The sequence below is a fragment of the Hydractinia symbiolongicarpus genome, chromosome 14 (genome assembly GCF_029227915.1).
Source record: "Hydractinia symbiolongicarpus strain clone_291-10 chromosome 14, HSymV2.1, whole genome shotgun sequence".
NCBI lineage: Eukaryota > Metazoa > Cnidaria > Hydrozoa > Anthoathecata > Hydractiniidae > Hydractinia > Hydractinia symbiolongicarpus.
The window spans coordinates 9,260,213-9,493,953 of NC_079888.1; the positions used below are offsets into that span (position 1 = coordinate 9,260,213).

At 33.7% G+C, this 233,741-nt stretch overlaps 16 protein-coding genes across 17 annotated transcripts; 9 read left to right on the forward strand and 7 right to left on the reverse strand.

Annotated features, from left to right (window-relative positions):
- Positions 1-643: 643 nt before the first annotated feature.
- LOC130624919 (RNA helicase Mov10l1-like) lies at positions 644-23,007 on the forward strand. The gene is made up of 21 exons (XM_057439980.1): positions 644-4,647; positions 5,350-5,444; positions 6,168-6,237; positions 6,882-7,088; positions 8,140-8,257; positions 9,134-9,232; positions 9,780-9,885; positions 10,746-10,789; positions 11,618-11,709; positions 12,648-12,706; positions 12,857-12,910; positions 13,699-13,919; positions 14,600-14,836; positions 15,445-15,513; positions 16,243-16,427; positions 17,191-17,338; positions 17,770-17,916; positions 19,288-19,395; positions 20,004-20,144; positions 21,267-21,359; positions 21,679-23,007. The coding sequence occupies exons 1-21, from the start codon at positions 3,737-3,739 to the stop codon at positions 22,171-22,173; spliced, it is 3,699 nt and encodes a 1,232-aa protein (XP_057295963.1). The 5' UTR covers positions 644-3,736; the 3' UTR covers positions 22,174-23,007.
- Positions 23,008-40,026: 17,019 nt separating this feature from the next.
- Positions 40,027-45,227, forward strand: LOC130625128 (adhesion G-protein coupled receptor D1-like). The gene is made up of 7 exons (XM_057440198.1): positions 40,027-40,038; positions 40,227-40,250; positions 40,400-40,546; positions 40,720-40,823; positions 41,917-42,022; positions 42,957-43,160; positions 43,277-45,227. The coding sequence occupies exons 1-7, from the start codon at positions 40,027-40,029 to the stop codon at positions 43,922-43,924; spliced, it is 1,245 nt and encodes a 414-aa protein (XP_057296181.1). The 3' UTR covers positions 43,925-45,227.
- A 2,159-nt stretch (positions 45,228-47,386) lies between these two features.
- On the forward strand, positions 47,387-58,977 carry LOC130625955 (tyrosine-protein phosphatase non-receptor type 18-like). The gene is made up of 14 exons (XM_057441079.1): positions 47,387-47,936; positions 48,036-48,265; positions 50,428-50,530; positions 51,085-51,161; positions 51,828-51,923; positions 53,165-53,203; positions 53,327-53,395; positions 53,954-54,016; positions 54,094-54,236; positions 54,899-54,965; positions 55,799-55,870; positions 56,413-56,514; positions 57,299-57,611; positions 58,600-58,977. The coding sequence occupies exons 1-14, from the start codon at positions 47,861-47,863 to the stop codon at positions 58,671-58,673; spliced, it is 1,524 nt and encodes a 507-aa protein (XP_057297062.1). The 5' UTR covers positions 47,387-47,860; the 3' UTR covers positions 58,674-58,977.
- A 1,630-nt stretch (positions 58,978-60,607) lies between these two features.
- Positions 60,608-65,454, reverse strand: LOC130626021 (uncharacterized). Its single transcript, XM_057441133.1, has 2 exons — positions 63,366-65,454; positions 60,608-62,759 (listed from the first exon to the last, which is right to left on the reverse strand). The coding sequence occupies exons 1-2, from the start codon at positions 64,087-64,089 to the stop codon at positions 62,362-62,364; spliced, it is 1,122 nt and encodes a 373-aa protein (XP_057297116.1). The 5' UTR covers positions 64,090-65,454; the 3' UTR covers positions 60,608-62,361.
- A 6,198-nt stretch (positions 65,455-71,652) lies between these two features.
- On the reverse strand, positions 71,653-72,441 carry LOC130625129 (uncharacterized). Its single transcript, XM_057440199.1, has one exon. The coding sequence runs from the start codon at positions 72,439-72,441 to the stop codon at positions 71,653-71,655; it is 789 nt and encodes a 262-aa protein (XP_057296182.1).
- A 5,715-nt stretch (positions 72,442-78,156) lies between these two features.
- Positions 78,157-82,461, reverse strand: LOC130626046 (innexin inx2-like). 2 transcript variants are annotated; one of them, XM_057441156.1, is made up of 4 exons: positions 82,122-82,461; positions 80,540-81,434; positions 79,320-79,706; positions 78,157-78,747 (listed from the first exon to the last, which is right to left on the reverse strand). In XM_057441156.1, the coding sequence occupies exons 2-4, from the start codon at positions 81,294-81,296 to the stop codon at positions 78,704-78,706; spliced, it is 1,188 nt and encodes a 395-aa protein (XP_057297139.1). In that variant the 5' UTR covers positions 81,297-81,434; positions 82,122-82,461; the 3' UTR covers positions 78,157-78,703. The 2 variants fall into 2 exon arrangements, with proteins under 2 accessions (XP_057297139.1, XP_057297140.1); XM_057441157.1 differs by lacking the exon at positions 82,122-82,461 and having other exon boundaries at positions 79,278-79,706; positions 80,540-82,084.
- A 6,650-nt stretch (positions 82,462-89,111) lies between these two features.
- Positions 89,112-99,253, forward strand: LOC130625912 (uncharacterized). Its single transcript, XM_057441038.1, has 9 exons — positions 89,112-89,834; positions 93,079-93,302; positions 93,662-93,773; positions 94,889-95,283; positions 97,028-97,152; positions 97,266-97,290; positions 97,716-97,749; positions 97,828-97,880; positions 98,210-99,253. Exons 1-9 carry the CDS (start codon positions 89,600-89,602, stop codon positions 98,417-98,419), a joined length of 1,413 nt encoding a protein of 470 aa, XP_057297021.1. The 5' UTR covers positions 89,112-89,599; the 3' UTR covers positions 98,420-99,253.
- A 7,760-nt stretch (positions 99,254-107,013) lies between these two features.
- LOC130625921 (fibropellin-3-like) lies at positions 107,014-109,280 on the reverse strand. The gene has a single exon (XM_057441046.1). It carries the CDS (start codon positions 108,199-108,201, stop codon positions 107,188-107,190), a length of 1,014 nt encoding a protein of 337 aa, XP_057297029.1. The 5' UTR covers positions 108,202-109,280; the 3' UTR covers positions 107,014-107,187.
- Positions 109,281-115,256: 5,976 nt separating this feature from the next.
- Positions 115,257-120,220, reverse strand: LOC130625495 (uncharacterized). The gene is made up of 6 exons (XM_057440601.1): positions 119,945-120,220; positions 118,870-119,226; positions 118,431-118,562; positions 117,822-117,956; positions 117,081-117,310; positions 115,257-116,578 (listed from the first exon to the last, which is right to left on the reverse strand). The coding sequence occupies exons 1-6, from the start codon at positions 120,080-120,082 to the stop codon at positions 116,197-116,199; spliced, it is 1,374 nt and encodes a 457-aa protein (XP_057296584.1). The 5' UTR covers positions 120,083-120,220; the 3' UTR covers positions 115,257-116,196.
- Positions 120,221-121,188: 968 nt separating this feature from the next.
- Positions 121,189-129,497, forward strand: LOC130625496 (SKI8 subunit of superkiller complex protein-like). Its single transcript, XM_057440602.1, has 10 exons — positions 121,189-121,278; positions 124,064-124,091; positions 124,263-124,368; positions 125,083-125,168; positions 125,782-125,868; positions 126,602-126,750; positions 127,282-127,375; positions 127,521-127,707; positions 128,450-128,528; positions 129,209-129,497. Exons 1-10 carry the CDS (start codon positions 121,276-121,278, stop codon positions 129,296-129,298), a joined length of 909 nt encoding a protein of 302 aa, XP_057296585.1. The 5' UTR covers positions 121,189-121,275; the 3' UTR covers positions 129,299-129,497.
- Positions 129,498-133,253: 3,756 nt separating this feature from the next.
- LOC130624917 (creatine kinase, flagellar-like) lies at positions 133,254-149,646 on the forward strand. Its single transcript, XM_057439978.1, has 14 exons — positions 133,254-133,573; positions 133,965-134,025; positions 134,585-134,864; positions 135,353-135,626; positions 136,200-137,162; positions 137,305-137,414; positions 137,534-137,851; positions 140,699-140,888; positions 146,111-146,277; positions 147,183-147,450; positions 147,788-148,000; positions 148,266-148,616; positions 148,970-149,068; positions 149,408-149,646. Exons 1-14 carry the CDS (start codon positions 133,540-133,542, stop codon positions 149,584-149,586), a joined length of 3,507 nt encoding a protein of 1,168 aa, XP_057295961.1. The 5' UTR covers positions 133,254-133,539; the 3' UTR covers positions 149,587-149,646.
- A 4,044-nt stretch (positions 149,647-153,690) lies between these two features.
- LOC130624918 (dynein regulatory complex protein 11-like) lies at positions 153,691-169,335 on the forward strand. The gene is made up of 27 exons (XM_057439979.1): positions 153,691-153,830; positions 153,954-154,044; positions 155,134-155,220; positions 155,835-155,893; positions 156,109-156,199; positions 156,293-156,415; positions 158,036-158,086; positions 158,338-158,393; positions 158,848-158,932; positions 159,924-159,995; positions 160,425-160,630; positions 160,911-160,995; positions 161,185-161,208; positions 162,215-162,331; positions 162,935-163,010; positions 163,197-163,272; positions 163,691-163,763; positions 163,848-163,913; positions 164,066-164,148; positions 164,459-164,649; positions 165,039-165,238; positions 165,401-165,484; positions 165,966-166,065; positions 167,233-167,310; positions 167,389-167,537; positions 168,249-168,338; positions 168,972-169,335. The coding sequence occupies exons 1-27, from the start codon at positions 153,820-153,822 to the stop codon at positions 169,083-169,085; spliced, it is 2,538 nt and encodes an 845-aa protein (XP_057295962.1). The 5' UTR covers positions 153,691-153,819; the 3' UTR covers positions 169,086-169,335.
- A 469-nt stretch (positions 169,336-169,804) lies between these two features.
- On the forward strand, positions 169,805-175,433 carry LOC130625130 (uncharacterized). The gene is made up of 6 exons (XM_057440200.1): positions 169,805-169,859; positions 170,861-171,864; positions 172,442-172,528; positions 174,198-174,252; positions 174,719-174,770; positions 175,073-175,433. Exons 1-6 carry the CDS (start codon positions 169,844-169,846, stop codon positions 175,431-175,433), a joined length of 1,575 nt encoding a protein of 524 aa, XP_057296183.1. The 5' UTR covers positions 169,805-169,843.
- Positions 175,434-187,125: 11,692 nt separating this feature from the next.
- On the reverse strand, positions 187,126-193,111 carry LOC130625643 (uncharacterized). The gene is made up of 8 exons (XM_057440744.1): positions 192,877-193,111; positions 190,978-191,211; positions 190,558-190,712; positions 190,023-190,187; positions 189,697-189,862; positions 189,313-189,464; positions 188,109-189,124; positions 187,126-187,480 (listed from the first exon to the last, which is right to left on the reverse strand). Exons 1-8 carry the CDS (start codon positions 193,064-193,066, stop codon positions 187,270-187,272), a joined length of 2,289 nt encoding a protein of 762 aa, XP_057296727.1. The 5' UTR covers positions 193,067-193,111; the 3' UTR covers positions 187,126-187,269.
- Positions 193,112-208,142: 15,031 nt separating this feature from the next.
- LOC130625879 (uncharacterized) lies at positions 208,143-211,625 on the forward strand. Its single transcript, XM_057440995.1, has 3 exons — positions 208,143-208,289; positions 209,383-209,588; positions 211,009-211,625. Exons 2-3 carry the CDS (start codon positions 209,472-209,474, stop codon positions 211,471-211,473), a joined length of 582 nt encoding a protein of 193 aa, XP_057296978.1. The 5' UTR covers positions 208,143-208,289; positions 209,383-209,471; the 3' UTR covers positions 211,474-211,625.
- A 1,816-nt stretch (positions 211,626-213,441) lies between these two features.
- Positions 213,442-228,147, reverse strand: LOC130625639 (uncharacterized). Its single transcript, XM_057440738.1, has 18 exons — positions 227,983-228,147; positions 223,036-223,066; positions 222,677-222,801; positions 222,230-222,310; positions 221,902-221,941; positions 221,531-221,596; positions 221,351-221,395; positions 221,084-221,102; positions 220,356-220,506; positions 220,048-220,149; positions 219,685-219,761; positions 219,411-219,525; positions 218,911-218,952; positions 218,636-218,810; positions 216,082-216,146; positions 215,558-215,647; positions 214,955-215,055; positions 213,442-214,424 (listed from the first exon to the last, which is right to left on the reverse strand). The coding sequence occupies exons 1-18, from the start codon at positions 228,032-228,034 to the stop codon at positions 214,254-214,256; spliced, it is 1,548 nt and encodes a 515-aa protein (XP_057296721.1). The 5' UTR covers positions 228,035-228,147; the 3' UTR covers positions 213,442-214,253.
- Positions 228,148-233,741: the final 5,594 nt, after the last annotated feature.

The window sequence follows — 233,741 nt, forward strand, 5'->3', positions numbered from 1 at the left end:
TCATTAGGGCACCATTAATTGCTTCAGGTTCCAGAATAATAACACAAAATCTATAGAAAACAATGTATTTCTATTGAAATGTTGTATCTACATACAACTCGTTCAGTATGCATTGGACTATTTATAGAAATTTAGGGGGAATGGGTAGGAATGTAGGTGCCTCCTTCATGCTTCTTCACATGCATAAACATATATAATGCATATCCTGAGCGCCAGGTTATGCATTATAGTCATCTTTATGCCCTTGAGCGTCATGTGCAATGACTTGTATCAACATATTACTTGCCTGAAGGGCTGACGAAGGAGGCCTAACATACCTACCAATTAAATTAAAGGCTACCTACAGACTCGTTGCTTCTACCTCTGGACTAAAACCTGGACATACATTGAGCCAAAAAAATGCCAGGGAAACCTTGAGGCAGAAGCAATTTGTCTGACTGGGTTGTACTGCACCCTCCTATAACAGCTTTGATGCAGTTGTCTTTAGTTGCATTGGAGACGTCTATGATATTTCTCAATGCTCCTATTCCATTGCACCACGGTGATAAATTTATTTCGCATCTCATATCCACCATTCGTAGACATATCTATGACATAAAATAAAGAAAAAATAGGTGAAGGGTGGGAGGGTGGGTCACTGTACGCTTAAGGTACATCTGAAGAACTTTCGTAGTGTGAGGTGTTTGGGTTTTATATGCAGCCATTAATAATTAAGACCTGAGTAGAGTCCAGTTCCTTTGCAGGCAAGTCACACTTATATCCCTGGCATCCTTGAAGATTAGGTCTATTATTAGAAACCAACATCCACAGTGCAAGGCTCCACCAGATATGCTCAATGACTAAGGTAAACTAATGTAATACTAACTTATGTATACTAATCACAAGTGCAAAAGAGCTGTACTTCTGTCACCAAAATTAACATGAGCAAAACTTGCAGTTTAGCTACATAATTTTGCAGAGATAGTGCTGGGTTTTTTTAAAAAAGCTATCTAGTGCCCCCCCCCCCTATTATTTATTATTATTATTAAAACATTGTTTTTTTAGTAAGAAACTTAGTTTTTTGGAAAGATATTAGAGTACTTTTTTTAAATATTTGATCAAAAAATGCAATGAGAAGAGTACATTTTAAAATGAACTTAAAAATATTTATTCACTTGTCATGCCATGCCTATTCAAACTGTATTGATAAAGAGCATCCTTTTGGCATCCAGAGGGTATGTCTGGTATGGGGTTCGAAGTATCATATTTATTAAAATGTGTATGCCTGACACTTTCTAAAGGATCTCAACGTCTGTAGTTTTGCTTTTCCATTGATCAAGGTGATAATTAAGAGAACCGGATCTGAAATTATTTACTCTTAAGTAAATCCTTAAAGCCTCAATCTTTCTTACCTCTAGAATTAGTTTTTCCTGTTGGTGGATTTTGGGAAGCTGTTGTTGTTGTATAGTTTCTGTATCGTTTCCAAGGCCCATTGTGGTAGCTTGTAAGAGGGCCCTTTAATTGATGCTGGCTCAAGTTTTTTTGTGACCTTTTTCTTTTGTTGCCAAGCCTATGTACTCCTTAGGTCAACGATGATTTGATTAGGTTGTGCCTAATCTGATTTAGCATTTGGAGGTCTTACCCGCTAGGTTTATTGCTTTCTTCAGGTGGTTTGTATCAATGTTGAAGCAGTCTTTTTCAGGAGAGGCGTGCGATCACACGTGCATGCCTTGGCACATGCCTAAATCGTTTCAGGCGTGTGATTAATCGTACGCCTGAAAAATAAATATCGAGTTTTCAAAATCAACCTATAAAATCCATTTTGTAGCGTGCGATGGCAGCCCTTGAAATAATTATTGGAGAGTTGTCTGAAAAATAAACAATAAATATGAAAATGACAGTATAGTCATGCATACTATTTCGGACATGTAGAAAAGGAAGTTAAGATTGAGAGAGCTATACCAGTAGACGCTCGATCATCGTGCTTGGGGTTCACGATTTAAAACGTCCCCCACTTTTCTACCGCAAGATGAATGCACAACAAAACTAACCTCGGAGCCCGTATCGCAAGCGTAACATTCTTTCCACGTGCGTTTTACATCACACGCGTTACTTGATTTACACATGCAAATCATCGCACACATATTCAAATATTACTGAAAAAAATTGTTGAAGCAGACAAAGCTCTCAGGAGTGTGGTAAATGACACCAAGTGCATATTCCGAATAATCTCTTGCATTTTACATCAGTTGACTTATAGAAGTTTTTTTCCTATTTCTGTGTTGATACGTTTGTGGAGTAGGAAGTTGCGGCTGGATGGTATAACTGCAATTTCCAACTTCTGCTTTAGGCGGTTTCCTTTGAGCCACTTTTGCCAAAATTTGCCTGGCACTATTGATGTGACTTCTGGGCTGAAGGCCTTTCTATCGTCTTCATAATGATCAGTGAACTTTTGCCAGTATTCTTGGACTGGCTGACTGACATTCAATCTTCTTGAGTACCTGGATCTGTCAAATTTGCTAGCCAGATAAAACTCTGGCTAGCAAATTTGACAGACCGCACTAGGACGATGGGGTTTGTCAAGTAACTATACGTTTTGCCATGAAGTTGTTCATACTATCTAATGTATGATGTATCCAACTCAATTCAGCCTTCTGTCCCTTGGATACTATTACTACTTGTTCCACTACAACAAAAGTATAATATGTACACACGTTTACATGACCACTTAGTACTTCATGTCACTTTGCGTCCGTTCACAGTTGTTTTCAAAAACAAAAAAGGAAATTTATAGAATCCCAATCTTGTTTGAATAATAGGATCAGAGGCTACTATTACTATTCCTTGAACAATCAGCTAATTAATCAAAAAACACCATAATCAAAAATATTTCTTAGATTTCGTCAAACAAAACTTATAGAGTTGAAATACCATTAGTAAAAAACAAAAGCAAGACAAGTTATTCTAGCCCCCATCACCACAGTGGAATGCAGGTCTATGAATAAGAAAATACACCAGAGCAATAAATCGATCCCCCAAGGTTACAATATTTTAAACTGGGCGAGCAATCTGAATAAATAGAATAAGTTTATAAACACATATTTTATCACGGTCTTTTGTGTGAGCAAGAGCAATTGCTCTCTCCTTATTGATAGGCCTGGAGTTTGAAAATGAGGGAGGACTTATTTGTGTTATAAATTTGTCATTCTGTATTTGTATTTTTGATAAAACTGGATAATCTTATCATTGCTTTTCCTTAACTATATGTTGAAGAAGCTTCTAGACACGGTATTGACATTGAATCTGAGTGCTTTAACAGTTAAACTTTAAATTGTTATATGAAATGTTTTTTATCGGTTAACGTTTTGTTGAGTTAGATTTAAAATCATTTCCAGTGCAATTTGTTTTTTCGTGGTTGTTTACATTATGCTAACATTTTTCTTAATGGCTGTTAAAACTGCTCCATATCTCATTTTTAATATGAAAAAACTGACAAGTTCCAAAAAAAATTCTACTTGGCGCTATAGTTTGACCATGTTGGGTGATGACAAATACATTTAATACCACTATTATTTAACAAGTCATCTGAACTTCTTGCACTTGGTTTTTAAAAGCAATTTCATGACTGGATCCTAAAATGGCCACCTAGGCATTTATTTTTATACACCCACCCCTACTTTTGGGAAAATTATTGACCAAAAATTTCAAACTACATTTGTTCTCTTTTTTTATAAACTTTAGATTTTTAGGTAAAAAGATGTTTTCTTACATAGCGGGACTAATTGGTGTCTTTACAGGTGGAAACACTGTGAAACAAAAGACAGAAGATTCTAAGTTGGAGGAACCATCACTTGTTTCTGACAGGGAAAGTGAAAAAAGAAATAAGAAGTCGTTTCATGGCACTGTTACCAGCTATTTTAATAATTGTGGTCTAATAAATGATCACATATATTTTACAAGCAGTGTAGTATGTGGTGGTGAGGAGGCTCAAGTTGGTGATGATGTTTGTGTGGAAGCATCTAGATCTCACTCTGAAGGTGGCTGGGTGGCACACAAAGTTCAGATAACATCGTTATGGGTTACCGATGAAGATAACAGGGATAAAAAACCATTGAAAGATAAAGTGATAGGAACTGTTAGTGCATGTAACTTTAACACCATTTCTATCAAAATGAACATTGAATTAAATGTGAGTTCACAGAAATTAAAACTAGGCTACAAACCTTTTAGGGGCGATTTAGTTCAAATAGAAATATGGCGTAAACATGATGATGATTTTTCAGACATTATTGTTGAGGAAAACATTATATCCATTTCTCCTCTTCGAGAGAAGAAGATCCATGGCACTGTCACAGAAATATTTTCTGGTTATGGTTTTATTAATGATGATGTATATTTTGCTTTTAATTGTTGCGAGAAAGGTTATAGAACAAAGAAAGGCGACCCAGTTGTAGCTTTCGTCATCGAGTCAAAACAAAAAAGAGGGGATTGGAGAGCTATAAATGTTTCGTTAAAGAAAACAAAGAAACATGATATGAATCATGTTTCTCCTGTTAAAGTAGACAATTATGGTGCTGTCCTAGCAAATAATCATGGTGTTAACATAACAAAAGTTGATTTTGGTGATGTTGATGTTAATGAACTTTGTAAATCTGAAATTTGCATCAGGTAAATTTCCTTCTTATGCATCTAGTTTAAAAAATTAGACCCCACTCCTAATGCAAGCACTTGTATCAGTGTAGTCCCAATACACATACTAAATTAATGGCTGCCATTGAAAATAGAAGAAATTTTTGTATATAATAGAGTAATAGCCTTTTTTTGTAACCAGTTGTTAGCTGAATATTCTACAGGGGATTGTACAGATTTCCCACATCGCTATTTCATGCATTCTTGCCTGTCTTGCATTATTTGGACAGTTATAACAGCATTTTCATTTACAAAAACTCTCTTTTTTTAATTGGCTTAGACACAGAGTAATAGACTAGTTTGTGCATCAATCAATGCACTGTGTGAAGCTACCTTGAGTGGGAAAAATACGGAATCTTGTATTCTTTTAAGAACATTTAAAATTCAGTATTTTTGATTTATATGTTTATTAAATTGGACAGTTGTTTTCAAAGTCAGGATAACGTTAAAAAGCAAGTTTATTTAAAAAAAAATCCATGAAAATAATTCATTCGATTAAAACGTTGGTCAAATTGGGTTTTCTTGACCTTAATTTTTCGGGAAATAAAAAAAAACGAATTGAACAAAAACTTGCCAATAATTTGCCAATAATAAGCACTCACAAAATACTAGCATTTTCCTGGCTTTTTTTGTTACCATGTGTTTTGCTTTACCCCTGCTTTATAACCTTTCCTATTTTAGCAACTCTGGAAAAGAAAATGTGTTTTTTTGTGAATTGCAAGAAGCACAAAACATGAATTTAAAAGTTTGTAATGATGATAAAAATCATCCAACAGGTGACTTTAATTTTTTTCTCAGTCATATACACATAACCAATTTGATCCTATAATTTTGAACTTGATTTCACTTAAAGCTAACTCCCACTTTATAACATTGCTTCACCATCCAACAGTTGACTTTAATTTTATGTTTCTTGTCACCAAGACGATAAAAGATAAAAGAACAGGAAGCAATGGAAAACTATATATCAATAACGTCAGTAAATTTTTGAGTTTTGATATCGGATTCCTTGGAATTTGCTGGAAGCATCTTGGCAGCTGTAAATCTTGTAGCTTGGTATTGGCATCAAAACAAAAAATCATGCCAACATAACGGAGAAGTGACCAAAGTGGTGAAACACACAACCTTTGGCATTAACTTTTTTGTTTTTGACATCTATTTCCAAAAAAATTCTTTTTTTGTTCACTTTAAATTGATCTCCATAATGATTAAGCTTTATCAAACATTTAAAATCCAAATTTATCAGAATGCAAACATTTAAAGTTGTTTGTTTAAAAGTAAATGCCTTTACAAAAACAGGTGTGTTTCGAAATTTGGCTATTGGCTTTTTTGTGTTTTAAAGATTGACAGTTGGCTGCATCCCTTATGCATTAGCATTTCTACTAACAAATTTTATAGAGGGAATCAATCGTGTCTAAGATGGTCTGAAATATGTCACTGGAAAAAAGGTAATTATTGTCTATCTATTCTAACTGTTAGTATATTTGTTTTCATTTCAGAACATGGCTTGAGAAACATACTTATACGATCTGGTGAACAAAAAAAGTTGCCAATTGAGTTTATTCCAAGGTAAATATCTTAATAACAGTAAGGGCAGTAACTTGTGAGTATTACATAAAAGCTTGAAATATCTTTTTTACTAATTGTTTGGGAAAAGAAAAAATCACAAATTGCAAGAATTCAGAAATGGGTTTCTACTTTTAACTTTTTTATTTATTTTTATACATTTTTAAGTGATACAACCTGTGTTTATTGTAATGTATTGGTATATTTTCTTTGTCATCATTTTAAAGAATTTAATACTTCTTTGACGCACTGAGACTATTCCCCTAAAGGTATCTTGAACATTTAAAATCCTTTTTTTTAATTCCAAATGAAATTTCCAACAGTGAAATGTGAGATTTATGTTAAAGATTTAAATGAAACAAGTGAAGTTAAGAAAGTCACCATGACATTTCATGTTTATCTGCAATGCCCATGTACAACAAGAGGTAACCTTTTTACCTCCTACAGACATGTAGCAAAAATAGGGAAAATAAAATATATTTCACGTTAATTGTATTTTTTAAACACAAATTTATTGTACTGGCTGGAAAAAAAAACATAGAAGTTATTACAATATCATATCGCATCGAGCCAAGCAATAATTATGATAAAAATTGTGCTGAAGGTCCTTGGGCAGGTTTTATACTGTATCCTTTTATTTTTTACAGATCATTAGGAAGGGTAAACTTTCAAGTAACATTTGTGTTCACTAACTTTGTGTTATCTGGACAAGTTTCTGCACATGTAGTTGATAAAATGCACACCACCTTAAAGACTGGCAATTCATATGCAAAGCCCAAAGCGATGTTTCTTGGACAAAAAATAAACACTCGACTCACTGATGGTTGGGTTGTTCCTGGGCAAAGACCTGTAAGGTATAACACTTTTCAGAAGAACACCTTTAATTTTTTGGTCATAAAGTCAGCACTGTAGGTTATTAATGATAGTATAACTCCATTGGACACACACTTAGTATATCTCTTAAATAATATGATGAGTTTGTCTGTGTGTCTGCTGACATCATCATTTACGTTGGTGACTAGGGAACCATCTGGGATTAAAATGAGACCAATTTCCTAAAGCTGGATCAACCCACTCCTTTCGAAATATGACATCATTAAAAACCCTCTCAATAGCTCTTTAACAGTTTGTCAAACGCACATGGTCCTATATAAATTTTCTTGATCAGTATATTTAAGCTATGTACAATAGGGGAAACAGGTTATATAATTTGTAAAATAAAATTTTTGGTACATTATCATATAGTCGGGACTAACTCTTTTCCAGCACCCCACTCTAAAAAATACACCCAATTTTATTTGGAATTGGTAAAAACTGGTTTTCTGTAAGCCCTATATATGACTTATTTCAATTATGAGAATGCATTTAATGGTTTGTGCACGTGTATATCTTTCTCAAAATTGATATGTTGTAAAAAATGGCATCCCTGAATTTTTACTAAAGTTATAGGATTGTTTGAAATAAAAGAATGGCTGCAGGGACTAATCAGTTTGAGATTATTTTGTAAAATTTGTGTACAGATTTGTAATTATATTAAAAAGCAGACATTTAATTTCACTACGCATTTTAACGTGGTAAGCAGTTATATGCAGTTATATCCACGTTGCACATAAGGAAGAGCGCTATTACCAGTGCTAATACCTTCGAAGTTCCTTCGCAGAAAAAACTTCCCCGCAACAATAAAAACACAATCAAAGGCCTCTTTTTAACCTATTGATATTTCCTCATAAAGGAGAAAATGATTGTGTCCAGCCACCACATTCAAAATTTAGATAGCCAAGCATTAAACACAGGTTATCAGCATGTGCTTTTAGACAAAAACAATCAATTATTTAATGAAAAAGCATTTAAATTTCTTTTGCAAACTACCTAGCAGAAGATATGTCGATTTTTTGTTTGCTGTAGGAAAAGGAAGACATTTTTGCCAAACAAGTTGGCGCGATATCCAATTCCAACATATTTAAAGGACTGTATTATGAATCTGGAGGGAGATGTTGAGTTACTTGTCCCTGAACTTTCTCAGGTAAATGCTTAATTTCTGATTAAATACATTTAAAGTTCTTTTTTTTTATTTTGGATTTCAAAGCTTGAAACAAGACAGTAAAATTCACTGTGCATCTTTATTGAGGGGCAAAACGTTGTAACAGTGTAGTTAAGGTTGGAATAAGCATTGGGTTATGACCTATCAAAAAAAATTTAGGCCTTGTATCTGCTACCCTATTCATTGAAAAACCCATGATACATTACGTTATATTGATCAGTGTTTCTAGCTCTACACAAATGGATGCCACAGTTTACAGAATTATTAAAAATATATTTGAATTGCATATAAAATGTACGAGTAGGAAAAGTAGGACAGTTTTTTCTTCTAGGTTGCAATTTGCAAACAATAATTCCATCTTTGCTAATCATTTTACAGGTTGCTGTCTTCTGAATTTAAAATGTCCTCAAAAATCCTCAATCCTTCTTCATAATTAGATTTTTTTAGCAACTTTCTCAAATCTCCTCAATTTTAGTTTTAAACCTCTCACATGTTTTTATTTTTAAAATGCATAGAAACCTTGCATGGGTATAGCAATAACTTCTCTTCAAATTTTTAGAACTCTACATAATAATTCTTTCGTACATTGTTATTCTGCCTAAGTGCCTGCATAAATATTTGCAGTGATTTTATGACCGCAAAAGTTTCTATCCACAAAAGTTTCTATCCACAAAGGTTTCCTCCTGTGAAACTTCTTCCCTTGAACCAGGACATGGGACATGTTACATGTTCAAAAACCAAATTTAACTTTTTAATCAGATTTTTTCGTAATTAATTTTTACAACTGTGTTCACCAGTGCACTAATTTATTAAATTTTAATTTACCAAAAATTAACATGTACTAATTTTATCTTATAGCCTCTTCATATATCTAACTACAAAAAGAAATTATCAACACTGCTATATGCTGAAGAAATTCAAATGGAATTGGAAATGAGAGAATTTGACTTGCATCAGGTATGAAATGCTTCCTGTGGTCAATGGCTTGGAGCAGAAGGTGAAGGTTTGAGGTCCACTTGCACCTGCTCACACAAACTATGGAATCTATAAGTCAGTGATAATTAGCCTTTTTAATAAAAACATTTTTTACATTTTTCTTCATGCATAAAAGTAGGTAAATTAAGCAGACATTTAATTTAGTTCATATATTTTGATATTTTTAAACATTTTTTGCGTTAATCGTTTATTTAAAAGATGATTTATATACGTAAAGATAAACTGTGTCTTAAGAAACAAATTACACATGTCTTATTAGAAAATATTAAATTAATTTAAGGGGATATATTTTGTGGGTAATTTTTCAGAGGCAAGCTTCCAAAGGGCAATTTACTGGGGGTAATTCACTATAGAAGAGCAACACATAAAAAGTAAAGAATTGGTGTACAGAAATGGACAATAATGTTTATTGGTTACACCAGATTAAAAAATAAAGATTTGTGTGAATGAACTTATTTCAACGTTTCCTGCCTCATTGGCAATCAATGGGTAATTTTTCTTTCATTAGGTATTACTACGACCTGTTGGGGAATTTTTTTCACTTGATGTACCTGGTTTAGCAGAAGGCCGACCATCGCTTTTGATTGGTGATAGAGTCATAACCAAATTCTGTGGTACGATTTTCTTATTTTTTAATGTTTTTTTTTTAAAAGAAATTAACGATGTACAGAATGGCAGGAAAGATTGGCAGGAAAAACTTTTCAAATATTGTTACATTTTATATTTAACCTTCGGATGGTTTACCTACAAGAAATAAAAAACTCAATACTTATTGTGTACTGTTGTTTGTAGTGTTGTCAGTCCAGTGGCAGACCGGCTTATAAGAGTTCCTATGTGTATTATACAATAGTGCTTATATTAATCAGCAGTAATATTTTATAAAAGTTTTAAGTGGTTAGGCCACCTCCTAAAATCTCCCCAAACAATATAAAAAATAAATCCTCCTAAAATGTCATAAATAAACTATAACATTTTGACCTTTTACAAATTGTTTATAAATACTGACATGCTTTTTTATTTAAAAGTAGTTATTTTTCATTATTCCTCGTAGCATTTTTGAGTGAAAGTAGAAAAACGACTAATCTGGTGTTTGAGAACAAAAGGCCTAATATTTACTCTGTTATCTTCCAAAATTTTGGCAAAATCTCCTAAAATATGAAATGATTTTTATGCATATTTGGCCCTTCCTTGTATATTTCACCCCTAAACCTCCTAAATTCTCGTAATATCTCCTAAAATTCTAAATTTTAAAGTTGTGGTTATCCTAATGATAATCAATGTTAGTTGGTCAGATAAGATTTATTAATAAAACTTAAGAGCACTTAGCACATAGAAATAACTATTGTTTGTAAAATATTAACCATATAACCTTTATGTGGCGTTGGGAGATCATCTAAACTTGTAGATGTCATCCTTAAATACAATTCAGCTGAAAGTAGATTATATACTTATTTTCGTATTTGTCTTTGTGTAGAAAAAGGAAGTAAGTCACCATGTTATGAAGGGTTCGTGCATGAAGTAAGTAAGCCTAATGTGCTGTTTTTTAATCTTGATTACCCAAAGAAATCTTTATGTGTTTTACTCAGGTCTGTGTTTCTTTAGTTTGGCCAAAGGTAGCCAGGGGACCCAGCATAATTTGTCTTACTATTGGGATTTTAAAGTAGTAAGGTGGAAAAAGTTTATTAGGAATTTACTCAGGGACAGTGTAAAAAGACTCTTCTTTTTACACTGGTATTTACCCACCAGGCATGTCGGGCACTGTTATTGTTATTGGGTTCCTAATTTGTCTTTATTTTTTAGTAATGCAGAAAATTTGTCAAATTAAATTTTAAAGTAGTATCATAGAAGCTTGATTTTATTTTAAATAAATTTTAAGTTTTAAAGTTAAATGTAAATGTGTTTATGTTTTAGAATTCGGGGATAAAGTAAAACCCGAAAAATTTTGATATTGTTGTTTAAACTTTGCCGAATGAATTTTTAGCAATTTTAGAAATTTGCAAACATGTCTCTAGCATCCAATTATCTTTAAAAAATTGTACAATGGATTTATTTGTTGGTTTAGAGTTTAAATTAAAGGACACTTAAACCACATTAGAAATTCAGATTTTGCTTTTCAACTTTCACTTGAATCTTCTGGATATTACAATTAAACTACAGGTAAACCACAAAATTTGGAATAAGGGGAAAGCAAAATGTTTCTTGAGGTGTTCATCCTCTGTTTTTTCTTGAAATAATTTCAGCTTATTTATAAGAGTAAGTAACTGGCTGCATGTTTCAACCAAGGTTTGGAAGGATAAATAGAGGCCGATGGTTGTTTTATTTTTTACAATATTGTTTTATTTTCAGGTACATGCAGAAAATGTTTTATTAAAATTTAACGGAGAATTCCACAATTTATATCGTAATGATGATTTGGATATTGAGTTTTATTTTAACAGGTAAACAGTTATCTGGTTTATATATCTAAAGGATACTTCCCTTTGCTACAATATATTGCATACAATTGAACGCACACAATTGTTAAAAAGTTAACTTATTTAAATCAAATCAGGAACTTGTGGAGGTTTTTTTCTTTTGTACAATTTAAAAAATGCTAACATGCAAGTATGAGTGATGTAAGGTTTTGTAATAATTATATATGACGGTTACCAGTTAAGCGCATGGGGTTACTAAGTTGTTTCTCAGGAGATGTATAAGGTCCTAAGGATAAAATAAGGAAAAGATTTTAAGGAGATATAAATCTAGCAAAATGATGTCATTATGATCCCAATGACGTCATTAAAGAATTCAGTTTATAAGTCAAGAAAAAATCAAGGCCATAATAAGTTATAAAAGTTTTCTTTGCCTTAAGAAGTTCTAGATTTATGCTTACACTACACTAGACCAAAATAGCCTGGTGTTAATGGGATTAAGACTCATGTTTATAGTTCTTTGTCTTCACAAAATTGCAAAACATTTTAAATTTTGTGGTATTACTCAGGTATATTTTTTATTGAAAAGAGAGTTGTCAATGATCACTGCTTTCTAGTAAAAACATTTCTCTCATTCAAATATAAAAGGAATTCTTCTGTTTTTGCGGAATGACTTCTCATTTCTATTTCATTTGACACATCTGGGTAAGCACAAGGCTGATGGTTTTTTCTCTTTCTAAAGAAAGTCTACAAATTTGAAGATTTTACCAAAAATTGTGGTGGTCAACGTTTAAAATTTGAAGATTTTACCAAAAATTGTGGTGGTCAACGTTTAAAATTTGATGTTGTGGATAAACAGAGTGACCATGCCTCTGGATTTAGACGGCTTTGGGATTTTAAGACTGTGTTGATTGATTTGTATTTTATATGAAAACAGATAAGTAGGTTTTTATTTTTTTATGTAGGACACCAATGAGAAGAGCACACCAGGCAGTCGATCATGCTCTAAATATGGGAGAAGAAGGTTGGATTATTTTTATTCTATAGTTTTTTGAGGTGTGGTAGAAATAAGAAAGGTAGAGTATTCATGACAATGAAGTGTTCATTTTATATGCTTTTGTAAGACAAAATCTCTATGCCTTTAATATTATTTTTTTAATTTTTTTTATTTTAGTTTTATTTCCATCTTCAGTTATATGCAAAGATGCCCTTGTCAATCTACCAACAGGTCAGTGTGCAACCTGCAATATTTTACTTTGCACATACCCAAACTTTTGCTTACGCCCTGTATTGTTGTGTCCTATGTAAAACTCAAGACAACAAATTATTTGAGAGAATTTTTGACCCAAACACGCAAAAATAAGTCATTCAAAAAATTTTCTTCTGCATAATTTTCCATTTCTTTAATCCTCAAAGATTTTTACTCAGATTAGTCTGTGTTTGTAATAAAATTGCTAGTAAATTTATTTTTTACTTGAACAAAGGGATAATCTAATGCACACCCCTTAAAACCGGCATGATCCAAGATATTGAGTTCTTCATTGTTAATTTCAAAATACCCTTATTTCTGAAAAGTTGTGTTAGGCAAAACAGCTTTGTGAAGCAAAACACTGCTTTTGCTTTTACTGAAAATCTGCAATAATTTGATTTCTTAAATTTTAAGAAAATGTAATCATCTGCGAAATTATGTTCTGCAAAATGCACCCTGCAGGAACAAAATAATTTTGCCAAAATATTTTCTGCTAGTAGTATCTTCCCTTATGTTTGAATATTTTTACACTGTTTAAGGGATTGACTCTTTCTTGAATAATAATCCTTGCAGTGAAATTATTTTTGTCAGGTTTATAAGTAAAAGCGTGCAGGCATTTTTAACCAGACGCCCAGCATCCAAATTCCTTTCTTTGTTTTCCTTCTCCTTCTTTCCAACGTTTCTTACTTTCCGGATTCAAAGGGTCGAAAGGTAAGTTTGCATCAAAACAGTAATGTTTCCCAATTTAGTTATCTTCTTCTCTATAGGCATGATCAAGCCCTTCAATAAATTATTAAATGAACGTCAACTATTAGCTGTGTCACGTATTGTAGCTGGGCGTGGTCGTCCCACCCCTTATGTTTTGTTTGGTCCACCTGGAACTGGAAAGTCTGTCACTGTTGTTGAATCTATTCTGCAGATTTTCACAAAGATTAAGCATAGTCGTATACTTGCCTGTGCACCTTCAAATTCTGCTGCTGATTTAATTGTAAGATTATTTGTACTGTGTGTGTGGATTGAAGTATGGAGAACCTAGATAGAAATACAAGCAATTGCCTTACATAAGAAAGAGACTCTAAAAATATGTTATCTATTTTTTTTCACTCAGCTGTATACGAGTAGAGCTTTAGAATAGGTAAGTTTTGTTGAAACATAAATGAAATAAGTCACAATGAAAAAGATATGTTTTTATTATATTTATCAGTTATTTTTATACTTCTGCTTTTGATTTACACTGGTATAGCCACTTGTACCAACAATTTTAGCAAATTCAAAGTTTTAAAATGCTTGCTGGTACTTTCATTAGATTTAATTAGATTTTTTGTTAATTCTACCATAATTTAGACACTGTAGATTTTTTGTTAGTTCCACCATAATTTAGCCACAGAGATTTTTTGTTAATTCCACCATAATTTAGCCACAGAGATTTTTTGTTAATTTCAACATAATTTAACTACAATATATTTTTGTTAATTCCACCATAATTTTAGACACAATATATTTGTTAATTCCACCATAATTTAGCTACAATAGATTTTTTGTTACCTGTTATATATTCACCTAAATTCTAAAGGCTGGTTCTCGATGTACCTGAGAAATTTGTTTTACCTAAAGTGAAGAACACAAACGTGTATTAGTTGTGACTTTATGAACGTAACATTGTCATAGGCAGAGCGTCTACATGAGAGCGGTTTGCTACAACGTTACGACATGGTTCGTCTGAATGCTTTCCAGCGTAAAACCACTACGATATCAGAATCTATCGAACAGTACTGTACGAACGATACAGACAACTTAAACATAGCGTGTAGACATCGTATTATAGTTGCGACTTGTAACATGGCAGGGTTTTTGTACTCATTCGATTTAAAAGTTGGTCATTTCACACACATCTTCGTGGACGAGGTAGGTGATGTTTTAAATGTTTTGGATTACAAGTCAATCTGGACACCCTTGAATTCTAATGTTTTTTATGCATGAACTTTTGTTCACTAAAAGAAACTAATATCTTTGAAAAGATATAGAGCATTCGATCCCAGCTATTTTCAGCAGCATCTTGATCCACTGGAAAAGCTTTTTTGTTTTCTTTTGCTTTGACTCAACGATAGCAAAATTAAAGCATATACGTACAAAATGTCTCTGTTTCAGTTGGACTTGCTCTAAAAGCTCAAACAAGCAGGGTTTCTTAAAGTATTCCATGTACTGGAAAACGTTTGGCATTGTTTCGAAATTTTTTGTTGTTTAAAAATTCGAATTCGTTCATGCTTGATAAAATGTTGGCCGTGTGCATGCTAACGTATTGAATGTAAGAAGGCAAGGGGGAGGAGAAGTCTTTTTCGAAGTTACCCTTAGATATGAAAAAACTGTTAGACGAAAGGCAGTTTTTTAAGAAAATTTCATTAAGTGAAACAGCCCAGTCAATCTGCACTATCCAATATATCGCAATTTAGTTTTTCCCTCCTCGTTGTTTCGAGGATTTGATTAACACGTTTTACACTTTTCCTTTTTGTAAGGCTGGACAAGCAACAGAACCTGAGTGTATGATTCCAGTTGGATTTGCAGCAGGATGCGAAGAAGCTCAGGTGAGTATTCATTTTTGTAAACCGTCTGGATTTTGCAAGCAGGTAATACGTGTTTTTAGGCTTTCTGATTGGCTTAACCAGACGACGGGCCGATATGAAACGGTATTGCCCGTCGTCAAGAAAAATGGTAGCCTAAAATGTAAACAAGCACGAAAAAATAAATTTCAAGAAGCATTGGAAAGGATTATATATCTACAATACTACTACAATACATTGATAAAAACATGTCAAGTTTAACATTTACAATAATCAGATTCAGCAACATTCTGTCTGAATGCTTCTTCAGCATAATTAGTTAAGTAGCTACATTGTCGATAAAAACACGATGGTATGATATTCATTTTTATCGAAAATACTCAACACAGGTCGACGAATTTATAAAAAATGCGTCTCCCTCATTTTCAGACTCGTTCCTTCAGCTTTTTGGTTATTCGGGAACACTAAACCGAACTTCATATGTATTTTTTTATTTAACTTACACGTTTAACATAACACCGACCTCACAAGCTTGGCCTAATCCTGGTTTGGAAAATTTGGTGAATGGTGCAAAGTAGTGGATGCCAGTACCTCAAAATTCTAAAAACTATTTTGACAGAAATTTTTAGAAAGAGTTTTACAGCTTGTTCACCTTTTATAGATCCTATGTTCAAAATAATTTTTATACCTTGTGTATTAGAAGGTACAGACTTTGCGAATCACTCTTTTTTTTTCTTCCTTTTTTTTACTCAGGTTGTATTGGCTGGCGATCCGTTTCAGCTTGGTCCGGTTTTACGATCAGACATTGCTGAGGAATTTGGTTTGCAAACCTCCTTTTTAGAACGATTGACGACTTGCAAACTATACGAAAGAAACGAAGATTTGTTTGAACACTGCTATAATCCTCTCGTTGTTACCAAGTTGGTCAATAATTACCGGTAATGTTCTTTCAGTTCAAAGGTCTGTATAGACCTGTCCAAAAGTTCAGTGATATAAAAGTTTGAATTAAAGAGGCGCCTAATTTCGTACAAATGTTTCTATTTTCGTGCAAATTCCATGTAAACGCGGTAGCACTCGAGCATAAACTGACAATCCCGCAGAATCCAAAATAGTTGAACCGTCACTTTCTTTAAAATAGAATGATTATATTATTAAATCTGTAATTCGAGTCACAAACGACCTATTGAAGTTTTGTATAATTATTTAAGAAATGCACAACTCACGTATACTTTACAATTATTTCATTTTCGCACTTTTTTATTTCCCGAACTTATGCTTCACTGTTTTGATGGGTCACTTAGGAAGTTTTTGTTTCTTTAAATTCGACTACACAGCCTTGGATATTACTGCTCTGTTTAAACTGTATACTATGTTCAAACGCAACACGTGCTTATTTAGCTTATTTGGTTATTACTACGTATAATTAGGTTGCTTGTCTGGATATGTTTTTAATGTAATAATAGCCGTATTCTGTCTGTTTAAAATAGTTGCGCCGCAGCATTATTTCGACCCCCTTTCCGGAGCAATTTCATTACTTCGTGCAACTAATGAAATAAATGCACGGAATACCGATTCGAGAAATGTGTACGACGGACTAAAACCTGCGCCTCCCTGGGCTAACCAGTAAAAATAGATTTCCTTTCTAGTCTCTCTAAGTTTCAATTTTTCAAATGTATCATGGTCACACTTACTTTCCTTTAGGTCGCACAAAGATTTGTTACACCTGTCATCGTCCATGTTTTACAATGGTGAGCTCATTCCATGTGCTGGGAAAAAAGTTGTGGACACTTTCATTGGTTCAAGTGTATTAGCCAATCACAATACTCCATTTGTATTTCATGGTTTACGTGTAAGCAACTATTTTTAACAAGGGACGCTGGTTCAGATTTTAAGCAACCTCGTTCTGGTCTTCGTTTGACTTTTATTCTCTTCTCCTGATAACGGATGTTGAGAGATCTGTAAGAGAAAAGGAAGCCTTGAAAACGAGTAATCATCTTATTGTTATATGAACTTCAAGAGCACTTTCCATTCTATAGATTTGAGTTGTTATATTGTGCCCAAAACATTCAGAATTTTGATACTTTAGCATTCCTACACTCGACAAAATGATCATGAATCTTTTTTGAGGGGGATAAATGATTAAAAATGCGTTTACGCTTCAGAATCTGTATTTCTAAAAATACTCCAGAAATTTTTTTTAAGAATTTATGGAATGATATTGTACGGATGTAACTTATGCAGGAATATTTTCGTGTTTATGCGTTTTCATTTTATTTCAAGAGTGAAGATTTAAGAGAAGGGAACAGCCCGTCGTGGTTTAATCCGATGGAAGCTGTACAAGTGTTGAAGTATGTTCAACTGATCACCAAGAAACACCCCAATGTCGAATTAGAAGATATTGGAATTATTACACCGTATAGAAAACAGGTATATATTTTATTCCACTAATCACCACCTGTGGAGGAGAGTTGGAATTCGAATGCAGCGTTCAGAGAGCAATTTGCACTTTTTGAGTTGCTAACTAGGATGCGCTTAATTCGAATTTTAATCCCAACAGAGAGCGAGGTTTCCTGCAGCAGCGTTCTCTATCGTGCCACCTGCTGTGAAGTTGCTACCTAATCTCTTAGCTAATACAGATAAGTGTCTACAATATGGCACTCGATTACTATGCTCCCTCTTGCACATTTGTATTACGGCTGACCGAAAGTATTGAGTGATCAGATACATTAAGTGAAAAAGAGTCTCTCTGTCTAATGTCTCTAATGTCTGTTCGCGAGTCCAAAGTCGTGTAAAAGGACACACGAAATATGCACGAAATAACAATGCCATATTTATTTGCCAGTACCCATGCAGAGATAATTACTACTTGATACCCAAATTCGCCACTTTTATCCCGCCGCCCCTCCACCCCTTGTAACGTATCATAACAAATCTAATACGACCCACTCACCCACCCACCCCTGTTTTTACGTGATATTCTGAATCTTAAGACCTCATATTTTCATTTTTTCCTTAGTACCAAAAACCTTCATGTAACACATAATCAGGCAAAATAGTATATATGAGAAAAAGATATAGCAAGGCAATTTATTCAGCACACAAGATGACATTTTTGGAACTTTTGCGTAAGTCCAGAGGCAAGAAACAATTTGAAGTTGTAAGTCATACCGTAAAATAACTGCAAATATTCGTATTACATAAAAATTATCTATTACATAACAAAAATGTTCTTCTCTCCCCATACCAACCCTCCACCCACTCAGCCCTAAAATCTCGATGTGGATATTTACTTTAAAGCTTATGTGCGTTTACATTTAAACAAATCATTTATTGTTTGAAACAGACGAAACTGCGAGAGGTTTATCAGCTTTAGTTGTTTGATTGTCTCTGATGTTAATCTCACTTGAAGAAAGTTTTACCTGTTTATATTTTTTAATTTAGAATCGAAGTACGTAAGTGCAAAATAGAAATATTTTGATTAATTTTGTTAACATTGATAATCGTGAATAGTCTTCCGCCTATTTTTAGCAGAAGAAGGTTTTTGTGTTAGACCTTCACGTAGTCTGTGTATTGTACGGAATGCAACACCGTTAAAGGATTAAGAACATTATTTGACATACGAATGAAGACGTGTACATAACCATCTAGATAAGCTCAAGTTTTTATCTGAAATAAATATCTGACCTTATCGAAACTTCATATCGGCAAAATGCTTTGTCAAAATGCTCTCTGCCTTTTAAATCTTTACGCATGAATGCATTTACCCAGGGCTTATTTAAATCCTTTTTTTTTAAATAGGTGGAGAAGATTCGCGTGTTGCTTGAGAGGTTTCATTTATCAGCTATTAAAGTAGGCTCTGTGGAGGAGTTTCAAGGACAAGAAAGATTATGTATAATCATATCAACTGTAAGTTGTAAAAACGCCTACGACGGAGTTTTAATTAAGTTTGCACCTTAACACCTCAGGTGGAGTTTCATTTTGCTGACGTTTTTAATCTAATGGCGGGGAAAAAATTTCCTTCCATCTTGTTTTGCAATTAAAACTCACTGCGACCAATGTCAGTCTGCTTTACTAATAACAGTTTCTAATACTGATGTTACCTTAGTTACCAGGCCAGATATTTATATTGCTTGTTAGCAGGCCAAAAAATCTTGATGTCAGATTTAAGCTCTACCCCTACACTCCATCGCATAGTACATGTATTAACTCGTATACTAACAGTATTAAGATGGCTTCACTTTAGAAAATTTAAAACGATACGTCCGCCAACATATTGAGGCGCCATTATGAGAAAAAATCAAAAGTAATTTTGTTAGCAACACTGTTTCTGTCATACAAATGTTCTTTAGAAAATTTTTGCATGGCGCCAAAATTGTAAAAACCTCGAAAGAATATATGAAAGTTAAAAAACGTCAGGCTTAAAGAATTTGTCGGTTTAGAACAATTAGACGCGTCATGTTTGTAATCAAATAATACATTGAAAGTCAGTTAGTATTTCCGCTTTTCATTTTTAGGTGCGTTCAAACGAAACGTTGGTTGATTTTGATAGTCACCATAATGTTGGTTTTCTTAGCAATCCTAAAAGATTTAATGTGGCAATCACACGAGCCCAAGCGCTATTGGTTATTGTTGGAAACCCTGTGGTTTTGTGTTATGTAAGTGTCTCTCTTAAAAAACTTTTGGCATGAATTTGGCAGACATGTGACCGTTCATTTCAACACGGGGCTTTTATCTTCGATATTTTTTAAACGTCCACTTCGAAGCATGCAATTCCCGCGCTTTTTATAGTGCTTCTCGCAGTGTTGTAAATATTGTTAAGCTGGGCTTTCCTTTTTTGGGCCTAAATTTTAAACTTAGGAATTTTATAACCAAGACTTGGATGTCAGCCACCACAAAGGACACTTATGTTCATCATCCGGTCCCCTTCCACTACTGATAGGGTGACCGCTCTTCCTAAAGATCTTTCAGAGAACTTAAAGTCTTAAAATTGAGCTATTTTAAATTCTGATTTTTGCTTTTAACTTCATGCGACTTCTCAGGAATAATGCCACCTCGTCCCACGACTTGTTAGCTTTTTATATCGTCCAAATATAAAAAGCCTAACAAGTCCTGGGGACGAGGTTGGAATGCAGCGTTACCTCCTTTTTAACATTAACATCCTCTACATTTATCTTTTATGACTACTAAAAACCCATTTTGTTATTAAAAGAAATAAATCTGTAATTATGTTTAACAAATTTCCTACTTTTGTCGTCTATGTTGATAGTCTGGCTTACATTGGAAGCTAATAACTTTCGATTGTCGTGTTCTAATAACTCTATCAAGACAACCTAAGCAGAGTTCACTTGGATCAAGACTGGAGGTGTCACTGTCCTTTAGCCTGGTCCTCCTAAATTTAACAAAAAAGACTGTGTTCATAGGGTTAATCTGTTATTTTGCATATCATCTGTGAAATAATGTATTTATAAAGGTATCTCAACCTAAATACTACCAAGTTCTGAAATATGAAAGATCAACTAAGAACGCCGTTTCTATTTAGAGAAACCAATTCCGAATTCCCTAATGCGGACATTATGGAAAATTCATTCGGCGCGTTGTAAATATTGATTACCCGGCCTACACGCCTCCCAAAGTAAACCTTTTGCAGCTCACCGGGCAGGGCTCTGGCCGGTGATGATGTTTGCCCAAAAAGATTTCCCAAATATTATGTTCAAGGTTTGATCGTCCTAACTTTTTTTATTTAAGTTTTTGTGGAGCATTCCAAATTGTTTCTATAGGATCCGTTTTGGTGCGCAATGCTTCAATACGCAGTAGTGACCGGTTCCTACACTGGATGCGACCTGCCAACATTGGATAAAGAAATTATACAAGTACTCTTTTTTTTCTTACTTAATACAATTAAGGTTGGGGAATTGGAAATCACAAAATTGTAGGTTTGCGAAGTAGTTTTTTTATCGGAGTTGCAGATATTAACACTGGTTTTTACAGATGGTTAGCTTTGCGACTTATAGGTAAACCAGAAAAGATAGAACTTGCATAAACTTACGAGGAATAAATTTGGATGTAATGAAAAATTTGTCAAGATATGCCAAATTGAGAATAAAATTCATCAATTTTTTCAAAAAAAAAGTCGAAGATGGAGATGGATACTGCAAACAGATCATGCATGATAACAATTTTTTTATTCAGGAAAATTTCCGGAAAGCGACCTGTTTACTTGGCTTAAATACACAGAAAGTGTTAACAGAAGGAGGACTCGATCATCCAAACACGGGTTGTGCTGTGATGACTAATGGCAATAAACGAGACATAAACGATGATAACGCATGCGCCAATAAGTTAGATAACGAATCCGCGGAAATGAAGTTGAAAATTGTAAAAACTGTCAACAAGGATGAAGAGAAAACAATACCAATAACAATAGCCTCTCCTCCTTTGATGCTAAAAACTAGTAACGACAAGTCTTGTATAGCAGACTGTAAGAATGGTTATACATCAAATGAATATATTATGGATGAGAGATTAGGATCGTCCAATCAAAATGAGCCACATACACAAAGAACTTCTAGCAGTCCGCTTGAAAAAAATAAAAATTCCAGTAATACTTCTCATAGGAGAGCCAACGCATTTCTATCTTTCTTGAAGCAGGCGAAGAAATGCCCCAGAGGTGAAAAAAAACTTTAACAAATATACTCTTGTATACCGAGTTGTCGGTTAAAATTTACCTATGTATACCGAATTGTCAATTAAACTCCACCTATGATTGCCATGCGATCAATTTAAAGCTAGCCTGTTCATACCAAGTTGCCGATTAAATTTTAACAAAAATTACCAAGTTATCAATTATACTTTAACCCATCTGTACCACATCATTAGCGCTTCATCTGGTCAATTAAACTTTAACCTATGTTTACCGAGTCCTCAGTTAAACTTCACCAATAATTATCTAATGGTCAATTTAACAATAGCCTATGTATACCGAGTTGGCAATTAAACTTTACCAATGATTATCTAATGGTCAATTTAACAGTAACCTTTGTATACCGAGTTTTATTTAAACTTAACCCGCAACTTTTATTGTCATTTAAATTCATGTATTTCGTGTTTTTGTACTCGATACAATGATGTCATATTGGAACATCTAATCTAATCCTTTATCTTATAAGTTATATTGTCGTACAACTTTAAGTATACCTTTAATTTTATTGTATTTGTGCTTTTTATATATGTATATAGTTATTTATTGCGTTAATATATTCCGTCTTTTATTAGTTTTTAGGAAAATATTTTTCAGGAATGAATATATTTGAAGTTTTTATTCAGAGAAAAAAATACACGAAGCAAAACTTTATTTATTTTTTTATTTTATTATTTTTTTTAACATTGGTGAAACAGTACAAAGAAGCTATGTTTTATTTATGTCAAGTTATGTTTTAAAGCGTCTTTTATTGTTATTGTTAGCTCTAACCCGTATTTTGTGTGTTTATAATGGCTGCTCATAGGTTCAGCAGAGTAAGACGTTAATGTGCATTTTTTCCTCGGTTTAACAACCATTATACTATGTTCAGGATGATTTCAACATCAAATTGATATATTGACGTGTGAACTGTATCACAAATTGTCCGTTTGGCTCTACAATTTTTAATTTATAGAAGACTCCAAGTGGTAACGTTGGAACCATCCCATAATGCATTGCGTATGACATTACCTGATTAAAATTCTTTGACCTATAAATTAATAAAAGGTTGTGGTTTGTACTTGATAACTGTCGTTAATCGAGTCACGAATCATGCAAATAGAGTCATCCACACTTTGGCAAGGCTAAAATCTCTTGAATTCTAAGAAAATCGTTGGAACTCAGAAAAGTATGATCCTTATACAAGAAAAGTGTAATGCTTTGATATGAATATACTGTTAAAGTTTAAAAAATACGGTATGTGTCATTTACTTATTAAAATAATCGATTCTGCCATTTTTAGGTAGCGGCACAAGATAGAGTTGCGCTGTTGTTAAAGTAAGTTGACAACACGTGACTGTCAAGTTTTTTTGTAGGATTTCTTATTGAAATAGTATCTAAATATTTGATGTTCTTTTGTTCTTTTTTGTTTTATTTGTTAAAATTATTGCAAGGAGGGGCAATCGCCCTTTTGTCCCCTTTCGCCCCTCTGCCCCCTACTATCGGTTGTATCGCGAATATTTACTCCGTTTTTTAAAGTAAAAAATTAGGTTCGCAACGCTTCTCTGTCTATTTGTTTATTTAATTGAGTGAAAATGATCATTCAGCATTTTTATTTTACGACACTTCCTACTTCCAATTTGTCTTTCCTTAAATTCTGACATGTCACATGACCACCATCCTGTGGCGTAATTATGATGTCATACAATACCTAATTAAAGCGAATGAACAAAGAAGTTTGGTAAGTTTTTTTGGTGCATGATTTCGCAAAAAAAAAGTATTTCTTTATGATGTAACATTTAAACAAGTGTGTATTTTGCAGGTTTAATTTTGAACAAGCGAGAATGTGGCACTTAACCAAGGCCCCCCGCCTGAGTTTAGGAATGTGTTTCTGGATAACAAAAAACTAGCATTTATGTTAATTTTTATTTCCTGTGTGATTCTGTTCTCCTGTGTAAATATTTAATAAAGATGTGTGAAATATTTTAAACAATATGTGTCATGAAATATTCTAGGTGTAACCATAAATAATCTGTCTTCTCCTCTTTGACACGTTTATTTGTTTTCATGGTGATTGCTAATTAATTAGTTTGCTTTATCTTTAATCTAATGAACAAAAAAGATTAATACTTAAAATTCTTATCTACGCGCTCCTTCTGGGTGCTTAATAATTAATCGATACATTTTTATTCTTCACATGTTAAAGGTATTAATAAACAATTCGGTTTATTGTTCGCAGTGATAAACGGACGTTGAGAACTACGATGAAGAGCAGTTACAATAAAAAGACGCTAAAACAAGATTACGCTCTCCTCAGCTGAAGGTTTTGTTATTAGATCTGTTGAAATATCTGGTGAAGCAGTTTATGAAAAAAAGTTGAAGATAATGGCTATTAATTTATGAAAATCATTGTCGTCGAAACAGTAGATATTCAGAGGGTTTTTTCATTTATGTAGGCGGAACTTTTAAATACAACGAAGCCAGTCCAAAGGAAACTTACGTTTGTTTACATTTAAAGTCAGAAAAGAAACATCAGATGGAAAAATATTTCTTTTAGGATTATAACATTAATATTTATTTTGATGGTTAAAGTATTCCAACTGTAGCGTTGTTAAAAAAGAAAGATCTACCATTATGGCTCCATGCCACGGTGCATCATGTGCTTATGGTGCTCAAACTGTCACTAATCCCGAGTTGGGCGAGTTATCGGGAAGTTATCGGGTATTTGTCGAGGTAGTTTCGTTTATTATATTCGGAGTCGGTGTGACGTTGAATACTGGGATCTTGACTGTTCTAATTTCCGCGTATCCCAACATCGACCATTTTGACGGTTATCTGATGAGTTTGACATTCGGAGAGTTGGTTTCATCGTTTTCGCTAGCATTTGTGTTTTTCGTAGAATTTACAACGACTTTAGCGCCGATTGGCGACGGCGGATGTAGTTTCTTGACGTGGTTAGATGTAACGTCAGTTACCATAACCATAACAGCATTACTTATCGCGACATATGAACTACACCATCGAATTTATTATAACACGTCGGCCGCCACGAACAGACGGGGATTTATTTTTAACGTCATAATAACATGGTTAGCTGCTTCGTTACCAGGCCTTCCATACCTCGGTACTGCTAAGATGGGTGAAGACAATTTCTGTTATATCAGTCACTGGTCACACGACGCCGAAATATTGTATATATGCGCATTGTTATTATTTCAGGTTATAGTACCGCTGGCCATTCTTGTCTTCTTATTTGTCCGAATATTTATCGCCCTAAGGGCTCCCCACGATGGGGACGCCATATTGGCTGACCATAATAATCCTGGATCGGAGGCAACCTTTCAAAGGGCGCTTCTTAAACGGAAAGTTGCAGTGGTGTTTTTCGTGGCCGTACTATTTTATGTCGTTTTAATTATCGTATCGTTTGTTGAGCTTTCTTTAGCTTTGAATGTCAATAATGTTGAAGATAACCCGCGGAAATACGCTAGAATACGAGAAGCAAACGCGTTAATGGAATGTTTAAAGTGTCTCTTTGTACCTATCGTTTTTATGATATATTATGATAAATTGAAGAACCAATTCCGGAATTTATGTTGCTGTCGTAGAAACCAAGAAGTTTATAACACATTATCACTAAGATACAGTGTTTACCAACAAACCGTGCAAGATACCCATACAGAAAATGATCATCGAGAATCACGTGATATGGAAGTATACGAAACAGAGCGGGACGATGTTGCGATTTTAGATAATGCATCGTAATCTCTCTTTGCATAACCTAGATTATCGAGACAGGAGAAGTGTATATTACAAACAAAAAGGACGTGCGGAGGAGAATTATTTATTGTATTACTGCCAGTGCTGCTGTTATTGTGTTACATCATATAAATGTATATTCTCAATTCTACTTTGTTATAGGGGGGAAAAATATGTGAAAACTTAACTTTATAATTCTTTTATCTGGGAAGTATTTTATAAAACGTCGGTTTAAACGTCACAATAACAATGACAGTGTCTACCCAAGAGACTACCATGTTTGGCCTCGATTACCCCTGGTCGATAAAAGCATGTATTGCTATCATTTGCAGGTATCCTACCAAGCACTACTCTTTAGACTAAAATCACAAAAATCCCTTCAGGAGAAAAAGATTTTCCGACAAAGTTTTGGTCGATAAAGTGTTATGTGACGTCTCTTCTCCTCGTAGTTGCTGTATTATCTTGATATGTTGGGTTATCACTTGTCTTGATTGCCTCGCGATCTTGAGAACTCGATAATTAAAAGTTTTTAAAATAATTAAAAAAACCAAAGGGTTTAATTCGAATTTAATAGACTTAATTGCTAATGTAGTACGGGCCAATATTATCCTCGCAATTAATCTGCCATTATGAACGAAGATCGTCATTTTTGGTCTTTCTTTCTTTGTTAATAAATTTATTTTATGTTTGAGGTTACGACAGTGTAACTTGTATTAGGTGATAATCAGCTTTGGACTAGTTATGTAAAGTACACTTGATGCTAAAATTTTCGTACGGCCTTAAAAAAAAAATGCGTCAAACTAGAGCCCCCGCCGATCCGCAAAATTAAGCAAGTAAGCTACTGTAAACAATGGTTCTTTGCATTCCTAATAAATTTTGTTATCAAAAGGAATGACGCAATCATTAAGTGGTCAATAATTCTAGCCTTCATTATAACTCACATTTCCGACTTCAGCGAAATTTGGATCTGATTTACGTCGCTGTAGTAGCATTGTAATAAATATAGGAAATTTCAACTGAAACAATTATTTATGGCTTGTGTATAAAAGCCATTTAAAAACGTCATAAATTAAAAAATACCATCAAATTCCTTTTTCTTGAAATATAGGACTTAGTAAAAATTTATACTTCTCAAAATTATTTTTAAAAAATTTATTACCTGTGAAGAGAGCGCAAAACAAATGCGCGAAGAACACGATAATATTATCAATCGAGTTACCTTATCCACACAAAGTTCATCTAAATATTGGTCGTCGCAAATTTTTGTCACCTGATGACAAAACCGCTAGCGCATGCATAAATAAGTAATTTTGCTAAATGTCAGTCATGTTACAGAACTCGCCAGTCTCTACAGGGGGCTTCTTCATTGCCGGTCTGAATATCAAACAGACAAGAAACCCTGGGTATGAGGTTGACTTAAGGCTAACGTTATCTATGCTGTTTATATGAAACCATAATGATATAAACATTTTATCTATATCATTCTAATTGTTCATCTCGGAAAATATTTATGGTCTCGATTGCTTGACTTTTAATCATTGATGATGCGAATCGATGACACGGATACAAAATGCCCTGTGATAAGAATGTGGTACGCATTGAATGTAAAGAAACAGAAATTCAATTTTTTGAATATCTGAAGGAAGCAGAAGGTTAAAGAAGATCTGTAATCGGAAGTTGTATTTAAAGGACAAACAATCTGGATGTATGATACGCAACATCCATCTTAGGACCTGTTGCCTCTTTTTGCATATCCAACACAAAGCCGATTATAGACAAATAAGAACTGGGGACAAGGTTGCCACGTGGCTTCAGACAGATCTTTTTCCCCGCTCAGACATTTAGATAAACTAGATCAAATGTATAAAGGTAAAATACCCAGTGTTAGTTCAGGTAATGTGGCGACATGGTACCACCCTACAATAAAAAGTAATACTCAACTTTCTGGCTGGGAGTCAAAATGGTAGTGCTAGTAGCAACGGAAAAATTTCTCTGGGTTTTTTCGACGGGTGAATTCCCGTGAATTTTCCAAAGGCTTATGACTAGTGGTTTTATAAGTTCATAAGATTTCAACACACCTAGACAGATAGATATTCTTCTAGAACACGCATAGGCGGCTTTTGTGTATTTTGCAGAATATAGAAAAACAACCTCACATACTTTTTCCAGCAGCAGTATAAGCTTACTTGTGGCATCTTATTTCAAGTCCTGTCTTCTTCTTCTTTTTAAGCTAATATCAAAGCGTTTACATCAATATTATGTGAAAATACAAAATTGTCGAATTTTAAGTCTCTAAGATTGTAATGAAAATGATGCGGGTTTTTTTCTCAAAATGGCGCAGGTGTTATTATAAAACAAGGATTAATATGAATACTATAATGCTATTCGTCTGCGATTAAAAGGTTTGGTTTCCACAATTTCACTCAAATATTGTGACAAACTTTCTTTGCAAATTTTTATCGTTATTCCTCTATGCCCAGGAAATCTTCAGTAAAGGCAATGTGAAAGAAGAGACTTTTGAGCTGCCTTGACTTCCTACATTGGTGGTTGTAGATTAGTATAAGTTACCAAATTATTCATTTCTCCGACTACTTCAACGTTGACGTAATTTTTAGTTCCACACTTACCTAATTCTTGCCGTCTTAATGCCAGACTCAAAGCCAGTAAGGGATTGATCTCTGTTTAGTTTGACTATCAAATCTATAAGACTTTACGTGGAGGTTGGTACCTAGGTTGTCCTAACTCAACAAATAATGTTTCATGTGTTTAAAGAGTTTGGTACCTAGTTTATTTTGTTTATCAAACTTTGGTAGTCCCAACTTAACAGATAATGTTAAGTGTGTAAATGAGTTTGGTACTTAGGCTGTTTGAACTGTACATCCAACATTATGGTTTTGGGAGTAGGGATAATATTTTGTGGCAATATTGACAAATGAATTTTCTCATGTATCTTTATTTTGTTTAACAAACTCTCTTCACGTAGAGATTGGTACCTAGGTTGTCCTAATTTAACAAATAAAGTTTTATGTGTTTCGGGAGTTTGGTACGTAGGTTGTTTTAACTGTACATCCAACATTCTGGTTTTACGGGGAGGGATGATATTTTGTTGCAATATTGACAAAGCAATTTTCTTATCTATGTTATGTATACAAAGATCAGCCATAATATGGATACTTATTCTTTTCAATCATCTTGTTTACATCGAAAAACTTTTTAAATATGTTTGGTGATGGCGGCCGCATTAGTTTAACTTGTGATAAAATCATCGCACTCAACGAAATGGAAGATGAACTCGCATTGTAGAAAATAAATAAAAAAAAAAGAAATTTGAACGGATATTGTCCAGTTTTGCATTCGCAGTCAGTATCCCTTTAATTTTGAAGAAAATAAAAACAACATTCTTTCTTCCAAGGTTTAATATAGACTTCGCTTATACCAAATATCGCTCTAAAAATTATAATAACCAAGGGGTCTGTGTCTCCTTTTAATGCCAGGACTGTGGTCGAAATTAAAAAGTAACAATTTTTGTGTATAAACAATGAAAACTCTCTATAGCGCGATCACAAAAACTTGGCTCTTCCCAAATTGGTTTATATTGCTTCAAACATTGAGGTGTTAGGGTACAGTGACGGCTTGTTTGTTTCGGTAGGAGAGAGTGTAAAGAAATATTTTACAAATATGTTATGAAATATTTTTTTTCAAATATGGTGTCTTACATTCAACAAAGAAAACAGAGTCAAGAAATCCCTGCCGGTTTCCTTGTCCATTGCCCTAAAATTGTCCCCAGGGACTCTTACCTTTTTGACATTGTTAAGGTTGCGAAAAAAACTGTTTGCGGCTTTGACATCAGACGAAAACCCCCGGGGAGATACATAGCAAAGAAGGTGTGATTGGTAGGGGAGAGTGTGCGAATGGCCTTGTTGTACAAGGTTTTCTTTTACTTTTATGTGTGTTAGGCCAGGGAAAACATTGAATTTGTGCCATAAAAATAGCATGCTTAGAAATTTTTAGTTTCTTTCGACAGTGTGAGAACATTCTCGTGTTAACTGTTTCAAACATGTTATCACACATCGTACACAGACAGAGATAATCACAGAGCAAACAGAGTATTTTGAAAAACCTTCCCAAATCACGCTAGAAAATCCTATTGACATAAAGTTTTACATTTTTAAACTGTGAGAAGAACGTCCCTATTACCTGTTCACATACAAAACTTGTACACTTTGATCCATGACATTATCGTTGATGTAAAATGTATGTTCATCATTTTTATTTCATATGGCTATTTATTTATCCCTGTTTTCAAGACAACGACATATCATCATGGAACTCTAAAAATCCAATGTCAACAACAGAAAAAGGTTAGTAATTAATGCTAATAATATTTTCGGGAAATGATTGTGTATTCTTAATATTTTACAATATTTATGATTTTCATCCTCTAATATTTCTTCATAATAAGTCCTTACACACAGGACTGTTTTGTCAACAATACACCTTTTGTGAACTAATAGAATTTTAATGAAACAAAACTCGCAGTCGAGTAATTGTGGTGCATTGCTGATTTGGTTACGGAAAGGAAGAAAAAAAATCAGGGCACCAAAACTATGGCGAAATTTTGAGAATTAACTTCGCAGTTGAGTCTTTTGTGGAAATTATTGCGGGAATAAATTTTCGCGGATTCAAAAATTTTCATATGTATTTTGCGAGAATGAACTTTTACGGTTTGCAATTTTCCCCCCAAAAAACGAAATTTAATGCAAAATTATTAGACAATACTTTGGTTACACATGTTTTGTGTGTAAAAAATAAGATAAAGGTTGTACTACATCACTCATTATCATCATGTAAATTCTCATAAATCTCATCACAGTTTATAAAAGTATACCAGTCTTTTCGTGGGGATAAAACTTTTGCGTTTTACCAACTTTAGCATCGTATTATCAAGAAGCAATTTCGTGCATCACTAACATAATGCCTCACGGGATTCGATCCGCGGTCTCAAGAACTTGAAGCCGCAGACGAACCCATTACGCTACGTGTTAGTGGTGCAATCCGGACGGTATATGTATAGGTGATTTTTTTTATCTCTGCACATCGGTTTGCTCATTTCCAACAGAGAATGTTTCACCCCGATCGGAACTCCGGTCATGAAAAAAACTTGAATTCTCATTCATTCATATGGGCTAAATCTTGACCAGGTTAAATTAAGCCGTCATGGATTAAGGCCACCGATTGATGTATTTCAGGGTCTAAGGGTAATTACCTCATCACGTGTTTCTCACTGTTGCTTAGTGCTTCTCGTTAGCAATTTTTTTGACTTTTATAAAGCTTTAACAGAACGAGCATACCTTAGAACAAGACTTTGCCAATCTCTTTTAAAAATACATGTATTCTGTCTGGCTCTCTGTGCGCGAGAAAGATGTCGTTCATGACACACGAAATTCTTATGTCTGTACAAAACAATACCGGTATTTTATCTGTGTTTGCACAAAATGGTACCACGGCAGCGATAGTTTTCTCGATTTTACCGCCGTACTACGGGCACGGGGAATGCTATATGTAAAGGACGGATTAATTTGTTCGGTATCATTGTATAGTACTCTACATTAAAAATACCCGCACGGAAACGCGAAAGAGCAAATGTGATATATTTTTATCCACTTTGTTGTTGAATTTCATTGACGGTCAAACGACCCGTGGATTTTTACACAGCCTAAGAACTAGTCTGTTATAATACCTAACTTTCCGTCTGTGGAACAAAGATGGCAAATGCAAGTAGCGACGGAGGAGTTCCCGTGGAATTGCATGGGCTTGTGACTAGTTTCAACTTTTTTTCGTGTGGTGACATTCCTGCTACATATGACGTCCCCCTTGTTTCGAGATCTTTTTAAGTTTGATGACTTTTAAGTGATTAGCGCTAATCATTCTAGAGATATAAACGTTTTTTTACCTCCCTCCTAGTATTACACAGTTTACAATAAAAGCACAGGTAGCGTAAAAATATATATTTCCATGCATGCTTGTTAAAAGAAAAAAAATGTCTGAGTTTTGCCTATCTACACTTTTTACCTAGGTTGCAAAAAACTGTTACGTTTTAACATTATTTTGGACTGCACGACAACTATCACAGCTCTTGATTTTGGACTCATGAAATTCAGCATTGTAAATAATATTTTGGGAGAACTTAAACTGAAACAGATTCCATTTCTTATGTCGATTCGTACCTATCATAAAAACATGGACTGCACACAATCAAGAAGACTTGGTGAAGATGAAATGATAGGTGGTCTTTCTAAAGCTGATCTTATCACACAAAAAATCAAAAAATTCGTATACTTTTCAGGCAATGATAATTTCAAAATAGATTGTGCAGTGAAACTTTTGAATACCTTAACAATTACTGGCAAATATACAGTCATACAATCCAAACCACGCGATGTTACTGTTGGTGTTTTACTGTCAAAGCGTTCGTCACTGGAAAAAGAGTACAAGGGAAACGAATTTGCTGCCATTTTATTTGTCAACAATCAAAAACAAAAACAATATTTTGCATTAGTAGATAGCATCAGTGGTAGCATTTTTAAAGATCTTTGCCGTCTAATTAACTCTCTAACTTCAAAATCAACATCCATGATTGGTCAAATGACAACTCCAATTGCTTCACATTCAACATCATGTAGTCTTCTTCAAACTTCCAACCATATACGCCTGACACCCTTCTCTTCAACTGTATTCAAAGCAACTACAAACACAAACCTATCAACAACATTTCTTTCTAAGCATGTTATTTTAACCACAAGCTACTTTGAAGTTTACTTGACCTCCTCCTCATTTGATGTTATTCCACTTCCAACAACAAATGTCATGCTGTCAACTATATTCCAGTCAAAGGGCGGGAGTCAAACCACAAGCTGTTGTAAAGCTGATCAGTCAAAACATTTATCATCTTCCACAGCATATCTAACTCGACATTCTTCAATTGGAGGGACAGGTGAGAAGAAGAAAGGTAAATGGACATACGCAGATTATTTTTCTGTTTTGGAATATACTAACGTTCTTTTCCACACTGATTTTACCATGTCCACTCCACCTACAATCACGGATAAAATATAATAAAACAGAATTTTTGCCACGACAAGCGCTTACATTAGCTGTTTCTATATTAGAGTCACACATTTTGAACTTGTCAAGGTTGACTTGCCAAAGTTCACAGGTTCACAGCGAATTTAAGTTCTCTACCTGGCCTACGTGTGTGCAAAAGTAGCGACTTTCCAGCCTGTCGGCTGCAGAGTATTGAACATTTGACTTTTTTGCTATGTTTGGAAAATGACGCAACCCGGCTTTTGTTTCATTAATTTTGTCCACAATTGCAGAAATTTTGAGGTACAACATTCAGTGCCTTTAAAAGTAAACGTACAGGCGGTTACTGGAGTTTGTACACAATATCCTTTCCTCTACATATGATAGGGACAGTCAATCTATGACAAACTAATTTTATAACTGACTACTAATAACGCCCCCTTCTCTAACAAACGCCCTCTAAATTAAGAAACAATTAGGGTGCGGAGGGTTGATAGAAAATATCTGGTGACACGATGGTTTGCTTTTTATACTTGTAACTTCAGTAGTTAATATTTATTTTTGATTGTATTGTTTTAATCGCGTAGTTTACGAAAAATGGTTCCTTTTTTCACTCAGGTTGCCCAACATTGCTTCATTTTGATATTATCTTGGATTGCACGAAAAATATTGGCTCCAACGATTTTAAGCTCATGCGACATACCATTATAAACGTTATATTAATGGAGCTAAAAGAGCAAAAGATTTCATTTGTTATGTCTGGACGCACATACCATCAAAACGTGGACTGTATAAAGACAAGGACATTGACAGATAACGAAACATTTAGTGGTATTTCAAAATCCAATCTTGTCAGAAGCAAAATACTTAACTTTGCGTATTTTCAAAGCAGCAATAGTTTTGAGATGAACTGCGCTGCAAAGCTTTTGTCCGAATTACAAAATTCTAAAAGTCGCACAGAGAGTAAAGTCCAACCACGAGATGTTACTGTTGGTGTTGTACTATCAAAGCGCTCATCACTGGAAAAAGAGTACATTGGAAACGACTTTGCTGCCATTTTATTCGTCAACAATCAGAGTCAGAAACAATATTTTTCATCAGCAGATGAAATTGGTAGGAGCATCTTTAAAAATTTTTGCCGTTTAATCAACTCTCTGTCTTCAAAATCAACATCCATGATTGGTCAATTGACAACTCCAATTGCGTCACCTTCAACGTCGCTAAGATTTGCTCGAACTTCTGCACAAGTTCGTCCAACTCCTACTTCTTCTTTTACGCATACACAACCTACTAAATACTCAACCGCATCAACAATATTACCATCAAAACATCTGAAAATAAGTACGAGCTGTCGCGAAGTCAGTTCAAAGTTAATGTCATCAAAACGTATATATACCTCAACATCATCTCATTGTTCCTCAGTTGGATTATCAGGTAATTTTAGCTACTATAACTTTGTTTCGAACCTCACATAAAGCCTCTAGTGGGAAGAAATTACAATAATTTCTGTAGCTTAGATTAGACCTTTAAATTGAACAATCTAGACAATCTAGGTCCCTTCTCTAGGTCCCCTTGGAAAAAATTGACAGGGTTTATCCCTCAAAATAATTAAGGCTGACTACAAACTATGTAAGTCTCTGCTGTTGGAAAGCTCCATTATGTTCCCTTGAGTGCGAACGGAAATTACATAAATGTTTTTTCGGCCCGAAACCTAGCCAGGAGACACAGCGTATTTTTCTTACCACCGGGAAATCGGAGTAGTTAAGGTGGGAAAAATTACGCTGGGTCTCAAACGATTTTTCTGCGGCCAAAATCTGGCTGCGCTTTTTGATTGGTTAATTCTATTGTTCTCTGCTCACGTGATTATTATCGGTGAAAGCCCTTTTCATCCCGAATATTCCAGCGAGTGGTTTCACTCACCCTAATAAACATTAGTGTTCTACAAAGTTTTTACCAAAGTAAGATTTGGCCAAGCTTGGTAAACAACTCACAGATAAATTAAAATGTCCTCTGAAGCGATTAGTCACATTGTTCGATTTAAGCTCCGGGTTTCCGCTAAGTAATTCGTTTGCGTCTAAGCTTTAGTTTGAGAGAAACTCATTTTATCAACTCGAAGAAGAAAATTTAGTTAACTAGGCTACCCGAACCATTAAACATTCATAAAGATTAGATAAGATACTTAAATGAAATTTTAACCTCATGTAAAGGCTGTTTTAATTCAGCCTCGTGGACGATAACAACAATTTTCTAATACTTCTTTTAGTATCTTCTTCTGCCACGACAACAGCAACAACAAAAACAACAACAACAACAATAACAACAACGATTTCTCCTTGGATTGCTGCAGAAAAAGGTATACACATGAAGCAATTAAACTTGCGGGTGGCCTAGTAGTTTGGTTCGCAATCACGAGATCGGTGGTTCAATCCGGGCATGTTTAGCACGTGCTTTCACTGTTTCATCACAGTTGCGGGCCAACTGATACTATGCGAGGGTAGGCACTGCTGATGCGTACCTAACGTACACATTTAGAGCACAGAGTCACGATGTCAAGAGTGGTTTTAACACTAAAATACCTGTATATATATTCAGAATAATAACAATTAATAAGTCATACTATAAGGGGGTACTTTAAAGGAATAACAATGTTTACAAATGAGCTAATTATAAGATTTCGGCAATTTACTGTTCATTTTGAAATTTGAAAATCTTTTCCCATTAAAATAACAGCCTTCGAATATAAAGATAGGAAAGAGGTTTAAGATAGGGTTAGGATTAGAAAAACTATTTAAAAAATTACACGAATTTTCCCATAATTCATCCTCGATCCTAGGACCCGTTTTTTGTTTGCATACCCGACAGGAAGATGAACTTTTTCGTCAGACCAATCAATAGGCGCAGCGCCAATAAGAAAGAAAAAACCCTGGGGATAAGGTTGCCCATAATCTTTACCCTTTAGGTATTGTAAGTCTACAGGATAATTTTGTGTAAACTTTCTCCAAAATGAAAAGATTTAAAACCTTTAAATTAAAGGGCAGAGCAAATGTTTTTCGTCGTCGGAAAGTTCAACTTGATTTTTTTGGAAATATCTTTATCTGCGATCTGGTATGGGTCTTTTACCTAGCCGGCGGCTTCCCACCAACTCTCATAGAAACCTGTATATAAGAAATTATTCTGTTACATTTTAACTCGAAAGTACAGAGATGTGTGATATCGTTTCTAGGAAGCCTCGTTAATCCAGTTTTATTCATTAGAATTGCAACTTTGAGTGTTTTTTTTTAGAGATTGACGAGATATTATCTAAAAATGTATCGTCCAAGGTGCTGAAAAACGAAACATTTACTGAGGTGAATAACATAAATATCTTTTTGTTGAGTGTTGTAAATTTGTCATGTTTGACAGACTGACTTACTGAGACATCCCGCTGTCGTACAAAATATCAATAATGTGTGTTTGCATCAGAAGCGAACTTCTAAACGGGCTTTTATATAATTTAATCCGGCGCTTATATGGCCGGAATAAGGATTTTTTTTATCATGCTAAGTCTGCTTCAAAAATATGAGAAAAAAATGCGTATAAAGTGAGATTAGCTTCACCCTACCAAAGTCAGTTTCTTAGGGCGATGATACACGATCCGATTAATCGAATTCGATTTGTCGAAATTATATTGAGCATTAAAATAAAATCGAAACTTAACAGGTGGCAAGGTGATGATACACAATCCAGTTAATCGAATTCGATTTATCGAAATTATATATAAATTTTATATTAATGTTCAATATATTGAACATTAATATAAAACTGAACAGATTTTTAATAATTTCCTTTCGATAAGTCTTTAGAGAGCAAAGACAAAGTTGAACTTGCTGCTGCTACAGATATTATTACAACAACTAAAAATTTAAGAAAACGTTAGAAACGGAGTGTGCGTTATTTGTTACTTTTCAAGCTTTATTCACTCGTTGATTTCTGTTTTATCCTTTTTTGACGACATGATGTTTTTAAAGTTCCTCTACTAATGTTTATTTTTTTATATAGAAACTCATATTCTTTCAAACGCACATCTGATGTACAGATATAAAGCATTTTGATAGGCTAAAAACCTTTCGATTAATCGAAAAAGTTGAACCGGTCTGACTATTTAAAAATCGAATTCGACAATCTGAGCATGCCGAAAGCATACAATTTTTACATGATACACGATCCAATTAATCGAATTCGACTAATCGAGATCGATTAATCGGATCGTGTATCACCGCCTTAGCGTCTGTCGCCGCTACCATTTTTCTTCAATTTAAACCAAAAGGGGTACATGTATCAATTTTAACAATAGAAGTCAAGCTTTCTTTCGCTTGAGAATTATCTAAGAAAAGATTATGGTTGAAAATAGGATGTAAGGTCAACGCACCGTGTAACCCGTCATTAACATAAGGGACAATGCACGCACCCTTTTCAACCAAGTTTATACTCTCCCTTATTTGTTTTCATTGTCTCCACCGTAGACGCTAGTAAGAAATGTGAGTGCTGTTCTTCGAAAGACACTTAATACTCATCAAGAACAGGTAAACTCAATTTTAGTTTTCTTTTTTCTTCAACATAATTATTTAAGTGGACACGAGTGTGATTCGAGTTTTCCATTAACTTTGGAGTTTTCCATTCACTTTGGCGTCGACTGTTCTTTCCGGTAAGTTAAAACTTTGGAATAATAGTAATAATTACTTGCCCAAAGTGAAAAGTATCCAAACATTTCGATATTTATTAGACTGAATATCTTATGAGGAACACTTTAACTCACTGGTGTAATCCGCGCCCAACTCTGACCACCCTCGTCCCGAGCGCTAAACTGAAATTTGCCTAAAAGAGTTTCGCCTTACTTTGACTTTCTCTTTGATTGAAATTCTTTGATCGTTATTTTTAAACAGCTGGAAAATAAAGTTTCTCGTTTGATTGACTACTTGGAAGACGTTCTACTTAAAATTGGTAACGAAATGAAGAGCGGACAGAATATCTCATTTGCAAACGAAGGAATCGGTGAGTTGGAATTTACTAGCGAATGTGCTTTTAACCATCCGTGAGAAATAAGGTAGATCGTTTCTCTTATTTAGATATGGAAGTTAGCACAGTGGATACGACAACGTTCACTGGGTATACATACGTACCAAAGAATGAATCAAATAACAATTTTAATTTACCCGAATCTCTTTTTGACAATAGCGGTATGATGAGTTCTCTTTTCTTGTTGTTGCCTCAGTTGTTCCATTTACTCTGTGTTATTGTCGTTGATGTCGTTATTTTCATCGTCCTTGTCGTTCTTGTCGTCATTAACGTCATTGCTTTTGTTGTCGTTGTTAACGTCATTGTCGGTCGTTGTTAAATTCATTGTCGTCGTCGCTGTCGTTGTCGATGCAGTTAGTTTTTGCTTTCTTTTTGTCGTCATCGTTATCGTCGTCGTTGTTGTTTTTGTCGCTACTGCTTCTACGAGTAAAAAACACATTTTATTCTTATAGGTCAGAATAAATCAGTGATCTCCGTTTTATACATCCCTGTACCCAGCTACATGAAGTTGAATTCGTCAATGTTAGTAAATATTCTTTTTTGTTTTATTATGGCTATCCACAGCAAGCGTTGAAATACATATCTCTCTGTTGCTTTTACACAAACTTAAGAAGTTTCATGCCGGGAAACGCTACATATTCAACAAATTATATTTTCTGGTCTTAAATTCGCCGTATTGGGAGGCTGGAAACGAAGATAAATAAAACCATTGTCTAAGTGTACTTGTTATTTTAATGATTTTTGTTTATTTTCTCAGGGAATCGTTTCAAACTGGAGCAAAATTATTTTCAGTAAATGTCAAACCTTACATCAAACCGCCTTTGATACGTCCACTGACATATACCATTGAGCTGAAAAGGGTATTCAACCTATTTTTTGATGTCAAAGTTAATTGCTCTTCTTCCTTCCTGCAGTAATTCCTTACATGGATAGACAAAATAAAACACTTGGGTGTAAATAGATTGTTTTGGGGACTTTAGACTTTTTAGTATTTTTTCGCTATCTTCCGATTTAGCAAGCTCAATTAGCCCACGCGCAAATTTTCAGCCTAGTATGACTTAGGAAGTGGTGCTTTGGTTGAGTTATTTTTACAGTAAAACCCTCTTAATTTCGACTTCTTAAGATGCGCCTCTTTTTAAAGCAGACACCAGGCGTAACCTCAGGCCTATTATATTATATTATATTATATTATATTATATTATATTATATTATATTATATTATATTATATTATATTATATTATATTATATTATATTATATTATATTATATTATATTATATTATATTATATTATATTATATTATATTATATTATATTATATTATATTATATTATATTATATTATATTATATTATATTATATTATATTATATTATATTATATTATTCTCAACAATATTTTTTAACGTTTTTTTTCAGAAATCTTCAGCAGGTTACCGTTGTGTGTTCTGGAACAAGAGGTTGGTGTTACTATGACAACTGATTATCTATTAGCAGTTTTTTTATTGCTTCCAGCTTATTGAATTTTTTTTTTATCTTATTTTTCAAGTTCTTGGGTCGAATGACACTTCCTAATTTTTTTTTCTGGTAATATTAAACGCGATAACAAGTGTTATTACGTTTGCAACCTTTCTTAGGCCGGGCTTTTAGGGGACTCTGAAAGGTCGGGCAGGCGGAGGTGCCCAAAAAGTAATGAACGTAACAACGCGTTGCAACAAAACTTGGCATGGACTATTTTTAGCATATGTGAAGACAATCAGGCTAAAAAAATGGGTGACGTTACCTAGTCGAAAATAACATCATCATATATTTAAGAACCTGAACCTAAAACGATGGAACAAAAACTAATAAGAAAAATAAGAAATATTGTTGCAAACATAAGAAAACATGACTACAGAAATGTTGACAAGGATATTTCAAGAAGAAATATTTTTTTGTCAGATACCCGTATGGCTGGTAACCAAAAGTCACCATGACAACACACGTAAGGTCATACTAAAAGTTGTCTATTTTGACTTACAGTCACTAAGAAAAACTAAAACCGTATTCTTTAAAACTTATTACAAAAATTTGAAGGGACCCGAACAGGGTTAATCAAAATCTTAGAATGGCAACTTCTCCTTTTGATTGCCTTAGTTTTTGGTTAGATTATAAATTATATTGTTCACACAGCCCTTAATCAAAATTTACCACAAGGTTTGGCCGGAAAGAAATAACAAATTCCAAAATCAAATCTGGGAAATTGCATAAGTTTTTGGAAAAGGACTAAATCTTTCCCGAATTCTCTCTGCTCTAATATTAATTTTACGAAATTGACACACTCGTTGACAGAATGAATTTATTAGAATGGTAAAATTGTATTTAGTTTATCGCGCAACGGGGACTGGGACGACTCAGGATGTAAGATGCATAGCAAAAACGGGACATTGGTGACGTGTCAATGCAATCATATGACATCATTCTCAGTGTTAATACAAACAGAAGATGTTAGGGTATGTAATATGCTAGTATACATGCGTTACAAGATACTAAATGGAATAGGAACCATGTTGGCCTTCATACCTGCATATACTTCAAAGCATCGAACTAGTTACTGTTTTAGTGTGAGAAGGTTTGTTTCATTTGTATATGACTCTCATGTAACAATTTCTGATATGTGCTTTAGATATCAAATAAAGACAAACTTGCATTAACTATGATTACATATATCGGGTGTGGAGTCTCGATTGTTGCATGTATTGCTTTGATTGCTACGTTTTTAATGTGTGGGTAAGTGAGTATATTAGAGAAAATGTGATTTGTTTGTCCAGTAGTCCGCTAAGTTCGTCTAATTTTATACCATATTTGTTTCGATAATTATCTACAACCGTGGACAAAATTGTCGAAACAAATACAATTTTTTCGTCATTTTTCAAATATGGTCAATAGCGTCAAATAATCAATAGCCACTCTACTATGATACAAATTTGTTTTTTTTGCGCAAGTGAACAACGGTTAAAATTCTTTAGTATCATATTTAGCAGGTCTCGTACAACGAAATGATTCACGCCCACGAAATTCACGAAAATGGTTGTGCTCACGCCAGCAACATTCAGCACATTTTAGGATTCTGGATTTAACGAAATAAGTTAAGATCCTAAGTTCTTATTCCGCTGCTCATATGGGCAAATGAACTTATTGACGACTTCCAGATTCGAAGCAACTCTAATATATAAAAAAAAACAACCAATCTGGTCACTTGTTGTGGTGACAGTACTTATCTTGTTTTCAATATATTTAGTTCGTTATGGTGACTGCTATCTTAATCAACAGTTTTTCGACTGAGACAGATTAAATCTGTGTATCCCAAGACAACAACGGCCTTGCGAATCAGTCAACAAATGAACATGCTTCTAATAAACTAGTCGTTAGCCTGTCGAAAAATCCACGGGTTCGCCCGTCCTTGTTATACCGCATATTACGTGCGTCTTGCTACTTGCGCAACTAATCTACCATTTTGCGTGACAGACAGACGGACGGACAGACGTATACGGGTATTATAACATAGATAGTCGTTACCCGTTCGCCCGTCCTTTAAATTTACCTGTGGCAACAAAGTGGATAAAAATATATCGCATTTGATATTCGTGCTTCTTTAACATCATTTTCTAACTCAGCGGGGGGTCCGCGCCGAGACAGACAGACGACGGCTATTATTATAGAGAAGTGAAAAACCTGATACCCTTCATATGGCATGATATATAAAAAATTTCCACTTTTTTCCTTTAAACAAAGTCATTAAATTGTGCGTTTGCGCATTCTTAATATACATCTCTGACATGTTCGACATTTGTATTAGTTGTTATTCATCTTTTTATTTCAGTCGTCTCGTTAAGTCAGATCGCAACATAATACACATCAATCTAGCGATAGCTATCGGGCTTGGTAACACGTTGTTTCTTTTTGCAGATTTTCTACATGGGCATAAGGTAAAAAAATAATTTTTGTTTTACAAATCTATGATTCTCAACAAAATTTGCTAAATCATCTGCTTGATAGTGCACCCTTCATGAAAGACTTAATGTTGATTTTCTTATTTGACTTTCATCTAATTATGTGTACAAACTAAAAACGCGTTGAAGATGGAAAAAAGAAAAAAATTGTCAAAATGCTTTAGTTAAACATTTTAGTACTTTTTGCACATTGTTTAACTTTACAAATGGAAATATTCTTAAAAAGAACATACTTTAGTTCCAAATTTTGGGAAATTTTTTCCAAGAAGAGTTAACAAAACAAATTTAAGACTTTTCAAGCTTACTTTAATGTGTAAAATAATATCACATAAATTATACACGTTAAAAAAGAGCACCAAATTAACTTCTTAAAAGGAATTCGAAAATTTAAAATCCTGTATATATATATATATCTTACCGTAATGCTTCGAATAAACGCCCCCTTCTATTAAACGCCCCCTGGAATAAACGCCACTCCCTTTCAGTCATTTTTTTAAATAAACGCCTTCTCTAATAGACGCCCCCTCGAATAGACGCTCTTCTCATAAGGGGTGTTTATTCGAGGCGATAGTAAAAGTACCTTTTTCCTAAATCTTAGGTTTAAGGTTGGAAATCTAAAACATGTGAGTATCTTTTATTTTCTGTTGGGAAGAGGTATCCTTAAAAACTGCAAAAGAGACGAAGGGTGAAATATTTAATAAACGCCCCCCTCTTTTAAACGCTCCCTTCGAATAGACGCCCCCCAAAAATGTCAAAAAATTTAATAAACGACCCTGCGTTTTTTCGAAGCATTACGGTATTTCATGTGTCTGTTGCACGGCTATAAAATTGCGCAGGCACATGAGTAAACATTCCACTTCTAGTATGTGTGACATTCCACTCTTAGTATGCGTGACTATTTTATTTCTAGTATGTGTGTACTGGCATTTCGATTGGTATGATGTTTTGTTACCTGTCAGCTTTCTTTTGGATGTTGGTTGAAGGTATCCACGTGTACCAATTGGTTGTGAAAGTATTCAGAGTTGTGAAAATGATGAAGATTTATCTAGCCATAGGATGGGGTAAGTCTAAACCTACTTTAGAATCAGGTCAGCAACACTTTTCCACGCTAAGGTCTACCTTACCTAGATAAAAGCAAATAGAGCTGAAGTTCTTGAATATATCATAACCCAACCTGTTCTCGGAACATTTTTTGCTTTCACGATAACATGTCATTAAGACATCAAGTGATGTACTGTATTTCTATCGATTTATTTAGTATGTCCAGCCATAATTGTAGCTGTCACGGCAAGTACGAAACATGAATACTTAACAAGAGAAGATTTTTGTTGGATATCAACAAGCAGTGACGTCATTTGGACTTTTGTCGGACCAGTGTTGTGCGTCATAGTTACCAATGTCGTTATACTGATCCAAACGCTACGTGTGTCGTATAAAATGACGGTAGCTACATCCGAAGGCTTAAAATTCCGAAAACTTGCCCAATTGACTTTACTTTTACTGCCTGTATTCGGATTAAGCTGGATTTTCGGGATACTTGCAGTTAATGATGACGTCATAATATTTCAATATGTGTTCGCGTTTTTAAGCGCATTCCAAGGGCTGTTTATATTTGTCGGTTACGTAATTTTAAACAGTGACGTAAAGCGCGAGTACGATCGAGTGAAACGTCGTTCACTTAACTCGTCCTTAAAATCTCACCGCAGCACAGACACGCTACGAAGTAGCACAGAAGAAATGCGAAACAGACGGAAGAGCAGTCAGTTTTCGTTGATTTCAATGATGTCTTTCAGAGCAAAATATTCAGAGTCGATGGAATTTAAATTAAAATGTATAGAGTCAGCAGACGATGTTTTTCATGTCAACACTCGAATATAATAAACTAAAAACGAAAAAAAGTATTAGCTACGTTGTATACGCCCTTTTGGGGTGCTACAAAGTCTGCGTGCTCTGGAGCGTCTCAAGTGACAACTTGTGATTAATTCAGTACATAAAATCAACCAATCAAATTTAGAATATAGTGAAGATTATTTCCCATGATTGTGTGTGTTGTGTAAGAAGAAGAAGAAATTAAAAGTTGATGCAAAGCCCGACGAAGAATCAGATGACATCTTGACAAACGAGTTGTTGTTAGTATGCATGCTGTAAGCCTTGAAGATGTTTGATTGATTTTGCATCCCATGCGTTCGATGATTCCTTAAAAATACTGTGTACCTTAGTTGTTAAAACATTACATAAACACGAAAAAATCATTTGGAACAATTTTTTTCAAAAGAACTCCAATGAAGGGAGTAAATGAAAATTTCAAATTAGTTAATGGACATGTAACAAATTTCCTTTTCCAGCTCTAAGAACAATTCCCCTCTTATCATTTTCCATCCAACAACTGCCACCACTATTAGCCACCTGGATTTTGCCTTCCAATAAATTCCGACTTCTTCCTGGATAATGTCAAACCAATACCGAAAACAGTACCCCCATAACGCACCCCATAATATTTAGGATGCTTTAAGCATTAAACGTGGCAATTGTCCCGTCTAAGAAATTTGTTTAGTCCCCTGCTTTAGCGAATAAAATAAATATTAAATTCTCGACTGAAGATACCCTAAAGAAGTCGGCAAGATGTGGTCAAATTTTTGCTGAATGACTGGCGCTAAGGTAAACGACTTGGTACATCGTAGTCCATTGAAACTGGAAGGACTAGACTGATGGCCATCTGCCTGGGGGTGTGAAACCATGTGGTGTGTGTGTATGGCCGATTAGTTCCAATTTAAGGTATACATAAGTATACCATCAAATTTCAAGCAATACTATTCCAAAAGTTACTTAAAAAAAGTTCAGAATAAGTGGCTCCTGGAACCTCCCCTCCCCTGCCCCGAATAGAATTAACATTTTTCAATGCGCGCGAAATAGAGCAGATTAAACATCGACTGATTTATAACATCAAATAGTTTTAGTTTGCCTAGGAAACCAGCAGAAAATTCAGGATTAATTTTATTTAACCGTTGTCAAGTTATTGTTGTTATAACAAGGTCATGCATCCTCCGTAGACGCAAACGAGAACTTCAAATCTACTAGAAACCTATCCACAAGGTCCTTATTTTAAACAGTGTAACTACCTGGGAGATTATTCTGGGTAAACTAAAACTCTCTAAATTAATAATAGAACACTTTCTCTGTTCACATCATCATTATCAATAACTTAGCCAGAAAAGCACTAATTAACCGTAATTTATATCTCTTATCTGGAATTCAATACCTCAGATGTTGTTAGGTTTTATTACATCTTTTTTGGACCATGTTTTTATTCTCCCTAAACTTTTTTAAAAATCTACTACAGCCTAGCAACAAAGTAAATTGATGTCCATATAGATACCATTACATGTGCCAGCAAAGGTACATTAACTTTCTTTGTCTTTTTTTTATAGAAGTTATTAGTTATCAGTTGTTATTATTTTGATCAAGTATTAGCATGGTATGAATGTTGATATGCTTATAAAAGTTTACTTTGTTTGCTATGTTTGCATTGGCAATAAATATTAACTTGTGCAAAGTGAAATGGGATATTTTTACGTTAAAATTTCTTGGTAATGGAAAGTGGTTTGCTGTGCCACAAAATATGTTGGATGGTAGCAACTCATAAGTGTACATGGTTATTATATAAAAAGGAAGTCTAAATTTTTAGACGAAATCTGCAAAATGTTTTTATTTTCTACAATATAATAAGGTGTTCATGTCATGTCCTTGACATATAATCTTATGCATCGCTAAGGTAATGTTACTAAGTATTCTCGTTGTATTTGCACTTCGAATTTCCTCTTAGTAATTTCTACTTGCTTTCTGCTGATGACCTTTAATAAACGTACCATCAAATCATAAATCCTACATAAGCAGAGGTCAAAAATAACAGAAATAATCGAAATTAGTCTCGATTACTATAACTGGATATTTCAGTAAACAAATTATATTTCAAAAAGCACGTTCATTTGCAGAAATATACAATTTGTTGTTAGCAACTTACAATTTTGGTCACACCTCAAGTTGCTTATTTTGTAAATTTCTAGATCTGAAAGGGAAAAATGAAGTCATATTTTTTACAAAAAAAGTTCTTGAAAATAAACGCCACCCTCACCCCTTCCCTAACCGTTTTTTAAACAACTCTTTAACGCTATGCTGCATGGCTATGATACTTTCTGAGTTTTAATATTTATCTATCACCTGCATGCCATATTTTTAGGTCCCATACCTTTCAGAGTTATTGATATTGTCTATTACTCGAAACTATCCCTAAAAGTCTCTATAAGATCCCTATAATGGGGAAAATATAATAACTCTTGTTAGGATTATCCTTAGAAATTGAAACTTACACAGCTTTGTTTTATCAAAAAAAATCTTTTGCATAATGTGGACACGTGATTAATCCGATTTTCCGATTTTTTTCGGGTCTTACCCAAAATCGGGTTTTTCGGTCAATTTTTGGCAACTTTTCATGCGATCTATGTAAAAACCGAAAAATGTGTTAAATAACTAAGTAACTGTTAAATAACTATGTAGCTTTCCGAAACTTCGAACAGAATGTAAAAATCCGCCCCGGAACTAAAGTAATTAAATTTTAAGCTGATGGTGGAATTTTGAACAAATTTTAAGCTTTTAGTGACGTCACGGAAAATATGCTGACGCAGGCAAAAAATTATTGCCACCCTTTTGTTATTTTTATGACGTACTCTAAAGCGTGGTTTCCAATAAGTCGCGGGCTGTTGTGCAACTGTTGCAAAGTTGTTGGAAACATAATATTCCCTATCGTGCGGTCGTAGCCCCGGTATCAGACTGTTGAACGCACCTTTCTCAACTCGATTTTTGAAAATATCTCCAACCCATAAATTATGACTTCTTTTCTTTTTTTGTTTTTGTTTTCGCCTTCTCGCGAGTATACTGATCAACAATTTTTACGATGTTTTGGTTTTTGTTTTCTTTTGGAAACATAGTGTTGCGCAACAACTTGTTGCAGAAGTGTTGCGCGGAACATTGGCGAATTATTGGAAACCACGCTGAACAAGCCTATAAAAAGTTATTAAGGTGGGGGGGGGGGGGGGGTTCTTCTCGCTAGAGTCGTTTCAGTCGGTAACTTGCTGAAATAGCTGAAAAAGTTAGACTTACAAGATGAAACCAAAATTTGACGACTTAGTCTAAAACATATTATAGAATTTGGTCATAATAATACCAAGGTTCAGAAAAGGATAAATAACGTATACTAATTTCGAATTTTTATTCGAACAAATAACGTGTCTTGCTGCAAATATTAGAATTTCTAGTTTGTTTTAGTACGACCTAAACCTTATTTGTGTAGAAGCTATCAGGAAGTAGTGTCAACAAGAGTTAAATTTTTGTCAAAAAAGGCAGGACTGTGCGAGTCACCTCGGCCGGGTGTTGCCTTGGATAATTAAGCATTGCAGGTTCGAGTTCTATTGTAAAAAATTAGTCACCACAAAAAGTCACCACAAAAGATATTTTTTAGTGCGGCAACAAATCTGAAGTAGACATAGTACTAGGTATTTATCAATAGGTTCATCACATCGTTTAGTTCACTGTACTAATATTGTCGACAAGGAAAGGCAAATAACAGGAAGATAAGGGGATGAGAAAAACTTACTGGTGGTTTTACTAGCTGTTTTTAAAGAGATATTGTTGAGTTTTAAGCAGACTTTTTACTATGTAATATTGTTGTTTTGTTTGTATTTTTCAAGTCATTTAGATTGAAATATTAATGTAACGAGATAAAAAAAGACGTTCGTTTTGATAATATGCATACAAATAATGAGGTTTCGAGCTGGGTCCAGATATTTTAGCTATAGTGATCTTGCACAGGCAGCTTGTGCGGAGCAACACGAAGGTAAGGCGTTTTTTTATAATATTTTTTCTTCACCATATGTCAGTCCGTCCGTCCGTCTATTTAAGTGATCTTTACAACATCCAAATTTTTATATTATAGGCAAAGAAGATACATCTGAAAAAGACATGCCTCGCAAACAGTCTAGTAAAACAAACGATAAAAGTATTTTAGGCAAAGAAAATACGGCTGATAAAGACATTCCCCGCAAACAATCCAGTAAAGCAATCGATGAAAGTTCTCTGCAAGGTTTAAAATTATTTCTCAAACATTATGAAGAAATTATAGAGGGCAGGACAAAGGATACTGACATTGTGGGAGATGAATATCAGGTTAGTTAGAATGTTGTCATATAAATAAAATCAGTCCAGCAAAAAAAAGGCCCGGCCTGATTTTCCGAAATCTCACCTTAACAAAACACATCTTGATATCACATGAGAAGCGAGCTGGCCCAGCTAAAAACCGTTTTCTGCATTTTTTTCTGTTCAGATTATGTGTTCACGCATGTACACTTTAAACTACCTGAAAAACCTAGCAGAAAAAACCCCGTAAAGTTTAGCAGAAAAAAAGTTGAGTTCTGCTCAACTTTTTTGGTGGAATATAAGAGTACTTTCAAATAAACCAATAAAATTGTAAGGATATGTAAACAAATTTTAATCACAACGAAGAAAATTAAGCTTAAGCAAACTCCGATATGGCGTTAAGTGAATAACACATACAGCTTTCAGGCCAACGTCGTTTGTCTGTACACCAACTAAATTTAAAACTAAATGTTGATTTAATTGGAATCGCACAACCTCTTAACAACATGCTGATTTAAAGTCACCTACATCCACAGAAATCTGAAACCCAACACAAGTACCATTCTTGCGTGCTCTTTAATTAAAGTTGAAGAATTGGCTCACTCAAAAGCGCCTAAAAAAAGAAAGAAAGCACTCGAAGAAACACTGGATTTGGTGTGAGACGACGTGTAATGATTGATAGACTTAGAAGGGCATATCCATTCCTATGCAACAATAAACTTGCATCTTATGAAGAGTAAGAATAAAAATGCTTAGGAACAAATTTGTGATCAACTTGTTGGTAGTGTTAACTAAGGTATCTTCAACTAACTCAATCTAGATGCATTTTTAAGATTACTCAGCCGGACATTTTTTTCTTTTTCTCTCTCTGATTGTTAAAAAAATGAAAAAGAAATTTGTTTACCATTGCCATGTTGAAATAAAATTCATAGAAATTGGCACCAAATGGAAACTGACGATGGAAAATTCCGCTCTCAAAATGCCGGGCAGATAGTTCCGCTGAAACGGAAAATGCGTTAAATAGAAACGATCTTAATGGGGATGTAAAGCAAGATCCCGGCAAAGCGGGCTGAAAAATTTCCATGTCATAGCTCCATCCCGGCAAATCGGGTTGACTTCTATATTTTTGTGCATGAATTTATTTTATTTAGAGAAATCACATGTTTTCTGTGCATTAGAAACAAAAATACGAAAGAAAAAATTTTTATCAACAAATTTCTTTTATAAAATTCTTGATGAACATAATAGTTTTGTACATTAAGAACAATAAACAAAGACAAAGAACTTATTTAATCAATTTTATGTGATAGGGAGATGATTTCAGACCGGTAAAACAAGCCATTCCGGTAAAACAAGCCAGCACGGCTAACCGGGCTCCAGTGATAAGTCCCTTAGTTTTTACAAACATTTTTTTGTTATGTCAAACGAAGTTTTTTTGTAAAGCCTTAATCATTGCGCATACTGGCACGCCCTAAATGCTTCGTAAACGGATTTTCACGATTCGCCGTTCAATTCGCTTTTTAATTTTCATGACAAAATAAATTAGACGCCAAATTCATTGTTTACATTGGTTAACCGCGTTCTGATTGGTCTAAAACTAGCAGCGAAACCTTTAGCTGCGAAAAAGTAGGAACTGTTTGCAAAATCACAACAAACAAAACTGCGCATGCTCAGATACAATTCACCGTCGAATTCGCCGTTCAATTCGCTTCGTGAAATTCCCCCATGGAACTGTTTGTAATTATTGCTTAGAAGTATTCTGTTTTCTTTGTTTGGTTTATCGTCTGGTGATTGCTGTGGTATAAATAGCATGAAAATCATATCTGTTTTTTCTCTTTGTACGACATAATTTTTTTTATTATTCTATTATCTTGTTTTTTGCTTGATATAGAGTGGAGCTCACTGCTCTTAAAATATTTTTGCCTGACAGTTCGAAAGGTTTCCTGTTTTTCAAGAAAAGTGTGGATTTTTTTTAATAAAATAAATTTAAAAACAACGACCTCTAATATTTTTATTTGGAATTCTTTCGTTCTTTATGTTTGATCTAATTTTTTGATAACAAAGCCCTAAGAAAGCTTATACTAAAAGGTGGAATTCCTAAAAACATTTCAGCATTGATGCTAATTTTAATAAAAAAACCCAAACATGTATGTTTTCCGCTTGCAGTTTTGATTTAGTTGTTTTTGTTTTAGAAAATCAAGGAACAATCTTCAGAAAACAATACTTCTCTTTTAAGCACTGAGGGTTCAAAAGATATCAATAGATGGAAAAATCGATATAAAGATATTATACCCTGTAAGTTGGTTGTATATACATTTCTGTTCATGATTGTGAAATTTTACACATTTTTCTGCAGGGATTCTTTTTATAAGAATAATATTTATAAGCTCGATCATTGGGACACCAATTTTTATTCTTACAGCATTTTCCATGAAAATATCGACTCCGAAGGAAGCAATAACCAGGAGATGTAACCAACCGTGCATATTTTAAAAATGTGTTACACATTGGTTATTTTACTGAATATTAGCCTTTTCCTTGTTTATCCAACTATGTTTTAAATGTCATGGTATTTTTTAGTCGATTTTTTCAACAATTATTTAAAATCACTTTTAAGAATCATTTACGGTTCCAAATATCTAAAAAAAAAAAGTATGATTCTTATAATTATTTTTAGCAACTTTAAAATAGCAGTTGGAATGACAAAATTTGAAGTCGGGTTTGCAGTAATGTCCTCGTGTTTTAATCTCTTTAAAAATACTGCTTACTACGGTCATTCCTGAAAATAGTTGTCCACGTGATGTACCAAAGATCAGTCTTTTATTTGAACATTGTATCTGTGTTTTTAGACGATTATACCAGAGTTGTTTTACCGAAAGACGAATCTGGTGAAGGATCTGATTACATCAATGCTAATAGGATCCAGGTATGCATTACCATTTTTTTCTTTAAAAGAGTAAATTATGGTTTCATCCAATTGCAACATATTGAATTTATATAACTAAAAGTGTTTTTTTTTTGTCACCAGTAACATAAATTAAAGTGCAAAGAAACATTTTTTTTGGCAGGAATTTTAGATCTAACTACGAATGCTGTATTTTCAATCGCCACCACAAGTGGTTACATTGGTTGTTTCTATATTAGAGTAGCGCATTTTGAACTTGTAAGAGATTAGTTGTCGATGTTTAGACAGACTTAAGACTTCATATCTTAGGTTATGTGGTCAAATCTATACTTTTAAAACATGCTCTTTTTGTTGACTAAAGCACAAAGATTTATCATGAATTTCCTAACCTTTGTGGCCCGCGACGTAAATTATCTCGTTGTGAGGGCTCAACAAAGAATGCTATTAACGACTTTCACATGCTCTATACTTGATCTGCGTGTGCGCGAAAGTAGTGACCTTGCAGCCTGCAGGCTGTAGAGGAGTAACTATTTCACCTTTTTGTCCGTGTTGAAAAAATGATAAAAAATGGCTGGCAAACATGGTAAAAGTTGACCTGTTTGCGACATAATTTGTTGCTTTTGTCTACAATAATATTTTGTTCTTGCTGCTCAATAAATGGAAATCACATCTTTTTTTTACATTTAGGATGTAAATACAAATATGTGTTATATAGCTTCTCAAGGTCCTCTGCCAAATACAGTTGATGATTTCTGGAGAATGATCTGGCACTATGAAGTCAAGGTAAGGAAATTAAGACGTAGTTAAAAGGGCTACGAAACGATTTAATAAACTCATTCCCCGCAATTTGGAATGTAATAAACGGATCATTTAAAAGGTCAGGGTGCAATAAATTATAAACACTTTAGAATCACGTCTAGACAAAATGTTTATGAATATTATTTTTATTTTTTTTAAGAAAAGAAAAAATTTACTTTTTGAAATATATTAAATATCAGTAAATCGAAAGCTTGATTTAACGAGGGAACATAGACAACACAAGGAGGACCTGTATTTTTTAAAAAATGCTATGTTAACAGAAGAAGAAGGTCATTATTATCTCTAAAAAGATTTTAAAGTCATTGTTGTTGCTTTATGTATAATAAACTTATATCTTTCTTTGCAAAATTTCGAAGGATATAGCTAGCTACTTTAATTGGAGAAATTTTTTGGATAAATTAAGAAAAATTAAGAAATTCGGAAAACTTCCCAAGATTAACTTACGCGAATAAGGATTTTTCAGTTGGAAAACACTTCAAAATTTTTAGTATGATCGTCACTTTTTCTAGCCATAATATAAACTTTCAAAAACTCTTATATTTTACAAAAATGTTTCGTCATCAAAATCGTCAAAGAGATAGAATTGGTATGATGTTCTTCAATAAACAGATATTAGTATTGATACTAATGATAAACAGATATTAGTATTGAATACTGGATTCGATTAAAAATGTTATAAATTTTCTTTCTTGAAATAAGATTTCTAAGTATTTTGTGCATTTTAATAATAAACTTTCGCGAACTAAGAAATTCGGAAACTTTTGCGAGATAAAGTTTCACGAATAAAGAAACCCGCAAATTATCGCGAAATAAACTTTCGCTAAAATGGCGAAAAATCGCAAATTCGCGAAATTCTCTCCAATTAAAGTAGTTGAAAAGGTTTAAAGTTTATTTTATTAGAAAGTTTAAAGTAAAAGCAAATCATGGATATCCAAAATATATGTAGGGAACTTTTCTGTCATTTTCAGTTATAATTAAATGACCAATATGATATTTAACATGATTTAAGTTGTTGTCTTTGTCTTCAGTGATCATAAAAATTTCCACCGCCGTTAGCTTGACTTTCGTGTAAGTCAATAAGGTCGAAAACCAACATCCGTTTCGTAGACCCTTTAATTATCCTATTTTAATCTTAACTTCAGTAAAAATATTTTTGGCATCGGCAACCACTTTCAAGAAATTAATAGTTTTATTTTTTTATTTAGCTTATTATCATGGCTTGCAAGGAGACTGAAAAGGGAAAGGTTCGTGTCTTGTTTGTTTTTTATACTTTGTTAAACGAGTTAGCTACCTGTGTTCCATTGTTACTTGCAATATAAAATATGATTTTAACAGCCGGTTGTAAATACATTGACATTTTATTATAGTCTAAGTGTCAAAGGTACTGGCCACTAAATGGAGAGGGAATACATTTTAAGAATATTACAGTTTCTTTGGTACGTAAATAAATTGCTATTCACGGTTTTTCTTCTTAGTGTTTACTCTTTTTTTTTCTATAACTACCATAAACTTTCGAGTAAAGCTCACTCGAGTATAAGGACGCCCGAGAGTATAAATACACCCTAGCATAAGGACACCTGAGCATAAGGACACCCGAGATTATTGGAACACCCGAGTATAAGAACCCCCGAGAGTATAAGAACATCCGAGTATAAGAACACCCGAGTATAAGGACACCTGAGAGTATAAGAACACCCGTGTATAAAGACACCTGTGTAACCCCATCAACCGTGTGTAAGCCAATTAGAAAAGCTTTTAAACTTGTATAAGCCCAGAGCTTATATACGAAATTTAACGTTATTCATAGACTAACAACTTTCCTCCACTGACAATGTCTTTTTTTCATTTCTAAGTACGAGGTTAATGGGTCCGATGTAGTTTGCACATGACTGCCAAAAATATAATCTGAAACAAATAAGCTAGTATTCTGTTGGTCTTTTTATACTATATACTAAAAACTGGACCTGCCTGTGCCTTTTTTATTCCTAATTTAGTATACCGAAAGCCCGCTGGCTCATAACATTCAGATGAGACAGTTGGAAGTATCAAACGGTGAGGTAAGTACTAAAACCTAGATCAAGAAAGAAGTATTAACATATATTTGTTGTGCTTATACTTTGCCCATCTAATTTAGAAAGGGCGTTTAGTCACTCAACTTCATTACTTGGATTGGCCAGATCACGATGCACCAGAAACAAGTGAAAGTATATTACAATTGATTGAAATAGCACGAGAAATCCATTCGGAAGTTGGCTCACCCATACTTGTACATTGCAGGTATGCCTTCTTGCGCATCATAAATATGTGAATAGTTAAGATTTTATCATTCTAAATTTGTCCAAACATCCCGTCTCGTTTTAAAAGTTTGCTTTAATTCATTATGTAAATTTGATCTTTCGTTGAAAAAGTATAGCAAATAACATCGCATGCTGAAGTTTTAACCTACAGCGAGCTCTTCAAATACATGATTTTTATAAGCATGACATTTGTAAGCATCCGTAGGTTTAAATTTGGTCATTTTTTAAGCATATGATAAGCATTTATGTAAAGCCTAAGAAAACATTGTTTAGTTTTATGTTTTTTGTTTCGTGAGCGGTTTTTCTCTTTATTGTTTATATCTGAATTACCAGTATTTAGTAAGATTTAATGATGTTCAAAATTCAAAGTAAGATTTAAGTTGTAACTAATGATGTTCAAAATTCAAATGCAATATTTTTATAGCATATTGTGAGCCCTATCATGTGTTTTTCGTTAGGATATTCCAATTAAATCATTTTGCTATTAAGCATAACCTAAGCATATTTTGAGCCTCATTTTAGGCCTCATTCTCTCTATCTGGAACAATTCCTCTCCCTGAGTTTCTATCAAGATAAACTCTCTACACTCTTGCGTGTTTGCGATAAAGAGAATCTACTGTAAATCTTTTTCTTTTCTTTTAGTGCTGGCTGTGGTAGAACGGGTGCCATCATTGCAATTGATTACGCAAGAAAATTAATTCAAGATAAAGTAATATTTTTTTCTCAATCAAATACTTATTTTTTAGGATCCCCTTTTATTTGTAGTCTATTTTTGCAGAATCCTTCAAGAGAAAGCAGTGTTGTTTTGATACGACTTGTCACAGTAGAAATGAAAGAGATTTTTTAAATGCCCCATTTATATTGCAAGAAATCTTACTAGAGAACAAGTAACATAAGGCTACAGTGGTTTGCCTAATATATTGAAACATAACCAGCTTAAAATTGTGTTTGAAGAAAGCCCTCCTCCCATTTCTCAATGTTGAAGACCCAGGGGATCAGTAACGGTGTTTCAACAATGAGATAGGGAGAAGGGGATCTGTAAAATGTTTAGGGCTTAAGGTTTGAGAGAAAAATCCGTTTATTCAAATATTTATGCACACGACTGGATTACAAATTTCGTATTCATTCCATGTCCTGTCAGCGGTTAACGTAGTTTTAAGATGGTCTGAATAACGATTTGTGTATGTCTTATTTCCTTGTGTATCTTAACCCATAAACCCTGTTAATCTTACTGTTTAAAGTACAAACAAAATTTGTTTTCAGTGGAAATCTATGCTGGACTTTTTTATTAGCTAAATACAGGAATTTTTGGTCGCAGCCTAAGAAGGGCCTTTTAAAACATAATACGCACTGGTACAGAAATAGGGCCGACATTAACCGCGGGCCGTGCAAATAGGTGCCCATAAGGAAGTATGTGAAGAAGTTACATTAGTTGAAGGAAACTAACGCAATCATTTTGTACAGTTTTTAACAAAAATATGCACTTTGTCTAGACATGGTCAATTTTTTTTTATTTTAACTTTTTCTTTGTTTGCATTACAGGTGAACAATATATGTGTGTACGATATTGTCACGTGGTTAAGAATGCAAAGACCTGCTATGGTCCAAACGAAGGTAATGTAGATTGGATTTAGGAATCAATGTGGTTTCAGTTGAACCGTCAATCGAAATCCTGGCTAACATGAAAATTATTGATGTACAATAGGAAATGAGAAAAAAAAGTTTTTTTAGAAAATGTTGAAAACACAAGAGAAAAATGCTTAGCTACAATGTCAATTCAGTTGATAGAATATAGATTAAATATACATTTCGCCCTTTTTCAAGCAGCAGGGTAAATTCTTACCTCAACCAAATAAGTTCTACGAGCGAGCCAATCCTATTAACTTGATTTCCACTGCATAATTGTTTGTTTACCCGTGGAATGATTTTGACGCTTTTTTTAATCGGAAACGGAATGCCGAAATGTATTAATACACATTTCTCGCTACCAATCAGCAGTACTTCATTGTCTATTCCTTATATTTATTTTTTTATTTATTTATTCATCACTTTGTTACGAAAGCCATTACAACCTTTGATTTCCACTTGTCTTCATACTTTTTGCGTGTCTTTTGATGGCTATTTTGACTTACATGTGATAAAATTTTACATTTTAGATACAATATGAATTTATATATGGTGTAATACGTGAAATGGTAAAATCAGAATTAAGTAAATATGCAGCCGCGCCGAAAGACACTCCTATTTATACTAACATTGTAAGTAAAAATCACATCTTAACCGCTTTTACAGTTTTTATTGACTTTGCAACTAGAGTCATAGAACGACAGCAGTCTACCGGTTAGAACTACACATAGAAACCAATTTGCCAAGTCTCTCTAGGAAAAGGAATTACTTTGATAAACCAGATGATAAACATTTTGACTATAGGTAACATTCAACACAACAGGTGGTAGTGGCCTTAAAACATTACACAGCAAATATTGCAAAATCTTTACATTTGGCGTAAACAAATAACCTATGTTCTTTACACTGTGAATGTTTGTTGGGTTTTCACATAATTGCTTCTGAAGATCTTCAAAAATTAGATCTCTTTCTTACAGTCTTATATCTATAATTTATGCGCTCTTTGTAAGAGTGAAAATTACCCTTATTTTTTTGTACAGCACCTTTGTTCACGTCCTACAGTTTTGGCAGCATACATCCAGAAGCACCTCAGAATTCTAAGTTTATTTTGCAGTAAAAGTTTAAAGATTTTTATATTAGCCAATACTTTAAAATCCTCCAAAAACATTAACAAAGAATAAATACACAAAAATCAAATAAAACCTGCTGATTCTTAACTAAATTTACCAATGCTTGTATAGAAAGTAATGGTAACAATGTAAGGCTCTTCTGTGTCTTCAGATGCATTTATTCTCAGGAAACAAGCTTGGTTGTAACTGTTACAGTTCTTCTGTAACGTCACATGCGTTCTTTCTCAGGAAAGTAGCCGGATTGTAACCTTTAATTTTTCTGTTAAATCTACGCATTTTTTCTCAGGACCCAAGCACTGATGCAATGGAAGTGTTTCAAGAATCCAAAGAACATGTTAATGGTGATTACACGACATCTGAGGAAAATAATTTAGAAAAAAAAACATCTAATTTGAAGGAAGGGCAAAATACAATGCAAGGATATAAAAAAAAATCGTCCGACCGTTCCCATGGAAGACATTCTAAAGAGAAAGGATCACGAAAGAAGCAATCTGATTGGGTAGTGGTAAGCGTTTCCAAAACAAAAGAATCAGGCGCATCTAATGGAGCAGACATTGCGCAGGAAATAATAGCAACGCATGCCAGAGATTCTAGCAAAGGTAATCTCGCTATACATTTTGTCGCCTAAAAACGGAATATAAGCAGTATGAAATTCAATTTTAATAGACAACAAATCACTATGGCAACAAGGAAGTTCTGTGCTGAGAATGCACAGGTTAACGTTTAGTCCTGCTGGAGCTGGTACCGTATATATACGGGATAGCTACTGGGGTTTTACAGGCCCGCCCAGCAGCGTCACAAGCAATTTCAACAAACTGGTTTTGCTCAGATCTAGTAGCAAGACCAAAACACTGTCTTTTAAAAAGAAAGCCGGAGTCTAAAAGCGCTTTTTGGTTAATTTTCGGCCCTTTAAATTTAATAGTTCATTCAAAAAATCTCTCCACAATTTTTTCTAAATCCGAGAATGGGCATGTTACAGGTCACCAATGCAGCACTAAATCACCCAAACACAGTTTTGTGTCATAGCACACTTAGAATGCACTCAATGAATTTGAGACACATCGAATGCTTGCAATCCTTTCTTTTGCCAAACTAAAGTCAACACCCAACTGGGTTGCCCAGGGGGGAGAGGGGAGGGAAGTTTAGGTCTTTTTCTATTAAATGAGCCTGGATTGAGCATCTAGTTCGTGTTTGTTCTCGAGTTATGGTCAATTGAATTTGGCAAAAAAGGCTCAAATCCTTATAGGACAGTTTTAATAAGAGATAGCACACGTACACTAAACAACTTATCCCAATTTCTCTGGTGTTTTCTAGTGTCCATTAAATATAATATTTCACCAGCATTTTCTACTCATACCCAACTAACCAAAGGTTATAAAGTACGCAGGTTAGAGCTTACAGAAACTTGTTTCCTGTCGAATTGAATCAGGAGAACGAGCCTCTCCGAATAGCGGATACCTCTAATTAGCAGATAAAAAGTAATTGAATTAAAGATGTCTGTTAATTAAAGAGTCGACTGTAACACCTTTTTCTCATTTAGCATAAATAAAACGGACTGTATTTACTTCTTTTTCCCTACTACGTTAGATTTCCCGATGACGGCTAACCACCAGAGTTTTGTAGATCCCGGTCAACAACGACATCAATGGCCAAAGTATTAGAAATCACACAAACAAACAATTTGACCAATATGTTAACTCCAGAATATGGAAATTTTATGATTTATGAACAACTGACGCTGTTAAAGATGGTGCAATGATATCGCCGTGAATGCATGCAATTGGTGGATTAATAAATACATTGCACTGTTTGGAGTCTCCTTGAACATATTAAACTTTCAAAAGAACTTTGTTACACTGTGTTAGTTGTAAATTTACTTCCCTGTTTTGTAGATAGACATAGTTTTAGAAGAATGATGTTTTTTAGAAGTATTAGCATAAATTAAAATATAACAAATCAAATGTATTCTCTCGTATTTGTACCCGCGTAATCTGTCCGTTTGTGAGGCGAAACGGTTTCGTGCTACAGCACGCATAAATAATTTATCCACAAGAAAACAGATACGACACTTAGGCGATTTTAATTCCCGGTCAATCACGAATTCCAGAATTTCAGCTTTTTAAGGAAGAGCAATAATACTTTTCCAAAAAGAATATATATGATTTTTACCATATAACAAAGAAATAGGCACAATTTATTTAGCTCTTTTTCAAAGCCTATACATATGATAGAACTGAAAACCTCCGACCACGAGTAGGGTTAATGCAACCTTGTCTCCGGGACATCTTGCATTTTTTATGACTTCGGGACAGTGATCGCCATCTCGTTATAAAAATAGACAACAGGCGCTGGGAACGAGGTTGCAGTCAGTGCTCGGGATTATAGACTAGTATTCAATCCAATGTGACTTTTCAATGGATTTCATATGTCGTCCATAAATACTGCGACAGGCCGCCTATCGAACATGTAACAAATACAAAAATGCTTGCAATATCAGTTTTCAACGCATTCAACAAACATTTTAGAATCATACATCTGTGGCTTGTTGTTGAGCTAGCTTTGCGTACACAATTAACTATATTATAATGTTAAAAGCTAAACATTATAAAGTAATAAAATGCGTTAGCTAGGTTAGCTAGATCTGTAACGTTATGAATGTGCAGGACAATTTTAGAAAATACACTTCGAGTTTTGTGGCCAAAAAAGGTGAACGGACGTAAAAACATTATAGCTAGTTCCTGATCACAAAGTACGTTCTTAGCCGAAATCTTAATTATATTGTTTAAGATTTATGCGTGGCTAGAAACGTCTCTATGATAATAGCTGTTTTCTGTCTGTGTGTCCGTAAGAAAAACGTCGTCTTACGGACATGCCACATACCGTGTAATTTAAAGACGAGTGACCCGTTGATTTTTCCTCGGGTTAACGGCTAGTTATGGAATATTCCCCAAATGTAAGTATCTCACAAATACAAAGTATTTTGAAAACAAAAAGGTCAATAAGGGACCTTCAAGTATTTATGGAGCCTGTTTCGATACACTAGATTCAAGCATTTTTAAACTTGTTAAAGTTACTTGTCACTGTTTATAGCGGACATAAGAATTAGTTTTTTGGTCATACTGAAACTCTTATTGTTAATCGTCGTTCACGCCAGCTGGACTTTATTTTTGACGGCGGCGTAAATTATACCGTATTTTACATGGTAAAATTTTACCGTATTTTACATGCTAAAAAGTGTAACTAGCAGATTTTAAATGCTCTTTGACTGTTTGATGCTTTCGACCATATTTGTATGACAGCAAAAAACTACCTCTGTCAAAAAAACTTTTGTCTAAAATTGTAGCATAACGAGCGTCTACGGAAAAAGTTAGATTTGGTTGTATGCTTTACGAAATCACGTGTTGTTACGCTTCGTTGGCGCTCAAAAGATTCATTAAAGTTTCTTTGTTTCATGAATTTTATTCACTAATTTTTATCAATCAGTGTGCTGGAAGAAGTCGTGCAAAAAAGTTTTTAACAAAGGTAAATTTATTTAACATGTTGAAATAGAAAACGTTTAAATTTCAAATCCTTTACGACGGATCGTACAGCTTGGAATAGGAATATGGCCAGTAAACATTCTTTTACGTTATTTATTTGTATTTATCTGTAAAAGCTAATTGGTGTAAGCAGTTTATATTTTAATTTCTTTTCATTTCTGGCTGCGCTACATTTTGTACATTTATTGTATCGTGGGAATCTGATGGGCTTAGTTATTTATGTTTTTTTTTTGTCTTTGTTCATGTATTTTTTTCCTCTCAGTGTGTGACTGTTCTTCAACAGACATAGCTGGATAAAAATGTGAAAGTATCCACAAGCGCACAGCCTTGGAAATAATGATTGGAGAAATGTCAATTTTTTAGTTCTTTCTCAAAATGGGCAAACAACAAAATTTCAATATGGTAGGAGCATAGGCCGAGTAACAAACGTCGATTTAACAAATTTCGAAGGTTTCTATTTTTGAGTTCACAGAAACTTGTTTGATGAAAGTAAAGATTATGGAAAGGAGTTTTAACTATTGAGTAACAACGAAATGAGGAGCCGCTGTGTTCTTGTAACACTAATCATGAAATCATTTCAGAGTGCTATCCATCAGGCCAAATTAAAATTTGTACAAAGTTAAAGTTTCTTATATTTTACAGTAGTGGATCTTTCTATCTTCCTAGAGTTGATACGCAATTATTTTTTAACTTAGATCAATTTTTAAAGATATGCTGAAACTTATTCGGCGCAATGAAATTAGCTGGAAAACTATTTTAGATATGAGGTGACAATGCCAGGGTATTTCTTATTAGTTATAGGGATAGTTATATAATTACGCATAGAAACACCGCTGTACGCAATATAGTAAATCTGTACTAAACGCCCACACTCACATGTGCCACGGCATTTATCTGTACTAAGCGCCCCCACTCACATGTGCCACAGCGTTTATCTGTACTAAGTGTTAATTTGACGTTCGGCACTCGGTTTTACCGGTAGTTTCTTACAATGCTTACATGAGTGGTTCTAAATAGATAAAGAAAGAGACTTGTGCTCATTTTTGCGTAAACATTACACGGTAGCCTGGTAAAGCTTTGTATCTTTAGTTTTCAAGCTTGGCGAAGTTTAACGACTCAAAACTCAAAGCGTTTCTATAATGGAGGTTTTTTGAGGCTTTCAATGGTGTCCGCTATAGAAAGGTTTCAGTGTGTTAGATCCTAAATGTAAAAATTGGAGCGAGATAGAATTAAGGCAGAGCAAATATTTGCTTAAATTTCAAGTAAGTAATAAATTTTCAATAATAAAATTACACAACGCATTAAAAATAATTTCATATCTAAATTCAGTAAAGACTTTCCTCGAGTGTTATCGACAAAACTTTAGCGTACATGTAGTAGCTACGAACAGAAGTTTTATCAACATCTAACTGAGAAAATTATACCCTTACGTATATTTGTCTGGTGAACAACCAGACTTTAGTTTTGAATGTTGGTCAGTTATTGGTTTATTAGATTGTATAATATTTTTAGTGGACGTTCGCTGGGGGCGGACGTGTACTGAAGTCAGGTCTTTAGTAACGGACGTTACTAGCGGGTGTTTAATAGAGACTGGATGTTTTCTGAAGCACTTGCCGTATCTGAGAGCTGCAATCGTGAATAAATACTATTTGAAAATATAGCTAAAATTTGATATTCGGCCCTTTTTTCACAATAAATTCGCCCGAAATTGTGCAGAGAAGACTATGCTTTAAGAAAAATACTTAGCGAAAAAACACAGTCAAAAATGGCGTCGTTCTCCTTTGTTGGAAATATGCCTGCTTCAGTTTTTTTAAACACTCGATACTAAGCTGCACGTTTCCACAAACTTCCCATCTGCGTCTGTTCTACCATCTTTTAATTTTCTTATGACGTCACCATATAGTAACATGTTCTTCCGTTTTATAATCAATAAATACTCCACTTCCCGTAACGTCATGTATCGAAATATTCTGCGAACTGTGACCGTTTTGCCATAACAAAGAAATCTAAATATATATCCTGAGATCGTTGTTACCAACCCAGTTACTGAAACGGTAATCCCGATTACAAAAAGATTCCATAAAACAAACAAGGTGTATTGATATAACGTGTTTGCAGGAACCTCGCATCGAAGAATTTCCCGCCTGTTATCCTCTGTTTCAAAACTGCGAACTTCACATAACCCACGAGAGGGAAGCAAGATTTGACCTATCAATGAAAAAAACATGTTAGAACTCCTTCACTTTGCCGTTGTCAGTTGTTTTATAATTTCATTATAGATTGCACATTGTAAGAAAAATAAACATGATTTTTAGAGGCATCCGTGGGAAGAGAAAGAACTTTGCATCAGTTTCAGAGAATCTGCTAGGTAGCTATGTACTGATTATCACTAGCATAATATCTTTCAAAACAGACTGTTCGCTCGAGCTAATACACAGAAGAGCCTTACAAATTGAAATTAATTAAATTAAAATAATATTAGACCACAATGAAAATTTTATCCTGTGATTGTTTATTTTTTAGTCACAAGACCAACGTATAAATACCGGACATTAATGCCAGTCGAAGGTACCAATCATAATCACTGAAAATAATCACCTGACAATAACTCGGACAAATCCCCCGGATATGATTACTAGTGTTGAAAGCAGCACACAAAGCACTGGGCCCTTTATGGCACTTCAAGTTTTTATGAGAGTCCCCTTAATTTATTTTAAATAATTTTTAAATATCCTTTATTTCGATACTACTCTACCAAAGGTACAGCTCTACATGGAGTTACTACAGCTTTAATCAAGGATACAAATTCAATACCTGAGTGTTTATTTATATTTTCTTCTATTTTAGTATGATTGCCAGTCTTGAAAAAAATTCTTCCATACCCCTCATAATTTCCGTTTAAGAGGTAACCCGTGAAACAAAACGAAAACACATTTACAACAATGTAACTCATTTGCACGAGTATATTCAACCAAACTCGAAGTCTTAATCGGTAAATCGGGTTCACATCGTAATTGAAATAATTGTAAACTATCCCAACAGCCTCTTCTGTGCTCTCCACAATTGCGTGCAGACTTATTAGATCCGGATTAACCATTTTAAATATCGGATACGGTAAATAATATATCAGAGCCAATAACCCGATGTAAAACGGAAGCCACTGATATTGTGTATAATAAACCTTTGTCATTGGCTTACACTTTGAGTTAGTACTTAATTCTGTATGTGTAGCGCATGGCTTGTTTATTAAATTCAGTCCATCATGCTTTAAATTCTTCGGAATACCGTAATAAAAACTGTCTTTAGATTTACCGGTCATTTCTTCATATATGAACAGTCCGGATGACCAACAGCTAGCATGGATAAAGTCTTTCTTCTTAATTAATTCATCCGGAATGGAACAATTCATCCGGTTTGTGAAATACTCGATGGACATCACAAAACTGACCAAGATCAACATATACACCATGAAAAGTCGACTGAATTTATCATACGCTGTATCGACACTCGCATGTTTCTTACCTTTCGTCATAGTCATGTTTTCTATAAATTTTTATCACACGAATTTTTTTTCTACAAATTTAAGACAAAGAATATTACTACAGTCAGTTAATCTCTTATCTGTGTTCTTTCTTTGTGCATTAGAGCTGCGCTACGGACACGCAAAATGCGATATTTAAAGGACGGTGAACCTCTGGATTAACCCAGGGGCTACCGACTAGTTTCCTATTAATACCCTTAATATGTCTGTGCATTCTTCTGTGAGACTAGGTGGTCAATAATTCGAAAACCGCATTATAATTGCACTTATATTAATAACAACCGTCCAAACAAATTTTATTGATGCATGAACTAGCGATATCGGAAATCTAAACGACAGCCAAAACTCTGAGGACAGGAAGAATCGTGGATTTAAGACTCCTTTATCAATGCTTGTATTTTGTATGTCTAAAATGGCTGCGCACAAGTTAAATAATTTGAAGACGGAATAATCAGTGGTTTCTCCCACAAGTTAACAGCTAGTCTCTTCTACTAATACCAGTATTCTGTCTCCCTGCGGTTTTTTAGCCGTACTGCAGAATCATGAAATGCGATATTTTAAGGACTGGCGAACCCGTGAATTTTTCCACGTGCTAACGACTAGTCTGAATAAATTTTAAAGGATAAGAAATTGCTACTGTTATTTAAATTTTATGTCTTCAGTCATTTTGAATTTTAGCTTATGTTCTTAATAACGAAAAATAAAGATAACAAACATCACGTGTTCAAGTGACGTCAATTCAATTTTCCGTGATCAGTCAAACAAAAAGCAGGATAAAAATATAGCTGCTGTCGAATATTTGTAGGAACATCAATGGTTCAACTCAGATTTCCTTGTATTTGTTTGGAAATTATATTGAATATTTCTAGCATCATCGATGTTCAACTCGTATTTCCCCGTACTTTCATAAAATAGTAAATATATAGAATAACAAACTTTCTTCAATTAGTAAAACAAACCATAAGAAATGTCAAATTTAAAAGGATCACGAGCCATTTGACATCTCATCTTACCTGACAACTTAACACTTGTATAATTAATTTAATACTCTCCAATCCTTGTCAATCCATCCAGCAGGATTACCACCTGATGAGAATAACAATGTTCTCGTTATCAGTTAGCACTGGATTAAAAAATAAGCTTACAACAAGTTTTCCTTTTCTACAATACCCCGATATAATAGTTCATATCATTGCAAGCTAATAATATCAATACCCTTAACTCTCCTCCGTAGTGCTGGTAATAACGGTTTTAATCAAGCGAGTAACAAACGTGTAGTATTGACGTTTTTATTTTATTCGCTCCTGTTGTTTCATTAGTACTGGACGGTATTGTACTGGATTGGTAAGGCAAATCTAAGTTTAGGTTCAAACCTGAACTGAAGCTGAAAAATTATGTTGGCGATAGTTCATATAACATGTGACACCTTTCAATAGACGTAAATTTAGACGAAAGAGACGTTCTAAAAGAAAGCAAAGTAAGTTAATCAAAAGCATAGATGAACAAACTGAATCAACGACTTTTAAAAGTACTTAATTTTTTGAGGATGTTGACTGTTGGCCATTGAGTTCTTCTTTTGTGTCAGACATCATAGCTACCAACTTTCAAGCTGCATAAAATATTTGTGGTAAAATATGTCTCTTTAATAATAGCCGTATTTTGTCTGTGTGTCCACGAAAGCCGCGTCCCGTAACGGAAACACGAAATTTTAAAAATGCGCACCAATACCAAATGTGGTATATTTTTGTTCACTTTGTTGCAACAGGTTAATATAAAGGACGGGCGACCCCGTGGATTCTTCCACGGGCTAACAACTATCTCTATAATAATAGCCGTTGTCTGTCTGTCTCTGCGCGGACCCCCGCTGCGTTAGAAAATGATGTTACGGAATCACAAATATCAAATGCGATATATTTTTATCCACTTTGTTGCGACGGGTAAATATAAAGGACGGGCGAACCCGTGGATTTTTCCACGGGCAACAACTTCTCTATAATAATAGCCGTATTTTGTCTGTTCAAAAGGGTTACCGATGTTCGTTTGATCTTTCCGCGAATTTTTAGAAAACAGGGGGTTGTTTAATTGGAAATCTAAATAAACTACAGAAATTAATTTATTTCCTTACATAATTTAATTAACTTAATTGATAAACCTCTAATTTAAATAACAAATTAAGTGATTAAAATGAATTCATTATTTAAAAGCGCCATTTTAATAATAACTTACCCCCGTGACCTTAATCGCCGATTCCGCCCAGGAGCCACAGAAAACAAATAGGATGGTTTTACTGACAGTTTAACTGACTTTGTTTTGACCGCTCGCACGTGTATACCAATCAAAACGCCTAATTCTTTGAAAAACCAATCAAGACTTTCGCGGCCTAGACATGCCAACGAAGAAACATGATGGTCATTTTAGTTTTTAAAAAGTAATGGTGGTCAGTGTTGTTTCTAAGTCTGTTTCACCTTTTTGTCTTCTATAAAGCTTTTTATATTTGTAATACTTGTTTTTTTTTATGTTCTAAAATGTGAAGATAAATATATTGTCACGTTTTTTAGCTACGTGCAGATCTTAAACGCACGAGTTTTAGGATTTTTGGCTAGGAACGAATATTTTGAAGGCTACTAGCTACTAGCCTTACTTTTTACTAATTTTGTGTGGTATAAGAGGTTTTTCTCCAACCCAACATTTATTTTTTTGTATTTATCTCATATATTTACCTAAAATTCAGTTTGGCTATCAATATCGCAATATTCTCAGCAATAAATCTTATGCTAAATGCAGTTTAGCTAGGTAGCTATACATCTTTAATTATTTTCTTAAAAATTTTTTTGCAAACAAAATGGCTGAGCAATTGCTTTAGCTGGAGGGGTAACGACAGGCTGTTTCCTGTGTTGTCATTCAAACCGAAGTTGTGATAAAGTTTTTTTGGAGAAGGGTACTGTTCAAGTCTGTTTAACTGTACTAAGCGGTCAGTGTTAACAATAGCTTGTTTTTGGAAAAGGCTGTTACGCCTATGCGGGTCAGCCCACTGTGACAATTAATTTTTAAAACTTTCTTGGGAATCAGGCCTGTACGAATGTCCAACAATGTTTACCTGGACTAACCGCTTAGCCCTGTGTAAGAAGCGAAGGACTGTTTCTTGTGTTTTCATTTAAATAGAGTCTGCAAGAAAGTTTTTTTCAAAAGGGTATTATCCCTATACACCTGTGTAACACCATTTAACTCTACTAAGCGCTCAGTCCGGTGTCACGATTAATTTTTTAACTTTTACAAAACTTATTCCGCAAAATAAAATAATATTAACCTATTGTTTTTGTTATGACAGAGTCACAACGGTTGTAAACTGTGTTTTTATTTCAGCCTTTGTTGCGGGAAAGTTATTTTTTGAAAAATATGTTACAGTCGCAACACTATAATGGCGTGCGCGCTTCACTCGATTTACGACATACTGCATACCTTTACTAAAGCGCTCCACCTGACTGTGTCGTACAAATTGCAGTTCTTTATAAGAGCTCCTTAGGGCGTTTAACAACAGTTACTTGTGGCTCATCCCGGCGATTCGACGTCTCGTCTCTATTATAATAGCCGTATTTTGTCTGTGTGTTCAAAAGGGTTACTACATCCTGTTACGAAAAACGAAATGTGTGATATATAAAGGGCGGGCCACCCCGTGGTTTTTTTCACGAGTTAACGGCTAGTTCTATATTACAATACTTGAATAAGTCTATCACTGTCTGCCTGCCACGTAAAATGGTAGCTAAGCTGCGCATCGCTGCTTTTATTTGACCACACCTACACAATGCTTAGTATCAAGAGCTCGCCGTAGAGATGAAGTTGTTCTTATCATTTATTATTGGAAAGAATTTGTCGTCAAGCAAACAACATAATTTTTTTCAGCTAGGAAAGACTTTCCTTTGAAAATTTTCTACGATATTGTAGCAATATGTAACTAAATAATAAACAGGAAAATATTGAAAGCGAAGAAGGACTATTTCTGATCATTACTCTCGCAGGCAGAAAATTTCGCGTTTTGCGGTTTTTTGAACAAACTAGTCGTTAACCCGTGGAGAAATCCACGGGGTCGTCCGTCGCGTTCGCTCGTTTTTTAAATTAACCCGTTGCAACAAAGTGGACAAAAATTTATCGCATTTGATATTCGTGCGTATTTAAAAAATTTCGTGTTTCCGTTACGGGACACGGCTTTCGCGGACACACATACAGACAGACGACGGCTATTATTAAAGAGATTTCGCGAAGAAAACTTTCGCGAATTGAAGAAAAAAGTTATTTACACGCAAAAAAACTTTTGCGAATGAGCTAAAAATAAGTTTTTTTCTATTTCCTTTTTTTTTATTTCCTTTTTTTCTTCAAAATTCTTCAATTTTCTTCAAATTCCCACTCAGAATCAGTTTCGTCATCGGTTTTTCCATCTTCATCAATGTACCGCGGAATTTTGCTACCACATAACTCAATTTTTTCTACCGTGTTATTGTTATGTTACCGTGTAAGATAGAGCCGTTGGCAACCTTTCACAGTTGTGAATATTCCACTTGTTTCAGCGCAAAATAGAAAAAAGGAGTAAACTGCGGCAAGTACTGGAAGAAATAAAGATATTAGAGAAATGTTTAGCGGAGGAAGAAAGAGACGACACTTGTAATAGAATGAGGAAAAGATTGTATACGTACTAATAATATCCATCCATTTGTCATTATTTTTTTTTGATAACAACGAATTTCATAGACAGGCTAGAAATTTTTTTTGCGTGAAAAAAACTTTCGCGTTTGTCAAATCAGCTATGATTTCGCGTGAAAAAGCTTTTGCGTTTTGCTGTTTTGAAATTTGTAAGTGTAAAAACTTTCGCGAAAAAGGTCCAAAAACGCTAAAATTTCTGCCCTTAAATTAATGTTAAAATCTAGTGTTTTTTACCTACATTTCCTTTCAGTAATCATATTCGTTTATGACAGTAATATGTACGCAAGTAAAATAACACTTTATTGGCTACCTTGTGTGATAATTAAAAAAAAAAAATTAAAAATAGAGTAAAAAAAAAGCCTACTTTTAAAACAACGCCCAAAAACATTTAGCCTATAATGTAGACAATTTTGCCCACTACAATCTGCTCAAATAGCTCTGGAAAAATCACTTTTTTTTCTCTTCCTTTTCCTTAGTTGTTGGTTGGAGGTGTTTTCCAGAGCAACGGACAAAAATTGTTGGGGTAAATCATCACAAAATCAACACTGACTGTAAGAGAGAGAAAGCCTATAATCCGTTTCTCCGATAATTTATAGGATTTTAATTTTGGGAAAATTATTTTCCCCCAAACTAAGAATAGTCTTCAATAAACATTAACTACTTAACCAACAGGTTTTTTAATTTTTGTTTAAGAACTCCGTCAAAAAAAAGGTCAGTGAAAAAAAGATAGAATAAAAAAAAAAATAAAACATAAAGAATAAATGAAAATGAAATTAAAAAAACCTATTGTCTTTAAATAAATTAATGGACTGGATAAAGTATAATTGGAGGGAAAATGACTGACAGATATAATTATGAATGAATTGGGGAAAAGTACCAGGATTTATTTCCCTGATAAAAAATAATAAAACACCAAACAAAATATTTTTATTTTTCAAAAATATATACAAATTTATCACTCTTTAAAATCAGTAAAAAACCAAATATTTACAGAAATCCATTACTCGTTTCAAATCCATCAACAAATTTCCCTTGCAAGTCAGAGCGTTGCTGTTTCAACTTTCGCAATATCTGTCCATACAAAACCATATTCTTCTTCTTAATAAAGCTCAAATATTCCGTTTCTCTTAAGGTAATATGGCGGTAAATTGTTTTTCTTGCACTTGACTTACCAAAACAAGTCAAGTGATAAATGTACTCACATATTGTGCACACAAAACCAAGTGCAGAAATAGCAATGCTTATTACGAAAAGAAACCACAGGACAATCAAGACGTACTGATACAAAATGTTAGGTGATATCTCACAAATAAACGTGTTTTGATTGATGAATGTTGTTTGGATATCTGAAGTGGCTTCTTCTATATCGCACAACCCCATTGATGGTAAAAGTATGTTGCCTAGCAATAATAAACAAATACGTTAGGAATTCTTATTTTTTAAAAAATTTTTTGTTACAAAACACAATTAAAAACAATATCGATTGATTTAAAAAGAAACGGTTAGTTTTAGATTTGAGACGAATCATGTAATTGAATTATAGCTGTCAGGAGGTTCTCTAGAGAGCAAAAGCATTTAACAACACTGAGAGGAAAGAAATTTTGTTGAAATACTTTGGTTGCAGTCCAAAACAAAATATGTTTTTTTGTTCAAATACAAATAAAAATCCCAATAGAAATATGAAGATGGGCACTTCCATTAACCAAAGTGTGACCTTTTGTTTATTTCAATTTTACATCTTACAATCAAAACTTAACAACGCGTTGTAATAATAACCCAGATTTATCAAACTGTTTCAGCCTAAATGGGAATTCTGTCATAAATGTTAAATTTAGGTAAGATGGGGAAAAACACGTTCTAGGCATTTAAAAAGGTTTGGTAAAACACAAGGTATATCTGTTTATCATTATCAAGAAATAGTTTATTTGACAGACACCATAATTTAAAAGGCTGTGTTTTCACAAGGATACCCTTCCTTTTTGGTGCCTCAAAGTCGCCTGAAGGCTTAAGTCCAGAGTCTTTTTAAACGCCTTTACCTGAACATTTGAATATGTCCTTATGACTGTTGTAGTTTGTCTTCACTAAATTCCTGTGTCTTTCATTTTAGAGTTTGCAACTCTCACTTTACGATCAATTGTCACTTAGAAGCAACTCTTACTTTACGAGCAACTCTCACTTTACGAGCAACTCGGAAATTGCACTACTCCTCGTTGTTTCCAACTCACAACTCGTGTTTAAAACAAACACGTAACCTGCAACAAATAATTGTTAACCGCCAACTCGCAACCTGTGAGTTTTCTATTGTAACACATTTTCATCACGGACTCCCAGAGAAAAAGATTTGGCTAATATTTTTCTCGATCCTAATAAGTTTTTTGGGCCTGATAACAGTTTATTTCATTACCTGGTTTGGTTGACGTTTTGACAATTTTTGTTCAATGCGCTAACTCCCTCTCCCCCTCCCCCATGGTAACTCCCTCTTGCGTTTTCCCTTTAGAAACTTTAATAACTTCGTGTACAACTTGTGTCTAGATTATGTCAATATCCCTCTTTGTGATTCTATAGCACGCTAATATCCATTATCGTTAAGTTTTCTATACGTATAGAAGTTTTCTAAACTCTTCAATACGTAGAACATTAACATGCGATGAAACTCCCCTTTTGGCTTTATCAGCATTTATCAGCATTTATTAGCATTTATCAGCATTTATCAGCATTATTTTTACTACGGTTAAATGGACACAAGAGTTTCTCCCCAGACATAGAAAAAATCTCACCGCGAATTGACGTAAAAAGAAATAGCGTCAAATTATACCAGAAAAGGTCTAAACTCAGCTGGTTGAGAAATCAAACGCAAGTGAATTACTATTGAGAAAACAAAATATTACCTGGTTTCGGAGTAATCCTGTTGCGAGCTTTATTATGCGCCATTGTTACGTTAAAGTGTCCCCAGTTGATATAACTCTTTCCGTAGCCAACGAAATTACCCAGTAGAAGGTAGTCCGTCGATAAAAAAGAAGACACTGTGACAACAACGTACAATACTTTGACTAGAATATTTAACCAAACTCGAAATCGTAGTTTCTGAATCGGATTAATTCTGTAATTAAAATAGTTCTGCACAATATTGTCTGCGTCTGTTGTAAACGATTTAACAGCTCTCTTTAAGCTTACTAAATCCGAATTGACTAATCTGAATATAATATAAGGGAGATAATAAAGCACAGCTAGAGCTCCAACATAAAAGGGTAGCCATTGATACTGGAGATAATACAATTTAGTCATCGGGTGACAGGATTTGTATATCCGATTCTGATCTCTTGTCTCACAAAGACGACCTAAGGAATCAATACCATTTCTTTTAATTCGAAGTGGAATACCAAAGTAACTGCTTTCGTCTAAACGATCCTTCATCTCTTCATAAATATAAAATCCAGATATCCAACAAACGGAATGAATGAAGTCCTTCGATAACGTACTACCCTTGGGAGTCATGCATGTCACTTTATCAGAGAAATAATCAAAACCCATTATAACACTTGCCATGAGAAATATTTTCGTCATAAACACTCTGCTGAATTGATCGCAAAAACTGTCGTGTCTCGTTTTGAACTTGATTGAGATGACATCTTTTAACGCACGTACGATCACCATTACTGCATGTGTTAACTGCAAACGTATTCTTTTAATTAGTTTTGATGCAATTCAAATAGTTGATTATTTTTGTAACTTTATGTTTAACAGGAATATTTCATTATTGTCGTTATTAAGGTACTATATATTAAGATATCATCTATCAGTGTAAAGATGTCTAAAAATGTCTATAGATTTATTTTTCAACAAAGTAGATAAACAACGTAAAACAACGTTAGCAACCTTTAGGCATTTATATAATCTTTAGGTTTTTTAAAATGCTTGATGTGATTTATTTAAAGGAAGAAGGAAAATATAATTTTAACAATTCAAGAGAGAGAAGTACAATCAATGGCTAAAACGATACAGAAACTAAAAGTAAGTAAATAAATAGTAATATTAAATAAAAACAATTTTCAAATATTTCATTGTGTTAATTATCTTCTACTCTCGATTTGAAAACATCTTCAAATGTTCCAATCCACCAATCTAATTATTGCTATTCTAACCCATTCTTTCATATGATTTCTTCTTAACACGTTAAAACAAACAAACAAACAAAAAATAAGAACAAGTGCGATAAGTTCTTGAAGTTGTCTAGAGTTTACAATGTAAAAAAACATTTCTTTACTGAAGCCTCACAGCAATTTACATGAATCAGAACGAAAATTTGATATTGTTAAGCATTATTTTTCACTCCCAAACTAATTAAAAAAATCAAAAAAATGTCATGTTTGAGATGCAAAAATATGTTTATGGACATAACATTAGGATACCAGACAGCGTGGATTGCACCGAAGTCAGTTATGCAGGAAGATCTTTACAATACTTTATTGGTTGTAGTGATTCTGCTTCAGTTTTAGCCTGGATAGTTTCACTTTAATTAGCCTGGATTAGCCTCAGTTTATATTAATTTACATTTTCATTTTTCTCAAGGTATGAAAACAATAAATTTCCCTGTCTGATTTATGCTACAACATGGTTTCTATTTGCATGACTTTATTTTAATTATCACTCCATGTATTCAAGTAAAATATAAGCTTAAATAAAAAAAAACGATGTTTGCTTAACTAGCTCCTATGTTTTCACTTGCAAGTTACATGAGAGATAATGTAATGTCTCTCAGACGCTTATTGAAACTTTTAGATATGGTTCTTTACTTTTCTTAACTACCATGTAGAAACAAGGTTTTGCGAATTTAGATCACTGGGACTTGCAATTAGAATAGGCTGATTGGTCTGTTGTGAATCAACATTACCCATCATTCATAGCGCAATACTAATTTACACAATTACCGTCTCTGTGATGAGAGAAGAGACTTAATTAGTTAGTAGCAAATTTTTGATCACGTCAAATTTGTTCACAGACGCACCCACTGACTGTTTCGCCATGCCACTAATTTGTGACAGTTTAAATGAGTTGGGATGATGATGACGCGGCGGTTGTTAAAATTTAATACTAATCGGTTAATCAGTTGCTAATTACTTTTATTCAAACAAAATTAGAGCTCATGTAGGGGTGAATTCCTTTCTCTTTAGAAGGATAAAATCACAGGAAACACATATAAGTTTAACTGTGAGAAGCAATGTCATGTAGTACTTTTTTTTATTCTTGTGCGCGTCAAAAATAATGTTTATACTTTATGCATTAATAATGGGAGGAAAATAACTTATAAATGGGTTCGAACCTGAACACATGTTAAAATTAGGAAAAAAAAAATTAAGTACGGAAAATTAGGGATTCTATCCTAATGGCTGACTTTTCCTCCCCTTCGACTGTAACTATGTTACATTACCGCCTGAGATACGCATGTAATTGCTCTAACTTTCTTGCCTGCCACACAAGCCGGTTAGCGGTCATCAGATGGCACCAAATGGGCTGACAACACTGCATCTAAAGTTCGCCAGAGTGGGGACACGAGCCTGGAACCTTATAATTACAAGCTGAATGCGCTACCACTACACCATCTCTGTAATGTAGAGAACTAGTTGTTAGTCCACAGAGAGAGAGAGAGGGGGGGGGGGTCCGTCGTATATGTTTACTGCATCGCAAGGTTTGTTAGATCACAAGGTTCTCTACGTTTTATATTTTGAAAAACGTTCTTAATACAAGGATGAAATACCTGTCTAATATAGCCTTTTGGAATGCTCTAGATGTTTTGATACTCCTACTTCTTGACTGAAGATAGCTAAGGAGATCATAGAGTTTATGCAAACCGAGCGTATAGACAGTTTAATATTTGCGTAACAGTTTTAATCAGATTTGGGTGAGTGTTTTTCAAATATGTTTACTTCAACGTTTTACATTTCTATTGCAATCTAAATAAAACAAACAATTTTTTTTATAAATGAACTTTTAGAGAGGGGTAGACATTTTTTGTTAAAATACCGTTATCTGCTATCTTTTCAATACTATTCACGACAATATGTTGGTTTCTTATGTGGGATGTATTATGTGGGGTGTATAATGTGGGGTGTATTATGTGGGGTGTATTATGAGGGGTGTATTATGTGGAGTATGTAGGGAACAGGTTAGAGAACGACAAGATCTACCAGATTGCACTTCATTATCAAATCATCTAATGATATAATGTCCATTTGGTCTTATATTTTTGTCAAGTATTCAGCTACTCGTTATGTTGGTCGGAAATTTAAATTTTCGGAAAACATCTTATATGCGTAATATACAAAAATTTTGCTTGCCAAATATATTTGACTAATGGCTTAGAAAACTTGTATGAGTTATCTGAGCACAATTGCTTAGATTATTAAAAGATACGGAGCCAACAACACCTGTTGAGAATAAATGTGCAAAATTTTAAAAATTTGAAAGCAAGGAAGAAATAAGTATTTATTAATTCAGCGACTTCAGTCACGTGACCAAAAGCCGCCTCAAAATAGTAAACAGGAAGTTATCTTCGGCCAAAAAATCATAAAACAAATCCTTGGTACTTATACAGAAATAGCAATATGACCTATTTTGTGCACCTATAGAAACCCAAGCTTTTTAGCTGATCAACTTTCTAATGACGTATGTTATGTGGTCACCAGCACAAGAAGAAGCAAGTGCTATCTGATTTTGTTTTTTTTTCTAGATTTCTTAAACTGTTCATAGGAGATGTTCTCAAAACTGATAATTTGAGCTATTTTTTAGTATATACTCGATAGTGGCGATGCTTTTCTCTTATGTATATATTTGTTTATTCATGTTCTAAGTTTTAAAATATAAATATTTCGTGCATTTTTAACTGGTATGTAAAATAACATTGCTAATCTGATCAGCAAGATATCACTTAAATTCTAGTCTGTAAACTAATCCTTGGTCGTTGAATTATTTATATTGCTTTGTATTTTTTTCCTGTGGTAGATACAAATTTTTATTCTGCCGATACAAGTTTTTTTAACCTCACTTGTATTTTGCAGACCGGTCTGTATTTTACTAATTATTCCTATTGGTTAGCTTATGCATATAATTCTTGTTGCAGCCATGCAATAAAAGAGTGGAGGTTAAAAAACAAGTTTTTTTTACAGATTAGGCAACACTTATTATTCTGGTCTGTAAAATAAACACAAACTTTGAATTACTTCGATTTGTCTACTGTAGTATTTTCAGCCTGTATTTCTGATTGCCTTATAATGAACTCTGTAATTACTGTTTTCCTTCATTACAATGGCAGGCACCATGACATGAAATTGGATGATTTGATCATTTTTTAACGCATTACTTATTATTGAGCAAGAAAGTGTATAGATGGCTATAATCTTTTCCGTTCGCCGCCCTCTCAGCCTCCGCCCTCTTACTCTTCGCCCTACGGTGTCGTAATATCTGCAATGCATACAAACCTGGTTATGTTATCACCACATTGTGTACATGTTATCCCTTTTGATTTGCACTCGTTATACGTATGATTCGGGTTGTTTATGTTGTTTTTCGTGAAACAAATCGCAACTTTTGATGCCAACGTATTTAAAACTACAAAGTGACGATACGAAGTGATTAAAGTCTTTTTGCTGTATATATCAGCAATAACTTGTTGAGATTTTGTTAGTGTTTTTGAATAGTCTTAAATAGGAGCTGAAAAAAAACTAAGCCTTACCTAGAATATCAAATTTCAGTTTCTCTCATTCGAAGGTTATACGCAAAAGAATGTATTAGAGCAAGTCTCGAGTTCAAATTAAGCAATAAACATAAACTAATATCTCATAGCAAACCCCGCATGGAAATCGACATATCAACAGCGTGGTCACATCTTCCCCTTGTAAATGGTGGTGAAATTAATTATGTTTTGTTTGGATGAGTGAGTGAGACTAATAGCGCGCATAATGTTATAGAAGGAAGGATTTCCCAACAATGATCACGTGAGTAAAGAACAACAAAAGTAACCAATCAAAACGCATGGTCCGTATTCTAACCGCAAAAAACTCGTTTGCGATCCAACGTTATTTCTCTCACCTTAGTATTCCACTTTTCCGATGGTAAGAAAAATTATGCTCGGTCTCCTTGCTTGGATAGCAGATGTCACAATCGTTTTTCGTTTTTTGAGTGTGTATTTAAAGGTAGCAAGTAGTAGTAAATAGTAAGATCCTTAACGGTTGTCTTTTGTGAAATTTAGAAAAAAAAATAATTTGCGTATATACGTTGTTTTTTACCAACATTTACAAGAAATTTTCAAAATACAAGCATTTTTCGTTTTAACATAAATATTCTTAACTTTCAGCAAAAATCATTCGGATGTATTGTTAGCATATTCTTAGTACAGTTAAGATTGAGATATCTAAGAATGCACACTACAGTGGAATCTCTCTAAAGCGGACACCATTGGTGCAAAAAAAGTGTCCGTCTTATAGAGGTGTTCGCTTTATAGAGATTGTAAGTTTTTTCTTTGCTTTATTCTTTTCAAATCAAGGACATATAATTTAATGAATGTGAACTTGTATTACTTATACGCTCTACTCTACAAAAGCAAATACCAACTAAAAATACATTGTATTTTATAATTTACTCGTAGAAATCTCGAATTGAAGTTTGCTTTCTTTTTTAGATTTGGAGTTCCTCAACTTTTTTCATAACTGATGACAGCATTCTTGACTTTTCTCGTCAATAATTGTTTTTTTTCATGTGTCCGCTCTTCACAGAGCTTTTTTAGGTAAAAATGTTATTTGGTGCGAAAAAAGTGTCCGTTCTACAAAGTGTCCGTCTTATAGAGATTATCTTGTGAGATTTTGACCTGAAATCAGTGTGTTCCAAAGAACAGTGTTTGTTATATAAAGGTGTCCGCTTTAGACCATGTCCGCTTTAGAGAGACTCCATTGTAGTATAAAAGATCACCTCTAAGGTACTGTTGTTGAGCAATCTGATTCAACCGACAGACAACTAAATTTTGTGAGGAAAATCTTGAAATTAAACCTGAGAGAAGATATTTTACATCAAAGATATGATACAACTTTACATGAGTTAACAAAAAATAAAAAAGCAAACATTCATAATTATACACAATCAGGATATTCTTAAGTTTTTGTCTAATTTCATCTTTAATATTCTTACAAAGTAAGTTCCTATTAAAAAATGCTTGTCATCAATCTTTTCAAAATTATTTTAGGGCAAAAAAGGATTGCGGAAGAAAAGAATGCGGAATTAACTTTTTTACGAATTTGCTTGTTTTCGTAAACAAAAAACCTTGAAGTTACTATTTCGTAATTTCAAAAAAATGTACTCATTCTCAATTTTTGATTCCGTATTTTACACAAATCTGGAGGTCCTATTCACAAACTTAAATTCCGCAACTGTTTCTCCAGCAAAACAATCTCTTCCCTTAAAGGTAAATAGATCCAGACTAACAGATAAAAGATCTGTATAGCTTGATTTTCTTCTCCTTTCAACGTTTATTTAACGTTAATGGGCGTGAATAGATGAGCGCCCTGCCGCCTTGCGTCACTTACGTTTTTTTTGATGTGATCTTTTCATCACAATTTCTATTAGCTTTTACCTCAAAAATAATGACAAGATTTACAGAACATAACATATTATTAGATTTAGAGTAGAGAACTTATGAATTTAAAAATAATTCCTTCCAAATGCCACTGTTTAAATAAAAATTATAGTAGTTACTTATATATCTCGAATCAGACATTATAATATTAACATATTTTTGTTTTCTTTACAGCCATCTAGTTCTACTTCATTCTACTTTTTTTCACACAGTTTGCGCAATACGCAACTAAGCAGTGATCACCAACAGCATATCCACAATCGCTCCAATTTCACTTTTAATCATTAGATTCTTTTATGCGTACGATTCTTTACATTTGATAAGCTCGAGTTCAAGCTCTAGAAACAGAATGAATATTTATTAGTTAAACCATTGTCTATCTTCTAAACATCTTTATTTTTTATTGTACTGTCCAACTTAACAATTTTCCCAACATAATGGGAGCATTTTACGATAGCTACAAAAAAGGTTTTAAGCTGGAGCTCAAGCTTTTAAATGCAAACATCAGAGCGGAAAATAGTAATTTTTGTTCTGGCATTTTATTTTTAGAAGAAAAAATTTATGGGATGTTAGTTTTCATTAAAATCCAGGAAAAGTGGAAAACAAGTCCATTTAAGACTTGCCTTTCAGAGAATATTTTTACAGGCTTAGTCGATAATTATTAAAGGCGGTACTTTTAGAAAGCAACTTTTTATTTCTTATTGTCTATATTTATCGCACTCTCTCCGGCTCCGTTCTTACCAAGGCAACGCTACCTCCCTAGGTAATGCTACCTTCATAGAGACATGTTTCCTCAGCACACCACCAATAAACAAAAACCAGCCGTTTAAATAGGAAATACATATTTTAATAAAAACGATAAATATACTTCTTTTTTTATTGATGAATAATGCTTAAACAAATCCGTTACTCGTTTCAAATCCTTCCATGAACTTGCCCTGCAAATCAGCGCGCTGTTGCTTTAACTTCCTTAATACATCACCGTACAATACCATATTCTTCTTCCTAATGAAAGTAAGATATTCTGTCTCTCTTAGAGTTATGTAACGGTAGATAGTTTTCTTTGAAGTCGCGCTGCCAAGACGATACACCTGCTCGGCAATGTTGCTCACCAATCCTAAGATGGACATTGATATGCTGAGCACAAACAGAAACCAAAGGATAATTAGAACGTATTGGTACAGAATGTTGGGTGATATTTCGCAGATAAATTTATTTATGTTTTCGGTTGATGACGAAACATCGGCTGTTGCTTCATGTATGTCGCATAATCCCATGGATGGTAAAAGCTTGTTTCCTAAAATTAAAATGATGACAATTTAAGAAAAAGGACACATGTAACTAACATATTTTCTGAATGAAGAAGTAAAAAAACAACTTTTCGGTTAATATAACATCGCTTAAGGTTTTATTATATTTATTAATGTCTATAATTTTGTTATTTTGTCATTCAGAGCGAACAGCTTAATATTGCGTCTAAATCATTTTGTTTCTCTTTCAAACGGTTCCAAGTAACATTCTTTACATTATATGGGTGCAAAGCATACAGTTTTATCAAACAATTTCATAAAGTTTAGAAAGTTTTCGAGGCAAGTGAGAAAGTCAACAAAACAAAAGAAAAAGTGGAAAGCGTATCCTTAATAACCTAGTGATCAAATTCCCCTAAATAGTTATTGGATGATTCTGCATCGACATAAGGTGTGGCATTATATGCAGAAAAGGCTTATATTTCTTCCTTAAAATACGCCACAGAACGCTGGCTTTTTGAATCTCTTTTTATTGACCAACAATCAGTTATAGATGATTTGCCTATAACTACAAAAGTTTACGAGACATATAATTTTGTGCGTGGACACACAATCGTAGGTAAAAGAAGAGGATCAAAAGACAATAGGATTGTGTTTTAAGTTCATACAGATATTTGAAAGCACGACATTTTAAAAAGCAGCGAAATAATTTTTTTAACTATGTTCTCTTGTCTTAAAAAAGTTTCACCAATTTTAAGCGTTTTTTTAAATGACATGTCCATTGTTTTTAAAGCAAAATCACCGTGGCATGAAAAATGATCTATTAGGACAAAAATATTTATCAAACAATCGTGCATTTTACGATTGCCAAACCATTGTTTACCTGGTTTTGGATCCACTCTCTCTCGTGCACTGATGTGAGCTTCAGTGGTGTCTAATTTTGTCCAATCCAAATAACTCTTTCCGTAACCAACATAGTTGCCAAGCAACAAGTAATCCGTAAAATAAAAAGCGAACAAGTTAACCGCTACGTAGATCATTTTCACCAGAATATTCAACCATACACGCTTTCGCAATTGCGACAATGGGTTGATTTTGTAGTTGAAATAATTCTTCACAATACCATCAGCATCCGATGTTGATTTTAAAGCTCCCTTTAAGCTAACTAAATCCGCATTGACAAGGCGGAATATGATGTAAGGAAAATAATATAACACCGCCAACGCCCCAATGTAGAACGGCATCCATTGGTATTGCAAATAGTAAATTCTTCCCATTCGGATGCATGTGCTGTGGACTTTATTTAAGTCTTTAGTCTCGCATAAGTGTCCATCTCGCAAGCCGTCATGCTTAATCTTATGTGGTATTCCATAATAACCACTGTCTTCCAGACGATCCTTCATTTCAGCATAAATAAAGAGTCCTGATATCCAACAAGCCGAATGGATAAAGTCTTTAGAAAGTGAGCTAGCTCGTGGGACTATACATGATACTTTATCAGAGAAATAATCAAAACCCATTATAACACTTGCTATGAGAAGCATTTTTGTCATAAACAGTCTGCTGAATTGATCGCAAAAACTGTCGTGTCTTGCTTTTATTTTGATGGAGATGACATCTTTTAATGAGCGTACAATCATTATTGCGTGTGAAGGATAAACAGATTGTGATTGTAATTTGTGGGTCTTGAATTACTAGGTAGAACACATTCAACAGCAAACGTGGTTAACTGACTTTTGATATAGTAGCATGCCACTGCTGCTTGTTTTTTTTTTTTCCTGAAATAAAAATAAATCACGTTTGAAATATTTATGCGAACAGCCAAGAATGAGTTAGCGCATTTGCAAATTAAAACATACATTTTAATCAAAGAATTGGTCCTCAAGAAGTTGTCCATAAACGCCTTGGCTGGAAAACGTTTTTTACAAATATTTGCAGGTCTTTCAAACAAACAAAAAGAGAAACTTTTAAAAATGCAAATTTTCTTTTTCAAAATTAACTATTTCGGTAAATGAAATATGGCTGAAATAATGCGTTATTAATTAGCTACTTAACGTAGATGGTGCAATGGTAGCGCATTCGGCTTATAATTTTAAGGTCTTTGTTCGAGTCCCCATCCTGGCGTAAATTAAATACAGGTTGCTAGCCCATTTGAAGTCATATACTGACTGTTAAATGGCTTGTTGGAGCAAAGCTATACGTAATGGTTGCAGATAGAGGGATGAAAGAGTGTAAGAAAATAACGGGGAAAATTTCCATCACTTCTTTACTTATTAAATAAAAAAAATTAAGTCTAAATCACAATTTGTGCCCTTAAGAATCCATGGAAGAAGTATTAATCCAATTCAGACGAAACAATAGAAAATTAATTAGGGATATTCCTTAATTTGTCATTTTTTGTATAAGGAAATACGTTCATTTAAACAAAAAAGCAACAAATCATTTCAAAGAAAAGGTTCACTTACCTAATTGACAGAATGGTTTTGAGATGCAGTCAACAGAGAGGGTTCGTGCTAGCTGACTAAGAAAGTTAGTCACGTATTAATTCTATCTCGTATCGCCGGCAAAAAGGGATTATTAATTAAAATTCCCTCACAATATTATTGTTGTTTTACCCTACCCCAGTGACTTTATTTTTAATAATTAATAGCTAAATATATTAAAAAGTAAACTTTACTGGCAAATAACAGATGCGTCTTTTAAATGAAAATTATTCATACTTTCGTATTTGTTTGTTCTAAGAGATCATTGGGAGAGAGTGGAATGTTCACGTTACCACCTTCTTGGGAGATCTTTCTTAATTTCAACACGAGTTTCCCCAGTTTCTTTCAAAAAATCATCTGTTATGGAGAGTTGTTAGTCACTAAATTTCGTCATGTCAAGTTTATTAGAAAAATTATTTCTATTTTGAATTTTTATTAAAGATGACCAAAATAAATTTTATTATTTATAAGTGTTCATATTTTCTTTGTGGTACGCCCGACCGTGAAGTTTCATGGTAGTGTTAGACTTGCGTCAACTTTGCGAAAGCATAAAATATTTATCCATATTTTATTTCACAAAAAATTAGACACCAAGTCTAGTTTTTGTGATAGCCGGGGAGAATACTTCAAATTAAAGTATACAGCTACTTAATTTTAAAACCTCTATATTAATGGTACCCGGATTTTGTTCGTCTCTGCGCAAAATGGTACAACAGTAGCGATACGACACGAAATGCGATATATAAAGGACTTGTGGACTCGTGGATTTATCCACGTACCACCGAATAATCTGTATAAAACTAGCCATTGTCTGCCTGTATTTGTAACGGTTTTAACCGCACACGAAATCTTAAAGCTACAAATAACAAATGCGATATAGTTTTGTCGTCTTTGCTATGACAGGAAAAGTCACATGGGTTTTCCACGGGCTAACGACTAGTCTCTGTATTAATAATACCTCGTTAAAAATGGTGGCCGAACCGTTACTTTGTGCTAAGGTGGTACGGAATAGCGATATATATGTCAACGGACGATGTTGCTAGGATCGGAATACGTACGAAGGCCAAAGACAGGGTTTTTTCCACACGCTAACGACTAACTAGTCGTTGTAATTATAATATTTCTAAATGGCAAATCATTTCAAAAATATCATATCAAAAAGCTGTTTCGAAATATTTTCAAAAGCAAAAAAGTTGTGTCGAAATATTATCGAATACAAATACTCTAGTCACAATATTAGCGAAAACAAAAAGTCTAGTCAAAATATTAGCGAAAACAAAAAATCTAGTCAAAATATTAGCGAAACAAGAAGTCTAGTCAAAATATTAGCGAAAACAAAAAGTCTAGTCAAAATATTAGCGAAAACAAAAAGTCGTGTCGTAATATTAGCGAAAACAAAATGTCGTGTCGTAATACGAATACTTTTAATAAAAGTAAAATTGGGTATTTATCAACCTCGTCCCCAGGACTATTTGCTTCTCAACGGCGCTGCGCTTTCTGATAGTTCTAAAAGGTGCTGGGTTCGAGCTTGGGTATTTATTACACATGTTTATTCGAGATGACATTCAAATATTTTTGCATCTATTTTTTTGTACGAAATAACAGGAGAGAAAATGTTACAAGTTATTATATTTGGGGAAATTGTCACCCTTTTTTTCTCTCTGTACCCATAATAGCTCTAATAGTTAAAATACCCTTTATATATTTCACTCAAGACTAAAAAATAAAAGAAAAAATCACATTCAATGCTAGTGAACCACAAAATCAGCATTCTCTTTCCTTGTTTCCTTGCACCCTAAACCGTTAATGCAGATCTCGCTATCAAATTCATCAAAACGGCAAATGCCTGCGGTACAAGCTTGCAAACTCTGGTGCGATGAGAAATTATTTTCCCAAAAGACATATATATTTGAGAAAATACATAACTCCTTGTCAATTGTTTTTGGTTTTGTTAAAGTATTTTTAAAGGAATAGACCATTATCGGAGTGGAAAATCAGGAAGTGTTGACCTTAGACCATAATTGTTGACAAGAGTTAATGGCAGAACATGTATAGTTTAATTAATAAAATTAAAAAATTCAAGAAAAACTCACTAGTATAACGGAGTAGTTGATTTACTTGAATTTCTCACGTCACGGTCTAACTTTTACTCATTAATTAATGACTCTGTCCTTTAAATTAATATTAATAAAAAAATATAAAAAATGCTTATTTTTATAAAATATTTATGGATTTGTAAGGACGTGGAAAATAAAATGAAAGCATAGTAGGTTATTTGCACATATGTTTGCAATAAAAAAAGAACAAAATTCGTTAAATATAAATTTAATAAAATGTTGAAGAAAATTAATAATTAATTTTTTTCTTCATCTCATCTTGAAATCCAAGTGTACAAAATTAATAAAGTTGACTAAACAACATATTATTATTATAACTGAAAAGTTTTTTTTATATATGCTTTCCAATTTGAATATGTTAAATTTTTTCTTATGATTGTAACTTCGGAAGTTTTTCATTTACCTAAATTCCTTAACATGGCGTGAAATTTTATAACAAATAAATAAACAAAAATTAGTGCGCGTGCGCTACTTATTTTTTTTTCGACCATTACATTAACCAATTATTTGCCATCTCCTTTTCGCGCATACCAACTGCATTGGTTAAATTTAGCCGCCTGCAACCACGAGCTTATAAACGGACGTGAGTATACGATGTGGGCAACTTATTAATTGATCAGGAAAATGTGAATATAAAAACTGAATGAATGTGATTTTAAAGCATCATTTAAAACTAATAGAATGTATAAAGATCATCTACTCATCTGACATAAATATTTATGAAATTCCTTTACGGTTTATATAGAACATGTACGATTAGATCTTTTATTTTTCGAGGAAAAGATCAGTTTACGTTTTCTGCAACATTTTTTAATCCACAGTTCTTATAGCAGTGCTATACAACTAACTTCATATTAATAGTAGTAGTTTCGTGGGCTGTCTATATGAAATCAGTCTAAGATTATTTAACGTTTGGAAATTTCCGTTATGTTCTTCTGTCCATGGATGTACATCTATGTTATGTTCTTCTGTCCATGGATGTACATCTATGTTGTGTTCTTCTGTCCATGGATGTACATCTATGTTATGCTCTTCTGTCCATGGATGTACATCTGTCCATGGATGTACATCTGTCCATGGATGTACATCTATGTTATGTTCTTCTGTCCAAAGGTTATGCAATGAACTAAAGGTCAATTTTTATTTGTACATTCACCAGAAACTACTGAACGCCAAATTGCAATTGTGTATGCTCCCATTATAACTAACACTGTATTTTACAGGTGTTTCTTACTAGCTCATGTTGGCTACTACTTGTGAAAACCAAATTCACGTGTTAGCTTGCTTAGTTAGTTTGGAGTGGCAGTCAGAATTAAATTTCACTTAAGTCACGTTTGTCGTGAAGGATGCCTTTTTATTTTTGCATTCGGTCGTTTTTTATTTTTTTTACTTCAGTTGCTTTATTTTCAAGAATTTCAAAAATTTGCTTACAAGATGTTGTTTCAAGCGTAAACCCTCCTCTGTTTTTAAAAGCTAAACTGCTAGTCAGTTTTATACTTTTCCCTGATATATTGCAAACGGGATACATTGCTAGATTTAACGATCGCATTTGCAATTAAGGAAAACATACAGTCAGATGAACCTTCCTCAATGATATCATTCATTTTTGAGCAATATTTGAAAATTAACAACATTTTCTCTTCAAATTAAAGTGACCTAATTCTATCCGTTGTGCATGCCTACGTTTTGCTACCGAGTTACCGTGAATTTAAGCAGTATTGCGGATTGTCTACAGATCTTGACAACGTTAAAAAAACATGAAAAAAAATCAGGTTATATTAGATCTTGGAAACCTTGAATATTCTTCATTCTCTGAACAGGAACCTTAAATTCTTGAAACATGAATATATCCAGAATCATTTCTGTCTAATTATGAAACATTGTTACGTAGATAAATGTTTCGTTTGCACTGATTTAAATAATTATTTTTTCATAAGTTTAAATGTTCCACGGTCATTGTGTAACTACATATTTTTGCGTCCGTATGCTCTGGGTTGAATATTGTAAAAATTGGAGTAACCATTCTTTGTCCGTTCTTTGTTAGTAGGAAATAGAATTTTGTAGGTTTGGGTGCCATTTGGCAGAGTATGTGGTAGAATATGTTATTTTTTACCTAAATAATTTATTATTTTAAAAGATTGTATTTAATTTAGGTTGTCTTAAGTAACATTTTTTCTCTCTATAATTGTAACTTTTTATTTTTTATTTTATTTCATGTTATTTTTTTCTTCTCTTTTTGCTACAGTCCTATTTTTCTTTCGTGATGTTTACAAATATGAAAATGGATTAAATGGACGAGAAACTTTACGTAACTACAAAATTCATCTTCTAATAAACCTTTCCCGAATTTCCCAATTATGTCAAACTCAATTGAAGATACTAAAAATGATTATATCCCTAAGTTCCTTAGCAAAAGGTAAAACAAATTACCTAATTTCGTAAATATTCGCTAAGTGTCTCAATTGCGAGCTGAAAATTACGGTTAAACCCTTCATATAGCCGAGCTTTCTAAGAATATATCTCCTTTTCAAAATAATTACTTTCTTCAAATCTAAATAAAATCCAACCAGAATATTATATTGCTTTGTATTGTCATGATAATTTGATATTCTATCTGAAAATCCTTATTTGAAGAGCATAAAACCAGTTTTAAAATTTCGGATGACGTCATAATTATTTTAATTTATGAAATTCTGGTAAGGTGTATTGTAATATTATTTTCTAGCTATGTCGGAAAGTAAAATTTAATGACGCATGAAACACCTATTACCTATTCGCAAAAAATGTCTATATTTTCTAAATTGCGAAATAAAAGTATATAAAAGTGTATATTTTTTGTAAGCTAGATAAATTTCGTATCAAAAAGTGTAAATAAGACTTACAAGGTGCAGTGCAGTAGTGACACTACAAGGTGCAGTCATTTAAAGTGTATCGTATAAAAACCACACTAATAAAAATTATTGCATTTGAGCATAAAATAATGTCTCTTTTTTGCTTTTTAAGGTCTAACTGCGGAAAGTTTCTTTTCATGCTTTTCTATTCTAATTCTTTACCTGTGATAAACCTTAACAATTCAGTTTTAAAAAGAAAATAGACAACATTTGAGACCTCAGTATGCCCAGAGCATTAATATTTTATTTTTTTTCTCCATATTAATAAATGATTGTACCTTTTAGCCTAAAACGTTGAGATGTAGCAAGCAAAATTGTTTATTGAGACACGAGATTTAAACTTTGTAAAAAACTTTATTGAAAAAAACTGAGAAAAAAACATTTTTGTTTTATACTTTCCCTTTTTTCATCTTTTTTCAGGTAAAAATTTATATTTTTTATTTCGGACAAATATTCTATGAATTATAAGCTTTCCAATGATATAAAACCAAAAATCAAAGCGGAATATATCTGCAAGAAATAAAAAAAGAAGCCGAAAAAAATAAATTTGTCAAATCATGCTGACAATAAATCCTTAGCAACCATTCTGCTTCGTAGCCGCATTTGTGGCGATAGTTGTCAAGGATACCATTACTTAGCATTATGACAAATGATTTGCATGATCACAGCGATGCGCTTTTTCTCAGCTTAACAATACATCAATTTAACGAACACATAAAACTATTTACTCCTATAGCATCTCCGCAATATATGTATTGCTTTAAAAACCCTTGGGATTCATTGAATGCATGCTTTTATTCAAAGCACTTTGATTACTTTAAAGTATAACCCTGACTGGTTTCTACTGCTTATTTAAAAAAATCTGATCAGCTAGGTCAAACTACAAAAAAACTATGTGAGAACTATAATTTTAATCAATGCTACCTAATATATTACCTAAAGGTTTTCGAATTTCCTCTACGTATATTGAAAATACGTTTGTCTTATAAAGTGTTACCAGCATATTTCAAAGGCTGCTTATTTGAAAGAAAAATATAGTAAATCTTGTTCTCGACAAGGGATTAAAAAAAGAAAAGCTTAATTCTCTTGTCACAAGCCTGGTAGCCGGCAGATTCAAAATGCCATCTGGAACTGCAAAGTTTGAGTTTTTATGACTTATCTAACGGTGTATTCTTCCTAAAATATGTAATGCTCACTTTCAGCTTCGCAGGCCCAATTAGGGTCAGCCTTCTACCGGTCTATGGGGACATTCACTCGTCCATTTTGAAATTTGCGCCAAGGGGGGTCGAAACACGGTCTCAAAGCGCCAGAGTTATAAATATGCTGCGGCGCCAAAATATTCTTAGCACGGTTAAGATTGATCTAAGAATGTAAACAGGTGTAAACTTCCTCTTATGGTGCTGACAGACAGACTAGATGTGGGGAAGAAATATTTCAAATGAAATTTAATAAAAGACATCAATGATAGAATACACGTTGAGAAAGAAAAAAACAAATCATGCCTAGTTTCATCTATATTATAATACCCGTATACGTCTGTCTGTCTGTCACGCAAAATGGTAGCTTAGCTGCGCAGGTAGCGAGACGCACGCAATGCGGTATAAAAAAGACGGTCAAACCCGTGGATTTTTCCACGGGCTAACGACTAGTCTTAAATATTCTGTTAGAGTTAATTCTTACAAGAAAACAAGTATTTTTCTAGCTAGGTGTAGGTAACTAGGTAGCAAGATCGTTGTCAAAACATTTCTATCTATTCTATAGTTTAGTTGACACCTTTAATCATCTTGGAATTTAATGTGTTAATTTCGCATCAGCTGAAACCAATAACTGTGCCGTAAACAAAATATTTTTCATATATTCCGACGGTGGGAGATGTAAATATGGTTAAATATGTTCTCGAGCAGGCGATAAAGTATGGTTCTAATACTCTTTATGCATCCAACCAAGTATAGTTGCATTCTGATGCTCCCATAATGTATAAAAAATTATTTCTGCATTTGCATACCGACTTCTTCTTTTTGTTTGCCTTTAGATTCTGATAATAGCAGTGTCTTAATTAAAGTAAATTTGAGGCTTTTCAGATGCAAGCATAAAAATTCTTTGGCACTCACGTTTGTTCAAAAATTGCATGATTGTCAGTAGTAAACTATCTTCGATACAGCATGTATTTCACGTGTGTAACAGCTGCCCTTTCTAGTTTGCATGTCGGATTTGGTTTGTTGGAAGAAGTTTGTATTAAACAGTATTTTAACAGCAATTAACAATTAACCAATTGCTTAGAATATCTCTAGTTCTATGTGGAAACCAGGTCAAATCATACAAGACCAACAGGAAAATGTTGAAGAGATGAGAAAGATGTAATTTACGTAATTTAATCTAAAAAGTTGTACTTAGGTGCGGTATAAACAGCAACAGAAAAAAAAGTATTAACTACAGTTAGGAGAATTTTAAAATGAAATTGTTGTTATTATTTGCGCTTTTCGCCTGCGCCCAAATGGAGTTTATTTACATCAAGAGATTGCCCACTGGAGATCTGTTGCGCAATGTTGACCGTGCAAAATGTAGAGGGTTTAATGGTAGTCCACTTCCTGGAAATATGTGTCAATGCCCTCTTTTGGCAACGTTTTACAATTTATCAAGTTGGAATAACGGAAAGGAACTTTGTCATGAAGGATTGGGAAATTCTGGTGAATATGCATTTAGTTAAAGAAATTTTTTAGTGTAAATTTGATAGCCAAAGTTATACAACTTTAGAAAGTGTTGGACTTCAAATGCCTTTGTTTGCTCAACTTTTTTTTATAAAGAAACAAAAATATCCCTGGGAACTAGGCTGCTAGTATCTGTTAAAAATTGACTACACTACAATATTAATAATCCGTGACCTAAAAGGTACATTCAATTTTCATTTTAAAATAAAAACAAATTTCAATTTTTTTATCGATTTTTCTTTTTTAATTCAATACAAAAAGAAAATCTCAACTCAATTTTCGTTTTTCGTTTTCAAATCAAAAAACAAAAAAGAAACTTCATATTTTGGCAAAAAAGTACGCTCTCCTTCGCAGACGTTTTTCTTCCCACAAACCCAAGGATTACTTTGGGTCATTTGGTGCTAATAATCCCAAAATGTAATATCAATTTTTAAATTTCTGATTTTTGAGAGAATTTTAAGTTTAAAATTAAATCAAATTTCGTTTAAATTAAAAATTGAATTTAATTTCAATTTTTGATTCTTTATTTGAATCAAAAATTGAAATTCAAGTTCAATTGTTAATTGTGATTTAAATAGAAATTTGAAAATCAAAAGTAAATTTTTGATCGTTGAGTTAAATTAGAAATTGAAAATCAACTTCGATTTTTAAATTAAATTAAAAAAGGAAATTCGATTTTATTTTTTTTCTGAAGAATAATCACTTTTTTATTATAATTAGCGGACAAGGATTTACGCAAATAATGATACGTCTACTTACAATGAAGAAGGGTCCTTACACCTAGCTTAAACTGTGGGCCAGGTTTTAAACTTTTTCCGAGAAGGCTGGTGTGAGAAAATCTTCGAACATTTCAAAAATTTCGGAATCAAGCTACAGATTTATATGTCATCGATTTGGAATTAGGAAGATTTCTAAAACAATCTTATGAAACTATATTGCGCTTGAAACGTCGCATTGCTTAGGTTGGATCGAAACGAAAAGGCAAATTTAGTGCATTGATTACTTAGTCGATGTTTTGATAATATGTTTAAAAGAGAATCTTACAGCAGATTCCCGCTCAGTGAACAGAAAGGTTCCGTATAGAGAACTTAAAGCGTCACAGGATTTCTCGCAATGGATACATAACACAAATTTTGTTACGAACAATTTATATTTAGGTATCAGTGCGTCTTCTCTGGTGGTTCTGGGGTGCAGCTTTTGCTAAAGCTTGTCCAACTCTATTATGGCTAGCACGTATATTGTCTCTATTAGCAATATGCCTGGTCATCATTTTCCTCTCATACGTTGGACCAACCGTAAATAAATAAATTTGGTCAATGTCAGTGTATTAAAATAGTGAATAACAAAGTTCATTTATAGAGACGCTGTTTTATTCAAATTATTATATATAACTGAAGTAAATGTAATAATGTCTTATACATACTTCTGGAACTGTCGTTGCTACAATGTGTTCTAAATGGGCTTGTGAAACTCTTGGCGGCAATCCATTTTCTTTTTATTGACTTCACGGAATAACCTCTTTCTCCTGGAGAGATATTGTTTATCTCTTCATAAGTTTTCTTTTCAGGAAAAAAAAGAATTAAAAATTTTATTCATGTCTGTTTCTGTGATAAGACAAACAACATTTAACTGAATCCTACGAATGCTATACAACACTTGACACTTCACGTCAATTGATCTGATAGGCCAGAATTATCACATGACTTGTCACATGATTTGTTAGTCTTTTAGGCATTTATGAGTTAAAAAATTTCAATTTTCTATTTAAACCAAAATTGTCAATTGAACTTGAATTTCAATTTTTGATTCAAATCAAAAATCAAAAATTGAAATTAAATTTAATTTTTAATTTAAACGAAATTTGATTTAATTTTAAATTTAAAATTCTCTTAAAAATCAGAAATTTAGATATTGATATTACATTTTGGGATTATTAGCACCAAATGACCCAAAGTAATCCTTGGGTTTGTTGGAAGAAAAGCGTCTGCGAAGGAGAGCGTACTTTTTTGCCAAAATATGAAGTTTCTTTTTTGTTTTTTGATTTGAAAACGAAAAACGAAAATTGAGTTGAGATTTTCTTTTTGTATTGAATTAAAAAAGAAAAATTGATAAAAAAATTGAAATTTGTTTTTATTTTAAAATGAAAATTGAATGTCCCTTTTAGGTCACAGATTATTAATACTACATTCATACAATATTAACTCAAAAATCAAAAAACACAAATTTAATTTCATTTTTAATTTCTATTTAAACCAAAATTAATAATTGAACTTGAATTTCAATTTTTGATTCAAATCAAAAATCAAAAATTGAACTTGAAATTCCATTTTTGATGTAAACGAAATTTGATTTAATCTTCAAATTTAAAATCAAAATTAAAAATCAAAAATTTGGAAAAAGATATTACATTTTGAGATTTTTAGCACCAAATGATCCAAAGTAAGCCTTGGGATTGTAGAGAAAAAACGTCTTTCATTGGAAAACAAAGTATAAAATTTTCAAAAAAAATGCCATTCGGAAAGCGTGTATTTTTTGTAAAAAATGTGTATTTAAAACAATTCTTTTGAATAACAACTTTTTGGTTTATATTTCTATCTTTTCGTATTTTCTTTCTTGCAACTGAACTTAAAATGATGTATGTGTTAACAATAAAGTAGCGTACTTGAAGTTTTGTTACAACAATACGATATAGCTAAACATCTTGATTTAACTCTTGTCTTATGTACATAAGCATTTACAGTTAAAAATAACATGTTCACAATAAAAGACCATATCTATATAAACCTAAGGCAATTTTGAACCTCTACGGTATAATTTACACCATAAAAAAAATCTGCGCCAATAATGCTGGCTGAAAATGTAATGATATCTGTTAAAGGGATTACGGAACGGGCAATCGGATTTGGGATGTACACAAAAATCGTTTATGAGCACTGAGGGCAAGAAGAGCATCTTAAATCATTTTAAATATCATTTCGGACATTCAAGTAACTGAAGAATGCCAGAAACATTTCCAATACATATTTGGTACATATAATTAATGTGATATAAACATTGACCCTACAGTTAACCAATCTGACAAAAAGATTTCTCAAATTTTGCATAGACGCGTAAAAAAATAGCATAAAAAGTTGTTGTTTAGAATGCGAGAGGATAGTAAGTATATATACATGTCGGGGAACTTTCTTGAATCGTTTATTAGCCTTCTTTATTCTTGTTTCAGGGTGTTATCTTTCCACAGAATCATCCCACAACCACATTCAATTTCTGCAAAATAAGACAACAGTTGAAACGTTACGAAACACACCGGATTGTACCAACTTTGCTTACGTCATCTCACGTATTGAAAAATGGGGATTGAGAGGGTTTGTGAGGGTGGCTAATGGTGAAAATTACGTTGAAGCATTGAGGCTTACTAGTCTTGGTGCTAATAAAATACGATTGTTGGTGAGTATTTGTTAATAATATGTCACCTGACCCCCCTTTTTTCTCTCTAGTGCCGTATGGTCTGTTTTTAAAAAAATACTAATACTGACATTGCAGGTGTCGTTTTAAAATTTCTGATAAGGAGACATGTACACGTTAGGAAAGAAAGTGAATTCTAATACAGGATTATAAGCCATGTTATAAAAAATAATTACTTAAATTATTTTTATGTTGTAGGGGAGAAACTAATAAACCAAAAAAAATGTGTATCATGAAACAACTATTTCACTTCAACTCATGACACTTCTATCTATATAACTCTCCATCATAGATGTTTTTCTCCATCCTTGTTATCGTTTTACAAAAAATCATTTTATTAGTTCATAGGTGATGGAATTCCAAAGGAATTGGAAGGAGCGTTGTTGAGGATAACATTCACAATCTGTGGTCAAACCAAATGTATTCTGCTGAAGGTACAAGGAGAGCAAAAATGTAAGTAAAAAACAAACAAGCAAAGGAATGAAGTTTAACTGCAAAAGTATCACTAACAAAGTTAAAAGGGGTTTTAAAGTATTAAAGATCTTTAGAAGGATGTTGCCATCAGAGTCATAGCTACCAATTGCAAGTTAGCCTCACATTCAGCCTCACATTCGCAGAGACTAGGAATGTAGGACTGGGTGTTTTTGTTGCGCAGCTGCCATTGACTAAGATAAAGCAAGTCATTTTTCTCATTCCTTTATGTTAGAAATAACAGAATAAAAATAAATGATTCCTGTTGATATACATTATCATTTCGAAAGAAAGACAAAAATGTAGAAAAAAATAAATTTCAAAAGCATTCTATGGTACCAGATTGTTCCAAATGTTCGATATAATCGAACGTTTGAAATAATCTAGTACCAAACTCTATTTTTTCCTTGAACAGAAAGAAAAAATAAAATAACAAGAGAGCCCCCTCCTCAATATTTTGCAGAAAAATGTTTTTTCAGATCTGGTATCTGACTGTAAACTCTTTCGTTTGTGCACGACTGGTTTTGAACTACAATGCGAAGACTTTAATTCAATAAAAACATTCGATTTTTTTCTGCGTGATTGTTTTAAAAAATGTAACATATTTTTCCTTTTTTTCGAAAATCGCGTAATTACTGTGGTGGCTTCACATGGCCATCCTAAGGCATTTAGAGAGCTCCCAAATGAAAAATTTTTTAGGGATTTTAGCCTCTCTCCCCCTATATTAAAAGATTCTCGTTGCGATCCCTGTAAATTAAATTTTTGATTAATTATAGGTCAATATTCGTCATTACAGGCATTATGGTTTGTGAAAATCATACCATCTATAAGAAAATCTAAACTCAAATGTGAGGCCTGGTTAGTCCTAGAGGATTTTCCTTTGGGAGGTTTTAAAACACATATCTTTGTAATTACTATAGAATTAAGACTACGTTAGAGAAAGTTTATATAGAATATAAAAAGACTTAAAAAATTTAATAACATTGAAAAATAGTTTACAATTAGTTTTAACCTATTAAACAATGTTTAATGGTTTGCTTTTATGACATCTTTCTTTCAATACATTTCGTAGTAATAGTACAATAATTTACTTTTAGGGACTCGAGGTACTTCACTACCAACCTCTACACCAACCTCTAAACAAACTGCATCTGTAACCACGACTACCTTCCCAGATACTACAAGTGTTGAAACAACAGAGTATACAATACATACTGGCAACAACACATCAAGTATTGATACAACGCTATCGATCCCCACAACTTTATCACCAACCTCTACACCAAAGCAAACTGCATCGGTAACCACGACTACCTTCCCAGATACTACAAGTGTTGAAACAACAGAGTATACAATACCAACTGACACCTACACACCAAGTATTGATACAACGCTATTGATTCCCAGAACTCTCCCACCAAAAGAAAAATCAACCGGTAGACCAACTGTGACGAATACAAGAAAACCATCTCCAACAACAAAAAGTACCGCGGTATATGAATATTTTGGCTAATTTGTACTGATTTTTTCAGCAGCTGCGCGAAATTTAGTACATAAATTTAACACAAAAACTTATTAGAGTACGTGCAAAAATATGCTACAGTTTATATCACAGAAAAGCTAGCTTTTTATCTCTATTTTTTAAATCAAGAATTTTACGCAAATTAATACGCACGAAATATTGTTTTATCCGCTACGCGAAAATTACTACGAACAAGGTATTCTAAATCAAATGCTCTTACGCTAGCCACTTCTACTTGTATAGTTTTTAGAAGACAATAAAATCACTTCGTTAGTTAGTCCTACCCAGATAGACAGACCCTGTCCATGAAAATATCGGGTGCAACAGACAGTAGCTACAATATTCATCACAAATTCGCCTCAGTTTTAATAAGGTCAAGAATGAGAAAAGGTTGTCTTTTAAAAACTCGAAATATGTTATTGAATATCTCCTCTTCCTACATAACTCTTTTAGATTAACCCGTGTAGTAGATTGGTACATCCGAGATACTGTTCTATTGAAAATCAAATAAACTCATTAATTTTGATGAGTTTAAGTAAACATGTTTGTACCTAAGAAGTATGGTATTTTAAACAAATTTACATGAATATTAATACCTAATTACCTTGATTATCATTCATACCAGCACTTTTTTCCTGGCATCGAACTTATAATTAAGACTATTAAAGATTTTGTCAAGAAGTAAAAAGATTCGTAGATAAATTATGATGCTCTTTCGTATAAAAAACAACTTGTTTAAAATTTTTTTCAACAAATTTCGTAATTTAAATCATATGATTTTTATCAAAAGAATACACCTTTCCCGAATTAGTTTTCTTTGATGTACCGTTGCTATTTCTCAACTTTGTCAAACGAAATAACTGTGATTTTTAAAATGTTCACCTAAAACTGGATAAAATGTGAAATCTTTAGATTCATACAAACAACCTACTAAAACAGTTTTTCTAATTTTGTACTAATTGACCTCTGCTTGAAACAGAAGCTTATTAGTACAAATCAAAAATTAAGAAGACTTTGACTGTAACATTAACACGACCAAAACAGTATTTTCACATGTCGGATTAAATTTTTACACACACCAAATCAATGATGCTGAATATTATCTTGAAGTCAAAACATCAAAATTCTTAAATTTTAAAGAAACATGTAATTCGAGACCCGTGTATTAACACAGCAGATCACCAACACACATTGTTGTGGGAGAAAACTAGAAATCCAAATAGGAAAACTGCTTGCGAAAATTACCAACCTTCATAAACAAAGCTTAAAAGTACTGCGAACAAACTTCGCCTTAATAACCACAAATTGCTGAATTTTTGTTTTTATCCACCAAATCATGCCAGAAGAAAGTTCCTCGGTGTGCAGTCAAACCTGTTTAAAACGGCCAGGGGCCTTAGATCGTCTAAGGAAGGTGGTCTTATAAACAACTTTCGTACGACGGCCAGCCTCTGGCGAGGCCGTCTTACACAGGTTTTTTTGTTTCAGTCTTTCCCACAACTTATGGAATGAAAGAAAGCATTTGAAATTAGGCAAGCGCTCTGAGATCTAAATTACACAAACTGTAATGTAAATCATTTACTGCACATTTGTTTTGCAGTAGAAAAGTCAGGATCGTCTTATAGAGTAGCTAATGGCCATAAAACACATTGAGGGACCTAAACTTGTCGTTTCAGACAGGTCATAGCAGGTTTGATTAAATTTCCTTTCTTTCTAGGCACCACCTGCAAGCGAGAGTTCATCTTCATCAAGCAATACGCTCGTCGTTGTACTTATCAGCGTGTTTTGCTCGATCATAATTATCATACTGCTGCTGATTTTGATAATTAAGTATCGTAAAAGGTATTCATGTTTTCTCAACCTGTGGAATATTGCAAAAAGAGTTGCACATGTCCTCCGTGTAAAAAGAAAGACATTTATAAAAACTAAACTTTTTTCTTAACTTTTTTTTTTAGGAAGAGCGGTGATAAGAGCTACCATGTGAGTTATGTTGTTGTAGATGTTGTTTTATCTTCTTCGTTGTTTGTTGTTATTGCTGTCGTCGTCGTTGGCGTCGTTGTTGTCGTTTTGTTGTTGTCGTTTTGTCGTTTGTCGTTGTTGTTTTTTCGTTGTTGATTTTTCGTTATTTTTTGTCGTTGTTATTTTTTCGTTGTTGTTTTGTCGTTTTGTCGTTGTTGTTTTGTCGTTGTTGTTTTTTCGTTGTTGTTTTGTCGTTGTTGTTTTGTCATTTTTTCGTTGTTGTTTTGTCGTTGTTGTTTTGTCGTTGTCGTTTTGTCGTCGTTGTTGTTGTTGCAGCTGTCGTTGTCGTTGTTGCTGTTGTTGTTGAATTGCTTTTATTTTTGTGATTATTATTGCGGTTTTATTACCGTTAATAATTTTTATTTTCACCTATACTGTTGTTTTAGAATTCTCGCACTGCGTATCCTGTTTCAGATCGATGTAAGTTATGACCACATAAACATGTTTCTAAACATAAATAAATGTAAGAATAGACTACATGATACTATTCTGTTTTAGTTCAAAATCCATTTAGAGTTCCAAACCATGCATATGTACCTCGAGGACCTGAGGTATGTAACGTAACCAGGGGTATGCTTTATTCTTGGTTTTAATCAACCATTCTTACAACGCGCAGTTCTAAAACAAAAATACATTCAAGGAAAACAATAGAAACAGTTTTCTCTCTGAAAGCCTTGTTTCCATTGGGTTGCATTTTACGCTACATAGCGCAAAAAGCTCAGGAGCTTTTTTAAGCACGTCAAAGTGTGCACGCGCTAACAATAAAACGTCAGCTTTTTGCGCTATGGCGGGAAATGTAGTCTAAAGGAAACGAGCCTTTAGCAGCTGGTAAAACAGACATAGTTTGCTATGTAAGTGGTGATGAAATGTATTTTTTTAGGCTTCAGAAAGTTATAGTACTTATATGACACCTGTTGAAAATATGTATGAATACATCGATCCTATTGAATCTTCTGAATATCAGAGTATGGGAACAATACAGCCACCTTCGTATGAAAGTCTGGCAATATCAGAAGGCAGAAAAGATCAGCGACAGAACGCTGAAGAAGAAAAATATATAGAAGCCAACACAAGCAACCCATATCTGTAGAGGAATAATTAGTCGCCTCAAATCTTAAGGAGCACCTTGTTATCATCTTTACTTCAAATCAGAATGTCAAATATATTCACTGGATGTTTTCAGTAAAAGAGGAATAAGAAGCATCTTGATTTCAAAGTCATGTTTTATGGAATCACACATTGTCACATGCTCAAGCAACAATTATTGAAGAAAATCATGTTGACTTTAAGAGCCTGATAATGCATCACTTTGTATGTTGAAGAATCGTCTTTAATATATTTCTCACAAAAGGCGCTCGAATCTGAAAATTCAATAAAGCACTATTTAAAAATCAATAATACGAAGATTCGTTCAACATTTAGTAATTTTCTAAATCTTAAGAATTTTAGTGTGACAAAGTTATAGACGAGGGCCATTTTAGGAAAGAGGGCCGTAAGTAGTTGGACCCTTTATGCTTTCAAAATACGTAATAGGCACCACAAAAAGTCTAAAAACTAATGGCTAAAATGTTATCGTAACATACGTTCCAGCTTTGGAAGTTAAAAATATTCAGGTGAAATTGAAACAAAAAACTTCGCTCTTTCAAGGGGAACATTACTTAAAAGATCAAAAAATTGGGAATTCTGAGGAACTCTTTTTTATAGTAAATATCTATATGAATCTAAGAAAGTAATTCCACATATCGTGCTTTTCAAATATTTCAAACCATATATTTTCAAATCAAACCAACACTCTTCCCTAAAATAAGTAAAAAAAAAAATAATCGTATTATTTCTTTGGCTAGGAAACGTAATGTATATATTTTTAAAAAAAATAAATGGAGTTTGAAGCAAGATAACATTAGAATACAAAGAACATGCTCGCGAGCCCTCCAAACTTCATCTTTACAATCTCTACGATTTTGAACACGAAATACGGTAGTGTAATTCTGCCATTGTGTTGATAAAATGTAATATATAAAATGTAATACATGCATGCGAATCATCCATGTCAATAACCTTACCAACATACGCAGTTACGTCGCTGCAACATATTCATAAATTTCGAGAAGCATATTTTTGGCTTATAAATGGGACATTTGATGATGCTTTAAGTTCGGCAATACGCCATCCTTCACAAGCTGTGTGTTGGAAAAATAAATAAAGCAGCCGGAACAAACACATATGAAAAAACAGCATGTATCTTCATTGTTCCAGTGACAGTTTAAATTTCTGTACAAACTTCGTTAACGACAACCTCGTTCCCAGGGCAATTTTACGCTTTTTTGATATCTGAGACGGCGCGACCGTCCGATATTGTCAGAAAGAGAAAAATGAGCCTAGGGATGAGGTTGGCTTAAGGAAGCAAGCAGAGTTGTTGTACTCTTCTAAAGGGAAGGAAAGTATACTTAACCGAGCTAGCTTCTTCCGTTGTTTTCGCTTACTCGTAAAATCTCATGCGTTTGGATGATGGGCAGTTTCCCCAATAGCACTCTTTCTTGACTTACCTCCATGTAGTTCCATGTTGCAGACACGGTAAAATATTCAGAATGGCATGAAATAATTTGTCTTGTTGCGATAAGAGAGGGGTGGGCGAGTCTTTCTAGTAATGTATAAATTCTAGTTAGGTAATCAATTTAATTAACTGCCGTATAAGAGATCGAAGTAATGCGAACACGAATCTCGCACCATATAAGGTGAAAATAAATGATTCATGACGTAACTTAGTGGAACCTTACCTGTGCAAAGTACATGTAAATGTTAACATGGTTGGTAGGTAGTTTATTTTTAAATTTCTTTGAACAACATATTATGTTTTTATACCTTTGACATGTTCACTAAAAATCTGTTTTTGGAAATACTGTTCAAAATCAGTTTTACTTTTCGACTTCCTGACGACTTTTATCTCCTCTTTTTGCCTTTTCTTCCTGGATCTTGTTTTGGCTATGACATCGACTTTTCACCACTCTTCGTGAACGTACTTACCAACTTTACACTGAAAAATCTTTTTAACATCATCAATAGTATTATATTTGATAAAGGTGTCAGGATTAGCTTTCACGGTTTTATTTAAGGTCTCAAGCATATAGAGTTTTGATGTTTTGTACATAGACAAGATCTTCTGTTGACAAAACTTGCAAGGATGTAATTTGCACGTCTTATTTCTAAGATGCAAGCTTTTAACTCCGATGTTATGCTTTAAGTTTATGGTAGAGGTTTCATAGATACTCGTTTAGTGATCGTTTTTGAAATTGAGCTTTTTTAATGCGTTTGCAATCTTTTTTTTGCCTGACAGTGCCGTTGAAATTATCTTTCCAGGCGTAAAATTTTAAAACTTAAATGTGGGTTTGCGGATCGAATCCTCGTTTGGCCTTTGAACCATTTAAACCATCGGTTTTCTTGGAGGCATACTTTGTGAGTTTGTATTTTATTAAGGTCAGTATATCTGCTCTCCTGTTTTTTCGTTCAAGGACAGATGCTCAAAATCTCTTCTGATACTAATTCCGCGAAGAGTAAACAATTCCTTATATCTTTGAACTTTTTACCGGATGAAGCCCTCCCTTCTCAACATGTTTGAAACCAATTTTTCTAGAAACAGAGCCTGACTGGTGTGCTTTTGACTTTTATTTTTTATTCTGTGTACTCGAGTGCTGCGTTGCTCTCCTTGAGTTCTTTTTTTCATTTTCTAACTTAGATATCTTTTTGTAGAACTGGGTATCACTTCTTCGTTTTCGGTTTTGGGATGATTCCTCTTGTCTCGGAAAACTTATGGCAACGATGAAAAGTGAAGAAACTAAGACGAGCGATGCAATAAAGGGAAAACATACTTTACGATATTATAGTTACTTCATTTCCCTTTAATTTCATTAACGGCTCAGGAACCATAAGACCCTTGGGAAGAGGTTGCATGTGACTGTAGGTGTCGCAGTTGTTTAGAATGTCTCCACAACCGCTTTGTAACGGCCTAAACCCTTTTTTAAGAAAGGGGGTGTTTCGGTATCGTTTTATTGAGGAAAGGGGAAGGAGATTTTATAAAGGGCAAATGCCCTGACAATCAGACTTGGTCCAGTAAATAACAAAATAAAAGCAGTCATTGTTTATACTTTTTAAAAAAATAACTTTTCCATTTTATGAGTTTTTTACTATTTTAATTTATATTTACGTACATTGCTTTCAATATGTTAATTTAATATGTTAAGGAGAAAGGTTTCATGAGATCAAAATAAATATATCTTTATAAAAATTTATACCATAAGTGAAAAAATCCAAATTCCTTTAACCCAGACAGAATGTACAAAAATCCCACTTTTGTTCTAGTAATGGCAATAAAGAATATCAATTCATACCTTTTATAAAACTGAAGTTATTATAAGAATCACTATACCAAAAACTGCTCCGGTTAAATTTTAGTCTGACTTTGACAAGTTTAAATTTTTAGCTCAGAAACCCCATGTATTCACAGAGTTGGTAGTTATTTAGACAAGCCTCTCTAAAAGGGCACATATGTTTTTTAAAAAAAAGATATTTGTTTGATTTGCACAAGTGCTCTAGATAAATACTTTGACCAATTAAATACTCCGGACTCAAGGAAAAATACACCAAAAAGGCTGCATCGTAGCCAGCCTAAATGAAACTGTATTTTAAATTTTAAGAAGTTTCAAAGATATAAATATAATGTATGAAACAAGATACAAATGGGATTATGCATTGTAATATTGGTCATATATTTTTTAGTTCTAACTTAGTGATGACTTATTGTCCCCCACCCCCTAAAATTATTGTGTATTTATTCAAATTGTATATTTACTCGATTGGCCAATATGTAATTACAATATGCATTTTTATATTCTCGAGATATTTTTAACATATTTGGATAATTTTTACATATGTCAGCACTTTTTCTGTACATCAATAACATTATCTGCTTAAAATTCAATTGCGTTAGTTTTAGAACGGATGTTACATCCTGGTTAAAGTTTCTGGTAAACAAATAAGCGTTATCCAATATATTTTTCGCTTTTTACATAATTCGAATGACGAAATACCAAAATCGCGCGAAAAACCTAAAAAAGAAGGCTTTAAAAATACTTCCAGTACGAAACAGGTGTTTGTTAGAAGCAATAAGAAGTCGACGTGGGTTTAATAACCACGCTTTAAGTTGGATCTTTTGAGAAAAACAAAATTATGAGGAAATTGTCGCGATGCTGCAAGATGTTGGAAATCTTTAGAGTGATTAACTTGTAGTGGATGAAAGTGAAAAGTAAAAAATATATTTACCCATTGGGCTTAGAATGGTATTTTTTACCTGCTCTAAACATCAACATTTCGATTATCATTTTCAGCATTGAACGGTATGTGCAATTTTCTATGCGAAATTACGGAAGTAATACAACCTTCCTCAGTCCCCAAGGTTTTTTGCCTTCTTGCAAAAAAAACCATGGAGCAAGGGTGACTGCAACCTCGTTTACAGCCCTGATTGTCTTTTTATATAATATAAGATGCTTTTGCGGAGGTTGAGAAGCGCTGGTCATTCTAAAATTTTAGAAGTACCAAATCCGGAAAGATCTATTCGGTAAAAAACAGTGTCAACTAAAAATTAGAGGGTAACTTTTTCACAAGATTTGGAAATAAATAACCATTTCTTTAACCCTATTTAGAGGGTAACTTTTTCACAAGATTTGGAAATAAATAACCATTTCTTTAACCCTATTTAGAGGGTAACTTTTTCACAAGATTTGGAAATAAATAACCATTTCTTTAACCCTATTTAGAGGGTAACTTTTTCACAAGATTTGGAAATAAATAGCCATTTCTTTAACCCTATTTAGAGGGTAACTTTTTCATAAGATTTGGAAATAAATAGCCATTTCTTTAACCCTATTTAGAGGGTAACTTTTTCACAAGATTTGGAAATAAATAGCCATTTCTTTAACCCTATTTAGAGGGTAACTTTTTCACAAGATTTGGAAATAAATAGCCATTTCTTTAACCCTATTTAGAGGGTAACTTTTTCACAAGATTTGGAAATAAATAGCCATTTCTTTAACCCTATTTAGAGGGTAACTTTTTCACAAGATTTGGAAATAAATAGCCATTTCTTTAACCCTATTTAGAGGGTAACTTTTTCACAAGATTTGGAAATAAATAGCCATTTCTTTAACCCTATTTAGAGGGTAACTTTTTCATAAGATTTGGAAATAAATAACCATTTCTTTAACCCTATTTAGAGGGTAACTTTTTCACAAGATTTGGAAATAAATAGCCATTTCTTTAACACTATTTAGAGGGTAACTTTTTCACAAGATTTGGAAATAAATAACCATTTCTTTAACCCTATTTAGAGGGTAACTTTTTCACAAGATTTGGAAATAAATAGCCATTTCTTTAACCCTATTTAGAGGGTAACTTTTTCACAAGATTTGGAAATAAATAGCCATTTCTTTAACCCTATTTAGAGGCTAACTTTTTCACAAGATTTGGAAATAAATAGCCATTTCTTTAACCCTATTTAGAGGGTAACTTTTTCACAAGATTTGGAAATAAATAGCCATTTCTTTAACCCTATTTAGAGGGTAACTTTTTCATAAGATTTGGAAATAAATAGCCATTTCTTTAACCCTATTTAGAGGGTAACTTTTTCACAAGATTTGGAAATAAATAACCATTTCTTTAACCCTATTTAGAGGGTAACTTTTTCACAAGATTTGGAAATAAATAGCCATTTCTTTAACCCTATTTAGAGGGTAACTTTTTCACAAGATTTGGAAATAAATAGCCATTTCTTTAACCCTATTTAGAGGGTAACTTTTTCACAAGATTTGGAAATAAATAGCCATTTCTTTAACCCTATTTAGAGGGTAACTTTTTCACAAGATTTGGAAATAAATAGCCATTTCTTTAACCCTATTTAGAGGGTAACTTTTTCACAAGATTTGGAAATAAATAACCATTTCTTTAACCCTATTTAGAGGGTAACTTTTTCACAAGATTTGGAAATAAATAGCCATTTCTTTAACCCTATTTAGAGGGTAACTTTTTCACAAGATTTGGAAATAAATAGCCATTTCTTTAACCCTATTTAGAGGGTAACTTTTTCACAAGATTTGGAAATAAATAGCCATTTCTTTAACCCTATTTAGAGGGTAACTTTTTCACAAGATTTGGAAATAAATAGCCATTTCTTTAACCCTATTTAGAGGGTAACTTTTTCACAAGATTTGGAAATAAATAGCCATTTCTTTAACCCTATTTAGTCGCCCTGACGTTGTTTTTTTCAATAATTCCTTCATGCTATGCTGCATGGCTATGATACTTACTGAGTTTCAACATTTATCTTTTAGACACCTGTACGCCAACTTTTTAGGTCCCATATACCTTTCAGAGGCTTTGATATAGGCTTTTACCCGAAACTACCCCCAAAAATCTCTATAAAATCCTTATGATCGCGAAAACATAAAAACCCTTGGTAGGATTATCTTTGAAACTTGAAACTTACAACACAACTTTCAATTAGAATCCTTCTGCAAGTTATGGACACGTGATTGTTCCAATTTCCCCGATTTTGTGGGATTTAACTTGAAAATCGGGAAAAACGGATTTCGGGCAATATATTGCATCTTTTTATGCGAACTATGTAAAAATCAAGCTTTCAATGACGTCACAGAGAATATGCTGACATAAGCAAAAACTTATTGCTGTTGTTTTGTTCCGTTTGTGTCATACTATAAGTGCACCAAGTTTGAGTCCATTTAGACAAGCGTATGAAAGTTTATTAAGGGGGGTGCGGCATATGTTCAAAAAAAACCGGACCAAAAAAGGGTAAAGTTTACCTTGTGCGAAATCGAATTGTTTCTTGGGGGAGGTAAGGTTTAAGATTTAAATGCTTTATAAATATATAATAAATGTTAAAAACGACAATATTATTGAAATTATCATGAAAAACACCTTCACACTTTTAAGTTTTAATACTATGTTATTTTCATTTTTGACATTCCAACCATATTTTAATTTTAAACGATGGAGAGCTATTAGAAGGCTAAAGGCTAAAGGGGCAAAATTTTAGGTTTGTAGGACTGCTTTTAAAAACACTCGACCGATAAAGTGTTCATTCATTTATGAAAAACAAAATAGTGGATAAAGAGAAGGGAACAAAATAGATATTGTAATAATATCATTAAAGAATTGAAAATCAAAGACAGATTCGGATTTAGGGAAATGTTTCGGATGGATGTGGGGGATTTCGATATTTCCTCCTTAATGAAATATCCTATCTGATATCACTGCGTCAGATGAGCAACTGTGTTGGCCACAGACCAATCTTGGCAGAAGAAAGATTCGCCCTTACTCTTCGTAATGTTTTTATTGAAACGCATCAAATTAAAATCATTCCTTTAAAAAATTCAACGTTCGAAATTCGCGGGATTTTTATATGTCCAAACCAATCCAACATGAAAATTCACGCAACTCAGATAGAGAATTCCTTTGATCTTGCCGAAAATGTTGGATGAAATGTTTGACGGCGATCAAACTTCATCCAACATCGTCCAACACGATTTTTTTCTTCTTTTTTAAAAATTTTAAATTTTTTTAAAATTTTGAAATGACTCAAACCAGTCCTACATTTCATCCAACATCACAAAAATTGCATGTTTGGTGAAATGTTGGACTGGTTTGCCCCCGCCTTAATGGTCATAACAACAGGTATAACAAATCACATTTTCCGATCTCATGCTCTAAAAAATTTAAAAAAACCTATATTCTTATGATTTCATTAAAATTTATGCCTGATTTCTCAAAATTTAATATACAAATTCGATTTTCGAAAAGAGCTCTGGGAACGAGAAGGTTTAGTCGCAAACTAATGTGTACAGCTAAAAAATAGAAAATATATGATCGAGGAATCTGCATGTGTATATTAGATTCACACATTTTAAACTTGTCAAAGTTCTGGTCACTGTTCAGAGTGGACTTAGGACTTAGTTTATTTGCTTATGTCCAAACTCCTAAAATGAGCTAATTGTTGCTGACATCAGCATGGCCCTTTTTATATATCTCGGCGCCTTTGTTGGGCCCCACGTGGATTATTTCGGGCGTGGGTGTGCTAGAAAACGTTACTAGGAAAGTTTAACGCTGTCTACCTGTGCGTGCAATTGTAGCAACTTTGTAAACTGTTGGCTGCAGCGCATTGAGCAGATGTTGTTGTCGACATTTGAATAATGACAAAAAAAGCTTGCCTTCGTCTCTATGTTTTTGTCCAAGATTGTAGCTAAACTAAAAGTCCGAGAGAAGTTCCAATATTTTGGTGGAGCTGTATAAAGCCTGTAACACAAATTTACGTACAGAAAATAATTTTCTTTCTAATTATTTTTAATTTTAAAACAGTTTAAGACCTAATACAAAATGATTTTTTAAAGTTATAAAACAACTTGTATGACAACATATTTGTAAATATGTCAACAATTTAAGCAACATATATTTTTGCTACGTCGTATCGAAATTAGTTCACTTTTCCAAAATTCTAACATGCAAGTACATTATTTTGTCCATTGTAGAATACTGTCGTCAAAAAATAACAGAAATGTTTGCATAATTACTAATTTATAGTAATTTATGCATAACCAACTTAAATTGATTTCAGTTCTATTTTAAGAATGAAAACAGAACTTTTTTTTAATCTTCTACTTGTCTCCTTGCTTTCATATTCCAAAATAAATTATTTCGAAAACGACAGCTGTAATATCTCTTACGCGGCACAATGTCAGCCTTTTCATATGACCAAAACCTCAGTCTTAGCAAGACAGTGTTAGAGAAAGGCATTTTTCAGTTGTGCACACCATAATGGATCATTCTGGCCCCACGGAATTGTATAGTGGCGCCAAAATCAGATGAAGAAGAATTGCTATTAAAATTCGTGTCCGTTTTTCTTTTCCGAATAACCAGCAAAATTATCAGCAGTATAACTAGAAGAAAAAGTCCTCCACATACAATACTAACAATGAGAATAATATCCTTTTTATCACTGTCTGGAGTAACAATCCGACTGCAGGAACCATTTGCTATTAGTTCATAACCTTCTAAGTTACACTCACAGCGATAGCCACCAATTAGATTCACACATGTGGCTGTACTAGCACAGTAACCAATTGAAGTGTTACATTCGTCGAAATCAGACGCTATGATAGTCTCTGGCAACAACGCACCATCGCTGGTACTATTTTCAATAATTTTGTATCCAGTGATTATAGAATCCTTTATAGTGGCCGTAGTGACATTAGTCTCAAGTTCAAGAACAAAATCAAAGTGGAGACTTGCAAAGAAAAAACGTCGGCAAATAACCTTCGGCTTTGTAAATTTACCATCGGCTGTTAATGAGCTGATGATGACTTTTTTCATACTACTGCAGGCATCTTTAAACAAACTACTAGTTGGGTCGGTTAGCTGGTCCCTGATCAGTTGAGGTGCATTTGGTCTCACGACTAGACTTCCTGCTCTGACTCTAAATACTTGAGTGGTTACAAAATAGTTTTTGGATCTACGGTTACAAATTCTTCCTTTCCATCCGTCCGCGCATTGACATATGTAGTTCTTTCCAATTCCCACACTGACGCAGATTGCTCCATTTTGACATGGTTGCGAATCGCACGCGTTTGCTTCAGGAGTGGGTTGTGTTGTTGGTGTTGGGGTGGGCTGTGGCACCGGCGTTACTGTTCCACTTGGTGTTACCGTTGGAAGCGGTGTGGAGGATGTTGAATGTGTAGGTGATATTAAGTCCTGACTAACAGTACAATGCAATAACGCTAATAAATACAAACCAGCTCGAAGGTAAAGCTTCATGTTGGTGTTTATCCAATAAAACCGTAATTAAATAAATGTTCTTGCATGTTTATCTTCAATGAATGCTGACTTCAAAGTTAAATTATCTCCTCATAATTAGCATGATTTAGTGTTAGACTTGTTTTAAGCGTCAAAACATTGGAATTTGGATAAATAATGAGTTCTTAGGAGCACTGGCAATTTAGCATATATTGAACCGTTTAAGTCTTTTGTTTGTTGATAATCTCATTGTTGCTATGGCGAACGAACATTTTGTCAGCCTAACGGGAATTTTTGTATGAAACAGTTTGAATTACTTCGCGCCTTTCATTTACTTATTTATTTATATGCGACCAGCAGAGCATGCGTGCAACAGTAATTTCATGGAACAAACAGAGCATGCAAAAAGGTATTTTTGGAATTTTAATTTATCACTTGTTTGTTCTCATTTTCAACGCAGGAGTAAACATATCTTATTTACTGTGTTCTGTTTTTTCACTTTCAATTCAGATTAATTAATCCGTGTTTTTTTGTGTGTGTGTTTTTTAACCATTCAGCCGTTTTATTTAGATAATTATATAATTTTCGCGCCAAAACAATACATTACATAAATTAGGTTTGTATTTCTTTTTTTCACGTGGTGTATATTTTTAGAGGTAAACAAGCTAAAGTAAATTCTTGGTCTACTAAAACTTACGACAAATAAGACAAGTTCAATGATATCCCACAGCTTATAATTAAAATTATCGCATCAAAAAATATTTCAGAAAGATTCTTCAACATCAGTTCTACATTTTTTCAAAGTTTTTTGCTTACACATTTTTTATAAAGAAACTACTTTTCTATAAAAAACTGACCAGTCGCCTTTCAAAACATTACGAACTTTTACTAGCTGTAAAAATATGAAAAAATTCTTATACACCTGTTATAACAAGAAACCGGGAAAATATTAAGAATTGACGATTTCAACGGAACACACATCATTTTTGGACGATGGACGAAAGACGAAAATTATCTTTTCTTGAATACATGATGAGAGAATCATGTTAAAATCATGTTTTTGATTGCATATCTTATAGAACCTGTCAAAATTTAGAAACTTGTTAAGAAACTTTTTCTAGTAAAATTACTTTATTAGTAGGTCGTTTGCTTTCTTTTTTGAAAAAAATGTGTACGTCAACTATTTTTAGAAATGACGTAGGATAAACATCCCACGAGTAAAATTGAGATGACGAACGCACTTATTTTTTTAAACGGGACGATAAAAAAATTAAAATCTGTTATGGATAATTCAATTTTTTTATCGATACACGAAGTGACTCATCTTGACTTATCAAAATTTACATTATTTGAGAATGACTCACCCCAAACTCTTCCCCAGGACTCTTTTTCTCTTTATGTCAATTTTGGAGGGCGAGAAGAAACAGTTTTTTTGCTGTCTGACATTGGCAGAAAGAGAAAAGAGTCCTACGCACTCCTACGGAAGGTTGGGTGCAGTTCGGAATCAAGCCAATTAACAGGCAGAATGGCCAGAGACTTAGAATTTCACAACTTTTGCACATCTTTAAGTTTTTCCAACAAAGTTTAGAAAACGCTAGAAAATGTATAGAAACCGTATTTTAGCAGATTTTGACATTTTAGGAGGGGAGAGACAACTATTAAAAATCAAGCCTATCGACAACTGCGATTATGGATAGGATTAATGAAACAAAAGCAGTTTCTTCGTCATTTTTTAAATACGGACAAAAGGTTTAAATAGGCACTACTCTGTAGCTGAAAAACTGCAAAGTATCCACATTTGCGCACACGTTAACTACATAAAGAACGTTTGAAATTCGTTAGTAACATTCCTTAGCACGCCCTTGCAATGAAATAATCCACGTAGCGGTCCACGAAGATAATGAAATTCTAGGAATATGGTTGTGCTGACGTCAGCAACAATTAGCATGTACGTAAGAACCGAAGTCCTAGGTCCGCTGTAAATATTACTATATGAACTTTGACAACTTCACGATGCGCTACTCTAATATAGAACCAAACAATGTGATCACGTGTGACGGCTTAATTTGAAATTAGCCGTGCTACTGTTTATTATATTTCGTTCATGATAGCAGTCAGACGAAATAATGCATCCCAGAATAAATTTTTTTTTAAGGAGCATCAACATTTCGAGTTCAAACTTTAGATTATGTATAGGTTTTGGGTGTAGCCAGCCTTTTTTTTTATCAGAGAAGAAATCGAGCATGTCTATTATCTTCCATGATATTTCATATATTGAAGAAAACTACTTTGCTCATCACTCAACCTCGTCCCCAGGGCATCTTGTATCTTTTCTAACCCTGGGACGGCGATACGAACATGGCCCTGGAGGAGGCTGGTCCGATATGAAACCTGATTGGCGCGGATATGTCAAATAAATATTGCGTCATACAAAACATTTTGGCGAGGCGGCGAGTCTGTGACCAACAGGAGAAAGCTGTTCGTATTAAAATGGCGGAGGAGGTGTATCAGCAGTATCAAGTTTTTTTCAAAGTGAAAAATTTAATAAAAAGCATTACTAAGCAATGAGAGTATAAAATAAGACATCATAAAGTAATACTGCTTACATGACAATATTTCAATAGCTGGGAATGTTTAATAAAGCTAGAAAAGTAGCTAGCTAGCACGCTATACCTAGCAAACTATCAAGATAAGAACAAAAGAAAGAAACTCAACTTGTTTCCAAGTGGCCAGGTTTAATTTTCAGCTTCTTGCAAAGAATGACGTTGCATAAAATTACCGCCCATGTCCTTTATAGACAAAATAATTTTGCACAAAATATCGAAAATGTTTTTTTTACAAAATATATATACATTACGTTTTAAATTATATCAGGTTGTTATTAGTGGGCATGTTTTATTACCTTATATGCTTTGGTTACTATAAAAGATATAAAAAGCCAGTAGGTTAACCGTCAGAGCCATTTTATCATTGAATGTACCCGGCCTAATTCAAGAAAATTCAAAGTGCAATAGCTTCAGTAAAAAAATAAAGTTATTGACTTGAAACTTGTTAAGGAGTACTTTTAAACCAATCTGATAAAATATAATTTTACACGAGGCATAAAAAATTTACAAAGCCATTTTGAGGAAGAGAAAAAGGTAGGAAGTTTTTCTTAAACTGATTCTTACTAGGCCTTTTTTAACACGCTATGAAGAAATTTCAGAAAATCGAACTCAATCAAATTTGATTGAGCGCTCAATCAGGCATATGGTTAAATCCAGGATGTACTGAAGATGGTGATAGATATACAGCTCACCACTGTGATATATTATCTCAAGAGTTTTAATACAAATTACAAAGCAGTAAACATAAAAAATAACAAAAAAAGTCTAAACTGAGTATATAGTTTATATAGCGTCCCATAACTTCAGTAAAAATTAAAATATTGACTTGAGATTTGGTATGATATGGTTTTAGATTGGTTTGATGAAATTGAGCCAAAAAAATAGTTCTATTATCATCATACTTTCTGAGTTTCAGAATTTAGCCATTTTCAGAGACTCCGATAAGCCGTTTTGACAGCATATCAATTTTGACCAAGATACTGATTCAGAAAATTTTAAAAGCTATTCTAACCTCAGAAATAGGTCAGATAAGATTCAACCTAAAATTATGCCAGTAAACAAAAAATTTAGTTGCAAGGGATATCTCTTTGCTGATATCTTTTTGTGATAGGATGCACTTATGAGAATACTGAATTAATCTTCACGGTTAGCTAGTTTAGCATTTTTAATATTTTCCAAGCAGAATGATAACAATAAATAGATAGATATATCAATAAAAAAATCGATTTTTGAACAGCAGCAGAATTTTGATGAGCTCTAAAAGGTGCGAATTTATGAAACTAATTTTGGTCCAAAATCCCCAAAATAATTTTCTCAAAAAATTATTCCAAAAACATTTTTTTCTCAAGGTAGCAATACTTTGCTGTTGGTAAAGTCGTATACCAATTCTTTCTAAACTATTAAGGCAGTGATACATTAAAACGAGAAAACAGATCACACGTAGACTTGTCGATTTCAATTTTCAAACCGGCATAATGCTTTTGATAAAATTTTTAGATTATTTATGTTTTAAACAGAAAAAACCTTGTTTTTGTATATCTGTGTGTGCAAATTAAATGTGAGCTTGTTAAGTAAAAAATAAAAAAGATGCAAGGCGTTTTAAAAACATGTCATTAAGAAAAGAAAAAGCGGAATTTATCAGTAATGGGTGGCTTTTTGGAAATGTTAAGGCCACATATGTAGAAGAAAAAAATACTTCTGAAGTAAATACTCTTCTGAAGCCTTTTTCATCCAATATAACTGCAAGCAGTGAGTCCACCATATATGAATTCGGTTTCAGTTAAGTATTGTTTAAATACAGCAAAATCTTTGTCATCCTATAAAAGCAGTTATGCAGACACAGGTAGGAACTCACGGTAAATGAGAATTCTAAAGTTCAGCCAAAATGAATAAAAAATGTAAATGTTAATATGAGGTTAAATTTCTGCCTAGCTACTTTCAGTCAGGCCCTAGAATGATACGAACATTTGAAAATTATGTAAAATTATATTTGCACCTTAGAGAACCAACGAAGTGCTATGTTCTGATGGGCAAATCATTTACTAATTTCCAAGTTTCCCCTAGCTACAAGTTTTGCAACCCAGTGCTTGCTAGTCAACCAATTCAGTGAAATACACATAACTAAATTGCTTGAATTTCTTCAAGTAAACAGCAGCCTAAATAACATTATTGTATATTTATACATTTACACAAAACAATCAAGGGCAATATGCGAGAAGTTTGTGTGTTGCGATGAGAGGAATCAAAACAAACTCGCCGCACGTATCTGTGACGTAAAACGCCGATCTCGCTTAGCTCTGCAAGGTTATATATAAAACTTTGGTACATTGAGACAAATCAAATTAAATATTACACACAGAAATACTGTGTATTGGAGGGTCACGTGACGAGGCCTCCTCCAGGGCCATGTTCGTATCGCCGTCCTGGGGTCAGAAAAGATACAAGATGCCCTGGGGACGAGGTTGCTCATCACTAACACACTGCCTGGCAGTGAGTGGGATTCCTTCCGCGGTCCGCTTAACTGGGAGCTGCAGACGAATCCACTAAACTGCATGCGGCATTATTTTAGTGATGAACTCAGATAGTTTATCTGTATGGTGTGTATGCATAGGTGAATATTTTTCATAGCGCATCCGTATTTTTTTCAATTCTCAACAGAGAATGTTTCACCTCCGTTCATAAAGAGCGAGTATAATCCGTGTTAGTCATGTTAAAGAAGAAATACTTTGCTCATCACTAACATACTGTCTGGCAGTGCGTTCTCTGTTGAGAATGAAATATAGAACATTCTCTATCCGCTATCTGCTATATTTTGACAACATCATTTAAACAATTCGATGGCTGTTGTCTTGGTCTAAAGAAGGAAACACCTAAAAAATATGGGCCTAGGTACAACTCCCAGTAAATTCTACCTGCAAGGGACCAGAGAAAACAGTTCGACTTAACGGATGTTCGACTTAAGTGCAGCTCCCGTTAATTCGAACTTAGACAAAAAAGATATTACTTCAAGTTAAGGCGATTTGTTTAAGTAGTACAGCCTTATAAGTACTATATTACAGCCTTTTAAGTACTATATTACAGCCTTATAAGTACTACATTACAGCCTTATAAGTACTATATTACAGCCTTATAAGTACTACATTACAGCCTTATAAGTACTACATTACAGCCTTATAAGTACTATATTACAGCCTTATAAGTACTATATTACAGCCTTATAAGTACTATATTACAGCCTTATAAGTACTACATTACAGCCTTATAAGTACTACATTACAGCCTTATAAGTACTATATTACAGCCTTATAAGTACTACATTACAGCCTTATAAGTACTACATTACAGCCTTATAAGTACTATATTACAGACTTATAAGTACTATATTACAGCCTTATAAGTACTATATTACAGCCTTTTAAGTACTATATTACAGACTTATAAGTACTACATTTCAGACTTATAAGTACTACATTACAGCCTTATAAGTACTATATTACAGACTTATAAGTACTATATTACAGACTTATAAGTACTACATTACAGCCTTATAAGTACTATATTACAGCCTTATAAGTACTATATTACGGTCATCCAAAGGAACATTTTGGCTACTTTATAAAGAGAACCATTTAAGAAATTTCTGGCTACATTACATACCAGTTTTCATTTTTAAAACATTTATTTTCTACTTAGACACTAAAAAGTTCGAATTATCCGAAAAAATTGAACTTGAGTGGGACCAAAAAATGGTTCGAAAAAACGTATGTTTGAGTTATCCGGGGTTTGAGTTACGAGTAGTTTTTATAAGGAAGTATTAAGAAATGTCCAAGGGACCGTAGAAAACAGTTCAAGCTAATAAAAGTTCGAGTTACCGGTGTTCGAGTTGCCGGCAGTCTACTGTAGATATCAGGTGGGTAAGCACTACACGTACGTCAACCCTTCTCCAACGGTTTATCTTTGTGTGAGTTCACGCGATAAAAAATAAAAGACTTCAAAAATGTTTTGATCATCCGATGAAATCTTTGAGATATATAACTTATATTATAACACTTAAGAATAAAAACTATAAAATAAGTAAGTAAATACATAAATGAGGGCTCTGATATTGGGATGACCTTCCTGAAAGAGCGCCATCCCAATATCGAAAAATGAAAAAAGAGCCCTGGGGATAAGGTTAGCATTGTTATAATATTAGGATGGTGAGTGACACATTGTAAAACAGTTCCAGACAGTTACTTCCGATGAACCTATCTAAATTATAAAGCCTCGAAATTAGAAAAGTAAAAAGTTTAGCCACTAAAGACCGAAACAGCTAATACAAATCCCAGAATTTTATAACAATTAATGAAAAATGCAAAAAAAAATTCCAAACCTAGTATAAAAGCCGTTCTGAATAAGTTTTGAAAGTTATTTGGATTCCATCTTAACTTTGTGTACAAATAGCTCATCTGAAATGAAAAACAACTGTAGTGAAACCCAACAAAGTTCAGTGAGGCAACAATATATTTGACTCGCTTAGTCGCTTACAACGTTTTACACCATATACTCTTCTTGGATGCTGCGTAAACATTATTGTCGTTTTTTCCAATCTTTGAAATATATTACTGAAATATTTACAACTAAAAATTCTTGTAAAATCTACGTGTATGTACAGACTAATAAAAACTAAAAACTCTCTCAGACCACACGCGCAAATTGTCTACGCGTGGGTTAGGATTCAAAATTTAAGGTAATTTTTTAGGTAAATTGCTTTCAAGGATACGAAGAATTGTCTAAATGTTCAAAAATTTTCAGATTGCATTCCAATAAAAGCCAATCATTTTCAAGTTTTTTGAAAGCAACAGCAATACTTTGTGCACAACATGCTTAAAAATGTTTTATCGACACTTGTTTTCCTAAATACACTACACCTAAATACATGCATTTGTTACAATAAAACTAACGTAATAAATTCAACGTCTACAACTCTTCGCCACATATTATTTTTATCATAATAATTCAATAATTTTTCGTTTTTAAAATTTCAAATATTTCTTTTTTTAAAGTATCTAATAAATATCACACTGTATTTTCTCTACACCAAGCGCCCTTCATTATTAGCACCGCCCTCTAACGTAAAATAGGGCGCTAATTAGAAATGTAACAACCCAAGACTGTCTAATTCATTTTGTTTGTTCGAAAAATAAGATTTGGTAAAATGTTTAGTAATGTCATTTTTATAAATATCTCATGCATCAAAAATATCATAAGAGGCTGCTTTCAAAGTAGAGAAAATACGGTGCACAATAATAAAAATAAACAAACAAACAAACAAACAAATAAATAAAAAAAACCCGAAAAAAAAACGAATAAAAACTACAATTTAAACTCACAAATTTCGTAACAGAAAATTTTTAAAACTTAAAAAATTTCATAAAACATTTATCTTTGCTATGACCATTAAATGATCGGAAGGGTAAAGTTCTTCCTCCAGTTGCAAAGCAACAATATTAAACACGTCATTGTAATTCACCCGCACAAACATAAATATACACACGATACAAAATAGAGACAAAACCACCGAATATTTACTGATCAACTTTCCCAGCTTGAATTTCGTGATACATAAACGTCTTATTCTTGGTCTCGCTATACCAAGCACAAGTACTGTAAATGAAAGGAGGATTGATGAAAAACATGGGATAAGCAAGAGGATAATCATGTAGAGAGTGGATAGTTTTGAAGACGAGCATTCGGTGCAATCTGAGAGCATGCAATTGTTTTCATCACCACCAGCAACACATATTCCACACCTATGTGAATAACGAGAAAATAAAAATCATTGCAGGTTCCTCCCTCATGAACGACCCTTTCCCTCGCTATAACAATAATCATATCAAATTTTTATAATGGTTTAGTTCAGGTGTTAAGTTGAACATTTTGTGAGGTCATACGTTTTCAAATTACATGATCGCAGACGTAAACGTACTGTATTCATTCATTCATTCATTTGTTCATTTATTTATTTATTCATTTATTTATTTTTCCTTCTTTCCTTTATTAATTCCTCCGATGATTTCTACACCATTCTTTCATTTATTCATTCATTAACTCCTTCATTCGTTTTATTCCAAGAGAATTCTAGTACGCATCTTAATACTTGTTATTACTCTGTGAAGCTTTTTATTTTTACATTAATAATTTTTTAGTTAATAAGCGAGCAAAGTAAATCGATTAACAATTTCAAAGAATTCACCTAGTTAAACATGCTTGCACATATAACCATAATAACATAGATCAATACTTATACCATACCTACAAGAACCATGTGGGCCACAATCCCATGCACAGCTCCGATCCCAGTTCTTTCCAGAAGATCTTTGGACGGCAGCGTTATAGACAGCACTTAGGCGGGCACGCCATAGCACATCTCTATACCTGCGGGCGTATCTAGCGCCTTTTCCACGGATGAGAACACCATTTATTTTTAAACCAGCAGTTGAAGCCATGATGCGATCAGGACGATTAATAAAACCAGGCACAGGCTTCAGAAAAAAGACATAAAAGTACTCAGTATTAGTCCATAAATATTTACTCAAGTTTAAAGCCAGGAAGATTCGGCATTTTTTTATTTTTGCTGAATTAGTTCCTTTTCAAAGAAAATGATAGATATATATGCAAAAAACTAATTATTTCACAGAAAGTATTTCTTTTACTTTGTTTCATTGGCAACTTTTATACAATTTCTCTCCTGGATCAATAAGCAGAAAAAATTGAATGGAATGTCAAGAATTTTAGAGTAGACACCCTAAAATAATAAACTAAACATTTGTTTTGGGCGTAACAAGTGAAGCAGGGAGAGATTTATATTTGGCAATTTTTTGTGAAAAGATGTTGTATTTGTATATAGTTTAGTCTTTGCAATATGTCTTTTTTTCTTTTTTCTCTTTTTCCTCATCAACTCTTGATAATTGAAACTTCAAAACTCTCTAGAAAATGACAGTTATACAAAAGTCTGGATACTAATCCTTATTAAATTTAGCCAAGAGTACATACCATGTTACTAAAAGTGTATCCATGGTGATTCGGATTTATCAATCCCCAAGCATCCAGAAAATTATACCCATACCCTCGATATTGTTTTTGATCGAATTCTTTTCCCATCACTTTACATTCAGAAGGTGCTTCTTCCTGGACAACAGGAAATAAAAGATAAAAGGCTTTAGAGTCATCTTTATTTAGGGTGGACTGAATTTAAAATTGTAGGAGATTTTGGAAGGTGAGAGAATTGAAGGTTTAGGGGTTGAAATTTAATAGGGAACACGAAAACAACGTTTAGAAAAGCCATTCCATATTTCAGGAGATTTAAGCAAAATTTTAGGAAGAAACGAACAAAAATTTATAATAAAAAAGCTTCCTTTAGACTCAGTTGTGTAGATTTGTGAAAAATACTGATTGCACGTTGTTTAAAAACTTAGGAAATTGCTGAAACCAAAATTATTGGAAATTGCAGACACAAAAGAGTTGATTGTGTCCTTTTACTAATAATGAAAATGAAATGAAGATCTCAGTAGTTCAACACTCACTCTTCTAAAACGAGAAAAAATTAACATGTCCAAAATGTTTTAGTGGCCTTCAAGAGTTTAAAAATCTCTACATATTTACATTAATTCGTCCAGCACTTAAAGCTTCTACAGGCCAATGGAAGTCAGCGTATGTGTTGAAATCACCAAGAAGAATAGTGTTCTCAACACCAGAGCCATACAAATAACGTAACATCTCAGCAACATTTAAACACTATAAAAAAGACAGAAGTGTGTAGCTGGGGCATAGTTAGCATTCTTTATGACATCAGAGTACAAAGAAACCAAATATATAAAAGAAACTAGAAAAATTGAATAGCGATTTTTTAAAGAAATGTATCAATGATTGTATTGCATACAGCCTCTTGGCTCAAACGTACTAGCAAAAACTTTGGAATTATTTGAAGGTCTAGGCTTTGGTGAAAAAAAATTTAAGTGTACAACCTCAAAATAGGGCAAATGTGCAGAAATGAAAGCCATTTAGAGCATATAACCACAGCCTTTTAAAACTAAATACGTACTTGTTGTAATCTTTCATAGGAGAGATGTACGAAAGCCACATTTACTTCATGGTCACTAGGGTGTACCAAAAACTGAGAGTATAGCATTAACCGTTGATTTTGATCAGGACTGTTCTTTAAAAAAGTAAAGTTTAGTCTATCTACAAAATTCGCTTTGTGTTTACTTAAATATCCAATGCCCTCCCACTCCCACCCAGCAGGAGATGAAAATTCATTCTCAATGAGATGTATTGGTTCATAATGTTTATGCTTGTAAACAGGTAGCAATGATTGCAATTCATCAAGTTGTGAGTGCTCAAGGTCTTTATGGGCTCTTACTTCCTGAAAGCCAATTATATCAGCATCAATTTCTTGCAGCTAAAAATAGATTTTTGCATATATAAATATATAATATAAACTGTGCATTCCATCTGACAAAAAAATGACAAAAAACACTGCAACTGTTGATGAATATTTTGATGGTATAATTTGTTACGCTAAAAGTAAATGTGCATACATTTACTTTTAGCGTAACAAATTATGTTATTATCATTATGTATATATTATATATTCTTTTGGTTTACAAAAATGTATATATATACTGAAGAAATATTATGTACACAAAAATGATTTAGTTCTTTTTCTATTTATTTTGTGATAATGGACTTCCTTTACATATATATTGTTTTCATTAAGCATACTAGAAAAATGATAGTCTTTGTTTTCAATGAACATAGGGAGTTAAACATTATTTTCATCAATTGTACTGCTGGAATCAGCCAAAATTTTACCACAAACTATTTTTTATTTTTAGTTTTCACACTGTCCATAACATGATCAATGTTTGCCCATTCCCAAACTGGCGATTTACCAAAATAAAAAAACTTAAAAAACTACCCCAAAAAGCTTTAATCTGACGAGCAATCACTCCAAACATTCCTTATTCAAGAAGGCAAAGATGTGTCATTATTTTACCAGTTTTTAAGGCAATTGTTCTCTCATAAGGGAGACATTTTGTGAGACATGTAAAGATATTAATTAATATGAAAGCAGTTGTTGTAAATTATATAACTCACAGCCAAAAACAGCTTCTTACCATTTCTGAAATGTATAATTTTCGAACTTCCCAGTGGTACATAACATTCCACAAGTTGTATGTTGCTACCACTATTTCTCTGCTATTCACATAACCATTAAAGCATAATAGTATGTTGATGATGGAGTTGAGCAACATTATTAAGTTTTAAGTAAAAAAAGGAATTTTAGGTACATTTATTTTATTTAACAGTCTAAAATCAAATTTTTAATAAAAAGACATCATATATTTTTGTTACAGTTTTAGTATATTTCTTTCCTCAATCAAATTTGATGTTATGTTTTCCGATTCCATAAAAAGTTTTTTAAAGTTTATACAGTCTAAAAGTAAATTTCCTAAAAATTGTTAGCGATTTTTAGCATTATTTTCAGTTAATCAGTGCTTAGCAATGCTTTTTCTAAGTTTACTTATATGCATGCTATTTGTGAGACTTTGTTCTTAAAAAATATAAAGCTTAATATCTCAAGACAAACAAGTTGAGCAACGTTATTAAGTTTTAGCTCTCTATCTTTAATGTTACATACCATGTTCTATTATAAGAAAATTATACATATTATACAAATATACATATATATTATGCCCTGAAAGATAGAAAATATAGGATTTAAGGTAACAGAGAAATATGTCTTATTTTACTGGTGATGAACAATCCATGAATACATTTCCAAAAAATCAGAAAAAATAAGAAATAAGGAGAAATTAAGGAGAGTAGCTAAAATTTAAACTTTTTAAGTATATTTAAGTACTTTTAAGGACATTTTCTTTTTTTAAGGCTATTTAAGGAATTTAAGGAGGAGTGGTCACCCTGCAAAAATAAAATATGCTTGTTGCAAGGAAGGGTGCAAGGGTAGCTAAGAAAAATTAAGAGAAGCTTCAACCCCTAACTACTAAGAATAGTGAAGTATAAAGTACAAAACACTTCCAATAAATTTTCAAAACATTCCAAAACACAACAGATTATAGCTATAGCTAACCTACGATCTTGTGCAGAAATATCCAGAGAATTCACAATTTTAACTTTTCTTTGAAATGGAAGAAAGCATTGGTTGGTCAAAACTCTGCTCTACCTTTTGCAAATAAAATGGTAAGGTAACTAAACAGCATTCATAGCTAGTAGCCAGATTTTATTTAGCTATAACTTTCTCAACCACAAACAAAACATAAAACAGTCATCATTGGAACATTGTTTTTGTTTACAAAAATTACTTCATGAACCAACATCTCCAAATTTTGAAGACTAAGATGTGTGTTGTAAATATTCATGTATCTTTAGCGTCGGACAATAAGGACAGCCACCGAAAACTGATAAAATCGTGAAATCTTACAGTGAAATGGTTTGTCACTTTTATGTTTTCGTTTTTTTACATTATTTAAGATTATAATTTGGTACTTTTTCTCAATTTTTCTTGTTCTCAAAAGTTTTTTTGCAGTCCATCTATCTTTTGAGCGAAGGAAAAGACTGACGCTGTAAAGTCTGCTCAAAACAGATACATAGAAGATTAATAGTTTTTAAGAAAAAGAACTATAGATGCTGGATGACTTGCTATAAACTTTGTTTACATTTTTTTCGGCAGGCAAATAGTTTTTTAACCAATCAGATCTTCTAAAAAGAATTATTAGCCAATGAATTGATTTATTTTGCCTGCAAAAAAATAGTTTTAATGTAAAAATGTAAACAAAGCTTATAATATAGCAAGGGCATCTATACTGGCTTCTTACTAAACCAACTCCAAGCACAGGTCTATAAGGACAACTAAAACGAGCTTTAGAGCCTCAACATGTGTGACATAGACTGAGAATATGCACCATCTAGTCCGTCCAACTCAAGAAGTCATCAATTCTCGGATCCGGGTAAACATGATCAAATTTTGAAAAAGAAAACAAGGAACTTTTGAGAAAAATGAGTGGCATATTTGGATTTATCAGCAAAAATTATATAACATAGGAAATTTAGAATACCAAAAGATTATTAGAACAGGATTTATTGTAATTTAAAGTTTTTAAATTTTATAAGAGTGTGACCATAATATCTAACTGCAGTGAAAAAATTTCACTGAAGTTAATTTGTGTGGTTATTTCTTCTTAAAACATCAAAAGTTTGGCTACTAATAGAGGCAGTTGTACTTAGTGTATAAACTTAAAAATTTGCATGTTTCCATAAATTTTGATGTTGAATTTAAATATGTTGGTCATTCTTGTTAAGAATGATCAGAAAATTTCAAGCATGTTAAGCCGGATCCGAGAATAGCATCAGAACGGCACATGAATTTTTTTTGGCGTCAAATAAGTTTATGATTTAATGTAAACAAAAATTATATATTGCACTTTTGGTCAGGGGCTTTCCTTTTTTAAAAGCAATTTTAGGCAAGAAAAAAACTAACCCGATGCAGGTAAGTCTCTCCCGATCGGTGGTTGCGCACACTCACTCTATCGGGTGAAAGATCCTGTACTGATAAATTCCAGTGCATATTTAATCTTTCCAAAAATCTATAAACTAGCGTGAATAGCTAATTTAATCTACATAGTCCTTCTTTTCTTGCCTGTCAGGATATACGTGCATATACAGAACTTTGTAAACATTTGCAACTCCTCTATATACACTTGTATCTCTTCCCCAGCAGACAGATAGATAGATAGTAGTGCTTATTTTACATGGCTAGCCTCACTAATATTGAGGGATATACCCTGTCTATTATTTCCAGGAGGGGCCATGGCTTAGATGAAGAGTCCTAGAGTATTTATTGCTCATTTTGAGCTACGCAGACCCAATTAGGGCCCGCACTCTACTTGACAACTCCTGGCAACATCCAACAGCCCACACATGGAGCCATCTCACTAATTTCCCTCACATGGCCTGGGTTAACCCGAGGGTATGGTAACATTCACTTGCCCATGTTGAATCACCGTCAAGAGGAATTGAACCCAGGTCTCTTGCACAGAGTACGAGAGCTATAACCACTAATCTACTAAAAATCGGCGCCACAGTCGTTTAGGAATTTGTGCTTAGAAATAAAATGATTATCTCCATTTCTACCAATTCCCTTGAAAATTTATTGGAAAGTTACTGCATGAGAAAAATTTTAATTTTATTTCTAAGCACAAGTTCCTAAATGACAGACAGTCTGGTTTTTAAAAACAATTTTCTACAGAAACTGCAGTAATAGATGTCTTTGATTTTATCCTTACTGAGCCGTCCAACAAAACTTTGGTTGAATTGTGCTCATTGACCTTCAAAAAGCTAATGCAGCTGACTCTTGTAAACGACACCACAGGGATCTGTGTTGCCCTCCCCCTGCTTTTCCTTTGTATAGCGATGACTTACGATCTATATATGCAGATGATACAATAATTATGTCATCCCATAAAAGCTTGCATGCCCTTGTCTTGCAGGTCAAGTTAAAACTTTCGCAAGTAGAACTCTGGCTGAATAATAGCATTTGATGATAACAATAAAAAGCAAAAAAAGGTTATGTGTTATTTCGCAGCCTATAAATGCAGGCTTTAGCATCCCTGTGTTGAAGATAATAACCTATAGAAATAAAAAATTTTAATGGAGAAGAAAATTTATTAGATCTGTCAAGTCTTTTTATTCTATACCACAATTGCAGAATAAATCGTTTTTTTTAAAACAAAAACAAATGGTATTGCACCATTGCGGGTGTTCTAGCATACAATGGTACAATTTCAATCTTTTTACAAAGATTATTAGTATTTACCTTGCCACAGCATTGTGTTGCTTTGTTGTGGCCTATTTTGGAAATTAAATATTGCCGGACAATGACAATAAGAATTAAAGTTAAGTCCTAACTGCCTGCATATCACAGATGGTCTGAACTAATGGTCAATTTCGCCAGTTGAGGGTACAATGTCGCTGGCTGGATTTTTGACTGAAAAAAAAGAGGCAAGATAATCTGGGTAATCAATGTATGTTATCCTAATACCATTATCTAAGCGTCTTGCGACTTGCCTAGGTAACAAAATCGAGTTCACAAAGTAAATCTTCTCAGATTCATTAAAATGAAACCTGGCGACATTATACCACCTTTGCGAGAAAAATAAGATTTTATATCATTGGAATCTCAATTAGATAATATGTAGGTAATCATTTTTCTATTCTAGTATGCCGTATCTCAAAAGCTAGAAAATGGTATGTATTATAATGGCTAATAAAAATTTTCAAACCTTACTCTGATAATATTGTGATTTGTATATATTTTGTTCTCAGCAATCAAATGTGTAAATTTCCAACCTGTATGTGCCAATTGAAATGTCTGCTAAAAGAACATAACATAACATTTTTAACTGCATTGTGTTACAGCACATGAAGACAGTATTTGGGCAGTTGCTTGGAGGACTAATGAAAATGATAAAACAGAGCATGTGGTAACTGGTGGGATTGATGATCTAGTGAAATGCTGGAAATGGTAGGTTTACTTTTAAAAAAATCTATGTCTTTATCGTTAAATACTTGTGAACTTGTATATTAATGCAAAAACATAACATTTTAAAGATTACCTGGGTCAGACAGTCTTTAAATTCTGTGGTTGTGCATTCCAAACATGCACTTATTATAAAAATTAATATTACAACCTTTAACAACGTTAAAATTTAGGCAGAAGTTCAACGGTGGGAACAATATATATATGGGATTTTGTGTCCAACCTGTGTGAATAAAGATCCCAATGTTTTAGGTTTCTTGTGTGAGAAGCTAAATATTTGCATAGAAGGCAGGACTAATCTAGCGTTCCAGCATTTTCCCAATTAAAATTTATCCTGAAATTTTCAGTTAGTTAGTGGAAGTAACTATATATTTATACTCCAAAATATTGTAACTAGTTTCTTTTTTTCATTGTGGAGGAATAAGAGAGTTCTAATACCTCAAACCACTTGATAAAATTCTCATTTGGGATTTAACTGCTTTTATTTTATATTTCTGAATCACACTTGAAAGGCCATATCAAGTATTTAAGTGTTCTTTAAAGTATGCAGCACCAGCAAAAATCTCATTTTTAAAAGTTTGGTGTTTTGAATGTGTGTTCAATAGTCATTTTGCACTAGTGTGGGTATTTGCTCATTATACACCTCTCCTAGGTTCAAGATTTTTACTGTTGAACTGTTAGAATTTTGTTTTTGTGCAGGTCAGATGACAGCTTGCAACATAAATGGACATTAGATGGTCATCAATTAGGAGTTGTTTCTGCTGACATAAACAGTACTGGGAACTGTATCTTTTGAATTTTCCTGCTGTTGTTTAAAACAGTGTTAATTTGAGAGACTTCGTTTGAGAGACTGTAGCCACGTAAATAATTTTAATCTAAGTTATGTACATAACATGTTTTCTATAATGTATATGTAGATCAACAGTCTTCAACCATTAATATTATAACATGTTTCATTTTTGAGGGAAGAAATATTTACAGAATTAATTTTGGTACCCAGGAATTTTAACGAAATTAATTTTCACGAATTTGAGTAAATAAGTTCCAATTTTCTTTAATATACCCAAAATTATTTACAGTGCTAAGGAGATTGGGTTTAAAATATGTCATAGATGGAAAATTATTTTGAAGAATTGATAATTGTGGACAGCAATTTCAAGTTTCAATTAAACCCAAGAACATTATTACATTTGTCTTAAATCACAAAAATATTTATTTCCTGGATCAAGATTTGCGAAAATATCTTGCACGAAAATTTCTGATGGCGAAAATTTCTTCTTTTAAGGTAGTCTTGTTAGAAAAATGTGCTCGTACTCAGCAAGTCATTCATATTATTTTTTTTATCATTTCATCATCATTTTTACATGCAATTATAATTTGACCTTAATTAAGAAGAAGTGGTGGCATCCAGTTCATTGGATAGCCATATACGAATCTGGGATATTGATGTTGGGAAACAAGTCAAGAGTATTGATCTTGGACCAGGTATTCAACAAATATATGTTGTGTACATTTCTTCAGCATCAGTAGTATAATTAATTTATTTATTTAACTCTGTGTCACCATGGTAAATTTGCTGGTGAATTGTGTTTGAGTTTGTTTGTTTTCAAAAAAATTACTTCTCTGAAAAGCAGAAATAGTTTTTAACAGTGCAAAATTTCGCTGTAAACATTTAACCAATCAAAAGGAGTTATTGCGTTTTTTTGTTAAAAAATCTTCACTAGCTAGAATCGAAAATAATTAATTTTGATTTTAATATCAAAAAGATTAATTGCTATGGTGCTGAAGCAACAACATACCAAAATACCAAAAAGAGCGTTTATTTTTTTGCATATATTTTGTTTTCCTTAGAAAAGTGTTTTGCAGCTAATTTTCCAAGTTCGTCATTCACAGTTGGCCTTGTGAAAATCTGCGTTGTGAAAGTTCGCTTCTGGGGTAGTTGGACCAAATAAGAGTCAATTTGTGACTCAGTTTGTTTTCATAGCAATACAAAGGGTTACAAGCTATCCGAATTTTTATTTATTTAGCCACCAGCAATAATGGCGCTTCAGAAAGTCAGTAAATAACATGTATCCCTATCCCATGTAAAATTTCTGTGTCATTGTTTGAAACCCTTAATTTCTTTTCACCTTCACATGACGCTTAATGTGTTTAAATGTTTGGGTTATACCTGAATAAGTGGAAAAACAGATCATGAGATTAGCGTTTTATTTGTTAGTGGATTCTTGGACCGTGACATTTTCACCAGACTCAAGATACATAGCTACAGGAAGTCATTCTGGCAAAGTCAACTTGATAGGAGTTGAAAGTGGTGTGAAGGAAGAAACGCTTGACACAAGGAGTAAATTTACAATGAGTATCGCTTATGTATGTTGTGAAGAAATTTTGATTTCTTTTATTGATTTTCTATTGTTTGTAGATGATAAAAAACTAAGCTGTTTTTTTTGTATACTATAAAACTGTGAGGTACTATGTCTTCATGACTAAAAGATTATTTTCAAGCCAGTAAGTGCTTTATAAATTGGACAAGAATCCATGATCCTGTCTCATATTATGGAAATTAATAGTAAAACTTCTATTTCAACTCTTCCGACTTAGATTCAAATATGCACTCCTTCGTCGTGGTAATATATATTAGTCTTTGCGAAGACTTCGTTTTTCTCTAGAAACTTACGACAACACTTCCCTCTTTGGAGTAAGACTGTGATTTGTAGTTATAATTTTTAGGGGAATTTTTGTTGTCGTAAGACTAATTTTAATGTTAAACCGTTTCTTTCCCACTCACTCTTTGACCATCAAAGAAGTGGTTAAAAGTTTTCCTTTGTTATCTTTTTATCCTTTTTTATTTATAGTAAATTTTTTGTGATGCGTTTTTTTACTTTTTTAATTTTCTTGTAGAGTCCAGATGGTAAATACGTCGCCTGTGGTGCGATAGATGGTATCGTCAATATATTTGATATGACTACTAAGAAATTGCTACACACTCTTGAAGGTGACTAAGATAATTACTTTTTCACATTCCGTAAAAAGAGAGATCAAAAACTGTTTGGTTTGGTTTAATTTGGTTGGTTTGGGTTTTTTTTTATTTGTTGTTGTTGTTGTTGTTGTTTTTTTGTTTGTAGTGAATATATTTTTAGGACACGCTATGCCGATACGCTCTTTAACGTTTTCGCCTGACTCACAAATCCTACTGACGGCATCTGATGACGGGCATTTAAAGATGTATGACGTGCAACATGCCAACCTTGCCGGAACATTATCCGGACACGGCTCGTGGGTTGTGAGTGTCGATTTCTCACCAGATAATACACACTTTGTCTCAGCGTGAGTATATTTCTGAACTTAGCTGGTGGTTTTATTAAAGGGACTACAACAGTTTTGTCTATGGCAAAAAGTCTAGTTGTGTGGCAAATCACACGCCCAAAATTTCTGTTATGGTGTCCAGGCGTGTGACTGTGATCGCACGCGTTAGAATGACGGTACTTCTTTGGAACTAACGCCCGATTTTAAGTTTAGTGCCTTACACGAAAGTCCGGTTTATGGCAGGGAAAAGGTTTATAAGGAAAAACACGTCTTAAATTATTTTGGGTATCATATTGGGGCAGTATAGGTAAAACGATAGAGAAGTACCTTATCAATTGATATCTGTAATTTATTCTATACAAGCACATACACCTTGCATTCATTTTAAACTGTTTTGTAAAAGAAACTTTTTGAATATATTTGACTAATCAAGGTAGCTATTTTCTATCAAATTATTGCATAAAAATCATTTGAAGCAACAACATTGACTTTCAAATTAAATTAAGGCTATTTATTATAGCATTTTTAACAAATACAGTCCATTATGTTGTTTTTTTCCTCGTCAAAATAAACTTTCGATTCTATTGAAATGTTTTATATTTTGCAGACCGTATCTCATTTTCCCACTAAAACGGAATACCGAAAAATACTAAAAGTTATCTACTTTTGGAAAGAAGCAAATCATGAAAAAGTCAAATCATAAAGTAATTGTCTATTGTGATGCAATAATAACTGTCAACATAACCTATTTCTCTTTATGCAGCTCCAGCGATAAAAGCGTGAAAGTTTGGGATGCCGGCAGCCGACAATGTATTCACACGTTTTATGAACACAAAGATCAGGTATGTTGTTATTTTATTCGTAGAAGCTGTCTGCAGAGCTCCTAAACCCGGAATTAATATGCGGCATGTATTTTGCGGACTTGTTGAAATATGAAAATTAGGGGATTTATTTTCGCTGATTAAAATATTTCAACTTTGTATCGTTTGTATGTAAAAGTAAAACGTTGAAGAAGGGAGACATTGACAAAAATTTTTTTTTTATTCCTGACAAAACCTTTTTTTTTTACTTCACATTAGTACTAATTCACGATTTCAAGATAAAATTGCAAAATTTTCCGCAGTGAATTGTGTTCGTGAGACATTGGGATTTTGTTTCTTAATTTGAGGCTGAAATTGTAGGCACTTTAAACTGGTAACTCGTGAAATGTTTAAAAAATTAACAGGGATCTTGCTGAAAAAAATTAAAAAAAAACATACAGACTGAACACAAATGTTTCTTAAAAAAACGTTTATTATTTAAGTACTTTTGAAATTCCTAGAGACTTTCAACTAATTAACTAACTCGCAAAATTTAAAGACCAGTATATATATTTACAGAGATCTTGGTTAAAGAAATTTTAACGGTATAAAGCAGGGGTCTGACTCAAGTGTTCAGAAAAATCTACTCTAATAAAGTTTATCCAAGTTGAACTTAAAGAAATATTTCTTGTGTTCTGTAAGGTGAATTAACTTTATTTAAGGTCTGGGGAGTACGTTACAACAACAATGGATCCAAAATCGTATCGGTTGGTGATGATAAAGCCGTGATTGTTTATGATGTACCTGTGTAAAAACAACACAAAATTTTCGCGGGAAATTGACATTGTTGTCCACGCAATGAGCAAGAAGAGGTGGTGTACCGTAACACGGATAAGAAAACGGCAATTCGGACTTTCGGGATGTATTATAATTGTGAATAATAGTCTTAAGGAACACAAAAAAGTAAATTTTTTTCAAGGTATTAAAAGTCTCATTGCAAGTGACGTAAAATTCCGCGAATTTGGTAATTGTTTTGATTTCGTAAGACGAGCACGACTTAGTTAAATAAAGTTTTTTAACCGAACATTAAAAGTTTCGAAGTTACAAGAAAACACCATCTTTTTCTTAAAAACTTCGTTCCCATGTCTTAACGTTGCGCTTCTTGAAACAAGAAGATGTAGCATGTGAGATAGTAAAGCCACTTTGCACATCACTGCACTGCCCGACAGTAAGCGGGGTTCGATCGGTTCGCAGGAACATACCAAAGAAGATCGGTTTCGAGCACATCTCTAGTTTTGTCAATGTGCAACGCGCGATCAAGAAAACTCTTGAGCTTGGCGGAATATACAGCTAAAGGGAACGAGCTTGCATAATTCCCTTAGTCAATTACCATTTCAATCTCGACGCCAGGTAAGAGCCCTGGGTACGAGGTTGTGACTAATTGCATTCGGATTTAGTCAGCAACTTTGGAACGCTTAGGGGCCGAGTTAAATCCGGTGTAACCGTAAATAATTACTCCCTCATAAAAATTACTCCCCCAGTAATTATTTTCCTGGGAAATTATTACTCCTGGAGTGGTAATTTCCTAGGAAATTATTACTTTCACGCGGAAATTGTTACTCCCTTGAAATCACTCTTTTATGAATGGTGGATTACTTTTTTCCCAGTAAAAACTAACTTTCCCAGTAAAACTAACTCATGAAGACATTCCATTGTAAATTTGAATGCGCGAGGTTCCTTTATTCATAATTTTTATACTTTGTTTCATCGATTTCTAATCTTAAACATGTTTGTCTAGAGTGTCAAGCTCCAGTTATTTTTACTTTGTTTGATACATTTTTTAAACTCAAACGTTTATTTTATCTACAAGAAAATACTATTTATTACTTTATCCGATAAGTTCTTAATCTCAATGTCAAAAGTTTGTTTTTCTATTATTTAAATCTATTATTTATTTCATTTATAGATTTTTAAGCTCGATGTTTTCCAGATGTTATAAGATTTTAAGCTCCGAAAAAGTTTTTCTCTCGTGATTTGTTAGCTATAATCATTTTGTTTCTAAACTCAAACCGAATGTACTTTTTTGTATTTGTTAAATTTATTTCCTATTCATTTTATTGCAGTTTTTCGTTGTAAGGTTGTAGCTTATCGTGAGAAAATAGATTATTATCAAATGATTATTCTAACGTCAAGTTTAGCTGCATATATTCATAGAGATATCTCTAAGATATATACCAACTCTTGCTTCTTATAAAAGCTTGTATATACATAGGTTTTGATAGTCCCACTGAAAAAGAGAAGCCAGACCCACCCCACCGAATTTTTAACTCCTTCGGTAGTCCACTGTAAGTTCTCTTAATAAATTCTTTTTATCAGCAAAATAAGGGTCATTTTTTATTTATTAAGATAGGGGAGTAAAAATTTCCTGCGGGGAGTAATAATTTTCTGGTAAATAGATACTCCCGGGAGTAACAATATCCCGGGAAATAAGTACTGAGGAGTACTTATTTCCTAGTAAATTATTACTGGGGAGTAAACTTTTAGGGGAGTATGTTTTTACGGTGACACAGGGACCATTGCCCATTAAAACAAAGTACGAACTTTCAATAACCGACAAGGATGATCCAGATTGGATTAACGATATCTGGTAAAGCGAGATAAAGCGATATTTTGTAAAATATCTTTATCTATTGCCTGCACAATAGCATCAAGATCTTCATCATAAAGGAAATCCTCTGCAGCCGCAGCCATTTTTTTAACTTTGGTGTCCTTATTTTCCGGCCAACCCAGTTTTTTAAGGTATCTTTACGATACGACCCAGAATGGCCGATTACCCAGACTATTCTTTTTCTCGTGACTATGCTTAAAATTACTTGATTCCCATCGTGGAATTACTAGCGCCCTTCTACCTTCTTCTTTCTCAATTTTGTCAATCATTTTTGGAATACAGTTCACAGTAGGCACTAGGTAGCTGCATTCATTCACCCGAAAATAACAAACTCCATCTACGCGTAAGTTTTTTAGACAAAGAAATTTCGAATAAAACAATCGTAAAAGCTCCCTATTTTGTATTGACTACTTGGAAATGTTCTAGATTGGTCTTTCAGTCATAGTAATCTATAATTTTTGGGATTTCATCAGCATCAACATTAAGGGATCTGGGTATCCAGTTGGTTTAAGGTTGATATAATAAACTTTTCGAATATTTTTAATGAAATACTTTTGTAATTCAGTTTTACTACTCCTAGATGAAATTATCTCAGATTTTGCATAATTATCAGTAAACCACACCACAGACTTGAAGTTGTTTTCTAAATGACTCTCAAACTCTACAGCTTTTATTTCTCACCAAGTAGAACTTTTGTTTCATTTTCAAGGAAGTGCGCATCCTGTGAGTCTTCAAAAGTCTAGCGGGAAATACTACATCGCTAGTGTCAGAAAATATTTTAGAATTAAATGTTTTCTTATTTAAATACAGGTAGTTAAGCAATTATCTCTGAAAAACATAAACTCGTCAAGTTCATCCGGAAAATTGATTATATTGAAAGTGGCATGAGATCCTATTTATAATGATTCTAAAATTTCTTCAAGCAAATAATGTCACACGAAAAGAAATCCTAGAAACAATTAGCGTGAGATACTTTCAAATAAAGAAAAAACTCTTTCTTCGCAGACCTGGACAATGTTTGTATCGCAATTCAGGGTGAGTCCCAGTCATGTTATATGTGATGTGTCATACTTTCCCGCTTATTCAGCCCTCTTATTTTCTTCGTCACGTGACAAGCAAAGTGGAATTAACTGTATCTTGAAATACCCGGTTATATGTCTTCGATAAGTTCATTTATCTGTGATTTTTGTACAAAATAACTGCCGAAGATAAGGCCAGTGTCGCGAAAAATAACGACGTCGTACAATAACGGCATTACTATCATTCGTGGCACGATTACGTCAGCCGATTTTCTATCAGCGGAGAACAAGTGTCGGTTTGACGTCTTAGACATATTTCTGGGAAAGCTATTTTAGTATTGCATTCTCTTATAAAGAAAAATAAACAAGAAAATTTTAATCATCAATCTATTTTATTGCTGTTATGACATTTTTAAACAGGACTGTTTTTAAACATGTGTATACAAATCCCATGGCAACCGAGTTGCTATTTTGAAATCAAATTTCAATTTTTATCTTTTTATATTTTCGTATGCAATAACTGATGTAAAAATATGGGTAAAACCAGAATTAGTTTTCTCTTAGTCACTTTCAGAAGATTTTTTCGGGATTTGATTATTATTATTAGGTTTTCAATTTCTAACCTCCCTGGACCGGTCAAGATTCGATTAACTCGAATAAATTTTTCTTTTCACGAAAGTTTAATTTAAGTTACGCTTTTGATTGTTATAAACTTTAATAAGCATACTTGATGTTAAAATACTACAGGAAAATCTTAAAAAATAGATTGTCGTTAAAATGGCCGTTAAGTTGTGTATACGGCTATGTACATCTTCCATTACGTAGCTTACCCACAATTAGATGCGCAGTGAGGACCGGGCTTTAAAGTTCTTGTATTGTCAGTTTCTTGTCGTGATGTTGCACTATCTGATTTTTAAAAACATGAATAGTATGTTATTATTTTTGGAATGTGTTTTACAATAACGACGCGAAAATTTGATAGTCAATAAGAATTGTGTTGTTTTCATTATTTTGTTATTGGAGAAGCTCAAACATTTGCTTTTTGTTGATTTTATAACCTTGACTACCGTGATAAATACATTCGCTTTTAGCTTTATCTATATGACGTGCATTTTACTGTTTTTATTGGAAATCATGGAAAAGATGGAAGCAAATTTAAGCTGCCAACTTAAAGTGACGTCAGATTTTATTTTTCTTGTGAGAGATTTGATTGGGTAACTGATTCAAATTGACGTCAAATATTTAATTCGTCACGACCGCGTGAAAAACCACTGGCAACAGCGAATATATAGACCAAACAAGTCTGGACTTCACTACAGCTACACAAAAGCCTTCGGTTACTTAAACTTGATAAATAATATTGAAAATGGGTTGTGCATCCTCAGTCTGCTCAAAACAAGGTATTTTTTTCTTCTTCTTCTTCTTCTTTCTTCATCTTCTGTCTTCTCCTTCATTTTCTGTCTTCTTCTTCTGTCTCCTTCTTTATCTTCTGTCTTCTTCTTCATCTTCTGTCTTCTTTTATCTTTTTCTTTCTTTTGCCTTCTTCATTTTCTGCCTTCTTCTTTATCTTCTGATCTTCTTTATCTTCTTCATCCTCTTCATCTTCTTCATCTTCTTCATCTTCTGTCTTCTTCTTCATCTTCCGTCTTTTTCCATCTTTTTATTTCTTCTTCTTTTTTCTTCTTCTTTTTTCTTCTTCTTTTTCTTCTTCTTCTTTCTTTTTCTTTCTTCTTCTTCTTTTTTCTTTTTCTTCTTTTTCTTCTTCTGTAAAAGGTTGAATTTACTTTTTAGCAACAACAGTTGAGGGTTCCAAACCAGTTGAAAAACAAGCTGGAGGGAACACGAAAGGCCCGTAAGTCAACTTATTTTTGTCTGGTTTTGTTCCTATTATATCGTTAAGCACGCTGGTGCTTATTAAATTTTAAAATTTCCAATGTTATATTACTTTGAATAAAAGGATATGTATGTATAATTCAAAGGGAAGTGAAATAAAACAAATCATGACAGGTTGTTTATGCGGAAACCAAACGTTAACTCAGTACTAGTTGAGTTGAGAAATCACTTCCATCGACAGTGTGTTTCATAGAAATGTTTTGCATGAGTGTCCGTCATTTTGGACAAAATAAAAATTATTAAATTCCAATGAACTTTACCTTATAGAAAAAGTCACGGCACAACCTAACCCTTGAACGTCCAATTACACACATTGGCGCCAAGAATGGTAGAAATACCAAGATACTATGTATAAGCCATAACTAGTTATCACTTTAATTTAATAGAAGTAGCAAGAAATATTTTTTTACTGCAGAAATCAAGTTTTTCATGAAAGATTGTCAGTGAAAAGTCGCGGATACCTTGGATATCATGGTTAAAAGACATGCGCTAAAATTGTTTTTATGTTACATTTTTAGGGTACAAACAAAAGCTCAACCTAAATCGAACAGTGCCGCTGTGAAAGTCGCTGACAAAAAGGTCGTGGTCAATTTTATTAAGAATGATCCAGAAGCTAACTTTCCTGATTTTAGCAAGCACAGCAACTACATGGCTAAATGTCTGACACTACCTTTGTATAAAAAACTTCATAACTTGAAGACTTGCAACGGTGTGACGTTGGATCAAGTCATTCAAACTGGTGTAGACAACCCAGGGCATCCTTTTATTTATACCGTGGGTTGCGTAGCTGGAGACGAGGTTAGTAGTATTCACTTTCTCGAATGAACTCCAATTTGAAAGAGCGCTTGTAGGCTTGGCAAGGAAAGGCTTTTTGTACGAATACTAAATCATTTACGAAAGAAACAATATGTATATCTCGAAATTTTTCCGTCTTGAACAGGATTCTACCCAATTTTTCTAGGTTTATAGATTGAATGCATTTGGTGCTAAAGTAAAATTATGACCACAGGATCCCTTTTTTCTGAAACCTAAATTATTTTTTTACTATATATAATCCCGACACAGAAGACTTTTATGGTTCTTCAGGATGGCTTTGGCGAGTTTTTGACGGTGTATTATACTTTGTCTTTATAAAATGCTTTTTTTTGTTCCAAGCAAAAAATAATGTTGTCTGTTACAATACACACTGCAGAAATGTTGTCAATGATATATTACGGTAATATTTGTACTGATTCCTACTTTCAGACTATGTTAATTTTAATTTACCTCATAATCCTTCTTAATAGGAGACATACTCTGTGTTTGCAGAGTTGCTGGATGACGTTATTTTCCACCGTCATAACGGCTACTCAAAGACGGCAAAACACGCCACTGATCTCGATCCTGATCATTTGATTGGTGGAGACGATTTAGATCCGTCATACGTTCTTTCGTGTCGTGTTCGCACAGGACGAAGTATCCGTGGCTTAACTCTCCCACCTGTGTGTACCAGAGCTGAAAGAAAAGCAGTCGAGAAAATCTTAATAGAAGCTCTAGACAGTTTGGACGGGAAATTTAAAGGTATGTGAACTGACAGAGATTGAGTTGTCTTCATTCGCTCCAATGCTGGATATAATTTATTGTAAAACAAAGCTAAATATCAACTATCGTTCCACAATGATGTTTCTAAATGAACGCATATACTTTTAACTTGTCAACGTTCTGGTGTCAACAGTTTAAACTGACTTAGGGCTATAAATTTATAAACAATCTCAGAATATGATCGAGTGATGTTGTTTTATAATGTCGTGAGCTAAAGATGTCATTTAATATAATGTCCATGATTTTAGATTTCCATTTTGATTATGCTTTAGAATATCGCAAGTTAGTTTTGTTATTACCTAATTCCCAGGAATTATTTCCTTTTCAACAATGAGGCCGACGGTGAAAAAACCGTCAAGTAAAGTGTATGGACTCTGAGCACTAACAAAAAACCGTAATGATGAGGATGACGCGAAAAAACACTTCTCCTGCGTAATAATAACTTCCCGAAATTGTCTCTCTTGACTTGTATATAATAATTATTCATTACCTGTAATATCGGATAACGCCAGCCTATTTGTCTTCTTGACTCTACAACAATACTTATTTTAGGAAACTACTATCCACTTACTGGTATGACAGAAGAAGTTCAAGACAAGCTCATCGAAGATCACTTTTTGTTCGACAAGCCTGTGTCACCTTTGCTTACATCTGCTGGCATGGCGCGTGATTGGCCTGAAGCAAGAGGAATCTGGCATAACGAAGACAAAAACTTTCTTGTCTGGGTAAACGAGGAAGACCATTCACGAGTCATCTCGATGGAGAAAGGAGGAAATATGCGCTCTGTGTTTCAAAGATTTTGCGAAGGCTTAAACAAAGTTGAATCGCTGATAAAATCTAAGGGTCACGACTTCATGTGGAATAATCATCTTGGTTACATACTTACATGTCCCTCTAATCTCGGTACCGGTTTGCGGGCAGGAGTGCATGTTAAGATCCCATTGTTGTCAAAAACATCACATTTTGATGACGTTCTACTCGCTTATCGCTTGCAAAAGAGAGGCACAGGTGGTGTGGATACAATGAGTACCGATGGTACATTTGACATTTCAAATCTAGATCGACTGGGTTTTTCGGAAGTACAACTTGTTCAAAATGTCATTAATGGTGTGAGATGCTTAGTTGATTTGGAAAAGGCTTTGGAACAAAACGAAAACATTGAAGATTTAGTAAAAGCCGCTCAGCTAAAAACAACTGGTGCGAAAAATGTCAGCGGTATCAACTTACCCGATTTATCAAAACACAACAATTGGATGTCTAAATGTTTGACACCGGAAATATATGCTAAATATTTTAACGTGAAAACACCTAGCGGGTTTGGAATTGATCAAGCTATTCAAACAGGTGTTGACAACCCAGGGCATCCTTTCATAATGACGGTTGGCTGTGTAGCCGGTGACGAAGAAACCTACAAAACGTTTGCCGATCTCTTTGATCCAGTTATCAATAATCGGTTTAACGGATTTAAGAAAACGGATATGCATAAAACCGACTTATCGCCTGAAAAGTTAAAAGGTACATTATGATAAGTGCAAGGACGGGTTTTTCTAAACGCCTGAAAAAGACACCCGTATCAAAGTTAAAGGCCAAGGTGCTTGGTTCAAATGCATTTCGCTGCATTTATTTTAGAGTAATTTCTTGTCCTTTTTTACATTAGGGGGTGATAATTTGGACCCGAAGTATGTGTTATCATCTCGTGTTCGAACAGGGCGTAGCATTCGTGGATTGTGCTTGCCGCCTTGGTGTACCCGTGCGGAACGAAAACAGGTAGATGCAATATTCATTTCTCAACAATTTTAATTGTGAGCCAAGCATTAGCTCCACCAGCAAGCTTATATAAAGATAAAGAAAAGATCTTTATTTATTTAAGATTTACTGTCTTTTAGGTTGAGAAAATTGTGGTACAAGCCCTTGGGAATTTGTCTGGCAAATTAAAAGGAAAATATTACTCGCTTGAAACAATGACTGAGGCGGATCAACAAAAGCTTATCGATGACCACTTTCTCTTCGACAAACCTGTCTCGCCTTTACTGACATCATCAGGCATGGCACGTGACTGGCCGGAAGCACGTGGGATCTGGCATAACGATGACAAGAACTTTCTAGTTTGGGTAAATGAGGAAGACCATATGCGTTTGATTTCAATGGAAAAGGGAGGAAACATGAAAGCAGTGTTTGAAAGGTTTTGTGATGGCCTCAACAAAGTGAGTGAATTTTTATTATTTACATTATTTGCGAGGTATGATATATTATGTATCTACTGGTCAGCGGCCAAAAAAGTTTCAGAACGAAATACATTCATTGTCTATATATCAGTACGATATGCGTTATATAAAAGTATACATTCATTTAGAAATAAATATACAATTACCCAAATTTTGCGAATAGTTGAACTTTTGCGAAGATTTATTTTCCCGGGACAGGGAATAGTTTATAAAAAGAAGGCTAAAATTTCATCCTTATCCGAAAAGCTAACCAAATTCTCAATTTTTGGAAGATCAAAAATTTAAGGCTGATCAACAAATGTAAGAAACATAATCACATCTAGCCTCGACTGAAATTTAGACGTTTTCAAGAAAAAAACGTCTAAATGATGTACCATACAATTTGCGTCGGCTATGGCTTTTACGTATACGAGCGAATGTATTATTTGTCTCCATATGAACACGTAAATGCCATTGGATTTCATGCAAGTATTAGTCTGCATGTTAATGTCCAATTATAATTGGTTCCAATGTAAATACTCGAATATCATTGGCCGCCTGTAAATAACGAATCATTGATCTCGTGCAAATACGCTAAACCTTCCCCCCACCCCCTTTATTATCCCCCTCTATCCCCCCCTCCCCAATAATTAATTTTTAGATTTTTTCAACTTTATTTAATCCTCAACGCTTATTTCAACCATCGACGTACTCACTTACTCCCTCTCCCTTTATTTATTTATTAATGGAGATGTAGCTATAGTTATGCTTATTAATTTATTTCAATGAGCAAAGTGTTTAACTCTACCGTCTGTTAAACTTTACCTGTGTTAAAATGTAGCAGAACATGTAAACGAACTTGTTTGCAGAAAAAACAAACAAAAAAAACAACAACAATATTGCATTGCAGTAAGATGTAATCCGAATAAGCAACCATTAATTTTTTTCTCTCCCCGATACATCAATACACCCTTTTCTCCACAACACAAATGCGAAGTTATTCTCCTTGGTGAAGAAATCTTATACGTGAGCAGTGCAATTTTAAAAAAATGTTGTTTAACATTTCGCTGTTAAAATGCATTCACTGTAAATAAGCTTTCGCTTGTGATGCACCTCACAACACGTATATTCACTCATACCGTTCATTCAAATGGTACATATGCTGAACAGAGTTTATTCCGACTCTCTAATGAGGCACACAGCAGAGAAGTTGTATTTTGGCTCCAAAAAGGTAGGTTGATAATTAGTAATTTTGTCAAACGGCACATTCATTATTTGTTGCAAATATTTTCCTGATAAAATAATTGAATTACTTAGATTTATTTCATTTTTCGAATGGGTATAATAAGATATGTTATATAGAACACTTTCTGAGTGACGTAATGTTTGATGCGCACATTTTTCGAATGGGTATAATAAGATATGTTATATAGAACACTTTCTGAGTGACGTAATGTTTGATGCGCACATGCGCACCTGTTCAGAAATTATAGAAATATTTCCTCAGAATTGAGCTAGGAAAATTAAAAACAGTTAATTATATTAATTTTAATGGCTTTCAGGGTGCTTTCAAGAAAATCACGAATTTCAATAGTAGCCATTTTGCTCCTTTCGGTTCTGCTTTTTACCTACCAGAATTTTCGCAAATGCACAAAAATATGCAAAGTTCCATAAACCTTTCTAAACATTGGCAAGTTGCGTGTGTTTACAAAAATTGATATCTGTAGTAAAACAAATTATTTGCGTTTTTATTTCAGGCTTGTATAAGGTGTGGAGCATGTGACACAGCTAACTTAAGGTTCGCTTCTGCCCGACGACCTAATTACAAGATTGGAATCCGTAGGAGATTGAATCAACTATTGAGGAAGAGAAACAACAATGTTCTTTCGTGTTTAACGTCTAATATTTTTAGCTTGTGATTGTGTATACATTAAAAAATTAAATTATGTAAAATTCCTGTCGGACAAAATTTTCGTTACCCAGAGAAAAAAAATTTTATTAACGTTTTTTTACGCACTGTTATGTAGACAGACGTTAAAAAATGCTTTGAAAATTCTAATTTGTCATTTCGTCCAAGCATTTTTTTCCCGATTGAGAATTTTGGTTTGCGAAATTTTATTTCTGATAACCTTCAAATGTAAGCCCTGGGGTTATACAAAACCAAAGCTTTTTATGGCGGTTTTGTACACAATAGTTGGAGTCACAGCCCAATTTTTCTCACCGCAGGGAAATCGGATTAATAAATTGGGAGAGATCTTGTTAAATGCTAGGAAGGCGGAATCTACCCCCGCCCCCGCCCAGTATATTCATTAGGGTTTCAAGAGGATGAGACGTGGTCACGCTAACTTTGTGCTCATTGGATTTTAATTTGGTGTGTGCATTGGAGGAACTATTTTGTGTTAATGGGTTGATTTCAAATCAGAAGTGAGACGTATTAGGAGAAACTTAATTTTGATGTCCTTAAGATACACAAGTTGTGGACAAATGCACGAATCTATTTGCACAACAGATATTAAGTGCCATTTGGGTAGCTATTACGTAACGCTAAATTTGCCTTCTTAACCCCCCCCCCCCCCCTCATCACTCTGCGCCACGTTTTTATTTAGGACACCTAATAATTGCGTTACGCTGGGAGCCAACAAGTCCCCCCACCCCCTTTCCTACCCCTCCCCTTCCAATGTACAATCGACACAATTAAAAATAATGATTGAAGGATTATTCAAAAAGCATTTCAACCGTGACATCATGCAGCAAACTCGAATACTACCCGCCCCCTTATCTACCGTCACGGTGCATCACGAAAGCCAAGTAACTTTATTGTTTACGTTTTTTGACACCTTTCTTTAGGTTGAAAAATTGATGAAACAAGACGGCCATGAGTTCATGTGGAATGAACATTTAGGTTACATTCTAACTTGTCCATCCAATTTGGGAACAGGCATGAGAGCCGGTGTGCATGTTAAAATACCATTATTGAGCAAGCATCCGAAGTTTGATTCCATGTTGGACGAGATGCGGCTACAGAAAAGAGGAACAGGTAATGAAACTTTTCTAATTTTTACATACAAAACAATTAATACCCTTAAGCACCTTCGTCCCCAAGGCCTTCAAAATGAGGTTGGTGGTCTACCTTAAATTTCAAAGTATTCCAGATTTCAAACAGCGTTATTACTACCATTAAATATCCGACATCTGACCATGAAGATCTCGTAGTCTGGCCTAGCAATTAAAATGATTAATTGTTTTTTTGTGTAAATGTAATAAAATGAGCCACATGATTACTGTTTGTCACTCCTGGTACTTGAAGAAAATTCCATGTTTGAAATTGTTGTTGCGATTTTGTTTAAAACCACTCTTGTCATCAGCATTAAAACAGCCTTTTACAAGGTTTGATGCAGCAACCTTCGAAATATGATATTTAATGATAGGAAGTGAAAAGGGTCCACCAGTTGCTAGATACCAACCTCGTCCCCAGGACTATTTGCTTCTCAACGGTGCTGCGCTTTCTGATAGTTCTAGCGAAATAGCCCTGGACCAGGCTGGTCACCGTATCGCATATAATTGGCCCACGGCATTACCCTAATTATGCAACGCTTTTAGCTGGCGTCAGCAAAAATCCTAAAAGTGATACATAAACAAATATGGCACCGGAAGATGTGGTGGTTTTAAATCCTTAAAAAGCATTATTTTTCCTTTTTAATCTCATTTTCGCCCCCTTTTTTTAAGATGTCTTAGCTAAAGTAAGAATTTCTTTGAAATGTACGATATTTTTTTTAAAACGTAGTCGGTGTTGTTGCTAGCCAGTCCATAGGTAATGCATTCATAAATATGGCTCGAGAGAGAAGTGAAGTGTTGCAGGTGCTCTTCTTGTTCATCTCTCATTGCAGAAGATGTTACCATCTACGCCTAAAAAAGTTTATTAAGGTGGCAAAGGAGTGTGCCGAATTTGTGCTGAAGAAACATCAGCACATCACTTGACCAGAATTTTTTTAAAAAGTGGAAAGGAAAAATCCTTACATCTTGAAAACACGTACCACATCTTTCCAGCCCATCGCCAAAATCATAAATATGCAGAATTTGCATAAATTAAAAATGAACCAGAATCTGGTTCATTTGATGCCCACGTGACCAGCCTGTGCCAGCGCCTTTTCGACGCCACGGTAAAAGGTGCTGGGTTCGAGCTTGGCTAGATACTTAAATGTCAATGCCAGGCGCTTTATACGAAGTTATACAACACTGGGGTTTTCCAATCAGAGTCTACAAGCTTTGATAATAGAACTTGTAAAAGCATTTTTTTCGTCACCTTTGACTTCACTTAAAATAAAAAATGAATGAACATACCATTTGAACAAAACGTGTTGGATGACACGTACGAACGATTAAAGTTCCATTACACATTCGTCCACCATTTATACAACATTCGTACAAGCAACCTCGTTTCGAGGGCAGTTTACCTTGTTGTTCCGTAATAACTACAAGACCTTGGGAACGAGGTTGTCGTACAAGATGTTAGATCATATTATGAAATTGCGTTTTTGGGTATCACAAATCCAGGGACTTGTTTTGAGCTATGTTTACAAGAAGATAAATAAATTGTTGATAAGGATTAAAATTTGCTGATATCACCAATTTTGTTATGATATCTTCATTTTTCTGAGAACAGTGGTTTTTATCGCCGACAGAACCAACAAGATTGGTTTATACGTAATCCTTTATAATGCTTTCGTTTGACAATATGAAAAGTTTGTTCTCGGAACAGTATCATCAGTGCTAAGAAATTATTAAAAATTGCCAAATAGTAAAACATTAAGAATCACAAAATTTTAACAGCTCATTAATTATGAAAAGTGCATTGGTGTTGAAATCTCCTTTTCTCTCTGCCCCCCCCCCCCCCCCCTTCACCCCCCTCAGTACAAAACGGGTAAGGGTCGTTAGAACGTCGATCCCAGGGCCTGCATATCTGACGTCGGGACCAACATGGTTTTGTCAGACCTATCAATAATCGCAGCGACGATAAGAGACAAAAATCCCTGGGAACGAGTTTGGGTTGCTAATGCTAAATCTGGACCGCAGAGACTTTTCTCTTTTGGATATAAGGATGGTGAGTAAGAAAAATAAAATTATTTTGCCTCGTCGTGCAAGTATAAAAAAACTAGATAGTCCTGGGGTCGAGGTTGGTACTGCAAAGACTTACGTGGTTATTGTAATTTGATTAGAACTTAGAAAGTAATTATTCGGTTCAGGATTAGAAAAAAGCTGTACCATAAAGGAGTATCAACGACTCAACGTTTGTTGCTACAAATAGCTCAAATGATATCAAAGTGGATTAAAAATCTCAAAAGTGCATCTGCTTACATTTTAATGCTTGTCACGTCTGGTCTTGTTTTCGCTTTTTGACAGAAAAAGTCCTGGGTTCGAGGTTTTCTACAAATACCAATAAAGCTGCCATATCATAAAACTTTCAATCAACACCGCTGTTCCAATTTTAGGGAAGATTTATACCCGTATGTCTGTTGCGATAATGTCAACCACGTCCCCAGGGGTTCTTAAAAATGTTTAGCCATCAAGGCATCATGCAGCAACCCTGGGGTCGAGGATGTGATAATGCAAGAAATATTTTTGACTGAACCGACAAATGCGATATACTTTTAAGGGTTCCCGTGGATTTTCAACAAGTTCTAACGACTCGTTATCATGACATCTTTCTTAAATTATCCAGCCCACCGGTAACACATAAAGCCTGGTTTTCATTAGGCCTAAAATCGTTGCGAACAGTTGTGTTGTACAAAATTTGTACAAAAATAACAGCCACAATTTTAATGTAAGGACATAACAAAGTTACGCAGGATATGTTGTGGAACAAAGGTTGTGGACAGGATTTTTATTTTTTCTACAACCAGTTTTGCAAACACGTTGCAGAAGTATTGCACAATAATTATAATTGCGTATAGAAACCATTCCGCAAGTCACATAGTTAACGACGTTACAAAGAATGCTTGTTTGAGCAGTACAGGGTGCAGCGCAATAAAACTGTCTGAAAAAAAGTTAAAGCGTTTATATTACTAGTGTTAAAACCATTTTTTTATTTTTTTTTAATTTTTAATCAGCTGATAAATTTTAGGAAAAAATAAAGCTTACTCTGCAAACACTATTTTTCTGTTTTTAAAATAAATATTTTGGGCATTGTTGTACCCCCGGGAAAAGTTGCACGTGATGTCTGGCTTGAACAGCTTTTGTAAGTTAAATATATTTTCTTTTCGCATACTTATGTCATAAAGCATCACACGTCAAAAGTCCAGGCAAGGGCGAGAGAGAAACCAGGTTTTTAAATTTCAAAGGTGTATTTAGCAATTGGTAAAGACGTTTCTTTACAACCGAATTATTTAAAGTTTAAGATCAGTATTCACAGCTGTTTTTCAAAGGAAGAGATCAAGAATACGGTAAGAAAAAAGAAAATATTTAAACGATCATAAGAACCAAAAACCTTCATCGTCCTAAATTATAAGAAAAATGAGTTTGAAGTTCGACTTTTTCTTCGTTATGTAAATGTAGATTTATTCATTTTATTGTACAGTGTACTTAAATCCATAATAGGGCCGGTTACACGCGGGAGGTTTCATCTCTTGCTGTAAACTCGCGTCAAATTCAAAACAGAAAAGTTTCGTCGTTGTAACTAAAGTACAGAAAAACATTTTCGAATACTATGCTTCACACGTTTGGCTTTTTTTGTACATAAATGCGAACCAGTGATCGAAAGAACACGTTCGTCGAAATTTTTTTGGATGTTTTGAGAACAATTCGAGGCAGTGAACTCTGCAAAGAGAAATAAGGAGCACATAAGCATATCTCAAGTTATTTTAATAAATATCATTCTCACTTTGATCGCTCACTAGGGAATATTCCTAATCCCAACTCACTCTCAGCCCTAACTTTGCCCCAGGGTTCTCTTACACCGTGCTAACAAATGGTTGACCACGTCTCAGTAAGTCACAGCCGTAGAAAACTCCTAGGAGCGAGGTTGAGCCTCCTTATGAGAACACTAAAAGTTAGGAAACTAACAAAAAAAACTTACGCATATGTTTTAAATTTTAAATTTTGTCCCCCTAAAACGATAATTACATTAACAGTCCCCGCCATTATCAAACAAAAGCCAACATGGTTCGTTAATATTTTGTTTATTTGTGACACGTCACATGGTGTAGAAAGTTTAACAGGACCTGTGAAGATGCATTCAGAGGCGGCGCCACTAGGGGGGACTAGGGGGCTTCGCCCACCCTTTCCCGACCACTTTTTTGCTAAGTATTGATTTTTTATTTTTTGCCAATAAACAAAGCTTTTCTAAAGTCCAAGGTATAGCCGTTCTACGTGTTTTAGGACTCTAAAAATTCGTTGGCTTCTAGGGGCTTCGCCCTGGACCTCAGCTGTTTCCCACTATGCCTATGCCTAAATCTCCGACTATGACACTTTGGAAATTGTGGCGCCGCCCCTAGCACTCACTTCTTGGTCTTCCAAGAAACTTATAAATTATCGCAAGGTTCGAGCGATTAAGAAGACAAGCTAAATTCTAGTAGAACAACATCGTAAAAAAAAACAAATTTTAATAAAATTATTTATAACATGCAAAAGTAGGTAAACAAAAAAAACTTTAAGACTGTTTTTGTTTTGTTTAGCAACCACAAAATTAACCGGATCACGTGTATATCATCTCTTTAATATATGTTGATTTAAATTGTATCATATCCTCTGACGATGATGAGAAGTGTGGAATTTGAAACTTTTTAAAATGTTTTGTTTCGTTTTCGTATTTAAATAGAATGCAGTCGTTGCGTAAATGTTTTCGTAAAAAATCTTTTCCATCGAGCGATGCGTTTTTTTCGCGAGCGCATGTGTGCTTTCGCGCAATTTTCTTCTTAAACCTAAGATGCGGTTTTATAAAATATGTCCTTGCCTCTCTGCTCCTTTCTTTATTCATAGACGTCATCTAGGTGTAAAGTTTGAGTTTAGATATAAGCATAATAAATATTGTGTTAATGTAGAAACCAGGGTCTAATGTAGAAACCAGAGTCCATTTTCGTATAAAAAGATTTTGAAACGTTCGAAATGAATTCTGAAAGTCGGCTAGCACTCGAATGGCCACGTGCGCCATTATTTTTAAAATTTTTGAACAGAAGAGAAATAGGCGCTCGCTAGGAGTAGTGAGTAGTGGAGCTAGGAATCTTTATTTTGTCTTGTAAATTTTGATTTATTTATATGTTTTAGGCGGTGTAGATACTGCAAGTACAGACGGCACTTTTGATATTTCCAACTCGGATCGACTTGGATACTCAGAAGTTGAATTGATGCAAATAGTGGTAGACGGTGTTACAAAACTTGTCGAAATGGAAAAAAAATTGGAACAAAATGAACCCATTGACGCATCTGCGAAGGTGGGAATTTAGTTTTATGCTAATTTGTGAAAATGACAATATAATTTTCCAGCCAGCTACCTCATTGGACAAAAAGGTCGGGCAAAAGTATTAGTATTGAAAACTAGAAGGGCTGTCGCGTTTTTTGGTCATTTTCAAGTTTATGCGTTTTGAAATTATAAAACAACAAAACGCAAAAGCTTTTTTACGCCAAGTCACGGATGTTTTTTAAGACGGAAAAGTTTTTTCACCACAAGAAAATCAAAAAACAGGCACATCTCAAAGTTATTTATTTCTTCGTTAATCGTCAACTACATAGCATTTTGTGTTTTCTTTCTTTTTTGGCGAATATTAACAATTCGCGAAACTTTTAGTCGCAAAAGTAAGTTGTTTTAAGTATTTTCTACCTAACTTTATATCCAAGGATTTCTTGTCTTTTTTTGCAATATGACGTAGCTAACTACACGTTTTTAATATAAGAATGGTGTGAATAATGAACAGTAAAATTTTGCAACGGAAAATAAATACAAAAAAAATCAATCTAAATGTTATTAAAACGCCAATGGGTCACGAAAAAAAGAACACTCGAACTTACAAGATGAGAATATTCTTAGGAGATTCTTAACTTTTTGTGTAATTTCATTCCGAATGTTCTTATAGAAAGAGTATTCCTATAAGAAAGGGTGTACAATTAAACTAACGTGATCTGGGAACAAGTTTGGTTTTCTACTGTCACAAGTAGTTAGATCAAAGCGTAAATATTATAGACGAAATTAGTAACGGATATTAAAACGGTCGTAAAATGTCCTAAACTACATTTTTTTACCCGATCTGGTATAACGCCGCTAAAAATTTAGAAATATCATTTTTTTAAAACCTGACTGAAAATATATATTTATTCAACGACTTTTTCGCCGCTTTTTTAGACTGACGGCAAAAAAATTGATGTAGATAATTTTCCGGAGTTATCAAAGCATAATAATTGGATGAGCAAAGTTTTAACAAAAGATATGTACGAACGAATGAGTAAAGTTAAACCTAAGAGTGGATATTCTTTTGATCGAATCATTCAAACTGGTGTTGATAACCCAGGGCATCCATTTATTTTTACCGTGGGTTGTGTAGCCTTGGATGAAGATTCATACTCAGATTTCAAAGAGTTTTTTGATGAAGTCATTCGTGGAAGACATGGAGGTTCGTTGTCCTTGCATGATTACAGCAGCAAGCCAACCTCGTCCCAAAGAACCCTCTTGTCGTTTTTTTTTATTGTAAAGGCGCGGTCCACAATATAAAAAAGCGAAAAGACGGGTCTTCCGGACGAGGTTGGTCAAAGACTAGATTTTTGCAAAAGATAAAAAACCATTTCTTTACTAATCTTGATGTTAAATATGTTAATTTTTTAATCAATTCTTAAAATTTTATTTTCAATTTAAATTAAATTCTTGAAAATGTGCGCAAAAAAAAATATTTTTATCAATCACGAAAATAAGAATCGTATATAATTTAAATTTTACGTTATACCATCAATCAGGATATGCTCCCGATGCTAAGCATAAAACAGATCTCAATCCTGGTCATCTTAAAGGAGGAAGTTTTGATCCCGACTTTGTGCTGTCGTGTCGTGTTAGAACTGGTCGAAGCATACGAGGTCTTGCTCTGCCACCGCATTGCACAAGAGCTGAACGAAGAAAGGTCGAGACTATTGTAACTGACGGTCTGGCGTCTCTTACTGGTGATTTCAAAGGTAAACAGCTTTTAAAATTCAGTTATTGATTCCATAATTGTAAAATTCTCTAGAAACTTTGCTACTCACATTTGCAAAATAATTTTCATAACAAACCAATAAGCAACTACATTCATGGTCAAAATATTATTGCAATTAATGCTTAATTTCGCGTCGCAAACCCTGCATTCAGACGAACTTCATAAACCAACTTCTGTTTGGGTAATGTCCGTACTCGCAGTATATGCCATAACCCGTTGTCAATTGCATTATTATTTAACTGTAGGCAAATATTATCCCCTCGCTGGTATGACAGAAGAAGTTCAAGACAAACTAATCGAAGATCACTTTTTGTTTGACAAGCCTGTGTCACCTTTGCTTACATCGTCTGGCATGGCACGAGATTGGCCAGATGCGAGAGGAATCTGGCACAACAATGACAAAAACTTTCTTGTCTGGGTAAACGAGGAAGACCACATTCGCGTCATTTCGATGGAAAAAGGAGGAGACATGAAGGCTGTGTTCAATCGATTTTGCACCGGTCTTTCTCTCTTTGAGCAAAGCATTAAAGAGAGTAACAATGAGTTTATGTGGAACGAACATCTTGGATACATATTAACATGTCCGTCTAATTTAGGTAAGTCTCAAAGTAGCTATAACTTCGCAAAAACCAATCAAGAAAGTTAAATAACATGCAATTTAAGCTTTTGTTCAATGAATTCTGTCTTCAGCGGACACCTCGTAAGTCGGAACGCATTGATTTACTCCGGCTCAAGCATTTATGAAAATTCTATATAAAGCGGACATGTGTATAAAGCGAACACTTTTTGCACCAACTGTGTTTGCTTTAGCAGAACCCATTAATTAGAGCCAAACAAATTTTTGTAATATTACACGTTGGTGACATCGTAGTTTGAATTACATAAATACTACTGTATTATCAGCTAAATAACCCAGAAATTAATGTTAGCCTAATAACTTCTTTTTTAGGTACTGGCATTCGTGCAGGTGTCCACGTGAAGTTACCATTGCTGTCAGAAGATAAAAGATTTGATCAGATGCTTAAAAAAATGAGATTGCAAAAACGAGGTAAGTTCACTTTAAGTGAACCATTCTCTGCTGAGACGATGAAAATCAAAACATGAATATTTTTTTCCGCCTAGCATTTTATGATTAAAATAGGATTGATACCTTTAGTGTTCTTTGGGTTGAAAATGGTCCCACATATTTTCCAGCACGAATAACGTGTATCTCTTTCGATTCAGACAATCACAACAGTAATAGAAAATAAAAATGAGAATATACTATAATATATGAGATAGCTGCGATTAGCGATAGAGGATTTCTCATGGATTTTCCGACGGTTGAATTTTTGTGAATTTTTACGGACGTACGGCTAGTCTTATACAACCCTCTTATTATTTCTAGGTACTGGAGGTGTGGACACAGCTTCGTCGAATGGAACATTTGATATATCCAATTCGGATCGTTTGGGTTTCTCCGAAGTCGAGCTTGTTCAGGTGGTAGTTGATGGAGTTAATTTGTTGGTAGACATGGAAAAGAAACTTATGGCTGGTGAAAGCATTGATAATTTGGTGCCAAAATAAATCTCTTAATTTTGTTTCGTATAACATATGTAAAACTGGAAAAATAATAGCTTAACGAGACATTTTTGTTTTGTTTTTGTTGCTGGGTTTAAAGCTATCTTTTTATAGATTATGTAATACGAAGTCACTATGCACCTTTCAGTAAACACACATTCAATTGGACTGAACAATACTTTGCGGTGTCTGTAAATATGACTGTCATCCCCCACACTTGTATGCAACTGTAGACTTAATACCCTCCCCATCTAACCGCCTATCATCTTAAATACTCATTTCTTAGTCCTTGTGTCTTTTAGTCTGAAAAGCATAGCACTGTGTACAATCTTTAGTTTTTCCCAGATTTTTAAAGCACTTTTGTCCGCACTTCTTTCACGCACCTTAAGTTAAGTAATTTTCTCGAAGACTTGTTTTATAGATTGGTTCTCGCGAATCAGTAATGTTGAGATATTCGATGAGATTTTTTTATTCTTTTTTGCGAATAAATCATTTTTTGGGCAGATTTATTTTCGAAAACCTATTTTTTCAAATTTTAATTTATTCCAGGCTTATTTATATAGATAAGGTAACCTTTACTTGATCATAATTTTCATCAACTACAAGAAAAAAGTTTAACAAAGAAAACAAAAACAAGCAAAACAACAACAACAAAAATTCTTTATTTCAAAAATTTCGCAAAGTTTCATTTTATCAGATAAATTATTTCTATTATTTCGCAATTATTTTTGTGAGTTGATCTTTCTGGTTCGCAAATATGGATAACATTCGCGAAAATCAGTCTGATGTATAAATTTTTTAATGTACACCTTGTAAAAATAATGTAAGTAATAATAATACTCCCTTTTTTTCACAAGCAGGACGTGTTTGTTCACTCTCTGATTGGAAAGAATTCACGTGCATCTTGCTTTAGAGGCTCACTAGCTTGCCAATCAAAATCAAAATTTCATAAGTTTTTTTTCATATATCATGGAACTTAGACAAGTTTTAAAACAAGATATGTTCTACACACATTTTTAAAAAAACTAAATTTTTAACCAGTGGTCAATTTACTTATTTTTCTACTGTTCTAAACAAACATATCGCTTATAACCTGAAATTCCAGCTTAATGTTTTTGTAAAGCATATTCTTACAAATGAAAAAGAGTGTAGATGTACACTTTATAAAAAGTTTCCCTACCCAAGCATTCTTCTCCTTGTTTTGCTTTTTTTAGCCCCTTTATTTAATTTAGTTATAATGTATCACGTTATTTATAAAAAATTTGATTTGTTTGCTGGTATTTTAGGTTAAAAAAGTTTAGAAAAATAAAGATAAATAAAAACAAAATGGAATTAAGAATAATGATCAACCCGATTTGAATCTCTATCTTTCTCCGGCTTCCAAATCGTCCACAAATTTCGTCTTAATTCGTCTCATAATAAATCGTCTCGTACTTTTTTTGCATAACCCTTTTAATATATCAAATAATTTTTTGTGATAATATTGCAATTTGGTACCGTCTTAATTTGTTTCATATCCGAATCGTCTCCTAATAGTCGAAGTTCGTCTTAACCCTATTCGGTTCAGAGAGATTCCGCCTCTATAACTTTTGGTAGACTAGTTTGATGACACAAACTTGGTACACTAACAGTACGTTATGAAGGAAACAAAATGGCAACAATAAATTTAAGCTTATGTCAGCACTTTTTCTGTGAAGTCGTCTCTGAATCGTCTTATTTTGTCTCTGAGTTTTCAATTTGTCTCCGAATCGTTTTCGTCTTGTGGTCGAAATTCGTCTTTCTTAGGATATCATATGTTTCAGAAATAAATTCGTCTCCGAATCGTCTTATTTGGTCTTCGAATCTTCTTAATTCCAACCTGATCCCAAGGCTCTTGTGGATCCTGAGCCGTTATTATGGAGTTTAACTTCATCAACAAGGGAAATTGCCCTGGGAAAGAGGTTGTCTTAATTGGTGTGCGAGTAGTCTCCTTGTTAAAACGTGACAAAATTTAGCCAAGGTAACTTTTTTGCCGATTTATATTTCTTGCCGACTTATATTTTGCGATATGAGGGGGTTCTTTCTCCGGCTGCCGTTAGCGCAACCATGTTTATAGAAACATAATGGATGCCGGACACCCTAAGAAGCAAATGAACGACAATCTGGCTTGATTTGTTTGTCCTTTTTTATCTATTCCCTATTATTTTATTTCATACGTTTTAATTATATTATAAGCGCTGTTTTCTGGGAATTCGTAGAAGTCTTGTATTTTCCATTTTGTCCTCAAGAATCTAAATGTGCATATTTACATGGCTAGCTAATGGCTTTGATGGGGAGTCCTCCTGGAGTATTTAATGCTCTATTTGAGCTAGGCAAACCCAATTAGAGTCAGCACTCTGCCAGACAACTCCCTGCAACATCCAACGGCCCACACAGTGTGCTATTTTCCCAATTCCCCCCACATGGCTTGGGTTAACCCGGGGCTATGGTAATATTCAATTGCCCATATTGAATCGCCACCAAGGGGAATCGAACCCCAGTCTCCCGCACAAAGTACGAGAGTGATAACCGATAAACTATGGCGCCATAATAATACGTCTTGCAGAAATTAAAAGGAGGGGGGTGAATATAATGCTGTCCTGTAAGTCAAAAGGAAAACTAACAAACAGTGTCTAGCTACCTACTTAAATGTGTTAAGTCATTTTTGGATATGACATCTTCATCTCTTTGCTTCAAACTTTTCCTACAATAATCACTAAAATCTCTAGAACTCTTAGTGATTATATTCTTATATTCCAGTGTGCTGGACACCATGTCTGGTAATATTTTCACATCAATTTTTGATCGTCTATACCACAATTTATAATTTTGCTTTGATTTGTGAAAAAACCACCCTGCAAGTCTTTGTATGCAGTAGAGCTGCATACTAAGACTGGGAAAATTGACAAAGACTTTAGATTATATATATATATATATATATATATATATATATATATATATATATATATATATATATATATATATATATATATATATATATATATATATATATATATATATATATATATATATATATATATATATATATATATATATATATATATATATATACAAACTGGATACTGTTGTGTTTACATCAAGAATGGTTCCTGGACCAGAGCAGTAGAAACTAAACAGGCCAGAGCATACCGCATATAACAGAAAAAACCTCTTGAGATTGAGTCTATATGTAAGGTTTTTTTCAAAAAGTTAGTTAAAAAAGTTGGCAACGGGATAAACAAAACCTAATCCTTGGATAATCTAGTCATGAATTTCTTTCACAGTTGAAAATTGCCAAGGTTATTCTTGTTTATAAAAAAGGTTATTAGATAATAAGGAAAGTTTGTTTCCTTATTATCTAATATTAATAAGATCTTTTAAAACATGTGTTTATTAATTCTTTGACCCAGCATTAATTTTTTGCTTTTATCAGTTCGGATTCAAATAAATCACTCTACTGCACATGCTCTTCAGAACATATATATATATACCAAAATAACACAGATTGCCTTTATATTTTTTATTTGTTGATTTTCAAAGGACTGTCAACCATAAAATACTTTTTAAAATAATTTTTTACAGTTGTATTAGAGGAAGCGCCCTTAATATTTTTTCCTATTTATCTTGGAGGTGACAATTCATTTGCTGATAATATTTTGCCTATGTTTTGATAAATCTTGAAATTTGTTTCCAAAAGGATGAAGATGGACCTGAAATCTCTTTTCTGGTGGCCGAATGCTAATAAGGTCTTTTTGAATGCAAGTAACACTGTATTATGTTCTGTTTGAAGCATAAGCTTATAAATAAATGTACCTATTTGAATAGTGCTCACCATAAAAGTTAAAATTTTAAACAAGCACAGGGAAGCTTAATTGGGCATTTATGGTATTGTAAGTTTTTGTTAATGGAAAAAACTTTTCTCTGCATCAAATATCTTATCTCCCTGTGATTCCGATCTCAACTGGAAGTCTAAAATTATTGCTACTGCTGTGAAACTCAAGGGGCGAAAGGAGCCGTCTCACCCATTTTCCTTACATAGCTGGACTTAACCCAGGGCTATGGTAACATCTACTCTGCCATAGTGAATTGCTGACAAGAGAAATTAAACACTTAACTCTTGCACAAAGTGCAAGAGTTCACAAAAACACTAAAATATATTATTTTTGTTCTTTTAGTGTGTAAACTGAAATTAAAAAAATGTAAATCAAGAAAGAATTCACCATGTCACACAGGTAAAACTGTTTCAATCATTTTTTTTCTAATCACCAAAATTTTAATATTTGTGGCAGTTCATGGTGTCACATTTTTGTAAAGTATTTCTTACCAATTGTTTATGATATATGTTTCTCTTTCAGTGCATACAACAATGAATGGCTGGATGCACAATCTGCTATAGATGATCTGCTAGAGGTGGAATTACCACCCGAACCGCCAAAACCCGAAAAAGTATATATAAAATTAATTTGCACATAGTAACAAAGTGAATTTTTTAATGATTTTTTCCTCAGTATTTATTGGTTGATGGAGCTAAGTATTGTATTATGATGTTGTATGTGCAAACCTTTTATATTTTTATAAGAACATCATTTTAAATTATATTTCTTTTATTAAAAGCAATGATTTGAACTTTATAGGCTGTTCTATTTTTCAGCAAAATCTGAGGTTCGTGATGTAATGAAATTGGTTATAAAACAAGAAGCGAAGCGTTTATCGTATTTTAAATCTGCAGGCTGTGGTTCTTTTTTTTTGTTAAGTAGCCACAGTAGTCAATTGACAAAGTGCAATGTTTTATAATTTTTTAGTTTGTTTATATAAAAAAATATAATTTGGTAACAGTAGACATAGTAGATATGTTTATTTTCCTCTTAAGTTGCTAAAAATGCATGTCTCAAATGTTAATTGACAAATTAATTTTGTCATTACAGTGCACTTAAAACTGAAAAAAGCCAAGTTTAAGTTGGAAATGGGTGGAAATAACAGAAGTCATATCTTGCGTAGGTAACTAGGGACCACCTGGAACCAAAGTAGGTTTAATTCCCAAAGTTAAGTTAGGGCACCCGTTTCAGAATCGACGTGTTGATGAGGCCATCAAGAAGCTTTTTAACCTAAGTAAATAATGCTTTTTATACACTCCTTGGTCAGCATTTTAAGCTCTAAACAAAAGACGCACTGGAAATATTTTTTATCGACGTGTCATTGATGAGCTCATCAAAATTCTAATGACAGATCTTTTTCACTACCCTTTTGCTTTAGGGAATTTTCCTACAGGTCAATCTATTAGTGTTTAATAATGTGTTATAGCGTAATTAAATGAAAAAACATTTCATAACAATTGCTCACAGCAAAACAATGTTATTGTGACATGTCATCTTAAAAAATGATGAGTTACGAACCTATGTACATTTTGGTTTCAGTAGTATGACACCATGTCAACATTATTTACCTTTGTGTTTTAAATTGAAGTATTTCTTTTTTACTATGATTCCAGGCCTGGCTTCATAATATAATTTCTTGTATATACGTTTCTTATTTTAGGACCGCATTGCAGCTTTTCAACATTTGTCAGTTTCATACATTAAATATATACAAATATTTCGAAAGCTCGAAGAGTGTTATGATCAGGTATAAGTGTATATTTAAATCAAAAATGATATTCACACACATCACAAGCTTTTTTATTTTTACTGTTTCAAAAATCTGTTCTGATTCCCCTTTGATAATGCTAAAAATGTCAATTAAATTCCAAACAACTCTCTACATTTAAATGCATGACTATACAATAGCCTATACCTTTTAGTGTACTAATTTTAGTTGTATTTATTTGTGCAAATAAAGTTAAATTGCCCTTAGCAGACATATTTATTTTCACTGATGTCAAGAAAAAAATTGCATTTGAACTCTAAAAAAACGAATTAATTAAAGCAATTTGCAGGCAACAATTTATTTTTTGTAAAAAAATTCTTTAAAAAAACTCATGGAAATTTTGCAGCTGATTAATTCTGTAGAAATTAAAAATAAGATAAACATTTTTTTGTTTTAATACAAAACTTTTGTATGATTCTATTGGTATTTACAAACCGTAAAATGTAACTAAACAATCACAATCATTTTCACAAGTCACATTTTAATATAGTTTAACATCAAATTTTCTAGGTTATAAAAAACATAAACATCGTGGATGAAGTATCACTTATTCACAGTTATGTTATATGCATTTTGTAATGCTTTTTCTTTAGATTGTTCACCCACAAAAACGATTAGTACTACGTCATGTGTTGGATGGTGTCATGGGGAGGTATACATAATCTGAAATAATGTATTGCCTCACATACCCAAAAAATTGTATAGTAAATATCCTGCACTTAGTTTTTAACATGTGCAAATTCTTTAGAACTTTTTACCTCAGTAAGCTCTAAATGTAGGGAATCTACTTCACCTTACTTTATCTTTAAAAAGTTTGGATAAGTTTATATGGTTCTTGTTTCATGCTTTGTTTTGTTTTCTTTGTAGGATACTAGAACTAAAGAACAATATGGTCATTTTAGAATTTTCTGAATATCATTATTTTGACGATGTATTGTCAGACTTGAAATTAACTCCTGTAAGCATGTTTTTTACTTCTTTGTGTCTTATCATATCTACTTATGGTCACGCTTGCGGTACATGTATGCATGTGTTGTGTTTCTTCTTTTAGAACGATATTGAGATTCCTATTCCGAAATATTTCATACATGAAAATAAACAGGCTTTGAAAGATCGTGAAAAAATGCTGAATGAAATATTACAAAAAACAAGACCACAAGATTACCAAGCACAAGTATGTGTTATCTCTTTTTTAAACTTAAATAAATTTGTAGCAATTTTACAAAGGTTTTTACAAAAAAATTATATATAGGAAGATAATTTTACAGTAAAAAAATGTTTGCTAAAAGTTTAAGTGTGCTCTTTTAAATCAACACATTTAAGAAATAAACATTTTTATGAAACTTAAAGGTATTGTACACAAGTAGAATACGAGGCGATAAAAATAATTGACGAAGGACAAAGCAGATAACGTGCTACCAACTAATCATAATCAGATAATCACACCAAAATGCTTGCAAATGGCAAATATAGTATTTGGTATGGTTTTATGCGCTTGAACGCTTCACATATTTGGCCTAACTCACTTAAATGCTTTACACACTCATAATAGTATTTTCATCTTTGTGAACTTTTACTCCAGTAGATACTTACATGGTGCATATTTGCATTCAATAAACAAGTGTTGTTATCAACTATTAACACATTATTGGTGGAGACGCTATACCATGTACAGTCTCAAATTCATGGCATACACATTGCGTACACATCACAAGAATTTATTAAATAAAACGTTTTAATAGCCAGGTCACACACATCTATCTGTCTGTAAGAAAGGAAGAATAGCTGTACAAAGAAACCGTCCAGCTAAAGCAATGGTGCAGCCTTTACTATTGATACTTTTGTCGAAGAGCTTTGATCTTCCATTTGTGGGTTCGAAACTGGTCATTAGAATTGTCAACTTAAGTTTGACATCACATAGAAAGAAAGGAAAATTTGTTAGTCTACAAAACCAATACATTCCTGTACAATGTACAGCGTTTATAGTTCCAAAAATAGACTAGCCCAAGTGCTGGTATTTAACATCCTGTCTTATTAAGTGAGACAATAAAAATTCTGAGATAAATTATGACATATGTAGTGAGGCAATATTCATTGAAGATACTAGCTAAGTGACCACTATGTAGAGTAATTTTCTAATTCATGTCTGTAACTTTAAGAAAGAAGGCAGTGTATATTATTCCACAACAAAAGTCAGATATTCACCATCATTAACTTGAGATAAGTTTCAATAAATTTCATTAAAAAAATCTGAACAAGGATTTCGTTTCTCTAATGCGTTCAGATTGTGTTAGGTAAATTAACAGCAGAAAGGTGTCTACTTTGCTAAGTGAAAATTGTTTCGTATATTTATAGACATAAGAGAAAATTTGCTGTCAAAAAGTTGATAGATAACAGGGTATCTTGCATGCCCTGAAAACCCTGAACAACCCTGATCATTAAATAAATAAAGAAAAATCTGAAAATAAACAATGTGTCAAAGCTATTGAAATAGGCTATATTTGTATTTATATTTTTAAGATGTCTTGTAAGAATAAAGTTCTTTATTTATGACCATGAGAAATCAAACAAAACCCCTGAAAAGTCACAATTTTACTTAGGGAACGACCACAAATAACCTTAAATTTAATCCAATAAATTCACTACTTCTTAGGTCTTTACTGTGGTATGTGACAGTGGTCTTCCAGGCTAGTGTGTGTGTCTTTCGTTTAAAAGTAATTTCTGTTCATACATTTTTGTATAATTCTGTAATTAATGCTGTTCATTTTTTTTCATGATTACAGTCCTCTTATAGCTAAAAGAAGAAATTCATATGACAAAGGAAGAAGCGATTAGACTAATACAGGTTTGTTACTTTTGGTAAAATATGGTTGATTGTTTGATTATTTTTAAAAGTTTATTAATTCTTAACCGTGATAGTTAAGGCGAACTTTCTTTCATCATACTTTACTTTATAGATTCACTATACTTCAAATTTGTGTAACAATGGGATAAGGATCTCCTGAAACTTGGCTATACAGCTAATCCCTGGACTGGCTTAGAATTTAGATAACTTTCATATCAACCACACTCTTTTTGATTGTGTGTTTGTTTTAGATTCATGAACGAGCAAGGCAGGGGAGATTACGAGCAAAATTCATGAAAGAAATACGGTATATTTTGTTTCCATGTTAAATTCAATTTTTTTACACCAGCAAAAAAATTCCTAACATGATATGTTATTTGTCTGCTTGCAATACGTTGGCATTTGTGTCGGCAATTGTCAAGTGTTGACGTATATTGGAAAGACTGTTGTTTCACAAAACTTTGCAACCTCTTTTGATTATCTGAGTATGTGTCATCAAGTAGAAAAGCGTTTTTTTTAGTGTTTTAATTGAAAAAAACACAATTTATAGTCAAATATTAAGAAATTATAAACTATATTATACATTACTATTATATAGTTTTGGGAAAAAATAAAACAGGTAACACACCCTCAGATCATAAGACTGTGTATCACTTTATATTTTCGAGATATTTTATTTTTGTTCTTGCATAGTTTTTGAATAGAGAAGGTCCTGTTTTTATATAGCATTGTCTATGTTTGCTTTTATCTTGTCTTACCAGAATGCAAGAAGAAAGAGAGAAAATAGCTGCAAGTCGAGGAGCACCTACTCTAGATCGAGATGTAGCTGCAATTGCAATACAAAAGGTAACGTAATATTTTTATTATATACTCGCTGTCTGTCTGTAAACCAATTAAAAACACCCGAGTTTTGTAATCAAAATCGTTAACTGTTCTTTTGTTTCGTTTTTTCAAAAAATATAAAGACAGAATTTTATTAAAAACATAAAACAGTCATTTCTTCTCGATCTCCCTCCAACCGATTTTAATAATATATATATTATTTTAGCCGCTTTTGGCATCTTGATGATTTCTACGTTTTTTACATTTGCACGGTGAACCAAAAAAGTATGCCGATTATGAGTGACATTAAAGTTTTGATTTTGCGCTACCTTACAAATTTTTAGACCAAATATGTCTAAAATAATACTGCCCTGTTTATGACACAAATTGTAAAGTGAACCAAAAAACGGTTTTGATATTTGCAAACCCTGATCTAATCTGTTTTCTATTCAGCTCAAAAGCTTTTTTTTTATTTTATTTGTTTTTGTATTTCCACATGCCCAGCAGAGGCATTTTGCTTTGTTTTTTTGTGTAGGCAAAATAAAAAAAGCTTTCGTGAAGAATACTCTGCATATAGTACCAGTACCATTGCGTTAGTCAAAGTCCCGTAAAATAAAATCATGCTAAAATATCTCAAAATTTCCTGATTTTTTGTGAAGACTCCTAAAAATCTAATGAGGGAACATCCAATTTTGATAATGGATTTTCTTTTGTGGGATATTTGTCCAAATACTTCGCTGTTTTCTTTATCTGCTAATGCTCAATCCAATTTGTCTTCCTTGTTCAATTATTTTGACATCCTTGATTCTTCTGATTCTAATTTGTACTTACATCAATTTTTTTTCCCTGCTCCTGGGTTTTCCTGCTCATCGAAAAAATCTCCTAAAAAATTAGCTAAATTCGCCAAATATACTAAAAAATTAGCTAGATTTCTCCAAATATCCTAAAAAAATAGTTGCAAAATAAGTGGGAACCCTGTTAGTATTTCACAAATTTATATGAAATTTTTTTTTAGGTTTGGAAAGGTTATAGTACACGAAAAGCAACCATAAAAATGAGAGAGGAAGAACTGATTTTTGTTGGGATGGTATGTAAATAAATTTCGTGCAATTTGTGCAAGTCTTTAACGGCGAAATTTATATTTTTTTATACGTGCATAATTTTAAGCGCTAAAATAAATTTGAGATTTTCTTTAGTTTTTAAATATCAGATCGTGTTTATTATTAATTAAAAGTAGGTAGAACTGTAAAGTATTTATATCTTTCTACATTCAATGTTAATGATAAAAATTTTGAGTACAAAAACTTACTTTCTTTCTTTTTTGACGAAATTTAATTTGTACTAATCTGCAAAACTAATTTTTGGCAAAATCCATTGCGTTGAATCAACCGCGGTAATTATTTTTTTTAAAAGCAAATCTTTTGCCGTGTAATGAGCAGAGTTAAATTATTTCAACTCTTTATTAATCTATTATTATTATTATTATTTATTATTTAAGCATCTCTTTTCTTCATAGAAAGCTGAACCTGAAAAGGAATACGAAGCCCGTCCCATGTACCATGCAGATAAAGTGAAAGATCAACGTCGTGTCACACAACATGAACATGAGAGAGAATATCGGAAAGCGTTAGTGTCTATCAAAGACAAGCTGCGCGAAGTTGAAGGACCAGAAATGCGTGAAAATATGCAGGATCAGATCAGGCAGTGGTTTATTGAATGCAGGTTTCTATCATTACTCCATTTTTCATTGTCCGTATGACTTTGTAAATTTCGCGATAATTTATTTTCAAAAAATGATGAATTTCCACGAACACAATGAGTCGAAATTGTATTCCATTAAGGTAGACATCCCAATATTTGATAGTGAGCCACAGTAGAACTGGCATCTCATTAAAAATTTTTTATTCTACTTGAGTTAAAAAGTGCTTTTATATCCTAAGTTGTAACTGTGTTTTTTTGGCTTGATATTCTGGCTTAATTTTCTTTTTTTCTTTTCATTTAGAGATGCTACAGGTAAATTTCCAGAGTACCCTTCCGAAGAAGAAGGTGGGTCGGTAGCAATATTCAAAGAGAAAGATCCTGCAGAAGTATGTTTGCATATTTTGTTATTTATTGGTGTGTAGCGGGAAATTGTATTTACTTAAATGCTCATCATGCAATATTAGTGTTTTTTTTTCAACTTTAAAACTTTTTGTGATGATGTGATAATATTTTTCTGCTGTCTTGTTTTGTTAGCCTATTATTTATTAATTTTTATTTCTATTTTTTACCTTTAGATGGAAGCAGAAGCCAAACAAAAGGTAGGTTGAGGGGAATTTTAGGTGAGGTGAGAAAGCGACAATTTTTCCTTCAAAACTACATTAATGCACAAAATATTGTCCATAAAAGGATAAATATCACTAAGCTTACTTTTAATCGAATTGAAGTAAGACTACTTTGTACATCGCTAGCATACTGCCTTGCAGAAAGCAGGATCTAAACCGCAGTCTCCAAGACTGGGAGCCGCAGACGAAGCCACTATATGATCTTAGGTTATTTGGTTATATTCGTAACTTTAAACAATTTTAAGGTTAAAGTATACAACATATGCTGTATATGTTGTATATTTTGACCATTTTTATCATTTAATATGAAATTATATGCAGGAAAAAGAAGAAAAACAGATTTTAGAGGATTCGTATTGAATATTTCAAAGTGAAGAGGATTTATAAAACGGATAGGACTATAAATACCATGAAAATAATTTTATGTCTTTTTTTTATATGTAATATTTACTTCGGTTTTATTTTTTACCTCGCCTATTTTCTCGTTTATTTGACATGTGCTGTAGCGATATAAAATGCATTGACGTAGCGTGTATACACAATTCTCTTATCCGCCATGAGTTATTTAGAGAAAGAAAAGTACGACAAAAACCTTGCTATGTATTTGGTCCTTTATTTGGCGTTTACACGTCAGCATGGCCATGTTTCCTTATTTTTCAAGGCACATACAAGCAATAATATATCTTCTTCTCTATCATGTGAGCTTGTCAGATTGCATAGCAGCTTCACAGGTCAAGTACCTCTAAACCTGCTATGTCCTAATACTGCTGTAAGCCTCTTTCGAAAAAACTGTCGTAACTTGGGTATATTTTTGCCCTTCTTTTTCTCCACGCATCCCCTACCATATCGCACACGCGAACCACCGGTCACCCCTCTTTTTAATTGTCCATATATTTTGATAGCTTAAGAAAAAACAACAATGGTATAGTCTGCATTTTCTTGTTTTAACATTTCACTTTGTTATCTAATATATTTCTTTTAGGAAGAAGAAAAAGCTAAAGGGAAGGGAAAAGGGAAAGATAAAAAGGGTAAAGATAAGAAAGATGGTAAAAAGGATAATAAAAAAGACAAGAAAGGAAAAAAAGGGAAGGGTAATAGCGTAAGTGTTTCTATACAAAAAAAATTTATTAAACCATACTTAAATTACGTATTTATTAAATGTGACGGAATCACGCCGTGATAATTTTAGAAGAGGTACTGTTAAAGGAAAGGAGTGAGTGGGTGTTGCTGTTAGGAAAAAGAGGGTCAACTGAATTTCCTAGTTTCCATGCCAATATTTTTTGAATCTTTCAAAATATTTATAAAAGAAACATAACTTGATTTTTCTCACGTGTGTAGTTCTTGTATTCCCGTCATTTAGTGAAAACAAAAACTTATTTCTCCATCCTAGAGACACGGCAGGTGTAATCATTTAATTTGTGAAGTGTCAAAGGCCCGCTTTACGGCATCATTGACAATTAAAGTTTAAGATCGCTATGATTTAATAGGAACGAACATATTTTAGTAGCTTGGAGGTTCCTCCAAGATAGTAGTAGCTTATACAGCAGATACACATTAAATTTTGCTAACCACAAACTTGGAAGTTGAAGGGCTTCTCGAGAGGGTAAAAACAAATTGCGATATGGGCATTTGTAGATTAATGGATTGTTTTTTTCAGTTTTTTGATTTCATGACAAAATACACAACTTGTAATTTTTTACAGGAAGAAGAAGCTGGCATCGTATTTGAACCTTCAGTTTTTGTGCCAACCATATCTGAAACGCACAAAACCTACAAGGGTATAAATAGATGTTTTTTTATAATCTAAGAAAGACTTCTCAACAATTCTTTTTTAAAGCAGCCGAGAATGCAAACAATCGCCACTTACTTTGAATCGAATTTGCTTTACAAAGAACACAAAATACGTGTAAACATGGAGAATTTGCTTGTATGCCTGTTACCGTCTATAATTTATTTTTTTGTAGAAGTTTGGCAGAAGCGTGACGAAGGGATGAATTTTTCGCAAAAACATGATGCAGAACTTATCAAAGAACAAAAAAGGTTTGTATGTTAAACTAACGAGATACGTACAAAAAAATGAATATTTATTAAAAGATGGTTAAGATCGTGCTTTCATTTATAAATTGATAATTGTGCCTTCTGTAATACTTAAATGTAATGTCTACTGCTCATTTTAAACCACCAGCCTATTTAATTGGAGCAATGCTATATGAAATAGAACCAGTGGTTAATCCTATTTACACCGGGCTATTTGGTCTAGCGTAGCACTCCAAAAAATGATTTTTAATGACATCACTGGGATCAAAGATGATGTCATTTTTGTAAGGACGTTTTCTGATTTTATTGATGATTGTATAAGATCCATTGTTCCAAAAATATTGATATTATTGTCACCAAACCTGCTACATGGTTAGGATATGGAAAAAAATTATGACGTCACTGCTTCTTGTTATTACAGGACGGAAGTTGAAGAGGAAGTTCGAGTACAGGTAGACGAGTTAATGAGACAAGAATTAAAGAATTTAAAATTAGTAAGTTTTTTTAAGCCGACCTTTCATATTTGCTATTTTTAGTCATTCGTCTGTACTATGATATGTATTTAAATTATTTTTTAGGCTGTGGATCGAGATAAAGGTAAAAAGGGTAAAAAAGGAAAAAGTGGTAAAAAGAGCGGAAAGAAGGTAAGGTGTAGGACGCTGTAGCAGTTCGTTCTTTCGTTCTTTCGTTCATTTGTTTGTTTGTTCCGAAATATGTGTTTATTGAAACTATTAACGTGTGGTTTTACATGTGAACATAAATTTCACCCTGAAATTCTTTTTTTTTCTCTGCATAGAAAAAGAAGGGTAAGGGTGGAAAGAAAAGTGGAAAGAAAGGTGGAAAAAAGAAGAAGAAAGAAAAGGACCTTACTGCTGACAGGTACTAACCTTGAAACCGCTACCTCGAACTGTTTTGGTTCGGCCATGTGGCTGTTGATGGCCTGTTTTGGTGTTTTTCTTCCCTCCGTCTTCCCTAGGATATCGCACACCCGATCTTCAACTCATTCGCCCTTCAACTCATCCGCCCTTCAACTCATCCTCCTTTCTTCATTACGTCTGAACCACAAGCCATCCAGCCCAACTCTAAGATACATCGTTGTTAGTCAAAATATCTTATTAAGGCTTGAATGCAAAATTAAAACTGAATGCTAATTCTTGACCGTCACATTTCGACCTTCTCTACTATTTAGAACAATCGAGTCCCTTTATGAAGAGCTTGTTCAAGAAGGAATTCTGGTTCGGTATCCAAAAGTTCAGCTACACGAATATGTTGGAGAGTATAGCTACCTTGGAACAACTTTACGGCAAGCGAATATTGAACCCATGCCTTCGTTATCTGACGTGAGACGGGTCGTCACAGAGTTTTGTATACTGCCACTTGGTGAGAGTTTAAGGATATCAAATTCGAATTTATTAGAATAATTGCGGTAACCAATTTATTTGTGTGCTCTGCTACTAAAAATGCGAGTCCACCTGTGTAAAAACCCATAATGGCTACTGCAAATAAAAAGGGTCTATAAGCAAAAGAAATCTAAGCAGGATTCTGGAAAACTCATCATTAGAAATCACGAACTAATTTATTTTTTCGCAATTAATTATTCTGAAATATTTTACAGGCATTAGATTTTGCGAAATAAAATAAGAACGCAAATTTTCCCGGGAGAATTATTTCCCTTAGGTATTTACTAAAGAATTCTTAACAGTAACACAGTCTTCCTCCTCCTGCATCTTAACATATTCTTGTTTCTGTGGAAAATTCATTTCGTTCAGGTTCTCAAATCGTCCACGAGAAAGCTCCATTCATCAAATCTGTGATGATAGCTGGACCACGTGGTTGTGGCAAGAAAATGCTACTGCATGCTGTTTGTACGGAAACCGGAGCCAATTTATTTGATTTGACTGCAACAAATATCTTGGGAAAATACCCAGGAAAAGCTGGTCTATCCATGATGTTACATATGGTTTTTAAGGTACATAAATTTTGAAAGACATGGAGTGTTCAAGAAATTCCTTTCTTAGGTTTAGACACATGGCAATTGTCAAAGATGTTTTCTGCATTTCTACTCTCAGTATTACGCTTTATGCATCTTGGATTAGAACTAGTTTTTTTACCATAGTTCGGCATTTTTTAGGTTGCCAGGCAACTTCAACCTTCAGTTGTTTATATTGGTGATTGTGAAAAGACCTTTCAGAAAAAAATACCCAAAACAGACAAGGTGAATTTTCTTATTCTAAGTTAATCTTTTGCATCTTATCGGTGTGTTTGTTTGTTTATTTATTTATTCATTTGTTTTCTTTGTTTGTTTGTCTATTTGTTCAACCTGTTCTTTAATAAGTTTTGCCGATTTCATACGTGGTTTTTTCTACTTCGTGTAATGAAAAAATGCATACTGTCTGAGCTGGCCCAATATTTTTTAAGGGAGCCTATTTGACATAATTTTTTTTAAGTTGTTTTAGTTTGTTTTTGAGGATTATTCACGAAAACGTAATGTAAAACGTTTTTATTTTGGCACCGATCCGTAAATTTATTATTCGCAAAACTACTTTATTAAAGTCTGCGGGATTCCCCATACTTATTTATATCCAGTCTAAATTTTAAGTTTTCAAATTTAATTTTATCTATTTTTATGCGATATTTACTTTGCCAGATTTTTTTTTTTTATCATAATTTGTTGCATCGTGAGTTACTTTTTTTAGACTGATCCGAAGCGGTTAAAGAAAGATTTACCAAAACTTTTGAAGGGTATGAAACCAGAAGACCGCGTTCTAATTGTAGGTACCACACGAGAACCGTTCAGTATCTTTTTCTTAGGTTTATCATGTTTCTGCTAGTTTTTTTGAACTCTCTAAACTTTTAAATGTAATTACTCTTACCGAATAATACGGCCTTCCCTCCACCTGCGGGTATTACCATCCCCTACCATTTAACTATTTATTATTTTATTGAGATGCGCAGGGTAATATATTTATATACTTATTTGATATACTTTGGCCTGTAGGTAATGAAATTTTAGCAGCATATCTTTTATTAATAGCCGACGGAAACACGAAATGCGTCATAGAAAGAAGGGGCGACCCCGTGGATTTTTGCACTGGTAACCATTAGTTAGAACATAAGTAGCCTAAAGAAACGAATCAATAACAATGACGTGAAGAACTTGTACTCCTAACCCTATTTATACGCACCTTTGTAATTTTAAACTTGTTCTTTGTTTCGCATTTCTGGCCACCAAAAAGGTCACAACGCGAAGCACAAAGCATATTCCCAGCTCGTCAGATATCCTGTTTCTTTGTAAACTCAAAATCATGCAGAAAAACTTTGTTTAGAAGATGGTAGGCACTGTTCTTACCATGAGAGGGGAAAAGCTTTTAACGCCACTGACATTTTGGATTTTTGTGGTTTTTGTCGTTAGAGGTATAGTGAATAAGATTTTTATACTTAAGGTGTAAGCATTTTTTTAAGCCAAGTAATAAAAATCTAAGCATACTAGAGCCTGTTTTTAAATTTTCATTCCTTTTTTTTATATTATTTTCCAAGCGTATTAATTTTCGCACAGCGGAAAACTCTATTTCGCGCATACTTGTTTTTCGCCTATTGGCCAACGTATTTCGTGTGTATTGATTTTCGACAAGAGAACAAAATAGTAAAATTCGGGATTGTGGCAAAAAATAAATGCGTTTCTTTTTTGTGAGCATGTCGTGAAAAAAAATATGGAATAATAAATAATAAATTAAATGCATTTTTGAAATCAGTTTTATTTCTTGAAAAAAATATATTTTCGCGCGTATAATTTCTGTCCTTGTTTTTGCGCACTAACAAATTTTTTTACGCAAACGCGGAAATTAATACGGAAATAGGATAGGATCTCACCACATAGGATTTGATGGAAAAGAGCCGAATTTTTCCTTCATATTGTATATAGAGTGTTGTTTTGCTTTGTTCCTTAACCAATACTCTCACTAGATGCTGAAGTAAAACCGTTTTGTAACACCTATCAGAAATTAATATTGCTGCCAAGACCTGATTACGCTTCAAGATTTAGTAAGTCTTTGACGAAGTACATAGAGCTTCAAATACCCCTTGTGCATATTTAACTAGACAACCTGTTGTTTTTTTCAGTTTTATGGCCGAACTTAATTAAGAAATATGGCGGCCGTATAACAGATGCCATTGATATAAGTTCATTAGCTAAGGTAACGGATGGTTATACGCCGGGTCATATGGTGACAGCAATTAAAGCAGTGCTGACAGAAAGGAGAGTTAAACAAGTAGGAGTCTATTTGTTACATGGTTTATAATTTCAATGATAACCAGTTTACAAGATACTTTATTAACCCTAATGGTGAAGTGGTAGCGCATTGAACTTGTAAACATAAGGTTTCAGGTTCAAGTCCCCATTCCACCGCTAACCGGCTTGTGTGGCAGGCAAGCATGTTAGAGCAATTCTATACGTATCTCTGGCGGTAATGTAACATAGTTATAGTCAGAGGGGAGGAAGAGCCAACCGTTAGGATGGAATCCCCAAGGACTTTAAAACTCCCCGTTACTTACTTCATTTGCAATATTAAGCAGCCTAGCTGTTACGCTACGGGCCTTCCTTTGTGTTGACCTTTAGCTAAAGCTTAGTCTACAATGAATTTGTAACAATAATAACATACGGCTAAAGGGAAACTAGTACCTGAATTTGTGTCAATTTTCCCCAGAAATGTTTTTGCTTGGTAAGAGTCTACTAAAGATTTTTACATGGTCTGTAACATTACATTATAAGAGCTGCAATATTGAGGTTTATTTTTTACTACTAGAATTTTTTTAAGTCCATTCGTGTTGGCTGAAATTTATATTACTTTTTTTCCTAATAGAAAACAATATTGACTTTAGCCTTTTATGCAAAAAAGCTAGAAAAACAAAATAAAAAAATAGTGGAACCCAAATATCTAACGAAACGTTTGTTTAGTAAAATTACTTTGTATCTGTTTTAGTTGTCGAAGAAGCCACTGACCGCAGCAGAATTCATTCCACCTTTGGCAAAAATCGAACCTATATATAAAGACGAAGAAGAAGCTTTCAAGGTACAACAAAAACTACATCGCTTATAACGGTTATCTCGTCTCTTGAGTGGGGATAGTAATACCCTATTCCTCACTAATTTTTGAGCAAAAAAGTTTGTTATTGCACGAAATTTAGTACAGAAATTATGCGCAAAACCTGTGCGCAGAAGTATAATACCGTAGCATCCGTCTAACTACGCACAGTGTTATTTAGGAACGGATAGGTATTATGTTACATTCTATAATAAAGCAGACAGCCATAAAAGTGTCTAAGACACTATAAACGCTCCCAATAAACGGAGGTTATAAACAATGGATGACGAAAAAAGTATCTTCATTATTTTTTTTTACATTTCTCTATTTCCATATTTTACGTAAAAGAAACTCATCTATATTTTATCTGAACCAAGATTTTTTTTGTTTGCTTTTTCCTTGTTGTTTATGGGTGAATTAAAACTTGCTAATATTACTAAACGCGCGAAAATCAGTACGAATGAAGTAATAAAATTAATTATAAAACATACATCTTAAAGTTTGTATCTGAAGAAAAGAAACGCACTCTATTGATTTTACGAAGGTGGTCGTTTTAATGGATCGTTTCTTTCGTCTCAGTATGACCGTTATAACGGGTCGTTGCTTTCTTTTCTTTTATAGGTTTGGTACGCAAAAACTCCATTAGGAAAAAAACGCGCTAAAGCTGCGAAGGGTGGTGACGAAGATGCAGGTGGAAAGAAAGATAAAGGGAAGAAAGGAAAAAAAAAGAAATAATCCCTTTTTTAATTCCATAAAATTTGTATATATATACATGCTAGAGAGTTTTATTTTTCCAATCTAACTTTATCGTTTGTAATATTGACGTGGCTTAGATAATATAGTAATATTAATAATAAATCATTTAGCATCAACAGAAATCTTTCCATTTCTGGGTGTCACGTAACCCCCATTGTATAACTTAATGTTTTTTTATAAGCAATACAAAATTTAATGTTGCTCAGGTTTCGATACTTTACAAGCTCAATTCTTGCTCAGTTGTTTTTGTTGGCTATTTACCCTAATTTATGTCTTTGCTTGCCCAGTTAGGGAGCGTTCACATATTACGTAATCAATTTTTCGCCTATTTTCTCCTTCCCCCTTCCCCATGCAATCAGTCGTAATCATTTGGTTGACGTCCCTCCCAGAATTACGTCATCATCTACCCCCCCCCCCCCCCCCCCTTCCCCTCAAAGAAACAAATATGTTCAAATATAAAAATCCTAACAAGTCCTGGTGACGAGGTTAGCTATTTTCAAAATTCCTATGTGTTGTGTTTTATTTACTTCAGACTGGCTGTTGCTTACAAAGGATTAGGATTCATATTGCTTCTTAAAAACAACACATAATACAAATTAATGTGTTGGTTGTGTATGTTCGATGACCTTCCACCAGGTCACGTCGAAAAAGCCATTTGACGTCAATACGTTAGCAGCGCTCTAATGTGACGTCATTTCAGATTTAAAACAAGAATGTAAGGACGCGTGTCGTTATACATGACGCAAATTACAGGTTCGTAAATTTATCTAAACCTGTATCTAAAAATTATACAATTTTTTTATCGAATACTGTGGGATTTTACAACCTATTTGTAAGTAAGTAAGGGGAAGTTTTAACGTCCTTGGGGATTCCATCCTAATATACTTTACCTGATACCTTCAAAAAGTTTTTCTAAACATTTTTGCTTCGCATTGCTGCATGACCGCAGGCTAAGAGTAATACCTTCTAGCTACATGTGCTCAAAATCCGTCCTGTTAGATGCGTCCTTGTGACATGCAATGTAACAAACTTTTATTTAAAGGAGAGGCGAACAAAAAATTATTTTGTGGCAGCTAGAAAATTTTAAGCGATAGAAAATAATATAGATTTCTAAATCCTAAGATAACTACTTTGATAACAAATAAATAACTATATTTCACGACTAAGTATCTATATATCTTTCTAACAACATTCTTACAAAATTTTGATGGCTGTATGGGTTAAAATGAGTTTGTGTTTTTGTACTTACCAGTAAAATCAAAAATAAGATCTTTGACTTGAGATAACTAAGAATATATTACGTGCGATAGTAGTAACAACATTTTATAACCTTCGTTTCAGCTTCTTTGAACTTAAAAAATATCTATGACCAACAACAACATTTGTTTCATGTTTTCAGTCTATTTTCCACAACAAACAACGAGCTTGTAATTGAATAAATATACACACCGAAAACATTCAACAACAAATCGAACGCGTGGCTTCATCTTTATACGGGAATCTTTACTTTCTTTATCTTTACTCACAGAGTTAATATCAATTTGTCAGTGCGTTCAGTAGTATAAAATAATTAAATATGTTCGTCACATGTTGTTCAACATTTTATGCTATTTTGATCTTCATCATTTCCTTAATTCATTATATTATGTGTATTGAGCTGTGACCATCACAATAAGGAAAACTATATATTTTATTGTTTTTTAATTTAGCCACCCGTTTTAAGCTTCGTTACAGTGATGTTTTACTTTCTCTAGGAAAACCAAAGTTTTGTTTTATCAACACTGGAAGCAGCTTTCAAGATGTAAACTATTGCATTTCGGGTTTAAAATGTTTTCGATGGCCAAGCCACATGCGGTGCAAAAAAAATGCTGGGAATCGTCGGGAAGAACAGACGACACCTAAAAAGTCTTTCAATTCTAATAATCAAATCTTCACCAAGCAATTATCTCTGTATATTGATTTGAATGCAGAATCCAATTCACCATTTACATCAACCGTCGTTACACGCCCGTACAGTGCATATGAGCTGCGCAGTAAACAATTTGCGAAGCGATATTCAAGTAAAACGATAAAGCATTCAATCTATAAAAAAGAAAAAACATGTGATTTATTGTCAGCACATTCTGCAAATAATGTTGAAAAGAAGGAAAAGATAAATCGTTCAACGTTGACCTGCTCTGAAGAAAGCAAGCAAGAAGGAGATACGAAGGTGCGAAAAGTAAACTCACAGGCCAAAAAGAGTTACCCCAAACCGGCATACTGCAAAGGAAGGAAGCAGGAGGGAGAACTAAATGAGCAAAAAAATATTATAAAGAACGTACAAAAACCTTTATCTAACTCGAAATCTATTACCAAAGAACCTTCTGTGCCTATCTTAACCAGTTACAAAAGCATTTATCATCATTATAAGCATCTCTTAGGTGAATTTATGACTGCGAAGGAGATAGAAAGGTTAGATCACGACAAAGGAGAGTACGAAAGAGACATCAAGTCGCGTGTAAACAAATACAATGCCAATCGGGCAGAAAGTGCAGTTTTGAATGGAACCCATTCTCATCATTTAACACATGGATGTTATTTGGAAAGTAACTTAGTAAAAATGGAATCCACGGATTCACTAGCTGTTTTACCCATGAGACTTGGCCTGCGTACGTTCTCTGATGTCCTGCAGTCCTTACCCAAACCTTTCGAATATAGAAAGGAAGGAACCATCGAAGAAAGCCCAAGTAAAAAAAAATTGGAAACGAAGAAAAAGGCGGTATGGAACAATCCTGTCTCAAAGCGTCGAGAGATTAATTCAGCCAAGAGTAGCAGAAAGTTAACCGTGCCAAGAAGATCTCCTTCGCCGTGCTTAACACATAAAAGTTGTTTAAGTGTGACGAATTCGTATGAACGCCTAACACGAGCCCAATCACTTTTTGAATATAAAACAGTGTATTTAAAAAAGCTATAACTGTATATTGTGAAAGTTCTTGTTTATTCGTTGTTTTCATTGTTGCACCGGCCTTACAAAAAATGATATCTGTCGCAGTAAACTTTTTTTAAAGCAAAGGTGACCAAGGTTCTACAACCTCAGACATGAATTAGTAGAAAGAAGAGCGAAATTTCTTTTTCTATTTAACCTAGAAGAATAAAATTCTTATCCTTCTAGTTCTAACTAACACGCACTCCAAACTTATCAAAGTGCACTTGTCAGTTTTCATAGCGGACTTTTGGTTTAGATAAAAAAAATCTTAACAATACTTTTTAGATTTTACTGACGTTAGCACGTCCTAATTCCGTGACCCTCAGGACTGTAGAAAAGGTTGTTTATTAATTCTGGCTATTATGGATAGCATTTTCGACGTTTTTACGCCCCTGCGATCCCTGCCAAAGTAAAAATTTTGCAGCCTATGCCAGCTGTAGAGTTCTGGTCAAGAGATGTTTGGCCTTTTCGAAAAATGGCAAAGAGAATTAAATTTCGCGAGTTTTTATCACTTTCGTGAAAATAAGTTCTTGAGAAGATTATTGGGACATTATTCGCGAAATCGTGAGAAATAGCTCCTGCAAAATTTGGATTTATTATTTTTTTTTTTTTTTTATAAAGCGATTTTTTCTTTTGATTTACTTATGTAAATTTCAACTTCAGCAGTATTTGTTTCATGTTTTCTACAAAAACCTTTCTAGCTAACCGTATCAATTTCTTTTTTACAAAATTTGCGAAACTAAATTTATGCAAAAATTAAATTTCATGTTTAAAATATTTTGGGTAGTTCCAAAAGTTTATTCTAAATTTATTAAGGATTAATTTGACGTCACTAACAAAAATTATTAGTAAAGATATTGCATTTTGCCTATGACGTCACATTTCGCGAAAGTAACCAGAGGACTAAATTCGTTTAGTTTTTTCAACTTGGGTCACGCAATCCGTTTTTACGAACCATTATATTTTATCTAAACGGGTTTCTGGTGACGTCATTAAAAATTTAAAACTCTGATCTTAACAGCCAATTAAAACATCTTATCCTATTTATTAATGGTGTTTCAGAAAAGAAAATGTATTTGCAGGACTATTGCTGACAGTATCAAAACTTAATTCTTAAAGTGTATAGGGCGAAAACGCAACAGGTAAGTTTCCACAGTTCCCACAACAGGTAAGTTCCCACAGTTCCCACACTAAACAATTCGCTAAACATTCAGAAGGGGTTCCCTTCAAGGGCCATTCACCTAATCTTATATACTAATACTCAAGTTCTCTCTGTCTGGCACATCTTTACCAAGTTGATATTTCTATATCTTATTTACTACGCGGTAAATCAATCCTAAGATAGCTAAGTATTGCAACGATTCAATAATTAGTTAAGTCACTGCACTGACAAATTTAAGACTAAATAAATTAGAGACGAGGTGGTAACATGAGTTTTTTCATCACCGCGGTTGTAAGCAAGGCCTACCTGAGACCTAAATAGTTCAATTTCCCGGAAACTGAGGCAATTTACCTGATTCCAAACACATGTGTTAATGACTTCGATCTCTCTGCTGTAAGCGTTGGTCAGGAATAGATAATCATGTGAAATTTTTGGTCAGCGTTTTAAGCTCTACACAATAAAATCTTTTTTTTTTGATTTGGACGGGTGCTTGCGTCAATAAAATTTTTATTAATCATTGCCAATGGTGGAATTATGGTAGGAGAGATATAAAGAAATATCTTTTTTATATCTCTCCTACCACTATTAAGTGGTTCGTGGTTCGGTCCATAGCGCGGGCATGTTTAGCAAGTGCCTTTACCATAGCTACGGGTAAACCCATACCATGTGAGGGAAATTAGGTAGGTAGTGCCGGTGTATACGTAATGTATACATTCAGAACACAGAACCCACGTTGATAACAGTGTTTCAAACACTTAAGTGGCTATATTCTGTATAAATATTCGGAATAATAATAATATTAATAATAATCTCCATGGGCCAATCTACTAGTCTTAAATACTAATATTCCGATTTGTGCTGCGTCAGTATGTGTGCCTTCTTCAAAGAGGATATTTTATGTTAATTTTGATAGCTGAAAAATAACCTTCTTTGAAATTAGTACAACGTCGATAACTTACGGTAGACTCTCCATATAACGAAACCCCAAGGGGAATGGAAAAAAGTTCGTTATATCGAAAGTTCGTTATATGAAGAGATCAGAAAAAATTGAAATTTTATCCCCAATTTTCCCGTCTATTAGAAGAACTAGGATGAAAAACTCTTTTGAATTATAATTCACTATAGAACACCGTCAAATATATGTATGTACATGAAATTCGAATAAAATATGTTCGTGTTTGTTTACAAAAAGCAATGCAAAGACTTCTATCATAAAATCGTTTGGTTGTTTGTTATGTAGACACGCGTTTCAACTTTTTCTAAAAATGGCGCTAAATTTGATTTATTAAACTGTTTTGCAGGAAGAATCTCTTTCCAGCTTGCTGTCATTTTAGGGGTACCACTATTCTCTCCTCCCGAAAATAGCTTTGAAAGTTACATTTTGTCTCTACTTTCATTTATCCAGCCAACCCTCAGAAGCTTTAAAATCATGAAGGTTCATGCTTTTGAAAATAGCTTTTTCCTTGATATAAATTTCGTTGATAGGAATATTTTGTGAACGCGTGTTTTTAAAGCATAGTAAAAAAGCTTCATCAAGGTCATTGTTGGTACTCTTTTTTATTTATTTTTTTCGATTGGAGTTGATTTGAGCTGATTAATAAGCTTTGGTTATTTTTCTTTTATTTGCAATCCAGGTCAAGATAGTGTTTTTTTGACACCATATTCCTCAGCGACGCTTTTGTTAGTACTTTTACCTTGTGCAATTTTCTGCAGCGCTTTATATTTATCGGTATAGAGATATTTACTCGCTTCATTTTCATTCACTTGCCGCTTTAATTTGCTTTCTTCAACCTAAAATTTTGAATATTTTTTTTGGTTTTATTTACACTTCGTGTTTAGATTTGAACGTCGAATGTTTTGGATGACATTGCATTGCGTTTTCTTTATTCTGTACGTAAAGTGCTATCTACGCGGTGTTAAAATGTTGAAAACATTGCGTGTGTTTTGGTTTTGTTTGTCGCATTTTGTAGCATTTGATACCTTGAGTTCGTTATATAGAGGTTTTATTGGTTTAGGGGACGGAAAATTTGATTCGCTAAATAGGGGGTTCGTTATATCGGTGGTTCGTTATATAGAGGGAATTTATAAGAGTTTCTTAAGGCAGAATCCTAGGGGAACGAACTTTGGTTCGTTAAATCGAGGTGTTCGTTATGTCGGGGGTTCGTTATATCGAGAGTCTACTGTTATTATAATTAGTTAAACTTACATTTTAAAGTCAAATGACTTCAAAAACAGCTGAAATAACAAACGTCGACAGCTGCATCGGAAGCTATTGGCAACTGGTAGCAACGTTGGACCCACTCTTAAAAATTGAGTGCCGTAACATATCGGAATTGATGGGTTGATAATGTCATCAAATATTTTTGCAGTCTTGCAGTAACTGTCGACAACAACGGCTTTCTTACTCCCAAATTTAAAATCCAATTTCTTGTTGAGATCAACTGGCCATGTCAAATTATACAGATGAAACAAAGAATTTTTTAAGTTCCTTTATATGTACTACTCTCCCACTCACTAGACTTGACTAGAGTTGCTTTTTACACAACATGGACAAGTCAGTAGTGGCCGCAACAGGTGCTAGGCATACTAAGCACAAAACCAAGAAAATTCTGTCAGATGTGTCGCATCCACTGTTACTGAAGTTTGCCTTCAATTGCACCAATGGATTGACGGACAGGAAAATAAAGAAAATCAGGGGATCTAACTTGATTTTTTTCTTGTTTTCAGTGAAAAAAAGTTTAAAAAAAATTTTAAAATTTAAAAAAATTTCCTGCAATGCGCAGTGCAACTACTTAGTGAAAAACTTGATAGAAATAAGACGTCTTAACCGGATGAAGAAATAACTGTGCGTCTACAAATTTCGACATAAATTAGAGAACAAGTATTAAATTTTTTCACCCTCTTCTCTAGCCTATACGAAAACTTCTTGTACCTGGCTAGCTACATGTTACGTATTTTGATCATTTTGTTAATATTCTATAGCCTTACGTGTACAAACAAACATCATCTCTTGATCCTTAAATTATCCAAAGATAAAGAGTGATTACATTTCGAGCATTTCTTGGCCTCTTCCATATCGTTTTGTGTCTGCCATGTAGGCAAACACAAATTTCGCTGGACCTAGTATTCCAGAGAGTGAAATGTTCAGCTGGGCATCTTGAAGTAGGAAAACGTAGCATTAAATATCCCCTGCTCCGTCTGCCTTTTTTGTGATGTGGATCGTGATACCATCACTCAGACGTTGTAGAGGTCTCCCAGAGCCATGCAGGCTGTGGTCAGGCAATGCTCGGAAATCGACGAACAGTGCATATCTTTCCGTGAGGAATTTTCCTATGGTCACCTTAAATCGTGACTAAGAGGTTGACAATTTGCTCTAGGTTTTCTTTCGGCAGCATCGCGTGTGAGTAGAGCTCATTGGGTTCACCCTCGACAGTAATCGAGATTTTCTCGATCTTTGGGTTATAGAACACCTCGTTCGCGCCGGAGTAAGCCTTCACTTTTCCGGTGTCTACGAACAGCAGCAAAACACCTTTTAGACATTTTGCAGGCGTATAAATTTGGAGATTGTAGCTGGTATCAGCCTTCTTCATCGTAATCACTTTACTTCGAAGTACTCGAAGACTATACCGTGACATAATAGCGCTCGTAGGACAAATTGCAATCTCTCATATAATCCTGCCTGGTAGAACGGCAACTCTCGTGTCAGTTCAAACATTTTCCCGAGGGGTATGCAGAAAGTGTTGCCATAGGCTGCGACGATTGCCTTCTCCTCGTCCGTGCCTGCGTGGTCGCTTGCTTTTACCTGCAGGGCGCGGATTGTACCGTCGTTGGGATTGATCCCTTCTAGGATCAGGTTGTTTTTTCGATCAAACTTGGGCAACCATAGGTCCCTGTAGGTAGCAAGCACCCTGTAGTCGCTAATATTTTGAACCTCGTTGCCATTCAAGGTTATACGAAGATTTTGCACCAAGGATTTACCTATATTGCTGACGATGGTGCGTTACGTGCTTGTCCTTGTAAGTTCCAGATCGAAATGTAGTTTGATACTCCCGGGAAAAATTACATCGTTCTGCTCGATGTTAGGGATGTCGACATAGAGGTCCTCATTTTGATTGATTGTCGACGCTGTTTCTTGGCCTTTATGGCCATCATTGTTTTAACTTCTTGGCAAGGAACGAGCTTCTTTCTGAATAGGTTAGTCATGCTTTATTATTAGCTGATTTTTTCTTCAAATAAATGCAATGCCGATTAATCCAATATACAAAGGAGAGATTATACACCAGAGGAAAACATTCCAGACGAGGATGAATCTTTCAGTAGGCTTGAGAATCTGCCCCTCCAGCCTGATGCAAGCTGTACGCCAACGTCCGAAGAACAGGGTCAACGACATGGAGACACCACAGCAAGGCAGAGGCAAGAGCTACTAAAATCAAAGGTCGACGATCTTTACGAACACCTTGGTGAGGAGCTGGGGCAGCCAATCGCGAGATATTAGAACGAGTTTTAAGAACGAGCTTATTTTCGATGGAAAAAAGGAATGGTGAATTACGGAACGTTGCCGAGATACAGAAAAGGTTAGGTACAAATCGCCTGCGGGCCTTGGGGTTTACCGACTATACTACACCAAACAAAGGGAGTTGGGAAGGGTAAAAAATCATAGATCGCGAAGCTCGAGTCTAATGTGTTGATCAACAAATTAGACTTACTTTAAGCAAATATAGGCAACGATTAGCCCTACTCCCGTTGTAATCAAATCAGCCTTGTTGTCATCATACTTTTGAGCTTTACCAAGGGGTAGGGTGGTGCCCCACCCTACAATTTCTTGCCCTGGTGCTTGATGTTGATCTGCCTTGAGTATTTGATCATGGACTTCGCTAGCCTTTTCAAAGGTGTAGTCGCCGGATACACCCTTCTCTTGCCTCGGTGCTTGATTTTTAGTCGACTCGCTAGTGTTAATCTTGGGGTTAACACCGATGGAGAAATACTCCTTGCTGATGAGAACTTTGTTCGTGAAATTCACAACATTTCCAATATGAAGGCTCGTGTCACTTGGGATCATATAGACGCCATGAGCAACACTAAAATCCACCTTGGACCGGGCATATTTCAGCACATTTTTATTCAAGCACATTTTTAATCACACACTCGTGATTAATGAACAACTTCAAAACCTCATGGGTTTACCCTTCGATCCCAGTACAAAGTACTACACAAAGGGCGACTACGATGCAGTCTACAAGACTGACGTTTACCATCGTCTACGACTTGTTTTCCCTCAGTTAGGTGAGGATGATTGCCTACTGGATGGTAAAAAATCAAAAATTCTCGCCATGCTCCCCACCAAAGAGTTAAACGCATGGGGATACATTATTACATGGAGTTTTGACACTCCAACAGACAGACTGGAGTTCATGCTGACAGACGAGCATCATCATGAAAAAATTTTTCGTTCGTCGGAATTACGATGCATTTGCTCATAGAATAAATGGCTGATGTTATGAAGCTTTACCCAACCTTACCGCCAAGTGCGCTTAAGGATCACCTAGAGGCTCAGCAAGAGCACGATACTATGCCGGAGGAAAGTCAGGTCTACAGACTCATTAAGATCGAAGAGATTGAGACGTTTTTCCGAGAAGAGATCAAAGAGAGAGAAAAACTCTACAAAAAGTTCAAGTTTTGGAGGATGGGGCTTCGCTATGCTGATCATGGCATGATTGCTGTTACTGTCATCACTTCCGCAGCAGGTATTGCCACGCTTGCAACCAGATCCTGAGCCCCTATAGCAATGTCTTGAAGCAGCGTTTGAAGTAGGTATGGGGCAAGTAGGTTGGAAGAATGCTTCCAAACCGATACAGTATAAGGTGCACAAACATGAGTGCATCAAACTCCTAGCTGAATCAAAGCTAGACACTGTCTACAATAAGATCTCCAAGGCGATTCAAAATGGTACAATTTCAGACTATGAGGTTACGTGGAACATCCAGGAAAAACAGCGCTGCATGATGCTCAAGGAGCAGATTCGACAACGAACGAGAAGGGCTGTGGATACCAAAGATGAACTTTTGAAAAAACTGCAGTCTGCACAGTATGTCAACGGTACTTAGATTCCACGCCTGCCTATAGTCTGATCTGAGTTTTATAGGTAAATCTCCCTACAAAACTACAGCTTCGCGCCTTACCTGCGCGTATATTGGCGCAAATAATCGATTGGACAGCCAATCACGTCTCCCGTTTCAGCATCAATTTCTACGTCTCCATCATATACCATCCGTCGCTGTTTTTAGCAAGATCCTCCAAATATTGTCCAAGATTTTTCTCCCACGCAATTTCAACACAAAGCTTGCAGTAAGGCCAGTCTGTTTGTGTTAAAACGTCCTTGTACTAAGCTTTGTGGATTACCTCAACAAGAGCGCCCTTAGCCATTGTAGAATAACGAAGAACGTGCAGTGATTTTGCTTCTTTTCGAAGTGCGTTTAAAGTGCGTTCATGTTTGTTTGTATGGCTGGCTTCAACCATATAAACCTTTACATCCACTACAATTCAGTGAAGCTCTCATCATCAGAGTCACTAAGGTAGCAAGCGCAATACCTTTCAACCTCTTTGTATTTACGTTCTTCCAAGTAGATCTGTACTTAATAGTTTCTTCCTTGCCTATAAATGCTCCCTATTTTTGTGATAGCTGTACACTCACAGCTTTCCTGCGGTATGTTTTTCTTATGGAAATTGGTTCTGACCCCACCATTCCACCCCTTAAGCTTAGTATTGATATACCGGTCCTTCTTTACACCGATGTTGGTGAAGCAAGTCAATTGAAGCTAGCCATTAGTTGTCTCTAGTGCTTTTTGTTTTTCTTTGATATAATACGGCGACCTCGCCGTATTATATCAAAGAAAAACAAACTGACATCTTACTACAGCTGATATCTGGAAATACACCAAAACTGAATATCATAGACGTAGAAGACACTGGGGTTGTAAAATAAACTCACCGCGGAACAACAACAACTCGTTGTGCAAAAGTAGTGATTTTTTGGCAAAAATACAATATATATATGTATATGCGGAATATTTCTTTTCAGAAGGTACGAGAAATTTAGATCGCGCGAAACTAAACAAAAACGATAACTAAGAAATTTCGTTAAACCTCTTTTTCACAGAATTATAAAACTAAATATTGATAATAATCACAATATTGTCAGTGTTGGCCGACGTAAATCCAACATTGATGAACCTTTTAGCGCCAAAAATCCATGCAAAGTTATACTTTCATAAAGTTAAAACCCCTATTCTGAAAGAAATGCAATACATTGAGTTGTACAATCCGTAGAGTGTGAAAATGTCACGAATTAAAGGGATGTGCGTCGTAAGGTACACTCTTTCAACCGGAAAATAATACTCGGAACGCAGATAATAGTAGAGACTTTCGCGTTAACGATTTCGGAGATGAGAAGGCGAACAAAGCAGTTTGCGGGGTTTTTTTTACAAAAAATAACGGCACTAGTTATGAAAACCGATTTTTTAAAGCCACGGAATCTGCTGCAATGAATTTCGAAAACTCACAGGAAACAATTAACAAAAACAAACAATTTACAGAAACGAAAACAATTTATTAACTTTATCAAGATTTATAAACAGCTACAAATTTTTGACAGAAAAACAATAACAATGCGGTATGAGGTTTCGCTTTCTTCTTTTTATCTCACGTATTGCAAGATAACATCTCTCGCTCTCATTATACGCAATCTAAAAAGAAACAGAAAACATTTTTATATAGTATATTATATTATATATATAGCAAAGTCTCTAAATACATTAAAATCCAGTGCCTTTAAGAGACGATATTTAGAGCTAAATTTCTAAACTACAAATATATATCATTTTTTGGGACAGAGTGCTCAAAAAGTGTTTACTAGATACAATATGCTTGATATAATTGATAAAGTCATGCAACTCTGTTTACTTTGAGGGTTTTCTTCTTTTAGGGATTGGTAGTTCAGTTGGTAGAGCGTTCACTTCATACTCATATGGGTTCAATCCCACATAACAGTTGTTCCTTATTGAACAGAAATTTAAAGGGTTTCTGTAGCTCAAATGGAAGCTTTTTAACACTCTAGAACCGTCTATGTTGTCCCTCCTGGAAAAAAATTGACAGGGTAAATTTATTGGAATTAATGAGGTTAACCACATAAAATATAGATCACTACTTTTTGTGGCCAGGACAACAGAATTGAAAGCATTGTTTTCCATTTGAAAAAATCACATTGTATTTAACAATTTGCTCAAGGTTGCCCTCATACTTATGGCTTTTTTGGCCAGCTGACACGCATACGCATAATCTACCATACTGAACACAAAAGTTACAAAAAACACGAAATTTGATTAAGGTGTATTATGTGGTTTCACATTCTTAAAGGCTCATTTAACAGTAGTTTTTACGTATCATGCAAAAACATAGAGTTAGATGTGTAAAGAAAATGATGAAGCCCTAAATTTTTTTTATCTTTTTAAATATTTTTATATTTGTCCAAACCTAATCTCCCAAAAACAATAATTACATTAACGGTCGCCGCCATTATCGAACAAAAGTCCAATACACTTAATCATGGTGCCGTGTTTTTCCTGCGCGCGCAGAAATGGAGGTAACTTTTCCGCTTAGTTTGTTTACATTTTTACCTCCAATTCTGCGCGTGCATCAGGCATTACGTAATCACTTAGATGCGTGCGCAAGTAAATATCGGGACTGTGATTCCATGTATTGGTCATTCATGACTTCACACGTCGTACATAAGCTCACTTCTTGAAAAATTTATTGCGAGTTTCGAGTGTTGAAGAATTTAACAACATGCGAAAGTAAGTAAACAAAGTAGAATTTCCAGGTAAAGGTACCATTTGATAAAATGGTTCAGATTTAGAACATATATCAGTAAAAACACCCTTGTAGCAACAGTATAAAAGTTTTTAACCACAAATGAGCAAATATTAAAGAATGAAGAGGTATATTTAAGAGGGTGCTGATAAGCCGCAAACGCACGCATTACAAGGGCGAGTTCGGGCGACTTTTCGAATAAAATTGGCGGTTGTCCTGTGAAATCGCCCGGAGCATTCCCGAAATGCAATTTTTTATAACATACCATCATGCGGACGACAGTTGCGTGAAGGCGCTTGAAGAAAAAGGAGTTAATAAAGTTTATAAATAAGTTATTTGTAAAGTAAATCTTATCAAAAACCATCAAAAACAGTTCTTTTAAGAACTTCGCTACCACATAGTAAGTTTATTTTAATTTTTATAGTTTTTTGAACCATTGGTGGCTTATCGGCACCCTCATGTATATTTTCCCCTGCTGGATACAACAAAAAAAAGAAGCAACTTGAGTTTTAGGAAATATTTAAAAATTGTATAATAAAATTTAAAAAGAAAGAGTTTTGTTAATACTTTATGGATTGAACGTTCTTCTTCTGACTGTATAGCTAGAGGTAATGATTCCATTGAAGGATCTCAGCATTTTCCATGGTGGCCACAGGCACCACAAAGTAATTTAGTTAGCTAGCTACATCAAACCAAGGAAAAAACGTAAAAATAGATTTCAAATCATCCCTACGTACGGCACTTTTCCCCGATCGGGTGAGTCTCCCCCGATCGGGGTAATCGCCCGATTGGGCAAATCGGAGGCGAACGCTAACTTTTGGATACCCCGATCGAGTGAGCGGCGCTTTGGAACTTGTAATCAGTCAATCGAGTGACTCTGCCCCAATCAATGTTACGACATATTTCACAAAAGTTTTGGCCTATCTTTCTACATTATGAATGGGTTCGCCTGCTCAGAGTTTATTTTATATATGTGAAGTCATAGGAGTTTTTGGTACTACTTTTCAAGAAGTACTTACTTTTTGAAGCAAGAAGGCTGTCCATGGTTATACCTGGGGTGTCTTTTTGTGCTTGCTTGGTACGAATGGTCTTACATACCACTTCAATCTCTTAGTTTTCAGAATCATCAACCAAGTATTGCAAGTTTCCTTAAAAAACCAAAAAGAGATACGTTACGGTTCAAATATGTTTTATAGAGCTTTAGCCCTTAGATTTCAATCTTTTAAAAATAATCATGAAATTAGCAAACTAGTTCTTGTAAATTTTTAGCATAAGAAATGGTATTTTGTGCGCAAAAAAGTCATTACCCTTCAATACAAAGTAGTGTAACAATTTAAATGTACAGTCCCTTCTGCACTGTGGGCTTTGTCTTGTATTATTTCATTGTTTTGTGAGTCTTCCTTGAGCACTAAAAAATATCTTATTCATCACGAAAAATTCTGTCCAGCTGTGCAAAATTTAGTACAAGTAATGTCGATGTTATGACATGTTTACATACCAAATAAACAGTGCGAAGGTCTGTAAAGTGTTTCCAATCCACCATCCCTTTTTTTTATTTGATCATTAAACCATGACCATCAAATTCGTACCACCTTTGGTGTGTCGCAACAATCCCATGTAGTGGTACATGTTCCAAAGTGAAACTGCAACCAAGTCATACCTAAATGATATTATCATTCGTTACACATAACTTTAGATATAATATTTTGGTTTCAAGGCAATCATGTATGTTGGAAATATATCTTTACAAAGACTTATAATAAAACTTTGTGAATATTTGTCAAAAAGTTGATATTCCCACAATGTGACTCTATATATAATATTAACACTTGAAAAAATACATTACTTTGTTGTTGCCACACATAAAAGTAAGTAAGTATGAAAAATGGCATATACTTTCCTGACATAATTTCCATTGATTTCAACACAGAATTCATAATAAAACGCCGATTTTAATTTCAGTTTAGTTGAAGAAAATGTACATACCATCTGGTGGCTGTGCAGCATGACGTTTGTAATTCATTTGTTCTTTAACAGGTATGGAGAAAAAGTCGATGTCTTCATTGTTATCAAAGTTCGAATCAGTGATAACCTTCGGCTGTTTTGAAACAGTCGGTGTGATTGTGGTTGATGGTGGCTGTCCAAATACTAGCTTGTACGGAGTAAATCCTGTAGCGCTGTTTTGTTGTGTGTTGATGGCATCTATTGAAAAAATGAAAAATATAATTAAGTAACGACAATTCGATCTGCATTTCAGAACTATTGTAATCAACCTACATCATATTTGTGGCAACCACGAGCTCCCAGGTTTAGTTTCACTGGCACACTCAGCTATCATGACTGATATTTGATGCTCCAGATTAATATGAGGCTGTTCTATCATGCCTTGACTTCCTGGATGGCGAGGACGACCACGAACCACCTGAATCTCCTCTGACCAAGCTACGATAAGATGATCTACTGATTTATTTACAGATTCTGAACCGTTATCGGAATGAAAGACCTTTGGTGGTCCTAACAATGAAAATATTTTTTCTAACTCAACAGTGTTTGGAGCGCTTTCTTTTCTCTCTCTTCTGTGGCTGTTTTAAGTGGCAAATTTCGCAATGAATTGGTATACTCTTTAATAACCGATCTTGGGATACCATAAAAAGAACTTGAAACCTTAGTATACGAAAAATACGAATTGAGTAGTTATTTGTATCAATCTTTATATTTTGACTAGGGTACAATTTTTTATGTAAATAAAGTTATTAATTCTGATAAAAAAACACTAATACCTTTTTGAATGTCTTTTTCACACCAGCGTGTTTTAATTCATTACAGTGAGCTGAGTGTATGATGTCAAAGAATTCATCTACGTATTTCACTGTCTGATTCATTGCTTTTCAAGTTCTAGGAAATTTTCTTCCTGAACTCTCTTGTTATTGTGTCACTCTTTGGTCTTTTACCAGTGCCTGTGTAACGCTGGGCAAATTATTCAAATTTTTGGCGATGAACTTCCATGGGTTAACTAAAACCAGTGTAGCTCCGACGATTAGAAAATTTAAATGAAAGTTTTTTCGAACGTTTTCTTCGAATTTGTAAGAAATTAAACATCATTTCTGGACATCCTGTCTGGTCATGGCAAAAGAAAAATAGGCTCCACGTAAATTGCGAATTTCGTTTCATTTGCGATACTTTCCTATTTGCTTGTCCCGAATGATATAAAAGCCGGTCGACCCCGAAAACGTTCGTTCTAAAAGTGTCGAATAATATATGAATGTCATACATAAGTCGGTCTGCCCCGATTATGTTCTTTCTATAATAAGTGAGAAATAATATTACACTGTCGTATATAAACAGGCCTGCCCTGATTATGTTCCTTTTATAAGTGCCAAATAATATTTTTTGAGTAATAAGTGGTCCTGTCCTGATTTTGTTGCCCTGATTATGTATGTTCTGCCCTGTTCTTAACCGGGGTAAGCTGCCGTACTTAATTAGGCCAATGTTCATTATCCGGGAAGAACAATACGAACAGCTTTCGCCTGTTCGTCACAGACTCGCCACCTCGCCAATATGTTTTGTATGACGCAATAATTATGTGACATATCCGCGCCAATCAGGTTTCGCATCAGACCAGCGTCCTCCAGGGCCATGTTTGTATCGCCGTCCCGTGGTCAGAAAAGATACAAGATGCCCTGAGGACGAGGTTGTTCACGAATAAAAATATATACGAAATTAGGTAATTTTTTTTTACCTTTTGCAAAGGAACTTAGGGATACGAGCCATTTTTAGTATCGACCTCTTTAATTGAGTTTGGCATAATTGAAAATTCTGGAAAGGTCTATTTTTTCGGATTTGGAAGATCGTGTGCGATCGTGTTGCGAATGCTTTTATTTAGTAATTTTAAACGTAAAATTTAGAAATAAAGGTATTTTCAAATAAGCAACAAAGATCTTATTGACTTAGGTCATACAGGTAATCGAAGTGATTTTTGTTCATAAAGAATTTTAAAAAGTAGAGACAGGAGACCAATAATGCACAATAGGGCTCTAAAAACTAATTCCCGAACCAGTAATATGTCGATTACCTTCCTTCTTTGAAATTTAAAAATTATCCAGGTAGTGAAAAATGTTGCATTCAACTGTTTATAATATCTATAATAATTTATAAAGAAAGATTGCTTGAGATTTTGCATTCTAGAACTTATTTGTATTTGGTTTACCAGGACTACATAGGGTCGAAAAAGGCATTTTTTAACTAAAAGATGTTCTTAGATTTATAGAAAATGTAGTTTTTTTTAGAACACATTAACAAACTGGCAAACAAGTGAATAAAGTGCATCGCAACATGACGTAAGTAATATTTCCTTCCAACTTACCCGGGGTGACTTTTTGTCGTTTTCGGCTGAACTATGAGGTAGTCTATTCCAATTTCTTTTATACGGAAGGTTGCGTTACTTAGCTCTCTTACACTGGCGCTGATTTTGTTGGGAGTGGTTTTAAACCAAATCTTTGCGAATTGCAGGGGAGTGCAATTTTGTATTCCAATTGATATAGAATATATTGGTTTAGTCGGAGAAAATATAATAACCGTATTTTAAAAATGACTTCCATGCAGCTTAACAGGCAAACAAAACGCATGAAATAGTGATGCGGGAAATATGCACGACTGGCGAAATTTAGAGGACCCGCAAACCCGTGGGTTTTTTACGGGTTAGCGACTGGTATAATAAACTGGTATCCACGTACTTAATTCTTCGTTGTACAAGGAAAAATGCACACGACAGTCAAAAGAATGAAGAAAGGTGAAAAAAGTTTTGTATTACTTGATAAAATCTGATCACTTTGCTTGATAGTAAAATCTGAAACGTTTTCCGCCCTTCTTCTTTTTCCAAAGTTCATGTTCCATTGTTTCAGCCATTTTTCAGGTTCGAAAATACATGAGGATCATATCTTTAAGTACTTATTTATTTTCAAACCCTATTGGCCGAACACTAACGTTTATCACAGTAACTTAACATGAAAACATACAAATAACGAATGTAAACGAGAGTAAGTAATATAATGATAGCCACAAAAAAATTGTAATATAGCATGTACGAAATAAAATAAATAGTCCAAAATACGTGAGTATTGTCTTTGTAAAAATCGTCTTTGTAAAAAATTGTTCTTGTCAAGTTCAGATTTTTACTTTTTCTTTTTCTTATCGTCGTCGTCATCATCAGCATCATCATCATCATCATTATTATCATCATCATCATCATACATATCGTCATTGTCGTCGCTAACGACATTCGCTTCCTCGTCATCGTTGTCGTCAAATTTATCGGTGTCGTCTAAGTCGTCAAAACGGTCATCATCTGTTCTTCCATCTTCGATCGCGATTTTTTTACGATGGCTAGAAATGAAAAACATTAGCTGGGGATTACTGCTATGTTATTAGAAGTTTTGTGAAATTTGCTCCTGCAAAATTAAACATTTCGTAATTACGCAACTTCGTTCCCGGGGCAATATTTCGCTTTTTTTATATCTGAGACGGCACGAAGAAATGAGATTGTCAGAAAGGGCCTAGGGACGAGGTTGGTAATTACGCTAATGAAGCACCATTACTGGATGAAAACTTGCAGTGTTGACTTAAAAAAATACCAAAGACTTTACAAGGACCAGAGACTTGTGTTACAAGGACCACATCGCCCACGACATGTAGTAACAAGCTATTCCTCTTGAAATTATGAAATTTAATATACGCACATGAGAATCCTATAGTGTTTAAAATCCGTTTTTCCTTGTCTATTGTGCACAAAAAAAAAAAAAAAAATTTTTTATGCCTAAACTTAGGATATTTTCGCGCGTAAAGAATGATCGAGAAAAAAGTTTCGCAAGAAATTTTTGCATTGACTCTCGCACACGTACTTTGTAGCGAGAATGCATGACAAATAGCGAGCGCGAAAAATAGTACAAATATTATTTTTTCTCTGCGTTCATATTGCACAGCGACCCCTGAAGAAAGATGGACAATCACATACCTTCTAAACCTGGGATGATAGTCTTCTACCTCAAGCGAATCTTTTTTTGCGCATTTATTATAAGCAGCTTGAACTTGCTCCATACCATACTCTTCAATGAAATATTCATACGCTGGGTTAGTCAAATCTCGACCTCTAGCCTTATTTCTACAAATAGACTTTTCTACGCTTGGCGTAATCTGAGGTCGAGGACAGTTATCGTACACTGCTTTAATGGCTGCTTCACTGTAGAGTTTATTCTTAGCTACGACTTCGTCGAAAAAGTATCCGTCATTTTTGTCCCTGCAAACCAGCTCGGCTCTAGAAGTTGATAACGCGCAGCTGTTGTAACTTGTCTCCACTTGTGTGATGTTGTATTTAAAAAAAGACGTTAGGACCTGCGATAACGTTTTGTCGCTGTCTTTCGCCGTACAAATGGATGTCCGTGTATCGTTGATGAGATCAGCTGGAGGACATTTTGAAGTGTAAATAAACCACTTGACTTGCGTCACGTTGATCTTTTCCTTTGCTGCATTAGCTTGGTCGCTTAAATTGTCTACCCAGTTTTGACAAACCAGCTTCTTTTTGTCTTGATCATTCAAGATACAATCTGTTTGGTAGCCCGTCTCATTCATTTTACTGGTCACCCAAGACGTGACTTGTTCTTCGGTCATATACCCGTTATCGACGCAATCCTTGGCATCTTTTATTTCTTGTTTTTGAGCATTCAAGAATAAGTTATGAAGGGTATCAGTACCTTTCTTGCATTCTGCGACAGCGTAGTTTAGTGTGTTAAATTTCTTTGTTAGACATGTCAACTTGTACTTGACCTTACTGAACGCCAGAGTGGCTTTTTGGACTAGATATTCTGTATATGAAAAGTTAGCCGTAGTAATTCTTGTATTGAAATCAGTGAGATCAAGACCAACTTGCTTCATCGTAGAAGCATCTGATGCATTTTCCATGAGCTTTATAACTTCACGAGTGAAAGAAGTAAAGTTCGTTGAGTAGAGGGATGATTTTAAAAGGTCGTACTCCTAAAAATGTGGCAAGAATTTACGTGACTACACATCACTTTTTTCGTGCGTATTAATAATTATAGGCCAATAATACAGACAAATGCGAACTCGCAAAACTCGTTCGTAAAGGCGCGAAAGGATGATGAACAGATTGAGCTGCGTGGCTACTTAAGTTACGTAAATAAGAACTCGCCATAAAAACTTACAGCTGTCACATTATTCTTTAAGTCGACAACTTCCTTGAACAAATAGTTTGTATGATTCTCCTTCGGTTTCCATGTGTTTAAAGCGTTTCTCATTCCGTCGCGAATGTCGTTGCAGGTATCAATGGTCTTTATGACGTACAGTATATCTTGAACTGTGGAAAAGAATAAGTTATGCCATGAACTGAATTTTCATTAAAAGAACAAGTTATATTAACAGAAAAATCCACATTCAGATGCTTTGGCTTGAAACTGAGACTCCTACGTAATAACAAGTCAGAAAGAAATGGAATCCTAGGGACAAGCATGCGTCACACATACAAGCGTGCGAACTCTGGCCGTGCGAGCTTTGTTACAGTGTGATAACATGTTACTATGGCAACGTACCTGATGCGTACACTGTGAAAATGGTTGTAGCTCCAAACGTAAGCGCTTTTGCAGCTATTTTGTAGTTTCCTTTGATAAACCATCCTGCTCTTTGCATGTAAGATGGATTAAGTACGACACCTGCGTTGCTTGAAACGGCGTTGCTTCGAGCTCGTACTACAGGAACCTAACAAAAAATAGTTTTATATATACAATTGGGAATATTTTAGGAGAACGCTGCCGCAATAAAAGTGTAGCAGTTTATAGCCTTATTGTAAATTTTCTGCAAAAACTATTTGTTTAATTTATCTAAAAAAAAAAAGAAAAATATAAAATATTTAACCCACGTTCATTTTCTTCCATTTCTGTGAAACCCAACGCAACATAAACAAGTCTGAAACAAAACTCGACGCCCTGAGAACGTTATTAAAAACGTCGGAAAAAATGCTGTTCATAGTGATTGTTACCAAGGTCAAGTTTGAAAGTGATGCATTATGGGCTTCCAATTTTTTCTAAAAAGAAATAAATGGGAATTTAAGATTTTGAATTTTACTCCGGAATGTGTATATAATGTAAAAAAATTAGCTAGTATCACCAATGTTATTGGATTATTAACAAAAAACCGAAGGGATTACCACGAGAATAGCGCCTTTGCTAATTTTTTTACATTACATACACATTTATAGTGTAGTTTCTATAAAAAGTATTGTGACCCAAAGTAAACACACAAACAGCATTTGAAAGCGTAAATATTCATTAGACAAACATCAACCTCGTCCCTAAGGCATCGTGTCTTCGCGGTGGGCATCGTATCTTCGCGGCGGCGGCGGCGGCGGTGACGCTGGGAACGAGGTTGGACAAACATAAACTGTGATAGCAAACCTGCAAATCGAATCTGGCGTTTCTAATTTTTACTTCTAAGTCACTGTCCAATGTTTTGACAAGTTTACCCATGCTGTCGTCAATCTTTTTCATCTCCTCGTACATATAGGTGTTGAGACGACTCAGTTTAAATAGATACGTTTCTGTATTTTGAACTAAATACATGAACGAAAAAAGAAGTAGAAACATCTGGTAGTCATTGGCCGTTTCTTTCAACAATATAGCTCTCTTGAATGTTTAAAAGTTTGGACGGTTTAAAAAATAGTCTAAACAAAGCATATTTTACAGAATTTTTAGGTAAAGTAAACTAAGGGCGTGTAAAGGCGTTTAGTGGCATTTTGGGGGCGTTTAGGGGCGTTTAGGAATATGCAGGAGAAGCATTAGCACTAGGACAGAGAAAATAATCTTCAAGTGACTCACCTGTTAACCAATGATTATCGATCTCTTCGCTTTTTGCCAACACCCGATCTTTTATTCCCTTGTATTCGTCATAGTCGGAACAAATACTTTTGTGTACCCCACAACATTTATGCTGTTCGAACCAAATGTCAAAACCCAGCTTAGCGGTACTGATAGCCAATGAAGCACCGTGTATAATACCAGCGGTTATTAACGCCGCCTTTAAAACTCTTGCGCCAGTCGGTCCAAGTGCACCTAAAACAGCATAGATTACAATTGAAGTCAGTGACAAGGAATCTGAAAAACCATTGGCTGAGATTTAGACAAATGATTTAATCGAGCCACTTCCAAATTTTTATCCAGTCCACCATCACCATTCACACTCCAAACGGTTAAAAATCGGGCAAAAAGAATGCCGTAACTCCTGACAAGTAATTTGTTATGAAAAGCTTCTCGCATGTTCAAAACGGGGATAAGCTGTGCTACACAATGGTAGCAAACATAAAACATCTTAGGTCTTAGCCTTCAGAAATGGGAATTGTTAATAGCGAATTATTTTTTGGCCAAAAAAGGTCTTTTTAAAAAATCAGGCGCGCATTCTAATAGCTTTAATCACATTGGTAACTAATAGTGTTTTAATAACACTTCTTTTTTATTTTATTTTTTGGCTGATGAAAAAAGCGGAAGACTTTTTACCATTTTTATTTATTCCGTTTCCATGACGTCATAATTACAAATTAATTAAGACTTGCTCTTAAGATGTTCCAACATACGAAAAAGCAAAGTTTTAACTTTTTTTTAACAAACTTTGATTCTCGAGATATATTGTCTTAACCCTATTCGGTCCGGGGTTTTTCGAACATACTATGACCGGGGGCGGAACCCGCCCCCCTCAATAACTTTTCATAGGGTCGTTCAAATTGAATCAAACTTGGCACACGTACTATAGTACGTCATAAAAGGAACAAAATGGCAGCAATAAATTTTTGCTTGCGTCAGCACATTTTTGTGACGTCATCACAAACTTGAAATTTGTTAAAAATGCCACTATCTGCTTAAAATTTAATTACTTTTGTTCCAGAGCGAATTTTTGCATTCTGTCTAAAGTTTCTGAAAGCTAAATAAAAGTTATTTAACATATTTTACTGGGGTTCGCATCAAAATTTGCCAAAAATCGCCCGAAAATCCGTTTTCCGATTTTCGGGTAAAATCCGACAAAATCAGGAAATCGGGTTAATCACGTGTCTTAATTATGAAAAATGATTCTTCTTAATAAACAAAAGTTGTGTTGCAAGTTTCAAGTTCTAAGGATAATCCTAACAGGAGTTATTAAATTTTTCCCATTATAAGGATTTCATAGAGATATTTAGGGGTAGTTTCGAGTAATGGCCAATATCACAGCCTCTGAAAGGTATGGGACCTAAAAATTTGGCATGCAGGTGTCTAATAGATAAATATTGAAACTCAGTAAGTTTCATAGCCATATAAGATAGTAATAAGGATTTATTAAAAAAACCGTCAGGGACCGAATAGGGTTAAGTTTTGTTGCGGAATTTAGCTTAAGCCGAGCCGAAGCCAAAGTCAAAGTATTCATTACTTATCAGGTTAGCTTGTCTTGGATCGTCCACCCTTTAAAACTGGAGTTGTTTTGGTGTGCGTATGTTTTATTACGGCTTAGCTAAGAATTTGCCAGTCAGACCGTGCGAAGCACATCCAGGTTAGCTGTGTAGAGCCGCTCAGTATGCTATCCACGGCACAACTTGTGTAATGGACCTGACGAGGTTAACTGGATGAAGCTCGACATTTTCCAAGGTTTTTTAAACTTTAACAAAAAAACCCGATTCTAGTTATAATTCAGTCGATATACACTTAGTTAACAGTGTTCCCCCAATATAAGTTCCAACATTTAAAAAAACATACGTTTTGATACGCTCCTCCTTTCCATCCATTCCTCATCTCTAGATTTCTTCCCATAATCCTCTATTCTTGTTGTCCCATAAAGCTCTAGTTCATTTTCCTCGACATGATATATCCTTCTTGCTCGAACTTCTTGACAAAGTAATGAGATGAGCAGAAGCACAAAGAATATCTGTATCCTTCTTTCACCCATACCTGCTGTATGAGAATACAGATGTTAAATCTCTGAAAGGTAGTTTGCTTGCTTTATAAGACAGATTCTTCCGCTTTGCGATGCAGTAAAAAGGACGTAATTATCTTATAATTATAGGCTTTTACAGCTATAATCTACCTCTTTTAATTGATCTATTGTTAAGCATATTTTGAGAAAGGAACTTTTTTTTCAACCTAAAAATATAGTGTTTGTAACGTAATGTTAGTTCGTGTGAAAATTTAACCGCTCACTGTATATGATGGGAGTAAGCAAGGTTACGCCCGTGAGAACTTGAAAATGTTATTTTCTTTAATTATTTTCTTTTTAAATGAGAGTATTTTAACTATTTTAGTACTGTTTTAAGATACCAAACTCGACACTCACAACACGTTTAAACAACCTCGCGCAATACCCAAAAAAAGAAAAAGAACGAGGTTGGTGTTTTAGTCGATTTTCATTTAAAATCACTTAAGATAATTATGTTGCTAAGAAACTAAGTAATGTAGGTCATGAAATAATTATGAAAAACTCTTTGACAACACTTTGACAAAACAAATCGAAACAACGCAAAGCGGAACACATTCCAACTTATGTGTACAGTGCTTAGCTTTACTTAACTGGATAAAAAATCACTTCTTTTCACATCTTCCTAACAATAAGTTAGAACAAAAAAAAAAACAGTATTGGAGTAAATTGTTATATTTGTAGGTATTGGTATATTGGTAGAGTGGTACATTGCATGACATATTTTATAAAACATATTTCATATTCATCACAGATCTTTGCACTTGACATCAACCGACTTGTGACCATGAACTGGATTAAAAACTTTCTCAGTATCCACGGCCAAATGTAGATTGCATCTTTTGTGCGTATTTTCCAAGAAAGAAAACCGTGAGGCTGGTCACTTTCAGTTGTCGATGTTCGTCTGTTCTTCTTCACGCCAACATTTTCTTTGATTATTTGCTCCGGTGAGGTACCAACGAAAGTTGCATCAATTAATAATAATGACAGTTAAAGTTTGCGTTGCTTTAAACGCAACCAAAGACCGAGGCTTGGCCGAGGATACAACACGTGCATTTATACTATTCTCATGCTCATGCGCATAACCTGAAATGATGGGTTACATTGTAGTGCAGAATCCGAAAAGAAACTTCGTTCCCGACTTATCGCAGAACGTCGGAAATAGCGCGACATAAATGTCTATTAAAAAAACGTTCAGTTGGTCTACCCAGTGACGCAAAGGCTTGTCCTTAAAATAGCCATGCTTTCTATTTTCCAAACCCCAATTGTTATTTTTAAAAACATTCTTTGGAACTTCTGTTTTGATGCAAAAAGGTTTTAGGTTATTAAACGTGCAAAAGTTTCTCCTGCTTAACAAGCGGTGGTAGAAAAAAAACAGAACAAAAAAATAGAAACTAGATTTTGAAACTACAAAAGTTTTACACTCACCTAACCAATTTTTTACCCAAAAAAATTGAAGTGTTGACTGTCGATAGTAAATTGACAGTCAACACTTTAATTTTTATTATTAAATAGCTGTAAACACACAGATTCAATTTCCGCTTATGATGGAGGGGGTTAACAAATTACCTTAAAGCCCAAAGCTCAGTGTCCTAGCTTTACTTTCAAAATATCATACGCCTATTCCTACCTACTGTCGATTAAAGGTCTTGATGTATTCTAATTTAAGGTAAATTAAGGTGAAGCGTTTATTCAAAAGATAGATCTAGCAATTACTATACTACGGTTGCATTTGGGAACGTTTTCAGGTCGATTTCAGGGGGTTCTTGTTTCTCTACTTCTGCTATACCTTCCAAACCTGCTAAACCTCCTCCTTCAATAATGTTTTTCGGGAGGTTCAAAGTAAGCTAGACAAACTTTAAATTTATATTTGATTTTTGTGTTCCATGTTACTACAATACATTACGTGAAAATATCGATGTTGTTTTTTCTTCCCTGCGTGAGCAAACACGTGTAAATAATTATTTAATTTGTTGATATGTTTTATGTTACTACTGTACACAAACTTGACGAAAAATCAATCAATAAATATATATATATATATATATATATAAAAAATAGAGAGCAGGTAAAGAAGATTGCGCCAACCTTTTCCATATATTTCTTTTCTAACAACTCGAATAAACAAAACTATCTCCACAGGAAAGTTTGAAATACCTAAATTATGTCAATTTTTTTTCTATAGGTAATGACTAAGTTAAGAAATTTATAGGATTTTTGCACTTCTTCTAAAACTTTAGTTAAAAAGAGCACACATTATTTTTATGCAGGCATGTCATATACTGTTGCATTGAAAACTACCAACAAATTAAATATGATACGTATTTTCAAATTTTATTTTTTAATTCTGCACGTGAGGCGTACGATAACATGCTAGTGTAACATTTTATGAATGGAGAGATTATTAGTTAGCTCGTTTTTACTCACAAGAGCAGCTAGAATATTAACTTTCTTCATAGAACTTAAGGTATTTAGGAAACTCGTGTTTATAATAAGGTTAGTATACTTTTTATTTGTGTTTCATGAAAAAATGTCGGTCTGAATGATTAAATTGAACATAAATCTGACAGCCAAATAAAAGTTATTTAACATATTTTCATGTTTCCGATATTTGGGTAGAATCCCAAAAAATCGGAAAATCAGATTAATCACGTGTCCAAAATTTATAAAATGATTTCTCTTCATGTGTTGTGAATATCAGGTTGTAAGGATAATCCTAACGAAAGTTATTATATTTTCCCGATTAGAAGGATTTTATAGAAAGTTTGTTTATGTTTCAGCTCGTCGAAAGAAAAACGTGCAAAACAAATAATCCCTCCTTTCATAACATTTTACACTTGCATGTTATTACACAGCGAAAAATTATTAAAAAAAGTATTTCCCAATCCTAGGATGGAGAAACACCGTTTATTAGAAAACATGCGTGATTATACTCTCACATTGAAACAGGAAGTTTTTGTCTAAACTAGATAACGAACATAATTGATTCATTATTACTCACCGCTAATTTAATAATTATGCCGTTCATGCTAATAATCTTAATTTAGCAACCTTCTTCCCATGGATTGCGTGATTTTTTTAGACATGGGCACTAGTGCCTAGGTTGTTAATCTACATTACTGGGATGAGTAGTTAGAATAATTGAATAGACTTGTGACCACATAAACTCATATTCCCACCTTTAAAAAGTACGAGTGTTTATGCCACATGGGGATGGAGAATAGTGACACAGCATGTAGGAACAATATTTTTTGTAAAATTCTAGTGCTTACAGTAACAAGTATGTCAATAATATGGGACTTAAAAAGTTGGTATAGTTTTCTCATTACCGAGACAATTGACATCTAATCTGTATCTAGTCACGTAGCACATCATAAATCGCAACGATCTTTTGGGTTCGTTTCATTTAAACAAAAATAACAATGGTGAGTTGAGAAAAATAAAAATTCTTACTAACTGACGAGAATACGTAAGCCAAGGTATAACCCACTATCACGAGGAGTTATTAATTAGTCTGTTCTTGGACGGGGCCGAAAACTTCGATGACAGTAACAATCAATTGGCGATCTAATTATTCAGAAACAAAACACAAATTACTAATATCAATACCTATATAATGGTGCTTAAACTAAATCTTGTAACATCTAAACGACATAATATATATTAATACATCAATCAGTAAACCAAATTTGATTGTTCAATGTACGATGGAGAAAACTGAAGGAAATAACAAAATGATCACACGCATAGCCATCTAGTACACACAATTTTTAACATTTTTACGGCCGCCGGTTGATTAGTTGTCATAGCAGTTATTAGCTAAAACTACTCACGTTAATGCGATTAATTGCCTCAATGACGTCATTTTGACTTGCTGACTAATCGTTTTGTTATTATGAATTTCTCACAGTTTTGGCAACCTCTTTACCAAGGCTCATTTACGCTTTAATGGCTGAAAGAACCACTTCAAAACAGGTGTACTGTATTAAGCTGCAGTTTGTGACTTTTATTTTTGATGTTTCGTTACAAGAAACACATGTGTCCATCTAGCGTTTAAATGACTTTGATACTAACCGTTTAAAGTTAAAACTGAAGAATACCGTTTCTTTTGCTGGTGGAAAATGTTTGAACGTAATTTCCAAAAAAAAAAAATGTTTTAATTGTGTTTTTACCAAGTTTAGCTCGATAAAAATTTTCACCCCTTTTTCTGCGTTTAAAAAGTGACAGAAAAATTGATTAATTAATCAATTTTTTCCATAATAGACCTTTTCCAAATTTCCTAATTATGCCAAACTCAGTTAAAAAGGCGATACTAAAAATAATTAGAACAAATTGCCTAATTTCGTGATTTAAATTTTTAAGCGGCAGCCCTCGTTCGATTGGTCACCATATCATAGTTTAACAACTAAGCAAAGCATTTATTTTTTTAGTTATATTATACAATGGAGAAAAAATTTAATAATTGTCAGGAATTAGTCAGGCAGAAATTAAAAAAAAAAAGAAAATTGAAATTAAAAAATTTAAAAAACTGAAAAAAATGATAAACACAGGATTTGAATTAGAACCTCTTTGCTTTGCAATCAGGAAATTAAACTACTCGACTACCAACCACTCGCACCGGCATGCTAAAATTAGCATTAGCATGCTAAAATTAGCATTTAAAGTGTTGGTTTTTCTCATTTTAAATATTCAATTTTTTCAACTTGGTTAACCACAAAATTGTTATTAGTGGAACGAAGGTTAAAAGTATCTATTTAAAACTTGCAAAGCTTTAAGGATCTATTTTTGAAGAACTTTCTTTAGCGAAATCTAAAACATGCAGGAAGTATTCAAAAAAAATGCCACAGCTTAACAAGGTTTTTCCTAATGATGAATTGTGATAGGTGATAGGTAGGACCAACCCACCCCTACATGTTGGGTTTTATTGTTAACAATTCTAAAAACCAATTCCAAGTATTTTATATACATACACAAAAATTAGTAAATTCAGCCTGTTGCGATTTACTAAACAAACCATAACCTGCATATCTTCAGGAACAAAGATTTTGGAAGATTGTGGTAGATGTATAGATTAGATAGGCAACGGCTTAGATTACGATGCTCTCACTTTTTTAAAGGCTGGTTGTCATACAAAAGCATTCTGCGTCGAATCGCAAAACGCGCCACGCTTTTTATCGCATATGCCAAAAACATTTCCATTTGGCTATTTTTTACTGATGTAAATGGAAAGAATTCGTTGCTGCTTAGGTTGCAGAATAGTTTGAGATTAGTCAATATTTATATAGCGCAGACAACAATTCAAATTACGTCAGAACAACATGTGACAGCATCATCATCATAGTCCTGCTTATATGTGTCCAAGTAAAAAGGTTATCGCTTTGCCTCCACTGATTCGTGTATTAATTTATTCTTTACTCAGATCACTTGATTAATATATTTTTATATTAACTTCTAGAAAAATCAATGTACATATGGCTTATCAATGACTTATCTTAATACATATTTTTATCAATTTGAAATTATGCTTTAATTCAATTGTGCGTAAAACTTTAAAATTAAGCGAGGCCGTTGTTGCTAGCCATCTTCAAAAAAAGTCATTAAAAAATTATTTTGAAAATCAAGTAGACTTCTACGTTTTGATTGGCTGTTGAGGTTAAGCGCACAATGCAGCTCACATGTTTAACGCCCCGACGCATCAAAAAGCGCGAGGTCAGCGGCATTATTCTGCTAATGCGCATGCGTAGATCGAAAGTTATGGCACTTTTTACGACAGGGTGAAAAATGCTGTCGTAAAGAGAACGTCCTGAACACGTCCGCTTCACTGAATGATTCACGTCAGCAACAATTAGCACATTTTGAGAGTTTGGATTTAATGAAATAACATAAAATTTTAAGAACTAAGTCTGCTGTGAGTATTGACAAGTTCAAATTGCGTCAATTTGGTAAAGAAGTGACTTTCTATACCTATCTACGTGTGTTAGTAAAGTTCGAGATTTACTAACTGCTCTCAATATATTTTGTAGAGATTGCAGCTAGTTAACTTTACAGAAATATGTTTTTGTAAAACAGAGAATTAGCCATTTTCTTCAAAATGTGAGTTCAAATTGTAGTTCTAATGTATAACACCGGGTGTCCTAGAAGAAACAAAATCCCTCAATTATATTTAACCCAATAATTATATTTATCTTTTTTTATATTTTTTTACCTGCGCAGCAAATAAAATTTCCTTCGTTAATTTTTCCGTGATTGATGTGTAAAAATCATGTTTTTTTCAAATTTACATCTATTTAAAGAGCCAATACCAGTCAATTATATCAAGTTTTTCAAATTAGGTACATCAGAGACTACCCAACAACGCGAGAATTCCTTATTACGTGTAGCCCTGCAGAGCTTTGTATCAATAAATTCTTCACGCTAGCCTGTCATCCGTCCAATCCGCAAAGCTTGCATCGTCTATGATATATTTTAATTATTCAATATGTAAACAAATTAATTGAATCGATCGACCTTTGATTCGTCTTCACCCAGGGGACGAGGTTAGGTGAAGACCGTCATTACTGTAGTATAATGATTGTAGCAAGAAACTTTTGAGCAAATAAAAGTTAAAACAATTGACTTTCAAGGAGAGTTTCCACTCAAACCAAATTAATGAAACCGATCGACATCAATTTTGAAACAAATCTTAAAATAGTACAACTAGGTAAATTCACCCAAATCCGTTTTATAAACACGTGACCGTGAGGAAAACTCTTTATGTAGGCTTTATTATCAACAAAACATTCTCGTAAAGGCTGAAATACACTATCATTTTTCAATGATCATTTTCCAATGATACATTCCAATGACATTAAAAATGACAAATTTTCGCGCGGATACACTATCATTAAAAACATGAAACTTGAGCATGTTTTCTTTGCAACATGGACTCTGAAGAAGAAATAGCAGCTGCTGTTGTTGTGTATATTTTATCAAAAAAGAGAGCCAAACGTAGGAAAAGAAAGCAAAGAAATGTATGGGTGAAGCCGTGGTTAAATAGGCGAAATGAATTTGGCATCTACAATACTCTCATGTATGAACTGCGTGTAGAGGAAATTGCAGAGTATACGCGATTTTTAAGAATGCCGCCGAATATTTTTGATGAGCTCCTAAATCTCATAGAAGTTGACATTGAGAAAAAAAAAACGCATTTGCGAGACCCAATTCCTGCTAAAGTCAAAGAAGCTGCAACTTTGAAGTTTTTCTCATGTGGGATAAATTACGCCGAATTACAGTATTTACTTCGCGTTCACAAAAGTACTTTATCACAGTTCATCGCTGAAGTTTGCGAAGCTATTTACATGCGATTAAAAGAAAATATATATTTCATTCAGTAATTTATCAAACGTACTAAACTAGCAGTCACACATTATTACCCTGCACTTTGTGAGCCCTCACTTTCTGGGTTGAGATCTGACAAACTTTCTCTACTCTGATAAGTGTTTTGATATATGTTCATTGGGTGTCGGTACATATTCCGTAAAACAAGCGATAACGGCGGAGACACAAAGGGTGGATAATTTAGTGTGGCATGTGTTGAAGAGTTCCTTGGGATCGGAGATTGAACGGGTGGTGTTCTGAAAGAGGGTACGGAGAGTAATCTCATCTGAACAACTCCAGAAATGATGCGAAATTTTGTGCGTACTTTAACTCCACTGGTGCTGTTCCATGGCAAGAAAAATTTGTCTGAAATTTATACCCACCATCGAAAAAGTGTATTTCAGCCTTAACATACATTTTTCTGTTGACAAAGAAAATATAGCTTTTTAAAAAAATACTTGATATAAAGGAAACTTGCTTTGTCAAACGAGAGACTTTCTACACTGATAAACACTTATTTTTAAAAATTCTTCTCGTATATCAATACACATATTTTGTAGCCGATCGCTACTCTGTGCTAAAGATGTCCCACATAGCGTTCTCTGGAATACATATATTTAGCGACAAATTGAGGACCGGCAAACTCGTGGATTTTCCACGTACTAACAAAAACTTTTAAGAATAGCATTACTTGATTTTTGGCAAATATGATTCTTACAACAATAGGGAATAACAGAATCTAACTTGTTCAACGTTCTGATCTAAAAAAAAAAGCATTATGAAGCGTCACACTTATCAATAGTGTTGTTAAATGCATAAAAGAACATCCAAATGCTGTCCAATATTTTATGCAGCTTAATCAGAAATGGAGAACTAACAAAAAAGTTCACAATAACAACAATATTATTAAGATTAATCTTTGATAATGCACTCTTAAGCAATAACATATTGTCACCGCAAGCAATATATTGCATGCAAGGGTCCTTAAATCATTTTATTCGATCAATCTCAGATTACTTATCTAGCTTCTCATGATATCACAACGCATCACTCTCTTCTTTAGTTGAGCAAACATCAGTGTCTTAACTTTTATGTCAAATGGTGTACAAAAAATAACAGGTGAAAGGTGGGAATTTTTTTTTTTTTTTTGAGACGTAAGTTCGATCATGTTCCATCTGACGTTCTGTATATTGTAACTAACCATATTGTAATTACAATCGGGTGCGGAAACATTGAGACAAACCTATTTTTTAACAAACTAAAATTAACCCCACGAAATTTTATGGAACATCAGCTCACTATGTCAATATTGAAATACAGTTAAAGGGTCCCCTAAAATTTCAGTATTGGTCTTAAGTCCAAGTTTTTTCTAACACCAATTTGATAGATGTTATACACACCATAGCCAGCTGTACTGGTGTTTTGTTGCCATATTGCACATGTTGGTTGGTGGATTGGTTAACTATTGCCATGCTTGTATGTAGACTATCTCGGTTTTCTTCATGTAAATGTAACAAGTACCTCTAATCTTGATAACAAATGGGTTATTTCTGATCGTCCTAACACTAAGATAAAAAAACCTTGTAATCAGAAGACGGCTTTTCTTTTCGATCAGTCGTCGCTAGTTTCACTTGTCGCCCTCGGATCGAAACAACACTGACTATTGTTACATTCATAAACTTGCGTGTGTTTCATCTCGATTGTCCCTGAAATAAGGAAAATACCCTTTTTCACGATAACACTTTTTAAATTTTAATTTAACTTGCTCCCAAACATCACATTTGCTTTGTGAATTTCCTAGCTAAATCTTTTCTGTACTCATTGCAATTATTCTTTGTTCTGTCAATTTTTTAGACGTTTAGTGTGACATAATACATTCGGTGTTGAGAACAATAGACACACACGCGCATACCTTGGGGCAGAGAAAAACAAACAAACAATTGCCGTGACCAACTTGCACAAAATTTAGTCACTTTTTGCTAACCAAATGTTAACAACATCCTGAGGAATTTTTCAAATTCTCTTTTTATAACAATTAATTGAGAACATCCAACCTTTGTCTCCTCTAATATTGCAGGTATTTTTTGGTCTCTATGCACAATAGGAAAAAATTGAGCCCTGTAAAGGGAGAAACATAGATACGACCTTGGTGAAACAAGACAGCTTCGACGTTCGCCACCACAAGTAATTGCGTAGGCTATTTCTCTATATTAGATTCGCAGATTTCGAACTTGTCAAAATTTCCTTCTCACTGTTCAGAACAGACTTAGGACTATTTCATTAATTTCAAACTCTTAAAAGGTGCTAATTTTGCTGACGGCAGCTTCACAATTTTTCACGAATTTCGAGGCTTTCGTAGGCCCCGACGTGGATTATTTCGGCGTGCTACAGAATGTGCCTAGCAAATTTTTAACGCTGTCTGCCTGGTCTATGTGTGTGCAAATGTAACGACTTTGAAGCCTTCCGGTGACCGTTTAACAGTTTCGCCCATATTTGAAAAATAAAGAAGAAAACTGTCTTCGTCTCAATATTTTTATCCGAGATTGTAGATTGATTGTCATCCAAGTTTATGGACATGGGCAACGCATTTCTACATTTTTGTTTGAGAGAAAGATTTATTCATTTGTTTAAGCAACTATTGGCTAATAGCAGTATACGTCGTGTCCAAAGGGTATGCTAGGCATAGCTACCTTGGATTTTGGATAATGAAAATAATAGTTAATTTGAAATAGGATTTTTTTTTGTAAAAATAAAAGTTATTGAATAAATAAAAAACATCATCTTGGTTTGTACGTTTTCACATAGCTAATCTGATAAGTATTTTTCGTGTCTTTAGGGAAACACAGGAAAGGAAATAACTCTTTTCGCCACACGCGTTTTATAGACTTTCTTTACGTTCTTTTTTAATTTTTCTCTTCTTGTAATCTTATCTTTTTTTTGATTTTTAATTTTCATTTTAACAACATGAAGTTAACAACAAGGAAAGCTAATCTCTCTCGCAGTTTTCAAACGAAAAAAGGGAACTTAAAAGTTAAAATCTTAAAATGAGAAGTTAACTATCAAGCTAAACAAGCTAATGGTGAGTACAACTTTCTCTAAAGTAAGGACTCTCTTCATAAGGCTAGTAGCTTCTGACAATTAAGAGCATCCTAACATTCAAGGTTAAAATTCTTTTGAAGTCAGATCGTAAACCACAGGACACTTTGTGTCTGTTGTCTTCGCAACTTCTGTTTGTGAACCCTCCAAATATAATTCACATGAAATAATGCAATGAGGCTAGGATATATTACCAAAACTAAACAAGATATTATAATTCTCGAATTTTTATCGTATTTTTCTTCAAGAAGTGGCCAACAGGAAATTTATGTTAAAGTCAGTGACATTCTGAAAGTACACACATCTCTGAAAGGAAATATTTGTACTTATGAGAGTTAAAATTGCTTTTTTGAACTTTATAAGTTATTTTGCCGATTCTCCAATTTCGCGTACTTTTAATTTCTGCGCGCAGTAAACTTTGTTTACGCTTCAGGCGAAACTGAAAGGGTAGACGAGATAGCTACGCAGTGTAAATGGCCATTGTAAAAGTTGTTTGCACTTAAGGCTTTCCAAACACTTTCTCATTCCCTCTATCATGTCGGTTTTAAGATATTAAAACCTTTTTGATTTTAAAACACCAACCCCTTTACGCCGAAACGTTTTCTAATCCAAAAGCGCTGTTAACTCCACAACTGTGAACTTAATGCGCTAAATATTTCCCTAAACCATGCTTCCCATTTTTTTGCGATGATATTCGCGTTAGGTGCTCTAAAGACCACGTGAGTTAGAAGTGATAAGATTTGTCGGATATGTTTTCTTTAATCAAAACAAAAAACAATTGGATTTTAATAATACATTGCTTATGTCTTTCAAAGTTGTTCGCTGTGAATCATTAATCAGAAAGAGACACAAAAACAACACAATGAACAGTAAAAATCCGAAAGCACACATTGAAATGTTTTTTTGTATCCTATGGAAACAATAGGTCGGTGGCAATAAACAAATTTAGAACGAGTGAAGATGGAGAGGTTTTAACTTTATTGTACTTTAAAAGTCTTCTAGGCTTATCCTTAGAAAGATACTTTAAACAGAAATGGATAATTTGAATTGCTTTCGTGTTGTAGCACAGTATGCAACTTCGTCCAGTTTATGATAAAAATTAAAGTCTACATCAGATCGTGTTATCGTTTGAAAAGCCCTTCGTCACCAACAAAATTTCCATTAAAATTGTTTAGCAAAACTTATATTTAGCGACAATTCTTGTCCCATAACTCATAATCAGTTCATGGAAGTGGACCAGCCAGTCATTGTCAGGAAGACCATTACGTATGATACCGTCAGTCTTTTCTATGAATTGAAAATTACTGTCGTCACTTTCTTCGACTGTTGCTACCACGGTACATGGCTCTGACTAAAATTTAAGCTGACAATATAAACTTAGCGGATTATGATTAATATTTTTAGGATTGCGAAAAAACACACACGGAAATAAAAAAATGTCTAGGAATAATAGTTTCCTAGTAATTCTAGGCTAAATTTATTGTGTTCTTTTAAACCTTGGAGTTCAAGATGATTACGTGAAATATTTTTTTTAGAAAAGTCCCGGTCTCAATATTCTAATGAGCTAGGTTCTTAATTTAACGCTAATATTAAAAATATTTAAAATATATTTTTACAATAATATTATTTCAGCATAATAATATTTCTTTCGAAAAAATATTTACCATCTTTCATAAAATTTCCAGTATTCTTCCTAAGAACAGAAATAAGAACATTTAAGAACATCAGAGAAAAAAAAATTTCCCTACCAGGAATCAGTCTAATCAATGCTCTGGAGATAAATAGTTAGAGAGAGACCATGTGTTGTTTAGCATATATTTCTGTAAATATATTTCAACAAAACTAGGCTTTGCCCAATTATGGAAGAAGGATCTCCAGAAACGTCGCCTACCAAACTATCATGTTCAAGAAATGAGAAACCTTTAACAATAATATGAACACTGATCAGACAAACCGAAATGACATCTTTAGTCTTTCTGTGAATTCTTTTGTTTTTTTCGAATCTCTAACTAATAAATAACTATTTTAAAGAAAGTGAATGACGCAATAGAAAATCAGGCAGAAAGGTCACTAAAAAATATGATGTCATAAGATAAAGTCATAAGAGAAAAATCAAAGAGAAACTATGACCAAGATATTTTATAATATAATACAAGGCTTTGTTTTAATACTTTTAATTTAAAAGGCGGAACTACATTGTACATCTTTTCTACATTATTTCCTTTTTAAGTTTTATTTCAAGATTTTTTAATGACCTACGTAATACCTCTTTACGTGACATCAGCAGATTTTCCTTTGTATATTTGAAACACAAAAACAGAAGAAAAAAATCAGGAAAAAACGCTTTATTATAAGATCATTGAACTGCCATAAGATTTTCTCAGAAATAAAAAAAGAATGACTTGTTGAATGAAATGTTTTTAGTGAACTAGTATGACCTTCTAAAGTTCATTTTTATTATGTTGTTGTTTTTGATGAGCAGCCATTTTTATTTTGTGTCACTATGATCAGTCTGACCAGGGTAATTTTTTTTTAGATATTTTTTGGAATTGGTAGAAGAAATTTATAGGCTTCTAGAAAATGTATTTTTATAACTAAAAACATTTACTTTTTCTTCCCGTTGCAATTGTTTTCATGGTAATTACAAGGGTGTGAATTAAAGGGTGAAATAACCGATGGGTATTTTCTTATTACAAATTCTCCACCCTTTTTTCAACCCAATAACTTGAACAAGTGCTGTTTTTCTCATAAGAAAAGCAGAGTATTGTAAATAGACATATGAACATTTTTCTCTTCTTTTTTTTTTGCATTTTATGCTATAATACATTTCCAGTTGTTCCCTAATCTTCCACCACTGCAAAAAAAACTTTAGCGAATTACACTTTTTTATACACCAACCCCTTTACGCTGAAACGTTTTCTAATCCAAAAGCGCTGTTAACTCCACAACTGTGAACTTAATGCGCTAAATATTTCCCTAAACCATGCTTCCCATTTTTTTGCGATGATATTCGCGTTAGGTGCTCTAAAGACCACGTGAGTTAGAAGTGATAAGATTTGTCGGATATGTTTTCTTTAATCAAAACAAAAAACAATTGGATTTTAATAATACATTGCTTATGTCTTTCAAAGTTGTTCGCTGTGAAAGAAAGGTGAAGAAGAACCAGGAAATTTGGCTTCAGGGTGAGGTGCTAATTATTTTTTCATATTTCAAGTGTAAAATTGCTTTTTTTGTTCTCATACTTTAAGCATTTATTTATTTTACGATGCAAAATTTAGGTATAAGTATCGCAAATTGGAACAGGTAATTCATCAAACTAGTCGGTGGCCCGTTGGTAAATCCACTGTTTCGTAGGTCCTTTATTTACCTCATTTCGTGTCTCGCTACTACAATTTCATTTTTGTGTGACAGACAGACAGACGGACAGACGTATACAGGTATTATTATATAGATATATCACCGTGTATTTTGTGTTCTTTTGTCAGTAAACATTTAGCCATATTATTCCCGGAGATGTTCTTGGAGCAGAGATGGTGTAGAGGTAGCGCATTTGACTTGTAATCAAAAGGTTTCAGGTTCGAGTCCCCACTCCGGTGCTCTTTAAATGCAGTGTTGTCAGCCCATTTGTGCCATCTACTGACCGCTAACCGGCTTGTGTGGCAGGCAAGCAAGTTAGAGCAATGCTATACGTATCTCTGGCGGTAATGTAACATAGTTACAGTCTCAGGGGAGGAAGAGCCAAGCGCTAGGATGGAATCCTCAAAGACGTTAAAACTTCCCGTTACTTACTTACTTACTTTTGCGAAATCATTGCCTTAAAACGTATACTCCTTAAGCGTAAAGTTTAATAGGATTTTATCTGCCACTTAGAGGTAGGGACAATCTGTTACCTATAGCTACTACGAGAGGATGTTCACTTATTCCATTCGAATGTTGCAAAAAATAAGGAATATGAAAAAATCCAGTCATTTTTAATTATTTTTTTATTAAAACTTTCGGTCGTAACCGAAGCCATCATCAGAAATACAACATTTTTGTGAAATTAAGGTTTGATATGCATATATTTCGAGAATTTAGGTTCAAAGGAGAGAATTTTACAAATATTACGGCTAATATTGTTTTTAAAATTACAGCGTCTGTTATATAGCTTATTAATTTCAAACTGTTTTTCAATTGGTGGAAATCCGTTAGTGGAATTAGTTCCACATGATTGCGTACAAAATTTTCCAAACGAAGGACTTCTCCTCTTTCCTTTTCCTGCAATTTCATTTTAAAATATTTGAGATTTCTCATAACCAAAAATTTCGAAAATATTTCATAACAACAAAGTACGCACGTGTCATGCATAATTAGTTTCGACCCATTACAGGCGTTCTGATTGGTTAATTTAAAATAACGGTCGTGAAAGTGGCATGTGTTTGCATTTTTTGTATTGTTTACGGAGCTAACAGAAAGTGTATTCAGCGTATGATGCAACTAATGTTTCTATCAATACACAAATCCATGCCCTTTATCACATCAGAGATATGAATAGAAAGGAATGTTTGTACAAAATTTCCCGTATTTATTTTATTATTTTATTCTTGTTTTCGTATTTACACTTTATTCGCTATGAAAACACATGCATTAGTTAGCAACCCACAGCCATGCTATAAAAGTGATTTTTTTTCAATGAAAGATTAAACTGAATGGTTAAACTTTGTTGCAGACAGAAGAACTTTACAACGACGATACTCTTCATATTATTGTAGGTTGTTTTCTATATATTTCTCGTCTTGCTGTCGAATTTTTTATTACAATAAATATTTAGATTTTATAATAATAATAATGCTTCAAAGTAACAAATTTCGGTTTAAGAGGATGCTCTGGACGGGTTTTGATTTTGATCTGGATTTTCAGACGTAAGGGAGGGGCAATGCTTAGACCAAAAAAGAAAAGAAAAGAAACTTGGCGTATAATAAGGAAAATAATTCAGACAGGAAAAAGGCGAATTTAATTTTCTTTTTTCTTCTAATAGTAACTTGGGGTCAACCATTTTTTAGCCTGTTAGAACTTTAGAGATAATTTCAGAGGGATAGCTCGTTAGAGGCATAAGATTTCGTTCGTTAATTGCGGTATCGAATTTCACTTTAAACTTATTCCAAAAGGAAGCATAATATTTGTACGCTTGTTGATCGATTTCTGTGTATTACGTTATATTTTTTATATCTGTTTTGTGTTGCTAACTGAAAGAGAGTTGAAGAGAACTGGATTGTGTCGTGTGCCTAGTTTTTGCTAAAAGACAAAACAACTAATAATACTTGACAAAGGTTAAAGAATTCGTATAAATACCTTTAAATGAAAAAAATTATGGCGGCTGAGAAACTCTAGTTTATTAAAAATAGCTAGCTACTGTAGAGTCTCTAATAATTTGAGGACTTTTTAATTCTTCAAATTATCTACTGATTATAATCTGTAGCATTTTTTAGTCAAAAAGTGGCGAAAAAAGTTTTTGAGATCCATAGCGTAAGGTAATATTTTGTCTGAATTCTTGGGAGATGGAATTTTCTAGACGATATGGTATCAACAAAATTGATAAATAATAGATACATGTAGGAAGTCGCAACAATTTTTTAAATCTGTTTTTCACTGGAATGTTAATATAACATATGTCACGAGGAAGAAAATTATCTTACGTATAATTATAGACTGCTGTTCTCGTGCAGATACGTCACTATCTTTATTTCCACGATTTTGTCGTGGACAGTAGCGATATGAATGACGCAAAAAGATACTTAATCCAATAAATCTTTTATACATTATTTATTTTCTTTTAATTTATACATTCTTCTATTTCTCAGAACGTCCAGAAGATCATAAAAATTATACAAGAAGCTTCTGCTACAAAAAAGAGCAAAGAATCTTGTAAAAAGACGAAAACAAATTTCAGATGTTTAGCTATGGAGTAGCCATGTTGTTTGTTGTTGTTTTCTTCGAAACGACCTACAATGTGGCATGTTTAGCTCATTTGGGAAATGGATCAGTTAAAGGCGGGAAAACGCCTGTGGTAAGTCAGTATTTATTTTTTAGTATGATATTTTTATTCATATGTATAAAACTTATACAAATTCTAAAAAATGTTTTTTTCATTCATTGAGGAATAACCGCATCGGTAAAGGGAAAATATTTTTCCGTCCTGAGTATTTAACGAAATGTTTTTAACGAAAGGTTTTTAAGTCAGCGCTTTGTCGCTGAAATTTTTTACGGCAAATGAAAGTTTAACACGGAATTGTGGATTTATCCTTAGTTGATGGAATTCAAGAATAGTTATAGATGAGAAATGCTCATGTCAAAGACATAAAAACAGCACTAGCATGTGATTGGTTATAAATTTTTGACCAGTGAAATCATCAGAATATTTTGGGAAAATTGACAAAATTTTCTGAGAATAGAAAGAAATTATTAGACGTTTAACAAAAATTGTTAAGGTTTGACTACAACTAAATTACAATCCCGGGCATAGTTATTTCAAACGGCGGGTTTTTGCAACCTTGTTTCCAGGGCATTTTTACTTGTTGATAGCTAAAGTTGTTGGCCACTCCGTAAAAACGGCTCAGGGTCCAAAAGACCCTGGGGGCGAGCTTGGGATTTTTTGTTATTTATCGACATGGCGAAACTGATCACCTTCTTAAAACTTTTCGCTTGTGCAGATGTGTAACCCGTGTAAACAGCGTTAAAAATGCGCTATTGAATTTTTATTTCATGTCCGTATTAGCAAACTATCAAAGCAACGACTACTACGGTCCGAAAATTCGGGAAAATTTAGCATGCTGACGTCGAGAGAAAAATAATTATGGATTTATATTTTGAAACTAGCTAAATTACCTCAGATTCGGATGCCTAAAGGCAAGTTTTTGCTTGTCTGTTTTTCCACAGAAAGTGATCACATGAGCATGCGCGCTTTGATTTTTTCTTGTCTTAAGGGAAAGATTTTTGTTCATTTTATTCCTGGGAGACAGTTAAACCGAGGGCCAGGAAAACAACGAGCCAAGCAAGTTATTACATTTTTGCAAAAATAGCGTTTTGGTGCTGATGCTGCATATTCAAACTACTCCCAAAAACATCCAGTTTAGGATGGCGTCACTTTTGTCAGTCCGTTTGTTATCATAGTGTATGTCTTTTATAAAAGCAGTGCTTATAATTGCTTGTGAGACGAATTCGAAATTCTACCCTCTCCACTTCCAGAATTGTAGTAACATTTGGAAGATTTTGAGGGGAGATAGCAAATTTCTCTTCTACACGTATATTACGTCTTTTGGCTTTAGTCTAAATTAGTCTGTGCTAACCGACCAAAAATAGCAAATTCCTCTTCTTTTACACAAAAAAAAAAAATATTTCGAACGATATTAGGTCTTTTTGCTATAGTCTAAATTAGTCTGTGCTAATCGAACAATAATTTTATTTTAAATCCAACATTTTCATTTTAGAAAGAAAAAGCCAGCGGATTCTGCCAACGCCATCCAAAACAATGTGAGATTATAAAACGACGCTTTAAACTGCGTGACGAACAATCTTCTCGCAGTAGCTACCTCACAAGTCAATTAAATCAATTTCAAGCAGATGAATATCACCCCGCACTTGATTATCAAAAACGTTATAATGGTTTTTCTAACAGTGGAAACAAATTTAAAATCAGTCAGTTAAAGAATAACAATAGAAATATTTTAAAAGAAGTATTCACTCCTAGATTGGACAGAAAATATGCGATATTAAAAAGAATTCGTGATATTATGAATGATGATGTTATATTCCCGAGTACCGACGACAAACGAAGTAACACCGAAAACAGACGGAAAGTACTCGCGTTATTAATAACCGTATTTAGAAATAACGACTATTCACATTCAAAGCAAACTGTGGACAAATTATTAAAAGATTTCAAATTTGCCTAATTCAATTTTAGTTCTGTTATAAAAATTATAAAAATTGTATTTATTTATTTATACTGATTTAGAATTTAGATAATTATGTTTTCTAGATTATCATTTATCTTTCCACCAAACGCTAAAGCAAGAGAATTACTGGAAAGACAGAAGTTTAAATAGTTTTTTGTTTTCATTTTTTTTTTCGCTTTGTGCAAGTTTCATAACAGTTTTCAATACTTCAAAAATCAAGTTAAACAGCCGTTGAGGCTCAACGAGTTCTCAAACAAATTTGTCCAAAATACCACCATTTGCTTAAAATTCAATTTTGTTAGTGGGAATGTGTAACATTCTGTTTTTGACAGCCAAATTAAAGTTATTTAACATATTTTTGGTTTTTACACAATACGCATAAAAAACGCCCAAAAATTGGCCAAAAAGAGTAACGAGAATATATTGATGCATCTAAGATTATCCCCCGCCGAGAATCAGTGATGCTGCGTAATAAGGTAGTCAATGTAGATGGCGTGAGTGGCACCTTCGTTACTCAGTGTACGCGAAAACATTGAAGGTCAATCAAATAAAATAAACATAGTTGCACAAAATATGTAACTAAAGCTATGACTTTAATAATTTTGAACTTAAACGATGTGTAACATATATACTCTTAAGTAAGTCAAAAAAGTTGAAATGACTGAAAAATATTGATTTTCCATTTAGGAGACATCTTTAATTAGGAGACAAAGCTGAACGATGATGTCTGCTAGTTAAGGATTTCTTCTTAGTTCGGAAAGAAATTTGGATTTATTGCATGCTTCGAAAAGTGTACTTTAGGGGCACAAACTTTCGCGGGCAGAAAATTTTGCGGATTTTACGATTTTTCGTTGTTTTTGCACAACTTTGTGCGCAAAGTATTCAAAATCCTGAAATTCGGAAGTATTTTTCCGCGAATCTACGTAAGAACGCAAAGTTTTTTAAGATAAAAAAATCCTTTTTCTATACAGTTAGCGTTTGGAGTATCTGCCTGAATAAGCAATGATCACACTGCCTGAAAAAAGATTTACCACTGGGTGTTTCCATGATTCATTTATCCCTAAAATTAAAAACCGTAAAAAATCAATAGAGAAATAGAGCACTGAAGAGAAAATATATTTAGTCAATCAATTACAACTACATTTTCTTTTGTTGTCCTTGTACGCAATTACGATTTCGCGGCAACATATCTGGCACATCTAAGCAACACGGTTCAAGTAATATTTTGTGGCCACTGTCCCCACACTTTCTTTTATTGTTTTGATCACAAAACCACCAAACATATTCCATGATTCGAACAAACAAACGAGTTATTTATTTTCTAACGGCTGCGAACGGATATGCTAAACGTTTTATGAAGAACGAGTGGTATTCACAGCAAGTGAAGCATAAAGTTGACGATAAAATTGAATGAAGTCAATGTAAGATTAAGGTTAACAACTCTTCAACTGCTTCAAGCGTTCTGGATTCTAGAATCCTATAACCACATGACTAGTAAGGTAGATATTGAAATCATGGAGAGTGGTTAGTAAGCAACCGAGATAACAGATGCGTCCAGATTAGGTTTGGGCCAGCTATCTTCAATTGTTCTATTCTATTCCATTGATCTTATGAATTTATCTATTCCAGATAGCATTTAAAATGAAAATTTGTGAGGTGTGTAAGGAATACAACGGGAAGCCTTTTTATGCAACGAAAACTTCAACAGCGACGAGGAGTCGGAGTGAGAAAACGCGGAAGATGATGGAAAGAACGCTTTTGATTTTCTCAAACAAAAAACTGCGCTTGAAAATAAAGTAAATTATGGTATTTTTCGATATACTCGTTGTCATTTTAACCTCAACTTCCTGCTCTGTCTCCTTCGAAGAATGCTATTTATCCACAAGTGTGAGTGTTAAAAGAAGACAAAGAGCAGATCAGCTTGTTTAATATTTTGTACCTCAACGAGAGACAAAACAAAATATGCATTGCTCAACGTTTTTTTCTTTTTCTTTTTTAAAAATATTATACAGAACCTTAAATATAAACAGTCTGCGCTCGACAAGTAGAACCACGCATAAGCGGAACTTTTACTAAGTGAAACCGTTTTCCCCAGTCCCTTGATTTCCCTTATCAAACTCTCTTAATTTCTTCGGATAATTGGAACACCGGATAAGTGGAGCATTGGATAAGTGGAACCATTTTACCCAGTCACATATGTTTCCACTTAACGAGCGCAGACTGTTTATAACCTTATATATATATATTATTTGTGGATAAATATTTTTATTCTCAGATTTTACAGTAAAAAAAGTTGTATGTAAATAAATAAAAAATGAAATAACAAAAAAATTAAATATACAATAAGCATCAAGCTGTGATAATATTTACGATAAAAAATCTTTAAATGGTCTCCTCATATAAATTCTAGTTTTAAACTAGTTTCGTATAAAAAATAACATTATAAAGTAAAACAGCTCATCCAGTTAAAAAAAGAATATAAGAAAAGTTTTGAGTACCATAAGTACATTAGTCCGAAATGCAGGAGGGAGAAGGGTGTGTGGTGGAGTTGGGGGCGAGGTGGTAATATAATTAATTTTGGTAGGAATTTCAAAGCATGCCCAAAAGTTACCTTAGACCATCTAAGATAAAGAAACAATTGTTACATTGGTACTTTTACTTTATCATATTTCGAAAATGGTATGGTCTTCCATTTACGATTCGCCTCAGATCCTTAAACTGAAGTCGGCCTTTACATTGGTTCTCATAAGTTCGAAAACTGCTACGATGAAAAAAATCTACTTCGCTTTTCTAATAAAGCGAACTAAGTACGCGCTTATAGCGAAGTAGACGCAAGTGATTAGAAATAGTATTATATATCCCAATCCCCAGCGACAGCTCACGTGATTAAAACCATCCAATACAATTCCGCCTATTGGAGTAGCGATTGCCTGCGGTAAGACAAGTGCCTAAAGAATTAAAAATACACTGTAAAATCTTATTTGATTCGAAGGGATTTTACCGGTTTTTTTTAATAAAGTCTTTTTTTGCTAAATTGCGTAATTATAATACTGACTTTCTCTGACTGACGTTCTATAACACAAAACTACCCCTCAAATTATAATCCGTATAATTTACACTTGGAATTTAAGACACATTTCTTTTTCTGATTTCCGTTGACTATTAGCTGCAGAAAAAATAATTTTAACACTTATTTACTAAAAAACCTCGCCCATTATAGGTAGCTACTTTTATACTGATAAAAACAGACCACAAGTTGTCAAGTAGTGTCCATCAATTCGCATGTGATAATTGCAATATTAGTATAAACGGTCAGGATGGTCAAAATTTTTTCTAATAATCATACCGAAATACCGGGCTTACGGAAAAATATTTTAATTATCCTTTTTAATTGTTTATCTGCACATAATCCTCAAGCCACACAAGGATCTCCTAAACACTAGGAAGTAATTTGTTTTGTACAAGAAATAAAATTTACCTGGTGCCATACAGCCAAATCTTTTGCCTTATCTTTCTCATCCGGTAAGACATCCATAACAAGTGCAAAATCCACCGCGGAATACGCGCCAAAACCAATACCTAGATATGTAACAGTGTTTGTTAGAGGGTTAAATTCTTTTGACTGCAACAAAGTGTTTGATAGGGGGTTGGCAACCTGTGTTTGTCAAGAGGTAAATACCTAGGACCGAAATAAACAGTCCTTGTCAGGGGTAAATACCTAGGACTGAAACAAAAAGTGTTTGTCGGGGGGTAAAAAACCTAGAACTGAAATAAATAACATAAACAAGTCAGGGGGTAAAAATAATGAATGAACAGTGTTTGACGGGGGTAACCATCAAGACTTAAACAAAAGATGTTTATCAAGGGTTAAATACCTAGGACTGAAACAAACAGTGTTTGTCACAAGTTAAATAACTAGGAATGCAAGAAAAGGTGTTTGTCAAGGGGCTAAATACCCAGGAATAAAAAAGGTCCTTAAATCACATAGTAAAATTGACTTCTTGCACCACATTTTTCCTCTAAGAATGGGTAAAGCTTTTAGGCGTTTTCACGTCCTTTTCATGATAATTAATATACCTACCAAATGTTAATGAAACTGGAATAACTGCATAAAATGCATATTTTCCCTGTAAACCAGACAAAATGAGCGAACATACAGCCATCAGCAAAGCTAAGAAAATATATGAAGATATATAAAAATACAAATAATACAAAATACAAAAAAACAGATGAATTTAAAGACAAATCAAGAATTAGAAGTAAAATCAAAAGTAGTCAATTGAAAAGGACTTCTCAGCATATCGTTTTTGGAACGTATAAGAGTTCAAGTATAAACATCTTGAGTTCACAAATTATTGTGTCATTTTTACGAGGTGTTTACGAAATATGCGAAGAAAACGGGAAAAAAATAAACGAAAAATCTGTTTGTTTTTCCAAAAGTTTTGCGAAGCTGTTTTTAGCAAAGAAGACATTAGCAAAAATTAATCAGCTTAAGGCAATTTATATTTCAGATGCCACAGGAAAAGTTAAAGACTTACTGCTACCATTTTATTTCTTGTTAAAAATGCATATTTGTTTGAAATATCAATAACAGATTGCACGAACCTGATCCAATAACCAGTGGTTTTCTTTTTCGCAGTTTGTCGGATAGAAAACCACCAACAACAGAACTAGAAGAAAGAGAAAAAGATACAGTTTAAATAATGGGGGTGGCAACCGGACTATCAACTACAGGCTGTTCTAAATCTTTATCGCATTTCAAGTTGTTATGTTTTGGCCTTGCGTTTTCAGCTTAATTGTAGTACCGGCCAGAACGCCATTTATGGCAACACCATTTTTCCCTATGACAATCAGAATATGTAAAAATCAGAGCAATATCACATCTCACTGAAAAACCAGTTATATGATACTACGGAGATGTCAGTTATATGATACTACAGAGATGTCAGTTATATGATACTACGGAGATGTCAGTTATATGATACTACGGAGATGTCAGTTAAATGATACTACAGAGATGTCAGTAATATGATACTACGGAGATGCAGCTTTATTATACTACGGAGATGTCAGTTATATGATACTACGCAGATGTCAGTTATATGATACTACGGAGATGCAGCTTTATTATACTACGCAGATGTCAGTTATATGACACTACGGCGATGTCAGTTATATGATACTACAGAGTTGTCAGCTATATGATACTACAGAGATGTCAGTTATATGATACTACAGAGTTGTCAGCTATATGATACTACAGAGATGTCAGTTATATGATACTACGGAGATGCAGCTTTAACATACTACGGAGATGTCAGTTATATGGCACTACGGAGATGTCAGTTGTATGATACTACAGAGATGTCAGCTATATGATACTACAGAGATGTCAGTTATATGAGACTACGGCGATGTAAGTTATATGATACTACAGAGATGTCAGCTATATGATACTACAGAGATGTCAGTTATATGATACTACGGAGATGCAGCTTTATTATACTACGGAGATGTCAGTTATATGAGACTACGGCGATGTAAGTTATATGATACTACAGAGTTGTCAGCTATATCATACTACGGAGATGGTAGCCTTACTTTTTAAATTAAAAAATAATTAAGTCTTTGTATGATAAAAGATTTTTGGATATTTACTTTTTTTGGACATAGAATGCAAAGAAAAAAATATTTAACATGAGTAGTGTTAATGTTCGGCATTATAAACCACCATTCAATTTATTGTGGGTTTTTAAAGGACGTCATTATGTCGTCTCTAAATACTTAAACACACATGCTATAAAACACGTGACACATGCAATATTTCGTTATAAAGATTTTGCATTATTATTTTTTCACTGGATACTTAATACTTGACAAAAAGAGTGACAGCTATTTAGCTACATCTCCTGTCTTCAGATTTGTTGTCCACTGTGTCCGTTTACCACTACTACCAACTAGCTGGTCACGCTAAGGAAAAGTCAAGAAAACATTATAGAGATACTACAGTTGTGGACAAAATGTAATGAAACACCCTGAAAAAATATTAATAGTCAATATTGATGATACTAGACCGTTATCCTTCCCCCCACTTTCCTCCATGCCAATGTTAATTTCATGCAGTGCAAACTATTTCACCCAAACCAGCATCTTACTGGCATCCTGAGACAGCATTAACGTGCGAGAAACGGGGAATTTTGGTAGGCTTTTTACCGCGATTGTAGCCGTAAATCTTTACTACAGATGCAACAATACAGCTTCTAGCCAGAACATATTCTCAATATGGCGTGCCAAAGAAGAAAGTATGTCGCTGAGCTTTGGCCCGCGGGGAGCAATCCAATTTAAATAATTCAGCCTGAATTCATTCAATTAACTGGAATAATCCTAAAATCGCAATGTGTCAAGCATTCCATTATTATGGCCACTATAACATTTCTGACGTTGCGCAGGGCTAATAAAGCGACGGACCACGGGCTCAACCGACGGATAAATTCGCGACGTTATGACGTTACGCCGTTACGACAGATTTCAGATGTAATCTTAAATCTTAAAAAAAGAAAAAGAAAATGAATGGTGCGTGGAGGCGGTAAACTTGTGTGAAAGATCATTTGGAAAAGTTGTAGGAAAAATTACACGACAATAAATAGAGGTGGCGTAAACTTGGTGGTATACAATTTTTATCACCTCATCTATCCATGTGGCTGTTTCAAGGTTAACATGTAATATATGTAAACAAAACTTTAACAGTAAAATCAACTTTTGCTTTTGCATTTCATATATTCCTTATCCGTTAATATTTTGTCTTAATGGACAAACTTTAGTATGCAACTTTTATCGTGTTAATTTAATTCTTAGCATTTAGTTAACTAAGATTATTCATGCATGTTGGCCACCCATTTCCAATACTTTCTCATAACGACATGATTCTGCAAAAATAAAAAATTTTAATGAGAAAAAAAAGTAAACAAGCTTGGTGACAAAAAAATTAAAAAAAGAGAGAAAATTCAAATCCAAAAAAGTCGATGCCGTAGATACCACTTCCAACGCCATCTACAGTAAATATTCGAATATCATTTACTGTAATTGATTTATAATTAGCGCGTTGATGAAAAAAAGGAAGTGAATAAAAATAACTTCATAAATTTTGAGATATACTTACAACACAGCTGCAGAGAGAAGAAGTGGTAACAATATAACTGCAACAGCTTTTTCTGGTGACCAACAACCTGGTAATTCGACCATATCACCTAACCAATACTCTAAGAAACCCACTACAGTGGCGACTCCCTGTTGCATTAAAAATCTTGTGAAAAACACCCAACGAAAGTCATGCTCTGAAAATAGAAATAGTTTTACATTAGTCTTATTTTTATATTAAACATTATAATCTATTAAACATTATATTGAAGAGAAAAAGTCCAAAATGTAAATTACCTTTTAATGGCTCCCAATAAGCACAAAATATCGTCTTAATATCTAAAAATATAATCCATCCAGAGATAGGAATCGTCACGAGCTAATCCTCCAGCACAAAAAAAATGTCAGAATTGTGTTTTCTGTGATTCTAACTACGTATATGATTGTTTGATAAATAGGATTCACAAAAACTTAAATTTTTAAATCCATCAAGCGTTTAACAACTGTTCCTATTTTAAAGACAGAATTTTGAGAGTGTAATGTCACTTATTATGGCAAAACTAAACGTCACATCAGGAAGGATTGTTCTTTTCTATAACAGAAAAAATTAAACTTGGTTATTAGACTAATGCTGTTTCTGTTCACCGTTTTGCTTCTAGATCGAGCGTGAATGACCTTTTCTGAATAGGCTGACGAAACCATTGCATTTGAGTTTTTTTAATGTTACTTATTTTTTCAATGATATTGTAATTTTTTACTTTTCTACATCAATATCAACATGAATAAAATATATTTACCAAGTGAGTTTTTTGGTGCATAAGTTCTTTTTTCTGGACAAGAGCAAACAGTTATCATCACGCAGCAAAAATAAAGACCAGATATCATTGCATATGTTGGAACAACCCCAATTCTCTGAAAATTAAAAATAAAAAATGAAATCATGTAAAATTAAAGACGTAGCTTCCATTTACTACCATCTTTTTTCACCGCTATTGATAAAAAAACACAGCATTATTAATATGGATGAAAAAACACCACGCCGTGTTAATTCTGCATTGGTAGTTAACTTACTGTAAAGAAGAAACCTATGATTGCTCCAGCCACATTACCACATAACGTCATAGCTCCCATAACACCGGAACTAAAACCTGAATAATAAAAAATAGAAGAATAAAACGTAATCATGCTGTCATAGAGAAAACACTTGAAAAAAAAAGAGTTTGGAGCTGCTTTTCTAATATGGATGAAAAAAGCTAAGTAAACAACTACATTTCAAGAAATAAAAAAAACACATATCCACGACATATCTTTCCTCAGTAAAATTTCGCCAACACTCAGCTCGGCATGTTCACTTAACAACTAAATTTCACTTGGAAAAATATGTAATTTAAATCTGTTAATAAAAAATTAAAAAAAAGGAAATTCATTCTTTACCTCTTTGCGATGGCGGTGTTTGGTCTGCTATGAGACCATTATATGGTACTGCCATCATAGCGTAACATGCCATAACACAAAGATAAAATACGAAGTACAACCCTAAAGTTAAAAGAGTTTATTCAGTACAAAAAATTACAACTTAACAGTTGATATTATATGGCTTCTAGCCACACTGTTGTTGTCCTTTAGATTAGTTTTTTTAGAGTAGTTTTGTGGAGCCTTTTGACACACCTTACTTGGAAATGAATGATGTGCATTAAGTTTCCGCAGCAACACACCACAAGTTTACGTAGACATTTGTTTACCTAGACTACCAGTATTCGTTGGTTTGTCTGACATCAATGCAAGAAGCACATTGGGATCTTCATACGTTCTATTGGGTTCTAAACTTTGTAACATTGTGATGTTGTTAGCGTAGTATGATGCACACCTCCTCACTTCCAGATCAATGGAACACTAAATTTAAGTTTGGCAGTATTACAATAACAGCACTCAAGAAGTCACCAAAGTAAATTCATATTCCAGCTGCAAAATTCACTTTTGCTGCTACTCCTCCTTCCATTTTGGAAAGCTAACCCAAATTTACAAGACTAGTAAGTGGCCTGTAAAAAATATCCACAGGTTCGCTCGTTCTTTCTTCTTGCGGTACCATTTTGTGTGACAGACAGACGTATACGGGTATTGTAATGTAGATTGTAAGCGTGTAGTTGAAAACGCTGTTTTTATATTTATGTAAATCTTACACACTCAACTTATAAATGTTTACAGAAGAATTAGAATTAAATCTGCAGTTTGCTTTGACCACAGCTTTCCATCTCTTTGTTTATTTTTTTTCCCTAAATCCCAATCATCTAAGTGGAGACATGCCTTATCTTGCTCCTATTTACAGCCTTCGTGATTATAATCATTATTTTGTTATACGTATTTATTTATTTATAATACACGAGTCACGAATCAAAGTATTTTTGCGAAAAACATTATTTAGGGTGAGTTCATTCTTATCAGAACAAAACAAAATAAAAAAGCAACTTACAGTAGCATTAGCTTTTACTCTAAAATAATTAAAAAAATATCTATACATATATAATCACAAATGCATTTTATGATGTACACATTTTCATTTATATTAATAACCAGTTACACATACGTATAATTATGTGTTATGATCACATCTTTTTAGTATGAAAATATAACATCTAAGTACCTTATGCTAAGGTAAAAATGTTATCTCCATTTAAAAACATTAGGGCAATTCAAAAAATAGGAGGCTGTACAATGAAATTAAAGCATATTAACTCACCTTTTACTTCCAGGAGCACTAAATGCCATACCAAATAGACTTATTCTAAACAAGGATTTGAGATTGTAAATATTGTAAATCTCTTCGCCTTGCCAAAGAATAAACCTTATACCATAATTTTGTTTAAAAAGTGTCATTTTTCAATTTTATAACCAATATTCATAAAGAAATATAACATACACTAATAAGACGGTACCAGCAACCATCAATGGTCGTCTTTTACCATAAGGAGATGCAAAACGATCACTAAAATAAAAAAAATGCCAGACATTGGTAATTCAGATAGTGAACACTTAAACGTTGGATCAGTAAAATCAAAATCAGGTCACTCCCTCTCCAGGGCATATAGGTATTGTTACAAATTGGCGTCAAATATTGAGGAACTAGTTTTGAAATGTTGAAATGCTCTGCATAGAAGCAGATGGGGATATAGAATTGACTTGTAGTTTCCTTGTATTGAGCTTGTATAGTTGATTAAAGATTGTCTAGAAAAGGAAGCAGTTATTATATCTATACACACACTATGGAATTTATGTTTATAACAGTCATACCTTTTAATTCCAATCAATGGGCTGATAAAGAAAGTGACAACTAAAATAAAATCCATGTATGTTGTAGAATATATACCAATGTTATACACAAATACTAAGAAATGAATCAGAAGTGACTCGCAAATTGGAAAATGTATTTCATTTTATAATTTGTTAAATTGGTGATCATAACATTGAAAAATGTCACAAATTTTATCCTTACTATTAAAAATTAATCTGACCTCAACATGCAAAAAATCCAACTTCATTCTTGAAATATTAAAAATAAGACAGGCGTCTAAAGAAATAATATTGTGTATTAAAAGAAATACACAAGATCGTGCTCTACCTGCTCCTGCTGCTACCATGGCACCAAATATTTGACCTTTAATCTCTGAACCAACTAGAGATTGAACTTGACTTGGGACAACTAAAAGAAACAGAATACATAAAATCTCTATATAAAATTACCTATATTCTGTGCAAAATTATAATGGAATCACTATTTTGTGTTACGGATGCACAAAATAACAATGCCTGGAATATAAGTTAAGTAAAAATCTGAAAACTGTCGAACTGTTGAATTTTCCAGACTAGCAATCGTAATACAACAATAACTGATCAGTCCAGGCAATAACACATTAACTTATGCAGGGTGAGCAACCTGAATAAATAGAGAACGCATATTTTATTACAAAATCTTTATCTATTTTATCTTATCTTTTTTATCTATCTTGGTTTTGTTTTATTTATTTTAAGTAAGATGATATTTAACAAAATATATATAACTTGTTACCTTCTACGGACAGTATTAGATACATAACATTCATTCCAAACCATGATAAATTCAAGAAGAACACTCGTGTTTTGGACAACTGTGATATGTTACTGCTACATTCTGTGCCTTGTGTTTTCTGCATACTACAAAAAATGCAGGCAATATTACATCAAGGTATATGTCACTGACAAAAGTTACTAGAAATTAGTATCAAAGGATTATGATCCAGGGCATAAACCATAAAATCTGCTAGGGCTAACCGAAAAATATCAACTGTTATTAAACCTTTTTGTAGATGAATACACCTAAGCCGACAATGTGTAAATATAGAAAAAATTTGAAAATATAAAAAACAAAAAGTAAATTGAAATTCTTACTAAGCCTTCTCCTCATCCGTAACACCTAGACCTAAAAAACAAAAACAAAACTGTGTGAGTAAATTTGAAAGTCCAATTTAAAAAGTTTATGAACAAAATGCTTGACCATTTCTCAATCTCTATCATTAGTCTGGTGTATGGTAAATTAAAGTAACCCAACATCACTCCAGGTGTAAATAGACAACAATAATAACGAAAGTCATTGATTAGTCAATGGAATTTTATCTGGGTTTACTTCTGGTGAAATTGCAAGGATTTTCTTTAAAAAGTGCTGAAATTAAGCAAGAGAAAAAACATCCACAATTTCGATTACCTATATTTTATGACTGTCATATAAAAACTAAGAATGTCATATATTTTATGACATTCTTAGTTTTCTTCTTTAAACGACAGAAATGTGTAGTACAGACTATATGCTCTCCAATGATAAAAGTGTATTTCTGTTATATTTCAGTATTATATTGTCATTTTAAAAAAAACATGCTTTTTGATTTATTTTTTTTAAAATATATAATGCTTTGGTATTTTCGAAAGGAATTCTGAAATTACATCTGGCACTGAATGAGTTATAAACAATTTCTCGCTACTTGTGGCTAAATTAAATCATTGCATATTATTTTATTTTTATTTATTATAAAAATGTTTTTTATTTAGGAGGTTGCCAAAACCTTTTTGTTGTGTTTAAAAAATTACATCAGCCAACTTTTACCGTCATTAGTTAAAAACTGCCACAGTAATTGTGACAACAGCTATTTGCCGAAGCTTGGGCATGGTGGACATTACTGTTTTGAAAGCTCTTATTGTGGAAGCACAGAGCAGTTGAGAAACAAAAGGTCTAAGGATGAGGTTGGCATACTCTAAATTGAAACTGCTAACCCCGCACATTTGTATCTAAATGTTCTTAGGGCAAAACATGTGACATCAACGTTTGCGGTAAATATTGGAAAAACATCATAAGAAAAGAAACTTTAATTAAATAGCAAATTCTGTATTTTACTTAATCATGCTTTAAACTTGCTTTGGCAGTTCTTTTCTATTGTTTTTTTAAAACAAAAAGGTTGAAAATACGTATTTGAGCATTATAACCTGGCCAGGTCTACAGGCTCCAAAAATTTTGTAGCTTATGTGTTGAAATAAATTCTTTTAACTGGAATCAAAAAAATTATGCACACACCTGATGCTAATACATCAAGTTTAATTATTTTTTTTAAAATAACAAAAATTATTCATATACAGGGATCAATTTGGAAAATTTGTAGAATTTTTATAACTTCTTTACAAGGCATATTAATTGTTTTTTGGCTATGAAAGTCATTAATTATGCTGAATGAAAGTCATTAATTTAAGAAGTGCTGTATATCCCATGTAATAGGGCCAGGTGTACCAAAAGACTGGAGCTAGTTTAAATTTTTTAATGAAGAATAAGGTCCAACCAGTGCTTGAGGAGGCAAGGAAAACAAATATTTAAAAAGCAATATCTAGGATTACATGAACTTTAAACAAAATGTGAATATGTCATTGGGAATAAACAACTTATAAGATTATATATTAAACCACACACACTTTAGTCATGTCAATGTCATCCTCTCTGATATAGTCCTCCGTATCATCATTGAAGATGAGACATGATATTTACAAAGATTGTAGTAATTGATCTTTTCAGTGTGCCACCCATTCTTGTATAGAACCTCCTTTTGCCATCCATAATAAGGTGCTCATGTCACACCAGTTACAATTTTTGCAGTGGCTTTAGTTGATAATGTAACCCCCACTTTTTCATTACAATGTTCGCATACTTTCTGAAACAATGTTCATGACGCAAAGGTGAGTTGTTTCCTCTTCCTGGCACTCATGTTATCTTATTCACTCTCTTTCAAAAATGTGTTGATGTATTTTATATTTCCTTAGTCAAGCACAACAATAAAAAATAATGCATTTTTTTGCCTGATGTGTGATTGTTTTAACTTTTAAACAGGTGAGTTAAAAGCATGGAAAAATTAGCAACAAGAGCCTTTGATTAGATTGATTGATTTGATTAGATGAGCCTCAGGGTGACTCTTAAAATATTTGTTGATTTTTTGAGATTTTGAGCCTTCGTGATTCTTATGAAAAAGCAGTTTACAGTTCCATATCGTTAGGATTAACCAATATGATTTGAGGGAAAATACGCTGTTTATGCCGTCGGCTCTTCATAAATAGAGGCTAAATTTTTTATGAAATCTTAGTTTTCTAATTTACCTTCAAACCTCTAAATATTGTGGAGTTTTAAATAAAATGAATTCCAGTGTGACGTTATTTGTTTACTTTTCACAATAAGCTCCTTGTCTCTGGCATTTGCGTAGCAAGAAAAAAGATGCTGGAATTAGGTGAAGGGTGGTCTTTTCCTGTGGATTTCTTTTCACGGAAACATTGTTTGAGGTTTTATACTATTATTGAGTATACTAGTTATTTAAACCCGTGGAATAATCCACTTAAATTTATTGTGCTTCTTATCACAAAAAGGTTTGCTGATAATTTTATTAAGAAGGCTGAAACAGAAACGTTTCAAACGAAATCGCGTGGAGATATCCACTCAAAAATCATTTGTTGTCATTTTCATTTTAGGGACGCATACAATTAAAACTTTTGAACGAAATTGACAACTATAATAACAACAACAATTGCCTGTGACTTTACTCGTATAACAATTTATAACAAAGCTCCTGTCACGGTAAATTTAAATTTGCATGCAATAAAATTTCTAACTAATGAAATCACTTTATTTTATTACATGATTTGTTTTAGCCTAACAGCGATAATCATTGTTTTTTTCGTCAAGATTTTTTGTAGTTAATTCCATTCAAGTGGGAATAAATAAAACCAATATGTTTTTTATACAACAGTAGACAATAGACACGTGCTTAAAGGAATAATAAAAATTAATTACCTATGACTTTTGTGTAATAAAGTTTACATTGTTACACAAAGGTTTTTATGAGAACAATAAAAAAAATTAACCGTGACTTTTTTAAAACAAAAATTTTAAATCAATTTGAAAAACCACAAGACAAAAAAAAAGTTTAGCAAAATTGACATGTTACCACGGCTGTTTCTTTAGAAAAAAACAACACATCCACTTTGCCTGTCACAGACACATTCAACTGGCATATTATTATATAGACTAGTCGATAAAGCCCGTGGAAAAATCCACTAAAGCAGGATAAAAATTTTTGATGTTAATGAGATATAAGAATTTAAAGATTTTGCTGACGTCAGCAATGGCCCCATCAAAACCAATAATTTTTTTTTAGAAATTTGTATACCTGTTGCCTCTATCGTATAGATCTTGAAACGCTGATCAAGAAAATGTATAGGATTATGTACTTTTGACAAACGGTTGCAGAGATATTAGGGTTTAAAGGTTTTTTGATGACGTCATCAACCCACCCATTCCGAAACGGATTTGGGGACCCAAGTTTGAGAAACTTACCCAAATTGGTCCTAGGTGGTCCCTAGTTACCCACGCAGGAGATGACGCCAGTTATTTCCACCCGTTTCCAAGTTATTAAGCCTTAAATTTAAAAGTGCAATGCAATGGCTTCACTAATCTTAATATACTTTCCTTTGACGTCAATATTGCTTTAACGTCAAAGTTTGCTAATTTACAGAACAAATTTATAGGCGATGTTTTATAGACTTTATCAAAGAAATTTTATACACTTTGTAAAAGTCACAGACAGACAGAACTGGCGTATTATTATATAGACTAGTCGATAAAGACCCGTGGAGAAATCCACTTAGGCAATAGGACATTGAAAATGTTGGTTTGCTGTCGTCAGCATTGCAAATCCAAAAAAAAAAAAAAATTGGCGAAATTTAGTTTATTTGTTGCCTGTAACGTGTAGAGGTTGAAACGCTGATCAAAATAATATAGGATCATAACTTTTCTACGAACAACAAAAGACATAAAAGGGTTTTAAAATTTTGCTGACGTCAGCAATGGCCCGTTAAAACGCAAAAAAAAAATTTCAGAAATTTATATCCCTGTTACCTTCATCGTATAGACCTTCAAACGATGATCAAGAAAATGTATAGGATCATATATCTTTGACAAACGGTTGCAGAGATATTAGGGTTTAAAGATTTTTTGATGACGTCATCAACCCGTCCATTCCAAAACGGATTCGGGGACCCAGGTTTGGGAAACTTACCCAAATTGGTCCAAGGTGGTCCCTAGTTACCCACGCAGTGAAAAATCATTGACGTCACCAACTCGTTTCCAAGTTATTTAGCCTCAAAGTTTTAGAAGCACTGTAATGGCTTCATTAATTTAATATAGGATATTGACGTTAAAGTGGTGTTATTGACGTCGCGCCGTAATGTCTGAATATTTACCATATTAGACATGCATTTTTCAGCAATAACAAAGGAAAATGAAGACATCCACTTTGCCTGTCACAGAGACACGGAACTGGCGTATTATTATATAGATATTAATGTCTTCTGATTTATTTAAAATCATTTAAAGTCATAAGAATGCCTTCCTGTGTCCCCAGCTTTTTTTCTGCTATGCAAATGCCAGAGCAGAAAGAGCCTACTGCTGAAGATATAAACAACAGAATTCACCCATAAGTTTTTGCTAATTCAGCTTTATATACTTTAATTCAGATACTTGTATTCATTGTTTATTCTTAAGACCTTTTTCTTTTTCCTCAACCAAAAGTGGCACTATATGTAGCTAACGTTCTGAAAATAGCCTATATAATTTGCAGTTATCCCTACTGTTAGTTAAAACATTAATTTTAAGTAAAAATAGCAAATTAAGACTGCTTTTATTCAAAAATAAACGGATCTCCTCATATAACTAGCTACCTTGGCAGCTAGCTGCTAGCTACACTCTACTAGAGTAGCCAAAGAAAGAACTAGCTAGCTAGCTGCCAGGATCAGGTTACATTAATTTACACATACCGTGGACAGCATAACGCTTCTTCATTTTGGGATTGTGGTTACAACTATCCATTCCTAATCTAGAAGTTTAAAACAGTTCTTGCGAAGTAAGTTTTAAAAAATTCTGTTTTTTTTACGCAAAGTCAAATCAGATCATCCACGCTTTTAGCTTCTTGTCTCGATTATCCCGTCAAGATTTAAAAATGAGAAAAAACATTTAGTTTAAAAAGTTGAGCAATGGAGGCATGAAAAACATTAGGTTAATAAGGAAAGTGAAAGTGCAGTTTCAGTGTAACAATTTTTGAATGTTTATATTTCCTACGGCCATGCATTGTTTTAATATGAAGTCGTTGAAAGACACGAGGCTTAGTAGAAAGACGCGTAATGGGCTGTTTTTTAATTACTTTTTCCGTATCTTTTGCATTATATTATTATTAAGGTGTAATAGTGAAGGGAAGCAATATAAGGGAGAGGAACACATGAACAAGTTAACGTAAAAAGTGCATTGTTATGAACAACTAATTGTTGGTTCGCGGAGAGTTCGGTTAAATTATTTCTTAAGTAACTTGACATTAGTAAAGTATTAGATACATTATAAAGAAGAGCCTCAAACATTTTGTTCCCATGATAGATATTATAATGTGCTTATGTAAAGAACTCCTAACCATCTACTCCTTTTAGGTAAAGAAGGAGTAAACGCATTGGGGACGAGATTTATCTTTTACTAGCCCGTCATACTACCCAAATATGAATTCCTTTTTTTCTTTGTTTTTTTTTAAGTATGTGTGACACAAGAAAAGAAGTGATTATGAAAGCATAGTTTTTTCTCTGATACGCGTCCTCCTATCACGCATTCTCTGATTACACGTCCTTCTATTACGCCTCGCGACCTTCTGTACCGACGTGATCTACATTGCACCACGACACTTTATTACGCTACACGGCATTACGCAATGCAAGAGGAGGCAAGTCAAAAGCACAGAAGGCTAAAAAACGGACGACAGCGGACGAAGGAATCAGCAAGGCGTAAAAGAAAAAAGCTGCCTCAGAAATTTGTACATTGATACATCAACACATAAGCGGTTGCTGAGCGGGAACAGGTCCCCTATGACTGCAACAGAAAAAATGTGATATGCGTGCTGACGCCGCTCCTGGTCATATATCAGAGAGAAAAAAAGGCATCCTCGTCCCCAGGGTCTTGTGTCCCCTGAGCCGTTATTACGGAGTGGCCAACAATTTTCGCCGCTATCAACTTCATCGACAAGGCAAAATGCCCTGGGAAAGAGGTTGAAAAAAAGGGAGCTCAACGAGATTGTTATAAAATGCATTCGTTTTTAGAGAGCGAAGCCAGGTTAAAAAAAAATTCTTATGAGTTTCTGTAATCAAGCACACTTTTCCCTTTCTTGTTAAACAAACAGCCAGATCGTGAAACGAAAATGAAATCAGGTGCAGTTATGGTGTATTGATTTTGCACACGTGCTTTAAAATCACACAAAACATTAAAAATGATAGCATTTTTTTACAACTTGGATAAATTGTTCTCCGTGTTAATAAAGATGAAACTGAATCAAGATTTAAAAAGGACGATATTCTCAACTTTTTTACAGTAACAAAATTAAAGTTTCTCTCTACTAAACGATCGCCAACATTTTGTACAGGCTGTGTAATGTAGAAAATATATAGCTACAGGACATATCATAGAGAGAAAAGAACAAAAAGTAGCTTCGGATGTTTCGTTTTTATGGAAAATTGTTTACATTAATACGTTTTTTGGATTAAAACAAATATGATTAACAAAGATGATTTTATATACTTTATCTATGCTTTTTACTGTTTTTTTCATATTTGAAACTCGAAACAAAGATCATAGCACATCTCATCTCTCTATCCAAATTTTTCTTTCTTGGAATAGCTTTCAACATACACACCAACATCATGACTTTGGCTCTGTTGACTTCAATACACTTAAAAGCTCATCTAAAACACATTTTTTAAGCCTCTATGAATTGGATTAATCACTTTCCTCTGACTATTTGTTAGTAATTTATGTATTTATTTATTTTTCCATTATTTTATTTTATTTTTCTGTTTTTAATTAAAAATTAGTAGTAAACTATGCATAATTTGTAAAACGATCTTATTTAGGTGGCCACAGTTTTTACTATTCGATGGTCTCCTTATGTAAACTAATCTAATAATATGGAAATAAATAATTTCAACTACTGCTACTAACGGAAGTTACAAAAAGTTTTAGCTTAAACCTTGTTTGTGTCTGAAATAGAAAGTTATATAACTAACATGGTCTTTATACAAGAGGACTTAACAAACTTTACTCTAACTTACTGCTAACCTTATTTGAAAATCGTTTTTAGATGATGGTAGCTATATATTTCCAATCAGTTGTTCTTTGTGACCAAAGTTAATATAGTATTTTTCTATTAATTATATTTTGATTTAGTATTGCGTAGGCTTTTTTTTTTTATTAGTGTCGCAAAAAAATTTTCAGGCTGCTTTGCTTTTCACAGTTCATTCAAATGATATTTCGAATGCTATAGTTTTTTATGAATAAAAATAGCAACTTCGTTCCCAAAATGCAAAGTATAAGCTAGAAAAAAATTAAAGCAAGACTAAGGGGTTTTGACTTTCCCAATAAAAAAGTGACACCTTCATCAATTTTTTTCAAATTTGATTTTCTGTCGTTGTATATAGTGAATCAATATCTTCTTTAGACAGTTTAAACGAGATCCCAATTAATATAATATATTAAAAAAAGCAAGCGAAAAGCTATACTCGGCCGACATAAGTGTTGTAATCAAGAAGAAGGAATTTTTATCATAGCAGTTTACGGGTCTCCAGGGATACTTTTTAGATAATTTTAAAAAACGTGAATCTATTAAAAACGCAGGGGCAGAAATTTTCGCGGGCAGAAATTTTCGCGAGGATAAAAAATCGTGCAAATTCTATTTCTTGAAGAAATTTTACAGAAAAAACTTTCGTGAATATTCCACAATGAATTTCAATAAAAAAAGATTTTAAATCAAATATCTTTCCAATAAAATAACAACACCGTTGAAGAAAAACAAGAGAAAAAGAGAATCCAGAAAGAAAATAGAGGATATACAATTCGTTTATTTACAAAATGACTGCTATCAATATGCGTCGAGAAATATCGAGTAATTATTGATATAAGAAAACAATCAAATATTTTATAGAAATAATTCACTAAATTATTGTCTCACTCTTCTCTTTGCTTTTTGTCTTGAAATTTAAAATTTCTAAATACGAAGATATTCAAACGTTTCCGTTTTTCGATTTTTAGCTGATTTCCCCACACTGAGTCGGGCTTTGGAGCCATTTTTAGAGTTACAGTTTTAGAGCCATTCTTCGAGCTGATAATTTTTTTTGTTGTGATTCTATTATTTTTTCTACTATTATTTTTTACCCTTGTCCTGGAGCTGTCAGTATTTAAGAGTTTTCAACTTTTAAAACTTGGAAAAATTTTCGCGATTTTCAGAAAAAGTTGATTTTTCGCGAAAATAACTTTCGCGAATTTCAGGTTAAATTTTTTACCGGGCAGAGATTTTCGCGAGAAGGAGCCACAATCGCGCGAATCGCAAAAATTTATGCCAGCGAAAATTACTGTCCTTAACCCTATTCGGTCCGAGGGATTGACGGTTTTTTTAAATAACTCCTTATTGCTATGTTATATGGCTATGAAAGTTACTGAGTTTCAATATTTATCTATTAGACACCTGCATGTAAAATTTTTAGGTGTCCCATACCTTTCAGAGGCCTTGATATTGGCCATTACTCAAAACTACCCCTAAAATCTCTATGAAATCCTTATAATAGGGAAAATTTAATAACTCTTGTTAGAATTATCTTTGAACTTGAAATTTGTTTTTTTTAGAAAAAAAAAAGATTGTAAAAAAACATTGGTAAAGAGAGTGCCTAAGCTTTCTCCAAATCACAGCTTCTTTTTTACCTGGTTTTTGGTTTAAAAAATCTGAGGATTTAGACTTAAATAATCGCAGCATTGATTTAAAACACGCGCAGGATTAACTTTAAAATATAACGAAACCTTCCTTATAACGGACGGATGAAATGACTGACGCCTCTTATAGTAAAAGGTCTCAGTGTACATTACTCTTACAATTGATCTCTGTAGCGGACACGGTCAACAATCGGTTAAAAATTTAAAAATATTAAAAAATGTTAGATTCTTCTCTGAAAAAGCGAAATCCTGTTTTAAAAATATAGTACAACCGAACCTTGCAATTTTATCTTTACAGAAACATCTTTGTGAATAAAGGTCGACGCAAACCATCCGAATTTTCATCCGATTTGGGATTTTTCCTATTTTGATTTCATCCAACATTTAAATTTTCATCCAACTTTCTACCCGACCTTTAATTTCCAAGTGGGATAAAAAGGCGGAATGTTTAACCTTTTCCTTTTACTTTTAGAGATATTTGCAATTAAATTTGGGAGAAAAATCCAAAATTTGATTGAAAAAAGATAAGGCCTGTGTTTTTTATTATTTGCTGTTAAGAGCATAAAATGAAAATACACAGTTTGAAGTTGCAGACTCTGTTTTACAAAATATCCGAAGAAATGTTTAGGTTAACTTCACCTTATAGAAATAAGGAAATCCAGATCGCTGCTTAGTGTCATCTTTTCTTTTCTTTTTTTTTTTTGACTTTTTTGCATCCTCCTTAATGTCCTTCGCCAGCTCGTTAAAAATTGTGCTTTCTTAAAAGCAACATAAAATTGTGGCGGCTGAATGATATCAGGTTTCTCTTTTACAGGATCTACTGTTATTTTCATGTTGCTTGCGTACTATTTACTTGGAAAGAGCAAATTTAAATTTTTTTTTGCACGTACCAACAGATATGTTTAAAAAAAATTCCCGCCATTTTTTAATTACCAACATCAACCTGATATTGTTTTTTCTGTATGCGTGATTTTAAACTGACCGTTGTTTCTTGATTAAAAAAATAGGTGCAACCCTCTTAATAACCACAAAACAAAAAACAAAAAAGCATAACGCGGATGATAAAAATGTAATATTGATTTTTTAAAAAAACAAAAAGAAATCAAAAAGAATTGAGAGAATGTGTTAAAAGGAAATATCTACTTGTAAATTTTAATTTTTTATCCAGCTATGTTTGTTTTAATTATTCTTTTTAAACTTTGATTTGAAGATAAACCTGTTTGATTAATAATACGCAAAGCAAAAGAAAAAATTATTTTCAGAAAATAACTATATTGTTCACGTTGTGAAAAACTTTTTATTGGAGAGACACTTACAAGTAACAGTATGGAAAGATTTTTACTCTTGCGTGTTTCTTTGTTTGTTTGTTTGTTGTTGAACACGAATAGTAAGTAATTAAGGCTTTAAATAATAAGTCTACACACGGCTGTTTCAGCGCGGAAAGTAAGACTGTGCATGCGCTTGTTAATTCAGCACGTTGCGGGCGCAAAATGTCGGCCAAGAATAAAAACAGTTTCGATAAAGTAGATACACTTTCTATATCGTTTTTGCACACATTAAGTCAATTTCAGATTTGCTTTAGTTTTTCAAAATTATTGAAGCCGTTGGCGGGCGATGGTGTGCGTCACAACATAGTCGAGCTAGACAAAGCTTGGGCAAATTTGGTCTAATTTAGCCATACATTTTTTATCGAAATTGAGAAAATGAAAGTTACGCTGAATCATTTTAAATTTGTGGGCAGTGTGAAGTTATGTAGCTAGTGCGGGATACCTTTTTAGAAAGCTAA

Excerpts from the sequence above, each read along its gene's own strand:
- LOC130625955 (XM_057441079.1), top strand. The coding sequence starts at position 47,861 with ATGAGGTTTCGAGCTGGGTCCAGATATTTTAGCTATAGTGATCTTGCA. Across the intron at positions 48,266-50,427 it reads TTGTGGGAGATGAATATCAG|AAAATCAAGGAACAATCTTC; the intron begins GTTAGTTAGAAT and ends TTTTTGTTTTAG. Across the intron at positions 53,396-53,953 it reads AGAATATTACAGTTTCTTTG|TATACCGAAAGCCCGCTGGC; the intron begins GTACGTAAATAA and ends TTCCTAATTTAG.
- LOC130625879 (XM_057440995.1), top strand. The coding sequence starts at position 209,472 with ATGTTTAGCTATGGAGTAGCCATGTTGTTTGTTGTTGTTTTCTTCGAA. Across the intron at positions 209,589-211,008 it reads AAGGCGGGAAAACGCCTGTG|AAAGAAAAAGCCAGCGGATT; the intron begins GTAAGTCAGTAT and ends TTTTCATTTTAG.
- LOC130625921 (XM_057441046.1), bottom strand. The coding sequence starts at position 108,201 with ATGAAGCTTTACCTTCGAGCTGGTTTGTATTTATTAGCGTTATTGCAT.
- LOC130624917 (XM_057439978.1), top strand. The coding sequence starts at position 133,540 with ATGGGTTGTGCATCCTCAGTCTGCTCAAAACAAG. Across the intron at positions 137,415-137,533 it reads CCCGTGCGGAACGAAAACAG|GTTGAGAAAATTGTGGTACA; the intron begins GTAGATGCAATA and ends ACTGTCTTTTAG. Across the intron at positions 148,001-148,265 it reads TCTTACTGGTGATTTCAAAG|GCAAATATTATCCCCTCGCT; the intron begins GTAAACAGCTTT and ends ATTTAACTGTAG.
- LOC130625495 (XM_057440601.1), bottom strand. The coding sequence starts at position 120,082 with ATGTTGCTCAACTCCATCATCAACATACTATTATGCTTTAATGGTTAT. Across the intron at positions 119,227-119,944 it reads AATTATACATTTCAGAAATG|CTGCAAGAAATTGATGCTGA; the intron begins GTAAGAAGCTGT and ends ATCTATTTTTAG. Across the intron at positions 116,579-117,080 it reads GGCCCACATGGTTCTTGTAG|GTGTGGAATATGTGTTGCTG; the intron begins GTATGGTATAAG and ends TTATTCACATAG.
- LOC130624919 (XM_057439980.1), top strand. The coding sequence starts at position 3,737 with ATGTTTTCTTACATAGCGGGACTAATTGGTGTCTTTACAGGTGGAAAC. Across the intron at positions 9,886-10,745 it reads AGTCATAACCAAATTCTGTG|AAAAAGGAAGTAAGTCACCA; the intron begins GTACGATTTTCT and ends GTCTTTGTGTAG. Across the intron at positions 11,710-12,647 it reads ATTGAGTTTTATTTTAACAG|GACACCAATGAGAAGAGCAC; the intron begins GTAAACAGTTAT and ends TTTTTTATGTAG.
- LOC130625130 (XM_057440200.1), top strand. Across the intron at positions 171,865-172,441 it reads TGGAAACGAAGAAAAAGGCG|CATTTTCGACGTTTTTACGC; the intron begins GTATGGAACAAT and ends TATTATGGATAG. Across the intron at positions 172,529-174,197 it reads TAGAGTTCTGGTCAAGAGAT|ACTCTCCATATAACGAAACC; the intron begins GTTTGGCCTTTT and ends AACTTACGGTAG.
- LOC130625643 (XM_057440744.1), bottom strand. The coding sequence starts at position 193,066 with ATGGGTGAAAGAAGGATACAGATATTCTTTGTGCTTCTGCTCATCTCA. Across the intron at positions 190,713-190,977 it reads CGATAATCATTGGTTAACAG|TTCAAAATACAGAAACGTAT; the intron begins GTGAGTCACTTG and ends TCATGTATTTAG. Across the intron at positions 187,481-188,108 it reads TATCATCCCAGGTTTAGAAG|CCATCGTAAAAAAATCGCGA; the intron begins GTATGTGATTGT and ends TTTCATTTCTAG.
- LOC130625912 (XM_057441038.1), top strand. The coding sequence starts at position 89,600 with ATGAAATTGTTGTTATTATTTGCGCTTTTCGCCTGCGCCCAAATGGAG. Across the intron at positions 93,774-94,888 it reads GGTACAAGGAGAGCAAAAAT|GGACTCGAGGTACTTCACTA; the intron begins GTAAGTAAAAAA and ends ATTTACTTTTAG. Across the intron at positions 95,284-97,027 it reads CAACAACAAAAAGTACCGCG|GCACCACCTGCAAGCGAGAG; the intron begins GTATATGAATAT and ends CTTTCTTTCTAG.
- LOC130624918 (XM_057439979.1), top strand. Across the intron at positions 162,332-162,934 it reads AAAAAGGGAAGGGTAATAGC|GAAGAAGAAGCTGGCATCGT; the intron begins GTAAGTGTTTCT and ends AATTTTTTACAG. Across the intron at positions 163,764-163,847 it reads AATTAAAGAATTTAAAATTA|GCTGTGGATCGAGATAAAGG; the intron begins GTAAGTTTTTTT and ends ATTATTTTTTAG.
- LOC130625129 (XM_057440199.1), bottom strand. The coding sequence starts at position 72,441 with ATGGTGATCGTACGTGCGTTAAAAGATGTCATCTCAATCAAGTTCAAA.
- LOC130626046 (XM_057441156.1), bottom strand. The coding sequence starts at position 81,296 with ATGATTGTACGCTCATTAAAAGATGTCATCTCCATCAAAATAAAAGCA. Across the intron at positions 79,707-80,539 it reads GAGAGTGGATCCAAAACCAG|GAAACAAGCTTTTACCATCC; the intron begins GTAAACAATGGT and ends TTTTAATTTTAG. Across the intron at positions 78,748-79,319 it reads CATGGAAGGATTTGAAACGA|AGCTTGAACTCGAGCTTATC; the intron begins GTAACGGATTTG and ends TTCTGTTTCTAG.
- LOC130625639 (XM_057440738.1), bottom strand. The coding sequence starts at position 228,034 with ATGGATAGTTGTAACCACAATCCCAAAATGAAGAAGCGTTATGCTGTC. Across the intron at positions 221,942-222,229 it reads CATGGTAGCAGCAGGAGCAG|TTGTCACTTTCTTTATCAGC; the intron begins GTAGAGCACGAT and ends ATTTTATTTTAG. Across the intron at positions 221,396-221,530 it reads GCTGGTACCGTCTTATTAGT|AATAAGTCTATTTGGTATGG; the intron begins GTATGTTATATT and ends ATCCTTGTTTAG.
- LOC130626021 (XM_057441133.1), bottom strand. The coding sequence starts at position 64,089 with ATGACTATGACGAAAGGTAAGAAACATGCGAGTGTCGATACAGCGTAT. Across the intron at positions 62,760-63,365 it reads AAATATAAATAAACACTCAG|GTCAAATCTTGCTTCCCTCT; the intron begins GTATTGAATTTG and ends TTTCATTGATAG.
- LOC130625496 (XM_057440602.1), top strand. Across the intron at positions 127,376-127,520 it reads ATTGCTACACACTCTTGAAG|GACACGCTATGCCGATACGC; the intron begins GTGACTAAGATA and ends ATATATTTTTAG. Across the intron at positions 127,708-128,449 it reads AATACACACTTTGTCTCAGC|CTCCAGCGATAAAAGCGTGA; the intron begins GTGAGTATATTT and ends CTCTTTATGCAG.
- LOC130625128 (XM_057440198.1), top strand. Across the intron at positions 40,251-40,399 it reads TAATCAAAATTTACCACAAG|AATGGTAAAATTGTATTTAG; the intron begins GTTTGGCCGGAA and ends TGAATTTATTAG. Across the intron at positions 40,547-40,719 it reads TACAAACAGAAGATGTTAGG|ATATCAAATAAAGACAAACT; the intron begins GTATGTAATATG and ends TATGTGCTTTAG.